At 36.5% G+C, this 288,358-nt stretch overlaps 1 long non-coding RNA gene across 1 annotated transcript; it reads left to right on the forward strand.

The window, feature by feature from the left end:
- The first annotated feature begins 10,198 nt into the window (after positions 1-10,198).
- LOC140519888 (uncharacterized) lies at positions 10,199-176,473 on the forward strand. Its single transcript, XR_011972317.1, has 3 exons — positions 10,199-10,487; positions 16,533-16,686; positions 169,970-176,473. It is a non-coding gene; the product is annotated as an uncharacterized lncRNA (long non-coding RNA).
- Positions 176,474-288,358: the final 111,885 nt, after the last annotated feature.

The raw sequence follows: 288,358 nt of genomic DNA on the forward strand, positions 1-288,358 counted from the left end.
AATGGAAAAGCATGTCCCCTCAGATAATGGCCATCTTTTGTGGATGACATACTACTGTTTATATAAAATCTTTAAGTATTATAATGCCTATTAAATGAAACCTAAAATTCACTCTATCTATATATACAAGAAATAAAGGATGAAAAATGTGTATCACCTTAATTCTGATATGTTGTTAGAGGCTGTGGATGAAAAATGAACAAGACCCATAATTACACAAGTGGATTGGATTGTCTTTGGAAATAATACTACATTTTTTTTAATGAATTCACTCTTTCCCCAAATTCAGGTCTTTGTTTTTATCACCAATATATTTTCAATGATGCTGAATGTTGGTAAATCATGAAATATCATAATGTCCTAAGGCATAAACTTGAAGATTACCTGAACAACAATGAAAAGGTGATGATTAGTGTTATAGGATGGACCTTATTGCCAATGAAGAATCAAGTAGGGGAAGATATAAAGATGTAATGAGAAAGTTGTATGACCATAGAAGGATGCAGTTTTTTCTTGTAGCAAGAACAGAGAGCAACTAATGGACAGACTCCACTCTATGTAGAGATGTTCTGCTGGTATTTGTACAAGGTAAATGCATATGGAGAGGATTCCCCAGTATGTTGAGAGAACTCCTATTAAAGAACCATCAAAGTACATAGAAAATAATAGGATAAAAGAGAAATTTTGGTCTTTTCCATTGGAGGTACTAATAATGTGGATGAGATCACAATATTATTAAATTATTAAAATGTGGAAGAATGAGTCATAGGAATAAAGAAAAACTAAAAATAAATCTGCAAATGTTTGTTGATTATCTATTTTGTAAAGGGAGTAAAGCAACTACCAAAGAAGAAATAAATAGCAATATACACAACAAGCAAAACCAAGCATAGTTATTGACAGTATCTTTTCAACTTCAGGTTGACCAAAAGATGAAATAGCCAATTAATTGATTTTTTAAAATTCAGCTGACAGATCATCACAAATAAATGACCAGACAAATGTCAAAACAGTTGAGCCATCTGCCAGTGTAGGCACAACCAAATGCAAATGGTGAATTAAGATAATACCCTAAGCACCCCAAGTCAAACTTTCCATGAGGCACAAGGGGCTTGAAGCCAATTTTTTTTTCAGAATGATACCTACTTTGATCAAATTTACTAAACAAATATTTCACTCCGTCCTTGTTTTGTGACAATATTTGGTGAGTCATTGGCTTCCTTACCTTATCCCTGGGTTCTGTCCTTGTAATGATTATGATAAGGAAGGGGATAACTTGAATTTTCATTCTTACAAATTCCTGAAATAGCTCCCAAATTTACTACTCTGAGGGGATAGGCCTCTATGTCTTATTACTTCTGAATATAGTCAGTGTCTCCTGGGCTCAATACCAGCACTTGTTAAAGTTATGGAGATGTAACCCCCCTGCCCCCCGATTTCCAGCTCCCAGGACTTCATTTGCCTTCAATCCCAGTGATATTCCTGTTAATGATGTGCCCTCTCTCTCACCAGAGTGAACTGCTTTTTTTGTCTTTTCTTTTCTTCCTCCTCTGAAGAAGCCTGCTCCTCAACATTAACCACTCTGCCTTCCTGTTGCTGAAATGTCATTGGATGTCACACTGCATTGGGCATATGAGATGGAAAAGATGCCCGCAGGCAGCCTCCAGAAGTAGGTAGTTAAGTGAATACATATCTCTATTAATTATGCATCAGCATGAGGTTAAAGGAGTGCAAACTGTGCAAAAATATATTTTTTTTGCAAATATTTTATTTGGAACAAATTTTCTAATTATACATGTATATAAAATTCCACATTGTTTGTCTGATGCAAATTGTCCCTCTTACTTATAGTGCTGCAGTGCATCAACAAAACTACATTAAAATATGAGTCTGTTTATTGTATTTTGCCCAAAAAATACCAATTTACTAATACATCTTTTCAGTTTGAGGTTTTAATTTAATTGAATCCTCCACGCTGAGTAAATGGGGCATAAATGTGCAAAGAATTCAAAAAGTTCAGAATTCTCCAATCAAAAATTGAAAGTCAATTATAGAAAAGGCCTACTCAAAACAGAAACTTGAATTATGTCTCTTAGTAAAGAGACTCTCTTCCACTCCAGATAAAATTACTAAACCTTATCTAATGACAGAATAATTAAGCAGACATAAAGTAATCACAAGCACATTGCTGGAAACACTGATGCTTAAATCCAGTTACAAGTATCAGCAATTTCAGATACCTAGACAGTCCAGTTTGCTTTTCCTGACTAACTCCAATCAATGCATCAGCTGCAGTGGATCGAAAGCCGCAGCGATGAAATGCCACCTTAAGAAGTAATTGCCTTCATAGATCTGGCCAAATGAGTCATAAAACTATTCATCGATATCTTTGGTTGTGCAGCCAAGTGCTGTTACATGATAAGCTCAGGGGATTCTCTGATCAGAAAAGCTTACTGTATGATTCCTCTTGCAGTCCATTAATCATCATTGCTAGAGTTTGGAACTGGGATAGAGGAAGAACTAAAAATATCCCCTGCCATTAAATAGGAGCTAACAAGCCACTAACTTCTCTGCTAATAAAGACAAGAGATTTAAACTAATTTTAAGGACTTTCTAAATTCCAAAGGACAGCTTATTGTTTCTTTTGGTATAAACGAGTTTTAACTTATCTTTTTATTTTATTTTTTTGGACTGCAAAACCACAAACATATAGGAGATATGATTATAGATGTGAATTCTTTCAACTCATACTCCCCTTAGCAAATAGCAATGAAATAGCATCTTAAGGAATTATGGGGATATTGAACAATTTGCAAACTAGTTTAGAATGAGGAAAAACTGAATTCAAATCCTGTCCCAAATACTTACTAGCTGTATGATTCTGAACAAGTCACTAAGGCTTTCCTGGCATCAGCTTTCTCATGTTTAGAATAAAAGGACTGAACTCAAAGACCTTTAAGATACCTTCTAGCTCTAAATCTATGACTTTATCAACTTGTGTATAGTTTACTTGAAAATGTAAACCACTTACAAGAGTAATCAATTTATTGGGCCAGTAAGTTTTGCCTAATAGCTGCCAAATCTCTAAGGCAACTAAAATAATGACTTAAGGTCAAGTGAGAAATACTCCTATTCTTATACTTTAAGAATAGAAGTAACTCTATAAACTTGGAGGTTTTGAATCTTAAGGAATTGGATTTGAATTGCCACCTTAAACGTTTAGTCTACATGTTCTATTCTCCCAGTGGAGTTTAGGCTCCTTAAGATCAGACTATCTTAATTTTGTACTTCTATCTCTGGAATCTAGGTGGTGTTTTGTATGTAGAAAGTGCACAATAAATAAGAAATTACCTGACTCATTACTGTAAAAGTGGAAAAAAATCCTAAAAATTGTAACAAAGTAGAGTTGACTGCCTTGGAATATGGTGGGATCCCCCTTACTAGAGAGGTTCAAACATTGTCTGTTTGCCCTACACAACTTTCCATCCTATTAGTACCTTTCAAAATATGTCACCTATAAGTGAACCCAATATTACATATATGGTCTATTTTGAGTAGAGTATAGCTGGTCTCTTGTCTCCTTATGCCTGGAAATTATTCCTCTTTATAAAATCCAAGAACACATTAGCTTTTTGCTTATATCACACTGTTAACTCATATTGAACTGCATGGTACAATGAATAGCATTATCCCTGGAGTCAGGAAGAATTGAGTTCTAATCTGGACTCAGATACTTCCTAGTTGTATGAGTTTGGCAAGCCATTTAAACTCTGTCTACCTCATTTTCCTAATTTGCAAAATAAGAATAATAACTCCCAGGGCTGTTGTAAGGAAAAAATAGGATATTTATAAAGCATTTTGCAAATGATAAAACAAAATTTAAATGCTTATCATTAATATAGCCCCCCAAATTTCCAGAATTTTTCAGAAAGAAATGTTAGTTATGCTTTATATAGTGAAATTGATTTATAACTAAATTATAAGACTAATCTATGCTTTTCCCTATTAAATTTCACTGTATTTGATTTGATTCAATATTTTAATTCATAAGTCTTGTATCAATTCAATCCTATGGTATATTAGCTATTCCTTTAAGGTTCACAAAATTTTCAAAACTGATAAGCATTCAATTTATGTGTTTATCCAAATCAAGTATTAAAATCTTAAACAATTCAGGAACCACCATAGACTCATATGTGACTACAATAAAGACCTCTTCCAAGTTGATATCAAATCATTAATGCATTAAACCATATTTTGTTCTGATTTGAATTTGATTATATTGTCATACAAACCATATCTCTCCTTTTTCTACAAAACTGTGTAGCAAACTTTATAAAATACATTAATAAAAACAGGTAATCAATAGTTACATCTTTAAGAAAAACTCACACCCACCTGCATGTGACTGTCCTCATAGACAGAGATTGATTACTCAATGCTTTATGCCTGTAAGGGTTGCTTGTGTAGGAGTAAGGTGGTGAGAGACTAAAGGAGAGACCTTTCTCTTCTGGCTTCCAACCTCAAGAGAGAGTACATGTGGTTCCTGATTCTCTTCATAATGAATTCCCTGGAGGGAGACAAAGACCCTGCAAAGAATCTAACATGTAGAGGAATTGACATTCCAATCATGTCACTATCCCCAGACTACAGAGACTGAGGAATTTACCGTTAGTGAAATCTCTCTCTGTGTGTCGTTGTCTGTCTCTCTGTCTGTCTCTGTCTGTCTCTGTCTCTGCCTCTGCCTCTGTCTGTCTTTGTCTCTCCGTCTCTGTCTCTGTCTCCGTCTCTCTCTCTCTCTCTCTCTCTCTCTCTCTCTCTCTCTCTCTCTCTCTCTCTCTCTCTCTCTCTCTGTCTCTCTCTCTCTCTCTGTCTCTCTCTCTCTCTCTCTCTCTCTCTCTCTCTCTCTCTCTCTCTCTCTCTCTCTCTCATCTTATCTATCTCACAGTGAGAGAGCCTATTCACTTTAGATACCATTTGGTATATTATTTCAGCATAACTTCTCTGATTTTTCTTTGCTATTGGATTGAATAAATGGGTTTATTTGTTATCCACTATGTGCATCCTTTGTGTAACTAGCATTTGGTGAGAAAGGAGCCAAGCTTTGGAAATATACTTTAGGCTTCTTTTTTCTAGATAAAGTATAGTAATAAGGAGTTCACTTGGAACCTAAAAATTGTTTCACCTAAACTGAAAATAGTTGTTGTTGTTCAGTCATTTTCAGTTGTGTCCAACTCTTTGTTACCCCATTTGGGGTTTACTTGGCAGAAATACTGAAATGATTTGCTATTTTCTTCTGCAGCTCATTTAACAGATGAAATTGAGTCAAAAAGTATTAAGTGACTTGCCTAAGGTCACACAGCTACTAATTGTCTGAGGACAGATTTGAACTCAGGTCTTCCTGACTTCAAGTCCAGTGTCTTATGCACCATATCACCTTGATTCCCTAACAATATTTAGGAAAGTAGATATATGTACTCCTAACCTAGTATCTCTTCTTTTGAGAGAACAGCATAGCCAATCATTTGACCCTATCTCCTCCTTGCCCTTGTAGCAGAAATCAAAGTTTCCCTTGGAGAAGGGTGGGCAGAAAGGACTCTAGGATTATCTTCCTGCAAGCCACATCTATATAAATCTCTGGGGGGTACTGTGTGTGTGTGTATCCATATATGCATGTATATATTTATATATATGTGTATACATACACATAAAAACACCCACACATACACACACATACGTGTAAAACCTTTCTTTACATCTTTCACCTCCTTGTGCGATGTGTTTAGTCATCATATCATTAAGCTAAGAGCCAACTTAAAGGTTTTTAGTATAATCCAAGTAGTTTTCCATAACAAATTCATAGCACTAGCAAGATAGCATTAGTACAGCCATCTTCCTGAAGTCTTTCCAATTTGTGCCATTTTCAGTTTTCATCTCATTTGCCAATCAGGGCGAGACAGAATCACAAAATTGTTCTACCTTTAGTCTGTTATTAATGATCATTCCCCTTTCAACATTGAGAATATTCCTCTCTTCTTCAATATTTGTCCTTTCCCCAATATAGTTTAAAAAGGAAAAAAAAAAAAAACCTTTTTTTTTTTTTATTTTTAGCTTTTTTCCTTACAGGATCACAGATTTAATGAGACTGCAAAGGCCATCCTGTATGAACTCCCTTATTGTACAATTTTGAAAAATGAGGTCCTGGGAAGTCACCACTTGCCCAGTGCCATACAGACAGAAATTGTCAGAGGTGAGATGTGAGATTCAGAGACAATATCCCCTCTCTAACTATCAGTCTTACTTGATTCATTAGATTGTGATCTCTTCAAGAGAAGGGATTAATTTTTGCCCCATTTTTTCATTCCCAGAACTTAGCACAGTGCCTTTCAATAGTAGATACTTAATATATGTTTATTATTTGATTGATACTGAGCTTCATCCTTTTTCTTACAGTTACATCATGCTTTATATTAATTCTCTAGTGTACACCATTACTTCCATCTTCTCTACATTTATTTTCAAACTTAATTTCAAATTATGAGTTGGTTGGTGAGATTCCTATTCATCCACTGAATTTCTCAATTATGAAATCTGACAGCTTTTTTCCAGCACTCATCCTCCTTGACCTTGCTGAATATTCTGACAGTACTAACCAACCCTTCCTCTTGCATACTCTTTTCTTCTTCAGGTTTTCTGACACTTCTCTCTCCAGGTTCACTTCCTTTTCAGTCAATTTTGTTAGATCACCCTCCATGGTCTCTTGGTGTCTTCCATAGCTTTGTTCTTAGCCCTCTTCTCCCTATATATTCACTTTTAGTGATATTCTCATATCCCATTTAAATTTACTATCATCAATACATGGAAGAAGTCCAAATGTATATACCCAGCCAATGCAGTTCTCTCTCATGAGCTTCAATCCCTCATTTTCTACTATCTACTATACATTTCTGAAAGGATGTGTTGTAGCATCTCAAACTTTCAATTTCCAAAGCAGAACTCATTATTTTTCATTCCCAAACCCATTTGTCCTCTAAATTTTCCTTTTCCTGTTGAGGCCACCATCATCCTTCTCATCTTTCAGGTTTGCCATTTAAGAACCAGACTTGATTTTTCCTCCATCAATCATCCTATATCCAATCAATTACCAAGTCATTTAAAATTATAATACTACATTACCTCCTCCATTTGTCACACTTTCTCTCTTCTCACAGATACTAATTTGGTCAAAGGACTCATCACACCTCATTTAGACAATAACTTCCCAATTACTCTCCTTGCTGTCAGCCTCACCCCTCCCTAGTCCCTCCTCTGTGTAGTTGCCATATTACTATTTCTGAAACAAACATGATCAGTTTTTCCTTATTGCCTTCAAAATAAAATTTTAAAAAAATAAGCCTAGCATTCAAAGCTACCCTAATCAAACTCCTTATTTTTTCCAGTCTTATTTCATAATACCCATTCAAATTTATGTTCCCATCAGATAGCCACAGTAGCTATTTCCTGTTCACAAAGCATAGAGTTGATAAAGCAAACTCCTACTTTTATAACCAAGGTATTACAGTGTATGAAATCTCTCAAGAAATATTTAGGCTGAAACCTAAAAAAAGTGAGGGGAGTTATAGCAATATTGCAATCTATAGAAAATGACTAGATGGTATATTGGATGAAGTAATAGATCTGTAGACAGGAATAATAACTAATATTTATACAGCCCTTACTTTGTACCAAGCAGTGTGCTAAGCACTTTACATTTATTATGTCGTTTGATCATCACAACACCACTGGGAGGTAAGTGCTTTAATATTTCCATTTTACAAATGAGGAACAAAGATTCAATGACTTGCCCAATGTCATACAGCAAGTAAAGTATATGAGACCAGATCTGAATGTGGGTCTTCTGAATCTAAGTCAAGCACTCTATCCATTTCACTGCCCCTGAGGTCCAATCCAACTTGAAATACTTAGTAGCTCTATGACCTTAGCCAAGTCACAACCTCTCCCAGCCTCAATTTCCTCATCTGTAAAATAGAGGTAATAATATCCCTATTTCCCAGAATTATTAAGAAGATCAAATGAGGTAGTATTTGTAAAGCACTTTGCAAATCTTAAAATGCTAACTTTTATTAAAAATAAAATCTCAGTTCCAATTCTTAACTCTTTCAATGTCTTTGAAGAAGTAAAACTCCTATACCTGTCTCTCCTTATCAGCCTTTTAGAGTTCCTAGCTTCCATCAAGGCTTCAAAGAGGCACTACCTCCTACATAGTCCTTTCTGTCTCTTTCCCTCAATTGTTAGTGTAATCTATCTTGCTTAAAATTGCATTGTATTTTAATCTGTTAGCTTGTCGTATACCTCCAGTAGAATGTAAGATACTTGGTGGCAGGAAGTTATTTGTTTTTATCTTTGTCACTCCTGAACCTAGCCCAGTACCTCCCTCACAGTAAGTATGTAGAATTAGGGTTTTGTTTTCAATTGATTCATTCAGCATTGATTACTGCCCCGTATGTGGCAAATCACTCTGAGCTATAAAAATGAGCAATAGTCTTACCAGCAGATTAGGGTCACTAAGTGCAGGAGTTCTAAGACAAGTATAAATAAAGGAGAGAGGAGAGTGGCTGTTTCTCATTCCTGGAACTCTCCTCTCCACCACCCACCTCGGATTTGATCCTTTTCTTGTTGTAATCTTTATTTTCTAGACTAAGGTAAAATGCTTAGTAAAGCTCCCTTTACTTCTCTTTGTTAACCCTATCATAACATTTAAACAATGTTAATATATACTTTGCTCACAAAATAGTCAAGACAAGCCTCCCACTACTGAATAATCAAGAAATTCCCCAAAATCTTTTTATTAAACCTTTAGAAAGGACATCATGTCCTTATATATAAGCATGGCTTATATATAAGAGTCTCTGAGACTTTGTCTTTCTTATTCTGTGATTTAGGTTAAAGCTGTATTTTTAAAGGAAATTTTAACAAATACCAATGAGTGATTTGATTTCTGTATGTGTTATAATAGAAAAAAAATGTCTGGAAGCCTAGAACTGTGGCAAATGTGTAATCAGTTTTGCTTGGACTCTCTAAAGTTCGTTTTGGGTATCTAGATCCACCAATTTTCTTAAATTCAAGTTGGAAAATAAGGATTTTGCTACTGAACATTGATTCCACAACTAATGCCCATGTCTATTAAAGTTGATTTAAACTAAAATGAGTGATAATATTGAAGTTTCATCTCAAACAGTAAAATGAACACTGGTTTAGGAATCATAACCATCAATGTTAACTGGCCAGTTTTACAGATGGAGAAACTGAGACCCAAAGTGACAAAGTTATTTTTCCTTTGAAGTTATTTTGTTTCTGAACTAGTATTGAAAACCAGGACTTCTAAGTCAATTTCCTACAGTGACATTCATGGATCAATGAACATGGATTAAGTGATATAATTATTGTAAAGTGCTTAGGAGAGGGCATACCATAGTAGTATCTTAATAAATGATTGTTCCTTTTCCTTTCTTCTTTCACTCACTGGATTCTTGAGGCAGCTAGTGGTAAAGCAGATATTGGACTTGGAGTCAAGAATACTTGAGTTCAAATCTAGCCTAGCATACTTCCTCGTTGCATGATCCTGGGCAAGTCATTTAACCTCTGTCTGCCTCAGTGTTTTCAATGCTAAAATATGCACCATGACAGCACACACATTATGAGGTTTGTCATGAGGACCAAATGAAACAATACCTGTAAAGTGCTTCATGCTGCGCTTGTAATAAATGTTGGTTTCTTTCCTTCTTTGAACTTTAGCTGAAATTAAAGTTGGGGGCTATGTGTTCTAAATGCCTCTTTGGCTGTTAAAAGTTCAACCTTACATGAAAGATGTCTAGGTACAAGCTGATCTTTTCAGCTGGGGTGCATCAGAGTGGCTAATTGTGATAGGAGAAATGTTTGGTTTCTAGCTTAGAACTAATTGGGACTTTGCTCTCCACTCATAGCAATACGGCATAGTGGATAGAGAAGTAGGAATTGGGAAGACCTCAACTGAAATCCCTCCTCAGTCACATATTGACCATGGAGTACAGGGCAAGTCATATTATCTCTCAGCAATTCTCTAAAACTCTAAGTTACAGAAGAGTAGATAAGTTATATTTGCATGCAGTGTTTATTTTCCTCACTGGAGCTCCTGCTCCCTCAAAAAAAAGATGTCATTATTACCAAGAGTCCTAGAAATAATAATAACTATCAAATCACTTTTCAGACCTTATCTTGTTTGAGCCTGTGTGGTAAATAATGAGGTATTGTTATCCTTCTTTTACAGATGAGGAAACTGAGGCTCAATGATGTTGTCTTTTGCCCAAAGTCACTCATATTGTAAATGATGGAGTTAGAATATGGACACAAATCTTCTGGATTTCAAGTTCAGCACTTTATTGAGTGACCCCATAAGATCTCTGTTATGTATTTCTTTGGAGATCACTTCTTTTCCTACTGTAAACAAGGTAGGTAAAGTACTGGCTTGTTCCACAGACTCTAGGCTATTGAAACTATTCTACTTCTGAAAATAATTCCTACAAGAACATTAGTAACGTACAATATGTTATATGTTTTATAGAAATAATAAAGAGCTACCAAGCTCTCTTTAAATTGCAGTATTTCTGTTTCATGTTCATTGTTAACTTTTTTTCTTATCCTTAACCTCAACATTATTAAAACTGCACCAGAAAATCTATTTTTAAAATCTTTCCATGACATTTCAGCAGTGGAAATGACCTTACCACTTTATAAGTACTGCAATAATTTGGCAGAATACAACTTGTATTTTTCCTTCAGTAAATCAGCCCTCTAGAAAATGCTTGTTTTAAATGGCATTATAAGATGCAATAGGGTATAGTAAAAAGAGCACTGAATTTGAAGCCAAGGGACTTAGTTTTAAATCAGTATTACCTCCTCATTATTAGCCATGTGAATTTTGATAATATCACAATCCTCATTTTCCTTATCTATAAAATGGGAAATAGAGATGGGATTAAGTTGGAATAGATCTATCAATCCTCTTCCTACCATTACAATTTGGAAGTTTACTACAAGTACAGCTATGATACTCTATGATTCCACTCTTTTGAATCACAGATCTTAAATTCCAATAATATAACTGATGTTGGAATAACAAACCACAGAGCTTGCAAACCCAAGCTGACATTTCATTGTGTATCAGTGCCAAGTTAGTTGCTACTTTGGCAAGGAACAACCTCTCTGGGACTCAGTTTCTTCTGCAAAATGATGTCTAGTCCAGGACTAACATCCTATGAGCCATGATTACTCATTTAAAGTCCTGATTTCTATTCTTCATGGAAATTCTTACAAGTCAACTCCCTTGAATATAAACTAAAATATTCTTTTAGATGAACAGACTGAGGAACAATAGAACTTTTGAATGTTTTGGGGCAGGTCCAACAAATCCTGAACTACTGTAGTGCTTTCCAAGATGCCTTGCCTTTATAGTTCTATATGCCCTTTTTATTATGTATATAAAAGCATACTTTAATTGCAAGTGCTATCCTTTGCTATAATGAATCTGTATTGCTTGCTGTAGAATGTGTATGTGCCAATATACAGTTACATATAGCTATATTAATAAATAAGGCTATAGGGGAGGTAGAGTCAAGATGGTGGAGAAAAGACAATCTTGAGTTAATCTTGTGTTAAACACCATTAAGTAATGCCATGAAACAAATTCTAGAAGAGTAGAATCAACAAAAGTACAGGGTGAAACAATTTTTCAGCCAAACAAAACTTAGGTCAGTAGGAAAGGTCTGTAGCACCTGGTTGAGAGTAGAGCACAGTTCAGTTCAGACTGTTCCAGTACAGGGCTGGACTCAGCAAACCAGGAGCAGGCCTTGGGAGCCACTGAATCAGCATCAACAGTAGCCCCTTCCAGAGCCCTTGGTCCACAAGTGGTATTCCACAGGGGGGCTGAACAACTGGTCAGAAGGAGATTATAGAGGGCTTTTTGCTAGCACTGAGACTTTGCATATATTCAGATCTAGGTCCCAATCCTGGGGGAAGTCCCAGAGCAAGGAGAAGCATTAGCAAACCAGAGATTGGCTATAGAGGAATAGGGACCCTCATCACAGTTCTAAGGGAGGAAAGAGTGCTTTTGGCTACTCACAGATCAGAGCACAGGCCAGAAGAATAGTATACACACTTCTCCTTAGATCATACCACACTGGAAGAACTGAAAACTTAGAGGTCCCTAGAAGTATCTCTGAAAACAGCTTCACAGAACCCCTGAAGCTTGGGACAGTGCACTTTCCACCTTAGAAGCAGAGTCCTACTTTAACAAAAAGTTAAAAGTCAAGAAATAGGCTGGGAAAATGAGTGAACAACAGAAAAGAAATCTGACCATAAAAAATTGCTATGGTGACAAGGAAGATCAAAACATACACTCAGAAGATAACAAAGTCAAAGCTCATACATCTAAAGCCTCCAAGAAAAATATGAATTTGTCACAGGTCATGGAAGAGCTCAAAAAGGATTTTTAAAATCAAGTAAGAGAGACAGGAGAAAAATTGGGAAGAGAAATGAAAGTGATGCAAGAAAATCATGAAAAACAAGTCAACAGTTTGGTAAAGGAGTCACAAAAAACACTGAAGAAAATAACACATTAAAAAACAGACTAAGATATATGGTAAAAGAAGTACAAAAAATCCCTGAATACAAAACAAAACAAAACTCTTTAACAAGTATAATTGGCCAAATGGAAAAGGGGGTACAAAAGCTCACCAAAGAAAACAATTAGAATAGGGCAAATGAAAGCTAATGGCCTTATAAGAAACCAACACACAGTAAAAAAGAAACAAAAGAATAAAAAAAATGGAAGATAATGTTAAATATCTCATTGGAAAACAACTGAAATAGAAAATAGATCCATGAGTGACAGTTTAAAAATTATTGGACTCCCTGAAAGTCACAGTAAAAAAAAAGACCTTAGACATCATCTTTCAAGAAATGATCAAGGAGAACTGCCTTGATATTATAGAACCAGAGAGTAAAATAAAAATTGACAGAATCTACCAATCACCTCCTGAAAGTGGACTTAAAATGAAAACTCTCAGGAATATTACAGTCAAATTCCAGAGTTCTCAGGTGAAGGAGAGAATATTGCAAGCAGCCAGAAAGAAACAATTGAAGTATCATGGAGGTACAGTCAGAATAACATAAGATATAGAATCTTCTACTTTAAAATATCAGAAGGCTTGGAATATGATATTCCAGAGAGCTAGGCTTACAAGCAACAATCACCTACAAGCAAAATTGAGTATAATTCTTGAGGGGGGAGGGAATGGACATGCAATGAGATGAGAGAACTTTCAAGAATTCTTGATGAAAAGAGAACTGAATAGAAAATTTTATTTTCAAATACAGGACTCAAGAGAGGCATAAAAAGTTTTACAGGAAGGGAAATCACAAGAGACTTAATAAGATTAAACTCTTTGCATTCCTACATGGGAGGATGATATAACTCACAAAAACATTCTAGTTATTAAGACAGTTAGAGCAAGAATATATAGACAGAGGGCACAGGTGTGAGCTGAATATGAAAGGATTATATCTCTAAAATAAAATTGAGGGATCAGAGAGAAATGTGCTGGGAGAAAGGAAAAGAGAAAAGTAGAATGGAATGAATTTTCTCCCATAAAAATGCAAGAGAAAACTTTTACAGTGGATAGGAAGATGGGGGCATTAGGGAGAGTGAGTGAACCTTACTCTCATCAGAATTGGCTCAAAGAGGGAATAACATACATACTCAATTGGACATAGAAATCTATCACCTTACAGGAAAGTGGAGGGGAGAGGTGTAAGAGAAGAAGTGGTAATAGAAAAGAGGGCAGACTGGGGGAGGAGTAGTCAGAAACAAAACAGTTTAGCAGAGGGACAGGGTGAAAGGACAGAGAGAATAGAATAAACAGAGAGGAGGAATATTATGGAGGGAAATGCAGTTAGTAATGATAACTGGGAAAATTTCTAAATCATTTCTCAAACATGTAGAAAATGGTGTCAAATTTATAAAAGAGCCATTCCCCAGCAGATAAATGATCAAAAGATATGAACAGTTTTCAGATGAAGTATTCAAAGCTATCTATAGACAAATTTAAAAAAAAAAAATTCTCCAACACAATTTATTGGAGAAATGCAAATTAAAACGATTCTGAAATACTACCTCATATCTGCTAGATTGGATAATAGGACAGAAAAAGAAATAGCAAATGCTGGAGAGGATGTGGGAAAAATGAGACATTAATGCATTGTTGGTGGAGTTGCATTCCTTAATGCAATTTGAACTGTGCCCAAAGGGCTATGAAACTATGAATACCCTTTGATCTAACAATACCACTACTAGGTCTGTATCCCAAAAGAGTTAAAAAGCAAAAAGGAAAAGGATCTATGTGTGCAAAAATATTTATAGCACCCCTTTTTCTGGGAGCAAAAAATTGCAAGTTTAAGGGAAGCCCATCAAATGTGGAATGACTGAACAAATAGTGGCACATAATTATGATGGGATGTTATTGTACTGTAAGAAATGATGAGCAGGTTACTAAAAAAAAAAAAAGCTGGAAATACTTACATGAACTGATGCAAAGTGAAATGTACTGTCTGTAAAGTAACAGCAATATTGTAAGATGATCAGCTATTCTCAGAAATACAATGATCCAAGACATCTCTGAAGGATTTATGATGAAAAATGCTATCTGTCCCCAAAGAAAGAAGTGATGGTGTCAACACAGGTTGAAGCATACTTTTTATTTTTTTACTTCCTTTATTGTTCTTGAGGTTTTTTGTTTTTGTTTTTTTTAATTTTTGGTCTATGTTTTCTTCCACAACATGGCTAATATGGAAATGTTTTGTATGGCTCTACATTTATAACCTATATCAAACTGTTTGCCTTCTCAAGGAGTGTTGGAAAGTGTGGAAGGTGGAAGGAAGGGAGAGAATTTAGAACTCAAAGTTTTAAAAACAAATGTTAAAAATATTTTTACATTTAACTGGAAAAAATAAAATACTAAATTTTAAAAAGGAAAAATAAATATAACTATATTATCACCCTTGCATTTTGGCGCTTATATCTCTCCCCATTTTTATGAAATTCGAATTAGCACTTCACATGTAGAATCTCAATCCATCATTCCCCCTGCAAAGAAAACAACAACTTAAGCACCTCCGTAATATCTTTGATTACTTATTTAAGAGACTAACCAAAGACCTTTCTTCTGTCACTCAACAGATAATGGAGATGTATCCCTTACTTTTTTTATCCTAAAATAAACCAAAAAATCCATGTGTTTTTTTTCCCAGCAATTTCATGGATGAGTGACTCTCCGCTCCCAGAATTCCCCATGATACCTGGTGTCATAATTAATAACTTCATTATTAGAAGCCTTGAGTAAATCAGGGAGCAGAAAACTTCCATTTTGTACTCCTTTAACTAATTACCATATTTAAAGATTCAGAAAATTGCAAATAACACCATTCTTTCCATTATTAATCATGCTGAAATAACCCCTTCCCCCATGAAAAGAAGGGATCAGTTTTAACATAAATCAGTGACAGGGCATTTCCTATGCAAACAAAGAAAGCTGAGAAGATACCTTTGGAAATGTCACAGACTCCCAATCTGGGGAATTACTGTACTATTACCCCAACTGGAAAGAGGTCTGAGGACCCTCAGCATCATTCACCTGCCTTAAGCTGACTGAAAAGAAAATCTTCCAATAAATCTCCTTTGGACACTTTAAGTCTGGTGCATGAGATTCTTTTCCCTCTCCCTATTGAGATGTAGAGTAGCTTATACTCACTTACTTGGAGAGGTTTGACACCAGATGAAGTATTCAAAATATGTAGAAAAAACCTGATCAAATCTTCTCCCTAAGGAATATTGAAAAAAAAAATTCTCAGTCTTACAAGATCTTCATTCTAATTGCTTCAGTGAATGGCCCTAATTTATTCGATTCTCATTTATGAGCTGAAAGAGAGAGGAAGAGAATCAGCAGCAACATGTTAGCCCAGTGCATTGTATGCAAGCATCCAAATGATCAATGTTCAAGAAATATGGAAATAATTTGAGACTCTCAGAAGAATGGCACATAGGCATAAAGCAAGCTCTCAGTTACCCAGGGTGGTCTATTCACTCTGAATTATTCGTGACAATGTTTCAATGCCTGCCTGACTTTCCACCACTCAGTGAATTCTGGACTACTTTTGCCCACCTTCAGGGAATGTACTCATCACCGAGCGAGACAGAATATGAAACTTATATTTGATGCCAAAAAAAGGGGTAAAAAAGAAAGGAAAGAGAAAAAACACAATAACTATAGTCCAAAACAATTGAAAAATATTTTATTATTGATTTTTCCTGGATTTTTCACAGAATAGATCCTTTCATTAGCTAGCCTGGATAATTGGGAGTTGACTACATAGAGTATTAAAATAAAGTTTTGTTAAAAATCCTTTTATTCATTCATCAAATATTTGATTGTTAATGACAGATAAAGAAGATTTATGTCACTGCTGTTTTCTGCTCCTTATTGGAAAATAGCACCAAGAGAACAGGTTAAACTACACACTGTGGTTAAAAATGTCCCATGGCTTCTGGGAAAGCAAACCCTGCCACAGCAAAGCAGTGGCAAGTTCAACATTTTGGTAAGTAATTATTTGGGGCTTGGTGGCCTGGGAGTGATTTAATTACTGGGGAACCACCTCTGCTTTCTGGAGCATTTCATTGAAACTCTGCCTTCAGATTAGTATTTTTTAAATGGGAAATTGAATGTTGAGTTAAGATTTCAGAGGTTCAACACCAACAGAGTTTAACACCCACTTCTCTTTAAATTTCTTCATAAGAGTCAACATTTCTGTGTCCTGAAGCTGGGGGAAATGCTCTTCTGCCTATACTGTATATATTTTGGTGTAGTTCACGGCATGTTTAATCACTTTTTGAAACATTACTGGGCTGTCAACAAGACCTTGATTCTTACTTTTACCGCTCTCCACAGCAGCAAATAGACATCTAGAATTTTGGCAAGTGTACTTGTGTGTGTGTGTGTGTGTGTGTGTGTGTGTGTGTGTGTGTGTGTGTATGTGAGTATGCTTGTGTGTGTTTATTTGATTTTGGTGAGAAAAAATTAATCTGTTGAATAAAGTAATTAATTCATATGTATCTGTATGTATGTATAGTATAGATATGTACTTAATAACTTATTAATACAAAATACATATTAATGTATGTGTATTATAGAGTAATTGATTTATATGTATATACACATTTGCATGTATATGTATATTTATTGTTTATTTTTTCATTTCCTTTTTCATATTTTTAAATTATTTTATTTGTTTTCAGTTTTCTACAATCCTTTCCATATATTTTAGATTTTTTTCCCCTCCCTCCCCAATCCCTCCCTGAGATGGCATGGAATCTTATATAGGTTTTACACATACATTTTTATGAAATACATTTTCACCTTAGTCATGATTCGTAGAAGAACCAAAATGAATGAGAGAAACTATAAAGCAAAACAAAACAAAATAAAACATAGCACAAGAGAAAATGGTCTGCTTCATTCAGCGATCCAGTTCCATAGTTCTTTCTCTAGATAGGAAAGACGTTTTGCCTCAAGAGTCCATTGGGACTTTTTTAAGTCCTTGCATTGCTGTGAAGGACTAAGTGAACCAGAAAAATTCCCCCCACACTGTGGTTCTCGCTGTGTACAAAGTTCTCCTGATTCTGCTCCTTTCCCTCAGCATCAGTGCATATAAGTCTGTTCAAGCCTCTCTGAAATCTTCCTATTTATCATTTCTTATAGCACAATAGTATTCCATTACATTCATATGCCACAACTTGTTCAGCCATTCCCCAATTGGTGGACATCCCCTCGATTTCCTATTCTTGGTCACCAAAAAAAGAGCTGCTATAAATGTTTTTGTACATGTGGGATCATTTTCCATTTTTATAATCACTTTGGGACACAATCCCAGAAGCAATATTGCTGGATCAAAGGGTATGCACATTTTTGTAGCCCTTTGGACATAGTTACAAATTGCTCTCCAGAATGGTTGGATCAGCTCACAGCTCCATCAATCAACAATGAATTAGTGTTCTAACTATCCCACATCTTCTCCAACATTTATCATCTTCCTGTTTTGTCATGTTAGCCAATCTGATAGGCGTGATGTGGTACCTCAGAGTTGCTTTGATTTGTGTCTCTCTAATCAATAGTGATATAAAGCATTTTTTCATATAACTAGAGAAACCTTTAATTTCTTCCTGTGAAAACTGCCTGTTCATATCCTTTGACCATTGATGACATGGGGAATGACTTGTATGCTTGTAAATTTGATTCAGTTCTCTATATACTTTAGAAATGAGGCCTTTATCACCAACACTAGTTATAAAAATTCCCAGTTTTCTGCTTTCTTCCTAATCTTGGTTGCATTGGGTTTGTTTGTGCAAAACTTTTCAATTTAATGTAAACAAAATTACCCATTTTGCACTTTATAATGTTCTCTATTTCTTGTTTGGTCAAAAATTTCACCACCCTTCATGAGTCTCACAAATACACTATTCCTTGCTCACCTAATTAGTTTATAGTATCAGTCTTTATTACCTAGATCATGTATCCATTTGGACTTTATTCTTGTGTATAGTGTCAGGCATTGGTCTGTGCCCAGTTTCAGTCACACTGTTATCCAGTTTTTCCAGCAATTTTTGTTGAACAGTGATATTTCAGAAGCTGGGGTCCTTGGGTTTATCAAACAGTAGATTGCTATGTTCATTGACTACTGTGTCTAGAGTACCTAATCTATTCCATTGAACTATTTTATTTCTTAGCCAGTACCAAGTGGTTTTGATGATTGCTACTGTATGATACAATTGGAGATCTGACAGGAGTTGTCCACCTTCCTTAGCACTTCTTCTCATTAATTCTCTTGATATTATGAATATTTTGTTCTTCCAGATGAATATTGATACTATTTTTTCTAGCTCTATAAAATAATTATCTGGTAGTTTGGTTGGCATGGCATTGAATATGTCAATTAATTTAGACAGAATTGCCATTTTTATTAATTTAGCTTGGCCTACCCATAAGCAGCTGATGCTTTTCCACTTACTTAGATATGACTTTATTTGTGTGAAAAGTGTTTTGTAATTGTGTTCATGGATTTGTTTTGACAGGTAGACTCTCAGATATTTTATAGTGTCCACCATAGCTTTAAATGGGATTTCTCTTTCTATCTCTTGCTGTTGGATTTTGTTAGTAATATATAAAAATGTAGATGATTTATCTGATTTTATTTTATAACCCCCAACTTGGCCAAAGTTGTTCATTATTTTAAGAAGTTTTGTACTTGATTGTCTGGGATTCTCTAAGTATATAATCATGTCATCTGCAATGAGTGATAACAGCTACTTCTTTGCCTGTTCTAATTCTTCAATTTCTTTTTCTCCTCTTATTGCTAAATCTAACATTTCTAATACCATATTGAATAACAGTAGTGATAATGTACATTTTTGTTTCACCTCTGATTCTATTGGAAATGCATGTAGCTTATCCCCATTGCATATTATGTTTGCTGATGGTTTTAGGTAGACATTGCTTATTATTTTATGGAAAGTTCCATTTATTCTTATGCTCTTTAGTGTTTTCAATAGGAATGGGTTTTGTATTTCTTGAAAAGCTTTTTCTGCATCTATTAAGATAATTGTGTGGTTTCTGTTAGTTTTGTTATTGATGTGATCAATAATTAAGATAGATTTCCTAATATTGAACCAGCCCTGCATTCCTAGTATAAATCCTACCTGAATATAATATATTATTCTCTTGATAAGTTGCTGTATTCTTTTTGCTAATATCTTATTTAAAATTTTTGCATCTATATCCATTAAAGAAGTTGGTCTATAATTTTCTTTTTCTGTTTTGACTCTTCCTGGTTTAGGTATCAGAACCATATTTGTATCATAAAAAGAACTTAGTAGGGCTCCTTCCTTGACAATTTTCCCAAATAGTTTCTACAGTATCAGAATTTACTGTTCTTTAAATGTTGGATAGAATTCACTTGTAAATCCTTCTGGCCCTGGAGATTTTTTCCTAAGGAGTCCACTGATGACTGGCTCAATTTCTTTTTCTGAGATGGAGCTATTTAAGTATTCAACTTCCTCTTCTGTTAACCTGGGCAATTTATATTTTTTAAAATATTCATCCATATCATTTATATTGTTGAATTTATGGACATACAGTTGGGTAAAGTAATTTCTAATTATTGTTTTAATTTCCTCCTCACTGGAGTTTAGTTCACATTTTTCATTTTTGATATTGGTAATTTGGTCTTCTTATTTCTTTCTGTAATCAAATTGACCAAAGGTTTATCAATTTCATTTTTTTCCATAAAACCAATTCGTAGTTTCATTTATTAGTTCAATAGTTTTCTTAATTTCAATTTTATTAATCTCTCCTTTGGTTTTCAGTATTTCTAATTTGGTATTTACTTGGGGATTTTCAATTTGTCCTTTTTCTAGATTTCTTAGTTGCATGCCCAATTCATTGATCTCCTCTTTCTCTATTTTATTTATGTGGGCATTGAATGATACAAGAATTCCCCTAAGAACTGCTTTTGCGGTATCACATAAGATTTGGTAAATTGTCTCATTATTGTCATTCTCTTGAATGAAGTTATTGATTGTTTCTATGATTTGTTGTTTAACCCACTCATTTTTAGGATTAGATTATTTAGATTATTGTGAGATTTTTATACCCTATTACATTGTCAATTTTTAAAGTTGTTTATTTATTGTTAGTTTTCAACATTCATTTCCACAAAATTTTGAGTACCAAATTTTCTACCCATCTTTCCCCTCCCCCACTCCAAAACACTGTGAATTCTGATTGCACTTTCCCCCAATTTGCCCTCCCTTCTATCACACTCCTCCCCTGCCCTATCTCCATTTTCTCTCTTTATTTGCAGGGCAAGATAAATTTCTATACCCCATTTCCTGTATTTCTTATTTCTCAATTGCCTGCAAAAACAATTCTCAACATTCCTTCCTAAAACTTTGAGTTCCAACTTTTCTTTCTTCCTCCCTGCTCACCCATCTGCACTGAGAAGGTAAACAATTCAAAATAGGCTATATACATGTAGCTTCGCAAAAGATTTCCGTAATAGTCATGTTGTGTAAGACTAACTATATTTCCCTACATGCTATTCTGCTGCTCATTAATTGTATTCTCTCTTTTGACCTTGTCCCTGCCCAAAATACAGTCCCCAAAAGAATTTACTTCTAATTACTCTCTCCTCCCATTTGCCCTCCCTTCCATCATTCCCCCATCTTATTTATCCCATTTTCCCCTACTTTCCTGTAATGTAAGATAGATTTTCAAATCAAATTGAGTGTGCATGTTCTCTCCTTAAGCCAAATGTGATGAGAGTAAGCTTCACTTTTTCCCTCTCAACTCCTCACCTTTTACCCTCCATTGAAAAACCTTTCTCTTGCCTGTTTTGTGAGAGATAGTTTGCCCCATTCTATTTCTCCCTTTTGCCTCCCAATATATTCCTCTCTCATACCTTAATTTTATTTTTTTTAGATATCATCTCTTCCAATTCAATTCACCCCATGCCCTCTGTCTTGCATTGCTTTCATTTCTCTTCCCAATTTTTCCTCTACCTGTCTTACTTGATTTTCAAAATCCTTTTTGAGTTCTTCCATGGCATGAGACCATTGCGTATTTATTTTTGAGACTTTGGATGCAGAAGCCTTGACTTTTATGTCTTCTTCTAATGGTATGCATTGTTCTTCCTCATCTGTAATGATGGAAGAAAATTACCTATTCACCAAGAAAGTAACTTTCTGTAGTTTTATTTTTCCCCATTTGGGGGCATTTTCCCAGTCAGTTACTTGAATTTTGAATCCTTTGTCAAGAGGAGGGTATACTCCAAGGACCTGTTAATTCTCAGTTCCTCCAAGGTGGCACAATCAAGGGAGAGGAGTTTACTCCTCTCCTGGGCTGCCTTCTGGTCTGGGAGCTACTGCAAGCTTTTCTGCCCAACATCTGCAAGTAGAATTCCCTGTCCCAAGCATCTACCAGCTCCACTATGTCAGCACTCTTCCTCACCTCAGGACTGCAGTTCAGTGTTGAGATAGACATCAGTGGCTCAATTCCCCCAAAGTCTTTAGGCCAAGGCCTCCAAAAATGGACACTGCCGCAGTGGCTGCTGCCAGCAGAGCCAGAACATGTTCCCTTCTCACCCAGGTGAAAAATCTTTCCCCCTGACCTTTGAAGCCATCTTTGGCATTTGTGGGTTGAGCAATCTGGGAACCACAACTGCTACTGGGGATTCTGCCTCCTGAGGTCTGCTTCAGTCCTGCCCCTGCTGCGACACAGGGCCAAGTCTGAGCTTCCTGTTGGCCTTCCAGATTGTATTGGGCCAGAAATCTCTTTCACTCTGTCATTTTGTGGCTTCTGCTGCTCTAGAATTCATTTAGAGTCATTTTCTACAGGTATTTTATTGGGTATATGGGACAGCTTTTACAGGTCCTTCCCTTTACTCTGCAATCTTGGCTCCACCTCTATATGAACTCCACTGTCAATTTTTGTATGTCTACCAAGTACCACTGAAAAAAAGGTATATTCTTTGCTATCGCCATTCAATTTTCTCCAGAGATCTATTATATCTACCTTATCCATAGTTTTATTCACCTTCTTAACTTCTTTCTTGTTTATTTTGTCATTAGATTTATCAAGTCCAGAGAGGGGGAGGTGGAGGTTCCCCACTAGTATAGTTTTGCTATCTATTTCTTCCTGTAACTTCCTTAACTTCTCCTCTAAAAATCTGGAAGCTATACTACTTGGAGCACATATGTTTAGAAATGACATTGCTTCATAGTCTACGATGCCTTTTAGCAGGATATAGTTTCCTTTCTTATCTCTATTGATTAAATCTATTTCTGCTTGTGCTTTGTCTGAGAATAGGATTGCTACCCTGCTTTTTTACATCAGCTGAAGCATAAAATATTCTTCTCCAACCCTTCACCTTTACCCTGTGAGTATCCCCCTGTTTCAAATGTGTTTGCTGTAAGCAAGATGTTGGATTATGATTTTAACCCATTCTGTTATCCATCTCTCTTTTATGGGAGAGTTCATCCCTTTCACATTCACAGTTATGATTATTATCTGTGTCTTTCCCTCCATCCTCTTTCCCCCAATTTGTGCTTTTAGTTCTCCCTTCTTCTTTCCCCTCCACCATACAGTTTTACTCCTCCCTCAGTCTTCCCTCCCTTCTTTCAGCCCCCTGCCTTTATTGCCCTTTTCCATTACTACTTCTTCCCTCCTTTTTAACCTCCTCTCCTTTTTCTTCCCCCTTTCCCCTCCTACTGTCTATAGAGCTACTTAGATTTCTATACTTAACTGCATTTGTTTTTCCCTCCTTGAAACAAACAAGTTGAGAGTAAGTCTCAAACAATGATCATTTTCCTCCTCTCTTTCCCTCTACTGTAATATGCTATTGTTCCTATTCCTGTAATGCAATTTAGCTCTTTCTGTCTCTTTCTTTTCACATCTCCTGCTACAATCCCTTTGCACCCTTAAATCCCTTTTTTATCATCACATCATTCACTTTATACCTACTTCTTCTATTCATGTATATCCCTTTTATGTATCATAATAAATATACAGTTCTCAAGATTAACAAGTAACATCTGCCCTTATAGGGATGTAAATAGTTTGAACAGATTGAATAACAAGTTTTTTCCCCTGTTTATCTTTTGTTGACTCTCTTGAGACTTGTATTTGAAGAGCAAATTCTCTGTTGAGCTCTGGCCTTTTCTTCGTGAATGTCTGGAAATCCCCTATTTCATTGAATACCCATCTCCTTTCCTGAAATATTATGCTCAGTTTTGCTAAGTAATTGATCCTTTGTTGTAGTTCAAGCTCCTTTGCCTTGTGGAATATCATATTCCAATTCCTTCTATATTTTAATGTAGAAGTTACAAGATCCTATGTGATCCTGACTGTAGTTCTTCAGTATTTGAATTGTTCCTTTCTGGCTGCCTGCAGTATTTTCTCCTTCATTTGGTAGTTCTGGAATTTAGCAACGATGTTCCTTGATGTTTTCAGTTTGGGAGCCCTTTCAGGAAATAAACAGTGGGTTCTTTTGCCTATTTTGCCCTCTGGATCTATGACTTTCAGCAAGTTTTTCTTGATGATTTCTTGGAAAATATGGTCCAGGCTCTTTCTTAAATTATAGCTTTCTGGTAGACCAATACTTTCCACATTTTCTGTCCTGGATCTATTTTTCAGGCCAGTTCTTTTTCCAATTACATATTTTACATTTTCTTCTATTTTTTCATTCTTTAGATTCTGTTTAACTGATTCTTGATGTCTCATAGAGGCATTAGCTTCTACTTGCTCAATTCTAATTTTTATCAAATTGTTTTCTTCAGTTAACTTTTGCCTCACCTTTTCCATCTATTCAATTTTTCCTTTAAAAGAGTTATTTTCTCTAATTAGATTTTTGCTTCCTTTTCCATTTGTCCAATTATCCCAGTTAAGTTTTGTGCTTCCTTTTCCATGAGTCCAATTTTCCTCTTAAATTCTTCCATGAATTCTTTTTTCATATTTTGAAAATCATTGGCCAGTTTTTCTTCTGCTCCCCTAATTTGGCTTTGCAAATCCTTCTTGAACTCTTCCAATATGCTCTTTGGGCTTTAAAAGATAGAAGGAATTGGAATATGATATTCCACAAGGCAAAGGAGCTTGAACTACAACAAAGGATCAATTACTCAGAAAAACTGATCATAATATTTCAGGCAAGGAGATGGACATTCAATGAAATAAGGGATTTCCAGACATTCGTGATGAAAAGACCAGAGCTCAACAGAAAATTCGCTCTTCAAATACAAGTCTCAAGAGAGGCAACAAAAGATAGTATCTCAAAGTACCTTCTGAAGTTTCAGATGGGAGTACAGTCTCAATTCTCTTTGGTTTTCGTGTTTTGGTCCTTGTCCACATAGAAAAATGGTCTGTTTTATCTTTTTCTGGTTTGCTTCTTGCTCATGATGATCACCCTTTTCCTGGCTTTTAAAGTGTATCTCTGCTTCTGTGGCACATGGGGTGCTGTCCCACTGTTCTTGCACTTAGAACTTGAGGCTTTATATTGTGGCCTCTGATTCTTTCACTTAGAAGCTAGAATGATGTAGGTTACCTGGTGCTGAGCTGGTTAATCTGCCAAAGCAAAGGTCAGGTGAAGTCTTTCTGAGTTTCCTCTGAGTTATACTGGAGCTAGCTGTGTTAAGTGTGGGGGAGGGGTGGTCTGGCCACAAGAGGTCTCCTGAGCACAGACAGGTTCAGTGGATGGTGAAACTCATTTGTACTAATGTCTTCCCTATTCCCCTGGCTGTGCTGAGGCATTCCTGGCATCCTGGTTTTGACAATTAAGATTCTACCCACCTGGGGCTCAGGATCTCCTTTGGGTTAGCTGAGCTGGGGTTTATCTAGGACAGCTCTGGTCCTGCCCTGGTCCCCTTCAGCCACAGCAAGAGGGACTCCCCAACTTTGCAATTTTCCTAGCCTCAGGGGCTAAGACTGTTTACCCCTAGGCTGATACCACTGTTTCAGGATTTTTCCTGGGAATATATTCTCTGAGTTTTTCAAAGTCAATAAGTGAAGGGGTAGAACATTTACCAATCACTCTGCCATCTTGGCTCCTGGAAGTTCAAGTAAGTTATTTATAAACATTTAATCTGTGGGCTGATAATCTCAGGAACAGCCACTGCAATTACCTGGGTTTCTGTAGTTCTCTCTCTCTCAGTTTCACTTGGCTCCCATCCTGGGCTGATATGTTTCAGATTCTGCAGTGTTGCTGCTGCTTCAGATAACCTGGGGCTTCCTTCTCAACTTTTCTGTGGTGGGGTCTGCTTATTTCTAATTATTAATACAAATACATGTGTTAATTTATTATGAAGATACATACAAATTTATTTTTCTATCCAACAGTGTGTTCATATATGTATATATAAATATGTGTGTTTATATATGGATATATATATATATGTGTGTGTGTGTATGTATGTATATGTGTATGTATATATAGATATATATGTATATATGTGTGTGTATATATATATATATGTATATATATGTATATATACGTATATATATTTCTAACTTTTGTGAAATGAAATTTTAAAGAACATTTTGAGTTTGCCATAAGATCACAGGGAACATAGAGGAAATGATTGTTACCACAATCAAAAAGTCAGGGCAGCTGAGCCCCTGGGACAGAAAGAGAGCAGCTATTGTCATTATCAATGACAAGTACTCCAGTCTCCCTACGGTACTGAAGCTACCTGAAGGTAGCACATAAAAGCAGAGAGAAAAATGATTCTCTGTGGCTATTTCATGACTAGTCAAGTCACACTGCTGGGTAGAAAGAGTGTGTGGTCGATGGAGAACGGGAAGAGAGAGGGTCAAGTGAAACTACATTATGGAAGGACAGAATACCTGCTATCGTCTGGTATTCCTGTATGACTTTTCCAAAGTGTCTCTATTACTTTTTCAATCAGTTTTCAACATTTCAACGTTCATTTTCACAAGATTTTGAATTCCAAATTTTCTCATCATCTTTCCTCTACCTCTACCCCCACTCTGAGATGGCATGAATTCTGACTATCCCTTCCCTCAGTCTACCCTTCTTTTTATCATCCCCACCCCCCTATCCCTTTCCCCTTTGCTTTCTTGAAGGACAAGATATATTTCTATATCTCATTGACTTCATATATCTTATTTCTCAGTTGCACATAAAAACAATTATTTTAAAATAGCTTTGAGTTCCAAATTCTCTCCCTTCTTCCCTCCTCATCCACCCTCAGTGAGAAGACAAGCAATTCAATATAGGTCATACATGTGTAGTTATGTAAAACATCTCATGTTGTGAAAGACTATATTTCCCTCCATCCTACTTCACCCCCCAATTATTCTATTTTTCCTTTGACTTTGTCCCTTACTAAAGTGTTTGTTTCTGACTACCCCCTCCCCTAATCTGCCCTCCTTTCTATCATCCCTCCCCCTTATCCCCTTCTTTCCTGTAGGGTAAGATACTCAATTGAGGATGTATGATATTGTTTCTTTATGCTAAATCTACTGAGAGTAAGGGTCACTCATTCCTTCTCACCTCTCCACTCTTCCCTTTCATTGTGAAACCTTTTTCTTGCCCCTTTTATGTGAGATAGTTTACCCCTATTCTATCTTTCCCTTTCTCCTTCTCCTAATATATTCCTCTCTCATTCCTTAATTTTATTTTTAGATATTATCTCTCCATATTCAGCTTGCCCTGTGCCATCTATCTATCTATCTATCTATCTATCTATCTATCTATCTATCTATCTATCTATCTATATCTATCCATCTATCTATTTATCTATCTGTCATATCTATCATCTATTTCCTCCAAATGCCCTAACTCTGAGAAAGGTCTCATGAGTTACACATATCATCTTTCCATGTAGGAATGTAAACAGTTCAACTTTAATAAGTCTCTTATGATTTCCATTTCTTGTTTACCTTTTCATGCTTCTCTTGATTCTTGTATTTGAAAGTCGAATTTTCTATTCAGCTGTGGTTTTTTTCATCATGAGTGCTTGAAAGTCCTCTACATCATTTAATGACAGTTTTTTCCCAGAAGGATTATATTCAGTTTTGATGATTAGGTGATTCTTGATTGCAGTCTTAGCTCCTCTGACTTCCAGATTATCATATCCCAAATCCTTCAACCCCTTAATGTGGAAGCTGCTAGATCTTATGTTATCCTGAATGTATTTCCACAGCATTTGAATTGTTACTTTCTGGTTACTTGCAACATTTTCTCCTTGACCTGGGAACTCTAGAATTTGGCTACATTATTCCTTGGAGTTTTCCTTTTAGGATCTCTTTTTTGGTATATTTTTTCATTTATAGTTTACCATCTGGTTTTAGACTATCAGGGCAGTTGTCCTTGATAATTTTTTGAAAGATGATATCTGTGCTCTTTTTTATTATGGATTTCAGATAGTCTAATGAATTTTAAATTACCTCTCCTGGATCTATTTTCCAGGGTACTGGTTATGCCACTGAGATATTTCACATTGACTTCTATTTTTCTCATTCTTTTGGTTCTGTTTTATAATTTCTTGATTTCTCATAAAGTCATTAGCTTCCATCTGCTCCATTCTAATCTTGAAGGAATTTTTTTCTTGAATGAGTTTTTGAACCTTCTTTTCCATTTGGCCAATTCTGCTTTTTAAGGCATTCTTCTCATTGACTTTTTGTATTTCTTTTGCCATTTGTGTTACTCTATTTTTTAAGATGTTATTTTCTTCAGTATTTTGGGGGATGTCTTTTAGGAAGCTTTTGAGTCAGTTTTCTTGATTTTCTTTCATCGTCCTTGTTTCTCTTCCCAATTTTTCCTGTACTTCTCTCACTATATTTTCAAAATCCTTTTTCAGCTCCTCCATGACCTGTGACCAATTCATATTCCTCTTGGAGCTTTTTGATATAGGAGCTTTGACTCTGCTGTCCTCTGGTTGTATGCCCTGATCTTCCTTATCATCAAAGTAAGATTCTACGGTGTGAGTTCTTTTACAATGTTTACTAGCTTCCCAACCAAATACTTGACTTTTTAACTCTTTGTCAAGATTGGTCAGAATTTATCAACTCTGCTTCCAGTGAAGGTGAGTGTGGGGATGGTGTGTTGTCCCAGGCTTCAGGGATTTTATATCAGCCAATCGATGCCCCACCATCTGTGGGCCCAGAGCTCTTGTAATAGCCTCTGCCACTGCCTCTGCTGTTGTTCTTGCTGCTGCTCCTAGTTGCCACCCCCACCCTGGAGCTGGGGCCAGACTAGGCCAGAACACTTCCTTCTCTTTCACCCAGGCCTCACAGAGTTTTCCCACTGACTTTTATGACATTTGTTGGTTGAGAATTCTAGAAACTGCAACAGCTGCCAATGAGACCTGCTCTGGCCCATCTCTGCCTGTGTGGCCCATGCCAGACTATGCTCCACTCACTGCCTGGTGTGATAAACCCTTCCTGTCAACTTTCCAAGTTGTCTCTGGCTGAGAATTTGTTTCACTCTGTGATTTTAGGGGTTCTGTCTCTCTACAATTTATTTAGAGTCATTTTTACAGGTGTTTGGATGGGTTTGGGGTAGAGCTGAAGCAAGTCCCTGCTCTTATCCTGCCATCTTATGTCACTCTCCCAGCACATCTGTTAATGTCTATCTCTTCTAAGATATCTTCACTCATTGCTAGTGAAGAACAGTTCCCTCTACAGATCTCACATAGTGCTTCCTTATAACTCCATTGAACTAAACATTGTGCCTCATAAATATTGTGTTTGCATGCTATACCCCTACTAGACTATAAGCTTTATGAAGAAAGAGAAACATATCTTATAAGTTTTGGGGGTATATGAAAATTAATTAAATGGAGGCAGATAGGTTGCACAGTAGATAGAGAACTGGACTGGACATCAGGAAGAATACAGTTTAAATCTGACCCCAGACATTTATTAGTATTTTTACTCTGAGAACATTACTTCCCTTTGCTTTGATTTTTCTTTCTCTAATGATGGAGGTCATAGTTAAAATTAATAAAAACAACCTTCCTGGGTTGTTGTGAGTGTAAAATGAAAAGTAATTAGATAAAGTGGCACTTCAGGAAAAATTGTAGATCAGAGAATAAAGATTGTGAGAATTATCCATGACTTAGGATCAGCAGGATGGAATTCTAACCTAGTAGCTCATTCATCTTGGAAATTGACCCTAGGTTGGTAGAGATAAGTCTTGGGATGTCAAAGGATAAAAATCATAATAAGAAGGAAAAGTAAATTCCATAATAGTGAGGTAATTGAAGAATTAGACATATATGAGAGAGGGGAATTTTGGAGAATATTTAAATATTTATCCATTACTGTTTATTCTGAAAAGGAAGTACAAGAGCTTACTGAAGAAAATAATTCCTTAAAAATATTAGACTAATATGACAGAAAAAGAAAATGCCAAATGCTGGAGGGAACATGGGAAAATTAAGACATTAATGCTCTGTTTGTGGAATTGTGAACTGATTCAATCATTCTGTACTGCAATTTGGAACTATGCCAGAGGGCTACTAAACCATGCATACCCTTTGATCTAGCAATACCATACTAGGAGGGGCAGCTAGTGGTGCAGTGGATAGAGTACCAGTGCAGCAGTCAGGAGGACCTGAGTTCAAATCTCACCTCAGACACTTGACACTCACTAGCTGTGTGACCTTGGGCAGAGGTCACTTAACCCCAATTGTCTCATCCTGGGTCATCTCCAGTCATCCTGATGAATATCTGGTCACTGGATTCAGATGGCTCTGGAGGAGAAATGAGGCTGGTGAACTGCACAGCCCTCCCTCACTCAAAACAAAGTTAACTGCAAGTCATGTCATCATTTCTCTGATGGTCTTCTTCAGCCACAAAGCAAAAACATACACACACATACTAGGTCTATATCCCCAAAAATTAAAAAAGAAAAAGAAAAAAGGTCTCTAAGTAATGCATGTGTGTATCTGTATGCATATATGTATGTGTACATGTGAGTATGTATATAATACATGTGTATATACACATATATACATATATGTATACATTTGTACACATACATATATACCTACACATATACATGCATACATACATATATGTGTGCATATGTATGTGTATATGTATAGATATATAATCAGTTCTTTCTGGGAGTAAAGAAAGAATTAGAAACTGATGGAAAATCCCCAAACCCATCAATTCAGGAATGGCTGAAAAAACTGTAGCATGTGATTATGCTGAAATACTATTGTACTATAAGAAATAATGAACAGGATGTTTTCAGAAAAAAATGGAAAGGCTTACATGAGCTGATGCAAAGTGAAATGTACTGTGTACAAAGTAACAGCAGTATTGTAAGATGTTCAGCTGTGAATGACTTAGCTAAACTCAGTAACACAATGACCCAAGACAACTCTGAAGGATTTATGATGAAAAATGCTATCCATTCCCAAGAAAGAACTGATGGTGCCTGAATACAGACTGAAGCATACATTTTTTAGTTTTGTTTTTCTTGAAGGCTCTTTTTTGGTCAATGCTTCTTTCACAAGAACGCTGTAATAGAAATGCTTTGCATGATTCCACATGTATAAACTATATTAAATTACTTTCTGTCTCAATGGAGAAGGGAGAGAATTTGGAACCCAAACTTTTAAAAGCAAAGGTTATAAACTGTTTTTACATGTAACTGTAGAAAAATAAAATCCTAAATAAAAGAAATCATTGTTTAAGCTAACTTTGCTTCTCTTTCCAGATTTAAGTAGGAAATAATATTCTAACTCATCCTAAATATTTCCCCCTAACTTCAAAACATTCTTTATAGGCATAGTACTTAAGTTCAGAATCTCAAGGCATCAAAATTGTTCGCAGTGGCAAGAGAGATACTTGACAACTTCCAACTTTGTGAGGGACAGAGACGGAGTAAGAGATAGTATAAAGTTAACTTGTTAGTACTTCTAAATGATTCCTTCATTCTCATCATCAAGAAGAAAAGCAGGAAATCCTTCAGTTGCATTTGATTTTCCTTATTAAAACTGTGTTCATCTTTTTTTTTTGAAACAACACTTTTAAAAATAGCTGTTTGAAAAAAAGATATAAGAAGATTTCTTCAAAGTATCCCTGAGGATCTCACTTTCTAATAAGGAATGAATGAATGAATATGTCAAAGTGTTTAGAGTTGATATAGGCTTAATGTTTCAATCAGTCAGACAACTAGCATTTATTATGTTCCTACTATGTGCAAGACACTGTGCCAATTACTTGTAATGTTTTTATTTTAATATATACCTTCAAATGTAACACAAAGGAAATTCAATCTATTATGAGAATTTGATACACAGGGAGATTTCTCTTTATACTGGGTCCCCATTTATTTTTTCCCTTTATTTAACATTTTACTTTTCCCCAGTTACATGCAAAAACAATTTTTAAAATCCATTTTTAAAACTTTGAGTGCCAAATTCTCTCTTTTCCACCCTCCCTTTCTTCACTTTGAGAAGGCAAACAATTTGATAGGATTTATACATGTGTAGTTATGCAAAACATTTCTATTAATGTAGCAAAAGAAAACATAGACCAAAAAGTAAATTCTCAAGAAATACTTTTCAAAAAGTATGCTTCAATCTGTTTTGAGATACCATCGGTTCTTTCTCTGGGGATGTTTGGCATTTTTCATCATAAATTCTTCAGTTATCTTAGACCACTGTATTGCTGGGAATAGCTAAGTCATTCATAGCTGATCAACTTAAAATATTGCTGTGACTTTGTACACTGTACATTGCACTTTGTATTAGTTCATGCAAACCTTTCCAGATTTTTCTAAGAGCATCCTACTCATCATTTCTTATAGCACATTAGTATTCCATCATAATCACATGCCACAACTTTTTCAGCCATTCCCCAATTGATGGACTTTCCCTCAGTTTCCAATTCTTTGCTCCCAGAAAAGAGCTGCTGTAAATTATTTTTATATATAGGTTTTTTTCCCATTTTTTATCTCTTTGGAGTTATGGGCCTACTGGTGGTATTGCTATGTCAGAGTGTATGTATAGTTTTATAGCTCTTTGACATAATGCTAAATTGTTCTGTGGAATGATTGAATCAGTCCACAACTCCATCAACAATGCATTAATGTCTCATTTTTCCCATATCCCTTCCAACATTTGTCATTTTCTTTTTCTGTTCTATTAGCCCTTCTAATGGATATTAGGTAGTTTTAATTTGCATTTCTCCAATCAATAGTCATTTAGATCATTTTTTCACATGGCTAAACATAGCTTTGATGATTTCATCTGAAAACTGTTCATATCTTTTTATTACTTATCAACTGGGAATGATTTATTTTTATAAATTTAACTCAGTTCCCTATATGTTTGAGAAATGAGATCTTTATCAGAGAAACTTGCTTCAAATTTTTTTCTCAGTTACTATTGCTAACTATATTTCCTTCTCTCCTATTTCCCCTACTGCTTATTCTGTTATCTATCTCTTGCTCTCTTTGCCCTGTCCCTCCTCAAAAGAATTTTGTTTCTGACTACCACCTCTCCCAATCTGTCCTCCTTTCTATCATCCCCTCCCTCTTACTTTCCTGGATATTTAAATACCCATTTGAGAGTGTATGTTATTAGACCTTTCAGCCAGTTTTGATGAGAGTAATGTTCACTCACTCCTCCTAACCTTCCCCTTCTTTTCCTCCACTGTAAGAGTTTTATCCTGCATTTTTTTATGAGAGATGATTTACTACCTTCCACCTCTCCCTTTCCCTTTCTCTCAGTACATTACTTTCTCACCCTTTATTTTCATTTTTTAAGATAGCATCCCTTAATATTCAACTTCACTCATGCTGTCTGTCTATCTATCACAGTTTAACTTTATTAAGACGGTTAGGATTTCCTTTTCTTCTTTACCTTTTATGCTTCTCTTGTGTCTTATTTGAAAGTCATATTTTCTATTCTGCTCTGATATTTTCATCAAGAATGCTCAAAAGTCCTCCATTTCATTCAATATTCATTTTCTCCTGAAGGATTATACCCAGTTTTGCTGGGTAGGTGATTCTTGGCTGTAAACCTAGCTCCATTGCCCTCTGAAATATCATGTTCCTCTGATCCTTTAATGTAGAAGATGCTAAATCCTGTGTTATTCTGACAGTGGCTCCATGATATTTGATTTTTCTTCTGACTTCTTGCAGTATTTTCTCCTTGATCTGGGAGTTATGGAATTTGGCTGTAATATTCCTTAGAGTTTTCATTTTGGGATCTTTTTCAGGAGGTGATCAATAGATTCATTCCATTTCTATTTTACTCTCTGGTTCTAATATGTCAGGACAATTTTCCTAGATAATTTCTTAAAAGATGATGTCTAAGATCTTTTATTTAATCATGGCTTTCAGGAAGTCCAATAAACTTTAAATTGTCTGTCTTTGGATCCAGGTCAAACGTTTTTCAATGAGATATTTCACATTGTCTCCTATTTGTTTCATTCCATTGATTTTGTTTTATTATTTCTTGATATCTCATAAAATCATTAGCTTCCATTTGCTCAATTCTAATTTTTAAGGAATTATTTTCTTCACTGGGCTTTTGTACATACTTCTCCATTTGTCCAATTCTACTTTTTGAGGATGTTTTTTCTTCAGTGAATTTTTTGCCTCTTTTTTCATTTGACCAATTCTGCTTTTTAAGACAACATTCTCCCCATTTTGGACCTCCTTTGTCATTTGTCATAGCCTCTTTTTTAAGGTGACATACACACACATATATACACATATATACATACACACATACATATACACATACATATATACATACATATACATATATACACATGTAATATATTAGCTATATATTATGTATGTGACTATATATAACTATATATAATGTAACTACATATAGTTATATACTGCTATATAGTTATGTATAGTCTTATATATTGTTTTATATATATATATAAAACCATGTAGTTTTGTATGGAGAGAGTATGCACACATCTACATATATATCTATATATGTGTGTATAAATATTCTACATATTTTATATGTTCTATTCTATATACAGAGAAACTTATTCTATACACATATATACACATACATATGTATACATACATACACATATTTATGTATATTCATATGTATATGTATGTGTTCATGCATGTATTTGTATGTATATATACACTTACATACACACATATATACATATAGTAGAAATATATTTTATGGAGATTGCATTATATACAAATACATATATAAATTCAAACAAATAATATTTCCTTTGAGATGCAAATTTTTCTTTATTCAATGGCCAAAGCCCTATATTCCTGTGAAATTGATTAAAGAATTAATCACACATTGTGGTTGGTTTGTAAGGAAATTGCTTTGCATCAACTTTACACACTTGCTTGTATTCTAGGCCTTCTAGTATTATCTGTTTTATTTTGGAATTGATAATGTGCTTTGTAATCCTTAGGTATTTCAGTTCTCCAATGGATCTGTAAGCTCATAGATGTGAGTACTTTCTCTATTGGCACAGGAAACAATTCATCCATGCCTTTCACCTGTGTGACTTGTATTTGTGTCCTCCCATGTCTCTGCCACATAAAGTCTATCCAATGTAATATAAATACGTATATGGAATCTCTCTCTCTCTCTCTCTCTCTCTCTCTCTCTCTCTCTCTCTCTCTCTCTCTCTCTCTCTCTCTCCTCCTTCCTTCCCTTTCTCAGTTTTCTTATCAGTAAGATTATAGATTCTCATTCAATGACTTCTTCCAGTTCTAATGAAGTCCCTTCCAGCTCTAGATTTATGATCCTTTGGTCCTATTGATTTTTTTAGTGAGAGGAGGAATACTAATCTAGAGAATTGACTAATGTTCCTTTTTGATATACAGGGTAATTTAATTTGTCTATGGATCTTATTGAAGTTTACAAAAGGTGTTTCCTCCAGATACTAATTCATTTGCTCCTAGTTTGTGTTCTGAACATTCAATTATAAGCTCCAGGGGTTGAATGTAATTTCTTTTATTATTTTTGATGTTTTCAAATTCTAGAAAGACCTATCATTTGTTTAAGCAACTCTCAGATACAAGTCAAAAATATTAGGGATTTTCAGTGTCTATCAGTGTCAATTATGTCTTGATTAACCTCAGTGGCATCAAAGTGTCTATTGATGTGCCTTATACTTTTGTAAGATATGCAGTTTATATGATTTCTCTTGTCTAGTCCATTTGACTTCAAGATAAAATGAAGTTCAAAATTTATTGCAAGAAAGGAGTTAAATGGGCTGCATCCTATAAAAAAAATATTATTTTCAGCAGCCTGCATTTTAATGCCAATAATCATTGTTGAATCTTTACCCATATGAGAAATTCCAATTTAAATGTAACCTTTTCCAGGAAACCTGCCCTCATATATCCATTTGGCAGATCCACTATCACCACTTGGAACTCATGAAACACTTTACTTGTCCAACTCTTAGGACTTGAGGTTACCAGCCATAGAGTTACCATCTCTAAGATTACTCCAGAGATCATCTAAACTAATTTTAGCTATTTTTAAAGATAAGGAAGTTGAGGCTCAGAGGAATCAAGCAGAAATCAATCATAGTCCTTGTAGAGCCAACATATAATCCCAAATCCTCAGAATATTTCATCATGGCTCTTTTACCTATTTCACATTGCTTCATTTAATTTTCCTGTCATTTCATAATTTTCTTATTTATTTATATGTTTTGCTTTCCAATTTGATTATAAGCTTGATAACATCATGGTAACAATGTCTTACATAACTTTGTATCTCAACAAGTACCTAAATTGTGCTCTGCTCAGTGGTGTGTTAATAAATGTTTCAATCTCCCCCCAAACCACACAGACACACATACCCAAATGCACACACACACACACACACACATATACATGCACATATATACACATACACATATGTTTACACAGCACACATAAGGATAATCAGAATTAAGTTTTTCTGTCTCTTTTTTTAAGTCAAGAGAATGAATAAGTAAATCATGTTCTGATTTGCTTTTTCTGGGAAATAACTGAAGTGTAGTGCTCACACTAGAAATTCAATTATCAGCTCTCTATAAGCTCTCTTGAGCTGATTCTAGCACACCACTGGTTTTGTTTATTTTCAGCACTCGATAGCATATTGGAATTTCTATAATTAATAGTTCCGGATGTGACTGATTAGTGATTGTAGACTCCATGTAAAGTCATATTGTTCTGTATTTTTTGGTATCATTGCAGAGATGGGTGTATCTATATCATTCACTCAAATTTGATTCGCCAAACACTTTTTCCTATCTACTTTTCATCTCTTGCTCTAAGAACTGTAGTCAAATCAACAATACGATAATGTCAAATCAACATTGCCTATGCATGTTAATGTACTCTATGTGTTACAGTCACCAACTCTGTAATTCATAGTATAACTTCCTTCCTTGGCCAACACTTTCCTTTCTCTGTTGTCTCTCCTTTTGATTATAAGTTCCTTGAAGGCAGGGACTCTTAGTCCTTTTTGATATTTATATATCCATTGCTTAGCACAGCACTTGGTAATCAGTAAGTGCTTAATAAATATATTTCATTTATCTGTCCATCTATTCATCCATCCATAGCCCTGCCTCACTTAAATCTAATTCACTTGCAAATCAAAATAGTACTGTCCTTAGGTCATTGGTCCTCCTTGAGAACAAAGTACAAAAAACAATATCTATCCCTTCATTTCCAAACAAAAAATTTGGTAAATGATTACTGTTATACTTGAGATTTCTCTCTTTCAAATAAGAAAGGATTCATGGTCTTTTCATATCATGTAGTATTTTTAATACTAGTAGTAGTAGTAGTAGTAGTAGTAGTAGTAGTAGTAGTAGTAGTAGTAGCAGCAGCAGCACCAAGAGAGCAGCAATAATAGTAGTACTGCTATTGCTGCTGCTGCTGCTGCTGCTACGACTACTACTATTACTATTACTATTAATAATAGTAATGTAATAATAATAAATGTAATTAATTGAAGCTTCTTTTATACTTTAAGGTTAAAAAAGCATTTGACACATAGTTTCATTGCCTAGAACTAGTATATTATAATTGAATAATTTTGCCATGTATGATTTTCTTACTAAAACACATGAGTTTGGGAATAAAGCTTTTTAAAATACCTGATCAAATTCAAATAGCATCTCCCATTCCCTCTCGTACTTAGTACATTTATAATAATATACATATTTATTTTTATGATTTGTCTTTTTCATTTCATGATAATAGGTGTTTTAGTAAATAGAATGTTAGACTTGTAGTCAGGAAGTTGTTGACCTTGAATTCTGGCTCAGATATTTAGTGGCTGTGTGACTCTGGGCAAGTCACTTAACCATGTTCTGTTTCAATTTCCTCCTCTATAAAATGAGAATAGTTAACTCACTTTTATGAAGACCACACAAAATACAACTCTTTGCCAATCTCATAAGCAATATAAATGTTCTTCTTATTATTTTCAATTTCTTTTTTGGGGGTGGTGGAGATTTCTATTTGACCTAGACTGTCAAGACAAGCACAATGCAGGTCCTTTATGATCCACAAGGGTCCTAGTTCTGTAAATATTTTTGCTCCCAATTAGATAACTCAAGTAAATAAATAGGAATTCAAGAAAACCCTTCAAATCACATGGAGATTCTATTTGGCAGCAGGAAAATTCATTAACTTTCCATTTCTGCACTCTAAATGCTCATTTAAAAGAAAAATGAATTGTTTACTTTGTAACTACATGTCATTAGAGGGGCATTTTAAACAGTGTGAGCTGAAATGTATTTGTAAAACTTCTACACCCAGACATCAGCCCTCATAAGGTGAAATCTATTTGTTTTGGCAATTATCTGGTCTGAGATAGATTTTCTGAAATTGGGAATAAAAAATTCTCAGGAGAGCTCCCAAACAAGTGCTGAGATTATCCTTGATGATGGAAATGCACAACCCCAGTTGTTTAATGATAGTGGCCAAAGATACTATGGGCTTTTCTACTTTGTCTTATTTTAGTTTTGTGTTGTATTATGCTATTTTATGCTATGTTGTCATGTCATAATTTTATGTCACATCATGTCATGCTATGTTTTTTAACTAATTAGAATGAGTACAGTTTTTTTTTTATTTCCAAAGAGAGGTCATCCGCCATGCCAGAGATATTCTCTCCATTCTTCTACCTCATTGAATCACTCTCTTTCCTTCAAGAGATTTCAAGTACCACCTACATGAAGCTTTTTATGCTTCTCTCTCTCTCTCTCCCTCCCCTCTGTCTCTCTCTCTCTCTCTATCCCTCTCTCATTGACTTATATTTACCTATTCTATATTTATTTCCTATACTTATTTATGTTAATTTTTTGATCATTGTTTCCATTAGAATGGAAGCTGCTTGTGAGTAAAACTTCTTTGTATTTGTATCCCCAGAATCTATCACAGTGTCTGCCACATAGTAATTGCTTAATAAGTAATCATTGATTAATTGATTTTGAAAAAATCTTGTATTTCATCTCTATATACACTCTTTGAACAGTTACTATAAATAGAAGCAGGACAGTTGGTCTTTGAGGGTGGGAAGACAATAATTGCTTCTAAAGTGTACTAGATTTTCTCCCTCCTGGTGGCTTCCTAAAGAGAGAGCATATAAATGCAGAGATACCCAGTGTTAGTGCTGTTTTATAGGTTGACCAATTCCATTAGAGTTGGAGAACAGTTTTTTCTTGGAATGAGGCAACAGAAGAAAGCTAAAAGAGAATTTTTTGAGCCACAATAAGGTGGATTTGTAGAGTCTGGTCACCTGAATGACTTCTCCTGAATGAATGTGTTTGTGATTATCATGTGTTTTATATGTTCCCAGAAGAGGATTATTTTCCTCACTTATTCTGAAGATGAATGAAAGTCTTGGATCCATAAAAGGCTGAAAGGAATGGTGAAGGTGACTGCATTTCTCAAAGACCATGAGAGTTACAATCTTAGCATCATCTCTGAGTCTTCTACATTCCCTTAGGCATGACTCTGTCAGATGTTATAGGACCCTAGTAGCCCAAAACTATGAAGCACATACACTGCCATTGATTGGACTGTCTCCATATTTCTGAAATTTCTATGGATGAAAAAAACCTCAATATCATGTGGGCAGCCTTTTATTAATGAAACTCAGAAGATAGTTAGCCTGGTCTTTGAATAAGAGAATCATGGAATCATAATTTATGATATGGCATTTTGTTTAGTCCCAGAAGACTTTATTGCATGCTCCACTTCTTAGCATATCTTTTGATCTAAAATGAAAAAAAACTGATGTCCTTCCTTCAACAGGACATATTAAATGTCTGCTTTATGTCAGGCACTGTGCAAAGCACTGGGGTTATGAAGATTAAAATAAACCAGTACCTGACCTCAAATAGTTTACTTTCTTTTAGAAGGAACTAGGATGGATAAAGATAACTACATATTACAATTTTGCACCCTAATGAAACACCAAATGATGAAATAAAATATTTGATTCTGGGTTAATTCCATAAGGAAAGAACCTGTATCTTTTATTTCTTGTGCATCCCTAATCATGCCTGGTGTGCAGTTTAACACCCACTAGATGTTTAATAAGTTCATTTTAACTAATTGAGATATGCTAGCCTGACATCTGTTCCTTTCCCTCTTTTATGTACATCTTCTGATGTTTGAAATGTCAAGTCTACAAAAAAGTTTGGTCAGTTTTCTTTTGAAGGAATTTTGAGACAAAAAGAAAATATTGTAAATGACTTGGAATATTTTAATCCTTACCTTAATTTAGTTTTTCATTGTATTCCTTTTTTTATGTCTTTCCCTCCCTTGTTCCAACTGTTGCTACTTTTAAAGTAATTTCAGTAAAGGAAAAAATAATTTGTCAACAGTTATATTATAATAATCCAAAACTATTGTTTGACTGGTTTAATCATTATTAAAACTCCAGGAAGAAACACAGTGAATAGAGAGCACAAAAAGGGATATGTGTGTGGGGGAGGGGGAAGATTAATTAAAATAGTTGAAAATTAAAACTAGTGGGTTACTTGTTTCAGTGAGATGAAGTTACCTTTATCATCATAAATAAATATGCACATTTCATTTATCATTAAGGAGTGTAAGCTCCATATGGGCAAGAATTTTACTTTGTTTTGTTTTCTTTTTGCCTTTGAATCTCTAGGATTAATAAAATGCCTTACACATTATGTGTCTAATAGATATTAACTATCTAAATTGAAATGAAGTCCAAAACAGACCAGCTAAAGTGAAAAAGAAAACATAGTTAGATAGCTATCTTCTTTAAAATGAAGAAATGTTTCCTCAACATACAAAGCAGAAATAGGGAAAAAATACAGGAATCCAGGAAACACTAGACAGTATTAATTTTTAAATTTAGGAAGCTATTATCCACCTTGTTAACACAAAGAATGGGTTAATTTTCAAAATTTTTAAATAATAACTAGATAGGAGTCATTATAGAAATAAGTAGATTCACTTTGAGATTAAAAAAATATTGAGTGCTTAGGTGCCTTCTGCATTACCAATATTGCCTAATAAGTGCAGAGACAAGATTATCATAATATTCATCAACTTCTCGATTCAGAACTCATTAATTCTGTAAAGTAACTCAAATTCTTCTAATTTCTTGTATTTTGGATAAAGATTGATGAACTCATCTGTTCCTTAAAGTGCACTAGAAAAGAAAGCAACAATCTTTGAAATTTGGGGACAAATGAGTTTTTGAGGTCCCACAATTCAAATCAATGTAATTCATTGCAATGAAATGTGATTTAACAAACATTTATTAAGGGCTATACTGGGGATAAAAAGGCAAAAATAAAAATAAAATTGCCTCTGCATTTAAGGAGTTTATATTCTGTTGGGGAAGGGCAACATAGATGGTAGCACGTGTAAAAAGTAGTCATTGTGTTTCTTCTTTCCCTATGCTTATATCCTATTTCTTTTTTCTCTTATTTTATTGCTACAGTTAGCTTTTTTAGAATTGTGTCTAATAGAAAGAAAGGGTAACAATAAACATCCTTTTTTCTCCCCTGAATTTATTAGAGACAATGCTACATAACCACTTTCACAAATAATGGCAACTCTTAAATACGTGTGTGTATGTACATATATACGTATATGTACATACATATACATATATATCATATATATGTATACATATATATCATGTATATGTATGTATTTGCCTATTTATCATTTTAAGGAAAAAATTCATTTATTCTTATGTTTTATTAACCAAAATGAACATTGAACTTTATCAAAATTTGTTTTGGCACTGATTAAAAAATTATATGACTTTTATTGATACTATTATTTATATGGTTAATTAAGTTTATAAATTTCCTAATATAAAACTATCCCTGAATTTCTGGTTTGGACCTCAACTGGTCATAGTGTAAAATCTTTTTGACATATTGTTTTAGCTTGATTGATAATTTTTTTAAGGTGTTATCCATTTTCATTAAGGATGAAGTTTCTTCTGCTTTTATTCTTGTTAATGTATGTATCAAGAACACATCTGTGATACAGAAGGAATTTTATGAGATCCTTCCTTTTGCTCTTATGGCAAACAATTTATATAATATTGCAATAAGTTCCTGGAATATTTGATAGAATTGATTTATTGATCCATTTTCCCTCTTTGAAAGTTCCTTTATAGAGTGTTAAATTGCTTCCTCTGAAATTAGGTTACTTAAATTCTCTATTTCTTGTTCTGTTATTTTGGATATTATATTTTTTTGGTAAATTTTCATTTATTTCATTTAAGTTGTTTAGTTAATTGACATGTATTTGGGCAAAATAGCTTCCAAGTACATCCTTTATTTTTTCTCCATTTGCTGTGAATTACTCTTTTTTTAAAATTTTTTGATGTCTGTAATTTGATTTTCCTCTTTTAATAGTTGAATTAGTTAATAGTTTAACAATTTTTGTGTATTTCATTGATATAGTTTTGTATAATGTATATACTTAACTATATGATATTATATATATTATGTAATATATGTTTTTATTTTTCAACATTCACTTCCACAAGACTTTGAGTTCCAAATTTTCTCCCAATCTCTCCCCTCCACCCACTCCAAGGCATCATGCATTCTGATTACCCCTTCCCCCAATCTACTCTCCCTACCATCACACCTTTCCCATCTCTCATCCCCCTCCCCTTCATTTTCCCATAAAGCAAGACAGATTTCTATACCCAATTGCCTGTGTGCCTTATTTTCCAGTAGCATATAAAACCACTTTTTAACATTCATTGTTAAAACTTTGAATTCCAACATTTCTCCCTTCCTCCCTCCTCACCCATCCCCACTGAGAAGGCAAACCATTCAACAATGGTTATAAGTGTGTAGTGATGCAAAACACCTCCACAACAGTCATGATGTGAAAGACTAACCATATTTCCCTCCATCCTATTCCACCCCTCCATTTGTCCTACTCTCTCACCTGATCTTGTCCCTCCTTAGAAATGCTAATCCCTAATTACCCATTACTCCAATCTGCCCTCTCTTCCATCATCCCCCATCCCCTGCTTATCCCCTTCCCTCCTATTTCCTATAGTATAAGATAGATTTTAATACCATACTGAGTGTGCATGTTATTCCCTCCTTAAGCCAAATCTGATGAGGGTAAGGCTCACTCTTTCCCTCTCATCTTCCCCTTCTTTCCCTCCATGGAAAAAGCTTTTTCTTGCTTCTTTTATCTCAGAGATAATTTACCCCATTTCATTTGTCCCTTTATCCTTCTCTCAATACATTCCTCCATCTCACCCCTTAATTTTATTTTAGATACTCTCCCTTCATATTCAACTCACCATGTGTCCTCTGTCTGTATGTATACACTACCTCCAACTAATTGGAGGGATACTATTACTGAGAAATGTCTCAAGAGTTACAAATATTATCTTTCCATATAGGAATGTAAACAGTTTAACTAATAAGTTCCTTATGATATCACTTTCCTGTTTACATTTTTGTGCGTCTCTTGATTCTTGTGTTTGAAAGTCAAATTTTCTATTCAACTCTGTTCTTTTCATCAAGAATGCTTGAAAATCCTTTATTTCACCGAACTATCAATTTTTCCCCTCAAGTATTATACTCAGTTTTGTTGGGTAGGTGATTCTTGATTTTAATCCCAGCTCCTATAACTTTTGGAAGATCATATTCTAAGCCTTTTGAACTTTTCGTGTAGAAGCTGCTACATCTTGTGTTATCCTAATTGTGATTCCACAATTCTGAAATTGCTATTTATTTTCTGGATGCTTGGAATATTTTCTCCTTGACCTAGGAGCTCCATAATTTGGCTATAATATTCCTAGGAGTTTTAGGATCTTTCAGGAAGTGATTGGTGAATTCTTTCAATATCTATTTTATCCTCTGATTCTAGAATATCAGGGCAGTTTTCCTTGATAATTTCTTGAAAGACGATGTCTAGGTTCTTTTTTGATCATGGCTTTCAGGTAGTCCAATAATTCCTAAATTGTCTCTCCTGGATCTATTTTCCAGGTCTCCTGTTTTTCCAATGAGATATTTCACATTATCTGATTTTTTTCATACCTTTGATTTTGTTTTATAATTTCTTGATTTTTCATAAAGTCATTAGCTTCAGTCTGCTCCATTCAAATCTTTAAGAAATTATTTTCTTTGGTGAACTTTTGAACCTCCTTTTCCACCTGGCCTATTCTACTTTTAAGGCATTCTTCTCCTCATTGGCTTTTTGAATCTTTTTTGTGATTTAGGTTAGTCTATTATTTAAAGTGTTATTTTCTTCAGCATTTTTTGGGTCCCCTTTAGCAAGCGGTTGACTCAGTTTTAATGATTTTCTAACATCAATCTCATTTCACTTCCATGTTTTTCTTCTACTTTTCTTACTTGATTCTCAAAATCCTTTTAGAGCTCTTCCATGGCCTGAGACCAGTTCATATTTTTCTTAGAGTCTTTGGATATAGGAGTTTTGACTTTGTTGTCTTCTTCTGTTTGTATATTTTAGTCTTCCTTGTATTAAAGTAAGATTCTACAATCTGATTATTTTTCCAGGCTTTGCTCTTCCTTCCAGTCATTTACATAACTTTAGAGCTCTTTTTCAAGGTAATTTTCTGCTTGTAGTGGGGGTTGGGGCGTATACTGTCAGCCACTTAATCACCTCACAGTCTGTGGGCCTAGATCTTCAGAAAAACCTGCTGCTTCTGCCCCTGTTGCTGTTGTGGGGTGGGGGTGGGAGGTTTCTCTGCCCCTTCTCCTGCCTTGGGGCTGGGGCCAGACCACTATAGTCTCTCACACAGGTCCAACAGGTTTTTTGACTGACCTTCCAATTTGTCCTCAGCATTTTGGGACTATGAAGTCTGGACACTACCACAGGTACCAGAGATTCATTCCCCCAAGGTCTACTTAGATCCTGTCTGTACCTGTGCAGCCTAGGGTAGACTGCACTCTGCTCCCAGCACAGCACAATTGACACTTCTATCAACCTTCCAGGTTGTGTAGGGCTGGAGAGTTAGTTCACTCAGTGCTTCTGTCAGTTCTGCAGCTCCAAAATTTGTTTAGAGTCATTTTGGGCTTGGGGGAAGAACTCTAGCAAGCCTATGCTTATACTCCACCATCTTGGCTCTGGCTATGTGTATCTAATTACTTTTTTAAAAAATATTTCCTTATAGATTTACTGTTCATGGACCTGTAAAACTCTATTTTTTCAACTATATTAATTCATTTGTTTTCAGTTTTCTATGATCACTAACATAAGTCTTAGATTTTCTCCCTTTCCCTCCCCTACCCCTCCCTGAGAAGGAATACCATCTTACATGGGTTCTACAGATACATTCTTATAAAACATATTTTCACATTAGTCATGCTGCATAGAAGAATTGAAATGAATGGGAGAAATCATGAGAAAAAATCAAAATAAAACATAACACAAGAGAAAATATTCTGCTTCATTCTGTGTTCCAATTCCATAGTTCTTTCTCTAAATGTGAATGGAATTTTGCCTCAAGAGTCTGTTGAGAATGTTTTAGGTCCTTGCATTGCTGTGAAGGGCTAAGTCCAGCAGAAAAATTCCTTGCACACTGTGGTTGTCACTGTGTACAGTATTCTCCTGGTTCTACTCCTTTTGTTCAGCATGAATTCATATAAGTTCTTCCAGTCCTCTCTTAAGTCTTTCTGGGCCTACCCAGGAGCAACTGATATTTTTCCACTTAGATAGATCTGACTTTATTTGTGTGAAAATTGTTTTGTAATTGTGTTCATATAGTCCCTAGGTTTGCTTTGGCAGGTAGGCTCCCAGATATTTTATAGTGTCTACCATAGTTTTAAATGGGATTTCTCTTTCTATCTATTGATGTTGGGCTTGGTTAGTAATATGTAGAAATGTAGATGACTTATTTGGGTTTATTTTGTAACCTGCAACCTTGCCAAAATTGTTTATTATTTCAAATAGTTTTTTACTTGATTTTCTAGGATTCTATAAGTTTATCATCATATCAACTCCAAAGAGAGATAACTTAGTTTCTTCTTTGCCTATTCTATTTTCTTCAATTTCTTTTTCTTTTCTTAATGCTAAGGCTAATATTTCAAGTACCATATTGAATAACATTGGTGATAATGAACATTCTTGTTCACCACTGATTTTACTGGACATGCATCTAACTTATCCCATTGCATATAATGCTTCCTGATGGTTTTAGGTACATATTGTTTACTATTTTATGGAATGCTCCATTTATTCCTATGCTCTTCAGTGTTTTTGATAGGAATGGGTGTTGTATTTTGTCAAAAGCTTTTGTCTGTACCTATTGAGGTAATCATGATTTCTGTGAGTTTTATTATTGATATGATCAATAATGCTGATAGTTTTCCTAATATTGAACCAACCCTGCATTCTTTCTATAAATCCTACCTGATCATAATGTATTACCATCATGAGAGGTTGCTTTTTCCCTTTTTGATAATATCTTAAAGTTTTGTATTTATATTCATTAGAGAAATTAATTTACAATTTTCTTTCTCTGTTTTGACCCTTCCTGGTTTAGGTATCAGAACAATATTTGTATCATAAAAAGAATTTGGTAGGTCTCCTTATTCACCAATTTTCCCAAATAGTTTATAGTATTGGAATTAACTGTTAATTAAATATTTGATAGAATTCACTTGTAAATCCATCTGGTGCTGGAGATTTTTTCCTAGGGAATTCATTGATGGCTTGTTCAAATTCTTTTTCTGAGGTGGAGTTATTTAAGTTTTCAACTTCATTTTCTCTTAATGTGGGAAATTTATATTTTTTTAAAAAATATTTATCCATCTTACTCAGATTGTCAAATTTATGAGCATACAATTGGGCAAAGTAATTTCTAATTATTGTTTTAATTTTCTCCTCATTAGAGGAGAGTTCAACCTTTTCATTTGTGATATTGGTTATTTGGTTTTCTTCTTTTTTTAAATCAAATTGATGAAAATTTTATCAATTTTACTGGTTTTTTTTCATAAAACCAACTCAGTTTTATTTATTAGTTCAATAGTTTTCTTAATTATATTAATCTCTCCTTTGGTTTTCAGTATTTATAATATGGTATTTACTTGGGGACTTGCAATTTGTTCTTTTTCTAGCTTTTTCAGCTGCATGAACAATTCATGGATCTCCTCTTTTTCTATTTTATTCATGTAGGCATTCAATGATATAAAAGTTCCCCTGATAACTGCTTTCACAATATCCCATAAATTTTGGTAGGTTGTCTCATTATTGCCATTCTCTTGAATGAAGTTATTGATTGTTTCTATAATTTGATGTTTAACCCACTCTTTCTTTATTATTAGATCTTTTGTTTCCAATTAATTTTTAGTCTATCTTTCCATGACCTTTCATTACATATAATTTTTATTGTATTAAGATCTGAGAAGGATGCATTGGCCATCTCTGCCTTTCTGCACTGGACTGTGAGGTTTTCATGCCCTAGTACATGGTCAATTTTGTATATGTGCCATATACTACTGAGAAAAAATGATATATTCCTCTCTATTCCCATTCAATTTTCTCCAGAGATCTATCACATCTACCTTATCCACAGTCATATTTAATTACTTTTTTCTTGTTTATTTTGAGGTTTGATTTATCAAGTTTGGGGCTGGGGATGTTGAGATTGCCCACTAGTATAATTTTGCTATCTTTTTCGTCCTGTAACTTCCTTAACTTCTCTTCTAAGAATTTAGATGCTATACCACTTAGAGCATATATGTTTAGTAATGATATTGCTTCATTGTCTATGGTGCCTTTTAGCAGGATATAGTTTCCTCCCTTATCTCTTTTGATTAGATATGTTTCTACTTTTGCTTTGTCTGAGATTAGAATTGCTACCCCTGTGTTTTTTTTTTTACATCAAATGAAGCATAAAATATTCTGCTCCAACCTTGTACCTTTACCCTGTGTGTATCCCCCTGTTTCAAATGTATTTCTTGTAAACAACATATTATCAGATTATGGTTTCTAATCTGTTCTGCTCTCTGCCTATGTTTTATGGGGAAGTTCATTCCCTTCACATTCATATTTATGATTACTATCTGTGTCTTTCCTTCCATCCTATTTCCCTCCAGTTATGCTTTTAGTTCTCCCTTCTCTCTTCCCCTCCCCAGCAGAGTTTGAAATTTTGATCACTGCCTCCCTCAGCCTTCCTTCCCTTCTTTCAGTCCCCCTGCTTTTACTCCCCTTTTCCCTTACTACTTCTTCCTTCCCTTTTAGCCTCCCCTCCTTTTTCTTTCCCCTTTCCCCTCCTACTGCCTATAGAGCTAGTTAGATTTCTATACTTAACTGAGTTTCTTTTTCCCTCCTTGAGTCAAATCAGGTGAGAGTAACTGTCAAACCATACTCCTCTCCCTCCCCTCTTTCCCTCTACTGTAAGATGTTTTTGTGCCTCTTCCTGTGATATAATTCACCTTTTCCTGTCTCCTCCTTTTCACAACTCCCATTACAATCCCTTCACACCCTTAAATCACATTTTTTATCATCACATCATTTATTTTATATCCACTCCCTCTATCTTAATACATCCCTTTTAAATTTCATAATAAATATACAATGCTCAAGATTAACAAATATTATAGTCCCTTTTAGTGATATAAACGTTTTGCCCACATTGAATAACAAGTTTTTCTTCCTCTGTTTACCTTTTTATGCCTCTCTTGAGACTTATATTTAAAGATCAAATTTGCTGTTGACCTCTGGTCTTTCATCAGTAAGGTCTGGAAATCTCTTATTTCATTGAATGTCTGTCTCCTTGCCTGAAAGATTATGCTCAGATTTGCTGGATAATTCATCCTTGGCTGTAGTTCAAGCTTGTTTGCCTGGTGGAATATCATTCCAATCTCTCCAATCTCTTAATGTAGAAGCTGCAAGGTCCTTTGGGATCCTGACTGTATTTCCTCAATATTTGAATTGTGTCTTTTTGGCTGGTTGCAGTATTTTCTCCTTAATTGTTCTGGAATTTGGCAACAATATTCCTTGGTGTTTTTTTAGTTTGGGATCTCTTTAAGGAGATGATAGGTGGATTCTTTCAATGACTATTTTGCCCTCTGGATCTAGGACCTCAGGGCAGGTTTCCTTGATACTTTCTTGGAAGATATTGTTGCAGCTCTTTTTGCAGTCATGACTTTCTGGTAGACCAATAATTCTTAGATTTTCTCTCCTGAATCTATTTTCCAAATCAGATGTTTGCAAAGAGATATTTTACCTTTTCTTTTCTTTTTTTCATTTTTAACATTCTGTTTGACTGATTCATGATGTCTTATAGGGTCATTAGCTTCTACTTGCCCAATTCTAATTTTTCATAGATATTTTCTCCAGCTAACTTTTGCATCTCCTTTTCCATTTGTTCAATTGTTCCTCTTAAGGAGTTATTTTCTCCAGTTAAGTTTTGTGCTTCCTTTTCCATTTGCCCAATTTGCCTTTTAAATTCTTCCATGAATTCTTTTTACATATTTTTTAAATCATTGGGCATTTTTTCTTCTACCTCTCTCTAATCTGACTTTTAAAATCCTTGAGCTCTTTCAAAAATGCTCTTTGGGCTTGAGATCACTTCATATTCCCTTCTGAGGTTTCAGATGGGAGTACAGTCTCAATACTGATGTCACAGGTTTTCACGTTTTGGTACTTGTTCCTGTAATAAGATTCTATGTTCTTTTCTTTTCTGGTTTCCTTCCTGCTCATAATGATTGACCTTTTCCTGACTTTTAAAGTGGAACTCTGCTTTTGGGACACAGGGGGCTCTGTCCCCCAGTTCTTGTGCTTAGAACTTGAGGCTTTGTGTGTTGTAGCCTCTGGTTCTTTCAGCTAGAAGCTAGAATGCTGCATCTTACCTGCTATTGAACTGGTTGGTGTGCCAAGGCAGAGTCCAGGTGAAGTCTTTCTAAGTTTCTCCAGAGTTATCCTGGACCTCTTTACATGAGATGTGGAGGAGGTGTAATCTAGCTGTAGGAATTCTCCTCTCTTGAGCTAGAGCTCAGGCAGACTCAGCAGTTAGTGAACCCACATCTATACTAGTATCTTCCCAATTCCCCTGACTGAGATAAGATACACATGGGGTCCCTGGTGTTGGAGCTTATGGGCTCTACCCCCCAATTCACTGAGGTGCGGCTGTCTCGGACAGCTCCAATTCTGGGTTGGTCTCCTTCAATCACAGAAAGAGGCACCTCCCTTTGTGATTTTTCTAGCATCTCAAGGTAGAAGATTGTTTATCCCTTTGGCTGATTCCACTATTCCAGGATTTTTCCTGGGGAAATATTCTCTGGATTTTTCTGATTCAACTAGAGGAGGGGGGGAATATTTACTTATCACTCCATCATCTTGGCTCCCTGAAGTTCAAGTAGGTGACTTACAGACATTTAATCTGAGGGCTGATAGTTTCAGGAGTGGCCGCATGTGTTAGTGGGGGTCATGCACTTCTCTCTCACTCAGTTACACTGCACTCTTGTACTGAGCTGATATGTTTGAGAATCTGCACTGATGCTTCTCCTTCAGCCTACCCTGGTTCTCTGCTATGGTATGGTCTTAGCTGGTACAGCTGTGAGTGCAGCCTGTACTGCACTCCTCCATTTCCTTGCAAAAGTTCTTTCCCATCAACTTCCCAGGCTGTCCTGGGGCTCTCTGTCTCCTAGTGGATTCTGCCACTCTAAAATTTGTTGAGATTCTCATTTTAGAGGTGTTTAGGTTAGTTTATGTGAGTATGTGCTCTCACTTCTCCATCTTGGCTCCACCCCATCAGGTACAATCACTCTAAAAACCATTTTTAAATTACAGATAAAAGCTACTAAACAATGCATACCTTTTGATCACACTAACAAGGGAAAAAATAATTTGAAAAAGCTATGAGAACTTTGTTCAATACAATGATCATTTATGATTCTGAGGACTGATTAAAAAAAGCTATCAATCACAGAAAGGTGATAAGCTTAGATGCAAAATAATTAATAATAATAAAATAAGTAATAATCAATAATTCCTATTAAGACATTGAGGGAATTTATTTTTCTTGTCTATGTATATTTGTACAAGAAATTTATTTTTCTTTTCTTTTTTACCCCCAATGGAATTGGAGAGAGAGAAAATATGGTGGTTGTTTTTGTCATCGTTCTTGTTTTAAATAGGGAGATAGAGAGATGCTTTCGCTGTGAAATGCCTCATGCCATGTCAGATGAAATCACAGCATTCTGAACTCTTTTTGCTTTATTGCAAGAGAACCCTCATAAAAGAAGAGTAAATAGATAAAAGTCTGCAACATAAAAAACAAAATTTACTAATAAAACTTAAAACAAAAGAAGTGTGCATTGGAAATACATAGTGAAGGAAATGTGTGATTCCAAAAGGCAGAAATGAGGTTTGAACATTCCAGACATGGTTCATGGCCAACTGTCTGTGAAAAAGTATTATGTGCTAATTTCAGCTTGACCCAGAAAACCATGCTTTAATATATTTGAAATTAACTTCCCAAAAAATGTCCTTTTAATGGTGACATGATGAGAAGAGTTAATAAAGATTCAACCAATATTATTTAGAAGTGTACTCTTTGGTTATTTTATTCTTTTTCTAAATGTTCTTTTGGAAGCTTTGATAATTTGGGAGAAATATTTCTGTCAATCAATCAAGAAATGGGTATTTATTAACTACCTAACATGTGCCAGTCAGTGTGATAGGTTAGTGTTGGGGAAACAAAAACAGCACCAAGATGATGCACCCTCATATCTCAGAGAGAAGAGATCTGAGGAGAGAAAAAAATTACATATGCAAATATATACAGTATAAATATATACTAAAAACATGCAAAAAATGAAAGGTAGTGTAGAGAAGGAGGTGAGTCGTTGGTGAGCAAGAGACAGAAAAGGTTTAAGGCAGAAGGTGGTGATCACACTAAATATTGAAGGAACTACAAGATTTTATGAGAAGCAAGAAATTTCCAGTGGTGGAGGATGGCAAAGTCTCAGAGATGGAAGCATGTGATATATAAGTGGAAGGAGAATGCAGGAAGGAGAATAGAGAATAAAGAAGGAGAATGAAGTATAATGGGGCTGAAAAGATAGTCAGCCTGTTTTGGTACCTCATTGGACCTTGTATTTCTTTGGCACTAGTACTCCTTCCACTGATACAAATCACATACTTTCCAAATTTACTAGTCTAGTCTGAGTCTTCTCCATGTTTCCCATGACCCTTCAATGGGGGACCTCCAATACCTCATCATTCCCCCACCCACCTTTTTAAAGAATATTTCAGAGGGTGCCAATGTACCACTGAGCTTATTCATCTATTATCCTTTATTCTTTCTTTGTGACCAAATTGCCTCCTTACCTAGTGATATTGTATTTTAAATCTTTGCCAACAAATATAAAGACAAGAATGATAGGTCCCAGAGTTAAAATTTGATAGTAATATTTGGAGTAAAATAAAGAAGATAGTGTGCACCTTAAATCAGTCCACATGCCTTCCTTTTCTTAATTATATATTATATCATGTTCAAATTCTATTTAAGGAAACATAATAGAAAGCTTATAGCTATCCAATCAGCTTTTTGTTATCTTGGTATTGCTAATTACCTGCTTTTGCATTAATATATTTTAACCGTATTTAGATAAAATCTTATACAGTAGTTAATTAAAATGATTAAGGTAATTAGGCTGCTTTAAGCCACCTGACATTACATTAGCTGGAAACTGGCTATGCATTGAGAGAAGATGTTTTAGCTGTTTTTATTATAGGCCAGATAACATGCCCTGATTTTCAGCACCACAATCAATTCTGAACGGCTGAAAATTTTTCCTTAAAGCATGAAATAGAGGTTATGTTGTTTAACACTGTCCAGAGCAAGAGTTATAGCAGAAAGCAGTTAGGTTCATGTATTGTATAGATTCATTGAAATAGGTACCAGTTGAAGATGAGTGGGAGACAAGCATGCATCTTCCTAAGAATCCAGCTTGCTCTGAGGGAGACATGAAGGTTACACAATTACACCTTCTTATAAGATTACACATGGTCAAACAGATTTGTCTGTGAAATTTTATCCTAGGAATTTCTAGGTATTTTTGTGCTTTGTTTTGTTCTGTTTTTTAAACACAGTGCACCTGCCAAGGGTTTCTCTTCCTGACACCAGCATTTTTAAAGAGGTGATGTGGCACATGATATCAATGTCTTCCATATCTCATTGTCTTACAGTTTTGTCTTTAGTTTTCTTAATCAACCCTTTAAAGCCCCTGATAGATTAAGTAGAAAAGAATAGACATCTTCCTTGCACTTTTCCCCCTATGGATGAGGCCATCCTTGAAAGCTGATTCTCAAAAGGGGAAGCCAATTCAACTAATCTAACTAAAGATATAGACAGTGAATTGGGAAAGCTTTGGTTCATGTAAATGACTAATTGTCAAAAGTGCCAGTAAAGAAAATGAAACATCATTTATGTTAATTTATTGGCTGATTTAGAAGAAAATGTGACATTGTTAAGGTTCCTGAAAAATGATATCGTTGTCAAACATTCCAGCAATTCATTCTTTTTTGTGAATTCAGTGACTACATTAGAGGAAGAGTTCTGAATTTGACATCTGTGAACATCAAATATGGATAGATAGATAGATAGATAGATAGATAGATAGATAGATAGATAGATAGATAGATACATACATACATACATACATACATACATACATACATAGATGTATAGATACATAGACACATAAATATAGCTATAGACATACGTATATACACACAGACATACACATATGTATGTACATTTGATAACTGCATTTTAATATAATTAGTTTCTTTCATCATACTGTGTATTTTATTTTATGAATGCAAATATACTATTCTGAGAATGGTTCTGTAACCTTTATCAGATTGATAAAGGGATTAGTGATACAAAAGAAAATGTAATAGCTCTAGTTGTTTCTCAGTAAATTCTACTTTTCCTTACTTTGCTTGTTGGTGAAATTGGCATCAGACAAGGAGAACCATATATTAAACCAAAGGAAACTTTAAGATAAGTAGGAGATTGAGGTACTTCCCATGTCACCAAATACTACAGAAAGTCAGCCACTTATCCATGGTCCTTATACAAGGGCATCTAAAAATTCTATAGGGGAAAAGTGATCCCGGTCTGGGGAACAGTTGACTTATCTCTGATCCTGCCTGCTTGACCTTTAAAGATTTGAAATTTGCACAAACATTCAAAGCTGATTTTTTTTCCTACTGATGCATTAGCTAAAACTGATAGCCTAAACTCTTTCTGAGCTACCTTGTGATCTCAATCTGAGTTCCTAAGGACACTACTAAAGATTAAACTTTGTGCTTTCTAAGTGTCACTTTAATTTATCATCCCATTTCATAATGTTACAGGTGGTTGTGTAGGTCCTAATATGTGATAACTTTACCTCTTTAAATACCAGGTGGAATATGACCTGCACCTAACTACCTGAAAGAAAGGGATTGCCCACTTCTTTGAAGTTCAGAGGAAATGGCTCATTTGACTTTTCTCAGTCCAATATAGTCTATGCCTCTGAATCTCACTTTTGAATGAGTGAATGAATGAAAAATCAGTAAGTGTGTATTATACTCCAGGTATTGTACTATACCCTGGAGACACAGGTAAAAATATGATAGTCCCTGCTTTCTAGAAGCTTGAATTCTAACTGGGGAGACAATGCACATAGGAATGGCCAAGGAAGGGAGATTTTAACTGAGGAATCACAAGGATAGCCAGTGATATCACAGAATAAGTGATTGTCTTATTCTGTACAGAAGCAGCAGTAGTATTGATTTGATGGCTTTTTCAAGAGGTAGAAGGTGAGAGGTGTCTTGGGGAAAGAGACAGAGAAAGGTAAATGTAAGATGTTAACATTGTCTGTGGGGAAGCAGGGGAAAGATGATCTCTCTATATATTTTAGGTGGTAGTGGAAGTCACCTATTGGCAGAATAGATAGCAAAATATCAATTCTGCTCTCTCTCATTCTGATTTAAATTAAGTCCCAGACTCAAACCACCAGGTTGTTTCTCATTTCTTTTTGATTCTGATACGCAGCTTCTTATCAAACACCCCCCTCAACCCTGCCTCAATGAAAACTTAATCCTCTAGTTCCTGATCAATGCCAGGTGACTAGTTGCAACATCAAACTTGTGAAAAACATGTGTTTTAATTTTCAAAGGGGCTAACAATGTCTGAAATTCTTTGAAATTGTTACCACTGGGTAGAGTTGAATGTGACAGGGAGATATTTGTTACCTAGTCAATGGTGAGTTTTTCACTTTGAATTCAACTAGTTAAAAAATATACATGTCTTATTACATGTAGTATATGTGTGTGTGTGTGTAGTATATCATGTGGTTAAAACTTTTCCAGACTCATTTAATCACATTATCAATATAAAACAAGAAAATATCCTCACTGTCAAAGAAGATATTTGCACAATATTCAAATGGAAAAGGAATTCCCTATAGATGAACCTCCAGATGGTTCACCAGATGCCCCTGTTTGCATGGAGTATTTTGCTGATTATATCAAGTCTCCGAATCAAGACTTCCTCAGTGAGATACACAACCACTCAAAAGAGATAAAATGCGTAACATTCAGAGGAAAAATTAAGTGGATTATTTTATTTTTAACAAATATTTATTTATTTTTAACTTTCTTTTTTTTAATTTTGAATTCCAAATTATCTCCCTCTCCTACCCCTAAGAAGATAAGCAATTGATATCAATTATATATGTGAAATCATGCAACACATATTTCAGTATTAGCCACATCATAAAAAGCATAACAATAACAAAAGTAACATAATTCATATTCATATGGCACTTTACAATTTGCAAAAGACTTTACATTTTATTCTGATGAGGAGTCATATTGGTGGTTTGAAGCATAGAATATAGGATTTGGAGACAAGAAGACCTGAGTTCAAATTCTACCTGTAATATTTGCTGCTTAGTTTCATGGCCCTGACCAAGTCATTTAAGCTCTCAGACTCAGTTTCCTCATCTGTAAGATGGAAATAATAATTGTACTTACCTCATAGAGTTGTTGGGAGAATTAAATAATATTTAAAGCATTTTAAAAACCCCACAATCTCATATAAATTCTAATCAAAACCAACCCTGTAAAAGTGGTGCTATTTTTAGCTCCATTTCATATATAAAGAAGTTGAAGTTAAGGAAAAGGCCCAAAGTCACAGGCAGGAATGTTCTGAGCCAGTATGTGAACTTATATTTTCTTAACTCTAAACCGGTGCTCTGTTCCTTTCACGATAATGCATCTCTTGCCTAGATCATGCTATGCAATTAGATGAGAATATTCAGTCCTTTAGTACAAATATCATGGGCAAATATTGAACAGGCATTGAAGATGGACAACAGCTGTGAGATATAGCTCCAACAGCTGGGAGATTAAACATGAAGAGGAAACTTAGTAAGATTATAACTGGGAAATTGCTTGGCATTTTCAATGGAGTTAAATTGATCCCAATTATCAAGGATCACATTTTAAGCAACAGTACTTTATGTATAATGTTACACTATAAATATGCTATGAATCATGGAATATCACAATCTTGGAAGAATCAAAGCTATAGGAGAACTAAAAGAAGAGATACATGATGTGCTTAAGTAGCCTGCAAGTACATCACCAATGATGATTTGTCTTTAAGAAATGTTATAACAAATAATGACATAAGGAATAGATTTGTGATTTCATTGATGTAGGGAATTCTCAGTGAAAAAAGTATGCCCTCTAGAAATGCAGATTTACAACTTCTCTACAGTACTAAAGAGTTTCAGATGGTACTAAAAGATTTTTTCAAATTGATACAGATAGGATGAACCTAGAGACCTTGTTGATATTAAGACTGGCTCTCCACTGAGATGAATGAAAATTCTGAAAGACAGAGTTTCTGAGTATTTAATAATTTAATAATTCATTTGGTAAATAGGGTAGCAAATAATTAATTAATTGATGGTCAGTGGTCTCGTTCCATAACCAAAGATAAAACCATGGAGATCCTTGAATACTTAAATATCTTTGGAAAGGGAGATGCCCCTGACAGGTGAAAAATAACCCAGATTGGTGAATAATTAATGAGGATGAGGACATATTAATAAGGTGGAGGGCCAAAAGTCTTTAGCTCCTCCTACTGACAAAGTGATTTGATCATGAGACTCAGCTATCTCCAGAAATCTGGACAAAGCAATTCATCTCCACCCAGATCACTATGGTTGAAGTGTGAGGGGTTTCAAGGACAAGAGACTAATGATTCAGGGTTGGAATTCACCTAGAATTGATTCTGTTTACACTTTAATCAGAAGTAAACTCTTCTAGTTGGGTGGGATCTAACCCAAGACTGAGGTGAATGCTCCTGGAGGATTTGGTCAATCTCATCATCTGCCCTTTCTTACAGAGGACTAACTAAGCTACAAGAACTCATCCCTCAATGAGGAAATAGAAAAAAAAAAAAAACCTCAATCATTATTTGGTTATTAATACAATGGAAAAATAATCATTTTTTTCATTACCCACCACTTGGTTATGGGTAATACTAAAGGGCTTGTATGATCAAGAAAGAAGGTGGGTCCACCAAACAGCTCAGTGAAGGATGACAGACTGACTAAGGATGGCAAGAGTATCAATAAAATTTTAAAAGTGCAAAAAAAAAGAAAGAAAGAAAACTACAGTGATTAGATTTAATTTTCTACCAAGCATTTATGGAAGGACATATACAGGAATATGATAGGATAGAGAGAAGTGGATAACTACTATCTGTTCTCTTGAAAGGACAACCCACAGCTGGAAGATTGAAGTTCATTTGAAATATCAAATAGGAACTAGTAAATATGATTTATAGAACATTTTAAGAGAAAAAAAAAACATTTCATTATTTTGGATGACTCCAGACCTGTTTCAGCCTCTCAGTAAAATGATGGAGTGGGACTCAATAAGAGTGCTTCTAGCTCTAACATTGTGTGCCTCTGTTTCCTAAGCATGAAGAAAATAGGAACTAAGCTGAAAGGAAATGTCCTTCCAAGACCTGCTTAGACAAATTGATAAAATGATCATTTGTCATAGGCATTTCAAATTTCCATGCAAATGGCTGTTAACTGAAGTACTTCAAAAAGTTAATTTTTTTTTTAGAAATAGGGCAGATATTTCTCCTCTATTCTTATTCACAGTCTTAAATTTGCTTACAAGTTTATTTATAAAAGTACAAAGTCTAGCTTAAACCTAACCTAGACTAAATGATGAATTTCAAATGAAGTGAAATCCAAATCGATTAAATTTTGAAAGGCATAATATTTTTATAATGAGCTAACTACATATAATAATAGCTGACATAATTCATTGAATCTATGATCTGCTAGTACTAATGCTTCTAATTATTCTCCACAATTCCAGCATTTCATCTCTTTATTCTATCTTCTACATATCGTATAAGAAGCACGAAAAGTACTCTCCTAAGGTATGAACCTGACTATGGCAGTCACTTCCCCAAAAAACTTCAGTGACTCCCCAGTACCACTAGAATAAAATACAACATGGTTTCACATTCAAGACCAAACATAATCTGAATCCTACTTTTTTTTTTTTTCTGGCTTATTTTATACCACTCCTCCTTCACCTCCTCCTCCTCCTAATACAAGCTAGCTATATTTATATATTGTTTTAAGGTTTGCAAAACACTTCACTTTGATCCTCAAAATAACTGTGGGAGGTAGGTTCTATTATTCTCACAGTCTAAAGACAAGAAAACTGAGCTGTCATATTAAGTGATTTGCCACAGAATTAATAATTATCTAAAGTCAAATTTGAACTCAGGTCTTACTGAAGATAACTCCAGTACCTACAAAGCTGCCTATGCTCTAGATTAACTGATTCAAGGAGTGCCCTCTGTGTTTTCTTCCCCCATTAGAATATAAACTCTTTCAGGACCAGTACTGTTTTTCTTTTTGCTAATATTTGCATTCCTAGCACTTAGCTATCGCACTTACTTGACACATAGTAGGTGATTTATACATGCTTGTTGATTTGATTAACTGTTTCTAAAACTCTCCAGATCCTTTCCTACAAACCATGTATATGTATATCTCTTAGACCTGGCATGTTATTTCTTTTCAAACTTACCTTTCAGAATACTTGTCTTTCTTCTAGTCTCAGAAGAGGACCCTCCTCTGATGTGAAGCTTTTCTTGTTACTCCCTCTCAATGGTTTGTGCTCTCTATCTTGCAAGTGATAAGTATGTGCTTATGTCTATATTATCTGGGTCATCCAGATCTATCTCGATAATCCAAACACAATTATACATACATAAGGATATGTGCAGATATTTATGTGTATATTATATGAACATATATAAATATACAGATATGCATATAACTAAATGATTCTATATATGTATATCTTTGTGTGACTGTATGTACACATATAAAATAGATATAAAGAGATATGTATGTATTTATTTGTATACATGGGATTATCCCTCAGTAGAATATAATATTCTGCAGATAAAGGCTTTCCTTTTTTCCTTTGAATTGCTGTAAACTTAGCACAGTATTTTGCATATAGTAGATATTGAATACTTGCTTATTTAATTCAATTCCATTGAATCTCATTGGTGGGGATATGACCTGCTTCTCATCTTGAACAATTCTTGTCCACGTCTCTCTGTAAAACCTCCATTGAGGAGCTACTCAGGGCTCTGCTTTCTCTAATAGAATATCTTGAAAGATTTGAGGTAGAGAATATGATGTCCAAGTCAATTTTATTTTCTGAGTCAGAAAGAGCTTGCCTACAATATAATGTATCTAATGTTTCTAAAGACTCGATCAGGATGGAAGGTAGTATTAATCAAGATGTGCAAACTCCTCCTGAACCAGAGTGTACAGCTTTGGTGACAGGTAAACCATCTTGGTCTAAGCAAGTTTGTCTCATCTCTGGTAGACAGATGTTGCAATTGATTAAATCTGAAGGGGAAGGAATACATGTAATTTTATTATCTCCTCTGAGTGGGTGTAAGCAGAAATAATCTGATTTTCTGAAATGGAAGAATTGCTGCAATAAGTAGAAAAAATGTTGAACCGAGGGCAGTACCGAGTGATAGATCTTAATGACATTGCCTGAGTAGATGTTTGGCCACATTATTCCCCCTTGCTTTAACATTATCTTAGTGTGTGTGTATGTGTGTGTGTGTGTGTGTGTGTGTGTGTGTGTGTGTGTGTGTATGTGTGCGTGTGTGTGTACCAAATTCCTTAGACACATACAATATAGCACATAATAGGCCCTCTTTGGATATCTAAAATATAACGTATTGTTATACCTGATGAGACAAAAATGAAGATGCTGCTTTGGTGTTCTAATCAGTCTCTCCTCTATCTTCTCTCTCTCTCTCTCTCTCTCTCTCTCTCTCTCTCTCTCTCTCTCTCTCTCTCTCTCTCTCTCTCTCTCTCTCTCTCTCTTCTCTCTCATTTGGAAAAAAATATTTTCTAGATGCAAGTAAAGCCATAGCTTTATTTTCTTGTCCAAGTCTTTAACTTCCTAATCATTAAATGTATCTCTTGTTGAGAATAGGAATCATTAAATCTGAGAGAGTCCAAAAGAAACTAATAAGTGGCAAGACTTTGAGCCAGATTCTAAAATATAAAATACTCTAAATAGATGGGAACTGTTATGTTTCTTTGCTCTATGCACCACCCCCTAAAACAATAACAACAAAATGCAGGACAAAAATATATACATATATATGTGTATATACATTATATATATATATATCTGTATGTATGTATGTATGTATATATGTATATTTTATTGAAACATAAGATGTACAAAGTATTTTCCAAGTTAGCCATACAAGATAGTCACAAGCTTTACTTCAAGAGAGATTTCTACACACAAGCAGAAACACAATATCAACAAGAGATTGATTTTGAATATTTCCATATTTGTTCATAGATCCAGCTTGCTCATCTGCAGGAGATATTATTAACATGTATATGTCTGTCTTATGCAGTCTGGTGGTGCCTATGGCCCCCTTTCTAATTGTATAAAACAAAATATATAACGTTAAAAAGGAAACTAATTATATCATTAATCACTTTTATTTTTAAATTTAATTTTTACTTTATATTTTAATATTTGTTTTTTGGAATTACATGTCAAAATAATTTTTATATTTTTTTTTTAATTTTGAGTTCCAAGAATTTTTTTCCTCTTTTTCCTCATTGAGAAGGCAAGTAATTTTATATAGGTTATACTTGTGCAGTCATACAAATCATATTTCCATATTAGTCATATTACGGGGAAAAAATGTACACTGAAGCAAAACCAAGAAAAATGAAGTTCAAAAAGAGAATGCTTCAATTATATTTAGACTGCATCAGTTTTCTTCCTTTTTTACTCTGGAGATGTATAGCGTTTTTCATCATAAGTCCTTCAGAATTCTCTCTCTCTCTCTCTCTCTCTCTCTCTCTCTCTCTCTCTCTCTCTCTCTCTCTCTCTCTCTGTCTGTCTCCTGTCCATCCATTTGCTTCTGACTACCACCTCTCCCAATCTACCCTCCCTTCTATTGGCTCCCCCTCTTCTCTTATCCCCTTCTTCTACTACTTTCCTGTAGGGTAGGATAGATTGCTGTACCTACCTGTGCATATCATTCCATCTTTATGCCAATCCCAAAAAGAGTAAGGTTCACATGCTCACCCCCATCTTTCCCTCCACGATAAAAGCTCTCTTGCTTCTCTTTTATGTGAGATCATATATGATAATAGTTTTCCTTGATAATTTCTGGAAACATGCTGTCCAGCTAGATTTTTTTAAAAAATTGTAGCTTTCAGTTACTCCAATAATTCTTAAATTATCTCTTCTTGATCTGTTCTCCAGGTAAGCAGTTTTTCAATAATATATTTCACATTTTCTTCTCTTTTGATATTTTTATTACTTCTTAATGTTTCATGGAGCCAATTGGTCAATTCTTCATTTTTAAAATTTCTTTTCTTCTGTGAATTTTGTATATCTTGTTTTTCCATTTGACTAATTCTGATTTTTAAGGAGTTTTTCTCTTTATTGAGCTTTTGTGACTTTTACCATTTTGGCCTATTTTGTTTTTAAAGTATTATTTTCTTCAGATATTTGCACTTGTTTTACCAAGTTGTTGACTGTTTTCTCTGTTTTTGTGCATCACAGTCATTTCTTTTCCCAATGTTTCCTCTACCTCTCTTACTTGATTTTTAAAGTCTTCTTTGTGTTCTCCCATGACCTAAGACCAATTCACATTTTTCTTTGAGGCTTTCAATGTAACAGTTTTGATTTTCTTGTCTTCTTCTGAGTTTGTGTTTTGCTCTTCCCTATCACCAAAGTAACTTTCTATAGTCAGAATCTTTATATGTTGGTTGCTCATTTTTCCTGCCTGTTTCTTTATTTTTTACTTCATATTAAGGTTGGATTCTGCCCCCTAGGTGTAGATGACATGTTCCAACCTTTAGGTTTTTCGTTTCTTTGTTTGATTGCTTGCTTGCTTTTTTCTTTGTTTTTTGTGCAGCTAAATCTGGGAGTCAGTAAGCTTTTAATTCTTCCAAGATGATATAATCAAAGGAGAAGTATGTTTTCCCCTCTTCTGGCCTGTGCTTTGTTCTATAACTAACAACAAGTGTTTTTGTCTGCCCTGGAACTGGGAGGTGGGTCCTCTCTCCACTAGAGCTGCAAGTTCTGTTATGCTAGAGACTCATGAATGCAACCTGAATTAAAATATGTGCAATGCAATAGAGTCCTGGACCCAGTACCCTAAAGGTACCCTTTGGATCAGTTGTCCAATCCTTTTGCCATCTGTTGGCTTAGAGTTCTGGAATTTGTCATTGTCTCCTTTGATTCAGTCATTCTCAAGGCCTGTTGTTTGTTTTATGGGACTGGTACAGCCAGTACTTCCCTCTCACCTCAGGAAATTGGTATTTCCTGCTGACTTTATACATTGTCTTGGGAGGGAAAATTGTTTCATGTCCTTTTGTGCGTTGTTCCAGTCCAGAATTTGCTTTGAGGTTATTAAAGTTGTTTGAAGGGGAAATTCAGAGAGCTCAAGAGTGTCTCTACCTTTCTCTGCCATCTTGGCTCCACTCTTCAGCCTGTTTCTTGACTTTGAATTTTATTTTAAAGTTGGACTCTGTGTTCAGTATGAGGAGGGTACTGTCTCAAACTTCAGGTATTTTGTGCTGCTGTTTTCAGGACTAGTTCTGGGGACCTGTAAGTTTTCAGCTGTTCCAAGGTTGTATGATCTAAGAAGAGGTGTGGTCACGGCTTTCCTGGCTTCAGCAACAGTCTGTGAATTTCAAAAATCACTCTTTTCTTCACTAGAACTGAGACCAGGTTGCTCTTTCTTCCAGTTTTCCTCTTTGTCTTGGGACTATAACTGGAAACCAAACGTAGGCAATGCAATAGTGTCTTGGTCCCAGTGCTAGCAAAAAGTCCCTTGTAATCTCCTTCTGCCCAGTTGTCTGGGTCTCTTACTATCTGTGGGCTGAAAGTTTCAGAAGACAGATCTACTGATGCACACACCCCCAGGATCTGCTTCTGGCTTGCTCCACATGGCCTGCAATGGACTGCACTCTATACTTAGTGAGATGGACCTTTCCTATTGACCTGCTAAGTTGTCTTAGACTGGAATTGTTACACCCCTTCTTTTTTTTGGTATTGTCACTTCAGAAATCATTTTCAGGCATTATTTTAATGTTGTTTGGGGAAAAATTTTGGAGAGTTCAGGCAAGTTCTTGAATTTATTTTACCATCTTGGCTGTGAGCCCTCATGATTTTTAAATTTAATTTTAAATTTTTAATACTTTTTTTTTTAAATCACATACCCTAACTTGAGAACACCTGCTGGGATGTCTAATGAGTTAGACTTTGATAGAATGTGATTTCAAAAGTATAGCTGAATTAAATGCAGTTATCATCACCCTAAAAATGAAAGTAGAGCTCACATACTTGAAAAAAGTCACCACCTTGCAACTAGGTGAAAAATAATTTTATTTTCCATGCTTATCCTTAAACTATGATGGGACAGATGAATAAAAGTGGAGACATGCAACTGCTTTTAAACAATTTCACAATAAACTAGATGATACTTTTAGCCTTTTCTCCTGCATTACAGTTGTGAATCAGGACAAGACATGGATTTGCTAAAGTGCACTTAATCATAAAGGAGTGAATACAGTATGCATGTGCATTCTGTAATGATTCAAAGACTGTCAAGTGAATGCCAACAAAAGAAAGGAAGAGATTTTGGCAGGAAAGGGAAGTGATGCTCACTTGATGCTGAGACTGAATTTCAGTATTATGCATAGCAAAAACCTTAGTCCATATGCTGGATCATTCTGTGGCTCAGGCTTCCTTGTTTTTTCGCTGTTTTGGTCCATCATTTGCTAATGGACTGTCTAGAATTGGAACACTTAACTAGAGACTGAAAGCAGCATTATAAAGATCTGGTACATAGGGGTTGATTTATCATTCAAAATTCATTAACATATTCTTCTTAACATGTCTATATTAGAATAATATATTTTAGTCATAAAATATGTTTTAGGAACTACCATTAGATATTCTTCTGGAGGAAATCATTCAGATTTCAGAGCCCCTTCCCCAAATAAGCAATCCTGCAGACCTGCAGTGACTATATGATAATAATAATATGCATTGATTTCAACTGGTTCTTCTTAGGAACTTATTTGCCAGGAATTGCTGGATTACCTAGATAATTCTGGCAGGCAACCCAGCCATCTTGTTTGATCCAGAATTGACCTCTGAATCTTGTTCCTTTCCTCCCTCTTTCCTCTTTTTCTCATTTTTTTCCTGTAATGTCCCTCATGGACATTAAATGAATGAAAACCATTTATTATTTTCCATGTTATTTAGCCTTCAGATTCAGAGACAAAGTCTCACAGAATTAGAACTGGAATAAACCTTAATAAGCAACTTAGTCCAATATCATTAATTTACAAATGGGGGGGGGGGAATAAAGTTAAAAGAAGTTGCCCAAGATGAATAAGGTAGGTAAAGGGAAGAATTAGGACCTGTACCCAGGTTCACTGACTCCAAATCCACTGTTTATTCCATGTCCCATATATCAAAAGAACTACTGTAGTTCATCTTACATCAAGACACAAAAATGAAAAGTGTCAATCATAGTTAGAAGAAGTAAAACCAAGTTGGAAATAGTGAGTCCTGATATTTCCTAATATTTTAAAGTAAGCTGCAGAAAATTAGGAGCAAAACTGACAAAGGAAGCTTCACTTTAATGTAACATATGAAAACATACATTTGAAACAGTTTTAAATTCAGGAGTGATTATTCACATTTCATAAATCATTCTAGGCTTTACAAAAGAATTTCCTGTGGTCTTCCTTTAAATTCTGAACTTTCATGTTACACTGATAGGTTGGTTTGTATTGGGATCATCATTTTCAGATTGTTTTTACCAATTTTATCTCATTTTATCCATATAACAACCCTAGGAGGTAGGTACTATTGTTAGGCTCATTTTGAAGATGAGGAAACTGAGACCAATAGAGGTTTAGGTAACTTGTCTAGGGTCACACAACTAAAGAGTTCTGAAGTAGGATTTGAATTTGGGTCTTCCCTAGTCTAAGTCTAGCACTCTATTTACTATGTCACTGAACTATCTGGAAAAAGCATTAGAAGCCATTGCCTACTAAACATCAAAACAAAATTCAGAGACTCCCTCTGAAATATACATATCAACCCTGTAATCAAAGCATTTTGTAGAGGCAGAATGAAGTATGGAGGTAGTTATTTTAGCTCGTATTTTTAATGGGAAAAATAAGACTCAAGTTTCATTCATGTCTGTGGTAGACTGACAGAATTCTGTTTATTGAAATCAGGAAGTCTTTCTCTTCCTCTTCTTCCTTCTCCTCCTCTTTTTCCTCCTCCTTCTCCTCCTCCTTCTTCTGCTCCTCCTCTTCATCTTCCTTCTCCTACTTTTTTCATTGACTTTTTTAATATTATAAACATTTCCATATTATCTTCATCACATTGTCTTTCTTGCCACAAATTATCTTTGCTCTACTCATGCCCTTTCTTTTTTTTAAAAAAAGGTTATTTAGTATTTTATTTTTCCCCAGTTACATGTAAAAACAATTTTTAACATTCATTTTTAAAGCTTTGAGTTCAAAATTATTTCCCTTCTCTCCTATTCACCCCTTACCCATTGAGAAAACAAACAATTCAATATATGTTAAACATGTATGGTCCTGCAAAACATTTCCATAACAGTCATGCTATGAAAGAAAGCATAGATCAAAATTTTAAAAACCCTCAAGAAAAGTAAAGAAAGCAAAAAAAAAAAAAAGTATGCTTCAATCTGTATTTGGACACCATCAGTAATTTCTCTGGTGATGGATAGCATTTTTCATCATAAGTCCTTCAGAGTTGTCTTAGATCATGCCCTATTTCCTTGTCCAGAATTCTTACCCTGTTCTTCTCTGGAACTTCACTTCTTCCCATACCTGGAATCTTTATCAATGGAGAAGTCCAGTCGCTTTGATAATTGGCAGCTCTTGACTGCGATATGTAAAGTAGCAAGCCAAGATGAAACACCTGAGGGAGATCTCTGTCTTCCTGGCCTCCAGATATCTGACCCTCTTCCATATCAGAGACTATCTTCGTTACATGGGACAAACAAGATATATCTATACCAAACTAAGTGAGATTGTGGCATAAACTACATTCTGGGTTTTGAGAGAACCCCTCTTATCTGTCACATTATTCCTCTTGACATGGCCTAAAAATCACTCTTGTCTAAGACCTGGACATTTCCACACCATCTAGGTCAAAGTTGTATCCTATCCCTTTGAAGATCCAGAGGTCATTATATCTTTAACTGTGACTCAGATGCCCTTCCTCTGCTTCCTTTACCCCAGGCTTCATGAATCCTTGGGTGTCTGTGCCAAGAAAAATGTTTCCAAAGCAGAAGTCATTGCTTTTAGCATTGTTGACTGTAGAATGAGAGCTGGCAGGCACTTTATAAGTCATTTAGACCAGTATCTTTCATTTTTCAGAGGAAGAAGGTGAAACCCTAGATGTGACTTGTTTCAGGTCACGCTGTAATAAGTAGAAAAATTGGGATTTGAATCTAGGGTCTCTGACTCCAAATCCAGAATTCATTCCTAAAAGCATAAAGCAAGTAAACAAATAATAATAACAAAAACCACTGCTTATTGTTCATTGTTGCCCTGAAAGGTTTAGTAATCTGTCCATGGTAACATAGGTTGTAAGTATCAGAGACAGGATTTAACATGGCTCTATCACTCCAAGTTCAATTTCTGTGACAGCATGCTTCTTCTTGTGTGGAAATCTCCTTACCTGAAAAAATCAGTTTCGGAGAATATTTCTGTAATAAGATATGCATGATTTCTTTATGACTTTCCTCCATGAATGATGCCACCTACTTAAAAAGCCCTTGTTTAGACCATCCAAATAGGCTAAGTGCTCTTATATGAAGACCAATTTTTTGATAGGGAACAGTCTTTTCATTTTGCTCAATAGGAATTATTAATCTTAAAAAAATACCAAGGTCAGTTGTACATTTTATCAGAAATGTCAGTATAATAGATATATGCTTTTTTACAAGTTGAAGATTTTAGTTCAAATCAAATTTTCCAAAAGAAGGCAAAAAAGAGACAGAAACAAAGATACTGAGAGAGACAGAAAACCAGAAAGGAAATGAGATGAACTCTCTCCATAAAAGTTAATCCATGATTTAAAAAAAAAATCAGCGTATCCATAATTATCTGAGAAATAAATATGAAAAATAGAAGCCTCTTTATTTAGACCTTTCTACTTAAATAATGCAGCAATGGGGAGTGATTTCATGGGAATGTGCAATTTAATATAATTGAGAAAGGGAATTAGAATGTTACATTCACTCTGCTATTAGTGGCATGGTTCTTAAGATAACTGAGGACATTATGTTAAAACCAGGCAGAGATTTCCCAGAGAGCAAACAGTAAAAACAGATACAATAGAAAATTTTAGATATGAAGGACATGAATGACAAAGTGAGAAAGGAAAGTTTCACAAATTTGGGGAAAGTATGACCAAACAAAGGCATTATGGTGCAGTTAAGACAAAAGTTAAATTAGTCTGCAAATAAATATTGAAGACTAAGCCTTTCTCCCAGTTTGTTCTCCTTTGAGAGCTCCACAACCAATGAACAACATCAACCTTCTTTGACATGCAGTAGACTGTGTTGTTTCCTTGGGTGGGAACTTAGCTGCCTTTTTGCAATGTCATTTGCTGAGTTTAAACTAAGAAAAAGAAAAATCCAGATTAAACTTAAGTTGGACAGTAAATGACTTATAGTCATAAAATTTCCCATGTGGGAAGAGCTTTAGATAACTTAATCCAAACTCATCATTACATGGATTGGAAGCTGAGGAGAAGATAACACATTGACTGAGAACTGGGATCCAAAAAGATATTGACTGGTTACAAAATGGAGCTGAATCTAATAAGATGGCATTCAATAAGTTAAAGGTAAAGTCATGCACTCTGACTCAAAAAAAAAAAAATTACAAAAGTAAGGTGCAGTATAGTGTTATGGAAATAACACCAGGTTTGGAGTCAGAGGATTTAGATTTAAATCCAGTCTCTACTGCTTTGGGCTTATACAACCTTAAATAAATGACTTCACCTGTCTAGCTTTCAGTTTCCTTGGCAGAGAGGTAAGAGTTAGACCTGGAGTCAGGAAGATCTGAGTTCAAATTCAGCCTTAGTCTCTTACTAGCTGTATAACCATGGGCCAGTTATTTAACCTCTATATGCTTCCATTTCCTCATTTGTAAAATGGAGATTATAATAGCACCTAACACCCAGGGTTACCATGAGAACAAAATGAGGTTGTATGAATTTAATGCATATATATGTACATATGCATATATGTACACACCGGCATTCCTATATGTGGATATAAATGTAGTTTTGTAACCGTACAGTATTACATAATTGCTTGTTATTATAATTTTTAATGAGGAAGGGAACCTTATTCCCTAAGGTTCTTTCACCTCAAAATTTTATAATTCTTTTAAGTAGAGCATAGAGGAAATGTTGCATGAAAATAGTCCATGTGAAAAAAATGTGCAAATTCCATGTGTTTCAACAGAGAGAAAGGGATGTCCAAAACAAATTTAGGCTACATTTCCTTTCAATTTTAAAAAAGTATTTCTTAAGCACCTATCTACTACATATAGGTTCTGGGGATACAGAGACAAAAATGAAAAATGCTTACCTTTTATAGGGGAAATATAACAATTTATGAATAAGGAAAGTTAATTGAACTGATTTTGAGTCATTGGTGTGATATAATAACAAAAAAAAATTGTGTGAATTTAGCTCAGTTAATACAGTCAGAGGGTCTAGTCAGAGGAAACTGAGAATTCAGCTGCACCAATTCCTGGTCAGATCATCTCTAGAACAGTAAGCTCAATTCTGAGAGTCATGTTTAAGCAAGTCTTGGACAAACTGGGACTTGTGCCGAGAGCAGTCAGAATAGTGTGGAGCCTCAAAGCCATACGACAGGATAAGATGAACTGAATAGTTTCAACATAGAGAAGAGAAGATTAAGGAGAAAGATTTTGCTCAAGGAATAGAAGTAGAAACAATAGTTGAAAGTCACATAGATGTCTGTTTTGATTCCCTGTAAGAGGTTCATATGGTACAACAGAAAAAGCACTATATCTCTGGTGCCATTCAGTCAGTCAACAAGCATTTATTAAATGTTTATTGTAACTTCAAATCCTGCTTGTGCTGCTTACCACATTTGTGAGGCTGAGCACGTCCTTTACAATGACTCTCCTGTCCTTATCTGTGAAACGAGTGTGTTGAACTAGATAGCCTTTGAGGTTGTTTCTAGGTCGAAATAGAGGGTCCTATGGTCCTATAAAAGGTAAAAGGTAATTTCTCAAGGTAAAAGGTAATTCCTCAAGTTAAGTCAACAATAAACACATATTATGTGCCAGGCACTATGCTAATGACTGAGAATACAACAAAGAGACTGGGAGGTAGGCAGTGAGGATAATGGTAATATCAATTCCCTCTTTGAATGAAAGAATAAAAAAGCATTTATAAAGTGAATCTTATGTGTGTAGCACATAAAGTTTGGGGAAAAAAAAATGGAAAGAAACAAAACAAGCAGTTTCTCTCCTCAAAGAATTTCCACTCTAGAAGAGTGGTGATCTGGTGTGGATGTTTTGGTCTGATAAGAAACATGAGTGTTCATTGGAACCGTGAAGGAATAAGTTGGCAGGACCCTTCTAGTAGCAATGGTAATATTGATTCAATTATGGTCACTAGTATGTATTATATGTATGTATGTATGTATACACACACATACATATATCTATCTAGTAATCTAGCAAGCTGGCTAGCTATTTCTTATTTGTACATTGCTATTTGCACTCAATCTCTCCTATTAGACTGAGCTGACTGAAAGCAAGGGCTATTTTCATCTTACTTTATATCTTCAGTGCTTAGCACCATCTCTGGTACATAATAAATATTCACTAAATTATCATTAAGTCCTGTTGACAAAACATGACTGTAGAAGCAAAGAAATAGATACAGAGATGTCCGTTCACTAGGGAACTGCAAAATAAAATGTAGCTTGTGAATAGTAGGGAATGTTACTGCACCATAAGAAATATAGAATAAGAAGAATTCAATGAAGTATGGAAAGTCTTTTATGAACTCAAGTGGAAAAAAAAGAGCAAAGTTAAGAGCATTGTATACAGTGCTATGACAAAGAAAATGGAAAGAACAACAAAAAGGAAGTGATAAGAACCAAATTCAGTCCCTGAAAAGAGTTGAGAAGATACATCTCTGTTCCATCTGTATACAGAAGGAGGACTATGGGTATGGAATATCGTATACACTATCAGATAGGTTAAGTTGTCTTTTTAAACTAATTTTTCTTTCTTTCTTTTAAAATTTTTATATAAGATGGTTCATTCAGTAGGAAAGGGAGAGGGATATATTTGGGAAAAAAATGGTGATATAAAAAGATACCAACAAGATTTTTTAAAGCAGGGCCATTCCTATAGATTCTCTGTGACAAATTGAACTTTGCTTATAGACTCATAGAAGTAGTGGTGGAAAGGATTTTAGAAGTCATCTAATCAAATCCTCTCATTTTACAGACAAGGAAACTGAGGCCCTTTCCCTAGAAAAAAACTTGCATAGAATTTTATATGCATTATATCTCATTTAAATCTCATAATAACTCTATGAGATAAATACAATCAGTATCATCATTCACTTTTCACAGATGAGTAAACCAAGGCTCTTTGAGATAAAGCGATTTGAACATAGTTACATGGATAATATATGTCGGAGGTGGGATTGGAACCCAGGCTTCCTAATTTCATGCTCAGTACTTTATCCACTATATCACACTGTAGTTGTCCATTGACATTACGTCTAGTCTTAAATTATAATTAGTTATGTGGACCTTATGGGGAGAACTTACCTTTTTACTTTGGTTTTCTAAGAATTGTTCAATTAAGTCCCCAGGGCAGAATAAAATGTAAAACAAGATGTACTTGTGGAAAAGCTTATTCCAAACTGCTGAGGGTTTTGTTTTGTTTTGTTTTGTTTTTTACCCCTTCTGAGGATCACTTCCCATGGAAAATTATGAGTATGCAAAAAAATATAAACCTTTTCAAAGAGTAGAGAGAAATTGAATTGTTTCCCAGTAGTGTGTGAGCCCTCAAGGAAAGCTTTTAAAGCTTTCAAGTACCCACTGAAAAGATGCTAGATTCAAAATTCTTATTGGGGGATAGCAAACTGAATGCAAATACTTTTTGAACCATTTCACCTTTGGTGTCAAAGCAGATATCCTGAGAATGGAACATAGGTGGACAGCCAGAGATATGGGTTACTGATAAGGAGTAATCTGATAAAATGCAATGAAGAAATGTCACTGGCTTGCTCCACATTTACAGAACACCAGAAGGTCTGATTCTTATCACAGGAAATCTTTTGATTCCTAATGACACTAGAATCCTAGGTAGTTATCTTGGTCAAAGCTTGTGTATGGAAAACAAGATCAGAAAACCCCAAACTCTAGGTGTCTCAGGTGAAATGTCTGAGCTCTTCTCCAAGAGAGGTTGGGAAAGGATCTATTTTAGAAAGGTGACTGAGTTGGAAAAGGTCACAATCTTATTCCCCAGCTCCAAAGAAACAGTGGTTTGTTCTGTCAGTCACAAGGCATTAAGCAAATGGACTTGCTTATAGCAGCTTTGCTATTAAAATGCCAAATAGAGGAAAATCAGTATCATCTGGCAGCTTTCATTAATGCACAGGAACATGGTTTGCATTAAAAATGTGCTACTTGCTTGTACTTACTCCCAATTTAACAGGCCCATGGTTTAAAGGGGAATTATCTAGCACGGTGGGAGTTATTACATGAAGCAATAGGCATTTTTAAAGTAAGAGTTGCCTCTAAAGTTAATGGGGATGGCATTATGACTGATGGAATATTTCATGGCATTCTGTCCCCTAAGAATAGGAGAAGACATATGGATGAAAGGATGTATTATGCCTTCAGGCTACCAGCCCTTTTACCTACACCCTACACTTCTATCCATGCTTGACACTGAGCTCAAATGAAACCTTTTCCCCCCTGCAGTTATTCAGTGTTCTTTTACTAAAGAACTCCTCTGATGTCTCATTGAGTTCTCAAAGACTCTTTACAGCTATGCCAATTGGGACACCAGCTCTGGCAGGTCCTACCAACGTGGAAAGGCTTCAACTATCAGACCAGAGATGTTTTCCAAAGACCAGCCTAAGTAATGCAAATAGGCTCATCACCAGAGGGCTGACCTCCAGGTGATAAACTCTTCTGCCTTATCAACTCATGAAACATAGATGATTTCTGATGTTTATCAGTAGAAAGAATATCCACAAAAATAAAACATGAATTTTTCAAACTAAGTTCTCTTTTGTTAGGACAGAAAGGAAGGAAACAGAATATTATGTTGCAGACCCACTTATACTCAGTTTTTATGTGGAAGGAGAGGTGTACTTGCAGTCAAGAGGAACTGGGCGCAAGTTTAGCCTCAGATATATACAAGTTATTTTACCCCAGAGAAGTGACTTACCCTCTCTGTGCTTCAGTTTCCTCATTTACAAAATTGGGGTTTGTGTCTGATGGCTTCTAAGGAAAGTTCTAACTGTGAGAATCTCTCATCTTGGCTTTGCCACTTTTCTCCTACATGACCTTGGCCTAATCATAACCTCTATGGGCTATTTCTTCATCTGTAAAGTGAAGGTGTTGAACAAAATGATCTATAATCCTCTAATCTAGTCCCTTACTTTAATTTGTGTCTTTCCTCAAGTTTCTTCTGACTGATTACAAAACCTTTAGCAGAATAGAAGGGGATAAGCATTTATATACCTTCTACTAAGTGCTAGGCATTTGCTAAGTTCTTTTTACAATGTTTTTTTCATTTGATTCTCACAACAACACTTGATATAAGTACAATTATTATCCTCATTTTACCACTGAAGAAACTGAGGCAGATAGATATTAAGTGACTTGTCCAAATTCACACAATGAATGAAGCTGGACTGGAACTCAGGTGTTCCTGACTCTAGGCACAGTGCTCTATTTAATTCACTATCAGCTGCATCAGAACTATGTCATTCTGATATAAAATCAGTGTTCTTTTATCACTATTACTGAAATTCTGAAATCACTCCATCAATTAATGATATCAATGTGTACTCAATTTCTCTGATTATGGGCACACTATGGGGTATTGTCTATAATTCCATCCTAATCCTCACTCTACCCAGGCTCCCTAAATCAACATTCACCCTAGGAATAAACCCATCCCTTTAGGGATCAAGACTCACAAACTGCTACAGATTCTTATGGGGATATAGACACACTGACAAATCATGGCCACAAACCCACACTCTCTGAGCATCTACAGCCTAATAGTTCTCTCTCTTCACATACCCAAGATACTATATCCATCTCTACACTAATATCCTACTGTCATGCTTAATAACTACCCCATAATCTGACTTCATGAACCAAAGGTCCAGTTTCTCAGTCATATCTTCATCAATGGAGAATATACTAATGAATTTGATGTTACAAAGAGGAAAAATAATAACTATGGGCAAATCCTTTTCAGATCTTGTCATAGCTGATTTCTGCTTTATGATCAATCATAATAATATACAAGAAGGAAGGCAGCTATGATGCAGCTCTGGCATTTTGACTTCCATGTTAGCTGCCTGTAAGCAGTATATTTAAATAGTAGTGGTAATATAATCCATTTTAGAGTGTATGAAATGGGTAGTATCTTGACTCTACACACAGAGCAATAGAATTGAAGGCATTGAGGAAAAGGAGCCCAGTGTGATCTTACAGCTTAGCTTTAGCATTCCGGTATGGTCCCTGGGGCCATTCTCCTGTATGCTTGGAGTTCATATTCTCTGGTGGGATTCCTCTCTTCCACAAAGTGAAGCAGCAGGGTATGCCCTATTTGTGCTCACTCAAAAAATATCACATGTGATGACTGCGCTGTTGAAGTTACTTTTAGGTCTAGATATTTAACAAGCTATCTGAGCATCAGACTGTGATGAATGTATGAAACAAGGTCATTGAGAGTTGTGGCTCTGAAAGTCTGCTCTGAAATCATTCTCTCTCTCTCTTAGGGTGTGTTTGTGTCAGAGATCTGGGGAATTTGATGAATGTTTTCTTTTTTATGACTTCCTATCTGAAGAAGAGAAGCTGGTTTTAAGTGAGAATGCTGAAAAGTGCAGTTCTTTGCTAACTCTCAGAATCACAGATATAGGAGACACATTTAATGCATCCACTCAGAATAGAATCGACAGTCATTTTGCTTTCCTTTGAACTCCTAGAGCATATGACCAGTGCCTCTGTTGTGCCCTTTTCTCATCTCCCTTTGCCCTTATCATATCTTCTCTAATATTATATTTGTGTGCATGCTGTTTCCCCTCTTGGTTATAAGCTTCTTGAGAGGAGGATCTGTATTTCATCTTTATATCCCATACCCCTGACACAATGCATTCAATTGCAAATTCAACAGATATTTATTTATTATATGCAAGGGGAAGGGCTGTGTGACAGTGTATAGAGGGCTATAAACTAGAATAGGTGGAATAGGCAATGGATAGGAGGCTGTCAGAAAAACCTGAGTTCAAATCCCGCTACTATACACATATTAGCCATGTGAAAATGGGAAAGTTGTTTAGCCTCTCAGTTTCCACAAGAAACTATCTAGCTATCTAAGAATTCCAAGTGACATCAGAGAAGATATTTTCTATACCAAGAGTTTACTATCCAGATTAAATAACAAGTCTAGATTTTTTAAAAAAGAAATAATAATGTACAAGGCACTTAAAGAGAGGTAACAAGAACCTGAACTATTGTGATTGCCATGTCAGTGCAGAGAAGAAGGTATTTGTTATAGAAAAAGAATCAATAGGATTTAACTGTGGATTAGGTATGGGGAGTGTGGGAAAGAATAACTTCAAGATCAATATTCATGGCTATGTATATGCCAGCATAATTCTGAATCACAAAATATAACAGACTCTCCACATGGGAGATAGAACCAAAACATTTATTTAAACACCATAAATCTGGATTCCCACAACAGAAAACCAAATCCATCATAGCAATCTATCAAAGAAATCAATACAAAATAACAATTCAGAGGGCACCACCATCCCCAAGCCTTCCTCCCTCTAGGGCCTCCTGACAAACGAACACTCACAGCTCACTGCCTGCTTTCCCTGTCTCCCTCAGCTCTAACTGCTGTGTCCAACTTTCTCTCAGCTCTGCTCCACCAGTTCAGCAAATTCCTCCCACCACAGACTCATGTGACTCAGAATTCCATGTGAAGAATGATGGGAAAGTATAACAGCAAGGATCTCAGCATACACAAGAGGGCCTGCTATACAGGTTCTCAGATCTGCTTTTCTAAAAGGAAAGCAACTTTTGTGTGGTCAAAAATCTACTTCAATCAAGTACATGTATCATTTACTTAGTTCAGGGGAAAAGTCAACACCTTGAACTTTAGAGAAAATACAAACAGAAATTGCAAGCAGAAATTACAAACAGAAAGACCAACAGACAGATCTTCCAACTGTCTGACCATAGACAATGATGTTTGTACATCATTACCAGAAAGAGAAGCACCAACACCTGGGTTTCAAAACCCAGGGACTCCTTAGCAGCTACTATGCATCTCATCTGGCCCATGAACCTTCTTCCCAAAAAAAGTGCCTCAAAGCAAAATCTCACTTCAAAGTATATACACACTTTTCAGGGCCAGAGGGTACGACACTGGGGACCCAGTGCCTCACAAGAAATTAACAAAAGTTATCTGAGGTCTGTTAATGGGCTGGAAAGATCTTTAACTCTTCCTCCCACTCATCATTAACCTTATATTACCATTACAGAAAGGTCTTCTCATTATGCAAAAATACATTAGCAATACACAGGGTTAGAAGTATTGGTGATTCAAGAGGACTTCCTCAAAAGGAATATAACATTTGGAGGAGGGGTGTAGGTTGTATGTGCTGTGGGGAGGGAAAGGAGAAGGAGGTAGATAATAAGTTTTGTTTTATGTATTTATTGAGTTTGGGATACACATCTAGGCAGGTGTTGGCAGGCGGTTGGTGACTAGAGACGAGTTCAGAACAGATATTAAGTTTCGATATATAGAGTTCAAGTCTATATATTCAGTTGTGAAGAGATGGGAATTGAACCTAAGGGAGTAAGTGAGGTCACAAGAGAGTATAGAGAGAAATGCAGACCTAAGATAGAGTCCCAGAAGATACTCATATCTAGGAGGCAGGAGATGGATAATGATTCACAAGAAAAACAGACTGAAGGTGGGAGAAAATCTTAGAAAGTAGTCACAAGTATAAGGAGAAAAAAAAGCATTCTTATGATGGGGATGGTTAATTATGCCAATAGCTGCAGAGAGGAGAGGATATGGATGGCAAAGATAGAGAAAAGGCCATATAATTTGCCATCCAGCTCATTTTTAACCTTTGAGAAATTTGTCTCATCAGAATGGTGGGTTGAGGAGCCACATTTCAAGGGTTTGAGGAATAAGTGGGGACTGAAGAAGTGGAAATGACTTTTCCTAGGAGTATGGCAATAAAAGAGATGAGGATAAGTAGAAAACTAACTTGAGGGAATTCAAGGGTCAATGAAAAGTTGTTTTTCTCAGTTTTGTTGTTGTTTTGTTTTGTTTTGTTTTGTTTTGTTTTAGGATTAGGGGAATCCAGACATTTTTATAAGGGGATATAGAGGAAACCAGTGAATGAAGAAAACCTGAAGATTAGATAGGAAGAGAGAATGATAAATGGGATAAAACCCCTGGAGAAATTGAGAAGGTATAGGATTATGGGGACAAACAGTAGTGTTGATTCATCCAGGAAAACTCTAACTTCTTCCTCCAAGGGGAAGAAGAAGATAGGTGAATGTGGATAGAGCTTTTGAGGTGTGCTGTGCAGGTGAAGAGGGATTTTGTGAAGGATGGCTTCAATTTTCTCAGTAAAATAACTGGTCATATGCTAAGAGGAAAGTGAGTAAGAAGATGAATTGGGCTCTTGAGGAGAATGGGAAAGCGTTAGAACAGCTGCTGAGAAAAGTATGATAGAAAGCCAATCTGGGGATAATTAAAGGTTGTGCTGGGCAGTGAGGGCCCACTTGCAATCAGATGATGTGAATTTGTAGTGGAAACAATCAGCTTGGTTGGATGACTTTCTCCAGAAACATTCAGCAGCATAAGACTAAGTTTAGTTTTTAAAATCCTTCACAAGTTGGCCCCACCCCATATTTCCACTCTCCTTGGCTATTACTACTCTTCCCACACTGGGCAACGCATTCAAACTGATCTTCTCTATATTCCTCATTCACAGCATGCCACTTATGGTCTTTGTGTTTTTTCACTGATCACCCCTCATATCTGGAATGCCTTCCCTCCCATTGCAATGCAGAGTCTCTTTTCTTTAGAAGACACCATTTCTTCCATATGAAGCTTTCCTATCCTACTTCCTGTATCAGTAAACACCCCAACATACACAGGGGGGTTTGCTATCATAGGTCCTTATATTTGCATTCATAAAAGGAAAGGCAACTTTTGAGGAGGTAGCAATCACTTTAACCAAACACATACAGCATTCAAGCACATGTATCATTCCTTTAACCAAGCACATACGTCATTCACTTAGTTCAAGGGAGTCAGCACACTAAACTTCAAGGAAAATACAGAGAAATTAAAAGTCAATAGACATGGCTTCCTCTGCCTGAATTCAACAGACAACTGGACCCCAAATGTCTGACAAAAGTCATCAGAGAGGGAAGCACAAACATATGGGTTTTCAAAGCAAGGGGGTTCCATATAGTGACTTTGCAGAGTTCTCATATGGCCAAACAAACACTTTAGTCAGTAAGCCTCCAAATAAAATCCTCACCTCAGAGTCTTTATACACTTGTTAAACCTAGAGGGATCACATCCCTTGAGAACCAGTGCCTCATTAACAAAAGGCTTGGACCTTCCTACACATCTTCCCAGGCTGGGAGGCAGAGCCAAGATGGTAGAGTAGAAAGATGCACATACATTAGTTCTTCCCCCACAGCCCATAAAATAACTGTGGAAAAAGACACTCAACAAATTCTAGAGCAGCAGAAGCCACAGAACAATGGAGTGGAGGATATTTCCAGCCCAGGGTAGCCTGAAAGGCCTATGGGAAAGGTCTGTGGCACCAGACACAGACGGGAGCACAGCCCAGCCTTGGCAGTGTGGCACAGTGCCAGGAACAGTCCTCAGGAGTGAAATCCCCAGGGGCAGTAATGGCAGTTTGCAGATCCTTCAACCCACAGGTGCCAAAGGTCAGTCAGAGGATTTTTTCAGCTTACTGAGAAGGGAGCAGGGTCTTCCCATTGCTCTGGGCCTGAGGTGGGTGTGGTAGAAGCCAAGGGCGCATTCCAGCAGCAGCAGCTCCCACAGCAGCCCACCTCCATTGTTGGATTGTAAAGCCCAGGGGGATATGAAAAACTGATTCATACCTCCACCCTGCCCCCACCTAATGCTCCCTGGAGGAAGTAAGCAGCTGATCTTTATCTCACACTGAATGGTGGCCCTGCCACCACCAAAATTCCTGGGGGAAATTGAGCAGCTTATCTGAATCTCAGCCCCCAGTGCTGGCTTGGAGGAACTGGAGACCAGGTGGCTATGGAGTAGGAATGCTATTACTCACAGATTCTGGGCACAAAAGTTCCTGGTTGCTCTCACACCAGTATACATGCTTGACTATGCCACTTTGGAGGAATTGAGATCTTACAGATCACCAAAATATACTCTACTTTTGACAAAGGACCCAAAAGTCAAGTAACTGGTTGGGAAAGTGCCCAAAAAAGGGGAAAAAAATAAGACTATAGAAGATTACTTTCTTGGTGAACTTCTCCCATACTTGGAAGAACAATGCCTACCATCAGGGAAAGACATAAAAGTCAAAGCTTATGTATCCCAAACATTCAAAATGAATATTTAATGGTCTCAGGCCATGGAAGAGCTCAAAAAGGATTGAGACATGGAGGAAAAATTGGGAAGAGAAATGAGAGAAATGCAAGAAAATCATGAAAATCAAGTTAACAACTTGTTAAAGGAGACCCAAAAAATGATGTAGAAAATAACACCTTTAAAAACAGGCTAACTCAATTGCAAAAGAGGTTCAAAAAGCTAATGAGGAGAAGAAGGCTTTAAAAAGCAGAATTAGCCAAATGGAAAAGGAGGTTCAAAAGCTCACTGAAGAAAATAGTTCTTTAAAAATTAGAATGGAACAGATGGAGGCTAATGACTTTATGAGAAACCAAGAAATCACAAAACAAAATCAAAAGAATGAAAAAATGGAAGATAATGTGAAATATCTCATTGGAAAAACAATTGACCTGGAAAATAGATCCAGGAGAGACAATTTTAAAAGTATGGGACTACCTGAAAGCCATGACCAAAAAAAGAGCCTAGACATAATCTTTCATGAAATTATCAAGGAAAACTGCCCTGATATTCTAGAACCAGGGAGCAAAATAAATATTGAAAGAATCCACTGATCACTTCCTGAAAGAGATCCAAAAAAGACACTCCTAGGAACATTGTAGCCAAATTTCAGAGTTACCAGGTTAAGGAGAAAATATTGCAAGCAGCTCGAAAGAAACAATTTGAGTATTTTGGAAATCCAATCAGGATAACACAGGATCTAGCAGCTTCTACATTAAGGGATCAAAGAGCTTGAAATATGATACTCCAGAAGCCAAAGAACTAGGACTAAAACCAAGAATCACCTACCCAGCAAAACTGAGTATAATACTTCAGGGGAAAAAACGGTCTTCCAATGAAACAGAGGACTTTCATGCATGCTTGATGAAAAGACCAAAGCTGAAAAGAAAATCTGACTTTCAAACATAAGAATCAAGGTAATCATGGAAAGGTAAACAGAAAAGAGAAATCATAAGGGACTTACTAAAGTTGAACTGTTTACATTCCTACATGGAAAGAAAATATTTGTAACTCTTGAAACTGTTTTCAGTATCTGGGTAGTTGGTGGGATCACACACACACACACACACACAGAGAGAGAGAGAGAGAGAGAGAGAAAGAGAGAGAGAGAGAGAGAGAGAGAGAGAGAGAGAGAGAGAGAGAGGAGAGAGAGAGAGAGAGAGAGAAAGAGCACAGGGTAAGTGGGAATAGGAAGGGATCATATCTAAAAAAATGAAATTAAAGGGTGAGAGAGAAATATATTGGGAGAGAAAAGGGAGAAATGGAATGGGGCAAATTATCTCTCATATAAGAGGCAAGTAAATGACTTTTCAATGAAGGGAAAAAGGAGGGAGGTAAGAGAGAAAATGTGAAGCTTACTCTCATCACATTTGACTAAGGAAGGAATAAAATACACACTCATTTTGGTGTGAAAACCTATCTTACAATACAGGAAAGTGGGGGAGAAGGGGATACACAGGTTGGAGAGATTGAGGGAGGGGCAACTGGAGGAGGGAGTAATTAGAAGTCAACACTCTTGGAGAGGGACAAGGTCAAAAGAGAGAATAGAAGAAATGGGGAGCAGGATAGGATGGAGGGAAATATAGTTAGTCTTATACAACATGACTATTATGGAAGTCATTTGCAAAACTGCACATATATGGCCTATATTGAATTACTTGCCTGCCAAATGAGGATGAGTGGGGAGGGAGGAAGGAAGAGAAGTTGCAATTCAAAGTTTTAGGAACAACTGTTGAGTATTATTCTTGCATACAACTGTGAAATAAGAAATACAGGTAATGGGGTATAGAAATTTATCTTGCCCAACAGGAAAAAAGAGAAGATGAGTATAAGGGAAGGAGGCATGTTAGAAGAAAGGGTAGATTGGTGATAGGGGTAATCAGAATGCTTGGAGTTTTGGGGTGGGGGGAGGGGACAGATGGGGAGAAAATTTGAAACTCAAAATTTTGTGGAAATGAATGTTGAAAGCTTAAAATAAGTAAACAAGTTAAAAAAAAAAATCTTCCCAGGCTGGACCATGGGTAGGAAAGATCCTCCTTAATCACATTATTCAAAGGCACTTTTAGTAAAACACAAACAGCAAAAGATCCTAATTTTATTGCCATTGCACTCCCACATGTTAGGACCCTTCCTCCGAAACTCCTTTGGATGCACCTGCATTGAATATGTTTATTTTTACTAATTTTATATTTAGATTGTATCTATCTATATACACATATGTGTGTGTATATATATATACATATATATATATGTGTTTCTTGTCTTTCATATATTAAAGTGTGGGGATTATTTCTCTCTTTGTATTTGTATCACCAGTGTCTGATATATAATAGATGCTTAATAAATACTCGCTTATGATTGTTGATAAATACTTGGTGATTGATTGATATTGGCAAAAGCTTGATTGGAATTAGTCTCAGGGGATGGACCTCAGAAGTACAGGGGGATAATTCTGTAGTAGAGGAAAATACATAATTGAACTGCTTAACTAAAAGGTCAACACTATAAGAGTAAGAAAGTTGGACCAAAGCAAGACTATTGTATACATACATACACAATACATAAATGCTTACACATAAACATATACACATATAATGTACAAAGTCAGATGGTTGAGGGAGGGGTGAAAAATACTTTGTCACCTACTGAACTGTGTGAGAAAGGAGGGAGAGAGGTATTAGCATCCTCAAGACTACAGAGTAAGAATTTTCAGCATAACAGCACCTCTCGTTAAAGCAAGAAGGGTACCAAATAAAAGTTCAAGGAAATAAGACATAATCATTTTCATACAAAAGTAAATCCTACCAAAGTAGTCAGAGAACTAAATTACTTAAAATTCCTATTCAAACGTTACCCAGAGATCACCTCCATGAAACATGCCCCATGAAATAACATGTTTGTGTTCCGTGGATCTGTCAGTGGCAGAGTGCTACTATCTCCATAATAGGAAGGATTCAATCCAAGACCCTCTTTGTCTCATAACTAAACACAAAAATTTGATAATGACATTGCTTTATTGCTGTGGTGATGTTAAGCATAATGTAGTTCATATATAATATATATACATATATATGTCATTTTGTATTATATTATGTTATGTTGTATCACATTATATTATATATCTTATATCATATTATATGATTATATTACGTATTATGTTATATGCAATATATAGTATCTATATGATATATATGTCCATTTTAATTGCTTCCTTGATTCATATCATGATTACACTTCAATTTTGTGTATGGAGGGGGACAGTCTAATTCTCAGTAAATTTGTCCTAGCCCTTCATTTTCACTCTAAATGCCATTGTGTTTTAAAAGTGTTTCTTATAAATATCGATTCTTTGAGTTTTTCCCTTGTTATCCATCCTGCTATTCTCCTTCATTTTATTGCAAAGCTTAATTCATCCACATATAAAATGATAATTATTAGGTTTATACTTTCTTCTTTTCACTAATTTTGTATTTGTTCTTATTTTTCTCTCCATCTTTTAAGTCAGCACCTTGTCCTTCTAAATAAATACGATTAAATTAATTTGATCCCACTCTTTTCCCCAAAGATTTTTTTACTCTCCTGTTTCCAACTTTTCTCTTCTAGGTTCTTTTGGTTCCCTTAAATTGTTTATCTTCCTTCCTTCCTTTCTTCTTTTCTTTCTTTCCTTCTTTCCTGTTTATTCTACTGCAACTCAGAATATATTTCTATTCTACCCCTTCGCTTTCTCTGCTGAAATAACAGTGTAATTCCATTCTGTCCCACTGTTGGATCTCAGCATCCTGAGTAACATTAATTTACGGCACTATTTTCAAATAATTGTTGCTTTACTCTGTTTTTCTCTATATTTCAATATTCAACTAGGTTATTCTGAATTGTCATTCCCATTCATGGTTTATACACTTAAATGATTCTTACTTATTTCTTCTTTATCCCTCATATGGAGAGCATCTGAAATGGAGAAGTTGTGCTTTATTCTCCATTATATTTCTATATTTTCATGTTTATAGATCTCACTCATCTTTCCCTTCTGCATATTTTTCTTGTGATGTGTGTGCATGTGTGTGTCTGTGTGTGTGTGTGTGTGCCTGTGCCTGTGTGTATGTATATTTGGAAGAAGGGAGAGTGATCATTCTGTGGTGCTTCATGCCTATAAATGTCATTGAAAGAGGCAATGCAGCATTTTTGGCATTCCTCCAAATCTTGAACCATGAAGATCAATATTTACTCCTTTTCTTCTCATTTTTTAATATATGAACTCATCCTGGAATCTGACTACCCCCAGTGGCTTATGCACCTTGCACAACCTCTTCTGGGAAGAAATTCCTAAGCATTCCAACCCTTGATTGTCAAAAGCTGGTACCCAAACATGATTCTGAAACAATATTCATTATGATACCCCTGGTAATCCTGCCACTCCATGGGAATATCCATCAATGTCTATACAGTTTTCTCTCTTTTTGGACAACATTAGTCTCCCACTCACACGAATCACTCTTGGCTCCCCTCTACTTTTCTCATTCTATTCTCCCTCTGGACCTATCCCCAAGATTATCATTGCTGTCATGATCCTCCTACCTTTGTGACATATGCTGCTCAATTTTCTTATTATTATTCTTTCCCCATATGCATGTATAGAAGAGGTTTTGTCCTTGGCCATCTTTTCTCTGCTCTTTATGCTTGTTCATTTTATCAGTTCCCTTAGGTTCAATTATTATCATTATGCAGATGACTTCCTCTCTCTCTCTCTGTGCATATGTGTGTGTGGGGGTATGTGTGGGTGTCTGCACTGAACTCAAATAGGACATCTCCAGTCCTTTGCTAGATATCTCCACCGTGATATCTTATAATCATCTCAAACTCAAAATATTCAAAACTGAGCTCTTAATCTTTTCCACTAAATCCTTTCTTTCTCTTAATTTCTGTATAGTGAGGACAGCATCATTCTTCTAAGAAACCTAGGGCTGGTTTGACCTAAAAGTCTTCCTTAATTTTTTCCTTCTCTCTCATATCCTACATACCATTAGATTCAATATCTGTAATATTATTTGCCATATTACTTACATCATCCCCTTCTCTCCTATCATTCAAGGCCAAGCTTTCATCAGATCTTGTCTGCACTATTGCAATAGCCTCCTAATTGACCTCTCTCTATTTAGTTTCTTTCCTTCTTCAATATATTCTCCCATATAGCTATTTTATTGATACTCCTAAATCACAAATCTTATCATGTCACTCACTTATTATTGAAGTTTCAATGGCTCCCTGTTGATTCTAGGATAAAATACAAACTCTTCTGTTTGACATTTAATGTCTTGCATAGTCTGTTCTGTGCATCTTTCCAGGCTAACTAACCATTATTTCCCCTTTATATATTCTATTCTCCAGTCAAATGACCTAGAATATAAAATATTGTCTCTCACCTCTCTTCTTCATACTTAGAATGCTCTTTCCTCACATCTGCCTTTTGAAATCTCTTACTCATTTAGAGGCTCAGTTAAAGTGCCATGTCCTTGCAAAGTCCTTTCCTAATACATCTTGTTCTTAGCAATACCCTAACCCAAATTAATTTTAAATTTTATGAAATATATGCTGTATTTCTGTCATGTGTCTTGTAGTTGAGAGATAAAATGACATAACAGAGACAGCCTTGGAGACAGGAAGATCTGTGTTTCAGTCTCATCTCTGACACATTTCCATGTGACTCTGGGCAAGTGGTTTGGTCCTCTAGGACAGTACTCTAAGACTACAAGTTGTATAGAAGGTGATACGCTATATTAGTAAATGGACCTGTGGCATCTGAGAGTTCCCTATACCAATGAAATTCAGGCCCAGTCTCTATTTCTATCCTATAATTTGTATTAAAGTATCTGTACACTAATTGTGTTTATCCCCACTATATTATAAACTCTATGAGGACAGGATTTTTTTTATTCCCAAAGACTAGCAAAGTTCCTGGCATATAGTAGGCACTTAAAATGTGCTTATTGATTTGTTCAAAGATCAAAGAAATCACTGTGCCTTCTTGTCGGGACATGTGTTATTGCATTTCTGTCTCCTCTGGGTTTTCTATAGGCATATGTAGGTAAATATACATATATGCATACACACATATACACATATATGTGTGTGTATGCACAGACATATATCATCTTCATATATATTTTGTCTACCTATCTATCTACACGCACACACACACACACACACACACACACACACACACACACTCCTATGCACAGGTTGGACTCTGGACCAATCAGCTCTAGGATGGACATATTACATATAATACACATTTAGCAAATGTTAAATGAATGAATCGATTCTTTTGTGCATTAGAGTTATTGATAAACATATCTTTCACTTTCTACTTTAAAGGAATTTGTAGTTTAATAGAAGAAATGTGTAATTAATACTTAAAAGTCATCCTCAAGCACCTAATATAGTATATTGCTCAGAGTACACACTAATTAAATGCTTATTGAATGATGAATGGATGAGCAAATGAAAGGATGGATCAAAGGGGAATTATGCATTTTCTAGGTGACTTTATAGGTAAATTTTTTATAGGTAAATAAACTTGTTTTAGAGAAGGAAAGCAATTTGGACAAAATTGTACTGCCCAAAAGTAGAAAAACTAAAACAAAAATTTAGGCATCTTGATTCCTAGTCTACTGTTCTCTTTTACTATATCTCAGGCTCAACATTTTTTCAGATTATCAAGATATCAGGACTTTAAATTCATATAGATCTTGCCATTTTTTTGCCATCTTTGAAAATATCTCCCTCATCATTTCTTATAACTAAACAGTATTCCACCACAACCATAGGTCATAACTCATTCAGTCATTTCACAAATGATGAGAATTCTCTCAATTTCTAATTGTTTACCATCACAAAAAGAGTTGATATAAATATTTTTGTGGGTTTTTCTCTTTTTTCTTTGATCTCTTTGGAATACAGATCTGATAGTTGAATGCTAGTTATGCACAGTTTTATAGTCCTTTAGGTCTAGTTTCAAATTGTTCTCCAGAATGGTTAAATCAGTTCAAAATTCTAAAGTTTAATAGTGTACCTGGTTTTCCTCATCCTCTCCAGCATTTGTCCTTTCAGAACTGTAGCACCAATGAAATATTAACAGCACCTCCAGTGGCTATGAATATGCCAACACAGTTCTGAATCACAAAATATAACAGATTCTCCACATGGAAGACAGAACGAAAACATTTATTCAAATACCAGAAAGCTGAATCCCAACACCAGAAAAGCAAATCCATCATAGCAACAAAGAAATCTATACACAATGACAATGCAGGGGGCACTACCATCCGCAAGCTTTCCGTCTCTTAGTCTTCTTACAAACAGGCTCCCTTAGACAAAATCACAAACAAATTCTCCCACTAGTTGCTGCCCCAGCTGTCTGCTTTCTCTGTCCTTTCCAGTTCTGATTAGTCTACTTCCTCTCAGCTCTGTTCCAGCTCTGCCTCTTCCTCTTCCTTCCTTCCTGCTCCATCCCTTCCTGTTCAATTCATTCAGCAAGTTCCTCCTATCATAGGTTTCATGTGACTCAAACTCATGAGACTTAAGCAGGTCACATGAACCTATTAATAAGTGGGGAAGATCTTCAAATCTAGTAAATAATTCATTAATATACAAGGTCAGAGTTGCTTTACTTTGTCTACATATTCAATAGTGATTTAGATAGTTGTTTTCTGATGACTATAACTTCCTGCTTATATTCTTTGACCATTTATCAGTTGGTAAATGGCTCTTATTTTTCTTCATTTTACTCAGTTCTATACTCAGTATATATTTGAGAAATGTGATCTTTATTGGAGAAACTTTCTGTAAATTGTTCTGACATTATTTCATGTCTATTGTATCTTTTAGGATAATGTAATTTCCCTGATTATCTCTTTTGATTAAGTCTTTGATTGTCTAAGATCATGATTACTACCCCTACCTTAATTACATCAGCTGAAAAATATTACATTCTGCCCAATGTCTTTTTTTAAAATCAATATGCATTTTTCTGTTTTAAGTATATTTCTTATACATAACCTACTGTTGGTTTCTAGTTTCTAATCCATTTTACTATCCATTTCTGTTTTATAGGTGAGTTCATCTCATTGACATTCAATTATGATTACTAACTGCATATTTCCTACCATTCCATCTTTTTCTGTTTCTTCTTCTTCTTCTCTCTCTCTCTCTCTCTCTCTTTCTCCCTCCTTCCTCAAAAGTCCATTTTGTTTCCAACCACTGCAGTATCCCTTAATCTCTTTTCCCATTTATTATGCTCTCTCTTCTTATCCCCCCACTTCCGTAATGGTTAAGTTACATTTATATATACAATTGAATGTGTGTATATGTGTATACACACACAGATTTTATATATATATATATATATGTATATATGTATGTATGTATATATGTGTACATACATATATACATACATACATGTATATGTGTATATATGTATATGTATGCATATTTATATATGTATATAGGCATATGTGCATATGTATGTATATGTGCATATGTGTATGTATGCATATATATATATTTATATTTTCCTTTTGAACCAATTCTGATGAAACTGAGGTTCAAAAATTGCCCACTACCCTCCCCATTTCCCCTCCATTGCAAAAAAATTCCTTGCATTCCTCTTTTATGTGAGAAAAATTTCTTCATTCTACTTCTCCCTTCCCCCTTCTTTCAATGCATCCCCCGTTTCTTACTCTTTCATTTTTTGCAGATTATTCAAACAATCAACTCTCTATTTAGGTAAATTCCTTTTAACTGCCCTAATAATGGCAAAGTTCTTAGGAGTTAGATGCATTATCTTCTCATATAATAATGTAAACGAGTTAACTTTGTTGAATCCCTTTTGATTACTCTTTTATGGTTACTTTCTAATGCTTATCTTGAGTTTTCTGTTTGAATGTCAAATTTTCTATTCAGTTCTAGTCTAGATTGTGGCTCTATGATTTTTATTTACGTTGGCTTTTTGAAGTATTGTCTCTCCAACCTGAGAGTTCTTGAATTTGGCTATAATATTCCTGATTGTTTTCACTTGGGGATCTCTTTCAGGAGGTGATTAAATTCTTTCAACATCTACTTTACCCTCTGTATTTCTTTCTTTATTTGATCATGGTTTTCCGGTAGACCAATAATTCCTAAATTATCTCTCCTCAATTCATTTTCCAGGTCAGTTTTTTTTTTAATGTTTCAAATTTCTTCTAAATTTGTACTTGGTTTTACTCTTTCTTGATGTTTCCTGATGTCTCATGGAATTATTAGCTTTCACCTGTCCAATTCTAATTTTCAAGGAATGATTTGATTTTCTTCAGTGATTTTTTTGTGCCTCTTCTATCATTAGGACAATTCTGAATTTTTTAAGTCCTTTCTTCTTTAGCATTCTTATATATCTTTTAATAAATTGTTAATTTTCTTTTCATAATTTTCTTATATTACTTTCATTTCTTTTCCCAATTTTTCCTTTGCCATTCTCATCTTCCAAAAATCTTTCAGGAGTTTTTCTCCTTGGTTCCAATTGCATTTTTCCTTGAAGCTTTATTTGTAGCTGTTTTGACATTGAGTTTATGTCTTCATCTTCCCTGCTACCGTAGTGGCATTTAATGGTCACATTCTCTTTTTTGTTTCTTTTTGCTCATTTTGCCAGCCCATTTTCTTTTCTTTGAAGTTTATGTTAAAGTTATCCTCTGCTCATCTTGGGATGGGGAGGTACTATGTCAAACCTTGGGATTTTTTGTGCTGCTTTTTTCTGAGAAAGTTTTGGGAGTTCCCAAGTTTTTTGTGCTTCCAAGGTTGTGTGATCCTAGGAGTGGTGTGGTTATTGTTTTCTTGCTCTACTCTCTGGTCTTTGCCCAGGAAAGACTTGAAACTGCAAGTGTTAGCACTCCTCTATATTTTGGTAACATGACCAGAGACCCTGCTTCCTTGTGACTAACTACCATTGGTCCTCTGTGTGCTAGATCAGCAACCCAAAACTTCACATGTTACATGTATTATTAATATAAATGTCAATCAGTGTCACTTGCATCCAGTGATACAAAGGGTCCCTGTAATCCCTTTTACCATTTCTGTGCTGCAAGCTCCCAAAGCTGCTTAAGTAGAGTGTGTAGGCTTCAGATAGCCTTCTACCTCAATGTCACAGATTTCTTGTTTAGACCTTTAAGTTTTCTTAGGACAGAAAATGTCTTACTCTAACTTCAGTTGCCTCTGCTGCTCCAAAATTTGATTTGAGGAATTTTTTAAAGTTGTTTGGAAATGAATGTTGAGTTCAGCTGGGTATCTGTTCATAATCTGCCATCTTAGCTCCTCAATTTTTTTTTTTTGTTCTTCTTGTTGCTTTCTTAAAGATAAAGTGCTGCATTTATTGTTTATCTTCTAGGAAGAGGAGGAGTGCTGATCCACGCCCACTCATTACATCTCCTCCAGTTTGCTATAGCATTGTGACCCCTATCCAAATGCAGTACTCATTAATTTTGCCAGTCCAGTCCATGGGAACCAGGGAAAAAGGCCTCATAGCTGGCTAAGCAGCACCCTGAGGCCTTGGATTCAGCCACTGTTTATTAGAGTATTTCTTAAACATGTAACATATGTGAAACTGTGCTACCATTTTTATTAGGTTCTTATAATGTTTTTACTGTTCCACTGACAAAATTTTTGAGTGTTACATACCTAACCCTATTTTTCTCATAAGACCTGTTTTTTATTGACTTATTTTACACAACTGTGATGATTTTTGGAAACATACACACATTTATTTATTTGTTTATGTTCACTCATAGAGAACTGACTGTGCTCCTGGTTTCTGCTTAGAGCAACTCAAAGGGCAGCTGCATTTCCAACCCCAAAGACAAAAAAAGAAAATACTCAGGGGCTCAGACCACATCTGCCACTCTATTGTGAAAATGCCTGTAGAGTATCTCTAGTGCTACTCTGATTTATACCCTTCCTATATTTCTCTGTATCCCATTGTTCTATACTAATAGCTATGCTTATAGTTGGTAGAGAAATGCATGTAACTAGAGAAACTACTTTCCAAAATCTCTAGTGTGTCTGAATAGGGTCTCAGGTGGGCCCTCTACATATATACTAGAGCTTATAGGATTACAGATTTGAAGCTAAAAGAAACTTTAAAAGTCAACAAGCCCCATTTCCTCATTTTATAGATGAGGAGGCCAAATACAACAGAGGGTAAATTTCTTTCCCAGCATCACATAAAAAGGAAGAAAAGAAGGAAAGAAGAAGGAAGGTAGGAAATAACAAAGGAAGGAGAAAAAAGAGAAAGAAAGGAAAGAAAGAAGGAAGGAAGTATTTATCACACCCATGTATGTTCCAGGTAGTGATAAGTATCTTACAAATATTATCTCATTTAATCCTCACAACAATCCTGTAAATGCTATTATCATTCTAATTTTACAAGTGAGGAAACTGAGGAAACAGAAGTGAAGAGACCTGCCAAGGTCACATAGCAGTTAAATATCTCAATCTGTATTTGAATTACTGACTCCAGGCCCAAAGTTCTATGCACTGCCCCACCTAGTTGACTCTAGATAGTTATGTATGGTTTTCATATTTTAGGTCATATGAACAGTAGCTTATGTATATGGTAGGTACCTAATTCAAGTAAGTTCAACAAACATTTATTAAGTCAGGCTTCTGAGAACAAACAATAAATGATGGTGATAATGGTGATTTTATTAAAACATTCTACCTATATACATGTTCTTTTTTCTTTTTTCAAAAATTGGGCATATTTTTACAATTAGTTTATATTTCAACACAGATTGTTTTGAGGCCATGCTATTTTATTCTGTTTAGTTGGGATAGTCAATGGGGAGAAGAAAGAGAATTAAAAATAATTTTGCTTCCTTTACTTAAAGCTAAAGTATTTCTTGGAGAATTGGGAGATAAATGAGATAAGTGTTAGAAATATCATCAAAAAGACTCTGTACACTTAGTGGATTTGTGACAAGTCCATTCCCATGTTCTTTAGGAGAAAAACACTAATATCAAAGAATTAACCATTAATTAGACAACATCTCTACTATGTGTTGATATCCATACTCAGTGTCAACACAGTATATTTCTTTTGATCCCTGCACAGAATATAACTGTATTAAGTCCTCTTTACAACACACAGAAATGTCATGGAATGCAGAAGTCCTGCTTCTTTCTTGTCTTGATTTCTCTTTTCCAGTTCTAGAAGTAATTGGAGAAGAAAATGTTTCTTCTTCTTCTGTAGAAAAAGCATATCCATTTTCTGTCCCTATTCTCCCTACCCCCACCCTCACCTACTCAATTAAATCCTCTTTCCCCCAAAAAAGAAACCCTCCAAAAAAAATAAAAACACTAAGCACAGGCTTCTTCTGTGGGGAAGACACTTTACCGTGACAGTCATCATTTCATAAAGGAGACCTTGGATTATTACATCCATACCATTGAAATGCACACTCTAGCAGTCAGTAGTATCAAAGATTTTAAAGCTTTAAGAGATTTCAGAAAATATTTGATTGAACTCCCTTATTTTATAAAAGAGGAAGGTGAGGCCTAAAGATCGTGCTATTATCAAGTCATTACCATCCACTGCCAAGAGTCACAAAAATAGTAAATGGCAGAACCATGTTGTGAAACCAGGTCATCTGACCCCAAAGTGAATATTCTTTCAAGTACAAAATTTCCTTTATAGGTTCAGTGATAGATGGCATGTCTGTGTCTGAGGACTAGTATATCTAATTTGGAAAGAGCCTGTCACCAGGTTGGCCACAAAATAATATTAGTTTTAGGCATATAGATCTTCAAAATCAATCTAATAAGTCATTAAAGAAAGATGGCATAATCTTTATTAGTGGAAAGAGTGCCCAGCTTCATTCATTCACTCACTGATTCATTAATTCAACAATCATTTATTATGTAGCTATTACATATAAGGCCCTGGGGAATGTGCAGAGGAAAAAAAGAAAAGCGGAAAATTGACTTGTCTTGCCCTAAAGGAACTTACAGTCTAATAAGGCATTCAAAATATGTACACACATAATTATAACACAAGTTAAGAAATGACTGGTGGCACTTTTTGAGGCTGGGTGCTATGGACCTGTGTTTTCCTGTGGAGGGACTCTACCCACAGATAAATTGTCAGCTCATCTGTGGGGTGAGCACTCCTCCAGATGACAAGAAGTGGGCTTAGATCCTCCCCATGATAATGCGGACCCTCTTTTGTCTACTCCACCCTGCTTCTCTGTCATATGCATAGGGAAGGTCAAAAGAATGATTTTAGAAAATCTAGGAGGGAGTGATCATTCATGTATTGAGCAGTGTCCAGCAAAGCCATTATGGAAAGATTTATATAGGACCTAGCACTTGAATTGGCTAGTTTGTAACTATCAAAAGCACCAGAATTGGGTCTTAAAGGAGGAAAAAGGATGTCAGTGTTTAGCAGTGGGGGGAGTTCATCTGTGGCATAGGGGAATAGTATGTGCAAAGCATAGGGAGACTGACCCTAGTAAATCTATGGAAGGAAAATATTTAGCTTTTCCAGGACATTTTCTTCATACCAATAAATAAACCAGCATAATTATAAATGCTCTTTAACTCTGACTTTTTCCTGGTATTTTTGCCTCACGCAGAAGATCAAAGACCATACAATCCATTTAATCCAGTCCCCAAAATAAATATGTTCAGAATACCTTTCAAAGTACTTATGTTAAAAGAACCACTTCCTTCAGATGCTCCTTTGGTGAGAACAGGGGCAAACAAAAAAACAAGAAAATCATTTTCTCCAGTGTTTGCTTTCATTTGTTTGTTTGTTTGTGCTGAATGATTCCGTGAGAACCAGAACTGCTCATTTGGGATTCTTTGATCCTTAAATAGCTAAAACAGGAGCTCTGAACTTTTCTTTCTAGGACTGAAAAACACATGGAAAAGTACTCACTCAGACCTAGATTCATAGATTTAGACCTAGAAAAAACTCTAGAAGCCATCTCATCCAATTCCTTATTTTACAGAAAACAAAATTAAGGTCCAGGAAGGTTGTGACTTAGCCAAGAAAGGAATAGGAGAAAGCGAAAAATGTGGGATCCAAAGCCAAGCCTTCCAACTCCAGAGTCACTTTCTTTTACTCTCCTTTGCTGTGCTGGCATATTCAGGAAAAAGAGCAAAGGGTACCTACCATAGCATCAATGGGCCATCTGCCAACTAATAATTGCTCACTCTGGTGCTTTTGATAGTTACAAACTAGCCATGCTGACCCTCAAGGTGTATATTCCTTCTTTTAAAAATTTTAATATATAATTTGTTTTTCAGTTTTCATCATTCACCTCCACAAGAATTTGAAATATAAATTTTCTCCCCATCTCTCCCCACCCCCCACTCCAGGATTGCATGCACCCCATCTACTTCTTCCTCAGTCTTTCCTCCTTTCTATCACCCCCTTCTTTCATTCCCTCTCCCTTCTGTTTTCCTGTAGGCAAAATAATTTCTATAACTCATTGCCTATACATCTTATTTCCCAGTTGCATGCAAAAACAATATTTAAAATTCAGTTTTAAAGCTTTGAGTCCCATATTCTCTCCCTCCCTCACCACTCACCCTCATTGAGAAGACAAGCAATTTAATATGTCATACATGTGTAGACATACAAAACACTTCCATAATAGTTATGTTGTGAAAGACTAACCACATTTTCCTCTGTCCTGTCCTCCATTTATATCATTCTCTCCATTGACCTATCTCCCCACAATAGTGTTTGCTTCTTATTATCCCTTTCCCCAATTCACTGTTCCTTCTATTATCTTCCCTCTCCTATCCCCTTCCCCCCTGCCTTCCTGCAAGGTAAAATTGATTTTCACACCCAATTTAGTGTGTGTTATTGCCTCCTTAAGCCAAATCCCATGAGAGTAAGGCTCACATATACCCTTTCATCTCCCTCCCTCTTTCCCTCCATTGTTAAAAGTCTTTCTTCCCTCTTTTATGTGAGATAATTTGCTACATTCTACCTCTTCCTTTCTCTTACTCCTAGTACATTCCACTCAACAGTAAATTTTATTTTTTAGTTATTCTACCTTCATATTCAGCTCACCCTGTGCCCTCTGTCTTTGTACACACACACACACACACACACACACACACACACACACACACCCCTACATATATACATACACATGCAATACACTCATATTCATATACATACCTACACATACACATACACACATATAATATACACACATATATACCCATACACATTCACATATATATATATATGTGTCTGTGTGTATACATATATATGTATGTGTGTATGTGTATGTATGTGTGTATTACTTCCAACTACCCTAATACTGAAAAAGGTCTCATGAGTTAAAAATATCATCTTTCCATGTAGGAATGTAAATAGTTAAACTTCAATGATTTCATTATGACTTCTCTTCCCTGTTTACCTTTTTATGTTTTTCTTGATTTTTATACTTGAAAGTAAAATTTTCTATTCAGCTCGGTCTTTTCAACAAGAATGCTTGGAAATCCTCTTTTTCATTGAAATACCATTTTTTTTCCCTGAAGTATTATGCTTAGTTTTGCGGGGTAGGTGATTCTTTGTTTTAATCCTACCTCTATTGACCCCTGGAACATTGTATTCCAAGTCCTTTGATCCCTTAGTATAGAAGCTAATAAACCCTGTGCTATTCTGATTATATTTCCACAATACTTTAATTGTTTTTTTCTTGCTACTTGCAATATTTTCTCCTTCACCTGAGAACTCTGAAATTCGGTTACAATATTCCTAGTTTTCCTTTGGGGTCTCTTTCAGGAGGTGATTGATGAATTCTTTCCATTTGTATTTTACCCTGTGGTTCTAGAATATCAGGGCAGTTTTCCTTGATAATTTCTTGGAAGATGATGTCTAAGTTCTTTTCTTGATCATTGTTTTCAGGGAGACCAATATTTTTTTTAAAATTAACTCTCCTGGATCTCTTTTCTAGGCCAATTGTTTTTGCAATGAAATATTTCACATTGTCTTCTTTTTTTATTTTTTGGTTTTGTTTTATAATTTCTGGATTTCTCAAAAAGTCATTAACTTCCATCTACTCCATTCTAATCTTTAAAGAACTATTTTCTTTAGTAATCTTTCTGGACCTCCTTTTCCACTTAGCCACTTCTGCTTTTAAAGACATTGTTCTCCTCATTGGCTTTTAGGACCTCTTTTGCCATTTGAGTTAGTCTATTTTTTAATTAAATTATTTTATTTTTTTCAGTGTTCTACAATCACTTCCATGTATATTATATTTTTTCCCCTCCCTTCCCCTCCTTCCCCACTACCTCCCTGAGATGGCATACAATTGTACATAGGTTCTACACATACATTCCACAAAAGAATTTTTTTTAAACATCAACTGAGACACAAAAAATATTTATGTTGCTAACTTCACAAGTTCTTGACCTAATTGTCTCCACAGTATTACTAAGAGTTAAAGGACTCTAACTTATTGTTGTTGGTCTAAAGTCCTATGCCTAATAGCTTAATTTTAGACTTAACCTCAGATGTTCCCCTACCAATAATCTGTAATTGAATAGATCTGGTATTAAGTTTACAAACCTTTTGACTATAGGAAATTTCCACCAAGAGTAGGGACATTGCAGGGATATAATATCTCCCCAACTTCATGTCATTTCCAGGCAGGATTGGATTGTCCACTTGCATTCAGTCAGGCTTAAAGTCTGCCAGGTGTCAGTGGGGAAATTGAGTCTGGAGAATCCTACCTCAGCCCAGGCTGAACAGCCACTCTCCTACCTTTCTCATGAGATCACCTTTTGTAGTTCATACCAACATCTCACCGGCTTATTGGTTTCATGGATTGAAGGCTCAGATAGCCTTTCTTGCTACCCATACCTGGAGTTAGACTCAGAAGAACAGTCACTTAATGGTCCCATAGCATCTAAAAATGGCAAGTTCTAATAACCAGGTTTCAAATATGATTATAATTTCACTTTGGGTAAGGGACATCTTTTGAGGCAAGTCTTAAGTGGCTTACATGCCTCCCTATATATGTTCTAGTTCCTAATTAAATAACAATCATAAAATCAAACTTACCATTAAAACCTTAAATTTTCCATCAATGCCAAATTTTACCTGAGGTTACCTTCCTCTAGGAAATTTAGACTGAAATTCTTTTCTCTAAACTAAAGATGTCATTGGTTTATTCTCAGTAATTAATTCAGTCACTTGCTTTAGTACTAATTGCTTTTACCTCACTTTGTAACATGTCCAATTTTTCTCCCCATCACTCCCCTCCCCCCACTTCCTAATACCTTGCATTCTGATTACTCCTTCCCTCAATGTACCCTAACTTCTATCACACTCCACCCTTCCCTTATCCCCATCTTCTCTCTTTTCTTGTAGGGCAAGATAAATTTATATGCCCCATTCCCTGTAGTTCTTCTTTCCCGATTATATGCAATAAAAATTCTCAACATTCATTTCTAATACTTTGAATTCCAACTTCTCTCCCTCCTCCTCTCCCTCCCCAGCCCCACTGAGAAGGGAAGCAATTCAATACAGACTAAATATGTGTTGTTTTGTAAAAGACTTCTCTAATAATCATGTTGTGTAATACTAATTATATTGCCCTCTCTCCTACTCCATCCCCCCTTATTTTTCCCCACAATTGACCTTGTCCCTTCTTGAAAGTGTTTATTTCTAGTGACTCCCTTCTCCCATTTACCCTCCCTTCTAACATTCCCATCACCCCACTTGTCATCTCCTCTCCTACTTTACTGTGGTGTGATATAAATTTTCATATCAAATTTAGTGAGCATATTATTCCCTCCTTCAGCCACATGTGGAGAGAGTAGCTTTATTTTTTCCCCTCTCCCCTTCTCCCTTTTCTCCTCCATTGAATAAGATTTTTCTTATCTCTTTTATGAGTTAAAGCCTGCTCCATTCCATTTCTCCCTTTCTCTTCCTGGAATTTTCCTACTTCACCTCTTAATTTTTATTTTATTTTGTGTGGATATCATCTCTTCTGATATAACACACCCTGTACTCTCTATCTATATATGTGTATGTGTGTGTGTGTGTGTGTGTGTGTGTGTGTATGTACAATCTCTCCATCTACCCAAATACTGAGAAAAGATTCAAGAGTTAAAAATATTTTCTTTCCATGAAGTAATGTAAACAGTTCAGCTTTAGAGAGTCTTTTATGATTTCTCTTTCCTGCTTACCTTTTCATGCTTCTCTTGATTCTTGTCTTGGTAAGTCAACTTTTTCTATACAGATCTGGATTTTTCTTCAATATGAATGATTGAAAGTGGTCTATATCATTGGATGACCATTTATTCCCTTGAAGTATTATACTCAGATTTGCTGAATAGGTGATTCTTGGTTTCAATCCCAGTTCCTTTGACCTCTGAAATATCCCATTCCAAGCCCTTCGTTCCCTTAATGTTGAAGCTGCCAGATTCTGTTATCCTGATTGTAATTCCACAGTACTCAAATTGTTTCTTTCTAGCTGCTTGCAGTATTTTCTCCTTGATCTGGGAACTCTGAAATTTGGCCACAATATTCCTAGCAGTTTCTCTGTTCCGGTCTCTTTCAGGAAGTGATCGCTGAATTCTTTCAATATTTATTTTACCCTCTGATTCTAGAACATCAGGGCAGTTTCCCTTGATAATTTCATGGAAGACAATGTCTCGGCTCTTTTTTTGATCATGGCCTTCAGGTAACCCTATAATTTTTAAATTGTTTCTCCTGGATCTATTTTCCAGGTCATTTGTTTTTCCAATGAGATGTTTCAAATTATCTCCTATTTTTTCAAATTTTTGGTTTTGTTTACTAACTGCTTGGTTTAACTCATAGTCATTCATTTCCCTAAACTCAATTCTCTCTTTCAATGAATTGTTTTGTTCAGTGAGCTTTTGAACCTTCTCCTCCATTTGGCTAATTCTACTTTTTAAAACCTCCTTCTCCTCATTGGCTTTTTAGACCTCTTTTTCCAGTTGAGTTAGCCTCTTTTTAAAGCTGTTATTTTCCTCAACGTTTTTTTGGGTTTCCTTTAGTAAGGTGCTAACTTGTTTTTTAAGGTCTTCTATTGCCTGAGCCCAGTTTAAGTTCCATTTGGAGGCCGTGGAGGCAGAGGCCTTGACTTCCTCTGACAGTATGCCTTATTCCGCCTGATCTGAAAGGATTGGGGGAGACACTTGTTCCCTAAGAAAGTAACCTTTTATGGTCTTATTTTTTTTCCCTTTTTTGGGCATTTTCCCAGCCAGTTACTTGACTTCTGAGTTTTCTTTCCACAAACACCTGGCCTCCAGTTCTACCAAGCCAGCACTGGGGGCTGAGATTCAAATGAGCTGCTCCAAAGCCTCAGGGGTTTTATCCCAGGGCAAGGCTGCTATTCAGTGTGAGATTAAGATCAGCTGCTTAGGTGGGGGGCAGGGCCATCACACAGAGCTCAGTTCCCTCAGGGGCTTTGTGATGAGACCTTTAACAATGGATGCAGGTTACTGCCTGCTTTGGGAGCCCCATTCACTGTTGCCTCTATTGATGCCTCCTGAGGAGGCCTGAGTTATGGGAACACCCCGCACCCCTCTCAGCTAGCTGAAAAGACCCTCTCACTGACCTTTGGTGCCTGTGGGTTGAGGGATCTGTGTTGCCTCTGGAGATTCTGTCCCTGAAACCTGCTCAGATCTGCTCCTTTCTGTGCTGCAGTAGACTCCCAAATATTTCATAGTGTCTACCTTAGCTTTAAATGGAATTTTTCTTTCTATCTCTTGGGTTAGTCTATTTTTAAGGTGTTATTTTCTTCAGCATTTTTGAGGTCTCCTTTAGCAACCTGTTGACTCATTTCTCATGATTTTCTTACATCAGTATTTCTCTTCCCAATTTTTCCTCCACCTCTCTTACTTGATTTTCAAAATGCTTTTTGAGTTCTTCCATGGCCTGAAACCATTTCTTATTTTTTTTAGAGGTTTTGGATGTAGGAGCTTTGACCTTGTTGTCTTCCTCCAATTGTTTGCTTTTGTCTTCCTCTGCTTGTATGCTTTGAACCTCCTCATTCTAAAGAATGGAAGAAAATATCTTGTCACCAAGGAAGTAACCCTCAATAGTCTTATTTTTCCCCATTTTGGGGTATTTTAGTGGCCAATTACTTGACTTTGGAGTTCTTTGTCAAGTGGGAGAAATACTACCCCAGGCTTCAGATGTTTTGTGTAACTGTTTTCTGAGACATTTCTAGGGACCTGTAAGTTCTCAGTTCCTCCAAAGTGACACAGTCAAGGTACTACTCTCTTGCCCTGTGCTCTGGCATATGAGCAACGACAAACACTCTTTTCTGCCCTTCAACTGCCAGTGAGGTTCCCTCTCCATAACTGCCATCATTTCTGCCATGCCAGCACTCCTCTTCACCCCAAGACCACTACTCAGAATTCAGATCCAGGTCAGCCTCTCGATTCCCTCACTGTCCATAAGCTGAGAGCTCCAGAAGGGGCAGCTGCTGAGGTAGTGGTTTCAGCTGTGCTGGGGCTGGGGCTAGGGTCAGACCAAGTTCCCCTCTCACCCAGGTGAAATAACTTTCTCACTGACCTTTGAAGCTCTCTTTGGCATTTGTGGGTTGAGAAATCTGAAAATCACAGCAGCTGCCCTTGATTCAGTGCCCCAAGTCTGGGCTCTCTCTCCACTCCTAGCCTAGAGCAATAGATCTTTCCTTTCATCTTCCATGTTGCTTTGTGCGACAAATCTGTTTCACTCTGTCATTTTGTGTCTTATGCTGCCCTAGAATTTGTTTAGAGTCAATTTTACAGGTATTTTAAGGGCTTTGTGGGGAGAGCTCAAGCAAGTCCATGGTTCTACTCTGCCATCTTGGCTCTACCTGCCACAAGATGTATATTCCTTTTGTAATCCACAATATTCAAGGTTTGGAAATGATAGTTTGTGATAGTTGTAACTTAAGAGTTGTTCAGAAAGGACCAGATGCTGAGGGAAGTATTTCCATTTTGCAGCTTAAACCTGGGATTGCTCAAAGGTTAGAAGCTTCTGAAGCTTCCTCAGGATACAGGAGATTAGGGGCCTAGCTTGAAGGGAATTCTGGAGGAGGTGATGAAGTGAAACACATTAATCAATAAGCATTTTTTAAGCACCTACTATTTGTCAGGTACTGTGCTAAGTGCTGGAAACACATTAAAACGTATCAGAGAGAAGTATTTCTGGTTTTTGTTTTTGTTGTTGACCCAGGAAGCAACTTTTTAAATTATGCCAACATATGACTCTGTTAGCATCTGGTATAATAAGAAAAGATAACTTGTTGAAGTCACATTCTCTAAATATCCCACCCCTATCCACAAAACTCCAAGGATAAGGCTTTAGAATTAGAAAAGTATTCAGTAATCATCACCTCCTTTGTGTCACAGATGAGAAAAATTATATATAAAGAACTTACTATTGTTCAATATGTTGAGGAGTGAATGAGGGAAATTCCATCTCTTTTTTTCCCCACTGTTGTCATTATCCACCTAGGAACTATTGGTTGGCAAGTGACTGGTTCAGTGACTGGCCCAAACCTCCAGTTACTGCAGTCTCATGCTTGCTTTGGGTCCCAGAGGATGAAACACCAGGACCTATTAGATCTGGGACCTCAGTGGCCCCACTCTAATGGGTGCCTTTTAGTAGAATCACCATACCAAGTAAAACCTTCAGAAAGACCATTGAGAGAGCATACAGAGAGACCCACAAGTCATGGCAATATGCTATAATTTTTAAAAAATAGGAAAAGACAGTCACAGCTGTTCTGCCCTGATGAAGAGGAAATAAGTAAAATTTACTTCACACTCTCCAGATGAAAATGATAAAAAGTAATTGTGGTTGGGCTGTTTATTGGCGATAAAAATGGTATGCTTAGAACATAAGTTTGAGCACTACACTGAAGGGCCTTTAAGGAGTCAATACAAATGTTTTATTCACAAACTTGAAGGGATTCTTAGTGGGAAAGAATATGTCCTAACCCCAAATAGTGTGAAAATTTGGCAAGTATCATGACACTTGAGATTTAGTAAAATAATAAATGCTTTTGTTGCCCCCAACCTGATCTGGTGTCTGATACTTATTTCTCTTCGGTGGACAGTGGGGCTACATCAGGGTTCATGATCTCCAGCTGTACCACTGACAGAAGCAGATGAAATCTTGTTGGTTAGCTAACTTTTCTCTTCCCTTTTGCCTTAGAGATCTGGGAGGTCAATCTCATTCTTGTTGCTTACCCCCCTTCCTCAACCTTGACTGAAGCTGAGAAATCCAGCTTTATATGAAATGGAAATGCTCTGGTAGCAGAAAGAGAAGGGAAAATCAGCCTCACTAACTGTGATATACAGCGTGTGTTTGAATATGGATAAGGGTCATTTAGAAACAGTCATACTACAGAGAGACAAACAGAACTTTGTCCCAGAAATTTAAAGAGAATGCCTTTTTTTCAGCAATCTAAATGCCTACTAAGGAAGGATAGTTTCTTAAAAAAAAAAAAAAATAGGAAGCTACCAAATAGCCGTTCCTTCCTGTAGAATCCCCCTGTCTCCTCAATTCCCTACCTTGGTTCTATCCTCTTTTCTCCTTTAGCAGCACCTACAGAGAAATAACTTTCTAGTTCTGGAGTCACTGCCCATAAGGACAAATATTCCTTTCTAAGGTCTCTGTTGCTTTTCCTTAGCGTCACACCGAAAAGTCCCTCCTATGACTTGTTTTACAAGTTTCTAGGTCTCTTCTTTGCTTATAGTCCCCAAACAAAACCACTAGCACCACCCTAACCTAAAATTTATTTGTCCTATGAATCAATTGGTAGAATATTTGACATAAGCATCAAAACTGCTAGTTAAAATTTCCTATATTCTTAGAATAAATTTTTTCATACCCCGTTAGAAAGGAAAGGCATCATGATATTACAGAAAGGATACCAGACTAGGAGTCAGGAAATATTGTTTCAGTTCCCGACTCCAACACATAGTAGCTCTATGATCCTGGGATGTGAGTTGTATGAGTTTAGGTAAGTCATATTGACTCTAAATCTCAATGTCTTCATGTATGTAAGAGGTGCAATAATATTTCCTTGTGGGCTGGTTAGCATAAATTGACTTTGTAAACCTTAAAATATTGCATAAATTGTTATAATATATTATAATGCAATGCAATCATTATTTTATACCATATGTTTCACTTGATTGACCTTCATATAGTTTACCTTCCAGCTAAACTGGTCTACTTGCTCCTCCATTTATTTGATATTTCATTCCCAACCTCTCTGCCATTTACATATGATATCTCCTATTCCTGGGATTCTCTACCTCCCCACTTGTTCTTAGAATCCCTAAGTTCCTTCAAGTTTTAACTCTAGTGCTACCTTTCTTATTAGGTCTTTCCCACATGATATTTCTTAGTGCTCCATCTGCCCTTTAAAAAAATTTTTATTCACATTTATATGTATTTTTCTTTACTTATCTGCATACATGCCACTTCCCCAAGAAGAATGTAAGTTCCTTGAGGACAAGAATGGTTTTATTTTTGTCTTTGTATTTCTAGTGTCTAACATAGTGCCTGGAGGATAATGGTGCTTAATTCATGCTTGTTGAATTAAAATGTTTAATTGTGTTATAAATACTAAGTTGGAACTAGAATTCTTCCTGGAAGAACTGGTGTCAAAGCCGCCTATTAGAAACACAATGCAATGTTCCCATTTCATTTCCTTTTTTGTTTCTTTCTTTCTTTGTTTCCTTACAATGCCTTTCTTTCAGTAGTCTCTTTTCTCTTTTCTATAATGAAAAAGCAATAGCAGCAGCAGGATGCCTGTAATATAGGTTTGTTTTGTTTTCAATCTTTTTTATTATTTAACCTGCACCCATAGGGAGGTGAGCTGATACCCTATTGTGGAAGCCTTTTGGAACAGATAGACAAACTTACCTAATGATCAAGGGAATTATTCAGAATCACAATCATCTAGAAATTCCAGGTCAGGATTTGCTTGGGCTGGAAGATTTAATTTGCCAGACTGCTGGGCCTGTCAAAATTTTCTGCAGTAACCACTTGGGTCCTCATAAAGCAGAAACAGCAGAGAAGGAAAATGAGATCCTGGATCAATTTCTCTGTTTGGAGACCTTAACTTATGTACAGCAGAAAAAGAAAAAAAATCCTGGTGTAATTGCCCTGACAGATTAGCCAAGGAAACCTATGCACTTGTTTATAAGAAACATAATTAAATGAATAGAGCCACTATAGCTCTTATGTGTGGGATAAAATGAAACCCAGTAGTGTTATGAATTGAATTGAACTGAACTGAAATGAAATGACTTGGATCCATAGATGAAAAAATATTTATTTACTACTTACTAAGCTCAAGACAGGCTAATTTTTTTTAAGACAACAAACCAACCTTTAAGTAATTTGGGGAGATGAAAAGTCTTCTGGTTAGGCTCTGAATATCATCAAATGGAGTGATACCCCTAAATGCCCCAGGGTGTTTATGGCCAAGGATTGGGCTTTAGTGTCAAAATGTCCCTTTTGGAAACAGGCTTTGTATGTCTCCTGTATCATGTAGCCCTGAATCCCATTAAAGACAGAGACCAGTGGAAACTGTCAAACTGCTCTCATGCCCCTGCCTTCTGGGAAGATAATCCTGTGCTTGCCTTGCAATCCCTTTTTAGCCAGTCATTTGAAGAGCCAGGACAAGGTGTTTGGGGACTGGAGCTTGACAGGAGCTGGAAGAAACAGCTTAGGAGCAGACACCAGAGCATTTCACCTTTCTTGCTGATCTAACACAGCCTACAGTAACAATAGTCTCCTAGCCTTTCTAGGACATGTCTAACAGGCTCAAAGCAGTTCTTTTTGGTCCCTCTAAACCCAAGAGGGAACAATACTGCTCATTAGTCTTTGGGGATGAAACCAAGTGTATATGTCTATAAAGATTCTTGAGCAAAGCCTCTCAGAGTCAGTACAGTGTCCCTTGCACAGAGACGGCATCAGTTATTACATTTAAAAGTAGCTCGGCTATAAGGCTGGGCAATAATGCCCTGAAAAGCATAATAATTTATACTCATAAGACTATATGACCTTTTTCCTATTTTCTATATTTACATCAAAACAAAAATCATTAGTAGATCCAAAGGACAAGTGACAAAGAGCAAAAGAATTGTCTCATACATAAATTAATTAAGTGGATACCACATGAACATTAATATATTTTAGCCATGGTTCAAATACCCTTGCCCTCCAGATTCCTGTGGATAGTTTTAAAAGCATTCATCAATTCAATTAAATTCAATTCAACAAGCATTTAATGAAAGCTTGCTATGTACAAGGCCCTCTGCTGGGCACTGGGGAAGCAAAACTTGAATTTCTTTTTTCATTGCCCTCAAAGAGTTTCCAGTCTAACAGAAGAGGGAGTCACATTTTGGACTCTTCAGTGTTAGCAATTAATTCAGGGGCACAAAAACATAGTTGGGGCCATGCACTAAAGGTGAGCTCCTGGGGTGATATCTACATCTGGGTCAGGGAAAATTCAGGTATTTAAGTTTGCTTGTCACTTAAGTGAAACTGTACCATTTTCACACTGATACAACCTTTTTAAGGGTCCATAGTACAGTATGTGAGAAAGTACAGAAGCAAATGACCAAAGAAGACTTTGAGAAGCTTCTACAAGTTGGCTGTGATGGTCTGAGTTTTCCCTCATGTCTGCTTCCATGTTATGTGTCACTCTGGCTCTATCTCTAGAGAAGGAAGTCATGAATTTGTATGGTAGTTGCTTTCCCTTTACATGAGGAACTGCTGGGGGAAAGAAAGAAGTGCAAGAAAAGCCCTAATTAGAAATAGTTTGATTCAATGGATGCTTCACTGGCTGTCAAGCATTTACCTCAAACAATTAAAATCTTAAATTATAAAATCAAGTTAGACAACTGAACAAATTACTAGCATTGTGATTTAGTAGTATTTAGCCAAAAGTAAGAACTAGTGTCTAGTTTGACTCCTGCCATTAATTAGATGAGTGATCTTGGTAAAGTTACTCCTCTCACCCTGGACCTCAGTTTGCTCACCTTTACAATAAAAGAGTTAAACTAGATGATTTTCACAGAATGAACCAGAGTGCCAGTGTTATGTACTTAATAGCACAAGTCACTTGGATTTAAGAAAATCTGGTTTTAAAACTCACCTCAATTTTACCAGTAGTATGGCATGGGAACTCACAACATCGCTGAGTCTCAGTTTTCTCATCTCTACAATGAGAATAATAATACTTAAAGAATCTACCTTATAGGATTATTGTGAAGATTGAATAAAATAATATATGGAAAATGCTTTAGCAATTTTAAAGCACTATTGATGTTCTGACTTTAAAAATCACTTTGTCCAGCTGCCTTCCTTCTCTAAAACATCAATAACAAGTGGTCCCCTTGCCATGGCTCAAACACTTGTCAGAAGGGAAACTTACCAAATGATACAATATTCCATTCTATCCAAACTAGAGAATGATCTAGTTTAAATAATAATTTTAATAATAACTAACATTTATATAGCACTTTAAAGTTTGCAAAGTGCTTTTACAAATATCTCACTTAATCTTAAAAATAGTTCTAAGAGGTAGGTGTTATTGTTGTCCTCATTATACAGATGGGGAAATTAAGGCAAGCTGAGCTTATCTGACTTGCTCAGGGTCACCCAGCTAGTACATGCCTGATGCCAGATTTGGTCTCAGGTCTTTTTGATTCCAGGCACAGTATTCCATCCATTGGGTTGTCTAGCTGCAGCAAATTAATGAAGAAAAACAAAGGTTTGTTCTAGGACTCACATTTAGGAAAGACACTAATTATCTAGAGAATGTACTGAAGACGACAAGTAGAATGGTGAAAAGTTGCACAAATATACCTTATAGCATCATTTAACAAAAATAGAAATGGAGATTCAGACTAAAGAACTGGAGAGGAGAAATTCACAAATGACTGTCATCAAGTCTAGGAAAGTCAAGTAGGAGACTTGTTCTCCTTGGCCTCAGAGGGGAGAACTAAGAGAGTAATACACTGAAGTGGAGATTTAAGATCTTGAACAACTAGAGCCATCCAAAAGTATATGGGGCTGCCTCAATGGAAATCCTCTGAGATTAGGATTGCTACCACTGCTTTTTTTACATCAGATGAAGCAAAATATATTCTGTTCCAACCTTTTACCTTTACCCTGTCTGTATCCCCTCATTTCAAATGTATTTATTGTAAACACAGTATTTTTGGATGATGGTTTTTAATTCATTCTGCTATCTGTCTCCATTTAATGGAAGAGTTCATCAACTTTACATTCACAGTTATGATTACTATCTGTGTCTTTTCCTCCATCCTCTTTTCCTCCAATTGTGCTTTTAGTTCTCCTTTCTCCCTTCCCCTCCACAACAATGTTTTAATTTTTGATGACCATCTCCCTCAGTCTTCCCTGCCTTCTTTCAGCCCCCCTCCCTTTTACTCCCCTTTACATTTACTACTTCTTCCTTTCCTTTTAGTCTCTCCTCCCTTTTCTTTCCCCCTTCCCATCCTACTGCCTATAGAGCTAGTTAAATTTCTATACTTAACTGAGTTTGTTGTTCCCTCCTTGATCCGAATCCAATGAGAGTAATTATCAAACAATGCTCATCTCCCTCCCTTCTTTCCCTCTACTGCAATATAATGTTGGGCCTCTTCCTATGATGTAATTTACTATTTTCTGCCTCCTCTTTTTCACATCTCCTTCATACCCTTACATCACTTTTTTTGTTATCACATCATTTACTTTATACCCATTACCTCTATCTATGTATATCCCTTTAATATTTCATAATAAATATACAGTTCTCAAGATTAACAAGTATCATCTTCCTTTATAGGGATGTGAAGAGTTTGCCCATATTGAGTTACAAATTTTTGTTTTTTCCTCTGTTTATCTTTTTATGCCTTTCTTTTGACTTGAATTTGAAGATCGCATTTTCTATTGAGTTCTGGCCTTTTCATCAGGAAAGTCTGAAAATCCCTTATTTCATTTAATATCCATCTCATTGCCTGAAATATTATGCTCAACTTTGCTGGGTAATTGATCTTTGTTTGTACTCCCAGCTCCTTTGCATTATACATATTCCAATTCCTTCGATCTCTTAATGTAGAAGCTGCCAGGTCCTGTGTGATCTTGACTATAGCTCCTTGATGTCTGAATGGTTTCTTTCTGGCTGCCTGTAGAATTTTCTCCTTCACTTGATAGTTCTGGAATTTGGCAAACATATTCCTTGGTGTTTTTAATTTGGGATCCCTTTTGGGAGGTCAGTGGTAGATTCTCTCAATGATTATTTTGCCCTCTGGATTGAGCACTTCTGGATAGTTTTCCTTGATGATTTCTTGCATGATATTGTCCAGGCTCTTTTTTTATGATGGCTTTCAGGTAGGCCAATATTTTTTAGATTTTCTCTCCTGGATCTATTTTCCAGGTCAAGTGTTTTTCCAATTAGATATTTTTTATTTTCTTCTATATTTTCATTCTTCAGATTCTGTTTGACTGATTCTTGATGTCTCATAGAGTCATTAGCTTCTACTTGCCCAATTCTAATTTTTTATCAAATTGTTTTCTGCAGTTAATTTTTGCATCTCCTTTTCCATCTGTCCAATTATTCCTTTTAAGGAGTTATTTTCTACAGTTAGTTTTTGTACTTCCTTTTTCATTTGTCCAATTTTCCTTTTTAATGAGCTGGTCTCTTCAGTGAATTCTTTTTTCATACTTTTAAAATCATTGGCCAGTTTTTCCTCTATTTCTCTAATGTGGCTTTTCAAATCCTTCTTCAGCTCTTCCAAGACTGCTGTTTGTGCTTGTGACCAGTTCATAATCCCTTCTTAAGTTTCAGATGAGAGTACAGTCTCAATACTGAACTCTTTGGTAGTCATATTTTGGTCCTTGTCCCCATAGAAATATTCTATGGTCTTTTCTTTTCTACTTTGTTTCTTACTCATGATGATGATAATCACCCTTTTCCTGGTTTTTAAAGTAGATCTCTGCTTCTAGGGCACAAGGGGCTCTGTCCCACAGTTCTTGTGCCTTGAACTTGAGGCTTGGTAAGTTGTGACCTCCGGTTCTTTCAGCTAGAAGCTAAAGTGCCACAGCTTACCTGGTGCTGAGCTGGCTGGTTGGAGAAAGCAGAGGCCAGGTGAAGTTTTTTGGTGTTTCCTCAGGTTTACCCTGGAGCTAGCTTGTTAAGTGTGGGGGAGGGGTAGTCTGGCCACAGGAGGTTTCCTCTGCTGAGCTAGAGCATAGGCAAGCTCAGCAGTTGGTGATACCATCTGCCCTAATGTCTTCCCAATTCCCCTAGAGTGCTGATGCATGCCTAGGGTCCTGGTGTTAGCAGTTGCAGGCTCCATCCCCTGGGGCTCAGGATCTCCTCCCCATTTGCTGAGGTAGGGCTGTCTAAGACATCTCTTGTCTTGCACTGGTCCCCTTCAGCCACAGCCAGAGGGACCCTCCTTAGTGATTTTCCTATCCTCATGGGCTAAGAGACTGTTTATCCCTTCTGCTGATCCCACTGTTCTAAGATTTTTCTGGAGAAATATTTTATGGTTCTTTCAAAGTCAACAAGGGGAGGGGGAGAGCATTTAATGATCACTCCACCATCTTGGCTCCTGGAAGTTGAAGTAGGTGACTTTCAGACATTTAATCTACAGGCTGATAATATCAGGAGCAGGAACTGCAGATACCTGGAGCTCTGCTGCTCTCACTCACTCAGTTCTGCTGGACTCCCATCCTGGGCTGATATGCCCAAGATTCCTCAGTGTGGCCACTGCCTCAGAATGCCTGGGGCTTTCTGCCCTGGCCCTGCTGTGGCAGGGACATGCTGGTACAGCCTGTGCACTGTGCACTGTGGGCTCATCCATTCCCATGGAACAGATCCTTCCCATCAACCTTCCAGTCTGTCCTAGGCTGTGAATCTGCTGCAGTCTGTCTCCTATTGGATTCTGCCCCTCCAAATTCTGGTCAGATTCTCTTTTTAGAGGTATTTGAAGGAGTTTGTCTAAGAGCTTACTCCCCCATCTTGGCTCCACCCTTGATGGAAATCTTTAAGCAAAGATTGGATGACCACTTATGCACGGTTTTGTAAAGGGAATTTTTGTGAAGTGAATTTGTAAAAGTTAGACCAAATGGCCTCTCAGGACCTTTCCCACCCTGAGATTCTGTTACTAGTCAATCACAAAGGCAGGATCTAGTTTGCATGCCAGTAGTTTTTGCAGAGGATAAAACTGTAGCAATTCAAACATAACAACCTCATCAGGAAAGGTCAATTAAATTGTGATTAAAGGACATAAGAAATAAAAGCCTCATTTAAAAAGAAAAGCTTTCAGAAAAAAATGCACTTTCTGCCTTTTTGCTTATGGAAAACTTCCCCCAAAGCTACAGAAGTATTGTAACAAGAAATGAAAGAGAGGCAGAGATGGAAGCTTGTTCTCATTAAAGAATCATGGGATAGGAAAGCTGTGTCCAAAAAGTGACAAATCTACTATTCTCTATATAGTCTCTCTCTCTCTCTCTCTCTCTCTCTCTCTCTCTCTCTCTCTCTCTCTCTCTCTCTCTCTCTTTCTCTGTGTGTGTGTTTCTCTCTGTCTCTCGCCCCCTCTTCCTCTCCTTTGCACCCTTCCTTCTTCTCCACCCTCCCCCTCCTTGGAGATAGGCAGAAAAAAGGACAGATTTGACAACCAGGATGTTCTTCATACTTCTAGGAAGATAGATTGGCTTGTAGGATCAGCCAACATAGCATAATAAACATATTAATTTATTTGTATTCAGAAGATTTGAGATTGATGCCTGGTTTTGTAAATTTATTTTTTATTTCAAAGTCCCTCATAGTTCCAAAGTTCTCTGCTTCCATAGTAAAGTGTCAGAAGTTGATCAAAAAAAGGTTTCCTTTCCATTTCGTGAAGCTTAACAGAAAGGAACCATTGTTTGGAATGTGATATAATTCCTATTGCTTCTTCTTAAGAAGGCAAAAGACAAACTATTGGTTAAGTCTGAGTGACTAGGGCTGCTCCAAGATTAACTGGCTGATCGAAAACTATCCTTTGCTAGCTACTGGGATCTTGGCAGACTACAGCTGCCTGCAAAATCAATTGGTTTTGGTAATACTTTTGGGAGGATAGGTCCTGTTGTAAGGACTCACTCTTACTTAGTTCTGGCCTATATAGAACAGAAAATAGACCTCCTCAGCCTTTATGATGCCCCTTCCTCCTCCTCCTCCTCCTTCTCCTTTTTCCCCTCCTTCTCTTTCTCCATCTCTCTCCCCACCTCCCATCCCAATTCTTTCATTTTCTCTTTTTCTTCCTAGATGTATATTGTTTCAGATATCGTGGTTGGGCCCAGTGCTTGCAGGAAAGTACAGCACAACTCAAAAATATTATTGGAGATCTTTATTAGGCTGACCTCTGCAGTCCACTAGTACTGATAGTAATATTAACTGAATTTTAGAAAATTACCCTTGGGTTGAAAGAAGGAAGGGCTTACATTGTTAGTTGTCTCCAAAATGACATAGCATGGGCTCCCAAATTGCATGAGGGAGAAGCTGCTACTGACCCTTCACAAGCGTGATGTCATGAGGAAGTTGACTCTGGGTGTTGGGCAGCTGCTCGTAACAAGCTCCTATAGTACAGAGAAATAAAAATTACCCCTTGTAATTCTCCCCTTTGGCCCCACCCACCCCCAAAAACACATGAAAGGAAAGATTAAATATGAAAAAAAAAACTTATAGAAGGTTAAGAGCATCTCCCTAGCTTTTCAATGATAAATGCATAATGAATTCTACTCAAAACATATCATCTCTGGTAAGTAGAGTTCATTTAAAAATATATTGAGTAAATTCATTTTATAGAGCTTTCAGTATTCTCCTAGTGTATGCCATTTATTATCAACCAGAATAAAGTCATAACCTGATTCCTTAATGAGCTTCCCATGAAACTGGTCTATTTGTTAGAGGTCAAATGGATAACCTCTAAGAATGAATATCAATGTTTTATATTGTCCTACAAAGAATGTGATTATAGCAATAAAATGACATCTCTCTTTTCAGAATTTCAGAAAATTGCAACTTCAAATACATATAACCGATAACTAATATCATAACTTATGAAGCATTAAGGGTATTTCATTAGACAGTGACACAATACACAGAAATCAATGATTATAGATGTTTTAAATCTCAAAATAAAATAATTAGACATTAACTCAGGTTTGTATTTATAAATTTTCCCCCGGTAATTTTTGCCCTATAATGAATAACTCCAAATTTAAAAGTACACACAGAATAGAATTGCCCATTGCCACCAAGATATTTAATTTGTCAAATGCAATGTAGTCAGGAGTGATAAAGGTATTTTCCAAAATAGAGATGCTGGCCTTTTAGGATTTGAGACTGGGACTGTAGCTTCAGGGAAAAAAGGGTAACTTTTCCTCCTTAAAACAAGCCATACACATTTAAAACTCTGAAAGTGAGTTAAATTTAATTTGATTCTATAGTAAATTAGATGAAAAAGCTCCTCAGAGCACAGTCATTTATCCAGCAACATAGCAAATATTGAGTTTTTTTATCCTCCCTCTTCATCCATGTTCTCCCTTGACCAAGATAGTATGATTTTGTTTGTTTGTTTAAACAATATAAGGCTCTACCAGAATCAAAGGTACGAAAACATTTTTTGAGATAAATTCTGATTGTAAGAAGAATTCGAATTAGGGTCAGAAGAATTTGTTTTGGATGTTCAATCATATTTCCTCATTCTGCATCACTGATCTGCCTGTATTAGAAAGGTAGGAGACATACTTCACTGTTAGTGTTTTGAAGTAAATATTGATGATGACCTTAATTCAAATTAATCTGTCTTTCAAGTTTATTTCTCTTAATTATAGAAATTGCATAAATTGTTCTTCTAGTCCTGTTTACTTTGCTCCACATTCATTTATAATAATCTTCATAAGATTTTCTGATTTCCTCAAATTTGTCTTTATTATAGCACTTTCCTTGTGGTGCACATGAAATTCATATGCCAAAATTTGTTTAGCCTATTGTTCTGCAATTGATGGACATTCACTTTGCTTCTAGTTATTTGCTACCACAGAAGTGATGCTAAAAGTCTCGTCTTCTTCACCTCCTCATTTTTTTCTTCTTCTTTCTTCTTCTTTTGTCCCTCCTTCTCTCTCTTCCCCTTCATCAATATTATCATGTATTTCCTTTCTGTCTGATATTAGCCTCCTTAGTACTTATGACTTGTAATGGCAATCTGGGACCAAAGAGTAAATATATAATTTAATGACTTTTATGGTAAAGTTCTACATTGTTTCCAGAACAATTGCACTCATAAATAGGTCCAATAATATATTAATTCCTGATCTTCCCAGCCCCCAATATTTGTCCTTTTCATTTTTTATGTCTGCTGATCTGGTGTACTTGAATTTAAATCTCAGAGGTGTTTTTGATTTGTATTGCTTTTACCACTAAGTGCTTAATTCTTACTTTTGTGTAATTATTGACAGTTCATGGTTTGTTTGTTTTTTTCCAATTGGCTTATTCATATCCTTTGTCCCCTTATCCATTGGGGATTGCTTTTTCTTCTTTTATAAATATGTATAAAGACACAGAAAAATACAAGTATATTTTTATGTATACATCTGTATACACATGTGCTAATAAATATATATGCATATATACATGTATGTATCTATGTTTCTATGCCTACATGTGTAAGCATGCATATATGTATATATCTGAGAATGTATATATAAGTATATGTATGGGAGGTATTAGAAGATTATAGGTAAAGAGAGAATTCTATACCAAAGCAAAAATAGAGATGATCATAAGAAATAAAATAAGCAATTTCAATTATGTAATTTAAAAATGGAGCAGCTGGGTTGACCAGTGGATAGAATGTTAAGCCTGGAGTCAGGATGACTTGAGTTCAAATTTGACCTCAGACATTTACTAGCTATATGACCCTGGGCAAATCACTCAACCCTGTTTGTCTCAGTTAGAGGAGGAAATGGCAAACTACTCTAATATATTTGCCCAGAAAACCCAAGTGGTGCGATAGTCAGACATGACTGAAAACAACTGTAAAACAACAAATGCCTTTATGTGAATATGTGTATGTATACTTGTACATGCAGAATATATGTCTATGTATGTGTGTATGTGTATATATGTATGCGGTACATGTACATATGTGTCTGTGTAATCATATAACATAGACATTTGGAGCCTCTTTTCATTTCCCTCAGACACTTGCTAGCTGCATGACCTTGGGCAAGTCAATTAATCTGTTTGCCTAGGAGGCAATTAGTTGGGTCAGTGGATAGAGTGTTAGACCTGGAATCAGAAAGACTTGAGTTCAAATGAGGCCTCAGGTGCTTACTTAACTATGTAAATGTGGGCAAGTCACTTAACCTCTGGAGAAGTAAATGGCAAACTAGTCCATTATCTTTGCCAAGAAAACTCCATGGTGAATATAGTCCACAGAATCATAAAGAACTGGCTGTGACTAAAGAACAACATACCAATAGATAGCATTCAGGGATTTAATGAATACTGGGCCACTTTGCTTCTGAGCCTTTCTTAATGTCCATTGATTAACTTTTATATTTTTAACCCATATTATGTAGTTTGGATAACTAGCTGCATAATATAGTTTGCGATTTGGTAACGCTAAGTTCCCATTACTCCTAGTTTTTTTTTTTTTATTTTCCCATCAAAATTTTTGATCTTTTGTTGTTTCAAATGATTTTTTTAATAATTTTACCTAGTTCTCCAAAGAGACACTTTAGCATTTGATTTCTAAGGCACTAAAAAAGCTAAAAATTAACAGGTTTTATTTTAGTTGCATTAGCTTGACAGAAATATGAACAATAAATTTTTATTCAGGTATTAGTCTTCTTTTATTTTCATAAAAATTCTTTACAGCCATATTTACATCAATATAAAGGTGTGCCTGGAAGTTTTATGCATTTGTAGTTAATTAGAATGAGATTTATTTTCCTATTTCTTCTTAATAAATTTGAGTAATAATATAAAAATATGTAATTTTATAGTTTTATTTAATATCCTGAGTATCCTGAAACTTTACTAAATATATTATTTTTATTTCTATTGAATCTTTCATTTGAATATTTTTATTACTTTTATTGTTTTTAAATCTTTAAGAAAACTATGACATATGCATCTCTTTGTTTGTATTCATTCCTTAATTTATTTTTACGTTTTAACTTCTATTTTTAGAATTCCAAAAGCTATAAAAAAGTAACAACAATAGATACCTTTGTTTTACTTCTTATCTGATTAGAAAGGCTTCCAATTTTTTTCTATTATACATATGAAAGCTCTTGGTTTAGATAGCTATTGTTAGTCATATTAAGAATCTACAATTTACTCCTGTACATTTTATGTGTTTATTTTAAATATAGCTGCATACTGAATTTTGACAAATGTCTTTTACGTATTTATATAACCACATGATTTTGTTTTTATTATCAATAAAATAGATTATGTTTATAATTACCCTAAAGTTGATTCACTCTTCCATTTAAAAAAAAATTTTGACATAAATCTTACCTGATTTTAGTGAATAATTCTGTGAATATATTTCTGCACACGTTTTTCTAGTACTTTATTATTTTATATTGCTATTTATTAGGTATATCAGTTTTCTTTCTCTATTTCTTCTCTCTCTATTTTGTGTATCAGAGAGATATTTGTCTCTTAGAAGTAGTTTGGTACAGTGTAAGATGCTTATACAAACTACCAAGACTGTCCATTATGGTATTCTCTTTGGACTCTTCTTTCTTGTTTATCTTTCCATTAGATAGTCTAAGTCTAAAAATAGGACAGTTTGAAGGCCCCCAGAATTGTTTTGTTTAATTGTCTAGCTCTTCCTATGCTTGTTAGCTTTTTATTGTACTTACATAGCATGTCCTCCAGTGCATATACATTTAATCTTGGTATTTTGATAGCTATGGTTCCATTAAATATAATGCAGTTTTTTTTCCTAATCTCTCTTAACCAAATATATTTTTATTGCTGTCTTCTGTGGAATTGTATCCTTTTATGGGAGAATTTAGATAAGAAACAATAGATTATGTTCCAACCCCACTTTTTAAACTCTATATGTCTTCTTGTTTTAAAGGGCCATGATTGCTGTTGTTTGTTTGTTGCTGTTTTGAGTAAATATATTATGATTTTGTGATTCATTGTTTTGTTCTTTGCTGTTTTGGTTTTCCAAAAAGATAATTATAGTGAAAGGTTTTTTCCATCCATTTCTTAATCAATTGTTTACTGGACACATTTTCTTGTTATAGAAATGGTTTTATAGGAAGATAATTTAGTCTGGAGCTTTCATGTCACTGTCTTTACTCATTGCTACAGTACGCTTTTTACTACATAGTTTCCTTGCTGTCTCTGTAGGCCTCACTTTCTTCATCCACTAAATAAAACCAGATAATTGAAGTAGATAATTTCCATGTCCTAGAAGCTTTGATTTTCTAACATTATATGATTTTAATAGTCTAGCAGTGCCATAACTAGGAATTCTTACATCTGCAGCAGTTAAAACAGCACTTGCTTAAGAAATGATTATTTTTCTGCACAGTTGAGGTAGATGGAGATGATTTGGTAGTTGAGGAACTGGGAAGCCAGGGAGTGACTTGGAGATTGCTTAATGACAACAGCAAAGATCTGAATGGATAGACTTTTCATTAAAGGATGGAATGTAAAGTGATAACACTGAGTTGACTATGGTGGAATCATCAATCAACCATGAAAATTGCCTTTGTTTATTATCTCCTTGAAGATCTTAAGTATTGTACATAGTGTAGATTTCCAGATCAGTCACTGATACAGATAGTCAGGAACCAGGAGAAGGTATAGGAATTTGGAAGTAGCAGACTGAGTGAATAGGTGATTCAGGGTCATCAATCCTAAAGAGAAGGAAGTTTATACCTAGAATGCTGATCAAACCTTCTGAGTTACCCCATCTGATATGTCTACTCTATCTGGGGATTCTAAAGACAAAGCCTTCACTTTCTCTTATTAGTGCAGGCCCTGATGCTGGCATCAGGCATTTCAGATATCAAATAATCTGTATGATATCTACTTGCCTGAAGAAACCTCAGCTGAAAGGTTTTTCTGGGGTAGATAAAGAGAATTAATTTGTGATTGGAAAAAAATAGTCATAGTCATTTACTAAATGAGTGACAAATCAGTCAAGTTACTGCCAGGTTAAAAAAAAATCATTTTAATAAAAAGTAACTAGAAAGCATGATAGAATTATGAAAGATTTATTATGCAAGTACATATGCAGCTACACTTATATACATATGTATATATGCATATACATGTATATCTATCTCTTTCTTTTATATTTACATGCATATTTATATATATATATGACTGTGTGTGTGTGTGTCTGTGTGTGTCCCAAGACCAGAAAGGGGAAAAAGAAAAATCTTTAAGAGTGAATCAAAGAGATTGGCTTTGCAGTTTACAGGCTGAGAATCTCAAATAGCAATGCTTTGCAGGCTGAACTTTGAAGATTTAACTCAAAATCATACTTGGCAAGTTTTAATTTTTTATTAGACTTTTTTGATTCAGAAACTAATGAGAGAATTCAAATATTTTATAAAGGCAGGGTTTTCAAATTTTTCCCTTGAACTTCCTCCACTGTATCTACTCTCTGTAAGTATCCTCAAAGGCTCTGAAAATGATGACTTACTTTAAAAAAAAAAAATAAAGAAAGGATATGATTGCCAGATGGGGTTGCTAGCTCTAATCACTAATATTATCTTAAGCAAAAAAAATGAAATATCAAAAACTCTTCCCAACATTTCTTATGTAAGAGTGTACTTTCGTGGCCCAATGAGTCTATTTCTGTCTACAGTATTTTAACTACTTCTATGTCTGATAGAAATTTTCCAGTACTTATATTTTGAAATCTTCAAAAGCAATGGGAAGGAAATTGGCATTAAAGGTGAGGATTAAATGCAAGATTAAACTCAAAGGTGCCCTGATGAAAAGAAATCAAACCTAAGGGATAAAAGGCAGAGAAAGGTTTCCTTTTGAAATGGTGATACTAGAAACAAGCTGCTTTCAGGTAGGAATTTAATTGGAGTTATCTGTCACACTAATTGCACAAGGTTAAACAGTATGACTCAGCATAGCAGTATATTAGGATAGTGACTGTCCTGACCCTATTGATTGTATTGGATTGTGAAGCACCTCCTTCACAATCAAAGCAACATCCACTTGTTCCCCACTTCTACTTTAGCAACAATAGAATATCACAAATTGTTCTGCTCTTATGCCAGGACCTTAGAGCAAACCTAGAGGTTCATGGGATCCAAGTGGCTCTGAAAAACCAGCCTGTTTTTGGATGTCTACACATCTCAGAATTCTATCCTTTGTTCTTTGTCATTTCTTTCTAAAGTCGCATTCCCTATCCATTATCCCCTTCCCCCTCTCCAATCCCTCATCCTTACCCTTTATGCCCAACATATCTTATATCCTGTTAGTCATTTTTGACTGATTCCTATCCAGATATCTATTCTTTCCTCTCTTATTTTATTCCCCTTGGCTTCCTTATTTTTTCCCCCGCATTAAGTATTTCTGTGAACCACCCGAGACCCTGGGGACTACCTTATATCGGAATGTCTTCTTGTTTCTGTTTGGCTTTGATAGGATACAAAACAAAACAATAAAAATGTTAATAGCACCATTCACACATTTTATCTCATAGGATTTCACAGGGGAAAGAAGGGTAATAAAGGAGGTAAGAAAGTTAAAGGAGAAAATATAATTTAGAGCAAGCCAGGATAAGGAGACAGGTTTTTCAATATAACCAAACCACCAGAGTTGAGGAAGACCTAATTAAATGGATAATGCTACATTCAATAAACAAGGATTACAGAAGTCAAATGACTGATTCCATTACAATTCAAATTAAATGAAAGAGTCAATGGCACCTTCTGACCCAAAGAGTATTAGAAACATGGTAGATGGCTTATAATGAAAAGTAAGCTAGCACATGTTACAATCTTATAAGTAGCTGGTGCTCAGTAAGGATGGTGGATTGGTAGTATAGCAGATTGACCTCCTCTTCGGGACCTCAGAAGAAAACAAGGAAGGAAAATCACTTTATGGAGGCAAAGGTATTGGCAAAAGTGTCAGGAACCTTAGATTCTAGCTCTCACTCTGCTATTAACAAGCTATGTGATTTGGTATAAAACATTTTTGCTCTCTGAGTCTCAGTTTTCTTATCTGCAGAAAGAGAAGAACTTGGACTTAGTTGGCTTTGTGTTCTCTTCTGGTATTAAGAAGTTAGGATTCTGAACAATGCCCTAATATCAGATCTCTATCCTAAAGGTAACAGCTCTTTGTGTAATGACTTCCAAAGGCCAGTGCATTTCTTGGGAAAGTTGGCTCCAATAATGTTCAATTTAGTTTGTTCTGAGATACTTCAGAAGGTTACGTATCTGTGGTTTCATCCATACAGACATGAAAAGAAGATAACCTATTCTTTGCAGAGGTTCTTATCCTGGGAGTCCACAACTTTACACACACACACACACACACACACACACACACACACACACATGAATATATGCATATACATGTACATATTCATATATACATACATAAATATGGATATATATGTGTATGTGTGTATATATATGTTTCTATATAATAGGTGTATTTCAATAAACACTGGTTTATTTTATAATCTTTTTATTTTATTTATTTAAAAACATTATGAGGAGTCCATAGGTTTCACTAGACTGTTGAAGGAGCACATAGGAAAAAAATATATGGTTAAGAACATTATTTTAGATAATGTTTTTATGAAGTACAGTAAGGATGGCAAAATCTCTGGCCATGAGCCTACATAGCCTTAACTCTGGTGACGATCACTTCTGTTACTACCTGTAACAGAAGAAGAGTTGGTTTCTACTTGCTATGACCTCTGCGGTTATTTTCTAATAGTATAGGATTCAAGAATCCAAGCTCACTTCAACAGCCCAGGACGTTACTGGGGAACCTTTTGAGTTATGTTTTTTGAAGTTATTTAACATCAAAAATTCAAGTTTACTCTATATATTTAAAAGTGATTTAAAATTATTAGACAGTTTGTAGATGAATCATTTACCTGCTTGTGGGAAGAAACATCAGTTGTACCAGTTGTTCAGGTTAATATGAGAAGGATAAAATCCATATGCATACATACACACACATATACATGTATATGTATGTATATATATATATATATATAATACATATATATAATTTATATTTACATAAGAGGGTAGAAGAGAGAACAAAATGAAATCTTTTAAACAAAACCAGAGCAACAAAACATGAATCTTTTTGTCAGGGTACAGTTGAAACACATTTTCTAAGATTATTTTTAATCTAAAATTAATTTTAACCAAAACATTTATCATTGATATTAGAATGCAAACTCCCAAAGGGCACAGAATGATCGTGTTTCATCATTCTGTCCTGGCACCCAGCAGAGTACACACATGTTTAATTCAATTCATTCAATCAAAAAAAAATTGAATAAGGGATACTGTTAGTTGAGAGACAATTGGACTGTTTTTAGTGGTAACATGGAATCAACTGATGAAAATTTTTTATACATGTGTATATATAAGTGTGTGTGCATGCACATATGAAAATTATTATCTGTTTGATGAAAACTTGAATTATGTGGGTTCTAATAACATAAGCAGTATCACAAATATGAGTGAAGTAATTGTTTTACAATTAAGGAATGCCCAAAACATACATTGTTAAAGTCATTTTAATAATGTGTGCACTGAATTTTTTCCCAAATAGAAGCAATTCAAAGAAGTAATTTAGTGGTAGGAATAAACTATGAATTTAATTTATACATTCATTAATTGTACAATTAAATAGAATACTAATTGACTGTAGAATTATAGCTAAATGGAACACTGCACCAGGGTAATTAGTTCTAGTTCTGTTTTTCATTGTGAACATAATTTTTGCTAGTCTCATTCTACCCAATTAGTTTTTGTTTGGTTTTATTGATACGTAAATCATTCTAGCACAGACTGAATCCCTTGAATATGGGTGGATTGATACATTCCTGAAGTAAAAGGTTATCCCTCTAAAGAAAGGACATCAGATTACAGTAGCCAGGTATTTGGAGATGCTTTACAGGAATGCAATTTCCAATAAATAAACTTCTGTTGGAGGAAGAAAACAATGCACTGTAGGTCAGATGTGATCTTATCATCATTTTGTCCAAGTGTGACATGATGAGTGCAGTGAGTTTAAATGAAGTCCTGATGATTTTTACAGTGAGCCCTCCCATTAGTGAAACATAAGCATAAAGCATTAACTTAGTGTTCTTCCAGGCTGTCATTTTGGAATCACAGGGACTTCTTATTTAAACTAGCACTGATCACTTTCTAGCTCTGTGAATTAAAGACAAGAAAGATGGGAAGAAACTGAGTGAGTCCAGTTCTGTGAAAAACAAAGTGGCTCTGTCTCTGATGAGAACCCAAGGGACACATTGTGGTTTATAGATGTTACCCTTAATGTGGGTTATAGATGTTACCCTTAATGTTATCTTCAGAAGGTTAAGGATGCACCTCCAGAATACCCTAGTTTCTTTTAAAGATAAGAAAATGTGGTACACCATAGTAAAATGTAGCCTGGACTTGGAATCTGGAGAGATTTAGATTCATTCCTCACCTCAAACACTAATTTTGGTAACCTAGTTAAATTATTTGATCTCCTTGAAATGTACTTTCCTCATCTATAAAGTGATGATTATATAATCTACAGGGTTTTAATGAGGAAAAGGGTTTGTAAAACTTAAAACTGTATAGAAATTTTACCAATAACGTCATCCTTCAACCTCGTTAGAGCTTCTTGCCCAAAATAATTTTATTTTCTTAGTATTTAAATTTTCCCAAGTTACATATAAAAGCAATTTTTAACATTTGTTAAAACTTTGAGATGCAAATACTCTCTTTCCCCCTCTCCACTGAGAAGGTCTACAATTCCATATAGATTATATATGTGTGGTAATGCAAAACATATCCATAATAGTCATGTTGTAAAAGAAAACAGATAAAAATTTAAGAAAAATAAAGTAAAAAACAAAACAAAAGTTACTTCAATTTGCATTCAGACCACCATCACTTCTTTCTTTGGTGATGGATGGCATTTTTCAGCATAAGTCCTTCAAAGTTTTTATGGATCATTGTATTGCTGAGAATAGCTAAGTCATTCACAGCTGATTATCTTACAATATTGCTATTCCTTTGTACCCAGTACATTTCACTTTGCATCAAGTCATGTAAGTCTTTCTAGGTTTTTCTGAGAGCATCCTGCTTCTCATTTCTTATAGTGTAATATTATTCCATCATAATTGTATACAACAATTTATTCAGTCATTTCTCAATTGATGTGAATTCCCTCAATTTCTAATTCTTTACTCCCAGAAAAGAACTGCTATAAATATTTTGGTATATATAGATCCTTTTCCTTTTTGTTTTTTTGTCTCTTTTAGGATACAGACCTAGTAGTGGTATTGTCATGTCAAAGAGTATGTGTGGTTTTATAGCCTTTTGAGCATAGTTCTAAATTGCTCTGTAGAATGGTTTAATCAGTTCACAACTCTGACAACAATCCATTAATGTCTCATTTTTCCCAAATCCCCTCCATTTGTAATTTACCTTTTCTGTCTTATTATCTAATCTAATATATATGAGGAAGTATTTCAGATTTGTTTTAATTTGAATTTCCCCAATCAATAATGAATTAGAATATTTTTAATAAGGAATTGATAGCTTTAATTACTTCATCTGAAAACTGATTTTACTTTTTGATTATTTAACACTTGAGGAATGACTCTTATTTCTAAAAATTTGATGCAATTCTCTATATTTTTGAGAAATGAAACCTTGATTAGAGAAAGTTGCTTCATTTTTTTCACAGTTACTATTGTTAATTGTATTCCCTCCATCTTATTATTCCGTCCATTTATTCTGTTCTCTCTCTCTCCTATCACCCTGTCTCTTCTCAAACATGTTTTGCTTCAGATTATCCCCAATCTGCTCTCCCTTCTACCACCACTCTGTTCTTATCCCCTTCCCCTTCACTTTTCCTCTAGGATAATATAGATTTCTATATCCCATTGCCTGTGTATCTTATTTCCCAGTTACATATAAAAATAATTTTAATATTTTTAAAACTTTGAGTTCCAAATTCTCTTCCATCCTCCATCCCTACCCACCCTCATTGAGAAGGCAAGCAATTTGATGTAGGTCAAACAAATTTTGTCCTGCAAAACACTGCTATAATAATCATGTTATAAAAGACTAACTTTATTTCCCTCCATCCTATGCCATCCCCTGTTTTTTTTTATTCTCTCATTTCACCCTGTCCCTCCTCAAAAGTGTATGCTGCTAATTGCCCCTCCCCAATCTACCCACCTTCTTATACCCTTTCCCCTCCACTTTCCTTTAAGGTAGGATAGATTTGCATGCCCAATTGAATGAGTATGTTATTTCCTCCTTAAGCCAATTCTGATGAGAGGAAGGTTCATTCATTCCACTCTCAACATACCATTTCCCCCCCTCCACTGTAAAAGCTGTTTCTTGCCTCTCTTATGTGAGATAATTTACCCTATTCTAATTCTCCCTTTCTACTTCTCCCAATGCATTTCTCTTTCACCCCTTAATCTGATTTTTTAGATTTCCTTCCTTCATCCCATCAACCCTGTGCACTCTGTCTACACACACGCACACACACACACATACATATATACATATACACATATATAATATATGCATACATATGCATATATGCATATATAGACACTACATATACAGATATACACACATACATATGTGTGTGTGTTTGTTGTCCTTCATTTTCAAAGAGGACCAAAATGACATCACCATGAGAAAGTGAAGTTTCAGTGTGTCCCACTGTGACTGATTAGACCAAAACAAATTCAAAATGCTCTACCACAGGTTGGGCAGAGATAGTTCATGTGAATATTTGGAGTGGATAATCCAAATTTGCACATTCTATGTTTACTTTGTGCTGTCTCAATTTTGCTTTGCTCATAGAGCACAGCACCCTTTCTGATGTGGGCACTCCATGCTAAGCAATTCTGTACCAGTGTCTCCCATGCTACACAGTCAAATCCAAAGTTATTGAGAGAGACCTTGAGACTATCCTTGTATTGCTTCTTCTGACCACCATGTGATCACCTGCCCCATGTGAGTTCTCCATGAAATAGTCTTTTTGACAAGCGTACATTTTGCATTTGAACAACGTGGCCAGCCCAGGAGAGTTGCACTCTCTAAAGCACAGTTTGACTGCTTGGCAGTTCAGCTCGAGCAAGGACTTCAGTGTTTGGTGCCTTATCCTGCCAGGTGATCCTCAGAATCTTCCTAAGACAGTTCAAATGGAAGCGATTCAGTTTCCTGGCATGACGCTGGTAGACTGTCTACGTTTCACAAGCATAAAACAATGAGGTCAGCACAACAGTTCTGTAGACCTTCAGTTTAGTAGTCAGTCTAATACCTCTTCTCTCCCAAACTTTTCACTGGAGACTCCCAAACACTGAGTTAACTCTGGAAATGCATGCATCAACCTCATTGTCAATGTGTACATACCTGGAAAGTACATGACCAAGCTAAGTGAAGTTATCCACAGTATTCAAAACTTCTCCATTTGTTGTAACCAATGGTTCCATGTATAGATGGTGTGGTAGTGGCTGATGGAGCATCTGTGTTTTCTTGGTGTTAATTATTAGGCCAAAATTAGCACAGGCAGCAGAGAATTGCTTCTAACTTTGTTGCATCCCAGTTTCAGAGGCTGCATTGAGTATATAATCATCTGCAAACAGAAAATCATGCACCATCAGTCCCTAACTTTGGTCTTGGCTTGTAGCCTTTTCAAATTGATGAACTAACCATCAGAATGGTAGTTAACCATGACACTGTGTTCATCCTCTTTGAAAGCATTTGATAACATGGCTGAAAACGTCATGTTAAAAACATGGGAGCAAACACATGGTCTTTTTTCACTCCATTGGTGACTGGGAAGGTCCAAGAGCATTGTACACTATCCAGAACCCAGGAAAATATGCCATCATGAAATTGACATACAATACTGATGAACTTCTCCAGGCAACCAAATTTTGATAAAATTTTCCACAGGCCCTCATGACTAACAGTGTCAAAGCCCTTGGTCAAATCTACAAATGTTGTGTATAGACCTCTGTTCAGCTCCTGGCATTTCCTCTACAGTTGTTGGGTAAAAAACATCATATTGACTGTTCCTTAGCCCTTCAGAAGCCATGCTGGAGCCATTCCCTCCAACTACTCTAATAACGAGAAAGATCTCATGAGCTACAAATATCATCTTTCCATGTAGGAATGTAAACAGTTCAACTTAAATAAGTCCCTTATGATTTATCTTTTCTATTTACCTTTTCATGCTTCTCTGGAGTCCTTTATTTGAAAATCAAATTTTCTATTTAGCACTAGTCTTTCCTCAAGAATGTATTAAATTGATTTCTGGTTCCAGGAACCAAGATGGAGGAATGATTGGTAACTGCTACTTCCCTCCCCTTGTTGACCTTGATGAGTCCAGAGAATATCTCCTCAGGCAAAAGCCTGGAAGAGTGGGAGCAGCAGAAGGAGTAAACAGTCTCTTAGTCTGTGAGGTTAGGAAGATTGCTAAGGAAGGTACCTCTTGCTGCAGCTGAAGGGGAAGAGTACAGAATGACAGCTATCCCAGACAGCCACATGTCAGCAAACCAGGAGAAGATCCTGAGCCCCAGGGGGATGAAGCCAGCAACTGAAAACACGAAGACCCCAGGCATGCCTCAACACCCCAGGGGAATCAGGAAGACACTAGGGCAGATGGGATCACCAATGACTGAACTAACCTGTGTTCTAGCTCAGTAGAGGAGACCTCCTGTGGCCAGATCACACCTCCCACACAGTTAAAGAGCTAGCTCTAGGGTATTTGTGGGGAAACTGAAAACGACCTCTCCTGGCCTCTGCTTTCCAACACCAGTCGGCTCAGCACCAGATAAGTTGCAGCATTGTAGCTTGCAGCTGCAAGAACCAGAGACTATAACACACAAAGTCTCAAGGTTTAAGAACTGTGGGACAGAGACCTGTGTGCCCCAAACAGATAAAACTACTTTAAAAGCCAGGAAAAGGGTGATTATCATGAGTAAGAAGCAAAGTAGAAAAGAAAGGACCATAGAATATTTCTATGGGGACAAGGATCAAAACACAGATACCAAAGAGGTCAGCATTGAGACTATACTCTCATCTGAAAGTTCCATCTGAAAGACCCAACTGGTCTGAAGCACAAAGAGCCTTTTTGGAAGAGATTAGGAAGGATTCTAAAAGCCAAATTAGAGAAATAGAAGAAAAATTGACCAATTACTTTAAAACATGAAAAAAAGAAATAACAGAAGAATTTAAAAGGACAATTGGACAAGTAAAAAATGAAGTACTAAACCTAACTAGAGAAAATAACTCCTTAAAAGAAAAAATTGGACAGATGGAAAAGGAGATGCAAAAGTTAACTGAAGAAAACAGTTTGATAAAAATTAGAATTGGGCAAGTACAAGCTAATGAATCCTTGAGACATCAAGAATCAGTCAAACAGAATCTAAAGAATGAAAAGATAGAAGAAAATGTAAAATACCTAATTGGAAAAACAACTGACCTGGAAAATACATCCAGGAGAGAAAATCTAAATCTACCAGAAAGTGATGATGAACAAATGAGTCTGAATAATATCAAGTAAGAAATCATCAAGGAAAATTCTCCAGAAGTCCTAGATCCAGAGGACAAAATAGTCATCAAAAGAATCCACCATTCATCTCCTAAAAGACATCCCAAACTAAAAACATAAAGGAATATCATTGCCAAATACCAAAAGTATCAAGTAAAGGATAAAATGCTGCAGGCAGCCAGAAAGAAAAAATTCAAATATCAAGGATCTACAGTCAGGATCATGCAAGACCTTGTAACTTCTACACTGAAAGAGCAAAGGAATTGGATTATGATATTCTATAAGGCAAATGAGCTGGGACTACAACCAATAATTAATTACCCAGCAAAATTGAACATAATATTTCAGGCAAGAGATGGATATTCCATGAAATAAGGGATTTCCAAACCTTCCTGATGAAAAGGTCAGAACTCAATAGAAAATTCAATCTTCAAATGCGGGTGTCAAGAGAAGCATAAAAGGGTAAACAGGGGGAAAAAAAAACCTTGTTACTCAATATGGGAAAACAGTTTACATCCCTCTAAGAGAAGATGATACTTATTAATCTTGACAATTTTATATTTATTATAATATATGAAAGGGATATACATAGATAGAGAGAGTAAGTAAAGATTAAATGACGTGATGATAACAAATATGATGTAAGGATGTGAAGGGATTGTAATGGGAGTTGTGAAAAGGAGAAGGCAGAAAAAATAAATTATATCACAGGAAGAGGCACAATCAATGGGATGCCCATCAATTGGGGAATAACTGAACAAGTTGTGGTATATGAATGTAATGGATTACTATTGTGCTCTGAGACACAATGAAGAGGAAGACTTCAGAGAAGCCTGGAAAGACATACAAACTGATGCTGACTGAAAAGAGCAGAACCAGGAGGACTTTGTACACAGCAATAACCACAATGTGTGAGAAATTTTTCTGGTACACTTAGTTCTTCATTGAAATGCATGGACTTAAAAAATATCTAATGGACTCTTTAGGTAAAATGCCTTCCACATCCAGAGAAAGTACTATGGAATTGGATCACAGATAGAAACATACTATTTTCTTTTGTATTATGTTTTGTTTTGTCTTATGGTTTCTCCCATTCATTTTAATTCTTCTATGCAACATGCATTTAATAGGAATGTATGTGTAGAACCTATATAAGATTTTACACTGTCTTAGGGAGGGAGTTGGAGGGAAGGGGGGAATGAGGGGAAGGGCATGCAAAAAAAAAATCTGAGATAAATGGAAGTGTTTGTCAAACAATGAAAACAAATAAAATAATTCAATTTACAAAAAGAATGTATTAAATTCCTCTAACTTATTGAATGACCATTTTTTCCCCTGAAGCATTATACTCAGTTTTGCTGGGTAGGTGATTCTTGGTTTTAGTCCTAGTTCCTTTGACTTCTGGAAAATCATATTCCATGCCCTTCTATCCCTTAATGTAGAAGCTTCTAGATCTTGTGTTATCCTGACTGTATTTCCACAATACTTGAATTGTTTCTTTCTAGCTGCTTGCAATATTTTCTCCTTGACCTGGGAACTTTGGAATTTGGCCACAATGTTCCTAGGAGTTTCTCTTTTTGTATCTCTTTCAGGAGGTGATTGGTGGATTCTTTCAATATTTATTTTGCCCCCTGGTTCTAGAATATCAGGGCAGTTTTCTTTGATAATTTCATGAAAGATGATGTCTGGACTCTTTTTTTGATCATGGCTTTCAGGTAGTCTCATAATTTTTAGATTATCTCTCCTGGATCTATTTTCCAGGTCAGTTGTTTTTCCAATGAGATATTTCACATTATCTTCCATTTTTTCATTCTTTTGGTTTTGTTTTATGATTTCTTGGTTTCTCATAAAGTCACTGCTGCATAAATAGCAGGCCTTAGAGGAAATTACAAATGTAGTAGCAGCAGATTTGGGAGTTCTCAGCATACAGATGGTAAGGGAGTGAGACAACTAGTGAGAAAGAAATTACATAGGACCCTTCGCAGACACTGGTGTTAGGATCCTAACAGATTATGTGTAGTTTGAGGTTGCAATGCAGTGCAAAAAGGAGCAGTAGCACTTGTGGCCACAAGAGAACAGAGGACCAATTCCAGTTCCAGGATAAAGAAGATTTCTTGTGGTCCCTCACAAGAGAGAAGGATCCCTGATCTCAGTGTAAGGGCAGATAGAACTTCTAGTCTTTGTGGCTGCAAGAAAACAATTTCCCTTCCTGGTTTAAGACCAGAGCATAGTCCAGGACAGCAATGACCACAACTCTTTATGGATCACACCACCTTGACAAGAATAAAAAAAAACAAAAAACAAAAAACAACTTACAGACCTCCCTAACTAGCTTGAAGCAGCTATGAGAAAAATCTGAAGATTTTTCAAATGCCCTCTTAAACCCTATAGTAAATCTTAATTTTAGCATAAACTTAAAAGTCAGGACATAGTCTGGGGAATGAGTAAACACCAATAAAAATAAAAAGAATTGGACCCTAAAGAGGTCCTATAGTAACAGAGAAAATCAAGACACAAATTCAGAAGACCTTGATATCAAAACAGTCAGCAACAAAGCCTTGAGGAAAAATCTAAATTAACATAAGCCCAAAAAGAATTCCTGGAAGAAGTCAAAAAGGTTTTTTAAAAAATCAAATAATTGAGGTAGAGGAAAAATGGAATATGAATGAGAATGATGGAAGAAAATTATGAAGTCAATAACTTGGTAAAAGAGGCACAAAAAAATACTGAAGAAAATGGCACATTAAAAAAAAATGCCCTAGTAGTAAAATAGCACAAAAATCCACTGAAGAGATGAACTCCTTGAAATACAGAATTCGTCAAGTGGGAAAAGATATAAAAAAATTCACTGAAGAAAAGAATTCCTTAAAAATGAAATTGGTCAAATGGAAAGGTGATACAAAAACTTAATGAAGAAAATCATTACTTAAAAACTGAAATTACCCAAGTGGAAGTTAATGACTCCATGAGACATCATGAAACAGTAAAACAGAGTCAAAACAATGAAAAATGGAAGACAATATGAAATATGTCATTGGATGAATGAATAACATGGAAAATACATCAAGAAGAAATAATTTAATAATTATTGGATTATATGAAAGCCATGATTTAAAAAAATAAAACAGAGCATAGATATCATATTTCAAGGAATTATCAAGGAAAACTGCCCTGAAATCCTAGAACCAGAAGGTAAAATTTTCTGTTTTTCTGTTGAAAGAATCTACCAATCACCTTCTGAAAGAGCTCTAAAAATGAAAGCTGTTAGAAATGTTATAGTCAAATTTCAGAGCTCTCAGGTCAAAAAGAAAATTCTCCAAATAGCCAGAAAAACAATTCAAATATCATGCAGCTATAATTACACAAGATTCAGCTGCTTCCATTTTAAAGTATCAGAGGGCTTGGAATATAATATTCTGGAGGGCAAAGGAGCTAAGATCACAACCAAGAATAACCAACCCACCCTTTCAGGGGAAATAGATATTTAATGAAATGGAAGGCTTTCAAACATTCCAGATGAAAAGACCAGTGTTGAATAGAAAATTTGACTTCCAAATATGACTCAAGAGAAGCATAAAAAGCATTTCAAAATTAAAAAGAAATTATGAGGAACTTAATAAAGTTAAACTATTTACACTCCTATATGGGAAGATACTTGTAACTGCAAAGAATTTTCTCATTATTAGAGTGGTTAGAAGGAATATCCATAAAGCAAACAGATGTGAGCTGACTATGATGGGATGATCTAAAAAAAAAAATTAAGGGATGAGAAAGAGGAGAAGAAGAAAGGGAAAGGCAGAGTAGGGAAAATTGTCTCATACAAAAGAGGTATTCAAGGAAAACCTTTTGCAGTGGAAGGGGAAATGAGTGGGAGGGTATCGTGAGTGATACTTGAATCTTACACTGACCAGAATTTTAGTCACTGTAATTTGCCCTTCATTCTCAAAGAGGACCATAACATCAGGGAGGTAATGCCATGTAAGTGAATTAGATTTAAGTGGGGAAGGTGCAGAGTCACCAGTCTCACTTTCTCCCCTGGAGCCATCTGGGTCCAGTGGTATGATAAAGATCAGGACAACTGGAAATTGCCCTGGATGCAGTGGGAGACGTGGGCCTTTTTAAGCTAAGGTCTTTAATGTCTCAGTTTGAATGAGGTAGTGCCCATTCACTGATTAAAGCTAGGTTAGAAATGAGGCAGTGAATGGCCTTTTTATCTACTTAAAAAGAATCAATCTGGGAGGGGAAGAACCTCAGGATTTCTGAGTAAAATCAAAACAATTGCTGTTTACATTCACTCTGAGCTAATCAGAGCTGAAACAATGACCAAGTGGGGCTTGGCCTGGGACCTATCATTGGCCAAGATGGAATAACATACACAATCAACTAGGTATACCCAACAGGCTAGTGGGAGGGAAAGGGGTTAAGAGAAGATCAATGAGGATGGTAGAAGGAAAGACAAACTTAAGGGAGGTAATGGATAGAAGCAAAATAAACTTTTGAGGAGGTACAAGGTAGAGAGAGAAAGAGAGAGAGAAATATATATATATATATAGAGAGAGAGAGAGAGAAGAAGAATAAACATGGGAGAAGATCTATATGTACAAGGATATTTATAGCACCTTGTTTTATGGTGGCAAATGTTTGGAAAGTGAGTGGGTTCCCATAAATTGGGTAATGACTGATGAAGTGGTGGTATGTAATTCTGAGAAAATACGATTGTGCTACTAAAAAAAATCACAAGCAAGACAGTTTTAGAAAAATATGGGAAGAACTGATGAAAAATGAAGTGAGCAGAAACAGGAGAACACTGTACACAGTAATAACAATATTGTAACAATGATCAACTGTGAACAACTTAATTATTCTGATTAATACAATGATCCAAGTAAATACCAAAGTACATGTGATGAAAAATGCTATCCAATTCCAGAGAAAGAATTGATGCAGACTGAAGAATAATTTCTTTCACATTATTTTTTATGACATGACTAATATGGAAATATATTTTGCATGATTTCATGTATTCAATTGATATCCATTCCCTGCCTTGACAACAGATGGGGGAGTGATAAAAGGGAGATAAAGAAATAGGAACTCAACATTTTGAAATAATGAATGTAAAAAAAAATAAAATTTTAAAGATAAAGTCAAGAAGACAGACTACATTTTGAGAGACATAAAATGGACATGTATGACAAGGCATCCCTCCCCATCCCACCCCACTCTCATGTTGGGTAGTTACTCTGGAAAGGGATCCTATAGCTATAATATTGATAAACAGCTTTGAGTATACTGAGGGGGCTAGGGGGAATCATTCACACTACCTTCTGTCCTGACTCTTACTTTGGAGGCCAGAAGTTTGCTGACCTCTGTCATTTGAATGGTATCCTAGATGATGGAGATGTATGAGAAATCTACCCAAGACAAAAGCAAGAGAAAGTTAGAAATGGAAGTTTAGGTATAGCCTGGGTGCTGAACAAAGGTACTGTCAAAGAGTGGGTGGTGGGTATGGTGCCATGCTTAGGCAAAGACCAGGATAGGTCCTAGAAGGGATCCTCAGACTGCCTACTTAAGGAACAGAAGACCATGCTGGTGAATTTTGTTTTCTTATTGTCCTTGAAAGTAAAGCACTAGGGTGGCAGAGCCAAGATGGCATAGTAGAAACACACAAATACACTAGCTCCGAACCCACAGCCCATGAAATATCTGTAGAAAAGAGCTGCCAATAAATTTGGGAGCAGGAGAAGCCACAGAACAGCAGAGCGGACGAGATTTCTGTTCCAGAGAGCCTGAAAACCTCTCACAAAAGATTCTTTGCGCTGCAGACACGGAGCAGAACCCAGCCCTGCAGTGGCTGCCCAGCGCCGAGAGGAGCTGATCCAAGCAGGCTTCAGAGACAGAACCTCCAGGAGCCGCCTGGGTCCCTCCACCCACAGGTGATGGGTTGGTGAGAGGGTCTCTTCCGCAGGTCAAGAGGGGAGTGGGGTGCCCCCATGACTCAGGCCCCATTGGGAGGCACCAGAGGAGGTGGGAGCAGACTGGGGCTCCCCAAGCAGGCAGGAGCCCAGATCCATTGTTGAAGGTCTCTGCATAAACCCCCTGAGGGAACTGAGCCCGTGAGGCGGCCCTACCCCCACCTGAGCAGCTGAACTTAATCTCACACTGAATAGCAGCCCTGCCCCTGCCTGAAGCCCTGAGGCTGGGAAGCAGCATTTGAGTCTCACACCCCAAGCGCTGGCTGGGAGGATCTGGAGGCCAAGTGGGTGTGAAGAGAATATTCAGAAGTCAAGTCACTGGCTGGGAAAATGCCCAGAAAAGGGAAAAAAACCAAGACTATAGAGGGTTACTTTCTTGGTGAACAGGTTTCTCCTCCCCTCCTTTCTGATGAGGAAGAATGGTGCTCACCATCAGGGAAAGACAGGGAAGTCAGGGCTTCTGTATCCCAGCCCACTCAATGGGATCAGACCATGGAAAAGCTCAAAAAGAGCTCAGAAAATTTTGAAAATTATGTTACAGAGGTAGAGGAAAAACTGGGAAGAGCAATGAAAGACATGCAAGCAAAGTAAGAACAGCAGGTCAGCACCCTGCTAAAGGAGACCCAAAAAAATGCTGAAGAAAATAACACCTTGAAAAATAGGCTAACTCAATTGGCAAAGGAGGTTCAAGAAGCCAATGAGGAGAAGAATGCTTTCAAAAGCAGAATTAGGGGGGCGGAGCCAAGATGGCAAAGTAGAAAGACGCACATACACATAGCTCCAAACCCACAAACCACAGAACGGCAGAGGGGACTAACCCAGGGCGAATTCTGCACCCAGAGACCACGGAATATTGGAGCGAGGGAGATTTCTGTTCCGGAGAGACCTGCAAACCTCTCACGGGGGGTCCTTCGCGCCGTGGACTGGACACCGGGGCGGGAAGCAGAGAGCAGCCCTACCGCGGCACCGTGAGAAAAAGATCCGAGAGGGCTACGGGGACAGGATCTCCAGTGGCCACGCGGGTCCCCCTACCCACAGAGGGACCTGCAAACCTCTCGCAAAAGGCCCGTTGCGCTGCAGATGCGGCGCCCAGCCCGGACCTGCAGCGGCAGCGGCACAGGTCGCGGCTCCGAGAGGCACAGATCTGAGAGGGCTCCGGAGGCGGGAGCTTCAGCGGCAGCACGGCCCCCCCCACCAACAGGTGACTGACGGGGGTGGGTGAGAGAGTCTCTTTGGCGGGTTGAGAGGGGAGTGGGGTGCCCCCATGGCTCGGGCCCCCCCAGGAGATAGAAGCTGAGAGGCGGCTGCAGACAGGGGCTCCCCAAATGGGCGGGAGCCTGGATCCATTGTGGAAGGTCTGTGCATAAACCCCCTGAGGGAAGTGAGCCAGAGAGGCGGCCCTGTCCCTGACCTCAGCACCTGAACTTAATTTAACACTGAATAACAGCCCTGCCCCCACCAAAAATCCTAAGGCGGGAAGCAGCATTTGAATCTCAGTCCCCAAACGCTGGCTAGGAGGACCAGGAGGTGAGGTGGGTGTGAGGAGAACATTCAGAGGTCAGGCCACTGGTTGGAGAAAATGCCAAGAAAAGGGAAAAGAAATAAAACTATTGGAAGGTACTTTATCAGAGAAAAGGCACCTCCTCCCTTCCTTTCTGATGGGGAGGAACAATGCTTGCCATCAGGCAAAGACACAGAAATCAAGGATTCTGTGTCCCAGCCCACCCAATGGGCTCGGGCCATGGAAGAGCTCAAGAGGAATTTTGAAAATCAAGTTAGAGAGGTGGAGGAAAGACTGGGAAGGGAAATGAGAGGGATGAGGGAGAAGCATGAAAAGCAGATCAGCTCCCTGCTAAAGGAGAACCAAAAAAATCTTGAAGAAATTGGCACCTTGAGAACTAGCCTAACTCAGCTGGCAAGGGAGGTGCAAGGGGCCAATGAGGAGAAGAATGCTTTCAAAAGCAGAATTAACCAAATGGAAAAGGAGATTCAAAAGCTCACTGAAGAAAATAGATCTTTCAAAACTGGAATGATACGGATGGACGCTAAGGACTTTTCGAGAAAGACAGATATCTCAGAATATAGCGTGCAGATTCGAAAAATGGAAGATAATGTGAAATATCTTATTGGAACAACAACTGACCTGGAAAATAGAATCAGGAGAGACAATGTAAAAATTCTGGGACTACCTGAAAACCATGATCAAAAGAAGAGCCTAGACATCATCTTCCATGAAATTATCAAGGAAAACTGCCCTGAGATTCTAGGACCAGAAGGCAAAATAAATATTCAAGGAATCCGCAGAACACCGCATGAAAGAGATCCAAAAAGAGAAACTCCTAGGAGCATTGTGGCCAAATTCCATAATTCCCAGGTGAAAGAGAAAATATTGCAAGCAGCTAGAAAGAAACAATTCAAGTATTGTGGAAATACAATCAGGATAGCACAAGATCTGGCACCCTCTACATTGAGGCATAGAAGGAAATGGAATAGGATATTCCAGAAGTCAAAGGAACTAGGACTGAAGCCAAGAATCACCTACCCAGCAAAAGTGAGTATAATACTTCAGGAGAAAAAAATGGTCTTTCAATGAAATAGAAGACTTTCAAATTTTCCTGGTGAAAAGACCAGGGCTGGAAAGAAAATTTGACTTTCTAACACAAGAATGAAGAGAAACATGAAAAGGTAAACAGCAAAGAGAAATCATAAGGGACTTACTAAAGTTGAACTGTTTACATTCCTACATGGAAAGACAATATTTATAACTCTTGAAACATTTCAGTATCTGGGCACTGGGTGGGAGTACACACACACACACATGCACACACGCACACATACATAGAGACAGAGTGCACAGAGTGAATTGAAGAGGATGGGATCATATCTTAAAAAAAAATGAAATCAAGCAGTGAGAGAGAAATATTGGGAGGAGAAAGGGAGAAGTTATATGGGGCAAATTATTTCTCATAAAAGAGGCAAGCAAAAGACTTATTAGTGGGGGGATAAAGAGGGGAGGCAAGAGAAAAAAACATGAGGTCTACTCTCATCACATTCCACTAAAGGAAAGAATATAATGCACACTCATTTTGATAGGAAAACCTATCTCATAATACAGGAGAGTGGGGGACAAGCAGGGTGGGGGGGAGGATGGAGGGGAGGGCATGGGGAGGAGAATGCAATACGAGGTCGACACTCATGGGGAGGGAAAGGACCATAAGAAAATAGAAGTAATGGGGGACAGGACAGGATGGATGGAAATATAGTTAGTCCTATACAACACAACTAGTAGGGAAAACATTTGCAAAACTAAACAGATATGGCCTATATTGAACCGCCTGTCTTCCAAGGGGAAGGGGTGGAGAGGGAGGGAGCTAAAGAAGTTGGAACTCAAAGTGTTAGGACCAATTGTAATGTTCTTACCACTAGGAAATAAGAAATACAGGTTAAGGGGTCAAGAAAGCTATCTGGCCCTACAGGACAAAAGAGAAGACAGAGACAAGGGCAGGGAGAGAGGAGAGAGGAGAGAGCAGATAGGTCACAGGGGCAATTAGAAAGCTTGGGTCTGGGGGAGGGGAGGGGAAAAAAGGGGAGAAAATTTGTAACCCAAAATTGTGTGAAAATAAATGTTAAAAGTTAAATAAAAAAAAAAAAAGCAGAATTAGCCAAATGGAAAAGGAGATTCAAAAGCTCACTGAAGAAAATAGTTCTTTCAAAATTAGAATGGAACAGATGGAGGCTAATGACTTTAGGAGAAACCAAGAAATCACAAAACAAAACCAAAAGAATGAAAAAATGGAAGATAATGTGCAATATCTCATTGGAAAAACAACTGACCTGGAAAATAGCTCCAGGAGAGACAATTCAAAAATTATGGGACTACCTGAAAGCCATGATCAAAAAAAGAGCCTAGACATCATCTTTCATGAAATTATCAAAGAAAACTGCCCTAATATTCTAGAAACAGAGGGCAAAATAAATATTGAAAGAATCCACCAATCACCACCTGAAAAAGATCCAAAAAGAGAAACTCCTAGGAATACTGTGGCCAAATTCCAGAGTTCCCAGGTCAAGGAGAAAATATTGCAAGTATCTAGAAAGAAACAATTTGAGTATTGTGGAAATACAATCAGGATAACACAAGATCTAGCAGCTTCTACATTAAGGGATCGAAGGGCATAGAATAGGATATTCCAGAAGTCAAAGTCACTAGGACTAAAACCAAGAATCACCTACCCAGCAAAACTGAGTATAATACTTCAGGGGAAAAATTGGTCTTTCAATGAAATAGAGGACTTTCAAGCATGCTTGATGAAAAGACCAGAGCTAAAAAGAAAATTTGACTTTCAAACACAAGAATGAAGAGAAGCATTAAAAGGTAAACAGCAAAGAGAAGTCATAAGGGACTTGCCAAAGCTGAACTGTTTACATTCCTACATGGAAAGACAATATTTGTAACTCTTGAAACTATTCAGTATCTGGGTACTGGGTGGGATTACACACACACACACACACATGCACACGCACACACACATAGAGACAGAGTGCTCAGAGTGAATTGAATGGGATGGGATCATATCTTTAAAAAAATGAAATCAAGCAGTGAGAGAGAAATATATGGGAGGAGAAGGGAGAAATGGAATGGGGCAAATTATCTCTCATAAAAAAGGTAAGCAAAAGACTTATTAGTGGAGGGATAAAGAGGGGAGGTGAGAGAAAAACATGAAGTTTACTCTCATCACATTCCACTAAAGGAAGGAATAAAATGCACACTCATTTTGGTATGAAAACCTATATTACAATATAGGAAAGTGGGGGACAAGGGGATAAACAGGGTGGAGGGGATGATGGAAGGGAGGGCATGGGGAGGAGGGTGCAATTTGAGGTCGACACTCATGGGGAGAGATAGGATCAAAAGAGAGAATAGAAGTAATTGGGGGCAGGATAGGATGGAGGGAAATATAGTTAGTCTTATACAACACGACTATTATGGAAATCATTTGCAAAACTACATAGATTTGGCCTATATTGAATTGCTTGCCTTCCAAAGGGAGGGGGTGGGGAGGGAGGGAGGAAAAGAAGTTGCAACTCAAAGTTTTAGGAACAACCGTCTAGTACTGTTCTTGCTGCTAGGAAATAAGAAATACAGGTAAAGGGGTATAGAAAGTTATTTGGCCCTACAGAACAGAGGAGGGGATGGAGACAAGGGCAAAGAGGAATGATGGAGGAGAGAGCAGATTGGTGATGGGGGCAATTGGAATGCTCAGTGTTTTTGGTTGGGGGGAGGGGACAAAGGGGGAGAAAATTTGGAGTCCAAAATTCTGTGAAAATGAATGTTAAAAGTTAAATTAATTAATTAATTAAAAAAAAAAAAAGAAAGAAAGTAAAGCACTAGAATGTCTCCTAAAGATTAGTGTTACACACTGGAAATATTCAATGAAAACTGGGTAAAAGGACACCAGACGTTTTTATTTTGGTTCATAACCTGAGCATCAGAAAAGCAAAGGGTTTTTATCTGGGATATCAAAAAATTCTGATTTAATCCAGTAAATACTTCTCAAGCTCAATTCCATGTATGTTTTCTTTTGGGTTAACAGAGTTTGGGAGATAATGAGATAAGTATAGTTGCAATTCAACTGGAGGGAATTTATTAGATATTGAAAATTGTGGTCCATTTCATTACCCACTTTATTTAAGCTGATTGCTTTTGGTAATTATGTGCTAGGTGTAAAAAGGCCCTATATACCTCTCTGAATCAAAGGTTTTAGTTGAAGATATTGCCATGCCACAAGAAATCAGTGTAAAATGAAATGTTATATGAGAACTAGAGATTCTGAGGATATGGCAGTAGATAAGAAAGAATGAGGATATCTAGAGATTAGCTAGAAAGAATTGCCAGCTCAAGGGCATTAGGCAAGAAGGAAAAGAGAAAGTAGTATTGAGCTGTGGCAGTGAAGGTTCCTATCAGGGAGGACCATTCACAGATATCTCGGAGCAGAAAAACTTAGGGAGATGCTTCCACTTATTCCTTAAGGATTGAGGGAAGTTCCAAAGAAAGATATACTCTTTCTTCAAGGATCATTATTAATTAATGATGTGGGAAGATTGGAACACTAATGCATCATTGGTGGAGTTATGAATTGTTCCAACCATTCTGGAGAACAATTTGTAACTATGCCCAGAGGGCTAAGAAATCATGTGTACATTTGATCTAGCAATACCACTAGGTCTGTATCCCAAAGAGATTATAAAAAGGGAAAAGTACTCACATGTACAAAATTATTTGTAGCAGTTCTTTTCATGGTGGCAAAGAATTGGAAATTGAGGGGATTCCCATAATTTGAGGAAAACCTGAACAAGTTGTGGTAAATGAATGCAATGGGATATTATTGTTCTGTAAGAAATGATGAACAGGTGGATTTCAGAAAAAAAAAAAAAAAAACCTAGAAAGACTTACATGAACTGATGCTGAGTGAAGTGAGCGAAACTGGTAGAACATTCCACACAGTAAAAAGCAACATTGTGTGATGATCAACTATGACAAACTTAGTTCTTTTCAGCAATGCAATGATCCAAGACAATTTCAAACACTCATGAAGGAAAATGCTATCCACATCCACAGAAAGAACTATGGTGTCTGAATGCAAATTGAAGCAAACTATTTTCATTTTTTTCTTTCTTGTGGTTTTTTCCCTTTTGTTCTGATCCTTCTTTCACAACATGACTAATGTGGGAGGAACCCTAGGTCATGATCAGAGGAACCCCTTCCAAGCCTGTGGAAAATGTTGATTGTACTTTCCAAGGCATTTGAAGGCTGCCAGTACAAGTTTGTCCATACCTAAAAGAGCTTGTGGCTAGTAGATACCTGGAGGTCCCTGTCAAAATTACACAGAGAGAAGCTGCCCATTTCCCCAGGGAGGTACATTGGTGCTGATGCTTATCTACCTATTTTTTCATCCTCCACTATCCATGTAAGGGGCAGGGTAAGCAGCAAAAGGGGAAAACTAGCTAAAATAGCCAGAATTCTTATATGAGCTATACCCCCTGCCTTGCCTCACTAATCTAAAGAATCAAGATTTCTCAGAACTGCAATTTCAGCATTATACATACATACATACATACAAACATGCATATTTTTTTCTGGAAATGTTATAATTTTTCATCTTTTTTCTTCCAATTGTTCTGTATTACTGATAGGATAAAATCAAACTCCTTAACTTTACATTTAATGCCTTCCGCAAACTGGCTTCAACTTATCCTACCCAAATTTCCTATTAATCTCCTTCATTTGAACTTTTTAAGTCAAACTCATTGAGCTTCTTCTTTCCTCCATGCATTGATACAAACCAACCTGTTATAGGAATATTTTTCCTCTCAATCTGTTTTGACTGAAATGTTTGGTTTTTTGTTTGCTTTTTTCTTTAGTGTCCATGATAAATCTCCATATCACTAGAAAACTATAAATTCTTTGAAGGCAACAATTATGCCATTTTCACAACTAGATCCTCAGATCTTCAAACAGTATATAATATACAGAAAGTATTTATTAAATGATTATTCTAATGAAATGAAATGTTTTCTCCTTTCATGGGGCACTTTGTGTTGAAAGTAATAAAACTAAATTTCTCTCTAAATATTTTATAAATTCAGTGTCCCTTAATGGATTGAACAGTCTCACAATTAGGTCAAATCATTGAAGGTTTTATTCTTTGGAGAAATTATGCAGTGCTTTCAATGATCCCATGCTGCTTGTTGTTGTGAAAGTCCAGGTTTTTAACAGCTATATTCTCTTGGAGTTGCTATGTTGTTGAAAATCACAGAACATCACAATCTCAGAAAGATCAAAATTTCAGATGAGCCCAAAAGCAATGAAAAGATGCATGGTAGATGTAAACACATTGCTTACATGCTATTTTTTCTCACTGCAAACACCTTATTTCAGATCTTCATTACCACCTGCCTGGACTATTATAATAGCCTCTTAATAGAGCCTATTTCCTCCACTCCTTTTTGTTCCTCCAATCTGTCTTTCATACCAATACCAGAAGAATCTCTTATTATCTTTTTCTCAAGTGTCTGCTCTGCTCACAGATCTTCAGTGACTCACTCTGGCTTACTAAATGAAAATGAAACTTGCTTTTCTAACATTCAAGGCCCTCTAAAAATATTACCACCTTTATATTCCAAACTTTTCTCATGTTACCTACACCCATATGTTTTAGCCCAAATGAACTGTTTTCTAGCTACTTAACATCGACTATTCTCTCCCAGACTCTGTACTTTTGCTCATATTATATAGTTCAGTTCAATTCAACAAGCATCTATTAAGAAATCAGTCTCATCTAATATAACCTAGGAACCTTGGAAGAAAGAGCTAATTCTTTTTTTTTTTCATTTTTATTTTGTGTATTCCCATCTCTGTATCACTGTGACTAGGGCAGAGTTGGTTTTTAATAAATATTCATTTATTTCACCAGCAACGTAGTGTGCTAGGGGTGAGATACAAAATCCAAAATGAGATTTTACCTGCCCTGAACAAACTAATGTTTTATTGGAAGTGACACAACATTTATACTGATAAGTAAGTACAAAATTATGCACATTAATTTTACTAAGGAGAGAGTACCAATCTGGAAAGATCAGGAGATAGCAGCTGAATTATACTATGACTTTTTTTAAAAGAACTCTTAGGAGGCCTGGAAAGGGGGATGGAATGGATAAAATTCTGAAATCCCCCAAAGATCAGAGTACCAGGATCAGGTCGCCTGGAGTGAATTCTTGGACTCAAACATTCTTGAGGGCAAGGTAAACACTTCTCAGCAGGCAAGAGTTCTTAGGGAACCTGCAACCTTGGAGGTGTACAGTGAAAGTTTATATAGGATATTCTATAGTAAAACATGTGCCAAATATGCCAACTAGGTGATTCAGTTCAGGATTAAAAGTGGTTAGTTATTAAAGGAACATGCACTTTTGGTATCTACTATGAAGGGATTTTACTCAGAGTTCATCAGGAAAAAGCCCAAGCGGGTGTGGAAGTGTAGTTTTAGGCCTAAAATGTCACTAAGTCAACTAAGGGTCAGGACTGACTAAGGAATACCAGGCTGCTGTCATCAATGTCTTGCTCAACAAGATAAATGTAAGGGATTGTGTGTGTGTGTGTGTGTGTGTGTGTGTGTGTGTGTGTGTGTGTGTAGACATACATATATATGTATTTATATGCTGGTTCAAACTTAGAAATTCTATAGATGGTTACTGTATCAGGAAAAGACTCCAAAGCTTTGCTAAGGCATGCTATATCTTTGGTTGTGGAGAAAATGGCTGGGATAGTGTTTTGAACTTAAGGAGAAATGTGACTTTTTAAAGAGAAATGTGATTTTAGAATTGAGGTTAAAGCACATGTACCCAAGAACCCCATCTTCCCAATTCCCATGCTGGTCTCCCTTCTTACTTTTGTTTATTGAATTTCTACATGAACTTTAAAATGTCACCTCCTACAAAATCATCTCTTGTCTCTCATGTTGGTAACAATTTTTTTAGTGAAACTCCTATAACAGCAAATGTTATTTTTGTAATGCACTTAACATGTACCACTACTTATTATTGTTAACTGTGTTTGTCTCTTCCATTAAGAGACAGAGAAACCCGTGAGGAAAATAATAGTTTCTTATCTCAACTTTTGTGTTTTCCCCACCTCCTACCATAATGTTCAGTATTTACTAAGTACTTAATAAATGTATACTGACTGATTGACTATAAACTCTCTTTTTAACTCTCTTCAATCTGGCTTATAACCTCATCATTCCACCAAAGTTATTCTCTTCAGAGTTACCAATGATCTCTTCACTGACAAATTCAATAAGTTTTTTTCTCAGTTTTCATCCTTCTTGACCTTTTTATAGCCTTTGACACTGTTGATCACCCTCTACTCTGATTCTCTTCTCTTTAGGTTTTCAGGACACTGTTCTCTCCTGGTTCTCTTCCTATATATTTGACTACTCCTGTTCAGTCATCTTTGTGGATCATCCATCTTAGACTTCATCCAAATCATGCTCTCTCACATTTGGTTGTCCTGAAATCTCTGTCCTGGGCCCTTTTCTCTTTATTCTATTTCATTTGGTATTCTATTCGATTTATTCTATTTAATTTGGTCACCTTATCAGCTACTATGGATTTAATTATCATCTCTAGGTTGATGATTTTCAAATCTATTTTTCCTGCCATAACCTTATTACTGATATTTAGTCTCATATCTCCAATTATCTATTAGACATCTGGAACTGGATGTCCTTTAGACATCTCAAACTTCACACATCCAAAATTGAATTCACTGTTTTTCCACCCAAATCTTTACCTCTTTCAAATTTCTTTATTGCTCTTAAGGACAAATCTTTGATTCAGTAACACTGGCCTCCTTGTTGTTCCTTAAACAAGGCACTATGCCTGAGGGCACTTTAATTGGCTGTTCTCCATGCCTAAAATACTCTCTCTTTATCTCTGCCTCCTGGCTTCTTTAGCTTCCTTCTTGTCTCAATCAAAATCCTATCCTCTAAAATCACCCTTTCCCTATCCCTTCTATTTAGAGTGTTTTCTCTCCATTGATTATTTTATACTTATCCTGCATATAACTTCACATAATTCCTTACATGTTGTCTGCCCCATTAGACTGTGAACTCCTAGAGGGAAAGGACTTTCTTGCCATTCTTTGTATTTTCAGGACTTAGCACAATGCCTGACAAATAGTAGGGACTTAATAAATGGTCATCAACTGGTGACACCATGGTTGTTTAATAATGTTGCTTAAATAAACAAATACTTTTATTGCCAGCACTGCTTTGTGTGTTATAAATAGAGGGGGAAAATCATCAAAGACATTTCACTACAAAAGGAGGTGGTTGGTTATCAAACAATAAGTCAAGAAGCATTTATTAAGTACCTACTATGTCCTAGGCACTGTGCTAAGCCAGAGGGACATAAAGAAAGACAAAGGACAGTGTGCAGTTCAGGAGCTCACAGTCTAATGGTAAAGACAACCTACAAATGACTACGTACAAACAAGATATAGGCTGCATAAATGGGATTAGTCTCAAATGGAACACACTATTATTAAGTAGGATTGGGAAAGACTTCTTGTGGAAGATTAGATTTTAACTGGGATTTAAAAGAAGCCAAGAGGTAGAGACAACAAGGAAGATAGTTCTAGGTATAGAAGAAAGTCAGTGAAAATATACAGAGTGAAGAGAAGGAACATCTTGTGTAAGGAACAACCAGGTGGCCACTGTCATTATATCACAGAATCCACAACAGAGAATGATGTATAATGAAACTGGAAAGGTCAAAAGGCCTAAGTTATGAAGAATTTTGAATGCCTGATTTAGTTTGATCATGGTGGTGACTTAATGGGATGGGTGACATAGTCAGGTCTTTATTTTAAGAAGATCTCTTTGACAGTATAGTGAAGGATGAAATGAATTAGAGAGAGATTTGAGTTAAGGAGACCAATCAACAGGTCCTTGAGGTTAGAAAACAGACCATTGAGAGTTAATAAGAGAGGGAGAGAAAAATAAGGGGAAATGTCCATTGTAATTAGCCTTCTGAAGGAAGAGATATGAGATAATAGCTATCATGGATTGATGGGTGGGTTTCTTGAGGATAAGAAATATTAGGCGGTACCAAGATAGTGGAGTGAGAGCTACTACTCACCTAAACTCTTAGACAAACTCAATCAGAAACTTCTAAAAAGAGAATCTTACCAAATTTTGGAGGTATAGAATCCAACAGTTTCACAGTCCAGAACAGACTGAAAGATCAAAGGGAAGAATCTATTTCATGAGGGTGGAAGAGCATACCACGCACAATACAGTGTCCCTGCCACTGCATGACTGAATAGGAAAACCCAGGGCAGTCTGAGGAAGCATGGAGGGATAGCAGCTCAGGGTGAGAGTCAAGTGGAGCCAAGCAAGTGAGAGCTGTGGAAAGAGGCTCAGGCATCTGCAGCAGCTGCATGCAGACTTTTGGCCCACAGATTAAATGCCTGTAAGTCACCTACTTGAACTTCTGGGTGCCAAAATGGAGGAGTGATTGGTAAATGCTCTCTCCCCCTCCCCTTGTTGACCTTGAAAGAACCAAAAAATATTTCCCCAGAAAAATCCTGGATCAGTGGGATCAGCAGAAGGGGCAAACAGTTTCATAGCTTGTAAGGCTAGGAAATTACCAAAGGAATATTCCCCTTACTGTGACTCCAGGGGTGTGGAGCCTCACAGTAGGACCCAGGTGTGCCTCAGTGCTCCAAGGGCAGTGGGAAGGCAGTCAGGATCACCAAGCACTGACCTTGCCTTTGCTCTAGCTCACCTGAGGAAATCTCCAGTGACCAGACCCCCTCTCCTGCACACTTAACAAGCTAACTTCAGGGCTAATCTGGGGAAACACAGATTTCACCTGCCTTTGCTTCCTGACATCAGTCAGTTCAGCACCACGTTCTTTAGAGTCTAGCTGATAGAACCAGAGGTCACAACACACAAAGACTCATCATCGTGAGCAAGAAGCTAAGGAGGAAGGAAAAGACCACAGAATCTTTCTATGGGGACAAGGACCAAAACACGAATAGCAAACAGGTCAGTATTAGGACTGTACTCCAATTTGAAACTTCAGAAGGGACTATGAACTGCTGTCATGCACAGAGAGCATTCCTGGAACAGCTGAAGAAGGAAATAGAGGAAAAATGGCCAGTGATTTTAAAAGTATGAAAAAAGAATTCACTGAATAGAATAGCTCTTTAAAAAGGAAAATTGAACAAATAGAACAGGAGGCACAAAACCTAACTTGGAAAATTAGACAAATGAAAGAGGAAGCACAAAACCTAACTGGGAAAATTAGACAAATGGAAGAGGAAGCACAAAAACTAATTGGAGAAAATAATTCCTTAAAAGGAATAATTGGACAGATGGAAAAGGAGATGCAAAAGTTAACTGAAGAAAACAATTTGATGAAAATTAGAATTGGAGAAGTAGAAGCTAATGATGCAATGAGACATCAAGAATCATTCAAATAGAATCTAAAGAAAGAAAAGATAGAAGAAAATGTAAAATATCAAATTGGAAAAACAACTGACCTGGAAAATAGACCCAGGAGAGAAAATTTAAGAATTACTGGCCTACCAAAAAGCCATGATGAAAAAATGAGTCTGGACAATATCTTCCAAGAAATCATCAAGGAAAACTTCCCAGCAGTGCTAAATCCAGGGGGCAAAATGGTCATTGAAAAAATTCACCATTCACATCCTAAAAGTGATCCCAAACTAAAAACACCAAGAAGTAGTGTTGCCCAATTCCAGAACTATCAAGTGAAGGAGAAAATACTATAGGCAGCCAGAAGGAAATCATTCAAATATTGAGGAGCTAAAGTCAGGATCACACAGGACCTTGCAGCTTCTACATTAAAATATAAAAGGAATTGGAATATTATATTCTGTACGGCAAAGGAACTTGGATTACAACCCAGGATTAATTACCTAGCAAAGTTCAGCATAATATTTCAGGCAAGGAGATGGACATTCAGTGAAATAAGGGATTTCCAGACATTCTTGATAAAAAAGGCCAGAACTAGAGGCATAAAAAGGGAAAAAGAGGAAAAGAAAACTTGTTACTCAATTTGGGCAAACTGTTTACCTCCATGAAAGGGAAGATGATACTTGTTAATCTGGAGAATTGTATATATAATATGAAATATACAAAGGATATTCAGAGATAGAAGGAACGGGCATAAAGTAAATTATGTGATGATAAAAATGTGATTTTAGCTTGTGAAGGGATTGCAACAGGAGATGTGAAAAGGAAGAAGCAAAAAATGGTAAATTACATCACAGGAAGAAGTACAAAATGATACTACAGTAAACAGAAAGAGGGGAGGGAGATTAGCATTGTTTGAGAGGTACTCATCTGATTTGGTTCAAGGAGGGAACAACAAACTTAATTAAGTATATAAATCTAACTAACTCCATAGTTAGTAGGAGGCAAGGGGTAAAGAAAGAGGAAGAGAGGCTAAAAGGGAGGGGAGAGGTAGTAAGGGTAAAGGTCAGTAAAAGGGAGGGGGGCTGAAAGAAGGAAGGGAAGACTGAGGGAGGTAGTGGTAAAAAATTAAAACTGTATTGTGGAGGGGAAGGGAGAAGGGCGAACTAAAAGAACAAACAGTGGGAAAGAGGATGGAGGGAAAGATACAGACAGTAATCATAACTGTGAATGTCAATGGGAAGAATTTTCCCATAAAAAAAGAGGCAGATAGCAGAATGGATTAAAAGCCACAATCCAACACTATGTTGTTTACAAGAAACACATTTGAAAAGGGGGCAAACACATAGGGTAAAGATAAAATGTTGGAGCAGAATATATTGTGCTTCAGCTGATGTAAGAAAAGAAGGGGTAGAAATCCTAATCTCAGACAAAGCAGAAATGGATCTAATCAAAAGACATAAGGAAGGAAACTATATCCTGCTAAAAGGCACCATGGAAAATGAAGTAATATCATTAATACACATATATGCTGCAAGTCGTATAGCATCCATATTCCTAGAGGAGAACTTTAGGAAGTTACAGGAAGAAATAGACAGCAAAACTATACTAGTGGGGGACCTCAACCTCCCCCTCTCTGAACTTGATAAAGCAAACCTCAAAATAAACAAGAAAGAAATTAAGGAGGTGAATAAAACTCTAGATAAGGGAAATATGATAGATCTCTGGAGAAAACTGAATGGGGACAGAAAGGAGTATAGCTTTTTCTCAGTGGTACATGTCACATACACAAAAATTGATCATGTACTAGGGCATAAAAGCCTCACAATCCAGTGCAGAAAGGCAGAGTTAGTCAATGCATGCTTCTCAGATCAAAATGCAATAAAAATCATATGCAATAAAAGGTCATGGAAAGATAGACCAAAAATTAATTAGAAACTAAATAATCTAATCCTAAAGAAGGAATGGGTTAAACAACAAATCATAGAAACAATCAACAACTTCATTCAAGAGAATAATAATAATGACACAACCTACCAAATCTTATGGTATACTGCAAAAGCAGTTTTTAGGGGAAGATTTATATCTTTCAATGCCTACATGAATAAAATAGAGAAAGAGGAGATCAATAAATTAGGCATGCAACTGAAAATGCTAGAAAAAGAACAAATTGAAAATCCCCAAGTAAATGCCACATTCGAAATACAGAAAACCAAAGGAGAGGTTAATAAAATTGAAATTAAAAAAAACACTGAACTAACAAATAAAAGTAAGAGCTTGTTTTATGAAAAAAACAATAAAATTGGTAAACCTTGGGTCAAATTGATTAAAAAAAGAAGAAGAAAACCAAATTACCAATATCAAAAAATGAAAGGGGTGAACTCAACTCCAATGAGGAAGAAATTAAAACAATAATTAGAAATTACTTTGCCCAATTTTATGCCCATAAATTCGACAATCTAAATGAGATGGATGAGTGTTTTAAAAAAAATAAACTTCCCAGAGTAACAGAAGAAGAAGTTGAATACTTAACCAACCTCATCTCAGAAAAAGAAATTGAACAAGCCATCAATGAATTCCCTAGGAAAAAGCCCCCAGGGCCAGAAGGATTTACAAGTGAATTCTATCAAACTTTTAAAGAACAGTTAATTACAATACTATATAGACTATTTGGGAAAATTTATGACAAAGGAGTCCTCCCAAACTCCTTTTATGATACAAATCTGATTTTCATACCTAAACCATGGAGGGACAAAACAGAGAAAGAAAGTTATAATCCAATTTCTCTAATGAATATAGATGCAAAAATTTTAAATAAGATTTTAGCACAACAAGTACAGCAACTTATCATGAGAATAATACATTATGATCAAGTAGGATTCATACCAGAAATGCTGGGCTGGTTCAATATTAGGAAAACTATTAGCATAATTGATCATATCAACAACAAACCTAAAAGAAACCACATGATTATCTCAATAGATACAGAAAAAGCTTTTGACAAAATACCACAGCCATTCCTATTAAAAACACTGGAGAGCATAGGAATAAAGGGAACTTTCCATAAAATAAAGCAGTATCTATCTAAAACCTTCAGCAAGCATTATATGTAATGGAGATAAGTTAGAAGCATTTTCAATTAGATCACGTTTGAAACAAGGATGACCATTATCTCCAATATTATTCAATATAGTACTAGAAATGTTAGCTGTAGCAATTAGAGAAGATAAAGAAATTGAAGGAATTAGAATAGGCAAATAAGAAATGAAATTATCACTCTTTGCAGATGATATGATGATATACTTAGAGAATCCCAGAGATTCAAGTAAAAAACTACTTGAAATAATCAACAACTTTGGCAAAGTTACAGCTTTCAAAATAAACCCATACAAATCTTCTGCATTTCTATATATTGCTAACAAAGTCCAACAGTAAGAAATAGAAATAGAAATCCCATTTAAAGCTAGTGTAGACACTATAAAATATTTGGGAGTCTACCTGCCAAAACAAATCCAGGGACTATGTGAACAAACACAATTACAAGAAACTTTTCACACAAATAAAGTGAGATCTAAGTAAGTGGGAGAACATCAATTGCTCATGGTATAATAAAAATGACAATTCTACCTAAATTAATTTACTTATTTAGCCCTATACCAATAAGCTATCTGATATTTATTTTCTAGTGTGGGAAAAAATAATATCAAAATTCATCTGGAAGAACAAAAGGTCCATAATAGAAAGAGAACTAATTAAAAAAAGTGCTAGGGAGGGTGGTCTATTCTTACCAGGTCTCAAATTGTATTATAAAGCAGCAATTATCAAAACCACTTGGTACTGGCTAAGAAACAGAAGGGTAGACAAGTGGAATATGCTAGGTACTCAAGACACAGTAGTCAATGAACATAGTAATCTATTGTCTGATAAACTCAAGGACCCCAGCTTCTGGAATAAGAACTCACTGTTTGACAAAAAATTGCTGAGAAAACTGGATAAAAATGTGGCAGAAATTAGGCATAAACCAATGCCTGACACTGTACACAATAATAAAGTAGGTAGAAAGATTGATACTATAAACAAATTAGTAGAGCAAGGATTTATATATTTATTGGAATCATGGAGAAGGGAAGAATTTTTTACTAAAAAAGCAATAGAAAAGCATTATGAAGTGCAAAATGGATAATTTTGATTACATTAAACTGAAAAGATTTTGTACAACCAAATCCAGTGCACCCAAGATTAGGAGGGAAGCAGAAAACTGGGAAAGAATTTTTGCAATTAGTGTTTATGATAAAGGTCTCATTTCTAAAATATATAGAGAATTGAGTCAAATGTACAAGAATATGTCATTCCCCAATGGATAAATGGTCAAAGCATATGAAGAGGCAGTTTTCAGAGGAAGAAATTAAAGATATCTATGATCATATGAAAAAAATGCTCAAAAACACTATTGATTAGAGAGATGCAAGTCAAAACAACTCTGAGATACCACATCACACCTATCAGATTGGCAAACATGACAGAACAGGAAAATGCTAAGTGTTGGAGAAGATGTGGGAGTGTTGCAACACTAATTCATTGTTGGTAGAGCTGTGAGCTGATCCAACCATTCTGGAGAGCAATTTGGAACTATGCCCAAAGGGCTACAAAAATATGCATACCCTTTGACCCAGTAATATCGCTTCTAGGACTGTATCCCCAAGAGATCATAAAAATGGGAAAGGGTCCCACATGTACAGAAATATTTATAGCAGCCCTCTTTGTGGTGGCCAAAAACTCAAAATCAAGGGGATGCCCATCAATTGGAGAATGGCTGAATAAATTATGGTGTATGAATATAATGGAATAGTATTGTACTATAAGAAATGATGCACAGGATGACTTATATGATCTGATGCTAAGTGAAGGGAACAGAACCTTCACTTTGTGAACAGAGAACTGTTGTGGAGAACTTTGTGCACAGCAATGAGCAGAGTGTGCGAGAGTTTTTTCTGGTAGACTTGGAACTTCATTGGAATGGAAGGACTTAAAAAAATTCCTAATGGTCTTTTAAGGCAAAGTGCCTTTCATGCCCAGAGAAAGAATTTGGAATTCAATCACAGGATGTAGCAGATCATTTTCTTTTGTATTACATTTTGGTTTGTTATATGATTTCTCCTATTACTTTTAATTTTTCTACACAACATGACTATAGTGAAAACGTATTTAATAGGAATGTATGTACAGAACCTATATAAAATTGTATGCCTTCTATGGGACTGAGGGGGAAAATAAGGGAGAAGGAGGGGAAAAATAATCTTAAGTTATATGGTAGTGATTGTAGAATAGTAAAAACAAATAAAATTAATACAAAAAAAAGAAATATTATAAATACGCTTGTAGTCAGTAGTAAAGTAATGAGTAAATAGAGAATGAAGATAAGAGAGAAACTGAGTAGCACAGAAACAAGGTTTCCAACCAAGGGACTGGTAGATTTGGGTGGATTTTTTTTAAAGACTCCAAGGAGAGTAGTATAGTGAGTCAATTAGAGAAGTATATAACAGTTTCATTTTAGTTCATCTAAGTCAGCACAATTTTATAATTTTCTCATTTCCTTCAGTAACATGAGTAAGAGTGAAGGCACAGCATGCTGGGAGTACTCAAAGGCTGAGATTTGGTAGGACAAGATCAGCAATAGATTTAGGGGACTTCAAAGAGGATGACAATATAGAGTTAAACTATTTCATAAAGAGATCAAGATGAGGAAGATAGGAGAGTATAGCCAGTCCAGGGGTGATGGTCTGATAAAAAATCAAGGGGTCAATGGGTAAGGGTTCATGGTAAAGACAAAGAGCAACGTTTAAGGTTGCAAGGCAGAGAGAATTGGAATGACAACATCTGATAAATGAATTTTAGAGTTCATGAACATGTAAGTAGTACCTCCATGGGTGATCAGAATATGAAAGGTATGATCACCCTCTGTATATAGCTAAGGTGGAATGGAGGAATAGATCATGAGAAATGAATATGTTGTGGTTAAGTGTTTGAAGGAGTATCAGTCTATATGTTGAAGTTTCCTAGTATGAGGGTTGGGGTAGTGGGGGAGAGAAAGAACATAAACCAGTCATTTAGCTCTCTAAAGAAAGAGGGAGTATATTCTGGAGAGTGGTACACAATAGCTACCATAATTTTTTGGTAGATATGGATTGAGCAAAACTCAAAGGAAGAGAAGTTATTGAGGTATGATGGTTGCCAGTGAACTTGACAGTGACAATTGGGAACAGAGAATACTCCAACTCTTCTACCTCAACCAGTGAATCTGAGAAATGAGCAAAAGTACAACCAGTCCCGTGGAAATGGTGACCAGAAAGGCACTATCATCAGAATAGATCCAATTCTCAATGAGAGCCAGACTATGAAATGAGTGGGGAAGGAAAGGATTTAATAAACCCAGTTCATTACCAACAGAACAAGGATAGTGCAGAGCACAGTGGAAAATGTGGGTACAGAGGTGTGCTCAGAGCCATCTCATACTATCCCACTGTTAAATTTCTAGTATAAGCATTTATACCTTGGAAATGAACAAATGCTACCCAATCAAGATTTGACATATTTTGTTTATTATTTAGACTTAAGAAAGTGATGTGGAAAATATTAATAATGTAGATTAAAGTTAAAAGTATATTCTAGGTACATCTGTTTTCCTCAAAACGTTGTGTTAAAAATTTAACAATCACCACTGGGAGGTTAGTTTTACAGTGGGAGATTTGTGGCATTTGAAGGGATTTTATAAGGGATTTTGAAAATGGGAGAGGGAGAAGAGGATTTGAATAAAGGTAGTGTTCAGAATCACTAGGATGAGAAAGATGTGATGGAGATGGGGAGAACTAGTTTATTAATTACTGATAAATGTGTTCAAGTGGGTAATCTATAGCACCAAAAGTTTAGCCTCAATGTCGAGTTGTCTAAGCATGTTAGCAACTCAAGAGAGGGAATCAATGAGAAAAGCCAATGGAATGGAATTTGTCCCCTTTTTCTGCAAGCAAGCCAGGCAAAGTTGGATCAGGAGAATACTGGAGGGAGCAGGATGGAGAGGCTTTTTTCCTGATCCCTATAGACAGAAAGTGGCCAAATGAAAACAACTGCAGGGAGAAAAGGTCTCATGAAAGCAGGAGAGAACAGATAAGAAGACTGGTTCTTTTTTGAATAGCAACTTTCTGTCCCTTACAGGCAAGAAGTGTCACATGCGAAAAAGGAAGAAGTCAGTCTATGAGATCAGCAGGAAAGAGTGGTATGCAATGGAGTGATTAATAGCCAAGGTAGCTAATAGAAGGATACTAAGTACTACACTGGTTAAAACAAACAAACAAACAAAAAATCAAAACATATAAACAGAGGAATATTTCTAGAGCATCAAGTATGTCTTTTATAGAGAATTTATAGAAAGATAAGGTAAAAAAAAATCAAACAGGTTGAGAAGCATGAATGAATTTAAGCCTATTGTCATATAAGGAATTTCACATTGGGGCCATACATTTCCCTAAAATTTTGGAGTAAGAAGGAGTAAGTATTTGTATAGCATCTACAATATTCCAGCAAGGTAAATGCTTTGCAAATATTATCTCATTTGATCTTCACAAAAACTCTGTGAGATAAGTTTTGTCATCCCCATTTTACAACTGAGCAAACTGAGACAAACAGAGGTTAAGCTGACTTACCCAGGATCACACAGAAAGTAGGAGTATCTGAGGTTAGTTTTAAATTCAGATCTTCCTAACTCTAGACACAGTGCTCTATCCACTCTACCACCTAGCTATGAATTTGCTTATTTACATAATTTGAATTGATGTTCCATCTTGATTTATAAATCTTGATACCTTGTCTCTAATGTAAAGGTTCACTTGGTTTTTATTTATTTTTATTTTTTTGAATTTTAAGTTTTTAACATTCACTTCCAAAAGATTTTGAATTCTGAAGTTTCTTCCCCATCTCTCCCCTCACCCCACCCTAGGACAGCATGCCCCTCAACCACCCCTTGCCCCAATCTACCCTCTCTTCTATCACCCACCTTATCACACCCACTCCCCTCTATTTTCCTATAGGGCAAGATAGTTTTCCATAACCCACTCCTTGTACAACTTATTTCCCAGTTGCATGCAAAAACAATTTTTAACATTCATTTTTAAAACTTTGAGTTGCAAATTCTCTCCCTTCCTCCCTTCCCACTCACTCTCATTGAGAAAGCAAGAAATTTAATATGTCATACATGTGTAGCCATGCAAAACACTTCCGTAACAGTTATGTTGTGAAAGACTAACTACATTTCCCTCTGTTCTGTCCTGTCCTCCATTTATTCCATTCTCTCCCTTGATATGTCCCCCCACAATAGTATTTCTTTCTGATTACCCCTTCCCTCAATCTGCTGTCTATTCTATCATATTCTTTCTCCTATCCCCTTCTTCCCTGACTTTCTGCAATTGAATGTACCCAATTGAATGTGTGCTATTCCCTCCTTAAGTCAAATCCAATCAGAGCAAGTCTCACTTATTCCCTCTCACCTTCCCCCGCCTTCCCCTTCATTATAAAAGCTCTTTCTTGCCTCTTTTATGTGAGATGATTTACTACATTTTACTTCTCCCTTTCTCTTTCTCCTAGTACATTCCTCTCAATATTTAATTTTATTTTTTGTTTCTTCTCTTCATATTCAGCTCATCCTGTGCCCTCTTCCCTCTTTCTATGTCTACACACAAATATATATACATATACATGCATCCATCCATATACATGCACATATACCTACACAATATAACATACACATAGATACATACACAAACACACATGTATATTTATAAATTCCATCTAACTACCCAAACACTGAGAAAGGTCTCATGAGTTACAAATATCGTCTTTCCATGTAGAAATGTAAAGAGTTCAACTTCAATGAGTCCCTTATGGCTTCTTTTTCCTGTTTACCTATTCATGATTCTCTTGATTATTGTATTTGAAAGTCGAATTTTCTATTCAGCTCTGATCTTTTCATTAATAATGCTTGAAAGTTCTCTATTTCATTGAATGTCCATTTTTCCCCTGAAGTATTATACTCAGTTTTTTCTGGGTAGGTGATTCTTGGTTTTAATCCTAGCTCCTTTAAACTCTGAAATATCATATTCCAAGACCTCCAAACCCTTAGAGTAGAAGCTGCTAAATCCTGAGATACCCTGATTGTTTCCACTATACTTGGATCATTTCTTTCTGGCTGCTTTCAATATTTTCTCCTTGAACTGGGAACTCTGATATTTGGCTACAATATTCCTAGGAGTTTTCCTCTTGGGATTTTTTTCAGGCGGTGATCAGTGGATTCTTTCTATTTTGCCTTCTGGTTCTAGAATATCAGGGCAATTGTCCTTAACAATTTCTTGAAAGATTATGTCTAGCCTCTTTTTTTATCGTGGTTTTCAGGTAGACCAATAATTTTCACCTTATCTCTCCTCCATCTATTTTCCAGTTCGGTTGTTTTTCCAATGAGATATTTCACATTTTCTTCTACTTTTTTCATTCTTTTGATTTTGTTTTGTAATTTCTTGATTTCTCATAAAGTCATTAGCTTCCATCTTCTCATTTCTAATCTTTAAGGAATTTTTTTCTTTAGTGAGGCTTTGTACCTCCTTTTCCATTTGACCAGTTCTGCTTTTTAAGACATTCTTCTCCTTATTGGCCTTTTTGGATCTCTTTTGTGGTTTAGGTTAGTCTATTTTAAGGTGTTTTTTTCTTTAGCATTTAAGGGGGGTCTCCTTTAGCAAGCTGTTGACTCATTTTTCATGATTTTCTTGCATTTCTCTCATTTCTCTTCCCAATTTTTCCTCTACTTCTCTTACTTGATTTTCAAAACCCCTTCTGATCTCTTCCACGGCCTTAGACAATTTCATAATTTTTGAAGGATTTGGATCTAAAAGCTTTGACCTTGCTAACTTCCTCCATTTGTATGCTTCAATCTTCCTCATCATAAGAAAGTAACTTTTTTTCATCAAGAAAGTAACCTTCTATAGTTTTATTCTTCCCCTTTTTGGTCATTTCCTTAGCCCATTACTTGACTTTTGAGTTCTTTGTTAAGTAGAAGGTGTACTGTCCCAAGTTTCAGGGGTTTTGTGGAACTGTTTTCAGAGATATCTCCAGGGACCTGTAAAGTGGTATAATCAAAGGAGAGGTGTTTACTCCTTTTCTGGCCTGCACTCTTATCTAAGAGCAATCACAAGTACTCTTTACTGTTCAGGATCTGTGAGTAGGATTCCCTTTCCACAGTCCCTACCAGCTTTGTCACTCCAGCACTCCTCTGCTCCCCAGAACTGCCACCCAGGAATGAGACTCAGATCTGTCTCTTGATTCCCCCAATGTCTATAGGCTGAGAGCTCCAGAAGCAGACACCACTGCAGTAGTGGCTGCTGTTGTGCTGGGGCTAGGGCTGGACCATGTTTCTCTCTCATCCATGGGAGAGAGCTTTCCCACTGAATTTTGAAGCTGTTTTTGGCATTTGTGGGTTGAGAAGTCTGGAAACGCTACAACAGCCAGTGATTCTGCACCCTGAGGCCTGTTCCAGTCCCATCTGTGCTGGTGTGGCACATACTGGGCTGTGCTCCACTCTAAGCCTAGTGTAATAGACCCTTCCTGTCGGCCCTTCAGATTGCCTTGGACTGGAAATCTGATTCATTCTGCCATTCTTTGGCTTGTGCTTCTCTAGAATTTGTTTAGAGTCATTTTTTGCAGGTATTTTGAGGGGTTTGGGGAGAGAGCTCAGTAAGGTTCCTGCTTCTACTCTTCCATCTTGGCTCTGCCTTGTGAATCTGGTTTTTAAAGTCTATGTTAGGAGAGCACAAGCTTTGGAGTAGCCTACAAAACTTGAATACAATCAAAGATGACCTTGAGCCAAGGAATCATTTTATTAAAGAGATTTGTTCTGTGAAGGTTGGATTCAGTCAAAGAGCTACACATGAGGACCTAGAGAGTCACATGTGTTCTTGAAGCTGCCAGTTCCCCACCTCTGCCTTTGTCAATAGACTGTATGTTCATAATCAAAGGATTATTCATAAAGAGATGGCCACAACAGTGGCTTAGTGGAGGTGTTGGGAAGGTATTGTAAACAACATAGAGATCACTCATAGTCATCAAATCAGTGATCTTTAAAGTAATAGATCAGGGTGCATCATTGGGTAGATAACTCAATAAATAACTGAATATTAATCATATGTCATATAAATCAATAAATATATTAAGTAATTGCTCTGTGCTCTATAGGAGAAAACAACATGGGTACACAGGTTCCTACAAGATATAGAGAATATGGAAGATAACATTAGAGGAACATAACTCATCAGATTTATATTATGTAATTCAATCATAACACATTTGCACATTGTGGCTGCCCAGCAAGAGAAATTATCTCAGGGACCTCTAGAGAAAAACACTTTAGGGACCAGGAAAGGATTGGTGAGGAAAGTATCTGTCTCTCTCACTTTTGATAGCAAGTTAGCTAGTAAGTGCATCAAAATAGGGATCAGACCTTTTTTTAAAAAAAATAATACCTCTCTAAATTGATAATATAATGTAATGCCTCTGACAGAATGGCTGCTTGATTGAGCAAGTCACCTTCTCAATGCTCTAGGCAGCTCACTAAAACTCTAAGTTCAAAAGCAAGTACTGACTTGCAATAGTAGAGCGTTTTCTCATAGAGGAATTCTCCATATCTGTGAAATCATTTCTACACTCCACCCCATTCCCTAAAAAGTATTCCTTTTGTTCCATCTTCCCTGAAGTTACCTATTTTATATATGAAAAAAGGGTGTAATGAAATGAAAACAGGAAATTCAAACAGGGAAAGGAATAGGTGTGATGACTGGGAAAACAGATGTTGCTTTTATGAGCCCCTATACAATCCTTGCATTCACCAAAATATTCACTGTTTATTTCATCTTCAAATCTGATCACATTTAACATTAAAATGAAAAAAGATACTTCAGTGGATGAGGGATGCTCAAAAGCAGAAATCAATCTTACTGCTGATGTAGAGAGCTATGTGGAGCTCAGTTAGTATTTTGCATTATTTAAACCATACAAAGCCTAAATTCCCTTCAAAGCTAATTGATATTATAGATGCAGGAAAGGAAACTGAAAGAGGATGGGAAACTTGAAAGACTGTAGCTACCTTAAAGATTATGATGGCTATAGGGAAAGTGGAAAGTTTCCCAAATGAAATAAGTAACACAGATTTACCAAAATATTGCTTATGTGGCAGAATTTCCAAAAGATATTCCTTATAATCATGACTGTAAGAAACATTCCCTTTTTGATGCAAAAGAAAGCAAATGATTATTATTTTTTATTTCTGAGCTACAAGCTGTAACCTGCCAAAAATATAGAAAAAAGGGCAATCCCAGGAAAATTATGCTATACCATCAGCACAGTGTGCAAAATGAATGGGTCTCCTCCCAATATTTGATATATTTATATACTGTGAAGGGGATAAACTATATGCCACTAAGCCAAACATGGCTTCTAATGTCATTTTTAGTTTGCTATAAAGTGGGGGTAAAGTTTGAATACTTTATCTTTCACCTGAATTTTAAAAGAAAAAAGCAAGATACATAAGATACTGTAATTGGATGAGCTCCATCTATTTTGACATCTACCTCTATGAGAAATGAATAGAAAAATCAAGTTCTAATTCTTTCCCATAAAATTCTTCTCACATTGCTTGCCAATCTCCATTGAAAGTATTCTTCTATTACATTAAGTCACAATGAATAGAGAGACAGCCAATCACTTTTCATGTATCTCCCTATAAATTTGGGAAGACAAAGTACAGTTAAAGAAAAATACATTTTTCTGTACCTACTTAGCTATATTATCCTTACATCACAACCACAGAAATATCTACTGTCCTGACTGTCAAGCAGCCTGTGGGACTGAGGTGGGGTTTATTTAACTGAAAGTTACAATAAAAATGGTCGTCTTAACTGGTCTTTACATTTGGTGGAAAAAAAAAACACAATGTATGAGTCAAAATGGTCAAACCAGTACATTAATGGATCAAATTGAACTCTCTTTTTACAGGAAAATGATGGTCTCTCATTTGCTTTAGTTGAAACTGAGGAATCAACATAAAAAAGCAAAAAAAAAAAAAGACCTAAATTCAAATTCCAACTCTGGCACTTACAGTTAAGGTTTTCATCAAAAAATTGCTGAGGGGAAAAAGATATACAGTGAGTCAAGAAAGGACTGCTTTTCAGCACTGAGAACTCAGTTCATGACATATAACATGAATTTGTAGTAGATTTCATCAGCAAAATTCTCTGGTGTCCCCTCAGACAGTTCAACAACTTAAGAGTGAGAGCAGACAAGTCATTTGAAAGAGGTGATTAAAGATTGTTAGAGAATGAGAAACAAAAGTCAGGAGAGTTAGTGATTTGAAGATAAAGGAAAATGTATGGCTGAACAGATTAATTTCAGAGTCAAAACTTCAAAGGGAGGAAAGTGAAGACACAACAAGTTGGAGGGGCTAAAAGTCCAGGGAGAAGGGACTAGAGGGAAAAAAGTACAGGATGAGAGAAAAGGAGAAGGGGAGAAAGACTATAATCAATAAAGAAAATTTTAGAATTGTAGACTTAAAAAGTATCATACTTATGAATGACAGTAAAGATGAAGGGTAACTCATGGACAAGTGTACAGTAAGACTCTGGGCTCACATGGACCAGGCATGATGCAAAAAATCATTTTCTTTCTTTAGCTTATCTCCCTCAGCCACTCATAGAAAATCTAACAGGGGCCCTATCTCTGTAGAATTAGTGAAGATAAATAAGGTCACCATCTCATTAAAAGTAGTTAATATTAACATAACAATCATATAGATATCTAATTTGAATAACTTTCATTTCATGCCACAGGAAGTAAATGTTATGCAAAGAACTCAAAAGAATTCATAAAACCTCCAAGAACACATAGACATCACCTAGCTGCCCCCTTACATTCCCCAAGATTATTTTAGAAGATTTGAGAGTTCAAAACTATGTTAATAATAATACTAAGATAGTATTTGTCAAGGAAAATATTCCTTCTTTTTCCAACTACATTTTTATGAGGTAGTATTTTTTCATGTATTTCAACCAAATCAAAATATTGTAACAGATTGAGAAAAGCAGAAAAATAATGTCTTTTGTTAAGTTAAATATTAAAGAGGCTTTCAAAAAATATATAAAGCAATGCTTTTCTTTTTTGTCTTGGAAAATATAGTTAATTTTCATAAAATATGCCTTATTAACATATAATGGGATTATTAGTATTGAAGTGAATTAATATATTTTAAAATGTATTTTCAATTAATTACTAATATGGTAACTCTCAAAAGCTATAACTCATATATGCCCCCCCTCAAAAAAAAACTTTAAGTCCTCAATAAATTTTAGGCTTTTAATGGAATTCTGATGTGAAAAAGTTTAACAACTCCTGATCCAAATGAAGGAAGGTTATTAACAGCATAGCTGGGGTTACTGTGGGCACAGTGGAAGGAAAGGACAAGAGAAAAGTGACTAGAGAAGGAAAGGGTTGAACTGAACTGAGATTTGAGTATGAGATGAGCAGCAATAATGAGATTTTTGCCTCTGCAGATGGTGGCTTTGAATCACAAAGATTAAGGAGGCAGAGGTTATACATATGCTAGCCACCTGTAGAATCACAGAATCATCAAATTAGAAGGGAACCTGGCAGTAAAAAGCAATAATTCCTATAGGAATCATTAATTTCCTCTGCAACAATTAATTCAATTGAACAAACATTATTAAGCACCTATGTGCTAGATGCAAGGCAAAGACAAAAATGAAAGTACTTATTCTCAAAAGAGTTTATATTCTTAGCTTGATCTTTAACAATTTTAATCATGGGGAGCTCTCTACTGAAAAGGCAACTCATTCCATTTTCAGAGAGCTCTGATTAACAAAGAATACTTTTTTTTCCCTGAGCTGAAATCTTCCTTCTTTCACTAAGTGGCCTGAGTTCTGACTTCTGACCTTTAAAATTTCTACTCTTTCCAAGTAATAACTCTCAAGTTATCTGAAGGAAGTAAAGTAAATGTGTTTCTTTTTGTCCCTAACAACGGAATGGAGTAAGCACTCAGGATTTTAATTGAGTTGGCAATAGGATGGAAGATGGTGGAAGGGGAGGATAGAAGAGTAAAACATGGGGAACAAGCATTTATTAAGAACCTATAATATTCTAGGCACTGCACCAAGAACTTTAGAAATATTATCTCAGAGGCAGAGCCAAGATGACAGAGTAACAGCACTCACTTTTTGGAGCACTGCCCCCAAGCCCAGCCATATACCTGTAAAAAAAAAAAAATGGCTCTAAACAAATTCTGGAGTTGCAGAATTCACAGAATGATGGAGTGAAGCAAAGCTTGAGTCCAAGACAGCTTGAAAGGTCACCAGGAAGTGTCTATCGCGCCACACTGGGAGTAGAGCACAGTCCAGTATGGCCCACACTGGCACTGACAGGACCTGAGCAGTCATTAGGGAGACTGAATCTTTCACACCTGTCATGGGTTCCAGAGATCATGACCCCAAAACGCTGAGAATAAATTGGAAGATTGGTGGAAAAAGCCTGTTGGACAACTGTGGGAGAGTGGAATGATCTGACCCAGTCCCAGGCCTGCTGAGGGAGGAGGAAACAGAGGAACCAGAGGCAGCCAAAGAAGTAGGAGAAGCAGTTGTAGTCACTGTTTCTGGAGCTCTAGGCCCACAAATTGTGGAGGGATGGAGTACCTGACAGTATACCCTCGACCCGCACTGGAAGCAGAAAACTGCCTTAACAAAGAACTCAGAAGTCAAGTACATGACTGGGGAAATGAGCAAAAACCAGAAAAAGAATCGGACTATAGAATTTTACTTTGGTGACAAGCAAGACCAAAGCTTGTAAAAAGAAGACAATAAAGTCAAAACTGCTCCATCCAAAGCCTCAAAGAAAAATATGAATTGTTCTCAGAGCTCAAAAAGGATTTTGAAAATCAAGTAAGAGAAGTAAAGCAAAAATTGAGAAGAGAAATGAGAATGATGCAAGACAATCATGAAAAAATGAGTCAACTGCTTGCTAAAGATATCCAAAAACTGCTGAAGAAAAGAAAACTTTTGAAAAATAGACTAACCCAAATGGCAAAAGAGATCCAAAAAGTCCACGAGGAGAAGAATACCATAAAAAGAAGAACTGGCCAGATGGAGAAAGAGATCCAAAAACTTACTGAAGAAAATAATTCCTTAAAGATTAGAATGGAGTAGATGGAAGCTAATAACTTCATGAAAAGTCAAAAAATTATAAAACAGAAGGAAAAGAATGAAAAATAACAGACAATGTGAAATATCTCATTGGAAAAAAAAACTGAACTGGAAAACAGATCCAGGAGAGACAATTTAAAAATTGTCAGACTACCTGAAAGCCATGATCAAAAAAAAAAAAAGGTTAGATATCATTTTTTGTGAAATTATCAAGGAAAACTGTCCTGATATTCTAGAACCAGAGGATAAAATAAATAATGAAAGAATCTGCTGATCATCTTCTGAAAGAGATCCCAAAAGGAAAATTCCTAGGAATACTATAGCCAAATTCCAGAGTTCCCAGGTCAAGGAGAAAATATTACAAGCAGCCAGAAAGAAACAATTCAATTATTGTGGAAATATGATCAGGATAACACAAGATCTAGTAGCATATACATTAAGGGATCAAAGGGCTGGGAATATGATATTCCAGAAGTCAAAAGAGGTTAGATTAAAACCAAGAATCACTTACCCAGCAAAACTGAGTATAATACTTCAGGAGAAAAATGATTATTCAATGAAATAGAGGACTTTCAAGCATTCTTGATGAGAAGGCCAGAGCTGAAGAGAAAATTTGCCTTTCAAACACAAGCACCAAGAGATGTATGAAAAGGTTGGTTGTTGTCCCTTGTCTTAGAAGAAGACCAAAATGACATCACAATTGTAAAGTGAAATTTCAGTGTGTCTGACTGTGGCTAATCAGACCAATATGAGCTCAGAATGCTCTACCACAGATTGGGCACAGATAGTCCATATGAATATTTGGGGTGGATATCCCAAATTTGCACATCCTGCATTTAATTTGTGCCGTCTCAATTCTGCTTTGCTCAAAGAGCACAGAACCTTTTCTTATGTGGGCATGCCATGCTGAGCAATCCTGTACCAGTGTCTCCCATGTTGCAGAGTCAAATCCAAAGTTCTTGAGAGAGACTGTGAGAGTGTCCTTGCATCATTTCTTCTGGCCACCATGTGATTACCTGCCCCCTGCAAGTTCTCCATAAAATAGTCTTTTTGGCAAGCGTACATTTTGCATTTGAACAATATGGCCAGCCCCTTGGAGTTGCGCTTTCTGAAGCATACTTTGAATACTTGGCTGTTCAGCTCAAGCAAGGACTTCCAGTGCCTGTTACCTTATCCTGACAGGTGATCCTCAGAATCTTCCTAAGAGTTCAAATGGAAGCAATTCAGTTTCCTGGCATGATGCTGGTAGACTATCTACGTTTCACAAGCACAAAACAATTAGGTCAGCACAACGGCTCTGTAGACCTTCAATTTGGTAGTCAGTCTAATACCTCTTCTCTCCCAAACCTTTCTTCAGAGACTCCCAAACACTGAGCTAGCTCTGGCAATGTGTGCATCAACCTCATTGTCAATGTGTACATCCCTGGAAAGTACACTGCCAAGGTAAGTGAATTTATCCTCAGCATTCAAAACTTCTCCATTTGTTGTATCCGATGGTTCCATGTATGGATGGTGCAGTGGTGACTGATGGAGCACCTGTGTTTTTTTGGTGTTAATTATTACTCCAAAATTAGCACAGGCAGCAGAGAATTGATCCTTACTTTGTTGCATCACAGCTTCAGAGGATGCGTTGAGTGCATACTCATGTGCAAACAGAAAATCATGCACCAACACTCCCTCCACTTTGGTCTTGGCTTATAACCTTTTCAAATTGAAGAACTTACTATCAGTACAGTAGTTGAACTTGACACTGTGTTAATCGTCTTTGAAGGCATTTGATAACATGGCTGAAAAAATCATGCTAAAAAAGAATAGGAGCAACCACACAGACCTGTTTCACTCCATTGGTGACTGGGAAGGCATGAGAACTTTTTCCATTATCCAGAACCCGGGCAAATATGCCATCATGAAATTGATGTACAATATTGATGAACTTCTCCAGGTAACCAAATTTTGACATTTTTCCATAAGCCCTCATGATTAACAGTGTCAAAGACCTTGGTCAGATCTACAATATTGTGTACAGATCTCTGTTCTACTCCTGACATTTGTCCTAGAGTTGTTGGGCAGCAAACACCATATCAACTGTTCCTCGGCCCTTTCTGAAGCCACACTGGCTCTCAGGTATATGTCCATCTTCCAGGTGAAAGATCAGCCTATTGAGGAGGATTCTTGCCAGGCCTAGAGGCCTGAGGGCTACCCGAGTCTTACCTTACCTCTATCGCAGGTCTTCGGCTGGCCAAACCGGATAAACGTATGAGAGAAGAGACTTTCCAGAGTCGAACAAGGGTTAGGCTTTATTCAGGGTCTCGGTTACATGTGCAGGGGAAGCTCTTCCTTAGGAGGGAGAGAGAAAATCTCCCAAGGAGGCAAAGATCTTATGATAAGAGATTGGAAGCAGAAGTGTAAGTGGGGAGAGAGGGGGAGGGGAGAGCGAAGAGAGGAAAAACGGAGCCTTCTGTCCTGTCAGGGCCCCTCCGCGCTAAGAGAGCCTTCAGGCTTTCCTGATTGTAATTAAGCTCTCCGGCCACGTAGTTTGCACCTGAATACCGTGCCTGTTAGATAACAATAGGTGTGCCCAGATCCGGGACAGTCTCGAGGGGGATGCTCCTCCCATCACGTTTCTCACGGGAAGAGGCGGAAATACACGAGATTGCTCGGTCTCACTCCTCGATTCCCTGGTGTTTTATGGGGGGCCTCATGAGAACTCTAAGATTTAGAAGTTCCCACCTTTACCCACCCGAGACTGTCCACATGGAATTGAGCTTCCATCCCCAGCAGATTCTAGCAAGAAATTTGCCAGCAATGACTAAGAAAGAGATCTCCCTGTGATTGTCGCAGTACAATGGAGGCATCCTTGACCTGCTGGGGGATAACTTCCTCTTGTCATATAACCTGGAAAGTTTCAGTCAGTTTTTGTATGAGCAATGGTCCCCCTACCTTGTAAATCTCATCTGGAATAGAATCAGCACTAGATGCCACATGAAAGGAGCCTAATGGCTCTCAAAACCTCTTCTTCAGTTGGAAGTTCAGTAAAGGAAGTATTGACTTCAACCTGAGATAAATGGTCAATAGCCTCAGCATTGATTGATGATGGTCTGTTGAAAACAGTATGGTAGTGTTCAATCCATCTCTCTAGGATCATGTCCTAATCACTAATCAATGTGGCTCCATCAGCACTGAGTAGTTGTGATGCATTGTAGGTTTTTGGTCCATAAATGGTTTTCAGGGAATCATAAAAACACTTTGGATTGTTACTATCAGAATAAAACTGAATTTCATCTACCTTCTTACTGAGCCAGGAATCCTGCATCTCTCTAAGCTTTGCTTGTACTTTGCTTTTGATGGAATTAAATGCTGCCTTCTTAGAAGTGGATGAACTATCCTGCTGGTAAATCCTGTAGAGTTCTTGTTTATCATTTAGCAGCTTCTGAATTTCCCCATCATTTTCATCAAGCCAGTCTTGGTGTTTGTGAGTATTCTGACCCAGATGAGCAACTGTAGTGCTGTACACCAAATCTCTGAGAGCTACCCACTCCTTTTCTTCTCTACTGTTGCCAACTGTGTGTTGGTTCAACTTTCCCTCCAAGTCAGCAAAAAATTGTTCACACTCACAGAAGAGCTCTAATTTATTGACATTAATTCTTTATGTAGTCATTTTGCCTTGGGGGGTGGCACTTTTGATGAATGGGAATTTAGATTGGAAAGGATAAGTCTATGACCAGTGCAGCATTCTGCACCACACATTGCCTTTGTCACTGTCACATCTTGTCTGTCTCTTCTCCTTACAATCACATGATCTATTAGACACCAGTGTTTCTTGTGAGGATGCATCCATGGAGTTTTATTGCAGTTAGGTAAATGGAAGGCAGTGTTGGTGATGAGAAGGTCATGTGATGCACAAGTCTTTAGCACTAAATGACCATTGCTGTTGCTGTTTTCAACTCCATTCCTCCCTAGTACTCCTTGCCAAGTCTGGGTAGTCTGAACCTACTCTAGCATTAAAGTCACCCAGAATTATGAGCTTGTCCTCTTTTGGCATACTGATGATAAGGGTCTCTGGGTCTTCATAAAATTTTTCTTTGACTTCATCAGGGTTTGCCATGGTGGGAGCATAGGCACTGATGATGGTGGCATGGCGTTTTCCTGTGAGTGGCAATCACATTGTCATGAGCCTGTCATTGACTCCTTTTGGCAGGCATACCAGCTTGCTGAGTAGATCAGCTTTTTAGTTTTGATTGCAAAACCCATTCCAGATTCATGGCGTTCCCCTTCACTGTGCCCACTCCAGAAAAAGGTATATCCAGCTCCAAGTTCAGTAAGCTGGCCTTCATTTTTCAACCTTGTTTCACTCAGGGCTGCTATTTGGATGCAATACCTGTTGAGTTCTCTCACAAGAGCAGTTCTTCTTTCAGGTCTACTGGATTTTGTGTTGTCTATTAGTTTGTGCATGTTCCATGTGCCAATGGTGAGTGGAATCATCTTTGCAGATATTTTTGTACATTTTTTTGTGTTTTGACCACATAGTGGGATTCCCTGCCTGCTCTGGTAATCAGGCCAGGGTTGTGTGAGCAGGCAATGTTTAGTGCACCTTTTCTAGTCCCTTTCCTCTCACCAGGAGGTGAGCAGTGTGTTCCTTGAAAGGTTACTCAGACACGCAAGGGGCTGATGAGTCCCACTGCTGCTTCCAGTGAGAAATGACCCTATGGCCTGGGCCGCCTGAGTGCAGGGTCGTGACTACAGCTCCCAGTGTATCTGCACTGCTGCTTCATCACTTGCCTGTCACCACAGGACTTTGAGGCCTAATAGTGAAATGGTATGGGTGATGTCTTTTGATTCATGCGTAAATTGTATTTAAGTGAGGCAGAGTTGCACAAAGTCACCAGCCTCACTCTCTCCTCCAGAGTCATCGTAGTCCACTGGCTGGACCAAGTCATGATGGCTGGCGATGGCTCAGGCTGCAATGCATGACCTTGGCATCTTCAGTGTCTAACCAAGCTCTAAGTGTTCCCCATCTCCTGCTTCATCTGACTTCATGGCCGTTGGGACAAATTGTTCTCATCTGCCCATTCCACCAGATGAAGTCATCACATGCTTGGGACAGACACCCCTCTAACTCATCAATGGGTTTGAGAATTCTTGGTTTCCTTCAACCTGGTTTGGCCTATCTGCCAAAAGAGTTTACCAGGGTGTGGCCTCTGTGCATACTGCAGGTTCTTGGAGCCACAGGTGAGGGTAGGCAGAACAAGTGGACACCACAGATGGAAAGAACCCCGAGAAAAGCTCAGCAGCCATCACACCAAAGGTACTGATCTTCCCTGAACACACTCTACACCTCATGAACTGCTTACATTCCTACATGGAAAGATAATATTTATAGCTCTTCTCTCAGTGTTTGGGTAGTTGGAGGGATTATATACATATAGACAGAGGGCACAGGGTGAGTTGAATAGGAAGGGATGGTATCTAAAAAATAAAATTAAGAGGTGAGAGAGAAATACATTGGGAGGAGAAAGGGAGAAATGGAATGGGGCAAATAATCTCTCATAAAAGAGGCAAGAAAAAGTTTTTTTCAATGGAGAGGAAAAGGGGGGAGGTGAAACGGAAAAAGTGAAGCTTACTCTCACCACATTTGGCTAAAGGAGGGAATAACATGCACACTCAATTTGGTATGAATATCTATCTTACACAACAGGAAAGTAGGGAAGAAGGGGATAAGTGAGGTTTGGCAGGGTTGATAGAAGCCAGGGAAAATGGTAGGAGGGGGTAACTAGAAGTAAATACTTTTAGGGAGGGACAAGGTCAAAAGAGAGAATAGAATAAATGGGGGGCAGGATAAGATGAAAGGAAATATAATTAGTCTTTCACAATATGACTTTTATGGAAGTCTTCTTGCATAACTACACATGTATAACCTATATTGAATTGCTTGCCCTCACAGTGGGGATAAGAGGGGAGAGAGGTAGGGAGAGAAGTTGGAACTTAAAGTTTTAAAAACGAATGTTAAAAATTGCTTTTACATGTAACTGGGAAACAAGAAATAGAGGACACAATAATAGGACATAGAAATCTATTTTTCCCTACAAGAAAATTGAGGAGATGGGGATAAAGAAAAGGAGAGATGTGATAGAAGGGAGGCCACATTGGGGAGGAGTAATCAGAATGCGTGGTGTGGGAGAGGAGAAAGATGGGGAGAAAATTTGGGACTCAAAATCTTGTGGAAATGAATGTTGAAAACTAAAAATTAATTAATTAATTAAAAAAAAGAAATATCTCATTTGATCCTCACAACAACTCTATGATATGGGTTCTATCATTATCCCCATTTTATAGTTGAGCAAATTGAGGTAAACAGAGTTAAAGTAACTTACCTAGGGCCATACAGCTAGTAAATATCTAAGAGAGAATTTGAAGGCAGATCTGACTCTTGGCCTAACATTTAATCCACTTTACAACCTAGTTGCCTAAGAAGTATAGAGAAGCAGATTTAACATGAAATGGGTTTGGGGGATTAGAGAAATTCTAATAATTAGACCAGGTGACTAAGTTGGCTCCAATGTTAGTGAACTCCTTATTGTTATGAACCTGAATTACTAGTTGTTAGGAATATAGTAGATGGGATTTGGTGGGACTGATCGACCTCTGAGGTCCCTTCTGACTCAGAGATATTATAATTCTATAGCTTCACTGTTAAATCACATTTAATGCTTCTAAGTGAATTATTATCTTAAAATTCTACATTATTTTCATCCAAAATGAGAACTAAAGAGAAACAGGTAGTCCTTAAAATATTACACTCCTCTTAATAAGCTGTTCATTTTCCTTGTCTTGTGAAGACAAGTCAATCAATAATACATCCTTTAGAATCATTTAATAAGAACAATTCATTCTGCAAACTGTTATTGAGTGCCCTCTGTGTGCATGCCACTATTCTGGTTCCGAGTGCTTGTGGCAATTATGAAGTGATATCTCAGATTGCTTAACAGAACTGCCAAGTGAAGTGTTATAAGTGACTTCATATTGATTTTTACCAAAGGTTTGATGATAATTTTAATGTAACCCAATAGCCTACCACGTGCACTACAATACCATATGTCTCTAATCATAGTTCAGCCTCTCAACATTTCACTTGTATTTTATTTTTATTCATCAGGGTATAAGATTGTATCAAGAAGCCATTTGTCAAGATATTTATTTATTGCCTGTAACATTTGCATCAAATCTATACATTCCTAACCTAGTTCAGCAAAGAGTAGCTTTGAAAGTCAGTGTTTATTGGGAAGTCTGTGACTAGCTACTGATCTGAATTGTTTTTGATGTTTTGTTTTTGTTTTGCTTGTTTGGGGTGAGTTTTGTTTTGCTTTTTGTAAGTAACTATTCAGCTGAAACCAAGTTGGGACATGAAAATTGAGTCTCTTCTCTTCCATTATTAGACCTCCTCAAGATTCAAAGAGGTTAGAGACCTAATTATAGTCTCTACTCCCATGTTAGACATTAATTCTGATTATAGAGGCAATAATTCAGTTTATATGGATTCAAAGAGTATTTAGGGATTTTCTTTTTAAAAAAAAATCAGCTTTGGTTTTGAATGAGAATTGTAGATTTCTTTAATTAGAGACACTCAACATTTCTATGTAATTCTATGCTTAATTTTCCCATTTTGTCTCCCAGAAAGATAAGGAGGGAGAATTCTAATTAGTTTGGCCTTCAGGAGGCCCTGACATAGGAGTAGAGAAGGTCAATAATCTTTTGGTGTTTAGGTGAAATGAACCTGTCTTCTCACCATATATCCCCAAAGTCTTAGATTCTCAGAAAGTCGTGTGATAAAGCAAGGAACTTGAAGAAAGAAAAGGAAGAGAAGAGAAGAAATTAACCAGAAGGGGCATTCTCAGTGGCTAACACACCTAATTGTTCCCTTTTCACCAAGAGCGGTCTGCGATCGTATTAAGGAGTGATGTTCAACCTCATTAAATTGTCACTAGCCTAACTCAATGCTTTTTGTTGCCGCTGTACTCCAAGCTAACTCAGGAGTTTTTCTATCAGTTAACTTTCTGAATTTGCCATTATTTTAAGGTCTCGGATCTGAGGAAATATTTCTATGTTATGGACTACAGCTCAGGCAGACCCTCAGCTAATTGCCACAGAGGACTTCCTCCTATCAAGAAAAAGTGATTCCAGATTGGAGAGAGTTAGAACACTAATCCATTGTTGGTGGAGCTGTGCGTTGATCCACTCATTCTGGAGAGCAATTTGGAACTATGTCCAAAGGGCTACAAAAATGTGCATACCCTTTGACCCAATACTGCTTCTAGCACTGTATCCCCAAGAAAGCATAAAAATGGAAAAGGGTCCCACATGTACAAAAATATTTATAGCAGCTCTCTTTGTGGTGGCCAAAAGCTGGAAATCAAGAGGATGCCCATCAATTGGGGAATGGCTGAATAAATTGTGGTATATGAATATAATGGAATACTGTTGTGCTATAAGAAATGATGAACAGGATGATTTGAGAAGACCCTGTAATGACTTATATGAACTGATGCAAAGTGAAGTGAGCAGAACTGGAAGGACATTGTACACAGTAATAGCAAACTTGTATGATGAATAACTGTGAATGACTTAGGTATCCTAATTGATTTCAAAGACAATTCCAAAGGACTCATAATGAAAAATGTTATCTGTCTCTGGAGGGGGAGGGAACTCATGAAGTGTGAATGCAGATGGAAGGATACCTGTGTCTTACTTTTTTTTGTCTTTCTATTCCTTAATGTCTAATGTGGAAATATGTTTGTGTAACTAAATGCATAATCTATATTAAATTGCTTGCCTTGTCAAGAAAGAAGATGAGGAGGAAGGGAGAAAGATAATTTAGAATTCAAAATTAACAAAAAAATGTTAAAGATTTTTACATGTAATAGGACAAAAATGAAGTATAAAAAGAGGTCAACAGCTTGGTAAAGGAGACACAAAAAAATACTGAAGAAAATAACAACTTACAAAAAGGAAAAGTCTTTTTAAGTCTGATTTTAATACCTGAAAATTCAGGAAAGTTCAAGTTAGTGTCCAATGGGAAAGACTCAGCCTAGGGAAGATGAATAAGAGAAGGAACTAAGGAATTCAGGTATTACCATAGGCAGAATCAGGCTTCAGCAGTGTTGGAAGATTAATTTTTATGCCTGTAGTTCAATTTTCTGTGTGTTGTTCCTATAATCTGAGGTTTTTTACACTGTCTGCTCATCTTCTCAGAGAAATACTTGACTTTTTAACTTTTTGTCAAGATTAGACTTTACTTCCAGTGGGGTTGGGGGTGGGGGAGAGTGTACTGTCCCAGGATTCAGGGATTTTGTATCAGTTGCTAGATACCTCTCAGTCAGTTGCAATATACCCTTTCTGTCCTTCTATCTTGGGTTGAAGATTTGTTTCACTGTCGTTTTGTGGGTTCTCTAGCTGTAGAACTTGTTTAGGATCATTTTTACAGGTATTTGGAGGAGTTTGTGGGGAGAGCTCAAGGAAGTCCCTGCTTTTTCTCTGCCATCTTGACACTACCCCCTGTGGGTCTTTCCTAAACAAAAGTGTCTCCAACATCTGTTGGTACTTCTACCTATTCTGTGCATCTATATTAATGATGGGGAGTAGACAAGATAAATGTAATTCTTATCCAATCTAACAAGCAGGTGACTATTCTATGACATACACTATCTTAGGCACTAGAAATACAAAGGGGAAATGAAAAGGAGTCCCTGACCTTAAGAAGTACCAATTATATTGGATGTGTATGTAAGGGGATGCCATATAAACAGGCATATAATTTGAGCATATGATAATGTGAACAAGAAGAACAAATAACCAGGGTGATTAGGGAAGATGAGTAATGAAATTATTCTTGAATGAAGACAAGGGTTCTCAATAATGGAAGAAAAGAATGTATTCTAAACTTAGAGAATAGCCTGTTCAAAGATAGCTAGGTGAGGGGTGTAAAATATCTGTAGAGTTACTCTTTTTGTCAAAAAAAAAAGGCATAAGCTACATGATGGACAAACTAGCAAAGTTATATTTTATCTTTTATAGACTTATAGGTATTAAAAAGAATTCCTGAGGTCTTGAATTATAGGCTATGTGGTATGGTGAATATAGCAGTAGAATGAGAATCAGGAAGTTTTCAATTGCAACCTGCCTTAGAAATTTATTGTGTGATCACCAGTGAATCTTGTAACCACTCTCAAATTTAGTTTCTTATCTGTAAAATGAAGATAATAATAGCACTTACCTTTCAGAATTGCTATAAAAGGTCCAGTATGAGAAGTGACTTGCTTAAGATGATGCAGGTGTAGGGCACAGCCAAGATGGTGAAGAAAAGACAGTGACTTGCCTGAGCATTCCCCCAAACCCCTTTAAATAGTGTCATAAAACAATTCTTGGAGCATTTACCAGGGTGGGGTAAAATACTTTTCCAGCCAAAGACAACTTAGAAGGTCAGCAGAAAATGTCTGTTGTACCTGGGTGAGAATAGAGCACAGTCCAGTGCAGGCCCCACCAGCACAGACCTAGTTTCAGCAAAACAAGAGCAGGACTTGGGAGTCACTGAATCAGTAGTGACAGCAGCTGTCTAGAGTCTCAGCCCACAGATAAAACAACCAGTAGAAAGGACATTATAAGGGGCTTTTTGCTAGCATTGAGGCCTTGCTTTGCCTTTACTCAGATCTGGGCCATAGTCCTAGGTGGCATCCCAGGGTGAGGAGGACAATTAACACCACAGAGCTTGCAGCAGGAATGGAACAATGACCCTCATCACAATTCCAGGGCAGAAAAGAGTACTGGTGGTCACTCAATGACCAGAGCACAGACCAGAAGAGGAATAAACACACCTCTCCTTAGATCATACTACCTTGGAAGAACTGAAAATTGAGAGTTCCTGTATCTCTTAAAACAGATGTATAAAAATACTGAAGCTTGGGACTATACCTGTCACCCTGGAAGCAGAGACCTACTTTAACAGAGAGGTAAAAATCAAGAAATATGGTAGGAAAATGAGCAAATGGCAGCAAAGAAAATTTGGCCATAGAAAGTTAGCATGGTGAAAAGGAAGATCAAAGCACACACTCAGATTACAAAGCTAAAGTTTCTATATCCAAAGCATCCATGACAAATAGGAATCTGTCTCAAGTCATGAAAGGGATCAAAAAGGATTTTTAAAATCAGATAAGAGAGGTTAGAAGAAAAAAATGAGAAAAGAAAGGAGAGTGATACGAGAAAATCATGAAAAAAGAGTCAACAGCCTGGTAAAGGACGTGCAAAAAATATTGAAGAAAATAACACATTAAAAAAAATACTAGACCAAATGGTAAAAAGAGGTCCAAAAAGCCAATTAGGAGAAGAATACCTTAAAAAACAGAACTGACCAAATCAAAAAAGATGCAAAAAATTTAGTGAAGATAAAACTCCCTAAAAAGTAGAATTGACCAAATGAATAAAAAGGTAGAAAAACTCACTGAAAAAAAATAATTCCTTAGAATTTAGAATGGAGCAAATAGAAGATAATGACTATGATAAATCAAGAAACAATAAAACAAAACCAAAAGAATGAAAAAAAATAGAAGACAATATGAAATATCTCATTAGAAAAACAACTCACTAGAAAATAGATCTGAGAGAGAAAATTTAAAAAGTATAGGACTACTTGAAAGCTAGGATCAAAAAAAGAGTATAAGCATCATCTTTCAAGAAATTATGAAGGAAAACAACCTGATATTCTAGAATCAGAGGGTAAAATAGAAATTTTAAAAAATCCACTGCTCACCTTGTTAAAGTGATCTCAAAATGAAAAATCCCAGGAATATTATAGTCAAATTCCAAAACTCCCAGGTCAAAGAGAAAATTTTGCAAGCAGCCAGAAGAAACAATGTAAGTATTGCGGAGCCACAGTTAGTATAGCACAAGATTTATCAACTTCTACATTAAAGGACAGGAGCACTTGGAATATGATACTCTGGAGGACAAAGAAACAAGGATTACAATCAAGCATCACCTACCCAGCAAAACTGAGTATAATTCCTCAGGGGGATAATGGATATTCTTTGAAATAGAGAGCGTTTTGTCATTCTTGATTAGAAGATCAGAGCTGATTAGAAAACTTTACTTTCAAATACAAGATTCAAGAGTAGCATGAAAAATAAACAGGAAAGGGAATTAATTAGAGACTTAGTATGTTTAAACTGTTTACATTACTACATGGGAAGATGATACTAGTAACTCATAAGAACTTTCTCATTGTTAGAGCAGTTAGAAGGAGCATATTTAGACAGAGGGCAATGGTGTGAGTTGAGTATGAAAGGATGATATCTAAATATAAAATTAAGGAGTGAGAGGAATATACTAGGGAAAACAGAAAGTGAGAGGTAGGTATGGTAAATTATCTCACATACAGGAGGCAAGAAAAAGTTTTTAGAGTGGAGGGGAAGAGGTGAGGGGGAGTGAGTGAACCTTACTCACATCAGAATTGACTCAAAGAGGGAATAGCATATACACTCAATTGGGCTTAGAAATCTATCTTGCCCCACAGAAAAGTAGGAGAAAAAGGAGACAAGAGAAGGAGTGAGGCATTGATAGAAGGGTGGGCAGATTGGGATAGGAAATAATCAGAAATAAACAACTTTTTTTAAATTTTTATTTATTTTTAGTTTTTAATATTCACTTTTATAAGATGCAAAATATTTTTGAGAAGGGAAAAGGTGAAAGAAGAGAGAGAATAGAATAAAAGGTAGAATAGGATGGAAAGGAATACAGTCAGCAATAGTAACTAAGAAAAAATTTTGAGGCAAGATTCTCTGATAAAAGTCTCATTTCTCAAACATATAGAGAACTGAGTCAAATTCATAAAAATAAAAGTCATTCCCCATTGGATAAATGATTAAAAGGTATGAAGAGTTTTCAGATGAAATAATCAAAGCTATCAATAGACATAAGAATAAAAAGCTCCAACTTATTATTGTTTGGAAAAATGCAAATTAAAACATTTTTGAGGTACTACCTCATAGATTGGCTAACAGGACAGAAAGGGAAAATAATAAATGTCGGAGGGGGTATGGGAAAAATCAGACATTAATGCATTGTTGATAGTGTTGTGAACTGATTCAACAATTCTGTAGAACAATTTGGAACCATACTCAAAGGGCTATAAAACTACGTGTGTGTATATATATACCCCTTGACCTAGCAATACCCTTACTAGATCTGTATCCAAAAAGATATTTTAAAAAACAAGAAAGGAAAGAACCCATATTTACAAAAATATTTATAGAGGGTCTTTTCTGGTGGCAAAGAACTGGAAATTGAAGGGACACCCATGAATTGAGGAATGGCTGAACAAATTGTTATATATAATTATGATGGAATACTAATATGCTACAAGAAATGATGAGCAGGATGCTCTCAGAAAAACCTGGAAAGACTTACATGAGCTGATGCAAAGTGAAATGTGCTGTGTACAAAATAACAATTTTGTAGGACATCATCTGTGAATGACTTAGCTATTGTTAGCAATGCAATGATCCAAGAGAACTCTGAAGGACTTAGGATAAAAAATGTTATACATGCCCAGAGAAGAAACTGATGGTAGCTGAATATAGACTGAAGCATATTTTTTTCACTTTATTTTTCTTGAGGGTTTTTTTTTTTTTTTGGACTATGTTTTCTTTCACAACATGTCTAGTATGGAAATACTTTGCATGATTGCACATTGTACCTACATTGAATTGCTTGCCTTCTTAAGCATTGGAGGGACAAGAAGAAGGGAGATAATTTGAAACTCAAAGTTTTAAAAATAGATGTCAAAAATTAGCATCTTTACAATCTCTTAAGTTTAGAATATAAAGAAATTAATGTCGAGAGAAGTTAAGGAAATTTTTCCCAAGTTAATTAGCTCGCAAAGAATTGGTACATACTTTTGTATCTGTAACAGAATGGTCTTCCTCCTCATCTGCTCTTTTTTGACTCCTCAGCTTGCTTCAAGATTCAGCTCCTGGTTTCCCTACTACATGAGGCCCTTTTATATCCCTTCAGTTCTCAGTCTTTTCCTTCCTCCAAAAATCACTTTTGTTTGCTTTCTATATAGTTTATGTTTACTTCTCTGTGGACTTAATTTTCCTCCCTGCTAGAATTCCTTGAGGCCAGGAATTATTACATTTCTGTCTTTGTATAATAAGTGCTTAACACAATGTCTGACATACAGAATGTGTTTAATAAATACTAGTTGAATTTAATTTAAAGTAAAAAATACAGTGTAAATTTTCATCTAGCCTAAATTTTAATCCTTACATTCCTCCAGGAAAAATTATAAAGGCACTTTGTCCTCCTCTCTTTTTACAAACATGAAACATTTTGTAACCACGTTTACACAGAAAATGGGCTTTATGGGTGGAGATCAAAGACTAAAAACATAGTGAAATATGGTGGTTGTCTTCATGTAGAGGTAAGAGTAGGGGTGGTGAGGGATGGAATGCTTGTCTTGGTAAATAATATAAGACCCTTATTCTATGGTTGCCTTAATGAATGAAACCACATCTAATTTGAAAATAAAAGCCCAGAATCAAAGTGTATGGGGTTTTTTTCTACTCCATTATTGTAGCTTCCAGGTACATTCATAATTTGGAAACCAAACAAATTTGTCATAGTATCTGATTAGAACATATGGAGAGGTGGGAGATTTACTTATCAGTTGGACTAATTTCATTTGGGCTGATCTGGTGGCTAAATGTCTGCCAATCACCTTTCCACCCCACTTAGTTGTATAACAGAGGCTACTGAGTTGGAAATAACACAGCAGAGACTCAATACTAACAGTCTGTGAATGAAGTACCAAGAACAGAACTCTTTTTCTCTCTGAACCCATCAGTCTGGTTCCAGAGTCTCTAGATGGCTTAATGACCTTTCAACCTCGACAACTCTCAACTTGACATGAGTCTACTACAAAAGAGTTTGTAAAACTGCTCCCAGGACTCACTAGACAGGGCTTATTTTCGTTTCCTCAACCTCTTTCTTTTCCTACTACTTCCCCATTTTGCTGCCCTTCAAAGATGGAAAAGTCCTTTGCAAACATGGATCAGCAATTGTTCCTCACAATACCTCTGTGTGGTCTTCAGGAATCACACATTTGGCTTGGGGAACAGAGAACTCAGGAAATGTCATCTGTAAGGCTAATGAAGTGAGCGCAATGGAGTTCATCTCTCAGGGGTCAACTTGAAACCCCCTGCATTATAATGATTACAACCAACTAGACCCATAGATTCCTGAATATCAGACTTCCTCAATCAAACAAGCCCAGAGCTGCATTTCTAGTTTGCAAGAGCACATCATGAGGTCTATAGGTAAGTTAACACTTGATAAGGTCAATGGGGTCATAAATACCTTTAATCTTCCCTTCTTCCTGCGATAACATTCTTAACCTGCAGCACACTGTCAGATAAAAAAAAAAAAAAGAGGTGGTGATTTTTTTTCCCTATCTTTGAAAACATCAAAGGAAGTCAAAGAAACATTTCTAATCTGAACTGTACACCACCGTGCAACACAAGCTATAGAAAAACACATCAGGATCATCAGAAATGGCTTCTGAAAAGCAAAATTTGAGCCATGTAGCTGAAGAGTGCTAGCAAGTACCCATCAGGGAAAATAAATTCCCCTCTTAAGTAAAGGTCACTTTGGAGGGCATGAATGGAGTGAGCCAGGGTGAGGGTTCTTGTCAGAAAAGAACATTTCAAAGGGGAATGATTTGTCTGGGGAAGGGGAAGCCAGCCATGGAACCTGACACATTACATGCAATTCAGTGAGCTGCTTTGGAGCACTGGGTCTCCAATCTTATTTTGTAGCAGGAACATCCATTTCAGAAACTATTTCCAATTTCTTGCATTGATTTCAATATGACTAGAGTGAGAAGTCTTCAGAAGCAATAAAATAAAATCAAACCGAGGTGTGTGTGTGTGTGTGTGTGTGTGTGTGTGTGTGTGTGTGTGTGTGTATGTGTGTGTGTGTGTATGTATGTTTGTATGTATGTATGTTTTCCAGGACAGTTATAGCATCATATTTTATAAACACATTTCATTTTTCATCCCAACCACAAAGCCTTCACATGACACATGCCCCCTTCTCCCCTTCTCCCCTTCTCCTATTGGTGAATTCCACCTGAGGCCTCCATTTCTAGAGGGACCTGAGCCAGACTTCATTTCCATCACAGAACTATTCCTGATTTCCAGACTTCAAAGAAGCAGGTAGCATCTCCCACCTCATACTTCCCTTTTCAGCTCACTTTTGACTGCTGTCTTCCTCCATTAGAATATAAGCTCCTTAAGAGCAGGTATAATCTTTTTGTTTTTCTTTCAACTTACTACTGGCCTGGTCCACCTACTCTATCAGGGGGCATTTTGATAATAGTTTCAGGAGGCCAAACACAGTGCTTGTCAAATCACATGTATATAAGTAGACACATGATACTTACAGACATTGAAGGGATCAGGTGCTAAAATGCAGAAGGAGATTTGGGGTACTAATGCACACTCTCAAACTGTTAAACTCTTTTTAGAAACATCATTGCCCCTCCCCACCTTCAGAGGTCTTTTTTTGTTTTCTTCCTGTTTGGGCCTTCTTAACATTTTTCTTCCATTTCTTTTTCTTTTGTATAAGACTATAAGCTACATGAAGACAAGACCTATACCTTACATAAGCTTTGAATCTACCCCAACAAAGTACTCCATACACAGAATTCTTACTTTTGAAAACATCAAAGGAAGTCAAAGAAATTTTTGAAATCTGCACTACCGCTAAGCAACACAAGCAACAGATAAGCTCATCAGGATCATCAGAAATGGCTTCTGAAATGCAAAATTTGAGCCATGTACCTGAATAGTGTTAGCAAATACTTGTCAATGAGTGCCAGTTCCCCTCTTAACTAAAGTTTTCTTTGGAGAGCATGAGTAGAATGAGCCAGGGTGAGGGTACTTTTCAGAAAAGAAAATTTCAGAAGGGGAATGGTTTGAACAGGGGAGGGAAGGTTGTTCATCTAACTGGACTTCACAACCTCACCCATTCTATGCCCCTAAAACTTATGGGATCACGTTTTCAAGAGTAACTATCCGAAAGAAGGAACATTTATAGACCAAGTCCTTTCTGGGCTCTTTTTTAGGGGATCTTTTTTCCTTATCCAGCAAGAAAGAAGACAGGGTGCTCCTTCTGTGTTTCATACTCTCCCCAGATTATCTAAAGGAGTAGAAATGTTCAACCCAAGGAAATACTGCACTATCTTTCTGTGGTAAGGAACAAGAGGACAATGTCCAACTAATAGAGAGTGAGCAAAGTTCTGGAAAAATGGACTTGGTGCAATAATGTCTTTCCTCTCGTCTCTTCCTTACTGTGTGGCTCTTTATTACTACCCAAGCTATTTTATTTACCATTTCATAATTGCAAAGTACCTTATACTGTTTTTCCTGAACATTACCATTCATTCACACCATTCAACAATCTACAAGATGACTAGGGTGAAGCAATTGCTGGAACTTAAGGAAATGATTTTAGGTTAATATGTTTTACTCAATATTCCATCTATTGTTTTATTTTAATTTTTTTTTTTGTAATAGAAACTTGGTCAGCCAGGCATTTCACCTTATCAGTCATTTGTAATACTCAGTCCATTTGACAGTAAAAGTGTTGAGTAATATTCAGTAGCCTACATAGGCATTAGCATTCTGAAATCAAAAGCCATATAACAAGTGCATTTCAATTCATTTTCTATTAATGTCTATGCTATCTACAGGCAAAAAGAGATCTTTCTGAAAGGGTGAAAAACACACTTTTTATTCTTCATTGGAAAGTGTAATAGAGTTCTTTATACATCAGAGACTGCTATTCATTCCTCCTGAATGGGCACTAAAGTATTGCCCTGTCTTTATAAAATCCACATATTCTCTGTTCCCATGCAAAATACTCACTTTTGAGGAGATGAATGGGTGCTTCTGGAAAAAAAAATCACTTGAATATGTTGACACATTTCTAAATGCTTCACATTAGATGTGTTCTATTAGAATAGCCTTGACCACTTAGTACTTTCCCCCACAGGTAGCCAGGGTAGGATTTAACTCACAATGATTTCTGATTGAAAAGCAGGGAGTCCCTTCAAGAAGAGACAAATGTGTTTAGAAGTAGGACAAAAAGAATCAAAATAAATTAACTTATGTTCAAAAATGCTGCTTTTATGATTTATTTTCTAAATACTGTATCTGTGAAAAATCATGAGCCACAAGGGTCCAATTAGCTCAATGGAAGTCTAATTTATGTGGCGTGAAGTACTGGGCAGGGGGGGAAATATAATCTGAAGGTATGTTTAGTAAGGCTAAATTGGCGAAATCTTGCTGGGGCACAGCTTGAAGTCTATCTGATGATGTGGATTTCATTAAACATCATCAACTTAGAGGGGGTTAGGTGATGAGAAGGACTGATCTGAACTTTGGGGCACAAGAGAAACTAAGACTTTTTATTATTAAAAGTTACTGGAAGCCATAGCTTAGAGACAGGAGCAGAATCGTTTTCCAAGACAGCGAGCACCGTGCTAAACAAGCCAGAAAAGAGTGAGAGTGCTTCACCCGTAGCCTGGGAAAGTCCCTAGTGGCCTGGCAGTTAAAGCAAAAGCCGGCCCATTGGCCCATCGACGCTATACTTCAGGTAGCCTGCAAGCCACTGCTGCGTGTCGCTATTGATTTAGGGGAGGCATGCACAAAGAAATCAATATCCTCTGGCAGCTGAACTCTTCAGATATTTGCTGAAGAACTGGATAGTCATGTTTCTGCTGGCATAGATGCTGCCAGTTTGGAGGCCGCTTCTCTCTGATTAAATAACATCTCGTTTAGTCGTTATTGATAACTGACGGGTCAGCACAGGCACCAGTGTTTACTGTGATTAATCTAAACAAGAGCAACCCATATTGACCTGTTCCTTTGGCATCCATGTAAGTGAAGATTTGTCATTTGCTAGGTTAGAAGTATTCCCTGCCATCTAATGAGCTGCAAGACCCCAGTAGAATATGTGTGTATGTGTGTGTGTATGTATGTGCATGTCTATCTGGAAGAAAAGTCCCAGGACCATTAGAATGCAGTATGAAAACTGAAATCTCATTGTTTTCAACACACGTACACACGCACATCAAGATCTTTGCTTATTCGATGCCTTAGATAAGTGGATTATGTGTATATATAAATCATTAAATGTAAAACACACACACACACACACACACACACACACACACACACAGCTCCAATGAAATTCTAAGAAGATGTACCAAAGCATAGGCTATATTGGCAGTAGGTCAGTGTGTATGCATGCTCTTGAAAAATGAAAGTATATATAATTATATATAATATGTACTATAGTATATGTATATATATATACACATACATACATAGTATATATATATGTGTGCATATGTATATATGTATGTATATATATGTGTGTGTTCGCTTATGGAAGACAGATAAAATAACAATGCTAGATTTATGTCCTGAATGTGCATCTTATCACCTGTATAATTTTGGGCAAATCACTATATTTCTCTCAACTGGAAATGAGGGTCTTGGACTAAATGACATTGAAGGACCAGTTCTAAATCTATGGCCCTAGTCTAAATTATAAGGTCTCTAAATAATAAAAAATGTAAATAATGACCAAAATTTGTTTTAATGATTAAAAAAAAAAGATTCACATATTCTATCTTATTTGAGCCTCACAACAATCCTGTGAGGCACATATTAGATGAATGATTATATTCATCTTAAAAATGAGGAGAAAGGAGTACTAGTGTTAAGGAAAGAAGAAATGGAGCAAAAAAGAAAGGAGGGAAGGAAAGAAGGAGGGAAGGAGAGAAGGAAGGAAGAAAGGAAGGAAGGAAGAAAGGAAGGAAGCAAGGAAGGAAGGAAGGAAGGAAGGAAGGAAGGAAGGAAGGAAGGAAGGAAGGAAGGAAGGAAGGAGGGAGGGAGAGAACAAAGGAAGAAAAAAGGGAGAGAGGGAAGAAAGAAAAAAGTAAAGAAAGAAGGAAATAGAAGGAAAAAAGGAGAGAAAAATTAAAGGAAGAAACAAGGTCATTGGAGCATCTTTCAAAAAATGCACTAAAAGAAGTTAGGCAAGAAGAAAAACACAATCAGGAACAGCTTTGAAAATTATAGGTTGAGCTTATGTAAAAAGAAAAATGAACTACTGTACATAATAAATTGATGCAGCTTTATGTGTATTCTGCTTTATCAATTCTAATACATATGAGGAATTTTTGTTGCTTGTTAAGCTCAGATTAAAAATAATGCATTCTAAAAGAAAAAAGAAAAAATGAGCTATCTTGTGACCTCTAAGCATAATTTTCATCAAATAAACACTATGAAATCAAGGAGTAGTTGATATATTAAGCATATCTACTTTCTTAACACATTAACTCTTCAATATTTTGATGGATATGGGATGTCATTGATATAAGTACTTCTTCCTTCCAATGACAGGGATCACAACCCATCTAAGCCTGTTTACCTTGTATACTTGTCAATAAAACAGCATGACTGTCACGGAGGGTCCACTCAAATATGCTAAAAGCCTTCCTCTCCATCTCTTGGCATATTGTATCTACCAATGAAACATGCAAGTTACTCATTGTTTGTGATTCATTCCTGCTATATAACCAACCCATATTCTTTTTTCTTAGTCAGATGCTGTGTCCCAAAAGTTTTAGTGCATTTTAAGCTACAAAGAAATTTGGTAGTTTAAAAGTGTTCAGAAACCATATATTTCTCTTACGTTCAGAACAATAGCTTGGCCTTTTGAAATTTATAAAGACATTTAAAACAATCAAAACTTGTAGTGCTTTTTTAAGATTTACAAAATACTTTAATCACAAAAAACCTTATGAGATAAACAGGAAAAGTATATTATGTCAATTTTTCAAATAAAGAAACATATCCAGACAGGATAAATTACTTGCCTACAATCACAGAAAAAGAAAATCACACAGTTGGTAAATAGTAGAGCTGAATTCTAGGTTTACTTTTGTAATTGTAAGTCTGGTTCTCTTTCATTATATCATGTTGCCTCCCAAACCACGCTAGGGTTCACTAAAGTTCCTCTGTTACTTAATGGTGCCTCAATTTATAATCATTTGAAATACATGTACTCTTCATATAGACCATATGTATGTTCATACATACATATATCTAAATACACAAAAAAGATGTATCATGATTCATATAGGTCTCAGTGGAAAGCTGTATTTTCCTAATAGTAAATGCTACCCATAGTCAGGAAAGAGAGAATTTTTCAAAAGCTATTATCTTTGTGATCCATCAATTTAAAATTACTCTCATGGATTGCCTTTTAGAAACACTTTTCTCTCTGATCAATTAACAAATCATCAAGAATTTATTAAGCAACTATTTTGTGTCAAGCATCATACTAGTCACTGAAGATAAAAGAAATACAATAGTTCATCCTTTTAAGAGCTTATATTTTTGTGGTGGGTGAGGGACTAAGATATTCACAATTAAGAAAATATAGGATAAACTCAATATAAACAAAAAGTAATTTAGGAGTGATAGCACTAACAACTAGAGGGAAGCAAGAAGTATGTGTTAAGGGAGATGACACTAGAATTGCACCATGCAGATATTTAGGGATTCCAAGACGTAGAAAAGTGAGGAAGCATTATAGCTATGGGAGACAGCCTGTGCCGGGGAAAAAAAATAGGAGATAGAATAGCAAATAGGCCAATTTGGCTTCAGCAAAGAGTGAATAATGGTAGTGGTTGTGAAGAGTTATGTATAATCATGCTGGAGAAATGTGCAGAAGACAGGTGGTAAAAAGCTTTGAATGTCAAAGAGAGAAGTTTGCATTTCATCCTAAATCCAATGGAGAGCCACTGAAATTTCTTGAGCAGGTGAGTGACACAGTAAAATTAACAGGTAAGGAATATCAATTGGACAACTATATGGAGAGCAGATAGCAAAGAAGAGTTACTCAATTCATGGAAAGCAAATGGAGAGCAAATTTGTTCAGATAGCAGATGATACTAGCCTGAACCAGGGTGGTTTGGTTGTGAGTAGAGAGGAAGCAAGGGAAGGGGGTAAAAGATATATTGAAGAGGTAGAATTAACATCCTTTCACATAGGTGAAAATACAGCATTCCTGGTAATTGATCATCCATTTTTTTATAATGAAGAGCTCACTTCCTCTCCAGGGATGTACCACTTTGGGACAATCTTCATAGAGAATATTTTCTTTGTATTCATTCAAAATAATCTCTATAATTAACATCTGTTGTTTCCAGGAAGCTACTTGGTACAGAGGAAAGAGATTAAGGTCTGGATTCAGGAAGACCAGAGTTCAAATCCAGCCTTAGACACCTCCTATGTGACCCTGGTCAAGTCATTTAACCTGTGTTTGCCTCGGTTATCTTGTTTGTAAAGTGGGGATAATAATAATATACCCAGTTTCTTTGCCAAAGATCCAACACAGTTCTCTTCCTCTTCTTAATTCCATTTCCTTAGATTTATAGACTGACCCTGTGGTTTAGACTTCCACTGGTTTAGACTTCCATTGTTACAGTGAAATGCACTCTGGAGCTGCTAGATAGGCAGCCTTCTTCCCTTCAGACTTAGACTGACTAAACAGCTCACTTGAATGCTGTTGGTGGTAATGGTGGTGGTGGATACTCACTCCCATCCCTATTCAATAAACTCAAGGGGTCCCATACTGCCCCAAGAATCAAACATAAACTTCCCTTTGGGGCTTTTAAAGTTGATCATGACCAGATAACCCTTTTTACCTTTCTAATCTTCTTACATATTATTCTTTTTCACATACTTGGGAATCTAGTGATATTGATATTGTTGCTGTTTCTTCAAACTGATATTCCCTCTCTTGAATCCATGAATTTTCAAAGCATGTCCCTATGCTTGGAATGTTCTCCTTCTTCTTTACATCATAACTTCCCTGGCCTCCTTTAACTTTCAGAGAAAAAAAAAAGGCATATGCTGCAAGGAGCCTTTCTTGATCCCCCATAAGATTAGTACCTTCCCAGAGAAATTATCTCCAATTTATTCTATGTTTTTCTTTTTCTTACACAACTGTTTGCATGTCATCTAGCATATTAGACTGTGAACTTCTTGAGTACAGGGATGTTTTTTCTTCATCACCAGATTTCAACAGTTCCTGGTACAAAGTAAATATTTAAGAAATTTTATAAAGTCAGATTTCAGAATAATTCTGTCTAAGATATCCTTACTCTTTTAACTAGGAGGCAAGATTCTCTAAGCTCTTCTAAAGTCACATGAATGAGGGCATGTAGTTCTTCAGAAGAAGAAGGAAGAGGAGGAGGAAGAAGAGGAGGAAGAGCAAGAGAAGAGAAGGAAGAAGGGAAAGAGGAGGGGAGGAGGAGGAAGAAAGAAAGGCTAGAAGGAAGAGTATATATAATAGAATCCATATGTCAATCTCCAACTTTAATAATTTAAGAGATTTCATCAGTGTAAGTACTCCTTCCACCAGTGGAAGCAACCACCATATGACTTAACAAATCATTTCTAAGAGTTTCTGTTTTTGATAAATGTATAGTATTATCATAAATTTAGAGGTAGAGGAGAATTTTGAAGTCATTTAGACATGTATGTATGCATATTATATGCATATGCACATATACATTGCAATGCCAACATTTGGACATGTGTATTTTGTGTATATACAACATGTACTTATACATATATGCAAATATATCTGTGCATGCATATGTGTAGGTATACATATGTATATATGCATATGTCTTCTCTATGTCTATGTATATCCACATTACCAACCGCCTATTGGATATCACAGAGACACTTCAAATTTAACATATCCAAAACAAAACTCATCTTTTTCCTGAAAATCCACATTTCTTCTGAATTTTCTTACTTTTTTGGAGAATATCACAATCTTTCTGTCACCCAGGTTTATAACTTCAATTTTATGTTTGAGTCCTTTGTCTTGTTCACTTGTAATGGTAATTTAAATGAGAAGCTCTCTCCCATTCATTAATATGTCCAGGTAACCTGCCTGTGTCACATGGAAGCCTGAGTCACTTGAATCTGGGTCACATGAAACCTGTGGTGGAAGGAGTTTGATGAACCAGTGAAACAGGAAGAGGTGGAGTTGGAGCAGAGCTGAGAGGAAGTTGGTCAGAGTCTAGTCAGATCTAGGAAGAATGCAGACAAGCAGACTTCTGGCTAGTATAAGTGAAAGAGCTTGTTTGTGATTTGTTTAATGGAACTGGTTTGTGGGAAGTCTAGCGGGGAGATGACTTGGGGATGGTGTTATTCTCTGCATTGTTATTATATATAGATTTTTGTTACTATGATGGATTTGGCTTTCTAGTGTCTGAATAAATGTTTTGGTTCTGTCTTCTATGTGGAGAGTCTGCTGTATTTCATGATTCAGAATTACGCCAGGAGGCACTGTGAATATCACACTGATACTACATCATCCCACATATCCAATCACTTGTCAAATCTTCTTATTATTTTCTCTATAATATTGTTTTTATATGCCCACTTCTCTCTACTCACAGAGCTGTCACCTTAGTTCAGACCCTCATTTATCTTCACTTGAGTTATTGCAATAACTTTTTAATTGATCACTCTCTTTTGAACCTATCCCATTCCAATCCATTCACCACAATAGTGCTAAAGTAATTTTCCTGAAGTATGTGTTTAAGTATCTCATGTGAGTATGCACATGCACACACCCATCTACATATTCAATGAACTGTGATGGTTCTCCTACACCTAGAATCAAATGTAAATTCATCTATTTGGCATTTAAAATTCTTCACATTCTCGATCCCAATGAGCTTTATCATCTTTTACCCTATTATTTATTTCCACACATTGTTTCAGCCATACTAATCTATAATTATCCCTTCCACAACACAGGGATTGAGGACAGCACCTCCCCCCAACCTGGAAAATTCACATAAAATACTTGGCCTTCCTTTTGTACCAGAGAAGAAGTCCAATTTTTTTTTCTTTTTCTTTTATGGGGTGTTTACAGTACTTTGTTGTAGAATTTGGGTGAAATATTTGGTAATAGACTCTGCATTGTCTGCGGGCCTTTGTATGCTGTCCACAACTTCCCCCAAACTCCCCCCAAATCCCCATTTAACTTCTTATGCTTACCCACAATATTTCAAAACCACGATGGGGAATGTCACAATGGGTAAGGGATAACTGTACTTACTTTATCTCATACACAACTTTCTATGCCTTTTCACTAGCTGTTGTCCATGCCAAGAATGTCCTTCCTCCCAGTCTCTGACTCTTAGATTCCCTGAATTCCTGTAAGATAATTCAAATGCCACCTTCCTCTAAAAGTCTTTCCCAGTACTGCCCAGTTACTAGTGCCTTCCTTTCTGAGGCCTCCTTACATCGAATCTATATTTATCTTGTATATGTGATTTCTACATCATGTCTCTCATATTAGAGGGTAAGTTCCTTGTGGTTAGGAAACGTTTTTCCCCCTTTTTCTTTCTAGCCACAGGGATCAACCCAATCCCTGACACATGTTAATCACTTAAGTAATGTTTACTGATTGTCAATGATGTACATAAACATACGCAAAATCTATTCAAACTGCTCAGCATGTGCATATATGTATATTTGTATGTAAGCCAAGAATATGCAAAATATATGCAAGGTAATTCTGGGTCTAGAATTGCTGGTTGCAGCACTAGCAAGTGGGTGTATCAAGAAAATCTTCATACAGGGTTTTGAAGGGGGAAAAAGGATAAGATATTAGACATTTTAAAATAAGTATAAAACAAAAGCTTCAATTTAGTCATGCAAATCTATTACAGTTCTCCACAATGTCCATGTCCTCAGTAATATGTAATGGGAAATCTTAGGGCCACACAAGCTTATATCACCTATAAGAACCCTGCATTAAATAACCAAATCTAATGCAATAAAACTCTAGTGAACCAAGTTTCTCTCTCCCACTTATAGCACAAGGCCTTCATTGCACAATTGTCCCATCATTCATTCCTCTCTAGGATGAACTCCAGACTCTCTGGACTTTCTTTACCATACCACAGAAGCCTCTTCACCCTGGATGCTCACTCCACCCCTGGACTTCTCAAACAGGGAGTACCCTTTCCTATGATCTCACGTTCTGATTAGCTGGTTCCTTCCACAATATTTGTTGTAAGGAAAACACCTCAGCTAGCTATATTTTTATTCTTCTCCAGCATCACTTCCTGACTTTGTATTTTCTCAGCTTCCTGCAGATAATTCCCCTGATACACTTTCTTGTTTCCTTTATATGTTGTCTTCTTCCATTCAGAAGTAAGGTCCTTGAGAAGAGGTACTGCTTTCATTTCTGTACGTAACTTAACATACCAGTACTTAACACCATGTCAGGCACATTTATTGTTCAGTTATTCAGTCATGTCTGACTCTTTGTGACCCCATGGAACATAGCACACCAATGTCATCTGTGGAGTTTTCTTAAAGGCAAAGATACTGGAACAGTTTGCCATTTCCTTCCCCACTAGATTAAGGCAAACAGAGGTTATGTGACTTGCCCAGGGTCATGTAGCTAGATTTGAACTCAGGTCTTCTTGACTCCAGGCCCACTGTTCTATCCACTGAGCCACCTAATTGCCTTTGTTAGGCATGTAATAATTACTTAAACAAATGTTTATGGGCTTAACTGTCTACCCTGAGCAATCTCTAGCACAGCTAAGCCCCATATGGGTACTTATATGTATCTTTATACCTAGAAAAGAGTTTATGTCTTGGCAAGCACATATGGTGATAAGAATGGACCAAATAGCTATCGTGATGATTGTTAAATGCTGTCCTATTTGCTCCTTAGGCACTAAGGAGAGAGATAGCAAGAGCAGCAGGTAGCAGAAAGTAAAAGGCAGTATAATATGGTGGAGAGAACAGGGAACTAGGGAGTCAGGTGACCTGGATGAAGTCATACATGGCATGCTTCACAGATTTGTGCAGAGAGGAAGAACTAGCATATTGGATGACAGAAGCGGGATATAAAAATATCTTGATTGCTGGAGCTATGAGCCAAATCTAACAAATCCAAGTCTTGCACTTGGGTTAAAACAATAACAAACAACAACTGCACACATACAAGATGGAAAACATGTGGATAGGCAACTGTCCGTGTGGAAATTTGAGTGGATTCTCAATAAGAAGCAAGTAGCATGAAGACAAAAGAGCTATATTGAACTTTTAAAAAACTTAGCATCTTAAATAAAGGCAGGTTATTTTCTGCTTCATTATAACCTGGTAAGAACACTTCTGGAGTACTATGATCAGTTTGGGGTACCACATTTTAAAATGCCTATTGAAAACCTGGAAAAGTCCAGAGAACCAAAATGGTAAAAGGCCACAGAACTCTGACAAAAGTTTATCATTTGAAAGAATTGTTGGTATTTGGGTTGAATAGACATAGAGATAGAGGAGTTTTCTATTTTCAGTATTTGAAGGGTTACTGTATAGAAATAGAATTGGTTTTTTTAATGCTTGGCCCACTGGCCCTGGAGTCAGAAGGACCTGAGTTCAAATCCCACCTTAGACACTTACTAGCTATGAGACTCTGTGCAAGTCACTTAACCCTATTGGCTTCAGTTTCTCATCTGTAAAATGAGCTGGAGAAAGAAATAGCAAACTTCTCCAGTATCTTTCCAAGAAAACCCCAGATTGGGCTCTAGAAGAATTAAACATGACTGAAACAGCTCAACAATAATGTGATTGTCCCAAAGGACAGAATTAATAACAATAGCTACTATTTATATGGTGCTTACTATGTGCTAGGCATCAAGTTAAATGCTTTACAATTGTTATCTCATTGGATCCTCACAACAACCTTGGTACAATGTTATTATTCCCACTTTACAAACAAGGAAACTGAGAAAATATAGGTTAAATGACTTGGCCAGGGTCACATGGTAAGTGTCTAAGGCTGGATTTGAACTCAGGTCTTCCTGAATTCAGATCTCAAGCTCTTTCCTCTGTACCAAGTAGCTGCCTGGGAACAATAGATGTTAATTACAGAGATTATTTTGAATGAATATAAAGGAAATATTCTCTATGAAGATTGTCCCAAAATGGAACATCCCTGGAGAAGAAGTAAGCTCTTCATTATAAAAGAATGGATGATCAATTACCAGGAATGCTGTAGAAAAGTTTCATAGGTGAAGAAAGTACAGGAGTGAATAATCTTTCAGATACCTTCAAAACTCAATTACTTGTAGCAGGTATGGGTTTGAAATCATAGAACTTGATCTCAGTATGATCTCAGTCAAGTCATTTCCACTCTTTAGAGTTCGGTTTCCTCATCTAGAAAATGAATTTATCCTTTTTTGGCTCTGAAGTGCTATAATGGTGGCAAAGTTCAATCCCTCATTAAGTGACTATTTGACTTATATTGACTGTGATCTTAGGATTCTGTGGGGCTTTTTATTTTGTTTTGTTATGTTTGCATTTTCAGCTACAAGAACTGTCTGGTAAAGAAACCAGGAAAGAGTACAGAAAACATGTCTGATTTACATTATTCTATGTCTCAATGAGATAACCTTCCTCCCCTTTTTATATTCAGAAATTATGGACTAAGATAACATAAAAACAAACTGGACCCAATCCCAGTTTCACGGCCAGATACCCTTCCTCATTCTAATAAGTTGTTTTTGCTTCAGGTTATAGTTATTGGCCTGGCCTTCCCCCTTCCTATGGTAATCTCTCTCCTCTGTGCTCAGCATCAGCAGGAACAATAATTACATTTCCATCATTCCCATCAGCCTCTGGATTCGACTTTGCCCCTGTGAAAAGACCTTTGCTCATGTCTGTATTTCTTAATTATGTTGTGGGATAATGATAACATCAAGCTCCTGAACATAGTCAAGCCAGCATAATCCCAGCACTATTGCTCACTTTCCTGAGGTGTCAGGACTCTCTGTGTGCTCTCCTGAAGCCACTGAAGTTGCTCTTCTTTGTCATATACTACATAAAAGTTCTAACTCCCACCCATCCTCCCACCCACATTCTGCTATTTTTGTTTGAAGAGAAAAGGGCAGTAAGGAAAACGAAGAAATAAAGGCAGTTGTATATGTATTAAACTAATGAGTATTTTAATAATCAGAGAATGTGAGAAGTGGGTAGGACATCAGAGCATAAGATCCCAGAATCGTTGAGATGGAAAAAAATCTCAGAGGCCATTTGATTGAAATGGAATCCTGAGTAAGAATTCCCACTGTAATATGACTAGTGGATCAACTAGTCTTTTCTTGATGTCCTCCTGTGAATCAGAACCCACTACCTACTGAGTCAGCCCATAACACTTTTGAGAAATAGCTCAAATTGCTTCAAAGTTGTTCATCACCTCAGAAGTAATCCCCACCTTGCCTCACTCAAGTTTGGAAATTACAAATATCTTATTTTTACATAATCATTTGAATATTTACTTCCCCATTAGACTGTGAGCTCCTTGGGAGCATGAACTGGTTTGTCTTATTTTGTTTTTGCTTTTCTTTGTATCCCTACTGCTTAGAACCATAGTACCACACAGTAGCTCCTTAGTAAATAGTGTTGACTTGATTTGATTCTCACAGCATTTCACAATTAGAATGGACCTCAATGACCTTATAGTCTTAACTCACACCTCAAAAAAATCCCGTCTACAATAATACACATACCTGAGAGAGTACATGCCAAAACAGACACAGAATCTATATGAACATATACATAAAACACTTTTATACAAATAAAGTCAGATTTAAATAATTGAAGTAATATTTATTGTTCCTGGGTAGTTAAAGCCAAAATAATAAAAAATGACAATTTTACATAACTAATCTACTTATTCAATGCCATCTCAATTGCATTACTGAAAAACGAATCTTACTGAGTTAGAAAAAAAGTTCATATGGAAGAACAAAAGGTTGGGTACTTCAAAGAAACTAGTGGAAAAAATGATTAAAGAAAATATATTTAATAGTATCAGACCTTAGGCTATATTTTAAGGTAAGAGCATTGTTGAAGAGCAAAATGGCTAATTTCAAATATTTTAAATTAAAATTTTCCTGTATAAATAAAACCTAAGAATCAAGAAGAGAAGGAATGTAGAAAATTGGGAAAAAACATTCATAGACAATCTCTTAGATAGGATGGAGTATTGCTGTGGTGTAGTAAATGATGAGCTGGTTGATTTAGAAAAATATGGAAAGATTCAGACTTAGGGAGGAAGATGTTATCCATCTTCAGAGAAACAGATGACAAGTGGAAATAAGTATAGTCTTACATATATGCATTTGAGTGCATATGTGTATATTTATAGATGTGTGGATATGTATGTGCATGCATACACACATATACATATGTCATAAGTACACATATGCATGTATGTGTGTGCATTCATGCTTAATTTTATCCTTCTTTGGTGGGGGTAGCATAGTAAAATGTGCACAGCAGAGAATAAAAGAAATTTTACAAGAAAACGAATAAAAGCTGAGCAGCTTTGTAAACAATGTGAAATATTTATTATATTGGTTTTCTTGAAATGAAATTTACTGTTTTGTACCGAATCCTCCTCTCTATTCTGCTGTGTACATGGCAATTTTTTCCCCTCATTTTGTATTTAAGCTGAAAATAAATTTAAAAATTTAAAACAACAACAATAAAAAATCCCCTCCCCATCATACTTCACAAGTGGCCATCCAATCCTTTGCTTAAAGACTTCCAGTGAGAGGAGAACAAAATTAACACATTCCACTTCTGGACAACTGTAATTGATAGGATATTGGAGTGTCAGAGCTAAAGAAGACCTTAGAACACCAAATAAGGAGTGTCAGAACTAGACAGGATCTTATAATTTAGAACAAAGAAAGTCAGATATGGAAAGGACCTTAGAAAATGTAACAAAATTTTAGACTTGTAAGGGAGATTAAATCCTAGAACTGACATCAAAGCTGGACAAGAATTTTAAGATCATTTAGTCCAACCTCCTCATTTGCATAATAGAAAATGGAGATCAAGAAAAATACCTCATGTTCCACAGGAAATTCATAACAGAGTTTAATCTAGAACCTGTCTATCTTTATTCTCAGATGGATATCCATAAAGTTTTGCTAACTTTGTAGTATTTTAAAAAATAATGAAATATGAGAAATTTTTAAATATTAGCAAAGATACTTGGTTAATTGTCAGGTTTTTAAAGTAAATATTTCATTTGATTAACAGAACATATGAGATTCTAAATTTTCACAAGTATTTCCACAAAACTTCCATTACTAAGCTGGGGTCTTTCAGTCACAGAAAAAAGTACAGAGTTGAAATAACTCACAAGCAGGATTTAAATTTGAAAGAAATATATCAGTCAGAAAGGTTATTTAACCTAAAACATGAATCTCTAGAGGTGAGATTTCAGGTACCATAACACAAAGGTGGTAGGGACTTTTTTGGGTGTGGGAGATTGGAAGGTCCTTCTTCACTCCATTAGGTCATATCTTATAGACAATAGCTAGGTCTTTATTATCATAGGATATAGAAGCAAAAGAAAAAACCTTATAGACCACTTCTAATACCCTAATTTTTAGATGAAACTAAAAATAAAATAGTTGAAGTAATTTACCCACAATTGTACAGATTGCTGCACAACTAGGAGAGCCAGACTTTGAAATTGTCCTCTAATTCCAAATTCAATTTTTCCCTAAACTATTGTTAAGTCTTTGCATTTACTAAACCTTAACTTTCTGTTACTGAGCATCTGAGCTAGGAACTATAGGGATGCAAAGAAGCACAACCCATAGGCTCTGCCTTCCAAGTTTATATAGAGTCTGACTAAGGAGGCAAGGCACATACATTAGAAAAATAATAGTAAAAGACTCAATTAATAATGATGATGATGACAATAAAGGACTTCCAAAAGACAGTCCTTAATTAATGCAAGGTGGAAATCATGAATATTAGGAGTTCAGAGGAGGGTTTATCCAAATCTCACTGTTGCTTCTAATTTTAGATGCTAGGTATTTCATAGATTCATCAAATATTCAGGCTAAAAAGGACCTTGGAGGTCATCTAATGCAGACCCATCATTTTATACATGAGGAAATGGAAACCAAAAAGAGGAACAGAATTGAATAAAGTCATATATAAAGTGACAAAGCCAGGACTTGAACCCATTTCTACTGACTCTAGGGTGGTGGCCTTTTCAGCACTAACATGTGACATGTAGTCATTTTTCCAGTACTCTTGACCCAACAGAGCTCACAAAATGTAAACAGTAAGTCTGAGATCTTTGTTCAGAGTCATGTCCAGCTGATGACTAAATAACGCTCTTTCTCTCAGGGTTATCTTTATGGCATGAATTTTGTGTGTCTTTCTTCACATTCAACTTAATAGACCATTTCATGATGAAACCAGAACAGGATGTGATAGAACATGGGACTAGACATAGCTGAACTTGTCCGACTGTATTAAAAACAATGTCTTAGGAGTCTTAAAGCAGAAATATGGCTTCATTTGTTAGAACAACAGCAAAGAAGATCTTTAATATTCTGGGAATCAGAAAAAGGTCAGACTTATTAAAGACCTTAGCTAGAACACAGAACAAAGTATATCAGAGTTGGAAATGGAAGCCCCCACTTCTGTAGCAGTGGTGGAACTAGTTTAAGCTATTTTATTTTGAATTTTCTAACAGTAAATCTTTGTTCTGCAGCGAAGGCCGGATTAGTTCACATTGATAATAATCAGCATTTCCCACAATTCTTGAAAACATTTTCTGAGGTCAATCCAGTGGTAACTCAGTTTTTATGTAAATGTAACTTTGTCTGCCTAACCAGCATCATTATAAAGCTATAACAATGCTTTGGAATTCTATATCTGAATTTTTAACCATTGTTTATTGTCCTATGCAAACAGCTCCCTTAACTGTGAAGCTATGGTCATGTAGTAGCTTAGATACACTTATCGGACTCATCTTATCATGTTAATGTATCTGGATTTCCTGAAATTTGTAAGTGGTAATCCCATACAGATGTCAATCCTTTGAAATTTTTGTGCAAGAGTTCTTTCTTTTTTATCATGAACCCCTTTCTTGATCTGGTAAAGTCTCTGGACCCCTTCTCAGAAAAAAAATGAAAAAATCAATACATAGAATTATGAGGGAATCTAATTATAGTAAAAATAAAGATTCATTTATTTTCCCATTCAAGTCCACAGATCCCCTGAAATCTATCCATTAATGCATTTGGACCATAGATTAAGACCCTCTATTTTGGAGAATGGTATCCATGACATACTGTGGCCAAAGCATCACCTGGAGCTATATGTATTCATGAGCCTCTTAAAATGTAGTCAAGTTGGTCCATGGACAGCAAGTTTGCTGAGTGGTTCTGGGTCCATATTTAAGTCTTTCCCACCCTGAAGGGATTTTAAGACCTTATACTGTGCTAGAATAGTCACCTTTGAAAGCCCAAACTCACTTTTGTACAACAATGAAACATCAAAGTAGACTTAAGGGAAGGAGAAAAAATATATACTAGAGTTCAAATCCAAGGCATGAGACACTGACAGCTGTGAGCCTATTTCATTACAAGTAGCCAGCATGGAGTTGTAAAAGGAAAAACCTTGTTTGATAGTTCTAATAGAAATTTTCTAGGAAATAGCACAGAGTCAACAGGAGAAAGCTCTTGGTAAAATTTACTTGAGTTTCAAGAAAGCTTTTGATATAGTGGCATACAAAAGACATATACTAGGTCACCAACTATGAAATGTTGGGGGAAATGCTTAAATGGATAAAAAAAACTTGCTGAGATACTAAAAATAGAGAGGCTAATCATAAGAAGAAATAGTTCAGGAGGGAGGAGAGTGACACAGGACATGGTAGGTACTAGCATTTGGATGGATTGTTCTCATTTGGTGACATTTCTGCTATATATGTGGTGGTAAAGGGATGTCTGGAGGCTTTAGTTCAAGAGTTCTCACAGTCCACTTTAAATTGATCAGTTCAAATAGCAATCAGCAAATGTTTATGAAGTGCCTATTATGCATCATTCACAGTCCTAAACCCTAGGGATACAAAGAAAAGGAAAAGATAATCTCTGTTCTAAAGGAGCTCACAATCTAATGGAATAATTCCATAGTCTTTGTGGTTCAAGAAGTTTTATTCATCAAGCCTGCACCGAAACAGAGATTTTTGGAAAAACAGTTTCAAATAGTTGAAGTAATTTCAGGATCACAACAAAACTTTAGGTTTGTAATCTCTAAAGTCTCTACAAAGTAAAAAGCTTCTTTACATATGTGATTATTTGGGGCATATTTCATGGTTTGCTATTTGGTCCATATCTTGATTTCATCTCTTTGCAAATCTCATCAGTATGAGTTGAATCCTCAGAGCTCCTTAATTTACACTTCTCTAATTATTAACTATCTGGAACACGTTTATATGACTGTTTGTGACTTGGATTCTTGACTCCAAAAATAGCCTGTTCACATCTTTTGATCATTTATCAGTTGGAGAATGTCTCCTTTTCTTGCATATTTAAATCAGTTCCTTATGTAGCTATGAAATGAACCCATTATTAGAGAAACTTACTGAAAAGATTTTTCTTCCACGTTTTTGGGAAAAAAATCTTCTTGATCCCATATAATCAAATATTTCCATTCTATTCTCTGTGATCCTGTCTTACTTTGAATGGGTCTTCATTATTTATTTTCAGTGTGTCAGGAACCATCCTGAGTGTTAAAAATACAAAGAAAATAAAAATGAATAGACCTGAAGCTTGCATAGTCATAGAGAAGTACCAGGAGGCAGTAAGAAGTTAAATGACTTGCCCATGGTCACATAGCTAATATGATTCAGAGGCCAGACTATCACTGTCACACAGCCTTTTGTTTTTGTTTTTTTTTTTAAACTGTACCTGTGACTTCATTGGTGTAGGTAGCTCAAAATGGTGAAACACCCTCTACTTATGCAGATTATCACCCACCTGCCATTGAAGTTCTTAAATATCACTGCATTAAAGTTCTACTATCATGCCTTATTCTGTCATGGAGATGTTTAGGAGTATTAGAAGTGGAGCTGGGAGAAAATAGGAAGCTATGGGAGGGAGGAAGATGAAAGCTGCTGGAAAGAGTTGGGCAACAATTCTGTGAGGATTAGTTAGGAGCATCAGTAAGGATTCTCTGGGCAAGAGCATGTGGAATGGTGATTGGGCTGGGCTAGGAACTAAGAGTATGGAAGGAGTTGGCGACTACAGTGAGCTTCTGTTTTCATCACACAATGCATGTGTGTTCAAATGAGATTAGAAAGAGTAATGTGTACTGAGAATGATTTTGTATAAAACCAATAAAAAAGAGCTGGTGTGATTACAGAGCTTGGAAGTCACATGGATGGGTTTGGGGACTTAGCATAAAAAAATTGAAATCACCCTAAGAGTGAGTAATTGTAAAATAGAGAGGGTATTGAATTGTCCAGGTAAGTGCCCTTGAGGTCAACTAGGGTAGTGCCTAAATGAGTGGAGAGAGGAGGCAAATGTGAGAGATATCAGGTAGGAATGACAAGATTAGGAATTTGGCTCTGTGCAGTAAGAGACAGGAAGAAATTAATGATGAAATTGAAGTTATAACTATAGGTGACTAAAATAAATAGGAGAATTTAGAAAAAAAAAAGTAATGGGTTTGGAGATGAATTGGAGGTAGGCTAAACTTTCTCAGAAACTAATGTGCAACCCTACACTGGAAACCTTTGAACGCATTCTGGGTGACTCCTTGTCTAGCATGTTTTTTCCTCTTTTTTTATTTTTAATATTCTTTTCTTTTTAAATTTTGAGTCCCAAATTCTCTCCACCCACTGAAAAGGCAAGAAAATACTATCAATTATACATATGAAGTCATTCAAGTCATATTTTCGTATTAGCTATATTTCAAAAATAAAGTAAAAAAGTGAGAAAATTATAATTCAGTTTGCACTTAGAGTTCATCAGTTTGTTTTTTTTTTCTGGAGGTAAATAGCATTTTTTCATCATAAATCCTTTGTAGTTATCATGGGTCATTGTATTGATCAGAATAGCCAAGTTTTTCACAAGTAATCATCATTTCAGTTTTGCTCTAACTGTGCACAATTATTTCCTGATTTTTTTTTAACTTCACTTTGCATCAGTTCATATAGGTCTTGTCATGTTTTTCTCTTGACACTACCTCCCTTGTCATTTCTTACATTTCTTAACTCCATCACAATCACATATACCCAATTTGTTCAACCATTCCTCAATTGACTAAGTTTCCTCTCACTTTTTAATTCTTTGCTACCACAAAAAAAAGCTGATATTTTTGTATGTCTAGGTGCTTTCCCTTTTTATTTGATCTTTTGGGATACAGAAGTAGCAGGGGTATTACTGAATCAGAGTATGCATAGTTTGACAGCACTTTGGACATATTTCCAGATTGTTCTCCATAATAGTTGAACTAGTTCACTACTCTAACAGTTTATTAATGTATCCATTTTCGTCATCCATTCCAACAGTTGTCATTTTTCATAGGTGTGAAGGTTTTGGGTTTTTTTTTTTCTGTTTTTGTGGTAGTGGTTTGTCCTTCATTCTCAAAGAGGACCTTAACACCAGGAAGATGATGTCATGACTTGCAAGTGAATTGGTTTTAAATGAGGGAGGGATGTGCAAAGTCACCAGCCTCACTTTTTTCTCTTGAGTCATTTGAGTCCAGTGCCTAGATATAGATCAGACCTAAAGATGGCCTAGCGCTATCTAATACCGCACTGAGAATGATTGATCAAATCATAGCTAGTGTAGATATAAGCCATACTCTTCAATTTAACCTGTAAAAGATAACTGATAAGAGACGGAAACCCAGAGACAACAATACTTTGAATACTGAGAAAAGAAGCAGATGCAAAAAGTAGATTTAGGTCCTTTCAAAGTAAAATATCAACAAAACTCCAAGGGTTAGTTTTTTAATTTTTGACTTACATACATAATAGAAAAAAGAAAAAGAAACATATTATAAACTTTAATATTGAAACTTAAGTAGAAAAAAGAAAATAAAAAAGCATGCATGTACACAACAGAACAAGAAAGGATTCAAAATATTTAGCAATAAATTTCCATTTCAAGAAAGCCTATATAAAAATACGTTTTGTTGAGAGATGTCCATCTTTTCTTTGCTTCTAAGTTGTTCTTTTGTTCTCTGTTGTGCATTTCTTTATTTTGTTCTTCCTTCCTTTCCTCCTCACCCAAGAAGGCTACAATTAAGGACATATATATTGATATGAAGATACAGATATGTACATACACATACATATATATACACATAAATACACATATATATAGACGAATACTTTTCCCTAATAAATTCAACCTCTGAGCTTAGTTTTTACTTATGTTTATCTCTTATTTCCTATCCCTTCTGACTCCTCTACTTTACTTCTACCTGCTACCTTGCCCTCTTATTACTTAACTCCACTCCAAGGATCCCTCCCTTACCCTCCTTTATCTTCTGGAATATCCTATTCCATTCCCTTCGATCCCTTAATGTAGAGGGTGCTAGATCTTGTGTTATCCTGATTGTATTTCCACAATACTTGAATTGTTTCTTTCTATCTGCTTGCAATATTTTCTCTTTGACCTGGGAATTCTGGAATTTGGCCACAATGTTCTTAGGAGTTTCTCTTTTTGTATCTCTTTCATGCGGTGTTCTGTGGATTCCTTGAATATTTATTTTGCCCTCTGGTTCTAGAATCTCAGGGCAGTTTTCCTTGATAATTTCATGGAAGATGATGTCTAGGCTCTTCTTTTGATCATGGTTTTCAGGTAGTCCCAGAATTTTTACATTGTCTCTCCTGAATCTATTTTCCAGGTCAGTTGATTTTCCAATAAGATATTTCACATTATCTTCCATTTTTCCAATCTTCTCGCTATGTTCTGTGATATCTGTCTTTCTCACAAAGTCCTTAGCATCCATCTGTACCATTCTAGTTTTGAAAGAACTATTTTCTTCAGTGAGCTTTTGAATCTCCTTTTCCATTTGGCTAATTCTGCTTTTGAAAGCATTCTTCTCCTCATTGGCTTTTTGAACCTCTTTTGCCAATTGAGTTAGGCTAGTTTTCAAGGTGTTAATTTCTTCAACATTTTTTTGGTTCTCCTTTAGCAGGGAGCTGATCTGCTTTTCATGCTTTTCTTTCATCCCTCTCATTTCTCTTCCCAGTTTTTCCTCCACCTCTCTAACTCGATTTTCAAAATTCTTTTTGAGATCTTCCATGGCCTGAGCCCATTGGGTGGGCTGGGACACAGAAGCCTTGATTTCTGTGTCTTTGCCTGATGGTAAGCATTGTTCTTCCTCATCAGAAAGGAAGGGAGGAAATGTCTGGTCTCCAAGAAAGTAGCCTTCAATAGTTTTATTTCTTTTCCCTTTTCTGGGCATTCTCCCCAGCCAGTGACTTGTCCTCTGAATATTCTCCTCACACCCACCTCGCCTCCTGGTCCTCCCAGCCAGTGTTTGGGGACTGAGATTCAAATGCTGCTTCCCGCCTTAGGGCTTTTGGTGGGGGCAGGGCTGCTATTCAGTGTGAGAATTAAGTTCAGGTGGTCAGGGTCGCCTCTCAGGCTCTGTTCCCTCAGGGAGTTTATGTACAGATCTTCCACAATGGATCCAGGCTCCCACCTGCTTGGGGAGCCCCTGTCTGCAGCCGCCTCTCAGCTTCTACCTCCCGGGGGGGGGCCCCGAGCCATGGGGGCACCCCACTCCCCTCTCGACCCGCCAAAGAGACTCTCTCACCGACCCTGACCTGTGGATGGCGGGACTTGTGCCGCCACTGGAGATTCCGTCCCTGAAGCCTGCTCGGATCTGTACCTCTCGGAGCCGTGGCCGCCGTAGGTCTGCTCTGGGATCCGCATCTGCAGTGCGACGGACCTTTTGCGAGAGGTTTGCAGGTCCCTCTGTGGGTGGAGGGACCCGCGTGGCCGCTGGAGATCCCGTCCCCGTAACCTGCTCGGATCTTTTCCTCTTGGTGTCGCGGCCGCTGCAGGGCTGCACTCAGCTCCCAGTCCCAGCACCCAGTCCGCAGCGTGAAGGACCCCCCGCGAGAGGTTTGCAGGTCTCTCTGGAACAGAAATCTCCCTCGCTCCAATATTCCGTGGCCTCTGGGTGCAGAATTCACCATGAGTTGGTCCCCTCTAGCCGTTCTGTGGGTTGTGGGTTCGGAGCTATGTGTATGTGCGTCTTTCTACTCCGCCATCTTGGCTCCGCCCCCCTTATCCTCCTTTATCAAAACACCCTTCTATATCCCCTTTCAACCAATTCCCTCACCCTGCCCTCTAGAGATCCCTTCCTTATCCTCTCTCTCATTCCCATCCCGTTAGTGTTCTATTTCTCTCTGGATTTAGAAGACGTTTATGCGTACATACATGCATACATACATACATACATACAGATATATACATATACAAATGTGTGTGTTTTTTTTGAAAACTTGGACTCAGTCAAAGGGTAGCACTTGAGGACCTAGAAGGTTACATGCGGCCTTGAGGCTGCAAGTTCCCTACCTCTGCTTTGGAACTATGAGCAGGGGCTCTGCTCCCTTGTGACTGATCACATGCTCTCCTTTCCCCCCTGAATTGTGACCCAGAATTACAGATGGACAATAGAGTCAATCAGTGCCAGCTACGCCTAATGCCAGCAAAAGGTCCCCTGTAATCTTTTTCTGATAATTTTTTCAATTCCCTTATTGATTCTGAGCTGAGAGTTTCTGAAGCTGACATTGCTACCAATGCTATTATGGATGCTTCCAAGATCCACTGCTGGTTCTCCTACCACATTCCAGGCCTGCACCCACCCTGGTGTCTAAGACTGCTCCTGTGAATTGTCTAAGCAATCTTACTCTGTATAAATGTTTCCTTCTAATCTTTGTGTTGGCTCTGCCAGTTCAAAATTTGATTTGAGACATTATTTTTTAATTGTTTGGACAGGAATGTTGGAAGAGTTCAGCCGGGTTCTAGCCTGTGCTCCACCATCTTGGCTCCACCCTTGTCTGATATATTTTAATAAAGAGTATGTGTATGTGTGTGTGTGTGTGTGTGTGTGTGTGTGTGTGTGTGCGTGTGTATGTGTGTGTGTGTGTGTGATGGAGCAGATGATCTCTGAGGTCACTTCCAACTCTGAAATATTGTCTTCTAGTCAGAAAGAACTTTGAAGGCATAAAATTGTGGGAGTGTATTCTATAGGTTGTTCTGGAGACCTTTGATATCCATAAGATAGAAATAGACATTTTGACATAGATAGAAACCAAAGCAGATAAAATGGTAAAAATATTGTTAGCATTAAGGTATTATTGGTACATGAACCAGTTGTTCCTCCAGAAGCTAGAGATTTTCCATCATATTCCCAAGAAAAAAATGTGAACCAGGATAGCTAGGTGGTACAGTGAATAGAGCACTGTTCCAGGAGTCAGGAGGACCTGAGTTCAAATGTGACCTCAGACACTTAACACTTACTAGCTATATGACCTTGGACAAGTCACTTAACCCCAATTGCCTTGCCTTCCTCCCAAACAACGTGAACCTTTATTTTCTTTGCTAACTTTTTAATATTGTAGATAACTACTGCAATGGTTAGGACTCAGTTTGCTTCAAAAGGAGGAAAAGGGTTGAGACTATCCTGTAAATGCTGAACACTAAAAGGAACACAAGCAACTATTGCATATTGTCTCTTGTGGAGCAAAACTCAGCCCTAAAACAGTGTTTTTCCACGAGGAATTCTGTGAGAAAATTATTACCATTTATTTCAGAAGTGCCCAAAACTTTCCTAACAACCTGCTGGTGCTAGAGACCTTCTTCAATTCCCAAGTGGCTCCATGTTTCAGAACAACAGGGTAGAAAGGTAGGAGAAATAGAGACTTGTAGAAATAGAGACTTGTAGTATTTTCAGTAATTATCTTCTGGAAGAAATGACCAGCAGCCAGTAATCTGCACTACTGGAACCATGGAGATGATTCAGATGTTAACATCTTATTTAGGAGCAATCATTCTTTTGCTGATCAACCCAACTTAAATGATTATAGATAAATTTGTGTCCCTGTCTGGATCAAATTTTGATTATCATTAAAGCAAAGAATTACTGCAAGATCCTCTTATAGGGAAACAGAATTTTATCCACATGGGAAAGAGAACATTTTTTTCTGCTGTCTCAAATGATAAAGGGAAGGAAATAATTGCCACAGAAACGTTTAGGATGGTAATGGTGTGGGAGGGGCCACTGTTTGCTTCTTAAGAATGTGAACAAGTAGCTATTGTAGAAATCTATTTTTGTTGTTCCCTATGCCTGTATAGAGGAAAGTGTAATCAAGTCCTTTCTTGATATCCTCTCCTGTCCAGTCTCTGAGCACTGGAAATCTATTGGGGATACCACCAAAATAATCAATAGTTTACTGTGGGTGCAGGAAAAAAATAAATGTGAGGGTGGTGAACAAAAAGATAATTAATTAATCTCAAAATATGGCTATGGGTTTGACAGTAATTAAAAACACTATATAGGGACTGCTATATTTTGTAAAATGAAGACAAGAGTTTTCTGAGTGAATGAGCAAGTATACAATTACTTAACACATTATATATATGATTGCCTCCAAATCATGCTCCAACCATTCCTCAAGTACTACTTGGCAGCTTGCTATGTACTCTTTTCACAAAAACCTTAGCCCTTTCTCTTGCTCTGGAAAGGGTAATCAAATCAATCTTAATGCTACACCAAACAAGATCTGGCTTCGCTCACAATATCTGACAGCCTACTAGACTAACATGAACTTCATCACATCCAGTCTTTTATATGTGGTATGTCCCTTTATTAAAATGTGAGCTCTGAAAGGGAAGAGACTCCTTAAAATACCCTCACTTTATCTGACCACCTACACTAGCTATTGCCCTATATCTCTCTTCCTCTTTCAGGCTATAAAATATCTACATTAGGTACCTGAACTTCCTGTCCTCTCATTCATTTCTAAACCCTCTGCAACCTGACTACTGACCTCATCATTTGACTACAAGTGACGACTTAAAAGTTACCAATGATCTCTTAATTACCAAATCTAACTGCCTTTTACCAGTTCTCATCCTTACTGATCTCTCTGCAAATCTGACATTGTTGATCGCCTCCCTATCCTGAATACTCTGTCATTTGGATGTTCAAATGGCACTGCTTTCCTCCTACTTTCTGATTACTCCTCAATTTTCTTTCTTGGATCTTCACCCAAGTCCTCCCTACTAGTCAAGGCTTTCTCCTGAAGTTCTGTCTTGTGCCTTCGTCTCTTCTCCCTTTTTACTTTGTCATTGGTGATCTCATTAGCACCAATACTTTCAGTGATCATTCCCATGCAAATGATTCCAAGATTCATATGTAATTCTAATCTAAGTCTCACATTACTGTCATTTTAATAGCATGAATTAAATATGCCATAGAATGCAATATGTCCATAACAGAGCTCATTATCTTTCCTGAAAACTTCTTTCTTTCCCTCTTTCCTATTTTTGTTTAGAGCATACCTAATTTCCCAGACTGGAAGTCTTACCACCCTAGTATTCTTTACTCTTCACTCATTCTTATGCCACATGTCCAATCTGTTGTCAATCTTGTTACTTTTCCCTTCACATTTGTTGTATTTGTTTTCTCTCTGCTCATACCACACCACTCTAGTGCAGGCCATCATCACCTCATATCTGGACTACTGTAATAGCTTTCTAATTGTTCTCCAAGCCTCCACTCTCTTCCCATGCCAGTTCAAAACTTCAGACCTGATTATGTGAGCCTCCAGCTCATTAAAGTCCAATGGCTTTGTATTACCTTCAGACTCAAATAAAAAATCCTCTCCTTAACATTTAAAGACCTTTCCTAACTTTTAATTTTTTTTCACATTTTATCCTCCTCTTCATACTTTATATTCCAGTGACTTTGGCCTGCTTGCTTATTCCTCAAACCTGACTACTCTCTTGACTCAGTGACTGTTCACTGACTATCACCCATGCCTTAAATGCTCTCCCTTTTCTTCTCTTCCTTCTGGATTTTTTTTTTAAATCAGCTTACATCCCACTCTTCTTCTTCTTCTCTCCCTCACTCCACCCTCATTGCTAGTATCTTTCATTCTAGGTCACCTTCCATTTACACTGTATATACTATATCTTCTATTCAAGTAGGTGTCTGCATGTTGTCTCCTCCATTAGAATGTGAATGTCCAAAGGAGGAGATGATGTTTTTGCCTCTGTGTGCATCCTGATACTTATGTGTGTGTTTGTCCTTCATTCCTGAAGAAGACCATGCCATCAGAGAAATGATGACATGACTCGCAATTGACTTTGTTTTGAGTGAGGGAGGGCTGTGCAGGTCACCAGCTTCACTTCTCCTCCAGGGCCATCTGAATCTAGTGACCAGATATTCATCAGGATGATTGGAGATGACCTAGGATGAGGCAATTGGGGTTAAATGACTTGCCCAAGGTCTCACAGCTAGTGAGTGTCAGGTGTCTGAGGTGAGATTTGAACTCATGTCCTCCTGACTCCTGCACTGGTGCTCTATCCACTGCACCATCTAGCTTCCCCAAAAACACTCTTATGCACCTGTATCATCCTGATACTTATACATTATCTCAATTATTAATATATCATCCTGATACTTCTACATTATCTCAATTATTAATATGTGCATCCCCAACACCTACCACAATTCCTGGCATAGAGTGCATACTTAATAAATAAATATTTTGTCATTCATTCACTCATTTATAGCACCAATTAATTTCCCCATAGTTGCTATGTAATATTTAAACGTGGAATAAAAACTCAAACAAGCAAGAAATAAATATCTATTTGACACTGCTGCCTATTCATTTCCTTTCTATTAAAAGACTATTTCATTTCCTGAAGGTTTTCTCCTTGAATAATGGAAGTAAGTTTCTAGTGGTACTGTTAAGTATATCCGAGGTGGTCAAATAGTGAGTAATGATCAACCTGGTTAGGAGGGTCATTTTATTTAATTAGGAAAAAAAATGAAGAAAGATATTATACAAATTAAATTTCTTTGAATGTGGACTTCAAATCACAGAAGCAGAATCTGAATTGGAAGAAACCTCAGTTAACTTTGTCTAACCCTGATATGAACAGAAGGTCGCTTCCCTACAATATCCCTACCAAATGATCAATCAGCCCTCTACATGAAGTACTCTATTGATGTGTAACTTGCTACTTCTGGAGGTAGTCCAATCCACTTTTGTTTAGTTTTAAGTCTTAAGAAGTGTTGTTTGCTTGTTTCTTTGTGGTCTCTAGACCAAACTTAACCAAACTCTCTGCAACTTCCACCAGTTGTTACTAGAGTATTTGTATCGTATAAGGCAAAGCAAAATAAATCTAATATATCTTCTACATAAAATCCCTTAAAATCCTTGAAAATAGTCATCATGTGCCCTGAAAGTGTTCTTCAGGTTAAATATTTGCAATGCCCTAACTTTTTGGTAAGATTTCAAATGTCCTACCTTGATAAAGGGCTAAAAAGTCAAGCAATTGTTAGGGAACATGAGTAAACAATGGGGAAAACATCAGACTTTGTGTCTGAATCTTACAGATCTTACTTTGGTGACAAGGGAGATCAAAAAGTACAACCAGAAGAAGACAATAAAGTGAAAACTCCTACATCCAAAGCCTCTGAGAAAGGTATAAATATATATTATATGTTTTATTGTATAAAATTTTTTTAGGTTATTTTTTTTTGCTAATTCTTTTTTTAATGGTTATTCATTTATTTTTTGTTTCCAGCATTCATTTCCACAAAATTTTGAGTTTCAAATTTTCTCCCCATCTCTCCACAACCCAAAACACTTTACATTCTGATTAACCCTTCCCTCAATCTTCCCTCCCTTCTATCACATCCTTCCCATCCCTTATTCCCAACTTCTCTCTTTTCTTGTAGGGCAAGATAGATTTCTATACTCCATTACCTATATTTCTTATTTCTCAGTTGCATGCTAAAACAATTCTCAACATTTGTTCCTAAAACTCAGAGTTACAACTTCTCTCCCTTCCTCCCTCCCGACCCATTCCCACTGAGAAGGCAAGCAATTTAATATAGGCTATATATGTGTAGTTTTACAAATGACTTCTATAATAATCATGTTATGTAAGACTAACTATATTTCCCTCCTTCCTATTCTGCCCCCCATTAATTCTATTCTCTCTTTTGACCTTGTCCCTTCTCAAAAGTGTTTACTTCTAATTACTCTCTCTTCCCATTGGTCCTCCCTTCCATCATCCCCCCACCCTACTTATTCCCTTCTCTCTTACTTTCCTATAGTGTAAGATAGATTTTCATACCAAATTGCGTGTGCATGTTATTCTCTGCTTAAGCCAAATGTGATGAGAGTAAGCATCACTTTTTCCTTTTCACGTCCCCCCTTCCCCCTCCATTGAAACAGCTTTTTCTTGCCATTTTTATGACAGATACTTTGCCCCATTCCATTTCTTCCTTTCTCCTCCCAATATATTTCTCTCTCACTCCTTAATTTTATTTTTTAGATATCATCCCTTCCTATTCAACTCACTCTGTGTGCTCTGTCTGCATATGTGTGTGTGTCCATGTGTGTAATCCCTCCAACTACCCAAATACTAAGAAGAGTTTCATGCATTACAAATATTATCTTTCCATGTAGGAATGTAAACAGTTCAATTTTAGTAACTCCCTTAGAATTTCTCTTTCCTGTTTACCTTTTTATGTTTCTTTTGATTCTTGTGTTTGAAAGTCATATTTTCTATTCAGCTCTGGACTTTTCCTCAAGAATGCTTGAAAGTCCTCTATTACGGTGAATGACCATTTTTTTCCTGAAGGATTATACCCAGTTTTGCTGGGTAGGTGATGCTTGGTTTTAATACTAGTTCCTTTCACTTCTGGAATATCATATTCCCAGCCCTTTGATCCCTTAATGTAGAAGCTGCTAAATCTTGTGTTATCTTCATTGTATTTTCACAATGCTCAAATTGTTTCTTTCTAGCTGCTTGCAATATTCTCTCCTTGACCTGGGAACTATAGAATTTGTTTACAATATTACTAGGAATTTTTCTTTTCATATCTCTTTCAGGAGGTGATCAGTGGATTCTTTCAATATTTATTTTACCCTCTGGTTCTAGAATATCAGGACAATTTTCCTTGATAATTTCATGAAAGATGATATCTAGGCTTTTAAATTCTATCTCCTGCATCTCTTTTCCAGGTCAGTTGTTTTTCCACTACAGTATTTCACATTGTCTTCTATTTTTTTCATTCTTTTGGTTTTGTTTTATAATTTTTTGTTTTCTCATAAAGTCATTGGCTTCCATCTGCTTTATTCTAATTTTTAAAGAACTAGCTTCTTTGGTGAGTTTTTGAACCTCCTTTTCCATTTGGCCCCTTCTGCTCTTTAAAGCATTCTTCTCCTTGACTTTTTGAACTTCTTTTGCTATGTGAGTTAGTCTATTTTTAAAGGTGTTATTTTCTTCAGCATTTTTTGAGTCTCCTTTAGCAAACTGGGAGAAACCAAAAACTTTTCTGCCTAGGATCTGAGAGTAGAGTTCCCTCTCCACAACCACCTCCAGCTCCTCCACACCAGCACTCCTCCTGAGAGTCAGATCAGCCACTCAATTCCCTCAGGGTCTTTAGGTGGAGGGCTCCCAAAATGGACACTGCCCTGCAGTGGCTGCTGCCGACAGAGCCAGACTGTGCTCCCTTCTCACCCAGGTTAAAGAGTTCTCCTTCACTGACCTTTGAAGCTATGTTTGGAGCTTGTGGGTTGAACAAACTGAGAACTGCAGCTGCTACTGGGGATCTCACCCCCTGTTGCTCAGTCAAGCCTGGGTTCTGCTCTGCAGGCAGTTGCTCCATGCCCGGTGCAATAGACCTTTCCTGTCAGTCTTTCAGGCTGTCTTGGGGTGGAAATCTCTTCCACCCTGTCGTTTTGTGGCTTCTGTTGCTCTAGAATTTTTTGAGAGTCATTTTTACAGGTATTTTATGGCTTACAGGGGAGAGCTTTTACTGTTCTGTCCTTCTACTCTGCTATCTTGGCTCCATCCCCCCAAATATATATTCTGTTATGTTACATTATATTATATCATGTAACATATTTTGTTAAACTATGTTACAGTACATAATGTTACATTATATTATGTTATATTGCATTGTATTATACTAGCATGCATATATATGGGAATGTATATGGGCATATTTATGTATGTTTTTATATACATATTGTCTCTACAACTCTGAATTTCTTTTGAGAAGAAATGCTTTCATTTTTATCTTTGTATCTCATGCCTTTAGTACATCTAATCATACAGTGCAGGTGCTTAATAAATGCTGGTTTTAGGTAGAATGAAGATGCAGAATAAAGGCAGACCCTCACCTGAGCTCTCTAAAATTCCCACCACTCCAATTTAAAATAATGTCTCATAATGAAGCATGGAGTGGTAGAACCAACAGAAGGATGCAGTGGAACAATATTTCAGTCAAAGGCAAATTAGAAAGTTAGCAAGAAGTGTCTGTCTCATTGGAGTAAAAGTGAGCATGCCATCTACTAAACTGATCATTGGCCATGGAAGAGGTCAAAAAGGATTTTGAAAATCAAGGTAAGAGAAGTAGAGTAATAAATGGGGAAACAAATGAGAGTGATGCAAGAAAATCATAATGAATGAGTCAACAGCTTGCTAAAGAAGACCCCAAAATATACTGAAGAAAATGACACCTTAAAAATAGACTGACTCAAATGGCAAAAGAGATCCAAACAGTCACAATGAGGAGAAGAATACCTTAAAAAGCATAGTTGGTGAAATGGAAAAGGAGGTCCAAAAGCTCACTGAAGAAAAGAATTCCTTAAAAAATTAGAATGGAGCAAAGTGAAGCCAATGACTTTATGAGACATCAAGAAATTATAAAACAAAACCAAAAGACTGAAAAAATAGAAGACAATGTGAAATATCTTATTAGAAAAACAACTGACTTGTAAAATAGATCCAGAAGAGATCATCTAAAAATTATTGGACTACCTGAAAGCCATGAACCAAAAAAAAAGCCTAGATATCATCTTTCAAGAAATTATCAAGGAAAACTGCCCTGATATTCTAGAACCAGAGGAGAAAATAGAAATTGAAAGAATCCATTGATCATCTCCTAAAAGAGATACTGAAAAAGAAACTTCTTAGGAATATTGTAGCCAAATTCCAAAGTTCCCAGGTCAAAGAGAAAATATTGCAAGTAGACAGAAAGAAATAACTCAAGTATTATGAAACCACATTCAGGATAACACAAGATTTAGTAGATTCTACATTAAGGAATGAGAGGGCCTCAAATATGATATTCTAGAGGTCAAAGGAGGTAGGATTAAAACCACGAATCCTTACCCAGCAAAACCGATTATGTTACTAAAGGAGAAAAAATGGACAATCAATGAAATAGAAGACTTTCAAGTATTCTTGATGTAAAGACCAGAGCTGAATAGAAAATTTGACTTTCAGATACAGGACTCAAGTGAAGCAAGAAAAGACAAACAGCAAGAGAAATCACAGTGGACTTAGTAAAGTTGAATTGTTTACATTCCTATATGGAAAGATGATATTTGCAATTCATGAGACCTTACTCAGTATTAGGGTAGTTGGAGGGAAACATATATGTATGTATCTATATGTATATGTGTACATATATGTATGTATATATGTGTATACATATATACATATATACATATATGTGTATGTATTTGTATGTATATGTTGTAAGTATATACGTACATGAATGTCCATATACATATATGTATGTGTATATATGCACACAATTATGTATGCATGTGTATATATACATATGTGTGTGTACAGATAGAGGGCACAGGGTGAGTTGAATATGAAGGGATGATATCTAAAAAATCAAATTAAGGAGCAAGAGAGAAATGTACTGGGAGAAGGAGAAAGGGAGAGGCAGAATGGGGTAAATTTTGCTTAAAAGACTCAAGGAAAAGCTTTTACAATGGAGAGGAAGAGGGTGGAGGTGAGAGGGACTGAACTTTACTCACATTAGATTTGCTTTATGGAGGGAATAGCATGCAAACCCAATTGGGTATGGAAATCTATTGTACCCTACAGGAAAGTAGGGGGGAAGGGGATAAGAGGGTGGTGATGATGGAAGGGAGGGCAATGGGAGGAGAGGAAAAACCAGAAGCAAATATTTTTGAGTTGAGACAGAATCAAAGGAGAGAATAGAATAAATGGGTGATGGAACAGAAGGGAGGAAAATATGGTTAGTCTTTTACAAAATGACTGCTATGGAAGTGTTTTGCATGACTACACAAATATAACCTCTATTGAATTGCTTGCCTCCTCAATAAGGGTGGGTGGGGAGGGAGAAATGGAGAGAATGTGAAACTCAAAGCTTGAAAAATGAATTTAAAAAATTTTTTTTACATGCACCTGGAAAATGTGCAATGGGGTATAGAAATCTATCTTGTATTTTGTCCGATAGGAAAGTAGAAGGGGAAGGGATAAAAACAGTGTGGGGGATGATAGAAGGGAGGGCAGATTGAGGGAAGGGCTAATCAAAATGCATGTTATCTTAGGGTGGGAGGAGGAAAGAGGTGGGAAGAAAATTTTGACCTCAAAATCTTCTGAAAGTGAATGTTTAAAACTAAAAATTAATTAATAGAATATATATGTGTGTGTGTATGTATGTATATAGGCAAATAAAAGCCTATATATGTATATAGGCAAATGACCCCATGAGACATCAAGAAGCAATCAAGCAAAATCAAAAGAATGAAAAAAATTGAAGAAAATTTGCTGTTTCTCATTGGAAAGTAACTGACCTAGAAAACAGATCAAAGCAAGGTAATCTAAAAATTACTGGACTACCTGAAATCCATGATTCAAAAAAAAAAAACTAGACATAATTTTTCAAGAAATTATCAAGAAAAACTTCCTTGATATCCTAGAACATGTAGGTCAAATAGAAATTGAAGGAATGAACCAATGTCTTCCTGAAAGATATTCCCAAATGAAAACTCCCAGGAATATTATAGCAAAATTCCAGACCTCCATGTTCAAGGAGCAAATATTGTAAGCAACCAGAAAAAAATAATTCCCATATTGTGGAGACACAGTCAAGATAACAAAAAATTTAACAGCTTCAAAATTCAAGTATTGGATAATTCAGAATATGACATTGCAGAGGGAAAAGGAGCTAGGATTATAGCCAAGAATTGCCTATCCAGCAAAACTAAGTATAATCTTTTGGGGAGAAATGGAAATTTAATAGAAGACTTCTAAATTATTTTTCAAAATGTATTAATTTATTTTTCAATTTTTAATAATTATTTCTATAAGCTTCAAATTTTCTCCTACTCTCTTCTTTTCACTTCCCCAAGACAGTGTGCAATCTTATATGGGCTCTACACATACATTCCTAACATATATATTTTCACATTAGTGAAGTTGCATAGAAGAATTAAAATTAATGGGAGAAGCCATGACAAAAACAAAATAAAACATAAAAAAAAAGAAAATAGTCTGCTTCGTTCTGCATTCCAACTCCAGTTTGTTCTCTGGATGTGGATGGCATTTGCATCATTAGTCCTTTGGAAATGTTTTAGGTCCTTGCATTGCTTTGAAGGGCTGAGTCTATCAAAAAACAGTCCTCACACACTGTGACTATTACTGTGTACAATGTTCTCCTGGTTCTGCTCAGTTCTCTCACCATCAGTTCATGTAAGTCTTTCCAAGTTTTTCCAAAGTCTGCCTGTTCATTATTTCTTATAGCACAATAGTATTCCATTACATTCATATACCGCAACTTGTTTAGTCATTCCCCAATTGATGGGCATCACCTCGATTTCCAGTTTTTGGCAATCAGAAAAATACCTGCTATAAATATTTTTGTACATGTGGGTCCTTTTTCCATTTTTATGATCGCTTTGGGATACAGCCCTAGAAGCAGTATTGCTGGGTCAAAAGGTACGTACTTTTTATAGCCCTTTGGTCATAGTTCCAAATTGCTCTCCAGAATGAATGAATCAGCTTACAGCTCCACCAACAATGAGTTAGTCTTCCAACTCTCACATCTTCTTCAACTTTTATCATTTTCCTGTTTTGTCATGTTAGTCAATCTGATAGGTGTGATGTGGTATCTCAGAATTGTTTTGTCTTGCATCTCCCTCATCAACAGTGATTTAGATCATTTTTTGATATAACTATAGATATCTTTAATTTCTTCCTCTTAAAACTACCTGTTCATATCCTTTGGCCATTTATCAATTGGGGAATGATTTGAATTAATGTAAATTTGACTTAGTTCTCTTATATTTTTGAAATGAGACTTTAGTCACAGAAATGAGTTGTAAAAATTCTTTTCCAGGTTTCTGCTTCCCTCCTAATCTTGGTTACATTGACTTCATTTGTGCAAAAACTTTTCAATTTATTGTATTCAAAGTTATCCATTTTGCATTTCATATGTTCTCTGTCTCTTGTTCAGTCATAAATTCTTCCATTCTCCATAAATCTGACCAATACACTATCCTTGTTTCCCCTAATTTGCTTATAGTATAAGCCTTTATCATGTTCCGTTTTGGACTGTGTTCTAGTATATGGTGCCAGGGACTTTCAAATTTTCCTGATGGAAAGATCAAAGCTGAATAGAAAATTTAACTTTCAAATACCAGATTCAAGAGAATAAGCATAAAAAGGTAAAGATGGAAAGAGAAGCTGCATGGGATTCAATAAGATTAAACTATTTACATTCTTACATGAAAAGACGATGTTTGTTACTCCTAAAAACTTTTTCATTATTAAGGCAGTTAGAAGGAATACATATAATCAGAAGGCAAGAGTGTTAGTTTAATATGATGGGGTAACATACAAAAATACAAGAGAGATGGATTGGGAGAAGTTGAAAGGGAGAAGCAGAATGGTTTAAATTCTTTCACATCAAAGATGTGCAAAAGAGCTTTTATGGTAGAGGAAAAGATAATAGGGTGGTGGGCAACATTTTAATCTTACTCTCATCATAATTGGCTCAAAGAAGAAATAATATGTATATTCAGTTGGATATACAAATTTCTCTTACTCTATGCAGAAGTAGAAGGGAAAGTGAATAAAAGAATGGAGGGTCACAGAAGGGATGGCAGATTGGGGAGGTGGTAGTCAGAAGCAAAATACTTTTGAGGAGAGAGAGAGAGAGAGAGAGAGAGAGAGAGAGAGAGAGAGAGAGAGAGAGAGAGAGAGAGAGAGAGAGAGAGAGAGAGCAATATGAGGTCAAAATGGATACATGATTCATACAGAAATGGTCATACCATAAGCAAATTGGAGAAGCATGTAATAGTTTATCTGTTACTTCTATGGACAGAGGAAGAATTTATGACTAAAATAAAGATAGAGAGCATTATAGAATGTTAAATGGATAATTTTGATTACATAAAATTAATTTTTTTTACAAGATTAGGAGAAAAGCAGAAAACTGGGAAAACTTTTTTATAGCAAGTTTCCCGGATAAAGGCCTCATTTGTCAAATATATAGAGAACTGAGTCAAATTTATAAGAATATAGGTTATTCCTCAGTTGGAAAAATGGTAAAAGGGTATGAACAGGCAGTTTTCAGAAGAAGAAATCAAAGGTATCTAAGGTCACATGAAAAAGTGCTTCAAATTACTATTAATTAGAAAATGAAATTAAAACTGCTCTCAGGTACCACCTCACACATTTTGACTAATATAACAGAAAAGGAAAATGACAAATGTAGCACTGAATGTGAAGAAAATTGAGATATTAATGCACCGTTGATGGAGTTGTGAAATGATCCAACCATTCTGGAGAACAATTTGGAACTATGCACAAAGGTCTATCAAATGAGCATACCCTTTGACATAGTAGTAGCACTAGCATATATCAAAGAGATAAAGAAGAATAGGGACATGTACATACAAAAATAGTCATAGCAGTTCTTTTGCTGGTAAAAAAGAATTGGAAAATGAGAGGCCGCCTATCAACTGGGAATGGCTGAACAAGTTGTGAGTATATGATTGTGATGGAATACTACTGTGCTATAAGAAACGATAAATCGATGATTTCAGAAAAAACCTGGAAATACTTACATGAGCTCAGGTGGAATGAAGTGAGCAGAACCAAGAGAACATTGTACATTGTAAAAGCAATATCGCACAATGATCAACTGAGAATTACTTAGCTCTTCAATATAATACAATAATCCAAGACAGTTCTGAAGGTCTTATGATGAAAAATATTGTCCATCTCTAGAGAAAGAACTGATAGAGTCTGAAAGCAAATTGAAGCATACTTTTTTTTTAAAAAAATCTTTATTTTTCTTGAATTTTTGGTCTGTTTTCCTTCATAACATGACCAATATGAAAATATTTTGTATGACTACACATGTATAGCATATCAAATTGCATGTCTTCTCAATGAGGGGGGAGGGGAAAGAGGGAAGGAGAGAATTTGAAACTCAAAACTAAAAAAACCAAAAGTAAAAAATTATGTTTTGCATGTAATTAGAAAAAATAAAATATTTTTAAAAAGAAACAGTGGTTTATTGGCTGATTCATTGATTTACTAAAACGTGGCTTCCAAAACTGACTAATTATAAATAAAGTACTGAAATATTAATTATTACTATGTCCCTGCTAGACTTTTGATATCCAAGAAACAGAACAAGCCTCCTTATTCTAAGCATCCTATGTTCTTGAAAAGGAGATATGCTATGCAACATCATGATGGATATCGGGAGACAATTTATAATAGGATTTACTATATGCCTAAGCAGAAAAAAGGTAAATTGTGTTAGAATATTTAGAAAAGGTCCAAACTTGATTCCAGTTGATTCCATCCAAAGATGGTTTTGGGAAGCATGTGAATATTTATGTCTCACTTGCTATAGATCATTGCCCATGAAAGAATATCTTCTAATAAAGATTAGATGACTACATGTCACAGAAGATGTAAACGACCTTCATTAGTTGGAAGAATTGACTAGATTAAAATAAGATTTTTTTTTCAAAATGTATGTTATGATTATCATCTACATTTAAAGTAAGCAAGAATTCTATTCATTAAATATGTATTAAACACTGCACGCAGGACACAGGACTAGGAACTGAAGTAGATATAAAATGTATAAGTGACATAGTCTCTGCCCTTTTGGAGTATATAGACAAGTGGGATAATAACACACAAATGTACTTAACAATAATTAATAATAGCTCTCAAAAAATGCATTTGAGAGTGTGAAAATAAAGTGTTACTTCCACAAGACCAAACTTCAGCCAATGGCTAAGTGGTTAAAAGAGTATGAACAAATATTTCTCAAAGGAATAATTACAATCTATTAATAGCAATATGAAAAATTGTTTCAGATCCCTAATAATAAGAGAAATGCAAATAAAACTAACTCTGAAATTTCAACTCACCTTCCACAAACCAAAAAAGATAACAAAAGATAGGAATAGTCAATGTTGGAGGAAGACTATAAAAATTATATAAAATTTTTATATTGTATATTATATAAAAATATATATTATATTATATGTATTACATAAATATTATTATATAAATAACATATACAAATAAAACAAAAATTATGTATGTTATATAAAAATCTCTAATAAACAATTAGTGCATTGTGTAGTTCAGGTGGAGTCAAGAATTAGTTCATCCATTAGAGAAAGTAATTGGGAATTTTTCTAGAAGAATGACTACAGCATCTATACCCTTTTACCTTGCAAGAAAGGAGATCAAAGATAGATATGAATACAAATATTCATACCATCATTTATGTACATATAAGTAGGTATGTTTGTGGGCAGTAGGAAAGGTCTAAAAACAAAATAGATAATTTATATCAAAGAATGGTTAAATAAATTATTAGGTATTTATTAATGATATATTACTACATAAGAAGAAATTACAAATACAGCAAAACATAGGATAGGAAGACATATTAACTGAGGCAAAATAAAGTAAACTGAATGAAGAAAATAATATAAAAACTACAGCAAGGGAAATGGAAAAGAATAAACGAATAAAAAATGAATGTTGTGTGATTACAGTAATCAAGGTTGGCCCCAGAGAAAAATATGAGAAAATGTACTTTCTTCGCTTCTTTGAAAAGACAAAGGATGCTTTAGAACCCTGCATAGACTGACAGATTTGGTTGACATTTTGACTAGTTTTCCCTAAATGTTTTGGTTTTGCTTTTTTTAATTTTTTGTTCCTAAGGTTGGCTCTCAGGTAGGAAAAGGGAGAACTATATAATTAGAGATGTAAGTGAGGCAGAAACAAAAGATAACAACAATTATTTTTTTAAAGAAAAGAAGACAATGACATGGTACATAAGGCCCACCAATAAAGGTCATTTTCGGGGGGATATTAGACAGTTCACAGCCAATTGTCTTGTATTTCTCAGAGAAATGAAATGTAAAGCTTTAACTCTTTCAACAGAGCTGTCTGGTATTGTCATAATTTCTTCCAAACTCACTGAGCACTCCTGATAACCCAAATCCTAGGAAAATAAATCTTAGAGGTAAAATCCAGCTATTTCCATTTCTCTCTCCTCCTTTGCCTCAGCCCAATAAGAATTCTGCTTTTAGTAATTGTTATTATTGGTTTTATAAAGAGTAGTTTATGCAAAGATAATAGTAGCCAGTTTTAATTGGTCACTTCTTAAATGTTTGAACTACTTTCTGAGGGGCCACTCTAGTTGGATTCAAAAATGAAGTTACTTTTATTGTCTAATAAAGTAGAGACTCAAAGTATAAAGTACATGAAAACTGCACAGTGTAGATAACTGCAGTTGGATCCAAATTCTAATTTGAAAATCCAACATTACACAATCTCCCAAGAATACATAATTATGCTTCCTGTAATAAACATTGTCTGAGTGCTTAAAGTATTGAATGGTTAATCTTGGATAGATTTAAAGCACCACCTGTTCACTTCTGTTTTAAAAAAAGTGATAATTGTAATTTCTGTTTCATTGAAGTACTTAATCCGTTTCATCTTAGAATATGTCATTGGTGTAAGAATATACTCCATCACTCAGAGAGCCAGAGGTGGCCCCTTTATTGAAAATGTAAGTGAACGATGTATCTCTTCACCAAGCCCATGACTGAAAATGGAAAGAACAGGGCTGCTCTGCTTGTACCTTCCTTCTAGTTCTGAGAAACTCACCCACTCTTGGGACTAGGATGAGCAGTTTAGTAACTGCCAGGAAAATGGGTCAGAACCACAGTAGGGGAGAACCTGTTAGGTTGTCTCAAGAACACTCACTTCTGACTCCTGGGGGACGTTTTGTGGAAACCAGAAACCAGACCTTCTGTTGATTAATTCCTGTTTGAAGGAAGGAAGGTGGAAAAGATTTAAGCTCAAGTAGAATGAAAATTAGTATTTTTGGATCATGTCAAGCCATTATTATTGACAAGCTAGATGTTGTCAAGGATGGACAGATGAGGGACAGAGGCTCTCTAGTAAAGTAGAAAAAAGAAATATATCTAGTGTCAGGGGTTCTCAGTCCCAGTCCTGCCTCCAATATCTTCTGTTTGCATAACCTTAGGCAAACATTTTAACCCACCTGGGCTTCCTTTTCATCAACTCTAAATGAGGGAGTTTAAAGACATGACTTTTACTGATTCTTCTAGCATTGGACATATAATCCCCAACATGGGTTGAAGGAATATTTAGAAAATAATGACTGTGAAAGGAGAAGAAAGTGGAGTATATGTCTTCTGTGCTTAGGATTTGGAGGGCTATTCTGTACAAAAGTGATTTGTTATCCTTGAGCTATAGAGGCTAATAGGACAAAAATGGGCAGAAGTTAGAAAAAGACACACTTCAGCTTTATATAAAGTAAGAAGTTCATGACAACAATAGTTGTCTAAAAACTGGAATGAATTATCTCTCAACTTCTCTTCACGCAAAGTCTTTAAATTTGTTAAGGATTTTGGATCAGGGATCCCTATTCATGTACAAAATGGAGGTCAAACTCTGAAGTTGTGCACTGTGGAAAGAAACAAACAAAATGAATTGTTTGTTAGTTTCCTTCCATATTCTCCATATGCCCACTTTTTTCCTCTGACACTGCCGCCACTCTAGTAGAGGAGCTCATTTCCTCACACCTCACACTACTATAATAGCCTACTAATGGGTCTTCTTGCCTTGAGTATCTCCCCACTCCAATCCACTTCCATTGAGTCACTGAAGTGATTTTTCCAAAACATGTCTGATCATTTCACACACACACAAACACACAGGCATGCATGCACAAACAAACTTCAATGACTTCCTATTGTCTCCAAGGTCAAATACAGAATGATCTCTTTGGAATTCAAAGCCCTTCATAACCTAGCCCCTTCCTGTCTTTCCAGTAATCTTACATCTTACTGTCTAAGATGTTCTCTGTGATCCAGTAACACAGCCTCCTGACTGTTCCAGGAACAAGGAACTCCATCTGAGCTCTGGCATTTTCTCAGGCTGTCTTCCTACCTAGAATACTTGCCCTCTTCTACTCTGATTGCTGACCTCCTTGGCTCCCTTCAAGTCCCAACTAAAATCTTACCTTCTACATGAAACCTTCTCTAATCAGTCTTAATTCCAGCATTTTCCTTCTTTTGTTTTCTATTTATCCTTTATGTAGCTTGCTTGTATATTTCAGATTAAATGTTGTCTCCTGGATTCCTTGAGGACAAAATCTGTCTTTTGCAACTTTTTTGTATCCTCAGTGCTTAGCATGGTACCTGGCACATAGTGGGTATTTAAAAAATGTTTATTTAATTAAATTGAACCTTCTTTTCTGGGTCTATATGAAAGACAAAGAGAAAGGACTGTGAATTTTCAGTACAAAAGCGTAATTACAAATTGGAACTTTCCCTTACACCCCTTTCATATTTAAGAGCAAAGAAACTTAAGAAAATATAGTCAGGATGAATTTATTTTTCTTACAGTCCTATACTGTATTATATTAACACTTAGATCAATTAACATGGGATCAAACCTGAAAAAAAAAACAGAACAATAGAAAACAAAATAAGAAGGAATGGAAACAGGAATCTTCTCTTGGATGCCAGGGCATTTAGAAATTCCATAAGTTCACTATTGGGAAAGACTGTAAATGCTGGGTTGCAAGTAATAATAATAAAGTAAGAAGAATTAAACAAGAATTGAAGAAATTTGAGGCAGAGGTAGGATACTATCTTTACAGGTCAAGCTGGTAGCAACAGAATTAAATAGAATTTTATGGAAAAGTAAAGTCATAATTTTAGGTTTCCTCAAATAGACAAATTTATCTATAAATGGAAAAATCCTTAAAAGTAGAAGATTTTATAATAACATCTTTCTAAAAGTGGCCATTTTATATTGGGTTTATCTTAACTGTATGTTAAACATATATCCCAAGGTTAATTCAGAAATTTTAAAAGGTTTGACTATCATGAAAAAGTGAAGAGAGAAAAAGTTTAGTTACAACATTTTGACAGGTGAGGGAGGGGAGGAACAAGAATGTGCTTGGAGAGGAGAATTGCATTTTTCAGGGTAACAAGATGAATAAGGAAAGCATTATTTCTCACTTTGAGTTTTCTTACAAATACCAAGTGAAAAGAATGTTCACTATAGGGTAGTGTGTAGCGAGGTGTCAGAACTCCATTTTGCAAGCTGAACATGTGAAAATTGATATGTTTGGGGCTGAATACTATCATGTAATGACTTGGTTTTTGTAACAACACTATTGTGGAAACTTATTTTTTTCTTTCTCCTTCATTGGATAGCGACACCATCTTTGAGATGCCTCAGTGCTAGCTAAGGACTGGAAGTTAGAGGTTGGAGCATTAGAAGTAGAAAATTGTCATACAACGTTTTCACAACTGAATTTCATGTTGGAGTGTTTAGGTTTTCACATTAAAGACATCACTCAGGTATAGTTAAGACAATAGTTAGAGTCCAAAATTGTAGAAAAGAACCATTTATTTCCACAGAGTGGAGGCAGGGATTGTTATTGTTTTTGTGGTTTATGATGATGATGATGAGGAGGAGGAGGAGGAGGAGGATATTCAGTCGTTTCAGTTGTGTCTGACTCGTGGCAAGTGAAATGTGAGATTTCTTGGCAAAAATACTACAGTTGTCTGCCATTTCTTTCTCCAGCTCATTTTGTAGATGAGGAAACTGAAGCAAACAGGATTAAGTAACTTGCCCAGAGTCACATAGCTAGTAAGTGTCTGAAGCTAGATTTGAACTCAGGTTTTCATGATTTCAAGTCTATCCACTATGCCACCTAGCTGTCAATGGAGGTAGTGAGGAGGAATCCAAAATTGATATTTCCACTTAGCTGGCCTGTTGTTATGTTACATTCCCTCTGAAGTTTAGTACAAACTATTAATGTGGTTACAAGACAGTGAAAGATTTGGTCATACAATAAAGATCATAATGCACATTTCACTGAGCTTGAGTTCTTCCTAAAGCCCACTCTGTCTCTAGGAAATGAAATGGTTGTAGGAACCTGTATTTCTAACTTAAAAAAGAAAAATACATGATAATTAGGTACCCCAGACATTTCTGAGTCTACAAAACTCTCACCTCTTTCATGAAGCGGTTATGTTCTTATATAAAGACCAATCTCTTTCTACTACCCGAAAATTAACATTTTTACTTAATTCTTAAATTTAAGAAAGCTTACATCTTGTGCCTACAGAAAATAAAATTAAATTCACAGTAATTTAACTACACTATTCTTCAATTACTCAGGTTGTTAATTTGGCTAATCAGTATTTTAAATTAGAAGCTCTCAAAATTTGTAAAATATTTATAAGACAGTTAAGTAATACTATAAGCATACAAGTATTGAATAGTAAACCCTTTTTTAAGCAGGGAAAGAAAACTTGTCTTATGTAATGGAAAAAAGCATAGGTCTTAGAGTCAGGGGCCCTACTTTCAACTATTCAAAAGTTTGCTACAAACTGTTTATGAGGCCTTGAGCAAGTCATTTTACCACTGTAAACTTCAGTTACACACATCTGTAATATGAAAGGGTTGAGTAAGGTAATTCCTAAGGCCTCTTCCACTTTTACATGCTATGATTCTAATGTGTGTGTGTGTGTGTGTGTGTGTGTGTGTGTGTGTGTATAAATTGATTAAGCTCATATCTAAGTAAAAGAAATAATTTTTTGATGGAAGCTGTATTTAAGTTAAAATAAGTTTGTGGGTCTTGACTAAAGTCTTCTTCCAATGCCCTATCGTATTGCAGAGACAATCACCATCTCTTTAGGCAGCTTGGTGGTTCAATGAGTAGAACACTAAGCTAGCAGTCAGGAAGACCTGTGTGCAGATATGACCTCAGATACTTTCTGATTGTGTAACATTGGGCAAGTCACTTGAACTCTGTCTACCTTAGTTTCTTCAAACAGGAAAAATAACAGCACTGACCTTACAGGAGTGTTGTAAGGATCAAACAGGATAATATTTGTAAAATTCTTAGCAAAGTGACTGGCATAGTAGGTGCTATATAAACATTTTTTTTTTTACCTTCCCCTTCCAAATACCAGTAGAACACACACCTTGACAAGTCTTATCCAGCCAAAAAGGCTTTCAGTACTCCCTTACAATACTTTATAATTCCTTCCACCTATACTTACTGCTGTTTCTCACACAAAATGATCCTAGTGGTACACTGGATGGAGCGAAAAAGTAGAAGTCAGTAACACCCAATTTCAAATCTTACCGTATATGTTTACTACTTGCGGACTCTGCTCAAGTTACTTAACCCACCTGTAAGTCTCAGTATCATTATTTGTAAAATGAGGATAGTAATACTTAGAAGAGTCACTGTATAAATTCATTGATATCGGGGACGTCATTTGCTATGTTTTGTTTGTTTGTTTTTCCAGTGTTTAGCGCAGTGCCTGGCATATAGTAAGAACTTAACAAATGTTCCTTTATTTTACTGGTTGAAATGAGATAAAATATGTAAAGTATAAATTTATGTAAACTACATGTGCAAAGCATAAAATGCTAAAAACCTAAAATGCATTGTTTTTTCCCCCATTTGACCAGTTCTCTTTTTTTTCCTAGATGAATTCATATTGTTGATGCAGAAGCTTTTCAGTTCCATATTCCATCTTCTTCTGTAATAGCATTATGTACCTTCACTTACTTTATTTTCATCCTTTTTTTAAAAACCTGTTCTCAGTGGATCATCGTTTTGATCACAGTAGCTAAATCTTTCACAATTGATCATATTTACAGTACTATTATTACTAGGTATAGTACTCACCTGGTTCTGCTCACTTCACTTTGCATCAGTTCATATAAAAAAGCATTTGAAAGCATCCTGCTTATAATTTCTTATAACAAAATAGTATTTCATCATAATCATTTATCATTACTTGTTTAGTCATTTGCAATTGATGAACATCCTCTCATACTTGGCTACCACAAAAAACTACTATAAATATTTTTGTACAAATGAATCTTTTTTTCTCTTTGCTTTGATCTGTTTGGAATACAGACTAAGTAGTGGTATTGCTAAGTCAAAAGACATGCACTGTTTTATAGCTCTTTGGGTATAGTAATAAATCACTTTAGAGAATAGCTGGACCACTTCACTACTCCAGAAACAGAGCATTAATACCCAATTTTTCCTCATTCCCTCCCACATTTGTTACTTTCCTTTTCTGTAACATTAGCCAATCAGAAAAAATTGAGGTGCTATCTCAGAGTTTTTTTTAAATTTTCATTTCTCTAATCAATAATGATTTAGATGTTTTCTTTTCATGTGACCATTAATAGCTTTGATTTCCTTTTCTAAAAATTACCTGTTCACATGTTTGACCATTTATCAATTAGGGAATAGCTTGTATTTTTTAAATAAATTCAGCCCAGTGTTCTATATCTTTAAGAAATGAGTTCTTAACCAAATAACTGTGTTGGAAATTTTTCCTGTTTCCTGTTTCTCTTCTAATTTTGGCTGTATTAGTTTTGTTTCTGTAAAACCTTTCAAATTTCATGCACCAAAAATTATCCATTTTGCTTTCCATGATGCTTTCTATCTTTTGTTAGATCATGAACTCTTCACTTATCCATAAATCTAACAGGTTCATGTTTTATACTCCCCTAATTTACTTATGATATCTCCCTTTATGTCAGAGTGAGTGTAAATAGCAATTGTTTCTGTGTTGGTCAGAAACCCTGAGCGTCTTCCCCTCCCAGAATGATTTTTTTTGACTAGGTAAAAGAGGCCATTTTTTCCTCGATTCCTATCTAGCCTTAATCATTGAATGGGTGTTGCCTCAGGCAAATTGAGCCCCGGGAAAAACTTGGGTCTCACACTGCATCCTGAGCTATCTCCAGTTACTCATCTATATCTGGCCATTGAACTCAGAGGACTCTGGAGGAGAAAGTTAGACCTGTGACTTTGTACAGCCGTCCCTCACTTAAATCCAATTCATTAAAAATTATGGCATCATCTCCTTGATGTCATGATTCTCTTCGAGAATGAAGGTAAAACCACACAACCACAACATAGGAAGTAAGGAAGGAGTGCTGAGCAGCTCAGCATCAAAGAGCTTCAGTTGTTGGGATTGGGGAAGAAAGTGTAACCTTCTTTTGGACTCTTGTGTATCCTAGGCTATGAAAACAACTTTACTTGTTGCTTTATGATTGATAAATAGTTATGTTTTGGGGAAGTTTGAGAAGTTGTAGGAATCAGAGAAAATGTCTATTCCACCATCTTGTTGCTCACAATGTCCTGACTCATTCTGCCCCTGGGTCAAGTGTTAAAATGATCATAGCTCTTGATTAGAAGTGACTCTTGGAGGACTCTGGAGCTGCAAGCCACAGCTATTCCTTGGGCTCTCTCAAATCCTCACCCAATATCTAGACCCAATAAGGAAGCTCCACTCACCTAAACCTGGTGTCAATAAGTGGTGGGGGTTAGAGGCAGAGGGGAGGGGGGATTTTCCTAACACATCTGGATCTCTGGATCTTTGATTAAATATAGTCCCTCCCACATCTGACATGAATTACCTGTTCTCAACCAAGACTACTTGGTATAAAATTTTCCTGCTTAGACCTCAACTTGAAGCATATCCTCCCACTGAGATCTTTTCTACTACACATATTCCCCCTTCCCCAATTTAATGAGTTTCTTTGCATCTTTGGGGCCAAACATCTGTCTACCTCTCTTGCTATATAGTATGTATATGCTCCCCCACCCATTTGCATGATAATAAATCTAGTGTTTGTATTATTTTCCTAAGTATCAATTTCCTGTGAATCCAGGAACCTGAATATTTGGTCTAACCCAAGCTGTGAAGCCAAATAAAACAATTTCCTGTCTTCTTGCCTTCACATTGGATTTCTCTCATAATTAGAATTCAATCTCCTTTCACCTTCCACAGTTACAATCCTTAGTTTCCTTCAAAACTTCTGTTCAAATACCACCCTTTACATGAAAATTTGCTTGATATTATTGCCCTTTCCTGCAAATTTTTTTTGTTGCAGTTATTTCAATATATTTATTTACGTTCATACTCCCCCTCCCCCCCAATAGAATGTAAGCTTCTTGAAGCCTGGGGTGTTCTTTTGTTCTTTGTATACCCAGTGACTAGAACAGTACTAGTCACATAATAGATGCTAAATAAATGCTTACTGATTGATTGAGTTTAGGTCCATTAATGGGTTACATAACTACATAACAAGAACCAGACTAGGTAATTGTGGAGAGCCATTTGATCACAAGGCAAGAAGTTTGTCAGCTACAGCCATTCAGGATTATCTTCTTGGAGTGGAGGAGTAAAAATCTGCATTAATAGAGGGAAAGAGGAGCCCAGGATTAAATCCATCAAAAGTCATTTACTAAACACTTTTTTAGGTGCCAGAAGCTGTACTAGTTGCTATTAAAACAAATACAAACATGTACAAGTTTGGAGAATCTTTTTGATGAAAGACTTTTGGCTCCTTGGCTTAACATGTCTGCTCCTCTGCCCTTCTGATTCTTATAATATTGTGGATGAATCATTTGCTTCTTAACACTCTTGGTAGAAATTGTGATGAGCAGTCATTTATCTCCTGTTGGATTCTACATTAAGACTGTGCCATATTTTTCACTAGTAGCTGATGATTCATACCTTGTTTCATGGCAGAGAGAATATTTATGTTCCAAGAGCAAGCATATATTTTGGATATTTAAGCTAAATTCTGTATTTTACTGAGGAAAATAAATTTATAGGAAACCCAATTATTTATAACCTGGTTACATATAGGAGTAAATATTAGATTCAAGCAATCTTGAGAACAAATATCAATGTTCTAAAGGAATTATATATATATATGTGTGTGTGTGTGTGTGTGTGTGTGTGTGTATGTATATACATATATGTGTGTAAAGATATATATCACATATGTGTATATATACATGTATATGTGTATGTATCTATATCTATCCTATATAAGTATATATATATATATATATATATATATTTCCTCTACTGAATTTGCCTTTCTTTATCTTATCAGGTCATGAAGATGACTAAAATTCTAACAGGTCCTACCGGATTGAGAAGGTCTCAAACACAAATTTATATGCCTGGAACATAACATTATTAAATACTGATTGATCGTTTAGTTGGTTGGTTATAGACCAACTATTACCACGGATGCTCGTTCTGAGGTTATACATCCAATGATAACTTCTTTTATCCTTACTTTTCACCTGAGCAAGTTTCACCTGAGCAAGTCACATAAATGTCTAATGAATCATAAAAGATTTACAATTTTTTTTCCATAGAAGAAGGGCCCATAAAAATGGCATGACAGATTTTTTTGAAGGGTTGAAAGATATGTTTCAAAACATAGCTAAGTTTACCAGACTTGGAAGAACTGATAAGGTCATAGGATATATGACTGCAAGGAACTTAAGAATTGGAGGTAAAATTCAATCTTTTTGTGGATGAAGAAACTGAGGTCTCAATAGAGTGAGTGATTTGACTGAGATCACACATTTAAATATAGGTAGCAGATATAAAATGCATACCCAGGTCTTCTGATTCCAAATCCAGGGACATTTGCATGAAGACAATTTAAAAAGTTAAAGACAGGGGCTTTTAGTGAACATTTTAAAATATGCTGTGGGCTTATTTGCTAAACTATTCATCAAAATTTCTCTAAGTAAACATTGAGCAATGCTTAGTTCCAATTCAAGCACTGATCTCATGATGATTCACTAATGCATGCAGTATTTTTCTTATCATCCAGTAGTCAGATCCCCCTGGTGTGTCATCTATATTGCGTACTGTTTGAACAGTGATTTTCTTAATATTCAGTCTCCTGGTAAGTTGAAGGAGTTTATACACCTGTAAGAATTCCTTATTTTGAATTATGGGCTGACACAAAAATTAGAAGAGTATAATTCTACCCATATGTGTATAATGCATATAGATTTATAGGTTCACTTTTTACTTTTTTTTTTGACATTGTATCACATAGCTACCCTTTGAAATTTTCTCTTTTTATTTTACATATTTGAGAGCATCTACTCTGAAATCAGTTTATATTCACTGTGCATCAACATAGTTCTTTTATTCCCTTCTAATTTACTTCCACTTTTACTCCATAAAGAAGCTGTTCCAAAGCTTTTCTTCCCCCCTCAAGCCTTTCACATCTCCTTTCCTGTCCCCTTTCACTTACCTGAGGATCTTGATTCTTACTTAATTGATAAAATTGGGACTATTTAAAATAAGCTTCCTCCTCCCCCATTCTTTTCATCTCAAAAGCTCTTGATATGCACTCCCACTTTCACCTCCTTTCCCTCAATCTCTGACAATGAGATGGTCTTTCTGCTTGCTAAGACCAACCCCTAAACATAAGCACCTGGCCCCATGCCCTCCTGTCTTTTCCAGTAGATTGCATCTTCAATCATCCCTACTCTCTCTAATCATCAACATCTTCCTAAAAATGTATGCTTTCTACATTTTGTGTAAGCATATCCTGATGTCTCCTTTATCCTAAAATTAAAATAAAATGTAAATAAAATAAAATATTTTATTAGATCCTCCCAATCCATAGCAAATATCTCTTCTTTCTTAGTCAAAATTATTAAAAATCTAAACTCATGGGGGCAGAGCCAAGACAGTGGAGTAGAAAGATGCACATACTCCAGCTCGTCCCCCACAACCCATAAAATACCTGTAAAGAAAGACTCTGAACATATTCTAGAGCAGCAGAAGTCACAAAACAACAGAGTGGAGGATATTTCTAGCCCAGGGTGACCTGGAAGGCAGACAGGAAAGGTCTGTTGCATCAGATGCAGAGCAGAGCATGGCCCATCTTTGGCTGTGGGGCACCAGGAGGAGCAGGAGGTTCTAGATTCCTCAAACTACAGCTAACAAAGACACTTCAAAGGTCAGAGAGAGGGCTTTTTCACCTTGGTGACTATGGAGTATGGTTCTCCCCTAGAACAGGCCCCAGGCAGCAGCAGCAGGGCATCACCACTGCATGGCAGTGGCCAAGGCAGGCAGCAGCTGGTGTCCATTGTCCCATTGTTGGAGCACTCAGCTTAAAGCCTTTGGATGAATTGACCAGCTGATCTGAACCTCAGCCCTGAGTGGCAGACCTGCCCCTGCCTAAAGCCCCTGGAGGAATTTAGCAACTGATCTGAATCTCAGCTGTGAGCAGGCCAGGGAGTAAACTCCTCTGCCTTGATTTTTCCACCTTGGAGGAACTGAAATCTTACAGGTCCCCAGAGTATACCCTACTCTTGACAAAGGACCCAAAAGTCAAGTAAATGGTCGGGAAAATGTCCAAAAAAGGGGGAAAAAATAAGACTATAGAAAGTTATTTTCTTGGTGGATGGGTATTCTCTCCCATCCTTTCAGATGAGGAATAATGTTTACCATCAGGGGAAAACATAAAAGTCAAGGCTTCTGCATCCAAAACCTCGAAAATAAATATGCAATGGTCCCAGGATATGGAAGACCTCAAGAAGGACTTTGAAAATCAAGTAAGAGAGGTGGAGGAAAAATTGGGAAGGGAAATGAGAGCAATGCAAGAAAATGATGAAAAGCAAGTCAACAGCTTGCTAAAGGAGACCCCAAAAAATGCTGAAGAAAATAACACCTTTAAAAATAGGCTAACTCAATTGGAAAAAGAAGCCCAAAAAGTAATTGAGGAGAAGAGTGCTTTAAAAAGCAGAATTAGTCAAATGGAAAAGGAGGTTCAAAAGCTCACTGAAGAGAATAGTTTTTTTAAAAATTAGAATGGAATAGATGGAAACTAATGACTTTATGAGAAACTAAAAAATTACAAAACAAAACCAAAAGAATGAAAAAAATGAAAGATAGTGTGAAATACTTCATTGGAAAAACAACTGACCTGGAAAATAGATCCATGAGAGAAAATTTTAAAATTATAGGACTACCTGAAAACCATGATCAAATGAAGAGCCTAGACATCATCTTGCACGAAATTATCAAAGAAAACTGCCTTGATATTCTAGAACCAGAGGGCAAAATAAAAATTGAAATAATCCACCGATATCCTCCTGAAAGAGATCTGAAAAGAGAAACTCCAAGGAATATTGTAGCCAAATTCCAGAATTCCCAGGTCAAGGAGAAAATATTACAAGCAGCTAGAAAGAAACCATTCAAATATTGTGGAAATACAATCAGGATTAGATAAGATCTAGCAGCTTCTACATTAAGGGATCAAAGGGCTTAGAATATGATATTCCAGAAGTCAAAGGAACTAGAATTAAAACCAAATATCACCTACCCAGCAAAACTGAGTATAATACTTCAGGGGAAAATGGTCATTCAATGGAATAGAGGACTTTCAAGCATTCTTGATGAGAAGACCAGAGCAGAATAGAAAATTTGGAATTCAAAGTTTTAGGAATTAATATTGAGAATTGTTTTTGCATACAACTGGGAAATAAGAAATACAGGTAACGGGGTATAGAAATTTATCTTGCCCTACAGGACAAGAGAGAAGATGGGGATAAGGGAAGGGAGGGGTGTTAGAAGAGAGGGCACATTGGTGGAAGGGGCAATCAGAATGCATGGTGTTTTGAGGGGGAGGGGAGAGATGAGAAGAAAATTTGAAACTCAAAATTTTGTGGAAATAAGTGCTGAAAACTTAAATAAATTAATTACTTCAAAAAAAAATCTAAACTCATTACTTTCACTTCCTATCCTTTTCTCAGCTTTCTGCAATCTGGCTTCTATCCTCTTTATTAAGGTAAAACTGCCAATTTCTAATGATCTTAATGGTCTAATCTGATGGTATTTTCTTTGGTCTAATGATTTTTGATGTTTTTACTGGAATTGACAAAGTTGACCATCATCTATTCCTGGGTACTTTCACCTCCCTGGATTTTAAAGACACTATTCACTCCTGGTTCATCTCTTACCTAAACAACTGCTCATTTTCAGTATCTTTTATTGAGTTGTGATACATGTTACATCCCCTAATTGCTCAAGCTTCTTAAGGTTCTTTCTTAGGCTCTCTACTCTGCCACTTTCTCTTTTTCTCCTCCAATCTTTCCCTTTACCTTCCCTCATCTACTTCCATGGGTATCTGTATCATACTATATAGATGACTCAAAGATTTTTATATCTATCTCCAGTTCTCTTCTCTGAACTTTGTTCCTACCTCACCAGTTGTTTATTAGAAATTCAAAATTGGATGTCCTAGAAATGTTAAATTCAACAAGCCTAAAGCTTAATTTATTCTCTTCTCCCCTCAACCTTCCTCTATTCTAAACTTTCCTATTTCTAGCAAAAGATGCAAATGTCCTTCCGGTCTCTGAGGTTTATAATTTTAGCATTATTCTGTGTCTTTCACTTCCATCACCCTACATATCTAATTAATTGCCAAATCTTGCCATTTCTACCTCCATATATCTCTCTTTATTTGTGCTGCCAGTTTAATCCAATCCATCATCACATCTCGCCTGGATTATTACAGCAGTCTCCTCCCTCAATTGTCTCACCATTCTAGTTTATCCTACAAACTGCTTCTAGAGTAATTTATCTTTAAAACAGCTATGACCATGGGACTCACTTATTCAATTCCAGTGGTTTCCTATTCCTTCTGGGATAAAATAAAATTCTCCAATTTAACTTTCAAAGATCCACCAGATCTGGCTCTAAACTAACTTTCCCGCAGAACTAGCCTTCTCTCTGATCCTCCTCTGTGATGTTCCATTAGCCACTGCATGCCTTTGTACTGCTCATTGCATGTAACTGGAATATACTCCTTATGTCTACTTCATAGAACCTTCTTTTCCTTTAAAATATGTCTCAACTATCATTTTCTGTAGGAGCCTTTCTTTTTTCTTGCAATGGCTAGTGCCTTCACTTTCAAATTGCCTTGTATTTAATTTGTATATACTTATTCAATTTATGTTTATGCTGTATATATGTTTACACATCTTTCCCCTAGGTAGTTCATAAGCTCCTTGCATGCAAGGAAATTTCTGTGCATTGTATTTGGACCTCACAGCCCTTTATAGTACCTGGAACATAGTGGTGCTTAATAAATATGTTTTGATTGAATTTTGTACCCTTAACCACTGAAATGTAAATTCCTTGTGAGTAGGGATCTTTTTTTGTCTTTCTATCTCTATCACCTAGCACAGAGACTGGAACCTAGTAAGTGAATTATAAATACTTTTTTAAATGAGTTGAACTGAATTGAATTGAAAATGTCCTCAATAATTTTAAATACTTTGATGATTCTATGATCTTCACTGATGCATATCACATATCTATACCTTCGCATACTATATAATTATTTTACATGACTTTATATAAATCCTCTGAAGAATAACTACCAAACTCATCTGAAGCTTTTATATAAATTCTCTGAAGGATAATTACCTAAATTCATATGAAGCTTTTCTGTGGTCCTATGGTCCTTTGACTTTCTCAGGTATGCCAACATCCCACTTGGAACGTCAATCCATTAATTCCATCTTATTTTGGTCCCCTTCCTTTGTTAGTTATCATATTTTTAGTAATGACTTTTTCACTACTTTTGAAATACAAGATATCATTGGTAAACTATTGCAATCTGCTTATGCCCATCTGTCCTCATTCCATTGTCCCCCAAGCTACCTGAAATGTTGATTCAACAGTCACACCCCTATGACAATAGCAGAGCAGACTGTGGTTGGAAAGTTTCTCAGAGACCATCTCCTCTAATCTGTCTCAGATGGAATGATTTACATATCATACCTGGCAAACAGTTATCAAGTTTCAGTGCCTCCAAGGAGAGAGAAGTGTTTACCTTCTCAGGCTTCATTTTACATTTTGGGATAATTCTAATAGCTAAAAAATATTTGGTTTTCCTTTTTCTTTTCTCATCAAGCCTAGAATCACTTCTTTGCAGCTCCTGGACATTGTTCCTAATTCTTTTTTACTATGACCAAGCAGAAAATGTTCAATTCTGCAACCTTGTATAACAGGGGATTTGTCAATGACAGCCCATTCCTCAAGAGCATAGGCAATGTATTCTCCCTCATATAAACCTCCAAGTGGATGTTCAGTGAACCTGCTTATGAGCTTGTATGCAAAGGGTCTACTCTACATGTCAGATCATGCATAGTTCTCCTACTGTTTTATATCAACTTACTGTATTTTGAAGAGTAGCATTTTGAATGGTGCTGAGGTAGCACTGGGTTTGCACACAATAGGCACTTTGTGGCCAAATTGTGCCCTCTCACTGGATGCATTGGACTGACAAGGATGAAGTGGTTGAGACCTCTAAAGAGTAGAGGGGCCTAAGGTCCTCCCTCCTCCCTAGCTTCCATGAAGCTATGAGATATGTCATGGCCATTTTACTTCTTCAATTGTGTTTTATTCTTCAATGTTTTTGCATGAAAGAAAGATAAAAAGAGACTGGACTGGGCTGTGAGTTGATGAGATTCTAAAGGTCAGATGTAATCCAAAGGTCCTAGAATTTTGACTTTACCCTAGAGTTTACCAGCAGTCAAGCCAGGTGAGACACCAGCACAACTCCAAGGAGCAACCTACAGAACAGAGGATCACAGTCACCTCTGATACTGTAGAATGGAATATTACAGTCTTTTCTGGGCTGGTTCTAAAGTTCATTTCCTACATGAAAGTTTGTCGCCTTTTATCCCCCTAACTACATTACTGCCATAGAGAAAAAGGCTGATTTGTTCATTTAGCACCTATTGTATGCATTATCAGTCCTGCGTTAGCAGCCATTCAAACATTAAGCAGATTAAAAAAACACATCAAGAATGCCTGCACATGTACTAATTTATGTGAGGCACCTTTCTGTCATTGATTCCTAGAAGCAGGCTTACCTGCTTCCAGTTGGGTAATTTCATTAGGAAACTTCCTGAACTTGCTCAAAGGATGGGACTCCTATTGGTCTGCTCCCCATTATACATATACCAAATCCTCAAATATTCACAAATAACTAATATCCTCATTCCACCCACCCCACTGCACCCCCTAAAAAAAAACACAAGGAGGATATTGATATTAAAGATGATGGGTTGTCATAATGAACAATTAGGGATCTCTGCACAGCTCATCAAATGTGATCCAACCTGAAACCTTCTTCCTACTCAGTTCTGGGCTCCATTCATTGTACAGCTTGTCCAAGTTTGTCCAGGACTTGTCCAAGATAGAAATATGGGTGGACTTGCTTCACATGTGTGTCCAGCTTTATATTACCATTTATTAGAGAAACAATATGAGTGCAAATCAGAGTCAATATTTTTCTTTTATTCATATCCCTCTCCTCAGAGTTGACAGCTCACTCAAAAAGGTCATATTGGAGTTACTTTTTCATATGTCATGTCATCTTCTTATCTTTATCCTTTCCTCCCTAATTTGTTTACATCAATCTTCACTCTAAATTCACACAAAGCTGATTCTGAAAAGACCACTACACATATAACTAATCAACTTTGTCTCATTAAGTTAGAGTCAATTTAATTTTTTATTATGTCCTCTAATGATTTCCATATCCAGTGCTTTTTTTAACTTTCTTCCTCAAAACCAAATTAATGATATAAAGGCTTCTGAAGAACCTACAAAACACTGATCTCTTGTATTTGTTGATTATAAATTGAATTTTCTAAAACAATAACCAGTCAGTATCAACGTAGGTACAATGAAATGTGACAAAAAGTGAATATCAAGGTATGTATTTACTTAGTTTGGAGAATCATGGCAAATTCTTCTGTGGTTTTATCCATATCTTAGTTTACGTTTACCAGATTTTTTAATGCATCATCTAGTAATCAACCTTCTTCATCCCTTCTATGTCTAACTAGTCTGACTTTCAAGTCAAAACAAACATAAAACATTCGTAACCATACAAATATGTTAGTCAGCCCATCCTGGCAAATTTTCCAGCTTAGAAGACTAGTATACCAGAGATTTTTCTCCATATATCCCCTTAAAGAACCTAGAAAAAAAATAAAAGTGTGGAGGACGTAATGAGTACTCAAGGTGAAACTTTGTGAATTGAAAGTTTTACTTTTTTATACACATATTTTCACATATAGACATAGCAATGATGAATGTACTTGGTAGCTATTATGTCTTTCTGTGAAGTCTAGAAAAAAATCTAAATTATATCTATGTGTATATAGATAAATACATGTAAAGGATTTTTATTATTCATCCATATATTTCTTCCAAGTAAAAATTTTCATCATTCCCTTAGCCATTTAATTACTTCCAATTATAAACCCTTTCAACATTACATTTCTCTTATGATCATCACCATTCAAAGAAATATTTAATCTATCTGTATTCATCAATCATTTAGTGCTAACTGTTTCTAGAGTTGGCTTTTAATGTAAGGAAAAGTCCCAAGTATATGGAGAGCTGGTTAATTCTTTCCATGCTGCATGCTACACAAAATTCAGCGTGTCAGTTCCAAGGCCAATAACCATCGATAACTATTTTCAACTCAATAATAGTAAGCACTGATTTTCCTGATGAGTTGCTTAAAATTCAATTTCTCATCTAGACTTCATCTAAATTACTTGCCCATGAATTAACAATTCTGAATGCTAACAGAGAAATTGAATTATATTATCTTTCAGCTACTGGTTCTGGGAACTGTAATTGTAGCTGACAAGATCTACATGATGTTTGCCCCTATTTTGATTTACTGAGATTGCTTGACTTAATATTCTGTAATCTGGCAATAAATATGAATCCAAGTAAATTCTTTGACTTGGAATTTTTCATACCTCCAGGAACACCTCAGTTTACCTTGTACAATTAGATATTCTGTGTTACTGACTCTCTTTTGTTTGTTTGTCAGAATCACTTTTCATAGGCACTAGAGCGATTTTTCCTATAAAGCCTGAGAAGATTCTGTAAGTTAATATTTTGTCATTTAACTTTCCAAGGAGGTAAAGTCTTTGATGACGATGGTGATGATGTTAGTAATAAAATCTGGTATTTATATAGGGTTTCAACATTTGCAGAGTGCTTTACATATGTAAATTCATTTGATAACACATTGCTTTGAAGACAATCCTGTATACTTCAGTATAGAGTGGCTAACTTGGCTAGACTGTGGACAAATTTAAGGGTTCAGTCCCCAGGTGGAGCATTTAGCCTCATTTTTTCCCCATGAATATAGCTTCATAAGTAGTATCATAGAATTTTAGAGCTTGAAGGAACTTTAGAAAGAAACTAGTTCAACCTTTTATTTCATAGAGAAGAAATCTGAGGCCAAAAAAAAGTATGTGGACATGTCTAAGCTCCCATATGTCTAATACTGAGTCGAAGTTTCCTCTAATTATGCTGTCTTCATAACAGTGTTATTAATTATACATGAAGTAGGGCATATTTGTTTCTAAGACATAAGTTAAATCTTCCCGAAACTAGAGGTCCTATGACATCTAACTGCATTCTACGGTAAGGTCACACTCAAGTATAAACTAAGTAGAAGAGTGATTTGTATTAAGTGGAAAATATTAATATCTTATTAATATTAATTTTGTTAATAGTAATTAAAATATTAAGTGGAAATATATAGCACGCCACTTTGTTTTTCAGATGGTGAAATCATTCAGTCATTCAGATATATTTGCCATTGTAATTTCTACCAGGATATCAAATATCTTTAGAAACCATTAAAAAATTTTATCAGCTTAGTTTTAGTTTCAAGATGACAGATCAAAACACAATTAAACATAAAGTGAATGACTGCATCTTATAAGAGTAGATTAAGAATTCATCATCACCAGTGAGTTGTTTCAAAAGTCAATAGGAATCAAAAGAAAAGTTAAGAAATACCACAGAGTTGATTTGAAGTAGAGATGTCATTGTTTCACTCCATGTCATCAATGATATTCTTGTGCAGTAGCATAATTTATGGGCTAAAATTGAGCAGTTTTCCAGTGTCCATTCTCTTAAATAATTTTAATTTCTTTTGTTTCCATTTCTTCCATTTTCAGAATAAGGTACTTCTCTCCATTTTAGGGATTGATACTTTACCTTGATGACATACTCTCATATCCCCATAAGCATTTGAGATATCATATAAACTCTATTTGTAATATTTAAATTTGGAGTTTGTATTTTTATTAGAATTGAAAGATTCCACAGATGAATATTCTACAAGAAAAGAATCTCCCAGTAAACATGAAAAAAATATATAAGGTAGCTGCCTCTAAGCTTTAGTGATGAAAAATGCTGAGGAAGTTCATGTAGAAGACTTAAAACTAGATTTTCTATAAAGAGGGAAAGGAATAAACATGCATATCACACCTATATGCCAGGCACATACTATGTGCCAGGCATTATGGCAAGTGTTTTATAAATATTAATTTATTTAATGCTCACAACAACCCTGTAAGAGAGATACTGTAATTATCTCCTTTTTACAGTGGAGAGAACTGCAGCAAACAGAGGTTAGGTGCTTTCCCTAGGGTCACAAAGATATTCATTCTCAGAGATTTGATTTGAACTTAGGTCTTTCTGACTCCAGACCCAGTAGTTTATCCATTGTACAACCTAACTGACCTAAAATGGAGTAGCTTCAGATATCTTCTATTGGTAAATACAACCTGTTTTTCAGAGATGTATTATTTTTGTTTAGACATACTCTGCTCTGCCCATCAAACATCCAAATAAACTACATTCCTAGACATAGTAATGCATTATTTGTTAAGAAAGGAGAAATGAATCTTTTAATTTTGGGAGTATGGTGCTAGCTACCACTGACATAAATGACCAGAATATTGTTAACTCTCCATTTTGGCTTTATTTCCATGGTTGCCATCATTCTGTATGTTTTCCTTTTCTTGCTTTTCTAAAATCTCTGTAACTTCCTTCAAGCCTTCCCATGTTTCCCCAAATTCTTCATATTTATGATTTGTTACATTCCATTATATTCATTACATGCCATAGTTTGTTCAGCCTTTCCTAAATCAACGGACTCATATTTTTTATTCCAGCTTTCATTATAAAAAAAGTTAGTACGAACATTTTTGCACATATGGGTCTTTTCTTATTGTCAGTAATTTGTTTGGGAGGCTCTGTAGGAGAATCTTTGAGTGAAAATGTATGAAAGAAAAAATATAACTTTGCCTGCAAAATTCCAGACAGTTTTCCAGAATAATTGAATATGTAACAAGTCATAGCTCCACCAGCAATGGATTGGCATGCCTATCTTTTCACAGTCCCTACAACATATTTTAAGATCTTTTAGAAGAAAAATGCATTTTTAAAACAAAGAAAATGCTTGGATCCAAAAGAAAGATATGAGAAGACATCTCTTTCCATATCTTTGCAGAAGTTGGCATGAAGATATGTGAAATATTACCTACAAGGATGAGCTTTTCTCAAAGCATTAATAGGTTTATTATTTTTTCTCATACTTTTTTTCTTTTCAAAACACACTTTATTAAAAAAAAATATTCCACTTGTGGAGAGACAAGAAAGGAGTATCATTTCCAAGGAGGGAAGGAAAACTTTAGGCAGTATAGAAATAAAAGAGAGAGAGAGAGAGAGAGAGAGAGAGAGAGATACATGCATACGTACATACATACATACATACACAGATATATAGATAGATACATAGATAGATAGACAGATGACAGACCAATAGATTTATAGATAGATATATAGATAGATTGCGATAGATATATGAGATTTCTCTCTCTCTCTTTCTCTCTCTCCCTCTCTTTCTCTCTCTCTCCTTCCTTCCCTTACTCCCTCCTTCCCTACTTCTCTCTGTCATCTTTGTAGAAGTAGAGTGTCCGCAAGTATAGAATATTGCATAATATAACATATTTCATTTATTTATTAATTTTTAAGAATTCTTTTTTTTATAAAGATTGATTTCTGGGATGGACTACAAGGGAGATCTAGCTGATATAAAAAATGAAAGATAACAATCTTTCAAAAGATCTATTTTTAAAGAAATAATCTTAAGTTAAATTGTTTCAAGTCAAATTGTAAGGAGATATTGGATTGTAACTCTTACTGTCAGGAAGACCTGGATTCAAGTCCTTCCACTGAAGGATGCTAGCTGGGTAACCAGGGGTCATCAGATTAGGCAATTCTCTAAGATTCTGCATTACAGAAAATTTGTTAATTTGTTTTAGTGTAGGGAATTACCATACTGGAAATTTCCTTTGAAATTTCAAGTCAAAACAAATTTTAAAAATAAAATAAACCTTATTTTTAAAGCATATGAAAGAGAGGTGTAACTATTTGGTCTTTATTTGATCTGGAAAATTGTATTTGAATTGTTTTTAGGAATTCAGCTAAGTAATGGTGCAAGGCACTTCCAGAGAGGGGGTTATATTAGAGTGGTTATATTTGATAAGCAGCATGATATATTCCTCACATGACAAACATTTGAGACATAATACAAAGAAGAAGGACTCTGGGGTACAAGTCTAAGGTTGTGTTGTCTTACCAAGTGGAAATGAAAAGAAAATGTGTGCCAACTATAATTTCACACCATTTTATTTACACTTGGAGATTAACTAAAAAAAAGTATGAAATGAAGTCAGGCACATATTAATCACCAAGTAAAGGGCAAATAACATATTTCATAAAAGTGAAACATAGAATCAAGTTTATAATATTCTTTTAATTCTCAAAATTGAAAATCTTAACATTCTACTTTTTAAATGTTCTCTTTTGTACCTAAACTAATACATCAGATATTAACCTTTAACTTCCCTTGAATGGAAGTCTTATTTTTAGAAAATAACAATTTCATTTCCCACTTAAGAAATAAACCAAAAGTGCTTTTGTGTTAGGTCCTTAAAATTACTTTCGGGAAGTTTCATTCCATTATATCCCACTTGCCTCATGAACCTGTAGCTCAATATTTCCCTTCTTTCTTCCCTACTTTACTCTTTCCTTCCTTTTCTCCTTTTTCTCCTTCTTTCTCTCCCTTCTTCCTTCTCTAGCTTGTTTCCTTCTTTCACCTTCTCCTTAGCTCTCTTCCTTCCTCCCTTTCTTCTTCCTTTATCCCTTCCTTCCTTCTTTCTTTCCTTCCTTACTTCCTTTCTACTTCTGTCTCCTACTCTCTCCTCCTCCTTCTGCTTCTTTTTTCTGCTACCATAGCTAAATGAACATTCAGATGGAAATGGTTATGGTTTTCTCAACCACTGATCAGTGTGAGTTTTCAATATCAAATTTAATGTGCCTCATCAGTTTCCTTTGGTAAATTTACAATTATTCTATGACATAGTGATATAATCTTACTTCTTTCTCCAATTTATAGTTTATGGTTAATTCACTAATCACAGGAGAAGTTTCCATGTGTTTTTATTGTTTAGACAGGAGGCTGTTTACAAGCCTGGCTTTTCAGTCAATGTTTGCACTTGGCGCCAGAAGGTGTAAAGCAAAAATATGTCAGGCAGTTTCCTTAAAATGGAACATAAAGTTGTTTTCCAAGAATGAAATGAGTCATTAAAGTCTAATTTCTCTTAGGATTGTTGAAGAAGATGACAAATTAGAATCAAAAATATGAGGCAGGGAATTTAATCATGCATTTTCTACCACAAGTCAGAAGAAAGACTTTCCTATCACAGAATCATTAAGTATACTTTAAGGAAATGAACAAGTCGTTGGCGTTTCCCTGACCATTTTTGTTCTTGCCTAGGGAAATAAAAATAAAACCTAATAGTTAAATCAAAGAATAAAACGAACAATAATTATGTGAAGTCAATAGGAGCAGGCCCGATCATGATAACAAAGCTCAATACTGGCCCACCCCAGGACTTTCAAAGCAGTACCTTTGAATCTGATGGATATACATAGAAATCAATATGTAAGGTTCAATAAAAGACATTTCCATGTATATTTAGATTTCTCTTTACCTAAAAGAAAAACTTCATTTCATTGTTATATTCCTAAATAACCAGATCAGCTGAATGTATAAAGATAGTTCAACTAGCACTAGAATTTAGTACTAAGAAAAGAGGGTTCCAGCATCTGCCTTCTCACTTTAGGGTTTGCCAGCATCAGTCTGGCAAATCAAGATTTGTGCCATTTTAGAATTCTCCCAAATATATGGACCATAAAACGCCAACCAATTGGCAACTCAGATTTAAGGTGGAGTTTTGGCAACTTCATATTCTGGAAAAGGATCAGGTATCAGCAAAGAATTCTCTGATTATTCCTTGCCAGCACTAATAAATTTTCAAAAGTGAGATTTTTATTTTACAAATGCAACCTTGTAAAATGGACAACATTGAACCAATGTACCTAGTGTATTTTGGCAGAGCTTGCAAAGCAAAACATACATCACTGAGCCCTTTGGAATACTGCAGGAGAATGATTGTCAAGACTCACAAGAAAACTCCTTTCGCTTGTGTTTATTTTGCATGGCAAGAAACTTCCAAATAGTCAAAATCAGAAGATTCTGTGAGAGTTGTTAGAAGGTTTTAAAAATAGCAGGGTAAATGGTAGATAGATGGGGCAGTGGATAGAGTGCTTCGCTTGGAGTCAAGAAGACCCAATTCAAATCTAAGCTCAACACATATTTGATATCAGACCCTTGTCATGGATTTAACCTCTGTCTGCCTCACTTTTCAACTGTATAATGATTGGACCTACTTTGCAGGTTTGTCATGAGGATAAAAATGCAATAATATTTATAAAGCCTTTAGCACAGTTTCTGGCACATAGTAAGTGCTTAATAAATGCTCCCTTCCTACTTGTTGCATGACTGATTGATTTCAGCTTTTTTTTTTTTAAAAGCAAGACAGCCACAATGCATAAATCTTAAATCAAACAAGCAGTTATGGTTTGTATTCTGAATCTATTCACCACATAATAATGGCTCAATTTAAAAGGAAATTTCTATTTTTATTTGCATTATGGGTTGTAATTATTGTTGCTTTTTTGGATCCTTCCTTTCTTTTCCATGACAAGCAAGAGCCATTTATTCTACTCTCCCCAAAAGACCCAGCGGGTCAGCAACTGGACAAAGGAATTATTATCACTTTGTGCCCGAGTTTAAGGTGCCTTTTTAAAATGGGAAGAGGAATGAGAATACCGAAAAAAGGCACTGAATAATATTATGAATCTGGCCAACTGAATCAGTATTCTTCCTTCTGCATACGATTGGGGGTTCTGTTTTAATAGGAACTGATTTTCTATTAAATTCTACTTTTTGTTCCTCCTTCTCTCTTAGTGTTTGGCTTTCTGCTACATAATGGGAAATTAGTACAAACACATTGAAAACATCACTGGGAAACAGGTGCAGGATTCAAGTAGGAGATGTTTAAGTGACAGCTGAAGCATGAAAGCAAATATGAGCAGATAAATGTGTACGTAATTTTAGAGTTAATAATTATGCTGCATAATTTTCTTTGGGAGAACAGTTATAATAAAAAACTGCCAAGCAAAGTAATTACACACTTGGCAAACCATAAAAACTAAACAATTTGGCAAACCCCTAATTAACAGAGTTCTTAGGTCATTGCAAGTATTTTTTCCTAAAATCAAGAGATTAATTTTAAAAATAAACCTTAAGTGTTTGCTTCCATGTTTCATCATTTTATGTATTTAACTACACTTTTATTAGTAATATGATATTTTTATTCCTTCTCTGATATCTATTATAGCATAGAGGTTACCCTAAGTTCTGGAAACTGATGCCAGGAGAAACCAAGTGCTGATTGATATTACCAAATTGAAAAGACTTCCACAATATTTTCACATATAGTGCTAGAAAATATGCCTGTTGTGTAAGAATGAGCCCAGCTAAGTTTCAAGTAGTTTGATGACACACTATTTTTAAGTTGTCATCATCATCATTATATCCAGGCCATAATCATGAAGATCATCTATTTAGGCCGGAGTTTTCCAAACTATAAAGCATAGAAACTCTTTGGGGGACTTGATATAATGGTTAAAATTATGGCTATTTGGGGGAATAAGTATACAGTGGATAATGCTGACCTCTGACACAGGACAACCTGAGTTGTCCAGACAATCTAAACTTGGAGCTTAATTTCTCAGGTGCAATTTCCTCATTTGTGAAATAAAGACAATAATAGCATCTATTTCACAGGGTTGTTGTAAAGAACAAATGAAACAATGTTTCTAAAGAACTTTGCAAACATTAAAGTGCTACATAAAAATAATAGCTAACATTTATATAGCACCTACTATGTATCAAACGGTGAGCTAAGCAATATATTATTATGTCATTAAAGGATAGCTATTATCAATACTGTTACACATAAACAAATCTACTTTTTTCAATAAAAATTAAGTACAGGAGGGCAGAGCCGGGATGGTGGAGTGAGAACAATTACTCACTTAAGCTCTTAAATAAACTCGTTCAGATATATTTAAAAGGAGAATCTGACCAAATTTTGGAGGTGCAGAATCAAATAGGAGACAGACTGTGGCAGATTCAAAGACCAGGGCAGACTGGAAAGTTGATGGGAAGGATCTGTTGCACAGAGGTAAGCCCGCAGCGCACAGTACAGCAAGTCCCGCCACAGCTAGGCCAAGCAGGAAACCCTCGGGGCAGCCTGAGGCAGTGGCAACAGCAGAGTAGCAGGCCAGGGAGGGAGACCAATGGAGCGGAGTGAGTGACAGCCACTGAGTCCCAGGTATCAGCCACAGCAGCTGCTGAGACTATCAACCTGCAGGTTAAATGTCTGTAAGTCACCTACTCGAACTTCCAGGAACCAAAACAGCAGAGTGATGGGTAGATGCTCTCTCCCTCTCTCCTTGTTGGCCTCAAAAGAACCATAAAATATTTCCCCAGAAAAATCCTGGATCAGTGGGATCAACAGATGGGGCAAACAGTGTTATAGAATGTGAGGCTAGGAAAATCACTAAAGAATATTCCTCTTACCATGGTTGAAGCAAACAGGAAGGAGAGGAGCACCAGGGGGGTGGAAACTTGCACCAGGACCCAGGAGTGCCTAAGTGCTCCAGGGGAAATGGGAAGACAATAGGGCAGCCAGGGTCACTAACAACTGAGCTTGCCTGTGCTCCAGCTCAGCTGAGGAGATCTCCCATGATCAGACCACCCCTCCCCCACAGTTTAAAAGCTAGCCCCAGGGCTGATCCAGGAAAACACAAGACAAAAAAGAAAAATGGCACCTACCCTTTACTTTTTCCTACCAGTCAGCTCCAAACCCTGTTCTCCAGCTTCTAGCTGAAAGAACCAGAGGCCACAATACACAAAGCATCATCATCATGGGTAAGAAGAAGCAAAGCAAGAATGAAAAGACCATAGAATCTTTCTATGGGGACAAGGACCAAAACAGGAATACCAAAGAGGTCAGTATTGAAACTGTATTCCCATCTGAAACTTCAGAAGGGACAATGAACTGCTCACAGGCACAAAGAGCTCTCCTGGAATAGCTGAAGAAGGAAATAGAAGAGAAACTGGCCAATGATTTTGAAAGTATGAAAAACGAATTCTACGAAGAGAACAGCTCTTTAAAAAGGAAAATTGAACAAATGGAAAAGGAAGTACAAAAACTAACTGGAGAAAATAATTCCTTAAAAGGAATAATTGGACAGATGGAAAAGGAGATGCAAAAGTTAACTGCAGAAAACAATTTGATAAAAATTAGAATTGGGCAAGTAGAAACTACTGACTCTATGAGACATCAAGAATCAGTCAAACAAAACCTAAAGAATAAAAAGATAGAAGAAAATGTAAAATATCTAGTTGGAAAAACAACTGATCTGGAAAATAGATTCAGGAGAGAAAATTTAAGAATTATTGGACTACCAGAAAGACATGATGAAAAAAAGAGCCTGGACAATATCATCCAAGAAATCATCAAGGAAAACTGCCCAGAAGTGCTAGATCCAGAGGGCAAAATAGTCATTGAAAGAATCCACTGTTCACATCCTGAAAGTGATCCCAAACTAAAAACACCAAGAAATATTGTTGTCTAATTCCAGAACTATCAAGGGAAGAAGAAAATACTATAGGCATCCAGAAAGATGCCATTCAAATATCGAGGAGCTACAGTCAGGATCACATAGCACCTTGCAGCTTCTACGTTAAAAGATCAAAGGAATTGGAATATGATATTCTGTAAGGCAAAGGAGCTGAGACTACAACCAAGGATCAATTACCCAGTAAAGTTCAGCATAACATTTCAGGCAAGGAGATGGACATTCAGTGAAATAAGGAATTTCCAGACCTTCCTGACAAAAAGGCCAGAACTCAATAGAAAATTTGGTTTTCAAAAGCAGGTCTCAAGAGAGGCATAAAAAGGTAAACAAGGGAAAAGAAAAATTTGTTACTCAATTTGGGCAAGTTGTTTACTTCTCTAAAAGGGAAGATGATACTTGTTAATCTTGAGAATTATACATCTATTATGAAATATAAAAGGGATATATGTAGATATAGGGAACAGGTATAAGGTAAATGATGTGATGATAAATATGTGATTTAAACATGTGAAGGGATTATAACAGGAGATGTGAAAAGGAGGAAGCAGAAAATGGTTAATTACATCACAGGAAGAAGAACAAAATTGTATTAGAGTAGAGGGAAAGAGGGGAGGGAGATGAGTATTTTCTGAGAGGTACTCTCATCTGATTTGTTCAAGAAGGGAACAATAAACAATTAAGTATATAAATATAACTAGCTATATAGGCAATAGGAGGGGAAGAGAGAAGAAAAGGTACGGGAAGATAAAAGGGAGGGAAGAAGTAGTAAGGGTAAAGGGCAGTAAAAGGGAGGGGGTCAGAAAGAAGTAAGGAAAGACTGTTGGAAGTGGTGGTCAAAAGTGAAAACTCTATTGAGGAGGGGAAGGGAGACAAGAGAACTAAAAGCACAAACAGTGGGAAATAGGATGGAGGGAAAGACACAGATTGTAATCATAACTGTGAATGTGAATGAAATGAACTCTCCCATAAAACGGAGACAGATGGCAGAATGGATTCAAAGCCATAATCCAACAATATGTTGTTTACAAGAAACACATTTGAAATGGGGGGATACACACAGGGTAAAGGTAAAAGGTTGGAGCAGAATATATTGTACTTCAACTGATGTAAGAAAAGCAGAGGTAGCAATCCTAATCTCAGACAAAGCAAAAGCAGAAGTAGATCTAATCAAAAGAGCTAAGGAAGGAAACTATATCCTTCTTAAAAGGTACCATAGACAATGAGGCAATATCATTACTAAACATATATGCTCCAAGTGGTACAGCATCCAAATTCTTAGAGGAGAGGTTGGGGGAGTTGCAGGAAGAAATAGACAGCAAAACTATACTAGTAGAGGACCTCAACCTCCCCTTCTCTGAACTTGATAACGCTAACCTCAAAATAAATAAGAAAGAAGTTAAGGAGGTGAATAAAACTCTGGGTAAAGGAAATAATGATAAGTCTCTGGAGAAAACTGAATGGGGATAGAAAGGAATATACCTTTTTCTCAGTGCTACATGGCACATATACAAACATTAACCATTGATCTAGGGCATAAATACCTTACAATTCAGTGCAGAAAGGCAGAGATAGCCAATGCATCCTTCTCAGATCATAATGCAATAAAAATTATATGTAATAAAAGGCCACAGAAAGATAAACCAAAAATTAATTGGAAACTAAATAATCTAATCATAAAGGAGTGGGTTAAACAAAAAATCATAGAAACAATCAACAACTTCATTCAAGAGAATGACAATAATGAGACAACGTACCAAATCTTATGGGATACTGTAAAAGCAGTTCTTAGGGAAAGTTAAATTAGTTCAAATAGTGAAAAAGGTACAAAAAGCCAAAGAGGAGGAAAATGCCTTAAAAAGCAAAATAAGGCAACTGGAAAAAGAGGCACAAAAATTTGTTGAAGGAAAACAAAAATCTTAAAAAGTAGAATTAGCCAAATGGAAATGGAAGTTCAAAAGTTCACTGAAGATAATAGTTCCTTAAGAATTAGAATTGAGCAAATGGAAGCTAATGGCTCTATGAGAAATCAAGAAACAATAAAGCAAAACTGAAAGAATGAAAAAAAGGAAGACAATGTGAAATGTCTCATTGGAAAAAAACAACTGACCTGGAAAACAGGTTTAAGAGAGGCAATTTAAAATTACTGGACTATCAGTAATAGTATAATTACAGTATAATAAGTATAATTATAATTATACTTTTTTAAAAAAAGAACCTAGATATCATCTTTCAAGAAATTATCAAGGAAAACTACCCTGATATTCTAGAACCAGAGGGTAAAATAGAAATTGAAATAATCCATAGATCACCTCCTGAAAGACATCCCTAGATGAAAATTCCCAGGAATATTACAGTCAAACTCCAGGCCTCCCACATCAAGGAGAAAATATTGCAATCATTGAGAAAGAGATAATTTAAGTATCATGGAGCCACAGTCAGAATAACATAGGACTTGGCATCTTCTACACTAAAGGATCAGAGGGCCTGGAACATAATATTCCCGAAAGTAGAGGAGCTAGGAGTACAACCAAGATTCACCCACCCAGCAAAACTAAATATAATCCTAAAGGGGGAAAATGGATATTTAATGAAATAGAGAACTTTCAAGCATTCCTGGAGAAAAGACCAAAGCTGAAAAGAAAATTTAACAGTGAAATGCAAGACTCAAGAGAACCATAAAAAGGGAAATAGGAAAGAGAAATCATAAGGAACTTAATAAAGTCAAATTTTACATTCTCATATGAGAAGATGATATTTGTAATTCATAAGAACTTTCTTATTATTAAGGCAGTTAAAAGGAAAATATATAGACAGAGAGCACAGGTGTGAGTTGAATACAAAGGGATTTCTAAAAATAATAAAATAAGGGTTTAGAAAGGAATGTACTGGGAGAAAGGGAAAGGAACAGGTAGTATGGAGTAAATTATCTCACATAAAGAAGACAGGAAAAAGATTTTACAATGGAGGGGAATAAGGGGAAAGTGAGGAGGAATGAGTGAACCTCAAAGATGTAATATCCTACACCCTGAAATGGATATAGAAATCTCAATGAAGATAGGAGAGGAAAGGTGTAAGAGAAGTGGGGTGGTGGTGATAGAAAAAAGGGCAGATTGGAGGAGGGTGTAGTCAGAAGCAAAATACTTTGAGGAGAGACAGGGTGGAAAAAGAGAGACAGAGACTGAGAGAGAGACCGAGAGAGAGAGAGAGAGAGAGAGAGAGAGAGAGAGAGAGAGAGAGAGAGAGAGAGAGAGAATAAAGAGTACCAGAAGGTAAGGAGGAGTGAGGGAAATGTTCTAACTCACTTTTAATTGGAGAAATGAAAATTAAAATAATTCTGAGGTACCACTGCATACCTTTTAGATTGGATAGTAGGACAGAAAAGGAAAAAAAGACAAATGTGTGGAATGTGGGAAAAATAAACATTAATATACTGTTGGTGGACTTATGTACTGATTCAATCATTCTACAGAGCAATTTAGAACTACGGAACTATGCCCAAAGACCTATAAAAGATGCATGCCTTTTGACCTAGCAATACCACTATTTGACTGGTATCCCAAAAGAGATGAAAAAAAACCAGAAAGGAAAAGGATCTATATGTACAAAAATATTTACAGCAGCTCTTTTCTGGTGGCAAAGAATAGGAAATTGAAGGGAAAATCATCAACTGGGAAGTGGCTGAACAAATTGTGGTATGAGATTATGATGGAATACTATTGTGCTATAAGAAATGATCTGCAGAATATTCTAAAAGACAACTGATAAGACTTACAGGAGCTGATACAAAGTAAAATGTACTGTGTACAAAGTAATACAAATACTGTAGGATGCTCAGCTAAGAATGACTTAGTTTTTCTTGGTAATACAGTGACCCAAAAAAACTCTGAAGGATTTATGAAAAATGTTATCCATCCCCAGAGACTGAACTAATAGTCTGAATATAGATTGAAGCTTACTTTTTTTAAACTTCATTTTTCTTGAGTTTTTTTTGTTCATGCTTTATTTTATAACATGACTATTATGGAAATGCTTTGCATGACTATACATATATAACCTATATCAAATTGTTTGCTTTCTCAATGGGGAAAAGGGGAGAAGGAAGAAGGGAGAGAATTTAGAACTTAAAGTTTTAAAAACAAATGTTAAAAATGGATTTTACATGCAACTGGGGGAAAATAACATTAAATAAATTTTTAATAAAAGAATAATTGTATCAGTTTATAAAGTATTTTCATATTTATGAAATTATCAATCTTGCCAAGTAGGTCATACAGAAATTCAGGTCCTGTAATGCTTGAAAACAATACCCCTCCCAGAACAAATAGGAGCATGTTTAGATTTCATTACTTCTTTTCTAAATGAGGTTTCACTACTGTCTTTATTCATTTTATCTTATCATTACCTTCCTATTTCTGGCTCACCATAAGTCTATGATAATTTATTTTTCACAATAGCAAAAATGTCAACAGGTGACCTCAGAAAATCATGTTTGAAAACAGATAAGTTCATTTAAGTATAATTGATTGCACAAGAAATAACGCCAAAAGTGATTACACAGTCTAGTACTTACAAAAGTAATTACACTTCAGAAAATCAAAATTAATTTGTACACTCCTGATGCACTTTTAGGGTTGTTGACATTTTATTGTAGTGCTCCTAATGAAATGAAAATTATTAATAATTGTTTCTGCTTGAGTGTGACAAATGCCATTTAGCCAGTAATGCAAAAGGGTCACGAAGCATTGCCAAATTGCAATGTTAAGGTTTTGGTGTATATGAATATTCAAAATAATGTATTACATCAGAATTCTTTTCAGCCATTATAAGTTGATGATTCATATGTCCTGGATTGGACAGATATAGATCTTAATATGATTATCTCATTTTTTTAATCTACCAATTACATTAGTGAAGTATAATAAAGGGCATGAGTATGAGATCACTTTTATGTCATCTACTCCATGACTGATGGCATTGATGCAATTTGAGATAGGAGTTCGAAAACAAGTTTAGTTATATGTAATGATTATTTGGATTTTTCATAGATTGGATTGCCTGCTGTATTAGTAAAACTACTGTCATGCTCACAAGCAACTAATGATAAATGAACATTCATTAGCATTTCCATTGCCTTATGAAATGCAAAATAGGTCATTTTCAAGAGAATAGTAACCCTGGGCTTCATTGATATTTTCAGAAAATAAAAGAGGGGAATGCATCCTTGAATTTCTAAGTGTTTTTGTGGGTGGAAAAGTAGCTTGGTGACTTTGGACTGCAAGATCCTTTCAGTGTTATTTTATTCATCTCCTCTCTTCTTTTTGTAAGTAAGAATGGGAAAAAGATTGACTAGCAAAGAGGTTCCAAAACTAGGTGGTGGAAAGGCAGTGTCTCCCCCTACCACTACACCTCTAATTCTTGACTTCTAAAAAAAGTGGAGGTAACCAGAAATTTGTTAAACACCTAATATTTGAAAGGAATTATTCTAGTTGTTGAGGTTATAAAGACAAAATGAAGAATGGTCTCTGCTCTCAAAGAGCTTGAATTCTAACGAGAGATAAAACAAGTACACAGAGAAAGAAGTCTAAAATAATTAGAAGAGGGAAAGAACCCTAATAGCTAGCAGTCAGGAAAAGCTTCTTGACCAAGGTGGCAACCAAGCGGGAGCTTGAATGATAGGATAAACATAAAACCATTTAAGATATTATATATTTCTTGTACTAGTGGTTATTTTGTGAATTTATGGAATACATATCCAGAAATACTCTCCAATTTCAACATATAACAAATGGTTTCCTTTTACTTTGGTATTTCTGTTATCATTTCCATTGATAGAAAACATCCTCATTAGATGAAAACAATAGCTCTGTCTACACATACATTATGATTTTACTACATGCAATTTTATTATTCAGTTAGAAATAGAAAAAAAGTTCATGGATTCTATCCTATGAATCAGGTAGCTTTGCTTTATTTTGTGACTACAGATTTAAAAATACAACCATTCAGTCAGTTTTGAGAAACAATTAACTGAGGGAAAGTGTTGCAACAAGTTTCTTTGAAAAAAATTCTCATTTTTAAGATGTATAAGGAGCCAATTTAAGAAAGATCTTTGTTTGTTGTTTTAATGAGGTAGGTGCCATAGATGTGGGATGTTGCATGCATTTTCAGGTAAGCCAATCTGTGGCATTTAAAACGTTCAAGAGACCTAATTTCTGGTTAATTATTCAGTTCATTAATAATGATACCATTTTTAAATTTTTTTATTTAAATTTATTTATTTAACTTTTAACATTCATTTTCACAAAATTTTGGGTTCCAAATTTTCTCCCCATTTGTCCCCTCTCCAACCCCAAAACACCGAGCATTCTAATTGCCCCTATCACCAATCTGCCCTCTCTTCTATCATCCCCCCCTTCCCTTGTCTCCATCTTCTCTTTTGTCCTGTAGGGCCAGATACCTTTCTATACCCCATTGCCTGTATTTCTTATTTCCTAGTAGCAAGAACAATACTCGACAGTTGTTCCTAAAACTTTGGGTTCCAACTTCTCTTCATCCCTCCCTCCCCACACATTCCCTTTTGGAAGGCAAGCAATTCAATACAGGCCATATCTGTGTAGTTTTGCAAATGACTTCCATAATAGTCGTGTTGTGTAAGACTAACTATATTTCCCTCCATCCTATCCTGCTCCCCATTGCTTCTATTCTCTCTTTTCATCCTATCCTTCCCCAAGTGTTGACTTCAAATTGCTGCCTCCTCCCATTACCCTCTTTTCCATCTTCCCCACCCACCCTGCTTTTCCCCTTCTCCCCCACTTTCCTATACTGTAAGATAGGTTTTCATACCAAAATGAGTGTGCATTTTATTCCTTCCTTTAGCTGAATGTGATGAGTAAACTTCATGTTTTTCTCTCACCTCCCCTCTTTTTCCCTCCACTAATAAGTCTTCTGCTTGCCTCTTTTATGAGAGGTAATTTGCCCCATTCCATTTCTCCCTTTCTCCTCCCAATATATTTCTCTCTCACCACTTAATTTCATTTTTTTTAAGATATGATCCCATCCTATTCAATTCACTCTGTGCTCTCTGTCTATGTGTGTGTGTGTGTGCGTGTGTGTGTGTGTGTGTGTAATCCCACCAACTACCTAGATACTGAAAAGTTTCAAGAGTTACAAATATTGTCTTTCCATGTAGGAATGTAAACAGTTCAACTTTAGTAAGACCCTTATGACTTCTCTTTGCTGTTTACCTTTTCATGGTTCTCTTCATTCTTGTGTTTGAAAGTCACATTTTCTTTTCAGCTCTGGTCTTTTCATCAAGAATGCTTGAAAGTCCTCAATTTCATTGAACGACCATTTTTTCCCCTGAAGTATTATACTCAGTTTTGCTGGGTAGGTGATTCTTGGTTTTTGTCCTAGTTCCTTTGACTTCTGGAATATGATATTCCACGCTTTTCAATCCCTTAATGTAGAAGCTGCTAGATCTTGTGTTATCCTGATTGTATTTCCACAATACTTGAATTGTTTCTTTCTAGCTGCTTGCAATATTTTCTCCTTGACCAGGGAACTCTGGAATTGGGCCACAATGTTCCTAGGAGTTTCTGTTTTTGAATCTCTTTCAGGTGATGATCTGTGGATTCCCTGAATACTTATTTTGCCCTCTGGTTCTAGAATATCAGGGGTTTTCCTTGATAATTTCATGAAAGATGATGTCTAGGCTCTTTTTTTGATCATGGCTTTCAGGTAGGCCCATAATTTTTAAATTGTCTCTCCTGGATCTATTTTCCAAGTCATTTGTCTTTCCAATGAGATATTTCACATTATCTTTCATTTTTTCATTCTTTTGGTTTTGTTTTGTGATTTCTTGGTTTCTCATAAAGTCATTAGCCTCCATCTGTTCCATTCTAATTTTGAAAGAACTATTTTCTTCAGTGAGCTTTTGAACCTCCTTTTCCATTTGGCTAATTCTGCTTTTGAAAGCATTCTTCTCCTCACTGGCTTTTTGAACCTCTTTTGCCAATTGAGTTAGCCTATTTTTCAAGGTGTTATTTTCTTCAGCATTTTTTTGGGTCTCCTTCAGCAAGGTGTTGATCTGCTTTTCATGCTTTTCTTGCATCTGTCTCATTTCTCTTCCCAGTTTTTCCTCCACCTCTCTAACTTGATTTTCAAAATCCTTTTTGAGCTCTTCCATGGCCTGAGCCCATTGAATATTTATTTTGGATTTTTGGGATACAGAAGCCTTGACTTTTATCTCTTTCCCTGATGGTAAGCATTGTTCTTCCTCATCAGAAAGGATGGAGGGAGATATCTGTTCCCCAAGAAAGTAACCTTCTACAGTCTTATTTTTTTTCCCTTTTCTGGGCATTTTCCCAGTCAGTTGCTTGATTTCTGAGTTTCCTCTCCACACCCACTTTCCCTCCAGATCCACCCAGCTAGCACTTAGGGGCTGAGATTCAAATGCTGCTTCCCAGCCTCAGGGCTTTTGGCAGGGATGGGGCTGCTATTCAGTGTGAGATTAAGTTCAGGTGCTCTGGTAGGGGTAGGGCTGCCACATGGGGCTTAGTTCCCTCAGGGGATTTATGTGAAGACCTTCAACAATGGATCTGGGCTCCCTTCTGCTTTGGGAGCCCCTGTTGGCTGCTGCCTCCACTGCTGCCTCCTGAGGGGGCCTGAGTTATGGAGATACCCCACTCCCCTCTCAGCAAGCTGAAAAGACCCTCTCACTGACCTTTGGCACCAGTGGGTAGAGGGACCTGTGTGGCTGCTGGAGATTCCATCCCTGAAGCCTGCTCGGATCTGCTCCTCTCAGGGCCACGTGGCCAAAGCAAGGCTGGGCTCTGCTCTGGGTCTGGTGCGTGACGGGCCTTTTGTGTCAGTTTTTCAAGTCTCTCAGGAACAGAAATCTCCTCCACTCCATTGTTCTGTGGCTCTGCTGCTCCAGAATATGTTGGGAGTTCTTCTTTACAGGTATTTTATGGGCTGTGGGTTAGGAGCTAGCATATGTGTATCTTTCTACTCCGCCATCTTGGCTCCTTTCCCCAAGGTGCCCCTTTTTAAAGCTCTGATACCATTTTAATAAAAGAGATCAGTAGTACTCTAGAAAGTCAGAAACCCTCATGACAGCAATCTCAAGGCTTTTATGGCCTTAGAAAAGTGGGTGTTCCAGAAGATGGCAGTCAACTCTGCTTGGTTAACAAGTAATAAGAGAGAATGGATGTTACAGTGAGGGGCTGGACCTACTCTAATGAACTTTGATAATGTCATTTACTTCTAAATTACCCCAGCAGTTTAAAGGAAGAATCTATATCCCATACCCAAGGTTGAGTTTGAGACAATGGGTAGGGAATTTCGGTTTATATTAGAAGTCTGATCTAGTTGGGTGGAATGGCAATACCCAGAATGAGGAGCATGTTAATCTTGTCTTCCATCAGCCCTCTCCTTGAGAGATTGGACAACAAAACAAGACAAGGGGGGAAAAAAGCTGAGGTCTTCCCAATTTTAATAATTAGCTATTAATATGAGAGAGAAATAATCATTTTTCTCAACCATATTGTTACAGTAGTTTTAATTGTTTTACTTTGTTACATGAAACCTGTCATAGAGCAGGGATAATCTGTAAATGCTTGTAATGTAGAAATAAAACACATCAATAAAATTTTATTTAAAAAATAGAAAATACAGTACTATTGGTCAAAAGGTAAGTGACGGTGGTAGTTGGAGAGATCTTCAAGAGCATGGATGGTTCACTGAAAAGAAAAAAATTTCCGTTACTATAACTCAAAGGAAATACAAGCCTTTCTGGATTAGCAGCATCTTCATGTACTAAGAATAGTACATTGCCAGGCCTAGAGGCCTGTGGGCTACCCGAGTCTGCTTACCTCACCTCTCGAGGTCTTCGGTTGGCCAAACCAGATGCTCGTATGAGAGAAAGGACGTTCCAGAGTCGAACAAGGGTTGAGCTTTATTTCAGGGTCTAGTTACAAGTGCAGGGGAATTCTTCCTTAGGAGGGAGCGAAGAATCTCCCAAGGAGGCAAAGATCTTACAATAAGAGATTGGAAGTAGAAGTATAAGCGGGGAGAGAGGGGGAGGGGAGAGAAGAGAGAGGAAAAGTGGAGCCTTGTTGTCCTCACCGCTCCGCGCCCCTCCGCCCAAGAGAGCTTTCAGGCTTTCCTGATCCTACTTAAGCTCTTCAGCAGCATAGTTTGCATCTGAATACCGTGCTGTTAGATAACAATAGTGTGCCCAGATCCGGGACAATCTCGAGGGCGGGGAGAGCTCTCTCCCATCACGTTTCTCATGGGAAGAGGCGGAAATACACGAGATAGCTCGGTTCACCTCGATTCCCAGCTGTTTCCTGGGGGGTCTCGTGAGAACTCTAAGATTTAGAAGTTCCCACCTTTACCCGCCCGAGACTGTCCACATGGAATTGAGCTTCCATCCCTAGCAGTACATCCCAAGAAACACTTATTAAAAGGATTTTGGATGATGGTGGTGGTGATAATTTGGGATTACTGTTCTTATTGTTTTAAAGACATTACTGATGTCGAAAACAAAACACGCAGTAGAAAGAACCAACTTCCCTACTTGGTTTGAAGTTAAGAAGAACTGTTTTAAACAGTGTTTTCCCTTACTACCTATATAATGATAAGCAAATCACTTTAACTCTCTGATTCTCAGTTTCCTTATCTGTAAAATGAGGGGTTTGGCTTAAATAGCTTCTAAAGCCTTTTCCAATCTCTGACTAGAGAGCCCTTATTAACTTGGGTTGACCTTGATGGTGATGTACTACACGTAGAATTATTACTAAGTAAAGATCATTCCCTTCTCAGAAATATTTAAGGTGGTTTTGTTTCTTTTTAAAAGTTTGCCTCTATGCTTCTAGTTCATAGACTATAGAGGCAGACATTCAACTAACTTCTACCTATTTTCTCATATCTTGGAACAGAAGCAGCAATGTCAGAAATCCTATGAGAAAACATATTTTTGGGAGATTTCAAGTTCAATATTATAGATTTCAGAGGTTTGCATAAGATCTCAGGAATGAATCTAACCTTTTGCAAGCTTATCCAACTAAACTTTTTTTTTCCCTCAGAAACACTTAAGGTTCCCTATCATATACTAATGGATGATTTAGACTTACTTTTATTTACCTTAGAATGGTATCAACTACACATTGAACACAGTATAATTAACTTGTGCATAATGGGTTAGTATCAAGTCTCTTATATGTTTGTTTCTTCTTGAACAATAATCACAATTATAAAAAAAAGGTTAAAAGAAAATTAATGTATGTCTATGTGGCCATGGAGATAATAACACCTTGTATTAAAATGTCTATTTTTATAGCACCTTTCAAAGCAGGAATCCCAGGAAGCTTATCCATTTAGTTTAGTGTCCTTCAGGGAATGGTAAGAGCATATATTTTAGAGTCAGAAGACATGAATTTGGGCCCCAGCTCCTGTGACTTGGAACAAGTTACTTACTTCAATTTTCTGAGCCCCAATTTCTTCAGAGATAAAGTAGACATAATAATATTTGTTTTATCAATCTATTATTTTACAGAAAAAGCTTTGTAAATCTCAATATACTACAAAAATCTAAGTTGTCTTAATTGATGAATCCACAAAATATACCAGAAAGGTTAGGTCAAGAAGACAAGGCCCAGGAAATCAATGAAATTTTCTATAATCATACTGTTAGTCAGTGACAGAATTTGAACAGTTTTGTCTGACACCATTCAGTAAATTCTGAGATTTCACTTGTATCATTTGAAAGTTTTCTTGCTTAGGAAGGCTATATTGAATGGCTATTGTTTTAAGTTCTTAATATATTTTTGTTATTTGTGTGTGTGTGTGTGTGTGTGTGTGTGTGTGTGTGTGTGTTTGCATTAACTCTTTCATTCCCAAGGCCCAGTATAGTTTAAGCTTTTAATACATATTCCAGTGAGCACTACAATTCTCCTCCTCTTTCTCCTTCTTCCTCCTTCTCTTTCTCCCTCTCACTCTCTCCTCATCTTCTCTTTTTTCCTTCCTTTTTTCCCCCTTCCTTTCTCCTCCTCCTCCTCCTTCTTTTTCTTTTTCCTCTTCCCTTTCTTGTTCTTCGTCTTCCTCCTCCTCCTCCTCCTTCCTCTTCTGTCCTCCTCCTCGTTCTCTTCTCCCTCCTTCCCTTTCCCCTTCTTCTTCTCTTCTTCTGCTTTCCTCTTCCTGTTCCACTTCTTTGCTTTTGTCTTCAAGATAACCTTTTTGATAATTTCATTTGATTTCATTTTGACAATTTCACTTATCTTGACCAGTTTCAATCACATGATGTGCAACCATACATCCAGTTGTGTCCAAGTATTTCCATAAGTAATAATGTTTCCATAAAAATGCAGCTAGGTGGTACAATGGATAGCGTGCTGGGTCTGAAGTTAGGAACACTCATCTTCCTGAGTTCAAATCTGACTTCAGACACTTACTAGCTAAGTGACCCTGAGTAAGTCATTTAAATGTTTGCCTTAATTTCTTCATATGTAAAATGAGAAAAGGAGATGGCAAACTACTCCAGTATCTTTGCCAAGAACACCCTAAATTGGGTCATAAAGAGTCAGATACAACTGAAACATTTCAACAACATTGCCACAAATCCTCCAGAGAGGATCAAGGCTGGAGGTCTTCCCCTGTCTTTATTGCTTCGTTTTTATGCCACCATACATGGTCCACCTGTTGCCCCTCTATTTTCCCTCATACCTGCCAAATCATTAGCCTTGACATACATGTCCCCGATGATGTTTTCAAGACATATTTCATGTACAAGATATCAGTGGAGAGGGGTGGAGCCAAGATGGCAGAGTAGAAAGACGCACATACACATAGCTCCGAACCCACAACCCACAGAACGGCTAGAGGGGACCAACTCACGGTGAATTCTGCACCCAGAGGCCACGGAATATTGGAGCGAGGGAGATTTCTGTTCCAGAGAGACGTGCAAACCTGTCGCGGGGTGTCCTTCGCGCTGCGGACTGGGCGCCGGGACTGGGAGCAGAGGGCAGCCCTGCAGCAGCTGCAACACCGTGAGGAAAAGATCCGAGCGGGCTACGGGGACGGGGTCTCCAGCGGCTGCGTGGGTCCCTCCACCCACAGAGGGACCTGCGAACCTCTCGCAGAAGGTCCGTCGCGCTGCAGATGCGGGGCCCAGCCCAGACCTGCCGCGGCCGCAGCTCTGAGAGGTACAGATCCGAGCAGGCTTCAAGGATGGCATCTCCAGTGGAGGTGCGGGCCCCTCCACCCACAGGTGATGGGGATCGGTGGGGGAGTCTCTTTGGCGGGTTGAGGGGGAGTGGGGTGCCCCCATGGCTCGGCCCCCCCCGGGAGATAGAAGCTGAGAGGTGGCTGCAGACAGGGGCTCCCCAAGCAGGTGGGAGCCTGGATCCATTGTGGAAGGTCTGTACATAAACCCCCTGAGGGAACAGAGCCTGAGAGGCGGCCCTGCCCCAACCTGACCACCTGAACTTAATTCTCACACTGAATAGCAGCCCTGACCCCGCCAAAAGCCCTGAGGCGGGAAGCAGCATTTGAATCTCAGTCCCCAAACACTGGCTGGGAGGACCAGGAGGCGAGGTGGGTGTGAGGAGAATATTCAGAGGTCAAGCCACTGGCTGGGGAGAATGCCCAGAAAAGGGAAAAGAAATAAAACTATTGAAGGCTACTTTCTTGGAGACCAGACATTTCCTCCCTTCCTTTCTGATGAGGAAGAACAATGCTTACCATCAGGCAAAGACACAGAAATCAAGGCTTCTGTGTCCCAGCCCACCCAATGGGCTCAGGCCATGGAAGAGCTCAAAAAGAATTTTGAAAATCAAGTTACAGAGGTGGAGGAAAAACTGGGAAGAGAAATGAGAGGGATGAAAGAGAAGCATGAAAAGCAGATCAGCTCCCTGCTAAAGGAGAACAAAAAAAATGTTGAAGAAATTAACACCTTGAAAACTAGCCTAACTCAATTGGCAAAAGAGGTTCAAAAAGCCAATGAGGAGAAGAATGCTTTCAAAAGCAGAATTAGCCAAATGGAAAAGGAGATTCAAAAGCTCACTGAAGAAAATAGTTCTTTCAAAATTAGAATGGCACAGATGGACGCTAAGGACTTTATGAGAAAGACAGATATCTCAGAACATAGCAAGAAGATTGGAAAAATGGAAGATAATGTGAAATATCTTATTGGAAAAACAACAGACCTAGAAAATAGATTCAGGAGAGACAATGTAAAAATTCTGGGACTACCTGAAAACCATGATCAAAAGAAGAGCCTAGACATCATCTTCCATGAAATTATCAAGGAAAACTGCCCTGAGATTCTAGAACCAGAAGGCAAAATAAATATTCAAGGAATCCACAGAACACTGCATGAAAGAGATCCAAAAAGAGAAACTCCTAGGAGCATTGTGGCCAAATTCCATAATTCCCAGGTGAAAGAGAAAATATTGCAAGCAGCTAGAAAGAAACAATTCAAGTATTGTGGAAATACAATCAGGATAGCACAAGATCTGGCACCTTCTACATTGAGGGATAGAAGGGAATGGAATAGGATATTCCAGAAGTCAAAGGAACTAGGACTGAAGCCAAGAATCACCTACCCAGCAAAACTGAGTATAATACTTCAGGAGAAAAAATGGTCTTTCAGTGAAATAGAGGACTTTCAAATTTTCCTGATGAAAAGACCAGAGCTGGAAAGAAAATTTGACTTTCAAACACAAGAATGAAGAGAACCATGAAAAGGTGAACAGCAAAGAGAAGTCATAAGGGACTTACTAAAGTTGAACTGTTTACATTCCTACATGGAAAGACAATATTTGTAACTCTTGAAACATTTCAGTATCTGGGTACTGGGTGGGAGTACACACACACACATGCACACACGCACACATACATAGAGACAGAGTACACAGAGTGAATTGAAGAGGATGGGATCATATATTAAAAAAAAAAAATGAAATCAAGCAGTGAGAGAGAAATATTGGGAGGAGAAAGGGAGAAATTGAATGGGGCAAATTATCTCTCATAAAAGAGGCAAGCAAAAGACTTATTAGTGGAGGGATAAAGAGGGGAGGCAAGAGAAAAACATGAGGTCTACTCTCATCACATTCCACTAAAGGAAAGAATAAAATGCACACTCATTTTGATAGGAAAACCTATCTCACAATACAGGAGAGTGGGGGACAAGGGCACAAGCAGGGTAGAGGGGAGGATGGAGGGGAGGGCATGGGGAGGAGAATGCAATCCGAGGTCGACACTCATGGGGAGGGTAAGGATCATAAGAGAATAGAAGTAATGGGGGACAGGATAGGATGGAGGGAAATATAGCTAGTCCTATACAAGACAACTAGTATGGAAATCATTTGCAAAACTACACAGATTTGGCCTATATTGAATTGCTTGTCTTCCAAAGGGAAGGGGTGGAGAGGGAGGGAGCTAAAGAAGTTGGAACTCAAAGTGTTAGGATCAACTGTAATGTTCTTACCACTAGGAAATAAGAAATACAGGTTAAGGGGTCAAGAAAGCTATCTGGCCCTACAGGACAAAAGAGAAGACGGAGACAAGGGCAGAGAGGGAGGATAGAAGAGAGAGCAGATTGGTCACAGGGGCAATTAGAATGCTTGGGTTTGGGGGGGGGAGGGGAGAAAATTTGTAACCCAAAATTTTGTGAAATAAATGTTAAAAGTTAAATAAAAAAAAAAGATATCAGTGGCAATACTAATATAATGATAATTATATTTATATAGATTTTTTTAATCAAAAGTTACTTCACATACATTTCCTTATCTGATTCTCATAATCTAGTGGTGGTATTATCTTTGTTTCACAAATGAGGAAATAAAGGCCCAGAAAGATGAGGTTATTTTTAAAGTGGAAAGGTTAAGGTATTAATAGCAGTTATCTGTTAACACATATTACTAGATTTTAAATTATTCATGATACAAATGAAAGACAGCTCCTGCCCTCAAGGAGCTTACAATATAAAAGGGGAGACAAGACACAAAAGGAGGCAGGGAGCTGATAGGGGGATACTAGGTGATGCCCAGCATGGAGGCATCTTGTTCAGTAGAGGTGAAATTAGTAAGAGCAGAAAATGCAGAGGAGAGTAAGAGGCCAATTTCTGCCCCCTATAAAGGAAAGCATTAGGAGGAGTTTGGTATTTCACTTGCCATTCCTTCAGTCAGAGGGGAGAAGAGAGGCTGAGCAGGGTGGTATCAATCAAGACTTGAATTACCCTCACATAATGTTCCTTTTTTCTAGAAGCAAATCTAATCAGGAAAAAGAAAGACATAACACACTAGAGTACATACCTTTTTTTTTTTTTTACAGTCAAGATCAAATTTATTGTTTCTTTTTCATAATCATTTAATTAATCAATTGACATGCACTTAAGTACCTGCTGTGTTCCAAGTAATATGATAACTTCTGCAGATTCTATTTTAGAGAACATTTAATCTACTGATCATATTCCTCCTCCTCTTTTTCTTCTTCCCTTTCTCCTTCTTCTCCTCCTCCTCCTCCTCCCCATCACCATTATTATCACTACCACTGTGCTTAGTAATAGAAGGCAATGAAGGAAGATCCTTCACTGAAGTAAGCTTGTTTCCATAAATTTTCAAATTTCCATTGACCACAACTAGTCAAGTTCCCACCTTTTCCATTTTACTTCCACAAACTTATTAATTGAGTAAAGCAAAGAAATGAGTGCATTTGACTGCTTTGTTACTGCATACCTGTAAGGGAAAGGAATTGGTGGGTGTCAAAGACTATCTGAGTTTTCAATTATTTCCTTATTATTCAATCAACCAATATTTATTAAGGGCCTGTGATGTTCCAGCACTATGATAGACATTGGAGAGTTTTATAACAGGAAGGTCAGAACTCTTCAGTTATTTTATTACCAAGGGCAAGGAATCAAAGGCTACCTCAAGCTTTGATTGCTGAAAGGCATTAAGAAGTCTTACCAAACTTTTATTGGACCTCTTTGTGAGGTCCAAAGAAGAATTAGTTGATTTAATTACATAAAAGAACATTATATTTAGAAAACTATAAACACTATCAGCCAAATTGATTTCTATGTATTTTCATTGTGTTAATTCTGTTTTTTGCATATAGTTTCAAAGGTTAATATTTTTGGTTTAAAGGAATAAATAATAATCCACTGTTAGCAAAATAAAAGAGAGATTTGCATTCCTGTAGTAAAAGTTGGTCAAAACTTTTTTTTTAAGTTTTAAACATTACTGTTGTGCTTTTCAGAAGCTAAAAAATACTAGTGTTCTAATCAAACTCATTTCTCTTATAGATGAACAAAAACAGATACAATTGTCTTAATTACCTAATTAACATTATCATTTTTATATTCTACCCTTTTCTAGACATAATGAAATACCTCTATATGCTGTTTAACCACCATGCTATAAAACCACCAAGTTAATCTCCATTTCTGAGTAACGCATTTTACCTGAAATATTTTAATTTAAACAGATAAAAAAAAATTGCAAGAACTGAAGAGTCTTAAAAAATGAATGCCTATTCTCTAAGACAGAAAAGGTATGTTATAGAATATAATCCATGTTATTTTCACATCACCTTCATTTCCTAAAGATGTGAATTTCTCCAAAATCCAGATTTGAAGTCAAACTAATCAAAAGTCACCTGAATTCCAGGTGACTTCTCAGCCTTTTGCTAGTAGACAGAGTGAAGAATAGGAAGGAAGGAAAGCAGCACTAACTAAGCACCTAGTAATATTATTTCATTTAATTATTGCAATAAGCCTGGATGATAGATGCTATTATTATCACCCTTATCCTTATAGAGTAGGACAGACCCAGAGAGACAGAGATGACTTGCCCAGGGTCACACAAATAGTAAGCATCTGAGACCACATATAAAATGAGATTTGAACATACTGGCTCTAGGCCCAGGACTCCCTCCACTACCGAAATGCAACTGAAAGTGGCAGTGACTTGTAGGCCTTTAACTTTGTCCCTGAGTTTTGCATTATAATAATTTGTTCTGCTGGCTTCTTGGACTGTATCTTGCTCTACCTGGACATATGATTACAAAATTGCTTATCTTCTCTCCATTTCTTGCTCCTCCAAATATTAATATTTTTTACTAAGGGCACCACTATGACCCCAGTCATTTGGGTTTGTAATCTTAGAAACTTCCTTGAATTCTTCCTTTCTCTCACTCCTTGTATCCAATGAGCAACTAATCCCTGTCTATCTTACTGCTGCAACTTCTGTCATCCACTGCCTCCATTCTTCTGCTTTCCTCACTCAAATGCATCTACTTAACTCAGAGAATCTTTACTTTCTATTTAGGATACTTCATTAGCTGCTGAATTGGTGGTCCTACTTTCAATAGGATCCCCACTCCCCAGTCCATCCTTCACATGCCTGATGAAACAATCTCCTTAAGACATATATCTGACCATATCACTTCACTAAAAAGAAGCCTTTAGTAGTTCCCTACTAACATTAAGGTAAAATATAAATTGTTCAATCTGGCATTTAAGGCTCTCAATGATATGGCTCCTAACCACCTTTTCAGCTTGATTCTATGCTACTATACCCCTTTTTGAACTATTTCAGCCAATGAGTGGTGCTATAATAATTTTTTCAGGTACCCAAACTTGACATGTCATCACATAAATCTTTTCCTTTACTGTCTTTCTCCCAATGTGGAATGTCTTCCTTCCTCATCCCCACTCAGAATTACTAACTTCCTTAAAGCCTCAAGTCAGCTACCACATCTCCCATGACTTCTTCCTTGGTGTTGCCAGTTATTCATGCTATCCCCTCCTCAAATTTTATATTTATTTTTGTATGTATTATATTTTCCTTCATTACCACCACTACTATGAACACACACACACACATACACACACACACACACACACACACATAATCTTGAATAATAGCTTCTAGATGGCAAAACCCTCTTTTTTGTCACTTATATCTTTGTACTCATGAGCCCTAGTATAGTGATTTGCATATTTTTTGGGAGGAGGAGGGTTGCAGGAAGTTCCAGAATTATGATTTTATTGATTTAGGAAACTCCTGGAAAGGAAACTGTGTCTACCAATGTAGGTCTAAAGCTAATCTACAATTTATGGTCTTAAAGAGTTGTCTGAAGACACTGAGAAGTTAAGTGACTTGCCCAGAATGTAAAAGGCAAGACTCAAGTACATCTTCCTGATTGCTAAACCAGGTCTTTATCCACTACACTGTACTCTGCATGTAACAGGCAAATAATAAAGACAGTTGATTTACTGAATTACTATCAGTTCTGGTTCAGTCTTAGGATCTGATGGAGATAATACCAGAATTCAGTCATTCTGATGTATATTTGCCAGGGAACAGCTGGAATTAGACCTGTCTGCAGTATCCAGATGATCGTGTGTAGAGAGCATACTCTTTCCAGTATGTGTTGGAATAGATGACTTCTAGGGTTCCTTACAACTGTGAGTCTCTAGAATTCTGTAAGAATGGAGAAATGAACAATGACCATTATCTTTGAAATATTTACGGCTGAAATGGAAAGGAAAGAAGGAAGGAAAGAGGAAGGAAAATGGAAAGAAAAAACACTTTACAAATATTTTTTTCTTTCTTTTTCATTCATTAATTTACTCTTTCATTCATATATTCTCTTTGTTATACCTCAGGGGGTCACATTTTTCACTGTATAACACATGCATCTCTATGCATGTATACATATATATGTAATGCATATACATCCATGAATTTACTAAAGCCATTAATTATTTATCATTACATAAACATGATTCATTGCTCTATATAAACCAGTATTTTATTATGGTTTAGAATTTACCATCACCAACCTTTTTGCTTTTCATATTCATTACATAAAATCAAATTATACCATATTATTTATTATCTAAAAATGTTGCAAAAAAAAATAGTTAAGGTCCCCAAAACTTAAACTAAGAATTGTAGACTGTATTTAATTATAACAATAGCTCTGTCAAATTATTTTTCTCTGTGACAAGACAAATATGTATTGTATTATTTGTGGATCAGTCTGTCTAACATCAGCACACATTTCTGTTTATTGACTCATTTTATCATGCAGAACTGTCATAAGCTTCTTATTAATCTGTCTCCTAAGGATCAAAATGCCTTAATAAATATTGCTTCCTTTAGATCTGAGATGAAATGAAACTGCTAGTTAAATGTACACTGATGGTGAATGAAAATATTTCATGTAATTGAAAATGCAAACCTGTGATATAAATCCTAGGGACTAATAAAATTTCCTGCTCTACATTTTCTTAATGGTCAATTAGGGCCCACTTCCCCCAAAATAAATAAAATCAAGTTTCATTCTAAATTGTCTTTGATTTTTGTTAAGTGGTTAAGTTCTCAGTAGGGCTGTACATTTTGCATCTAGATGAGAAAGAAATTCAACGTTCACAGAGAATATTCCTGGAAGAGTAGATTGATATGGTTACCATAGAGCAGAACCAGGCTAGTGTTTTCAAAGAACACATGGAGAAAGCTAGCAGATAGAACCTAAGTTAATGTTTTAATGGATGGAAACATTGAGTTAAACCTCCTAGTACATTTCAAAATGATTCTATTGACTTCCATTATTTCCACTGACTACATATTAGAAGAGTTATGAATTCCCCTAGCTCTATGCATCCATTTTAATAATGGGTCAACATATTATTTCTTTCTTTTCTATTTTTTATTTTACTGATTGTTCAGCCTAGAGGCCGATGAGCTACTCAAGCCTTCTTACCTTTTCACTGGTCTTTGGTGGCCATCCGGATAAACGTATTGAGAGAAGAGACTTTCCAGAGTCAAACAAGGGTTAGGCTTTATTCAGGGTCTTAGTTACATATCCATATGCAGGGTGAGTTCTTCCCCAGGAGAGAGGAATCCTCCTCCTTCCAAGGGGCAAGGATCATACAGCAAGAGGATGGGAGTGGAAGAGGGGAGGGACCCTCTTCCCTCCAAAGGCCCCTCAGCAAGAAGAGCCCCTGGAGGGGACCCCAAAGCAAGAAGAGGGCCTTCAGGCTTTCCTGTCCCTACTTAAGCTCTCCCGCCGCATAGTTTGCCTGTGAATACCGTGCGTGCTCTCAGCCCCTAGCTAATTAACAACAGGTGTGCTCAGACCACAGACCAATCTCAAGGGTGGGATGCTCTCCCCAGCAAGTTTCCCACTGAGAAGAGGTGGAAATGCACAAGATAGCCCGTGTTTCACGCCTCAATCCCCAGCTGTTCCCTGGGGGCCCTCGTGAGAACTCTGAGGTTTAGAAGTCCTCACTTTTACCTGCCTGAGACTGTCCAAGCGAAAACTGAGCTTACATCCCCAACAACTGATAATTTTAGTTTTTACATTTTCAAATATATTCCTCCCAACTCCTCTACCCTGAAATATCTTTGCAACAACAACAAAAAAATAAAGAGAAAAAAAGAGTAGTTCACTAAAAGGAACCAACATGTCAACTAAGCCTGATGGTATATGCAGAGTTCCCCAGTCATAGCTCCCTGCCTCTGCAAAGAAACCATTTCATCCCATCAAGCTTGGTAGTAATAATATTGATGAAGATGAAGAGGAGAACGAAGAGGACAATGATACCGAGAAGGATAATAATGATGATCACATTCATATATTATATATGATTATATATTATATTCACATTAATTTTAATATTTATTATATATTATATAATATATAAAGTATACACATATACTTTATAGATATGTATATATATACATATATATATATGTATATATATATGGTTTGCAAAGCACATTACAAATATTAAGGCATTTTGTTGTTGTAGTTGTAGTTCAGTGCTTTCTGACTCATCCTCACCCCATTTGTGGTTTTCTTGGCCAAGATACTAGAGTGGTTTATCATTTCTTTCTTCAATTATGTCACTTTATCTTCTCAAAAACTCTGAAATGTAGGTGCCATTTTTATCCACATTTTACAGATGAGGAAATTGAAGGTGAAAGAAGTTAAATCAGTCTGCCATAGTTATACAACTTAAAAGTATTGGGGACCAGAGTTGAACTCAGAACTCCTTGAACTCAGGGTGACTTCTTGTTCTCTAGATCAAATAGCTGCTCTGTTATTCAGTCACTTTCAATAATGCCCAACTCTTTGTGACTCCATTTGGAGTTTTCCTGACAAAGTCACTGGAGCAGTCTGCCACTTCTTTCTTCAACTCACTTTACAGATGAGGAAACTGAGGCAAATGGCATTAAGTGACTTCCTCAGTGTCACACAGCTATTAAGTGTCTGGGGCTAGATTTGAACTTAGGAAGATAAGTCTTCCTGACTCTATAAGCCTAACATATTATCCATGGCACCACCTAGCGGCCTGCTTGGTAATGATAATTATAGAGTTAGTCTAATTTTGGTTGCTGTTTTTATTCTTGCTGTTGCTGCTGCTACTGCTGTTGTTCCTCTTCCTCCTCCTCCTCCTCCTCCTCCTCCTCCTCCTCCTCCTCCTCCTCCTCTTCCTCCTCCTCCTTCTTCTTCTTCTTCTTCTTCTTCTTCTTCCTTCTTCTTCTTCTCCTCTTCCTTCTTTACTTTCAAATGATGCCATTAGTGTTACAATTATACTATGCAATTATGTTGCTATTACTCATTTTAACATTGCTACCCTGATTCTGATTGTTTTAATTCACAGAACTTCACATAAATCTTGCTTTGCTTCTGGGTTCTTCATATTCATTATACATAATAATATTCCATTAGATTCATGCACCACAATTTGTTCAGTCATTCCCCAGTCAATGGACATTTACATTGTTCAATATGCTTTGCTACCAAAGGGAAAAACGCTACCATGAGCATTTTGGTTTGTATGACACATTCCTTTCTTTCTCTGACCTCTTTGGAGTACATGTCTATCAAGAAGATCTCTGGGCTAAGCAGTAGAGACATTTTAAACACTTTCTTACCATAACTTCAAATTTCTTTCTAAAACTGGACCAATTCATGGCTCCACCAAGCTTGCATTAGTGCATAAGTCTTTACAAAGCTCCTCAAATATTGATTAGCATCATTTTTGTTATATTTGTTAATTTACTAGATGGGAGGTGAAAGCTCAAAGTAGTGATTCTCTTGTTACTATTTGGAGCAATATTTCATATGGTTGTCAATAGTAGGTTATTTCTCTTAAGACAAATTTTTGCTAATACTTTTTGACCACTTATCCACTGAGGAATAGTTCTCAGTATTATATATTTGCATTATTGCCTGTATATTTTGAATCGTCATATTACTTCTTGAATTATGTTCTATTTTATGAGCTTCCTCCAGGTCATATTAATCATATGAGAAATAAAATTTAAGAAGTGGTCATTATAATTATGAACATTAAACGGGGTATAGTACAAATGGAAACTATTGAATTCCATTAAATATTCAAGTATAAAAGACTTTATTTAGACTTAATTTCTCATTTAGCTATATAGCATGTCTAAGAGAAAATTTATCAAATATCCCCTAACACATCTAGAATTAAGCTGAAGAGGAATTGAGGCTGGTTTGATTTCTTTAAGGATAAAATTTTAGGTTCCACAGGAATAATTCAGTCTTGCTTGACATAGACCAAATAACTTTCTCCCTCAAAATCAAATTTGTTTTCAGAGTAAACATTTTTGTGTTACTTTTTCAGGAAGAATTGAGTTCTCAGATAACAAGAACTTGCATTTATATAGGGACTTATAGTTTTCAAACCACTTTTCTCACAACACCTCTGTGAGGTAGGTAGTACACGGATTTATTTTCCCCATGTTATAGTTGAAGAAACAGGCTGAGAGTGAACAGACTTCACCCAATACTCAGAAAGACAATCAGAACCTAAATGAAGCATTTAAGTTTTTCAGACTGGAATTCTATTCCCTACAACATAGAACCTTCTTTAGACAGATTGATTAAGAAATGTTCATTTTCAGGTGTTATTGTTTTCCCCTTTCACAAAAAATTATAGATCTGAAGCTAATATTAGGGATGATCTAGTTCAAACTTCTAATGTTATACCTACTGGCGAATTGACTAGTGAGGGCCCTGTCATAAGAGCATGAATGTTTGGTGGTCCTGCTTCTGGTACTGACTAATGACATGAATTAGAAGAACCCTAATATTCCTTTTATATCCTAGGCAGATACTTGATGATTTTTTTTTTTGACAATACCCTAACAACAGAGTGAAGAAATTTTGATTGACTGATGACCTAGAACTGGTTATACATTCAATAGGCACTAAACAATCAAAAAGTCAAAATGAATCTCTGTCTCTGTCTGTGGTGTTTCTCCCCCATACCTCTCTTTTCTTTTCTCTTTCCTCCTTTCTCCTCCTCCTCCTCCTCCTCCTCCTCCTCCTCCTCCTCCTCTCCCTTCTCCTGTCTCCTATTCTTTGAGCTTGGCAAGTTCAGAAAAATAAACCACCAGAGGTCCAGGTGCCAGAGTTGTGAGCAGTGGAGCCTGGCAAGGAACAAAGGTCCAAATGACTGATTAAGCCATCATAGCAGTGGGATCAAAGATGTGCAAGAGGAAGTGATTAGTCCATCAGTCATTCTGCATTCATAAGGGAATGTTCTATAATAACTGCTTTAAATGTGAGCCCAATGACAGAGGTGGTATGAGAATGTGACCTGGGGATATTGGGGAAACAATTGTATATATCTATTCTTGCTATAACTTCTCAAGAAATTTCCTTATCTTACTCCCTTAGGAAATAACCCTGGTTAGTTGATATTGGGGATTCAATCCCTTGGTTAATCAATGATATAAAGGAGGTACTAACCACAAATGGCAACTAAGATTGAAAAGAACACATCATAATGGGAACTCAAGCCAGCAGAAATAGAAAGACATTTCCCATCCTTCAGGGATAGTCCTAGAACCCCAAAAGACATCAAGGCAGTGAAGTGAATAAAGCACCAGTCCCGGAGTTAGGAAGACTTGAGTTCAAATATGGCCTCAGATATTTACTAGTGGTGAGACCCTGGGCAAGTCACTCAACCTGTTTTGCCTCAGTTTTCTCATCTGTAAAATGAGCTGGATAAAGAAATGGCAAACCATTTCAGTATCTTTGCGAAGAAAATGCCAAATGGGGTCACAAAGAGTAGGACACAACAGAAAAATGACTGAACAACTAGCACTCTGAAGACAACTTGCAGCCTCTCTTTAAGAACCCTACTTAGCAGTGAAAGTTTGAGTTGAGATAGGGATTCCTAACCTCTACAAAAGCTATTTTAAAATGAGAAAACTAAGATTGAGGTCAAAGAATCATAGATTGTGAGCTGAGATTGACCTTAGAGCTTAGTCTAGGTCAACTTTTATTTTACAGATGCGGAAACTAAGATCCATATAATCTCAGTGATGTGTCCATGGTCATTGAAATACTAAGTGTTAAAGGAAGCATTTTTAATTTCAGAGCTACTGATCTTTATACTTCCTCCCCTTTCTTTGTGAAATTTTAATAAATTCTAGTACATCTGCACTTAGCCCTTAGAACACTGTGTTGTAGTAGTTAATGGACTGCCTTGTCAGGTCCTCTGCCAGGGAACTAAAGTTGTTCATTTGCTGTCTTCACTCATTTGTATTGGCATGTCAGTCTTTAGAGCTTAACTTATAGAGTTCCATGAATAATAATTTAGAAGTCTCTTTAAGAAGGATGCTTGGTACAATAGAGAGCTCTGATCATAGAGGAAGGAAGGAGAGGATCAAGGCTCTGATAAGCAACTTATGTATGAATGTGGAAGCACAATTCACTTATGGGGTTTAATCTGATTTGGATTATGTCTTCCCATTTGTCAACTAGTCCTGACTCTTTGTGAACCATGTGGTTTTCTGATATTTCAAGTCTATGATTTTAGCAGCAGACAATCGGCCCTAGTTCCTTACCTCTTTGTTTTTGAAACTTGGAAAAACGAAAACAAACAATTCCTCTAAAAATCATTTAAGGAAGTTCGACATGGCATTAATTGGAATTCAGGTACAAAGCTTGAAATTGGTTTTTATTTTTTTCAGATTAAATAAGAAACTCAGATACTGTAGAGGAAGAAGGAAGAGGGGTGGATCAAAGGAAGGTGAGGGGGAATGAACAAAAGTAGACGTAGAACAAACACTTTTAAGCCATAATATTGGTAAGTCTGTCTACTCCATTTCTGACCTTTTTAGTTTCTGGCTCAATTTTGTCACCTGTGAATGTTTGCCATGTGCTTTAAATGAGATAATTTATGTAAAAACCATTTTGCAAACTTTAAAGTACTGTGTAAATGTCAGCAGTAGTAATGTGGTAATGTTCAAAGTTTTCTAAAAATGAGGATTCATAAAGTAAAACTTTTTGAACCAAAAGATGGGCAGGTGCTAGAAATAATATCATCATACAATCTTGCAGTGAGCAGAATTTATGAGCCTAGCAACCATTCTGTTTTGTTTCATACTTGAAAAATATATTGGACTCTTTTCACTACTTATCCATGGGATTTCTCTCCCCCTAACCATCTTAGAGTTTAGTCTAGTTCAACTTTTATTTTACAGATGAGGAAACTAAGATCCATGCAGTAAGTAAGACACAGTAGTAAAAGGAGGTGGGTACAGGTCATTCACTAATTGCTAGGGCCCCTTCCTATTTCAGTGTTATGAGTATATGATATAATTTTACCTAATCATTTTCCAGATGAGTAATCTAAGGAGTTGGAGAGATGTAAGTTCAATTCTTGCCTCAGACCTTACTAGCTGTTTAACTCTGGACAAATCACTTAAACTCTATGAGTCTCAATTTCCTCATCTATAAAATCAAAGCAATAACATCTACCTCCCAGGGTTGCTGGGATAAAATCAGCTGTTTGTGTAACAATACTAGCTCTAGCTCTTATTGACTAGAGGTGAGTTGCATTTTATTTCTTTCCTCATCCAGGATTCTCAGGTAGCCTTAAGGGAATTGGAGGGTATCTAATCTCTCTGTAATTGGTTCTAACTTCCCATTTCTTGTGTCCTCATCATATTAGTTTCATTTAACAAATTAACAGTCAAATTAGCTTTCAAAGAAGAATGTTTACCTCAAAGGTGTAGCAGGGAACACAGACAAAATCTCAATCCAACAACTTTAATCTCTGGGGAGGATAAGGGAGTAGGATTCAATTCATAGTTCACATCAGTTCCCATATAGGTTGGTCTCACCAAATTCTAATTCCAAAGAAATCCCTATCCTAACACTTTGGGTATGCAGAGTTTCCCTGATGGGATAGATATGGCCTAGATAAACAACTTGAAATCTTGCCTCCAAAGTTGCCATAGATCAAACTCTTGGGTATGGGGCTTCCACTGCCTGTACCTAGAACCAAAAAAGGATGAAGGGAATAGACCAAAATTCTAAGGGCCACAGTGTATGAAAGGGGATAGGGAAAATGTAGCCCAGTCCAGATTATGTTGAAAGAGAGTGTGAGAGTGAGAAGTTGTGTGTGTGTGTGTGTGTGTGTGTGTGTGTGTGAGAGAGAGAGAGAGAAAGAGAGAGAGAGAGAGAGAGAGAGAGAGAGAGAGAGAGAGAGAGAGAGAGAGAGAGAGAGAGAGAGGAGGGAGGGAGGGAGGAAGGGAGGGAGGAAGAGAGAGACAGATAGAGAGACAGATAGAGAGAGAAAAGATTCCTTAAAATTGGGGAAGTTGACAGATTCCTTAAAATTGGGGAGGTTGACTTCAATCAATGAAAAAATTGTAATATATATTTTAAAATATATTTTTATTGATTTTTCCCCCCTCTTTGTAATCATTTCAAACCACATCCTATTCCCTTTCTCTCCTTTTTTTATAAGAGAAACCTGGTCCTTGTAACAAAGAATAAAAAAGTCTGGACAGACAGTACAGGAAAGAATCAGTTTAGCAAAACCAGCTAATACATTAACTTGTCTCTTAGCATATGAAATATTTCATATTCATAGACCTCTCATCTTAGCAAAAAAGGAGGGTAAGCACATGTTCCCAACTCATCACTGGCACAAAGTTCTGTCATTATAACCACATAGCATTCAATTCTGTATTTTTTATTTCCTATTCTTTTTGTCTTCACTATTTTCTTTTCTTCCCATCTATTCTGTTTTCTGTTTTTTAAAGTATGTGTTTGTCCTTCATTGCCAAAGAAGACCATGTTATCAGAGAAATAATGACACGACTTGCACTTGACTTTGTTTTTTTTGTTTTGTTTTTTTTTTTGGAGTGAGGGAGGGCTGTGCAGATCACCAGCCTCAATTCTCCTCCAGGGCCATCTGAATCCAGTGACCAGATATTCATCAGGATGACTGGAGATGACCCAGGATGACACAATTGGGGTTAAGTGACTTGCCCAAGGTCACACAGCTAGTGAGTGTTATGTCTGAGGCGAGATTTGAACTGAGGTCCTCCTGACTCCTACACTGGTGCTCTATCCACTGCACCACCTAGTTGCCCCTCTTTTCTTAATATCTGATTCATAAAGGAAAGACAAGTATATAGCAGTGGCTATGTGACAGATCTTTTAGAACATAATACTCTCCACTATGACCTGTCTGCCTTGGGTAACCTTGCATCACATAGTTCATAGTTTCATTGTGCTATGGAAGGAAGGAAGGAAAGAAGGAAGGAAGGGAGGAAGGAAGGAAGGAAGGAAGGAAGGAAGGAAGGAAGGAAGGAAGGAAGGAAGGAAGGAAGGAAGGAAGGAAGGAAGGAAGGAAAGAAGGAAGGAAGGAAGGAAGGAGGGAAGGAAGGAAGGAAGGGAGGGAGGGAGGGAGGGAGGGAGGAAGAATTTATTAATCGCCTATGATATGCCAGATACTGCACTAAGTGCCTTAAAACATCTCATGTTTTTCCTTATATAACCTGATAAGGTAAGAGCTATCATTATGCCCACTTTATAGTTTAGGAAACTGCAGCAGACAGAAGTTAAGAGATTTTTCCAAGGACAAAAAGCTAGTAAGTACCTGAAGCTAGATCTTAACTTAGTCCTTAAATTCAAGCCCAAACACTAGTCACTCCAGCAACTAGTTGCTAATATTCCTTAGTGGTAATTTTTCCTTTCATTCCTCTAGAGCAGTTGATCTCATAGGTTTCTCCTATCCTTCCTTCACCTCTCCCTTCTATTGCTTTTATCTTATTCTCCTAACTCTAGTCTCATTGAGATGCTTAAGAATTTTTTGTTTTGTCTTTTACATATTCACCTCCTTACTTGATAGGGATGCATTTGCTCACCTCCTTCCCCTCACCCTCTTTTGTGAAAGTCCCAGTTGTGTAGTCTTTCCCACAAAATATATTAATTCACCTAAAAATGCTCAACTCTTTTGTCTATGAGGTATTAATTTAACTTTTCCTCATTTTTTCTCTTGATTCTTTAAATTTCACCTAAATTTTTAGCCTCAAAGGTAATCTTCATTTGTTGATTTTTCATTATTCAAATGAATCTCTAGGGAAAAAGGTAAATAGCATATAAATAGGAGAGAATTGATTTCATAGTTTATATGAATTTTTTGTAATTGTACTTATTTAACTTTCTTGTACTTCTATTATTTGGAATGTAGGCAAGTGTCTGGAATTTTAAATTTCATTAAATTGTATTTATTTGGAGCAATTACTTAGTTCCCTCTTTTGCTAAAAGTCCATACATTTGTTAATTATTGACCTCAAATTTTCATGATACATCATTTTTGTTTGTAGCTGGAGATCCTTTACTTCTTGCTATTCCAGAGAGAAGAGACAAGATAGTAGATTAGGAGGAAGTAGTATAACCCTTCTCTCCATCAGAACTATGCTGAAAACACATAAAAAATACATGAGGAAATCTACGGAAAAAGCAGTATCATTTTTCAGAGCAGGTGAAGACATATTTTTACCCTGTATGTGGGACTAAACAAAAGGACTTAGTATTAGATATTGCAGTTCAGGGACTGAACTGGAACCCTGGAGCTATGTAGTAGGGGAAAATAGAGTTTCAAGATCTAGCACAATGAGCCTTGATACTGTGCATGGAGCAGAAATAAGAACTAACTTGTAGTTCTGTTACTTATATCCTACAGTTGTCATAAATCCAGTGTAGATTGAGGAGAGTATCTATACCTAAGGGCTGGTAGACCAAGATAAGGAATTGTTTTGAGACTGGGTATGTGTACTGAACAAGGTGGAGATATGAGACCAGCAACAGCATATCTCTGACTCCTAGGAATGGAGCAGAATGTCATATCCTGTTTGAAATATACTTTTGGGATAAACAAGTCAGAAAAATCAAGTCTAGGAGAACCCTGTAGCTCTAATAAACTGAGCCAGAAGGGATAAGGCTCCTAGCTACCTCACAGTGGTTGAATCCTAAAAGCAGTCTACTGAAGCTCCAAATAGAGACAAGCATACATTTGTGCTGCTCAAACTCAAAGATTACAGAATTTAATCCGAGAACAATGAGACTTTTCTCTGTATCAAACTACTTAGCATCCACTGAAAGTTTGCAAATCTTCAGTTTAAGCTGCCACTGAGATCCTTAAAGAACACAGCACTGAATACCAAGGAAAAGCAACAGGAAGATCCACAAAGATGCAAAAAGGACCAGGCAAGTCCCAGACATGCTCTTCAGAAATTTGCAAAGTCTTTATCTAACACAATGTCTGAGTTCTAGAAAAGAACCTTAAAAAATGAGTAAACAAAACAAAAATGAATACTATTGAGAGAAAGAGAGGGAGAGAGAGAGAAATTAAAATATAATAGAGAAATGAGATCTATGAAGAAAATATTTGGTAATTGAAATAACTTTACAAAAGAAGTAAAAAACCAAATGCAACCAACAGATTGCTGGAAAATTAAAATGTATCCAATAGAATAGAATCCATGAGGCAACAAGAAATATTTAAACAAAATCAAAAAGTTAAAGAAAAACTAAATGAAAATGTATTATTTATGATATTTTAAAACTGACTTAGAAAATGTATCAAGGAGAGATATTAAATGATCAGTGTACTACATGAAATCCATGACCAAAAATACAAGCCTAGACAACATACTTTAAGAAATCTTGAGAGAAAACTATCCAGATTGTTTTGTTTTTTTTTAACTCAATGTGACTTGCCCAGGGTCACATGTCCAGATCTTTTTTAAAGCATAGATCAAAGTGAAAATAGAAGGAATAGGGGGTTGAGCCAAGATGGTGGAGAAGGACACACCACTAGAAACTCTCTCACAGCCCATAAAATACCTGCAAAAATGACTGAAAACAAATTCTAGAGCTGCAGAAGTCACAAGACAACAGAGTGAAAGAGATTTCCCACCCCAGGTAGCCTGGAAGACCAACAGGAAAGATCTATTGCACTGGGTGCAGAGCAGATGAAGCCCAGCTTTGGCTGCACAGAAAGGACAGAAGGGAAGCAGGCTTCATGGTGCCACCAACAGCAGCTGTGATTCCCAGATTCCTCAACCCACAAATGCCAAAGGCAGCTGCAAAGGTCAGTGAGAAAGCACTTTCACCTGCATGAGAAGGGAATGAAGCTGTCTAGCCCTGGCCCCAGGCAGCAGCAGCTTCCATTGTTGGAGTCCTAGCCTAAAGACACTGGGAGAATTGAGCTACTGATCTGGATCTCAGCCCTGAGAGGTGGCCCTGGGGTGAGGAGGAACGCTGGCTGGCATAGTGTCACTGGAGGAGGTTATGAAGAGGGAATTCTACTGGCAGATCCTGGGCTCAAAATAGCGCTTGTAGTTGCTCCCAGAATAGAGTGCAGGTCAGGAGAGGAGTAACCTCCACTCCCTTGATTGTGCCACAGTGGAGAAACTGAGTACTTACAGCTTCCCAGAGTATACCCTCCTCTTAACAAAGAAATCAAAAGTCAATTAACTGGCTGTGAAAATGCCCCCAAAAGGGAAAAAGAATAATACAATAGAAGGTTACTTTCTTGATGAGCAGGCATTTTCTTCCATCCCTTTGGATAAGGAAGAACAACGTATACCATCGGGGGAAGACCTAAAAGTCAAGGCTTCTGCATCCAAAACCTCCAAAGTAAATATGCAATGGAAGAACTCAAAAACGATTTTGAAAATCAAGTAAGAGAAGATGGCGGAGTGAAAGCAACGACTCACCTAAGCTCCTGGAAAAACTCCTCTGGATATCTCTGGGGGGAGAGTCTGACCAGACTTTGGAGGTATAGAATCCAGTGGGAGACGGACTTTGACGGATTTGGAGCCCAGGCTGGACTGGAGGGTCCACGGGAGGGATCTGTTCCGCGGGGGTAAGACCCCGGCGCACAGCGCAGCGCGATCGGCGCGGCAGGGCGGAGGGGACCCGAGGGGCCCGAGAGTGGCGGGCGAGACCAGCGGAGCAGGAGATAAGCCAGGCCGAGCCAACAATATCAGCGCAACAGCCCTTGAAATCTTCAGCCTAAAGATGGGACTTCAGTGGGTCACTACTTGAACATCCAGGAGCTGGGATGCCGGAGTGATCAGTAAGTGCTCTCCCCTCCCCCCCGATGACCGTGAGGGAACCATAAAATTCTTCCCCAGATTAATCCTGGATCAGTGGGAACAGCAGAAGGGGGCAGGTGGTCTCATAACACCAGAGGCTGGAAAAGTGGCAAAGGGGGATTCTTCCCACGGTGGCGGAGGCTATCTGGAGGGACAGACAACCCAGGGCAGAGAAAATTCGCACTGAGACCCAGGCAAGCCTCAGCCCTGGAGACGAGCCCCAGGAGGGGGGGGAACACGCATTAGCCTCTAGGCATGCCCCAGCCTCCAGGGGAAAAGGGAAGACAATAGGGAAGCTGGGATCACCATCCCCTGACCTTGCCTTTGCCTCAGGTCAGCTGAGGAGATATCCTGAGACCAGACCACCCCTCCCACACACCTATCAAGCTAACCCCAGGGTTGATCTGGGAAACAACAACAACAACAACAACAACAACAACAAAAAGCCTGCTTTTAGCCTAGACAAACATCAACTCAACTTAAAAGATCTGTATCTTCTGACTGAAAGAACCAAAAGCTACAACACTCAGCCAACATCATGAATCGGAAAAAGCAGACGAAAAGTGAAAAAACCATAGAATCTTTCTATGGGGATAAGGAACAAAACACAAACACCAAAGAGGTCAGAGCTGAGACTGTACTTCCATCTGAAACCTCAGATGGGACTATGAATTTCTCGCAAGCACAACTAGATTACCTGGAACGTCTGAAGAAGGATATAAAAGAAAAACTGGCCAATGATTTTAAAACTATAAAAAAAGAATTCACTGATGAGAACATCACTCTGAAAAAGAAAATTGAAGAAATGGAAAAGGAAGTTCAAAAATTAACTGGAGAAAATAATTCCCTAAAAGGAAGAGTTAATCAAACGGAAAAGGAAACTCAAAACCTAATAGGGAAAATTGATCAGATGGAAAAGGAAACCCAAAACCTAACTGGGAAAATTGGTCGAATGGAAAAAGAAATACAAAAATAAAATGGAGAAAATAGCTCCTTAAAGGGAAAAATTGGTCAGATGGAAAAGGAGATGCGAAAGCTAACTGAAGAAAACAATACGATCAAGATTAGAATTGGGCAAGTAGAAACTAATGACTCAATGAGGCAACAAGAATCAGTCAAACAAAATCTAAAGAATGAAAAGATAGAAGAAAATCTAAAATATTTAATTGGAAAAACAACTGACCTGGAAAATAGATCCAGGAGAGAAAATCTAAGAATTATTGGCCTACCAGAAAGCCATGATGAAGAAAAGAGTCTGGACAATATCTTCCAGGAAATCATCAAGGAAAACTCCCCAGAAGTACTAGACTCAGAGGGCAAAATAGTCATCGAAAGAATCCACCGTTCCCCACCCGAAAGGGATCCCAAACTCAAAACCCCAAGAAATATAGTTGCCAAATTCCAGAGCTATCAAGTGAAGGAGAAAATACTACAAGCAGCCAGAAAGAAACAATTCAAATATCAAGGTCACACAGTCAGGATCACACAGGACCTTGCAGCTTCTACATTAAAAGATCGAAAGAATTGGAACCCAATATTCCGTAAGGCAAAGGAGTTGGGACTTCAACCAAGGATCAACTACCCAGCAAAGTTCAGCATAACATTTCAGGCAAGGAGAAAGTCATTCAACGAAATAAGGGATTTCCAGAGCTTCCTGACCAAAACACCAGAACTCAATAGACAATTTGATCTTCAAATGCAGGTCTCCAGAGAATCATAAAAAGGTAAACAGAGGGGAAAAAACAAAAACAAAAACTTGCAACTCAATTAGGGCAATCTGTTTACCTCCCTATAAGGGAAGATGATACCTGTTAATCTTGAGAACTGTGCAGCTATTATGATAAAAGGGATATATGTAGAGGGAACGGGCATAAAGTAAATGATGTCATGTCAAAAATATGATTTAAGTATGAGAAGGGAATGTAATAGGAGGTGTGGAAAGGGGGAAGCAGAAAATGGCAAATTATATCACAGGAAGAAGTACAAAACTATAGTAGAGGGAAGGAGGGGAGGGAGATGAGCATTGTTTGAGAGGTACTCTCATCTGATTTGTTCAAAGGAGGGAACAATAATCTTAAGTAGATAATCCTAACTAGCTCTATAGGTAGTAGGAGGGGAAGGGGGAAGAAAGGAGAGGGTGGCTAAAAGGGAGGAAAGAAGCAATAAGAGTAAAGGGGACTAAAAGGGAGGGGGGTCAAAAGAAGGAGGGGAAGGCTGCAGGAGGAGGGGCAGAAAAGTGAATACTATTGAGGAGCGGAAGGGAGACGGGAGAGTTAAAAGCACAAATGGTGGGAAAGAGGGTGGAGGGAAATACACAGATTGTAATCATAACTGTGAATGTGAATGGGATGAACTCTCCCATAAAACGGAGACGTATAGCAGAATGGATTAAAAGCCATAATCCAACAATATGCTGCTTACAAGAAACACATTTGAAACGGGGGGATACACATAGGATAAAGGTCAAAGGATGGAGCAGAATATATTGTGCCTCAGCTCATGTAAGAAAGGCAGGAGTAGCAATCCTAATCTCAGACAAAGCAAAAGCAGAAATAGATCTAATCAAAAGGGATAAGGATGGAAACTATATCCTACTAAAAGGCACCATAGACAATGAAGCAATATCATTACTAAACATGTATGCTCCAAGTGGTATAGCATCCAGATTCTTAGAGGAGAGGTTGGGGGAGTTGAAGGAAGAAATTGATAGCAAAACTATACTAGTGGGGGACCTCAACCTCCCCCTCTCTGAACTAGATAAATCCAACCTCAAAATAAACTAGAAAGAGGTTAAGGAGGTAAATAAAACTGTGGATAAGGTAGATATGATAGATCTTTGGAGAAAATTAAATGGGAATAGAAAGGAATATACCTTTTTCTCAGCGGTACATGGAACATTTACAAAAATTGACCATGTACTAGGACATAAAAATCTCACAATCCAGTGCAGAAAGGTAGAGATAATCAATGCATCCTTTTCAGATCATAATGCATTAAAAATTACATGTAATAAAAGGCCATGGAAAGAGAAACCAAAAATCAATTGGAAACTAAATAATCTAATTCTAAAGAAGGATTGGGTTAAAGAAGAAATCATAGAAACAATCAACAACTTCATTCAAGAGAATGACAGTAGTGAGACAACATACCAAAACTTATGGGACACTGCAAAAGCAGTTATTAGGGGAAGTTTTATATCTCTGAATGCTTACATAAATAAAATAGAGAAAGAGGAGATCAATGACTTAGGCTTGCAGTTGAAAAAGCTAGAAAAAGGACAAATTGAAAATCCCCAAATAAATACCAAATTAGAAATACTGAAAACCAAAGGAGAGATTAATAATATTGAAATAAAGAAAACTATTGAATTAATAAATAAAACCAATAGTTGGTTTTATGAAAAAACTAATAAAATTTATAAACCTTTGGTTAATCTGATCAAAAAAAAGAAAGAAGAAAACCAAATTACTAACATTAAAAATGAAAGGGGTGAACTCACCTCCAATGAGGAGGAAATTAAAACAATAATTAGAAACTACTTTGCCCAACTTTATACCCACAAATTCGACAATCTAAACGAGATGGATGAATATTTTAAAAAATACAAATTGCCCAGATTAACAGAAGAGGAAGTTGAATACTTAAACAACCCCATCTCAGAAAAAGAAATTGAACAAGCCATCAATGAACTCCCTAGGAAAAAATCTCCAGGGCCAGATGGATTCACAAGTGAATTCTATCAAACATTTAAAGAACAGTTAATTCCAATACTACATACACTATTCTTGAAAATTGGGGAAGAAGGAGTCCTCCCAAATTCTTTCTATGATACAAATATGGTTTTGATACCCAAACCAGGAAGAGACAAAACAGAGAAAGAAAATTATAGACCAATTTCCCTAATGAATATAGATGCAAAAATTTTAAATAAGATTCTAGCAAAACGAAATACATCACGAGATTAATACATTATGATCAGGTAGGATTCATACCAGGACTACAGGGCTGGTTCAATATTAGGAAAACTATTAGCATTATCGATCACATCAACAACAAAGCTAACAAAAACCACATGATTATCTCAATAGATGCAGAAAAAGCTTTTGACAAAATACAACACCCATTCCTACTAAAAACACTGGAGAACGTAGGAATAAAGGGAACTTTCCATAAAATAATAAGCAGTATCTATCTAAAACCTTCAGCAAGCATTATATGCAATGGGGATAAGCTAGATGCATTCCCAATAAGATCAGGGGTGAAACAAGGTTGTCCATTATCACCACTATTATTTAATATGGTACTAGAAATGTTAGCTGTAGCAATTAGACAAGATAAAGATATTCAAGGAATTAGAATAGCCAAAGAAGAAACTAAGTTATCACTCTTTGCAGATGATATGATGATTTACCTAGAGAATCCCAGAGATTCAAGTAAAAAATTACTAGAATTAATAAACAACTTTGGCAAAGTTGCAGGGTACAAAATAAACCCACACAAATCTTCTGCATTCCTATATATTAGCAACAAAGTCCAACAGCAAGAGATAGAAAGAGAAATCCCATTTAAAGTTAGGGTAGACAGTATAAAATACTTAGGAGTCTACCTGCCAAAACAAACCCAGGGACTATATGAACACAATTACAAGACACTTTTTGCACAAATAAAGTCAGATTTAAGTAAGTGGAAAAACATTAGTTGCTCATGGGTAGGCCGTGCTAATATAATAAAAATGACAATTCTACCCAAATTAATATACTTATTTAGTGCCATACCAATTAAACTATCAGACAATTACTTTCTAGAGCTGGATAAAATAATATCAAAATTTATTTGGAAAAACAAAAGGTCCAGAATATCAAAGGGACTAATGAAAAGAAATGCTTAGGAAGGTGGCCTAGCGCTACCAGACCTCAAACTGTACTATAAAGCAGCAATTATCAAAACCACTTGGTATTGGCTAAGAAACAGAGAGGTAGACAAGTGGAATAGACTTGGCACTCAAGATGCAGTAGGCAAGGAATATAGCAACCTTCTGTTTGATAAACCCAAGGACCCCAGCTTCTGGGATAAGAACTCATTGTTTGACAAAAATTGCTGGGAAAACTGGATAACAGTGTGGCGGAAATTAGGCATAGACTCATACCTGACACCGTACACAAGAATAAAGTCCAAATGGGTACATGATTTAGGTATAAAGATTGATACCATGAATAAACTGGAGAAGCAAGGAATAGTGTATTTATCAGATCTATGGAGAAGAGAAGAATTTTTTACTAAAGGAGAGATAGAATGCATTATGAAATGCAAAATGGATAACTTTGATTACATTAAACTGAGAAGTTTTTGCACAACCAAACCCAATGCAACCAAAATCCGGAGGGATGTAGTAAATTGGGAAAAAATTTTTACAGCTAAGCTCAGGGATAAAGGCCTCATTTCTAGAATATATAGAGAACTGACCCAAATGTATAATCATACAAGTCATTCCCCAATTGATAAATGGTCAAAGGATATGAACAGGCAATTTTCAGAGGAAGAAATTAAAGCTATCTATAATCATATGAAAAAATGCTCTAAATCACTATTGGTTAGAGAGATGCAAATCAAAACAACTCTGAGGTACCACATCACACCTATAAGATTGGCAAACATGACAGAACAAGAAAATGATAAATGCTGGAGAGGATGTGGGAGAGTTGGAACACTAATTCATTGTTTTGGAGCTGTGAGCGCATCCAACCATTCTGGAGAGCAATTTGGAACTATGCCCAAAGGGCTACAAAAATGTGCATACCCTTTGACCCAGCAATATCGCTACTAGGACTGTATCCCCAAGAGATCATAAAAATGGGAAAGGGTCCCAAATGTACAAAAATATTTATAGCAGCACTCTATGTAGTTGCCAAAAACTGGAAGTCAAGGGGATGTCCATCAATTGGGGAATGGCTGAATAAATTATGGTATATGAATGTAATGGAGTACTATTGTGCCATAAGAAATGATGAACAAGAAGACTTCAGAGAAGCCTGGAAGGACTTATATGACCTGATGCTGAGTGAAAGGAGCAGAACCAGGAGAACTTTATGCACAGCAACAACCACAGTGTGTGAGAGTTTTTTCTGGTAGACTTAGATTTTTGTAATAACACAAGAACTTCTGAAAAAAAAAAAATCCCAATGGTGGACCTCAAGGCAAAATGCCTTCTACACTCAGAGAGAGAAATATGGAAGTCACTCACATAATGTAGCAGATCATGTTTGTGTATGTGTATCTGTTTGTGTATCATGTTCTGATTTGTTATACGGATTCTTTCATTTATCTTAGTCTGACTACATAGCATGACTATAGTGAAAATATACTCAATAGGAAAGTATATGTAGAATCTATACAGAATTGTATGCAATCGTGGGGAGGGAGGGAGGTAGTGGGGGGTGGGTGGGGAGGGATAAAATCGCAATTGTATGGTAGTGATTGTTAAACATTAAAAAAAAATCAATTAAGAGAGGTGGAGGAAAAATTGGGAAGAAAAATGAGAGCAATGCAAGAAAATCATGAAAAGCAAGTCAACAGTTTGCTAAAGGAGACCCCAGAAATGCTGAAGAAAATAACACCTTTAAAATCCATATGGCAAAAGAGGTCCAAAAAGTCAATGAGGAGAAGAATGCTTTAAAAAGCAGAATTAGCCAAAAGGAAAAGGAGGTTCAAAAGTTCACTGAAGAAACTACTTCTTTAAAAATTAGAATGGAGCAGAGGGATGCCAATGACTTTATGAGAAAACAAGAAATTATAAAGCAAAGTCAAAAGAATGAAAAAATAGAAGACATTGTGAAATATTGTAGTAGAAAAACAACTGCCCTGGAAAAGAGATGCTGGAGAGATGATTTATCTTTCCATGAAGGAATGTAAACAATTCAGCTTTTGAAAGTTCTTTATGATTTCTCTTTCCTGTTTACCTTTTCATGCTTCTCTTGATTTTTTTGTTTAAAAGTCAAATTTTCTTTTCAGCTCTGGTCTTTTCATCAAGAATGCTTGAAAGTCCTCTATTTCATTGAAAGACCATTTTTCCCCAGAAGTATTATACTCAGTTTTGCTGGGTAGGTGATTCTTGGTCTTAATTCTACTTCCTTTGACTTCTGGAATATCATATTCCAAGCCTTTTGTTCCCTTAATGTAGAAGCTGCTAGATTTGTGTTATACTGATTGTATTTCCACAGTACTCGAATTGTTTCTTTCTAGTTGCTTGCAATATTTTTTCCTTGACCTGGGAATTCTGGTATTTGGCTACAATATTCCTAGGAGTTTCTCTTTTTGTATCTCATTCAGGAGGTGATCAGTGGATTATTTCAATATTTATTTTGCCCTCTTGTTCTAGAATATCAGGACAATTTTCCTTGATAATTTCAGGAAAGATGATGTTTAGGCTCTTCTTTTGATCATAGTTTTCAGGTAGTACTATAATTTTAAAACTGTCTCTCCTGGATCTATTTTCCTGGTCAGTTGTTTTTCCAATGAGATATTTCACATTATCTTCTATTTTTTTTATTCCTTTGGTTTTGTTTTGTAATTTCTTGATTTCTCATAAAGTCATTAGCTTTCATCTGTTCCATTCTCATTTTTATAGAACTATTTTCTTCAGTGAGCTTTTGAACCTCCTTGTCCATTTGGCTAATTCTACTTTTCAAAGCATTCTTCTCCTCATTGACTTTTTGGACCTCTTTTGTCAATTGAGTTAGCCTATTTTTAAAGGTGTTACTTTCTTCAACATTTTTTTAGGTCTTCATTATCAAGCTGTTGACTCACTTTTCATGATTTTCTTGCATTGTTCTCATTTCTCTTCCCAATTTTTCCTCCACCTTTCTTACTTGATTTTCAAAATTCCTTTTCAGCTCTTCCATGGCCTAAGACCATTGTATATTTACTTTGGAGGTTATGGAAGCCTTGACTTCCTCTGAAGTTATGCATTGTTCTTCCTCTTCCTGAAAGGATAGAAGAAAATACCTGTTCATCAACAATGTAACCTTCCATAGTCTCATTTTTTTTCCCTTTTTGGGAATTTTCCCAGCCAGTTATTTGATTTTTGAGTCTTTTGTCAAAAGGAGGGTTATACTCTGGGGACCTGTAAGTTCTCAGTTCCTCCAAGGTGGCACAATCAAGGGCCTGAGCACTGATTTGGGGGCTACCAAAGCTCTTTTGCCCAGAATCTGGGAATAGTAGAATTCCCTTTCCACAACTGCCTCCAGCATGCCACACCCCAGGACCATGCTCAGGGCTGAGGTTCAGATCAGTTGCTCAATTCCCCCAGGGACTTAAGGCTGAGAGCTGCACAAATGGACGTTACTGCTGCTGCTGCCACTGCTGCTTCCGGTGCTGCCACAGCCACCTCTGCCATGCCACCTGGGTCTGGGAATAGGGGAAGACTCTGCTCCCTTGTCAAAGAGTTAAAAAGCACTGACTTTTGAAGCTGCCTTTGGCATTTGTGGGTTGAGGGATCTGACAACTCGGCTGCTGTTGGGCATTCTGCTCCCAAGGCCTTTTCTAGTCCTGTTCCTCCTGGTGCCACAAGTCCAAGGCTGAGCTGTACTCCACTCTGTGCCCCCTGCAATAGACTGTCAGCCTACCTTGTGCTGAAAATCTCTTTCACTCTGTTGTTCTGTGGCTTCTGCTGCTCTAGAATTTGTTGGGAGTCATGTTTTACAGGTATTTTATGGGCTGTGGGGGAAGAGCTAGAGTATGTGTGTTTTTCTACTCTGCCATCTTGGCTCCATGTCCCTAAAGTATTACTTCTTCTGTGTACATTGTTCTCCTGGTTCTACTCATGTCATTTTAAATCAGTTCATGTAGGTGTTCTCAAGGTTTGTTTGTTTTTTTTTTTTTCTGAAACTATCCCTTTTATCATTTCTTATAACATAATATTATTCTATCACATCCATATAGCAGAACTTGCTTACTCATTCCCTAATTAATGAACAGACCCTAATTTTCCAGTTTTGTCACTGCAAAAAGAACTGCTATCAATATTTTGCATAGATGATTCCTCCCTCAATTTTTTTTTTTAAATCTTCCTGGGCTTTAGACACAGAAATAGTATTTCTGGGTCAAAGTGTTTGCACCTTTCTATTGACCTTTTGGCATAATTTCAATTTGTTCTCTGGAATGGATGTAGTTCACAGTTCCACCAACAGTATATTAGTGTATCTGTTTTCCTAAATCACCTTCAATTTTTGTCATTTTCTTTTTTTTTTCAATCATTCCAGTCAATCTGATGGGTATGATGTGGTTGATCAGAATTATTCCATTTTTTATTTATTTAGTTATTACTTATTTAGAGAGCTTTTATGTGATTATTGATAACTTTTATTACTTCCTCAGAAAACTGCCTGTTCACATAATCTAATTATTCAATAATTGAGGAATGGATCATTTCAAAATTTTAGTTCAATTCTCTATATATTTGAGGAGACCTTTATCAGAAAGAAAAACTTATAAATATTCCCTCCATTTCTTGCTTTTCTTCTAATTTTGACTGCTTTGAACAAAAATATTTCACTTTTATGTAACCAAAATTGACCATTTTGCCTCCCATGAATCACTAGATCTTTTGTTTCATCATGAACTCTTCTATCCATGGACTATGCCCTATCCCTATTCTGAATGTGTAATTTTTCCATTCTCCCCTAATTTGCTTATTGTGTCAGCTGTATGTACAAATCCCATATTCATTTTGTGCTTATTTTGGTATATAGTTGGAGATGCTGAGTTATGATTAGTTTTTTCCAGGGTGCTTTTCAATTATCCCAGAAATTTTCATCAAGTTCTTGTCCCAATAGCTGGAATATTTGGGTTTATAAAATACTGTTATTGTGGCTCATTAGCTTTTATATATTGTATATCTAATCTATTTCACTGATCAATGAATTTATATCATATCCACTTACAAACTGTTTGGAGGATTAATATTTTGTACTGGTTTTGAAATCTGATACTACTAGATCCCCTTCCTTTATGTTTTTTCCCATTAATTGTCTTGAAATTCCTTTCGTTCCTACATATGGATTATGGGGTTTTTTTAGATTTACAAAGTAATGGTTTGATCATTTAATTGGCATGCTATTGAATAAATAGTTTAGGTAGTATTTTCATACTTATTATATTGCATTAATATACCTAAAGTAATTAATATTTCTCTCATTATTTATATCTGCCTTTACTTGGGTGAAAAGTACTTTGTATTAGATTCCCAAGTATTTTACACTGTCTAGAATTATTTCAAATGGAATATTTCTTTCTATTTATTCCTTCTAGGTTTTGTTGTTAATATATAGAAATCTGAAAATTTTCATGAGTTTGTGTTTTTATTCCATAACATTGCTAATGGTATTAATTACTTCAATGACTTTTTTAGTTGATTTTCTGTAGGTCTCTTAGTAAACCATCATATTATCTTCAATAAGTGACAGTTCTGTTTGCTCATCACCTATGCTTATTCTTTCAATTTAGTTTTCTTTTCTTATTGCTATAGTTAGCTTTTACAGGACAACACTGAAAAAAATAATGGTGATAATGGAAATCTTTGCCTCACCCCTGATTAGATTGGGAATATTTCTAGCCTGTCCCCATTACAGATAATTCCATCTTTTGCTTTTAGATAGATAACAACCTATCATTGTTGAAAAGTTCCATTTTTCCTATGCTTTCTAATGTTTTAATCAGGAATGGGTATTAAGTGCTTTCAAAAGTATTTTCATGCACCTTTTGAGATACTATTGATTTTTCTTCTTTTCAATATGGTCAATTGTGCTTGTGGTTTTCCTGCTATTGAATTAGTGAATCACCAGCCTGGTAATATTGTATGACTTTTGTCATATATTACTGTAATCTTTTTGCTAGTAGTATATTTAAAATTTTTGCACCAACAATCATTAGGGAAATTGGTCTATAGTTTTCTTTTTCTGTTTTTGCTGTTGCTGTTATAGGTATCAATTTTTTCTGTGTGTCCTAGACAAAATTTGGTATGATACCCTGTTATATTTTTGTAAGCAATTTCTATAATATCAATTGTTCTTTAAATTCTTGGTAGATTTTACTTATAAATATACCTGGTATTTTTTTATCCATTAATTTATGGCTTGTCCAATTTATTTTTTTAAGGTAAGGTTATTTACTTTTTCTACTTCTTTTTATGTTAGGGCAATTTATATTTGGTAAATATTCTTCAATATTATTTAGATTATAAGAGTTATTGGCATACCATTGGGCAAAATAGCTCTTAATAACTGATTAATTTCATCTTTATTTAGTTGTTCATTCACCCTTTTCATTTTTGATGTATGGAACTTTAGTTTTCTTTCTCTTTAAATCAAATTAGCCAATGATTTATTTTTTCTTTTCATAAAACCAGCTCCTAGTTTTATTTAATAACTCAATGGATTCTTTATTTTTATCTTATTGCTTTCTACTTTGATTTTCACAATTACTACATTAGTACTTAATTCCAAATTGTTGTTTT

Source organism: Notamacropus eugenii, chromosome 1 (genome assembly GCF_028372415.1).
Source record: "Notamacropus eugenii isolate mMacEug1 chromosome 1, mMacEug1.pri_v2, whole genome shotgun sequence".
Classification (NCBI taxonomy): domain Eukaryota; kingdom Metazoa; phylum Chordata; class Mammalia; order Diprotodontia; family Macropodidae; genus Notamacropus; species Notamacropus eugenii.